Source organism: Sander lucioperca, chromosome 15 (assembly GCF_008315115.2).
Source record: "Sander lucioperca isolate FBNREF2018 chromosome 15, SLUC_FBN_1.2, whole genome shotgun sequence".
Classification (NCBI taxonomy): Eukaryota; Metazoa; Chordata; class Actinopteri; order Perciformes; family Percidae; genus Sander; species Sander lucioperca.
The window spans coordinates 966,127-1,251,677 of NC_050187.1; the positions used below are offsets into that span (position 1 = coordinate 966,127).

A 285,551-nucleotide genomic window follows, 5' to 3' on the forward strand; every position below is an offset into this window, starting at 1 on the left:
GCAACAACCAGGCCCAGCAAATCCTATCAGCAGCCACCACCAGGCCCAGCAGATCCTAGCAGCAGCCACCACCAGGCCCAGTAGATCCTAGCAGCAGCCACCACCAGGCCCAGTAGATCCTAGCAGCAGCAACAACCAGGCCCAGCAGTTTCTAGCAGCAGCAACCACCAGGCCCAGCCTACAGAGGCAGCCATGGTGACACAGAAAAATCTGAGGCATATAACTGAGGCCGAACCCGAGTTTGTAACTATGGGCACAGTTAGAGAAATGCTGGAACAACAAAAAACTCTGTATGAGTATAGTGTGAATTTTGCGAGGATCTGTACCAAACAAAGATGTTTTCTGTAGGATAGGATTTGTAGACTGCAACTTCTCTGCAGCACCACAATACTTAATTACTTAATTCAGAATGGTTTGACACATATTTAGTTTTTAACAAATATTGCCCTCCCCGGCCTGCAACTTAGATATTGCACTAGTCCATATTGCGATTTTGATAAAATTGCGATTAATTGTGCAGCCCTAGTTTATAATAAAGTTTGGCCCGTCTAGTTGTGCGCCAAACCAAAAAGACGGGAAACTGTTTTCAAACTCCAATTACGCGACACCCCAAAGCAGAATTTGGCAGATTTACCAACTTTGAGACTTCAAATTCCCCCAGAAGCAGAGAGTTTTCATATTTAGGCTGTGAAACAGGTTGTTGTAAAAAATGTAGTCATTGTCATGCTTGATTTTTCTAAACTCTTATGATGGCTAAGGAACTTTTTAAGGCCTTTATGTTGACAAAAGTTCGACAGAAAGCCCTTAAACGAGTGACAAAGAAAGCAACAAAATGGTGCAAAAACTGACAAATGTTTAAAAAAAGTGACAAACACGTCTGAGAAAGCCACAAAAAAGTCGAAAAAAGCAACACAAATGACCACAAAAAGTGACATGCAATAATACAGTCGAAGATGTTTGACTGTGCAATATGTATTTAAAAGCATATCAATAAACTGTACATGTCTGGTCCTTGATGTAATTCTCTTTTCCAGTGTGGCCCTTGAGTGAAAATGAGTTTGACAGTCCTGCTGTACAGCCAGTAGGCCGCCTTAAGCTTTCATTTGTCCCTGCATCGATAGCACTACTGAACAACCAGTCCAGTCCTCATCATTATAATACTGTGCTGGCTTTAACCTGTGTAACCTGTGTATGTTTACTCACCATGTGCAATTTCTTATATTCGCAATTTGCATTCTTTATTTAGCCAATTCCCATACTATGCGTAATTTATTTATTTTTATTTATTATGGGGGTTGAATCACTTTTAATGTGACAAAGTATACATTAAAGCGCTCATAGAAGAAGTTGCATTGTTGACACTGTATGACAATCTATATAAGCATATAAAGAGAAATTTTATCTGCTTTTATATATTTAACTGTTGTAACTGCTCTTCAATGTTTAATTTCTTATACTGCACTGTAACTTTTATTCTCGTATTTTATCTGTTTTACATTTTTTTATCTGTTTTCATGTAAAGCACTTTGAATTGCCCTGTTGCTGAAATGTGCTCTACAAATAAAGATGCCTTGCCTTGCCTTGCCTATTATGCTTTTTGACTTTTCCCCTTTCCTTTGTTGTGTCATATATCTTTTTTGTGCATGTTATAGGTTTACAAAGTGAAAAAGCCCAAAGTCCACCCCAAAGGGACTTACCATCTCCAACAGAAAACACTGTTCACAAACTGCTCCAAACAGCTCTATTGTAGTCCAGCCTTTACTTCAGAGACAAACGTGGTCACTTTGGAACACATGTTATAATGCTCACCTAGCTACTATCAGGGCACGCCCTCATACTCTGCTTCTGACTGGCTAGTAGTCCTTACCTAGGTACTGTCAGGGCACGCCCTCATACTCTGCTTCTGACTGGCTAGTAGTCCTTACCTAGGTACTGTCAGGGCACGCCCTCATACTCTGCTTCTGACTGGCTAGTAGTCCTTACCTAGGTACTGTCAGGGCACGCCCTCATACTCTGCTTCTGACTGGCTAGTAGTCCTTACCTAGGTACTGTCAGGGCTAGGGGTGGTACGGTTCATGAAAAAACATTGGAACCGCTCGGTTCGCTTGTCTCGGTTCGGAGCGTGTGTGTGTGTGTGTCGCACGGGTCATCAGTCCACTGTTAATGTGCACTAACCACTTACTGCCGTAGTGCCCACTTTATACACCTATATTAAAACACTTACTGGAAGAGGGGGATGAGCGTGACGAACGCAACACATGGCAGCTGATCGGACGAGTCACGTGGTTCTTGCTGCTCCCGAATTTCAAAACAGACTCTAATGGCGTCTCGTTCTGAATATGATCTCGTATTTTACGAAAATAGTTCACCGAAACGTGTTTCTGAAAACATTTTAAGCGGGAAATAGGCCATACAGTTGCTGAATCTGTCTGTTTTTTTGATCGACAAAAGTCAGTTTAAAAGATTTTCGTCAGATTTTGAGAGGCGCCGAGCTGACCGCTCCTCGGGAGTGTGGCGTGCTGCTGCTGCAGGTCACGTCACATGCAGAAATGTCAAGTGGGAGAGATGAGGAAGGCTGCCCGGAGTTGGAGGATGCGCTAGCGTCGTATGAGTGTGGTGTGTGGGAACATTTTGGATTTCATGTTACCTATGATGACAGCGGAAATAAAACAATAGATAGAACTGCCACTGTGTGCATGTATTGTGTAACATGCATTCAATATGCTAATTTTAGCTATATATCATATGCTGAAGTATATTTCTGGAGTGTTAAAGATTAAAAGAAAAAATAACAAGAACCGTAGAGAACCGAAAACCGTGACCCTAAAACTGTGATACGAACCGAACCGTGGATTTTGTGAACCGTACCACCCCTAGTCAGGGCACGCCCTCATACTCTGCTTCTGACTGGCTAGTAGTCCTTACCTAGCTACTGTCAGGGCACGCCCTCATACTCTGCTTCTGACTGGCTAGTAGTCCTTACCTAGCTACTGTCAGGGCACGCCCTCATACTCTGCTTCTGACTGGCTAGTAGTCCTTACCTAGCTACTGTCAGGGCACGCCCTCATACTCTGCTTCTGACTGGCTAGTAGTCCTTACCTAGCTACTGTCAGGGCACGCCCTCATACTCTGCTTCTGACTGGCTAGTAGTCCTTACCTTGGTACTGAGCATGTGCGACTCCCAACAAAGATGGAACAGAAGTGAGAGGTCTCACTCTGTAGCTAAAACAGAGAGCTCAACACACAGGGTGAAAAGAGGAGCTGCAGCAATGTGCAGTACAACAAAAATATGGTGTTTTTTGAAAATGAAACCATGTAAACCTATTCTGGTACAACCTCTAAATACAATTATGAACCTGAAAATGAGCATAATATGAGCACTTTAAAATGTAAACTTACAGCCTGATGAACAGTAACATGCAACTGCTGCTGACTTGTACATTCTGATGTAGCTACAGGAAGGAAGCTACTGACCACAATGATGAATCAGATACTGTTGACATGATGTCATGATTTGATCAGAGTGCTGTAAAACTAAACTATTATCACGTTCACTTTTGTTCCTTAAACTAGTTTAATCACTTCTACTTTCATACATTGACAGAAGCCCCGCCATCCCCACTGCCACCAATGGAGGCATAAATCTCAGAGACAGATATCTCAACACCTTGACAAAAGTAGAAACCACTGAAGGGAAGTGAGAACATCTGCTTTTTGTCGTTGCCTAGAGGAACTGACCCCTGAAAAATGTTTATCAGTGTTTTAAGCCCCCGACGTCTCCTTCCAGGCAGCGCTGCCTGGAAAGCATTAGGATTAGGCAATGGTTATGGTTAGGGTTACGGTTATGGTTAGGGTTCGGTGCCTTGAAGTCATCGGTACCAGTGCTGCCTTGAAGTTAATTAGGCAATGGTTATGGTTATGGTTAAGGTTAGGGTTAGGTGCCTTGAAGTCAACGTTCGCAGCTCTGCCTGGAAGGAGACGTTGGGGGCTTAAAATACCATTGAGCCTGAAAAACACATAGACCAAGTAACATAAGAGATATCTATGTATCATAAAAACTACAAATGTGCTCATAATAACTTGCAGAGGAGAAGTTAAAAAGCAGCTAAACTTATTTTTTTTAAAGTGTTATCATTTAAGGCACTCAGAAAAGCCTGAGTTACAAACTGGACGCATTAAGTTTGAAAGATACTTCATAGTTCACCTCTTGGGCACTGCTGGAAGCTCTTGAGCTGTGCTATGTGGCAGCCCTATCACTCTGACATCTCTCCACAAATACATGTCTATAGATTCTGTGTGTGTGTGTGTGTGTGTGTGTGTATAGAAGAAAAAAATAAATAATTTACCCATAGCGATAAATAAATTACTTCTTATTGTTATTTACTGAGTCAGGGAGTGTCTAATGAAAATACTACTTACAAAATATGTAGTTAGCGTGAAACAACAATGTTGTTATCCGGTTTTCCTTTTGAATGAGGAATAGATTATCACCGCCGGCTGGTATGGAGAGTTATTTCCTCTCACACAGGTGCAGAAAGTACGTGGTACTTGGCCCTTGGCTGTAGTCTGTGTGGTGTAGGGTTGTTGGAACAAATTCCGAAAGTCAAATATAATTCGAATAGTAAAAAAATCAATACTATTCGAATGCTGAAATTACTATTCGAATGTGATTTTTTTATAAATATGTTGGCTAACGTTAGCTAATCTCTCTTCTTCTCATCTTGGCCTACCCGCATGTGAAAACGAAATGCTTTTGTCATGTCAAGTCTGATGACGTTAGAGGGAGTGAGAAACACAAGGCATTGTGAGCTAACGTTACGTAGCGAGTAACGTTAGTACACGGGGGAGTGACAGGCTGCGGCTGGAAATCAGAAGAAGGATGGGAAATAGTTTTAACATGACTTTAAAATCGACATCCACTGAGCCAAAATGCTTATGTTATCAATAGTTAGCTCGTTCTGGTTTCCTAACTGCGTTGCGAGGTATAGGACCTTAGGAGCTTCATGGAAACAGCTAAAGTTAATGTTAGCTGCCCTACAGCTGTCAGAGTAGCTTTGACTTCATATATTACCTTCTAACAGCTATATTCTAAGTAACGTGACAATCTCCAAGAAACAGGTTGCTTATAAATCACTAAAATAGTAGCGACATCACCATTTGGCTTAGTTATCAATGCCGTTAGCATCGTGGCTAACACTATTGTTAGTTTATGACAAATGGTTTCGGCTGTGCTATCTAACATGATGTCACTACACTTGTTAGATAATGTTTCATTACAGAGTTCTCTGTTGATTTGTGTTTGTCGCTGTGTGCTCGTGGTGGAAAATGAATGTAAACAGAGAGCGGCGTGTCGGAAATGCAATGCGCCGTGACGTAGGTCCCTTCCAGACCAGGCTGGTGTTAGAAGTCCCTCTAGTGGACAGAACGTGTAACAACAACCACATGTTTATAGTGGCATTGACAATGCATAAGCCTGAGTAGCAGTGGCGTAGGCAGAAATAGTATTTTGGACGGGCCAGTACAAAAGTGAGTGGTCCATTTTCAAAAAGACGTAGAAGTAGCAAAAAGAACAAACTGGAAAAAACAGCAACAATTTTACCTTTCCAACATATACTGCATTACAACGTCAATAGCAGTACTGTCTACAACATGCTCAACCAACAAAGCTCAGTCTAAGAAGTTTGTACACAACAATATAGACGAAAACCTGTTGATTTTAACCTATTCAGGCTAGCACCGGATGCAGCATTGGCTCTGCATAGCACTGTTATAAAATTAACCATTTTATTGCAGTGGCAACTAAACATGAACCCAAACAGCAGAGAAGGAAGTTTACATGACATAGAATAGCCTACATCAGACAGAAATCACACATGTAACATATCCTTTGTGCATTCATAACTCATTCATTAACTCGATAATAAAGCCGTAAAGTAGGCTTCAACTCAGGACAGTGCCACTTCTCACAAATACAGATAGGATTGGAGATGAAAAGTTTAACTGACACGTAACTGCGACCAGCTTCGTGGGAAATTAAGAATCAATGCTACCTGTTGTTATCTGCTTCTGACAGGGCGCTGGTGGAACTCTCTGCACTGGTGGTGGATGTCGATGCACTTACATCATTAGGTTTTGCTTTTTTAATAATATATCTGTCCATTTTAGTCTAATTCTGATTACCTAATGCACATGCATGCATGTGCAGTGGGGGGATGGAGGGGGGGTCACTAAAAAGGCATTTTCATCCGAGAGACGCTGTGATTGGTGAATAGGATATGGAGCAGGGGACAGACAGCGACATAACCAATCACACTATGACAGACATTCCACTTAGCACCAACTGCAATGTTTAATTCTAAGTATTTTCAGCACCTATGCATAACAGCATTGTTGCTTCAGGACTATGGTCAGAAAATGAGCTGCAAATGCGCTACGCGCAGTAAAAAAAAAATCAAAGAATGAAAACTTCCAGCCAAGCATTGTTTGAATTATGAAAGATATAATGAAAAGTGGCCAGCAAGTCGCCAAATGTTAGACAGTGTATGGAGTCCACGGCAGTGACAGGATCAAAGAAAACTAAAAACTACGTCACTCACAGATAAGTTATCTTCTTATTTAATGTGGGCAAATCACAAACGTGTTTCAGCTAGAAGCCATCATCAGTGTTCAGGATTTCTTACTAAATAGGAAGGTTATTAGGTTACTTAAATAATAACGCAAGAAGCATGAAACACATTTTACTCTGTGAGGGCCAGCACTCAAACAAACTGACGGGCTGTCAGCTCCACTGGGGAAATGTCTGCACATGCTGCAGGAAAGCTCGTCCTTATTTCCACTGGATTCCATCCAAGAAATCTGTCCATACCACTTTAAAGAGGAGCCATTGTTGTCGCCAGCTAGCCAGCTAGTTAACGTTAGCTGCTGAAGGCAGCCCGGAGAGTCTGCCTGTTGTTACCATAGCAACCACCTCCGAAGGCTTCCTAATTGTTTGATCCTTATTCTATGGTTTAAACAGCTTTGTTTTAATTAGAAGAAAAGACACATTAAACCATAAACACACACAACTAGTTCTATTACTATTTCTTTTTTTACATACATTTGAATATTTTTCATAACAAAACGTATTTTGATCAAACTTGGCTGGACGGGCCAGTGAGTAAAGTGGGCAGGACAGTGCCGCCCTGGCCCATTACTGACTGACTGAAATACATAAAAAAAAATAACAAATGAAATTCGAATGGTATTACAGAGGAAGATTGACAGCTCTAGTGTGGTGTGTTCCAGTGCTATTTTTTAATTAAAGACAAAGACGATGTGGGCCGACGTGAGGCAACGCCACCGTCGGCCTTCGTCGCCACTAGTTCTTGGCCATCGGCTTGGTGTGTCAGGGCCTTTGGATGTTCAGACTGAATATCACCTAGGGCTCATTGTGTCCTAATTTAGGATTCTATAGTGGCCCAAGGGTAGAAGCTCATTCTGAGCCTCTCAGTGCTGGCCTTATGTATCAGGTATCTTCTTTCTGACATCAACAGCGAAAAAAGGCTGTGACCTGGGGATTTGGATCTTTAATGATTCTCTTACGGTACAGATCCATTTGACTGACACGACTGAAGCGTGGTGTCGCGACGTCACACATCCATGGAGAAATGCTCCATGCCCTTGACCGGCAGCTGATTGGACGAACGCGTGACGGGGGTCTGGCTTCTCGAGAATTTCAACAGAGTGTCATGGCGGCTCGTTGAGAATACAATCTAGTATTTTACAAAAGTAGTTCACCGAAACGTGTTTCTGAAAACATTTTAAGAGAGAAATAGGCCGTGCAGTTGCTGAATCTGTCTACATTTCAGATCAACAAAGGTCAGTTTAAAAGAGTTTCGTCTACTTCTGCTGGATAGTCGCATCGCGTTCAACGGATTCATTTGCATAAAGATGGGCATCGGCCAGCTTTGTGACACGCAGCATTTTTTCAAATGCATCACAGCCTTCCCGGAATGCTTTGCGTGCACGTTGAAGTCGCTTGACGTCACCCATAGGAATAGAGTGGAGCGCGGCGCGACAGAAGCGTCGCACGGTCAAATGGATCTGTACCGTTAGCCTTAGTATTGCAGCACCTGATGTAAATATCCTTTAGGCAGGATAGGGCTACGCCTATTGTATGTTCAGCCGAAGGAACCATTCTTTGCAGGACCTTGCGGTCCTGTTCAATGCTATTTCCGTTCTAGGCAGTGATATTCCCGTCAGGACCTTCTTGATGATGCAAGAGTAGAAATTCCTTAGTATTTGATTGGATACACATCATTTCCTTAGGCATCTGTGGTGAAACTCACCACCGAGTAGCCGGTTTTGAATGGCGTACTGAGTGATCCAGAGAGTGCAAGGGGAATAAACACTCTGGATCTTTGAAATATGAATACTTTGAAGGCGGGCTGTAGGCTGCCCACCCAATCAAAAGATACACTATTGGTATTTTCTGTGCTATTTCTTCCGTTGAATAAACATATTTTCTTAACTTTTGATTGGATGGATAAGACGCATGTTTGGGTGGGCTGAGCCCAACCCTGACCCTAGCTACGGCCTGCCTTGAATGCACCTCTTCACTTTGTTTTCTGTGTTGTGATTTTTTTTTTAACGTGGCATGAAAAATTCATGTCACAATAAAAAACAATTTTTTTAGTTATGAAAGACAAAAAGCATAATTATTGTTCTTTTAGAATATGTTTTACTTTTGACACATACTATACATGTATGTCAATTTCATTTAACATACAATAACAATGGGTATTGTATTTCACTTTGTTTTGTTTGATTTTCTTTAATTTTGGCATTTTTAATTGTCCATACATCCCCCAAATTTAGAGGACAATTCAAAATGGCTATTTTCTTTTTGTTCAAAATGGCTATTGTTCTGCTTTACTTTCCCCCACATCATACGAATAATGTAAGCTTAGAAATTCACATTGATAAATAGCCTATACCATCAGCCAAATTCCACTCATTTTTAGAGATGGCTGTATATGATCAATCTAAGCACCATCGTAGGCTACCTTACACACTTATGGCTTGACCTTTGTTGGGGACGTTGTAGTCTGCAATGTTCAAAGAGCTTTCAGGAAGGTTAGTGTCTATACGGCCAATTGATTTCTTGTTTAATGATGCAGCAAATATCCGCTCATACTGACTCTCACTCTCTCTCTCTCTCTTTTCCTACGCTCTGCATTTTTTGAGGCTGTCTTCGTTTCTGTTTTTTATCTAGCCCACCATTCCCCTCTTTGCTCCTCTGCGCACTCCTCCTGCAGAGCATGGAGAGCTGTCTGTTGACGCATCGACACCGGCCAATCACACGCCGTATCTCCAAGTTGCAGGACCCGACTGACCAATAAGAGAAAAGCACGGGGCGGGATGTGTCCAGACCACTCACACCTCCACACAGAAAATCACTGGTGTTCAAGATTGATAAAGAGACAGGCAGGGACCGAGAGTGGATCCGCGAAACGGGGACAGGGGCACAAATATAAGGAGACAGACAGATACAGTGAGATTGCTTAACGAGGTTCCACTACGGGGTAACTGTTGACATGAACGTGTCAGTTTGACCAGCTCTAGACCCGCTCTCTAACAGGTCCACCGCAGCCGCAAGCATGTCGACGGCAGAAGGAGCCGGCCAGCGCGAGGAAGGGGAGTACGGAAGGGCGGCAAAGCGGCTAAAAACGGAGGAGAGGGAGAGGGAGACGGAGGCGGACGCGGAGGAGAGAGAGGAGGGGGAAGAGGAATTAGAGGAGGGGGAGGATTCGGACTCCGGCTCGCTGCCCGGTAACGTAGAGTCAGCGGTGGACAACCGGGCCAGGTGGAGCGCCAGCCAATACGGAGCAGCACGGAAGGTAAGGAGGGCAAAAAATATGTTCTAACGTTACCCTGCAGGACAGCATCACAGACATCCGCGTGCGTGCGTGCGTCCGTGTGTTTGCTGCCGCTGTAAGTCTGTCATTGGGTGAGCATCTCCTGTCACACTACCGAGGTCACTTGTGTCAGTGATGAACACCACTAACAGGATGTAGGCTGGAAATCCAGGCTAGAATTTAGAACGGCAAGTAACATGCAACACTGCATATATATATATATATATATTTTTTTTTTTTTTTTTTTTTTTTTTTCCTCAAGTAGGCCTATAAAAATATACGGTAACACTTCACAATAAGGTACACAAAAAAATAGGTAGTTAATGATTAGTTACTGTTTTTGAAAGAGTAACGAATGATTAGTTACTGTTTTTCAGAAGGGTAGTTACTGTTTTTTGAAAGGGTAACTACCCTTCTGAAAAATAGTAACTAATCATTCGTTACTCTTTGCAAAAACAGTAACTAATCATTAACTACCTACTTTTTTGTGTACCTTATTGTAAAGTGTTACCAAATATACATATATTTAGTCAAGTTTTAGCTCAGTTATTTGGGGTTAAAGTTACTCTCCATGATGTTTTTACACTGCAGTTACTAGGGGTGTCACGATTCTCCAAATCCTCGATAAAATTTTCGATTCTAAGGTCACGGTTCGATTCTTGATTTTTTTTCTTTGATTAAAGTTGTAGCATTGGGGTCAGCCCAATGGTCCCACATTTCTACAATTTTTCTTAAAATTAGGCCCTGTTCCCACAGCCCTATGTTAGGGTTAATGTGGGAACATAAAGCTGCTTACACACCAACCAGACAGCCAACCCTCGGCAGAAAAAGCAGTTGGACTGATCAGTCTCCCCGAGTTCCAGGTCAAAAAAGTGCCTCAGAACACACCAAAGCGACAAGACGTAATACGTCTCCATAACAGCAGGCGGCGCTAATCTGTATTGTCGCCCAAAAATGAAAACCGGCAGCTGATTGGACGAACGCGTCACGTGGGTCTGGTTTCTCCAGAAATTCAAAGCCAGACTGTCATGGCGGCTTGTTCAGAATACGATCTCATATTGTACAAAAATATTTCACTGAAACGTGTTTCTGAAAACATTTTGAGCGAGAAATAGGCCGTGCAGTTGCTGAATCTGTCTTCATTTCAGATCAACAAAGGTCAGTTTAAAAGATTTTTGTCAGATTTTGAGAGACTCTAGTCACGCTCATCCCGCTCCCCGTTTCCGGGTTAGCTCTCCACCAATCAGATGGGTCATTTGAGTCTGACTGCCGGCAGTGCCCGCCCCGCCGATTATACATGTCAAATCAGCCAAAATGAAGGCCGACGGCCCCTCGGACGGATGACGGCACGAAACACACCGAACAGACTCGAGTCACCGACCTCGCCAGACTGACCGATTATCAGCTTGGTGTGTCCGGGCCTTTAGACAATGCATGCACTGAGACAAAAATGCATTTGCCCACCTATATAAATATAGAGGAGACGGTGAATAACCTTATTTCAACAAATGGTGGCGTTTTCCTTTAAGACAGGTGGCCATATGGGCAACGTGTGTATGTGACGTAGTCTGGCGGGGTTTGTTATGGGAGGTGAGGCTCTCCCATGTCTGTGTGGAGGAGTCCTGTAAGCGGCAGGTGCGGCAGACACAGTGAAGTGCATGCTTTTTCATAGGTAGTGAAGCTACAGTAGTCATTGTTTTGTGTTTGCTGCAAAGACGAAATAAAGCACCTGATCAGTGCAACGTTGTCACGACGTCTCCCGGCCATTTTTCACCGCAGAGTTGCCAGACTAAAAGCTGGCTACCAGCCAGGCTAAAGCTAATTGAGTTAGCCTAAAAAAACAAGGTGTCTGTCCTAGGGATGTCACCATCGTACCGATACCACCAAAAGTACACGATACTCGATGTCATGTCAATCTTTTTTTCACTGTCACTGTTTGTTTTTTTCTCTCTCTGTTACTGTTTTGGTGTGGAGTGGAGGGGCTTGAGTTGAGGGGGCAAGGAGAGCGTGATTCACATGTGTGTGTATATATATATATATATATGTATATATATATATATATATGTATATATATATAAGGGCTGTCAATCGATTAAAAAAATGTATCTAATTAATTACATACTCTGTAATTAATTAATCGAAATTAATCGCCTGAAACCTCAAAAAAAGAAAAGAAAAAAAAACGGTACTAAACAACAGTCGGTGACATTAAAGAACGGCTTGTTTATTGCTAAGGCCATATGGTCAAAATTAAATGATTTAATAATAATGTATAACAATAACAATAACTTATTTCACTAGTAAATTGCTGTTGAACGACAAAAACAACCGCCAGATGGGAAAAGGACATTTACAATAACTGCAAATGCACCACGAGGCTGTAGTTTACCAGTTTCATTGAACACACCGTCTGTGTTGTTTTTCCGACGGCTAAAACACAGTCAAACTTTACACCGTTTAGCGTTAGCTGTCAGCATTTTAACCGTTTTTAATCCAGCTACTAGCTAGTGGTAGGCTAACGTTAGCTGCTGTCGAGTATAGTATTAACTAGTTAGCGGTAGGCTAACGTTAGCTGCTGTCGAGTATAGTGTTAACTAGCTAGCGGTAGGCTAATGTTAGCTGCTGTCGAGGATAGTGTTAACTAGCTAGCGGTAGGCTAACGTTAGCTGCTGTCGAGTATAGTGTTAACGAGCGTCACGTGTTTGTGTTGCCGTCTGTTTCAGAGCATCAGAGAGAAGAGCAGACATATCAGTGGCACCAGATTTCGGTAGCCAGGGTTGGCAGGAAGAAGATTTTTACAAGTAAATGTTCCAGTTAATGATCCAGGCAGCACATTCTCGTCTCCCTCCTTCATTTTACAGTCCAATGGTGGCTAGAACGGCTGGAATGGATTCATCTGCGTTATTTTTTCTCAGATTAATTAATCGAAATTAACGCGTTATTTTGACAGCCCTAATATATATATATATATAATATCGTGCAACCCTACTCCAAAACATAATTGGTTGTTATGGTTCCAACAGGCAGACTCTCTGAGCTGACAGCTAGATGTAAAGTGACTGCCACAGCAATGGCAAAACAAAGTTCTTTAATGTTATATAAAGGATTACAGTCCCTTCAAAGTGGTGAGGACAGTTTTCTTGGCTGGAATACAGTGTGAAAAAGGAAGCGCTTTTCTGTAAAAAGACATTTCCCCAGTGGAGCTGACAGCCCATTTGCGAGAGAGCGGAAACCAAGCCTCCGCTACTCACTGATAAGTGATTTCATTTAAGAAGAAATCATGAATGCAGATGACGGCTTTTAGCTGAAACGCGTTGCCCACATTAAATAAGAAGATGACTTATCTGTGAGTGCCGGGTCCCTCTTTGATCCTTGTCACTGCTGTGCAGCCGATACACTATCTAAGAACTGGAGCTGTGCGGGATACTTTCAAATATATCTTTTTTAATTCAGACAATGCTTGGCTGGGTGTTTTCATTTATGATTTTCTTTTACTGCTGAGGTGTTAACATGTAGTAATCATCTTCATGTAGAACATGTGGTCATGCAGTTGGTTGACACCCTTTCTGCTGTTGTTGCGACGATGCTGCTGGTTCTGCCGGGGCAAATATATTTTTGCCTGAATAGGTTATGATGGACAGTAGGGGTGGAACAGTACACAGAAGTCACGGTTCGTTTCATACCTCGGTTCAGACATCATGGTTCGGTACAATGGAGGGAAAAGCAAAACAAAAATGCAGAAGTCAATTTTTTTTATTGTACATGTCTCAGGCTGTCCACTGAGTAGCTGTAACAGCTTGAAGTATATAAAGTAAGATGTAAACAGTAAACAATAAGTATCCTGCATCATCTCCAGAGTCCATCTGTAACTTGTAAACAAAATAAGACAATCAGCTAGTAGTGTGATATGGGAGACAAGCCCTGCTCTCATATGTGAATGCACAGAGCAGGGATGTTAAAAGAGCAGCTTCAGTTACACAGAGCAGTTGACGAGTTTTGATGTTAGCTTCACACGCTAACGGCGAAGCTAACAGCTAACGGCAGAGCTAACAGCTGAAAGCGGAGCTAAGAGCTAACGGCGGAGCTAACAGCTAATAGCAGAGCTAAGAGCTAACGGTGGAGCTAACAGCTAATACCGGAGCAAACAGCGAAGCAAATGGGCCTGGAGGCCATTTGTGGTCGAGGTGAGAATGGATACAGCTACGTCAGTGTTTGGTTGTATATGGAAGGGACTAGTTTGCTTCGTGTGGACTCACTGGACTGACTGACTGGACATGTAGGCGGAGCTCGGAAGCTTCAGAGCTAAGGGCAGGGCTACAGATTAGGTGTCCCTAAAGAACCATGTGTCTAACAGTAGTTCCGCATTACATTAATTAATTTGCACGCAAGTTTTATTTATTTTTATACCGTGTATTCTCCGTGTAAATTCATGTGCCGAACCGAGACGCCCGTACCGTTTCGGTTCAATACGAATACATGTATCGTTCCACCCCTAATAGACAGGTTATTTCTATACTGTTGTGTACAGCCTTTAAAGACTGAGCTTTGTTGGTTGAGCATGTTGTATAGACAGTGTGTTGCTGGTATTGCCTTTGTAATGCAGCATGTTGCAAAGTAAAAGTGTCACTCACTCATTCAGTTTGTCTATGTTTGTCCTTTTTTCTACTTCTAAGTTTAAGTTGCTTTTTTTCTGGGAAAAAAAAACTGTTGAACTGGCCCACCCAAAAAACTATTTCTGGCTACACCACTGGTCTATTAGTGCAGCCCTTTGTGATGTGCTGAGGTGGAGGGGACAGCGAAAACTGATGCTGCGTTGCTGGGGTTGTCTGAGGTCGAGTGGACAGGACAACCTGACGCTGCAGGTGGCTCAGGATTTGCAGGGGTGGAAGAATATATTTCAAAAGTGCATGTGAGGAGAGAAAAGGAGTGTATGTGACCGTTGGGTGCATTATATAAATAAAAAAACTGTGATGCTAAACCACAGCCAATAATAGCACCTAAAACCGCCCACAGATGGTCTGCGGTAAAGCTGCTCTGCGCTGGCCATTCTATTGTTGTCCATAAGATGAATTAATAAATAAAATGCAAAGGCTTACAGCTATTATTTAAAAAGGGGATGGAAAATCACTTTAATTGACCATTACTAGCAGGGCTAACATTGGCTAACTAGATAAAAAAATAAATGTATTGGTGTTTTTTTTGTGCAGACTTAAAATAAAAAAGGGGGATATTTTAAGGAATGCGCTGCTTGCTGGTCTGATGTGCCGTACGGACACCGTACTTCCGGCCGTGGGCTGCCACTGCACACCGGGTCACAGCTGTGTTCCTGTGCCGTCCAAAGTGGCTAGTGAGAGTGAGTGTGTTACTTGCCATTGCCGAAATCTACCCGCATTTGGCGGGTTGGCGGGTGTCAAGCATGTATATATATATTAGGGCTGTCAAAATAACGCGTTCATTTCGATTAATTAATCTGAGAAAAAATAACATGTTAAAAAAAATAACGCAGATTAATCCATTCCATATTGACGTTTGACCCGGAGCCGTTCTAGCCACCATTGGACTGTAAAATGAAGGAGGGAGACGAGAATGTGCTGCCTGGATCATTAACTGGAACATTTACTTGTAAAAATCTTCTTCCTGCCAACCCTGGCTACCGAAATCTGGTGCCACTGATATGTCTGCTCTTCTCTCTGATGCTCTGAAACAGACGATACAGGCAACACACTAGTTAACGCTAGTTAACACTATACTCAACAGCAGATAACGTTAGCCTACCGCTAGCTAGTTAACACTATACTCAACAGCAGATAACGTTAGCCTACCGCTAGCTAGTTAACACTATACTCAACAGCAGCTAACGTTAGCCTACCGCTAGCTAGATAACACTATACTAGACAGCAGCTAATGTTAGCCTACCGCTAGTTAGTTAACACTATACTCAACAGCAGCTAACGTTAGCCTACCGCTAGCTAGTTAACACTATACTAGACAGCAGCTAATGTTAGCCTACCGCTAGCTAGTTAACACTATACTCAACAGCAGCTAATGTTAGCCTACCGCTAGCTAGTTAACACTATACTCAACAGCAGCTAACGTTAGCCTACCGCTAGCTAGTTAACACTATACTCAACAGCAGCTAACGTTAGCCTACCGCTAGCTAGTAGCTGGATTAAAAACGGTTAAAATGCTGAAAGCTAACGCTAAACGGTGTAAAGTTTGACTGTGTTTTACTGTAGAGGATTCAACACCGGTATGTAACAATCTGGAGCTACCGTCGGAGAAACAACACATGCCTGGTGGTGCATTTGAAGTTATTGTAAATGTCCTTTTCCCATCTGGTGGTTGTTTTTGTCGTTCGACAGCAATTTACTAGTAAAATAAGTTATTGTTATTCTTATACATTATTATTAAATCATTTAATTTTGACCATATGGCCTTAGCAATAAACAAGCCGTTCTTTAATGTCACCGACTGTTCTTTAGTACCCTTTTTTTTTCTTTTCTTTTTTTACTTTCTTAAAACGTATTGGTTCAGGCACCGTTAATTATGTATGCGATTAATTTCGATTAATTAATCACAGAGTATGTAATTAATTAGATTACATTTTTTAATTGATTGACAGCCCTAATATATATACACACACATATATTCTAACCCAATGGAATCAGATCAATACTCGGTAACTCCAAATACACAAGTCTGTTGCCACTGACCTTTCAAAAACCCAACCAAAAGATAACAGCTGTATGTGACGTAGCCACTTTTTGATGACATATACGTGCGCTGCACTGCCTTGCAGTGAGCGTAGAGCAAATTTCTTCTCATCTGATGGCATCTTAATTGTTCAGGGCTGCCAACTCTCAGGCATCGACTGTGAGACCTCCGCAATTGACCCTTTTCACATGCACTCACGCCACTTGTCCGTTTTGTGACGTAGAGAAAAACTAATTTATAACTGACAATGTTGCATCGGGAAAGATTACACCGACAGTGCACAGACAGACAAGACAGAGCAGCACAGAGCAACAGCAGCACCCTAGATCACTGCGGTCGAGTGAGCCATCGCTTGCGTAAACTGGGTCAAGCCAGCCGGAACTTGGGTTTTGATGCACGTCTATTTGTGCTGTTACGTGACTGGTACTTGGAGCAGCCAAAAAGGACGAAGAAAGACCTTAATCTGAGCAATAATTTCTCACACTTTGTACCAAATAAAATAAAAAATTCCAGAATAGGTTTGCAGGGAAGTGCAATGGATTTCTGCTCAAAAAGTCCCTGACTATGACCCTATCCAGTTTTAAATAGTTTCACTGCACATTACTGTACATGCAAAGTCAGCTCAAATGATATTGTAACACATTGGAAATGTTCTCATTTTTAAAATAAAATAAATAAATCCTTTCTTTCACAGGTTTGCTAAAATTGTGTTCAGAATGACCCAGACTATGATCATGTCAAATTGTTCTGATCATGGCAGTTATTTTACTGTACAAGTTGTTTTGTTTGTTTTTATTTAAAGGGAAATCACCTCATAACACGTAGTAACACATATGAAATATCCTAATGTTTAAAGGTACACTGTGGAGGAATTTCTCCCATCTAGCGGTGAAATTGTAGTGCTCCTTGCTTTTTCAAATGCGTGTTGCAACTACGGTAGCCGTTATGTACCAAGAAGCTATGACAACATGTCTTCCAATTTTTGCTTTTTTGGCGACGAGGATTCCTTCTCCTGTGGCTCGGCATAAGTATGATCTTCCATTTTGAACTAAAGTGTAGTGCAGGCTTTCAAATGTGCCGGGGCGGTGACAAGCGCCTCTCACTGATCTCCTTCTCCGTTTCAGCTGGTCTCAGTCACGTGACACTGGCTCTGAACGAAAACGCGTTGTGGATTAGCTAGACAGGTAGGCTAGTGCTCTATGTCCTTCTCAGCGATTATAGTTTTTCAAAATGGCGGAACGACATGGAAGTCTCCTTGGACTTGCCCGTCCAATGTAAATCCAGATAAGAAATTCTTCGCTTACGAGGATAAGTCAGATCATTGGCAGAAGTCATTTTACACCAATGAAGACATATTTATGAATGAAGACATTGATTTTAGCTAAAGGTCCCATGGCATGTAAATTTCACTTTATGAGGTTTTTTAACATTAATATGAGTTCTCCCAGCCTGCCTATGGTCCCCCAGTGGCTAGAAATGGTGATAGGTGTAAACCGAGCCCTGGGTATCCTGCTCTGCCTTTGAGAAAATGAAAGCTCAGATGGGCCGATCTGGAATCTTCCCTTTATGACGTCATAAGGGGACAGGTTACCTCCCCTTTCTCTGCTTTGCCCGCCCAGAGAATTTGGCCCACCCATGAGAAAGAGAGAGACATCATGGCTTGCAAACGAGCAAAGTGGCAGTTGGTCAAGGCCACACCCCCACCCTCCACCATGCCCCCCCCCCTCTCTCCTCCTCAATAGCTACAGACACAGAAATGGCACATCCTAAGGAAAGCTCATTGTGGGACTGGCTCTAGTGGCTGTAATTCTGCACCAAGGCTGAATTTCGGGAAAGAGACTTCAGATACAGTATTAGGGGACCACTAAGGTCTATATAAAAGAGACTTCAGATACAGTATTAGGGGACCACTAAGGTCTATATAAAAGAGACTTCAGATACAGTATTAGGGGACCACTAAGGCCTATATAAAAGCATCCAAAGAGCACCATGTCATGGGACCTTAATAAAATACGTAAAACACTACACAGTGTATCTTTAAACTCATAACATCTTTTCCATGAGAGGTTAAAGTTTAAAAAGGATATTTTTCAGTCAGACCTGGCTGAGAGAGCAAAAAGGACAACAAACATTTCAGTGCATGTACTTTTAAAAAAAAGTTACATGCACCAGAGCATGAACAGAGAAAAGGTTTTTGAGCCCTGTGTGTTGCCTTTGACAACAGCAGGTCACATGACTCTTCTGGTAGGCCTGTTTTGAAAATCATCAGCTCATCTGAATTTCTTCTGATTGTCAGCACACTGTCTCTAGCTGCTCAGCTTCTGGGCAAGGGTTAATCTGTGGTCTAAGGCCAGAGTTAAAAATAGGCCAGCAGCATAGTCACCGTAGGGCTGTCACTGAATATGACTTCATGTTTTTGGTGTGACTAGGGGAAGGGCCAGTGAGAAAAAGAAGTCACAATAATGGATATGCATTTTTAAATATGATAAATTCAGTAATGCAATTTAATTTGAATCATTGCTAACACTTTACTTGAAAGTATCTACATAAGAGTGACATGATACTGTCATGGACGTGTCATAAACATTATTAAGGGTTAGGGTTATGGTTCATGTATCATGACTGTGTCATGACAGTGTCATGTCACTCTTATGTAGATACCTTCAAGTAAAGTGTTACCTAATCATTAATCTCTACTTTCTGTCGGAATGTATCTGTCATTTCAAGATTACTCATTCACGTTGAGCCCCATAAAATGTGAAAATAACAGGCGGATGACCGAGAAGTGAAACCCCGATTACATTGTTTGGGAACTTATGTGTGAGTTGATAAACAGTCAAGTGACTTAATACACTTAAATCTGATTGGGTGAAAAATAGGATTTGATTTGTCATGTAGTAGGTGTAGTTTTTGTCACTTCTGTGTTTGGTTGAGTAATGTTATGTGTGTGTGTAATTAAAAACCTAGTCAGGCTACACAGTACACTACGTTCTCTCCCTCTGAACTGCTTAGATATCTTGGTGATTTATTGGTCTTTACATTCAGATGTAGTTCACCTGAACTTTTGCCACTCAAGTATTTGCTCTCCAGCTTCAGTGATCACATCATTTGCAGTAGACAACTGTAGTTGTGTGACTCCCACCACTCCTAAATGCCGTATCTGGGTTAGGGTTAACACTCTATAGAGATAAATCAACACCTCAACTTTGAAAATGTTGTTTTTCTCACACGATGAACGAGTATCAACCAAGATAGCCAAAGTGAAACCAGAACTTTATTTCTGTTACAGAAGAAAGAAAGCTCATTCTAAATAACGACATTTGTAATTAGGCAAATGACTAAAAACCCAGCCCAACCTTGCTCAACAAGATGTCATTATCTCAACATGGATGGGGACTGTTGTACATTTATATTTGTCTCTTTCTCTTCAACTGCCATTCAGCTACTTCTACCACTTACATGCTGAGTTGGTTCAAAAGATTTGTTCTTCATTCTTAACCAACAGAGTAAACAGAGAAGTGAGGAGTTGTTTGCTTCCACTGGAAGGATGTGCTGTAACGTATACGTGTAGCTATCAGTCAACCACACTGTGTTAGTTCTCTGCGTTTCCTTTCTCACTGTCTCACCGTTACAGGATGCAGGAGTACTAGAATGGCACACACACCCACACACACACATATTTGTCTTGCTGTACTTGTGAGGACCCTATTGACAGGATGCATTCCTTAACCTTAAGCCAAATCTTAACCATCACAACTAAATACCTATCACAACCGTTTCTTTGAACCTAACCTGAAACTGAAATTCACCTGTATCTTCAAAACCAAGTCTAAACCTTCAGACAGTCCTTTAAAGTAATGAGGACCGGCCAAATGTCCACACAATGCACAAATGCCCTCACAAAGATAGCAATACAAGCCCACACTCACATGCACGCACGAGTCCTGAGTGAAGGTGGTATCACTTTGCCGTGTAATCAACATGCACGTAGTCTAGTTTCCACACACACTCAGGTATGCATGCACACACACACACACACACACACACACACACACACACACACACACACACACGTGTCATCTGATCATTAGAGGGTGATTAAGAAGATAGATGGGCTACTTAGGTATGTTCGTTCCTTTAACCATTATTTACAGTCGGAAAAATACAGCCGTGACAGTCCTCTTTTACAAGTGTGTAGTTTACAATTTAAAAACAAGATTACAAAAAAAGAAACAACAGAATAAATAGAAATGCGTTAAAACACAAGGCTATCTAATGATCTCTTCAGTGGCTATTAGATCCTACATCAAAGACCCCTCCAGAGCTGAGAGCTCTTACAGAGCTTTGTTAAATCTGGTCGGGTTGGTTCAGATCAAAATTAGTTTCAAGTTGTCAGTACAAGGTTGGCCACTGTTAGCCAGTTAGACCTCTGCCCATGCAAGAGGCTTCTCTCCTGCATCTGATTGAAGAGATTTTTATTGAATTATTACAGCTGTCTACACAGACCATGTTTAAACTATAGTGTGTAGTTTCTGTCGCCCCCATGAGGAATTCTAAGTAATGACAACAACACCGTCGGCGCGTCCACATGACACAAGCCTTCCGTGATCACGCACCCACACACACACACACACACACACACACACACACACACACACACAAAACCCTCCTCCACACAGTTGCTAGTAGGTAGTAGCTAGTAGTAGTAGGTTCTTTAATAAAAGGAATATGAGAAGTCAGTCACAAGCAAAGTTGTTTCATTTATTTGGATATAAAAAGTATTTTAGGTTTTTAATTATTTGTGCTTCAAACTGTATTTATTTAATAAATAGTTTTTATTTATACTTTGAACTGTTTTAAACTGCAGGCTATATGGTTCAATGTTCATTTGTTGTCATTGCACAACACAGGATTGCACAACGAAATGCCGTTGTGGTCTCTTTATGTTACACAAGAAAAACCAAACAAAAGCAGTAATGATTTCCTGTAGTGCATTTTCTGAATATGCATAAAGAGGAATTAAACGACAGCGACAAAAACACTGTTGAATTCTCGGGGCAGATAATATCTTAACATAAAAAATTCTACATCAGAGAAACATTGTCCATCAACTTTGACTAAGTTTGAGCATCACAAAAACAATTTTCCATAAACCATTACAGGATACAGGCTACATGTACACACGTATTTGGGATTTTATCTGTTTATTATCATATGTATTAGAAGAAGAATTAGAATCCAGACCGACCCCTGGACAATTCAATCCTGTCAGCTTTAAACTGACTTACTAACTGCTATTACTGTTGGTGTACAGTGATACTTGTAGCAGGGCTGCACAATATATTGTTGTTTTATCGTCATTGCAATTGGCGCAATACACATATTGCGAAAAGACTGCAACATATCGTGAAGGACACTTGTGAAAGACAAAAAAAGATCAGTAGAAAACTGCACTTTAAATTGAAACTGTCACTTTCTTTTCAGTGGTGGCTTTTATACTCAGTTCAATGTTCAATTTGCTCAATAAAAGAATGTTGAAAGTGATTTCCTTTCATTTGTTTTAAATTCAAAAAGCAATTGTTGTAGTTTAGCAGAACACTGAAAGCGGCAGAAAATGAGAACACGCAAGGAATATCGTTATCGCGATATTCAACAACTTTACCACATATCGCATATTTTTCACATATCGTGCAGCCCTAACTTGTAGCAAATTTTTATAATAATAATACAATCGTGTTATGCATAGGCCTAAAACGTTATGAAGTGTAGGTCTAATGTTTTCTATTTTAAAATACATTCTATTGATGTTACGTGAAGTGAGGAATAGTGGACCCAAATGCAGGGAGAGGCAGGCAGGCAGGAGATGGCTTGAGTTCAGGGATTTATTGGTAAACAAAAAACGGCAGCTCAGAGGCTGGAAAAACCACACAAAGAAACTCAGAGAAAAACACAAAAGCAACAGGAAAAACACAGGCTGACGGCAACTCGGGCAGGAAACAAAAGGAGCAAACTTACAGTTACAATGCTCGCTTCAATATAATATAATGACGAGCCGAAAGCAGCTGCAGTTTTGTAACACTTCATCTGAGACATGCTATATCATGTAACAAAGACAGAAAGACAACAAATTAAAACAAAAATTTAGCGAAGAACAGGGGAGCTACTGGCTGCTGCATCTGCAAAAGACGGCAAGTGTGACAACACCCTAATGTTAGGTTATTCGCACACATGTTCCTAAATCTATTTTACAGTTCCCACACATCTATTTTTAGCCGCAAATGCGAGTAAAACGCTCACGCTGTCGAGCACTGATTTAGGTCAATATGCCCATCTGTTGTTGCTTGATGGACTTGAGTTTGCCATTTTTTGAGCATACAGTACCTTACGGTTATTCTGGACAACATTCAATATTAACACAGATACTGCATACTGCATTCATCAGTAGTATGCAGTATGAAACATCGTTTTATTCTGCAATATGCTAGGCCTTTGAACAAGCTCTTAAAGCATTGGGCAAAAAAAAGAACTCACACCACTATTGGAAATGAAAAATATAACTTATTGAGCTTTGCATCTTTTGTTTGTTTAAGATGTTGAAAATTTAAGAACCTGTAACTTAATTTCTTACATCTTTATTTATGTGAAATAAGCAAATACAACACCCTCACAGTGGGGTCTGTGAAGGTGGACAGGCCGACCGGCAAACCAGCGAACCCGACAGGCTACCGCTGGCTGTCATGTCAGACCGTCAGAGCAAAATTTGCTATTATCCATACATTTTCGTAAAACTGGCCATATTCGAGCTCTACATTGTTGATTTATCGCATAAAAAAGTCTCAGAAGTGAATTTAGTGATGAAATAGCAGACAAACATTGTAAAACGTTTCCAGTTGTTGGCCACAATGGCAAGCCGTTATTGTTGTTGTTGTGGATTGTTGCGGCGCTTTGCATTGTGGGACACAGTAGGCGAGATAGACTGGTCCGTGGCGTACTGGAGATTTTCTCCGAATCAGTGCGACATCCGGGTATTTTTGGCATACTGCAGTTTCGGCTTTTGTTTGCATAGTGCATACTACATGCTACATTTTGGCCAAAATAGTACGCGCTGCTAGTATCATATGCGGTTTCGAAAACTGCCTCTGTTTGTCCCTACAGCAATCAAACCATTATCTGCACGTCCACCACCTGGTGCCGTTCTTTAGAGTCCTGTCAGGACCTGTCTGCAGGTTCCTAAGCAGCATGGTTGGAGCTCCTACTTTCAGTGTTATTTCTTGATCAGGTCAATGGGTGAAAGTGAGTTTAGAAACTTGAACGGCAGTGAATCCTTGTGATTGAACTCCAGAACTGAGTCAGCTGAAAAGTAGACTCTCTTCTCTAGGGTTGGGCATCATTTTGATTTGAACAATTCTGATTCCAATTCCGATTCTTCCTTTCGATTCCGGTTCTTATCGATTCCCGATTCTGAGTTGAAACGGGTCACAATGCTTATTTCACAGATAAGAGGAACATTTTATTTTGATTCAATAGTGAATTACAGCTTTACAGGGCTTTTTTCAATGTAAAATTAAACCACACTTTAGAGTGCTGCAACACAACAAGCGCCCAAACTTGCGAGTGTTAGACTTGGAACCGTCGATCGGATTTGAAACCAAATTTTCCAAACGTTTCCAATAAAAAACGATTCCATTGGAATCGTAATTTTTTTAAACGGTTCCAAGTAGGAACCGGTTCTCGATGCCCAGTCCTACTCTTCTACAGGAAACACCGCCAAATACATGTCATTGATGGCTCCGTTATCCTTCAGTTCAGAGGAGTGTATAAAGTGCCTTTTCGAAGGTTGTCTTTGTCACCACATCCATTCTGGGAAGGTCAGTCAGTCTTGAGATCAAGTACCCTGGAGGAATCTGGAGCTGAACTTCACTCTCCCTGTGTTTAATTTTGCCTCTCCCCAAATCAAGGAGATAGTTGGAGAACTTCTTTTCACCTTCGTCAGTCCTCATGCTAATTTGAATAGATGTACCCCATTGTCACCGATACCCGATCCAGATATTTGAGTCAGATTCAGCATATCAGTATCAGATCAGTGCATCCCTAATATTAATGAGAATCCAGGCGTTCAAGTCTGAACTCTCTTCTAAATCCAAACCTGGAACACTTTCATTCCTGTTGCCAAGGGAATTAAAGTGTTAGCTATTAGAGTTAGTGTGCGAGCGGATGACTAAGAGCATGATTTTATGTCTGAGAGCAGTGAGAAGATGGCAGCTGTCGAGTTTGTGTTCTGCAGGCTGCAGCACAGAGATGTGCTATTTTCAGACTGCACTGCTACCTTTGAACAAAAAGACTCCGATAAAAACACAAGCGCTGAAAACACAGCGACAACATAGTATGTAATTCAGACTCAGACTCAGAGCTGATGATGATATTACATCCATAAAGGTGTAGGGAACCTGATCAATAATTTATAGCAGATTAGTGCATTAGACCGTTAGACACACAACAGAGACATTGCTAATCCACAATTTTAAATATATGCAACAAGCTGATGTTGGAGGTTCCTTAAATAGTAACTTAAACTGTGTTTTACTGCACTGTGGTTAAAAGTCAGTTTGACCTCTGACCACAGCCATGATCACTGTGGCTGGGTGTAGTCAGAAGAGTGCTCTCATGCACCTTTAGTCACACCCAACAGTAGGGCTGAACGATTTTTGAAAATAATCTAATTGCGATTTTTTTCCCAAATATTGGGATTGGGATATCGATTATTTTTTAAACTCTTTGTCTTCTGTATTATTCAACAAAGAGAAACAATAAATCATTTTATAGTATGAACAACACACAATTACACACTAGACAGTTTAAAAAGTAAAAATATAGTATATACACACACACACACACAAGTGTATTTTTTTTTTACAGTGCACAGAGAGGAGCTGCCTCCAGCCCCTCCCCCTCGTGAAGTTGCGTGCTGCCGTGTGTACTTGTTCAGAGAGGCTATCGTTGCGTTAGCTAGTTGCTGGTGTTCTTGCCGTGGGATTAACTGTACTAATAAAACTGTTGAAACACCGCGGCCACGCTGCTGTGAAAGCTCCCTGAACGTCATTTATCAGTCTGGTTGTTACCCCTCTCAGTGGCAGCTCCTCCACTCATATCTTTATAACGGAGCTAACCGCTAACCGGAGCTAACCGCTAATCAGAGCTAGCTAATAGTTGCCAACCGAGCCTTCAGGTCTGCGTGTCTGTATCCATTAACTGCATGTATGGACTCGAACCAGAATAAAACCCTTCATTTTATTAAAATGGCTGTAAAAGTTTTAAACTACAACTCAGAGTTGTTTGAATGACAGAAATCAGCTCAAGGTACGGCGTAGCGTTAGCGTGCTAGTTGATGCTTTCTCTGTGGAGTGCAGACTGATTTGCTCTCGCGAGTCATGTGACCAAATCGCAGCCTTTGCGATTAGGAAATCGCATTTTAACTTATCGCGATATTATCGCAAATGCAATTAATCGTTCAGCCCTACCCAACAATGATGTCACTGTTTACTAACACACTTTGATTTAATTTAATTAAGATTCCCATGCAATGTTCCAGTAACAGCCTCTCCATACAAATTCAGACAGGGCAGTCCAATCCATCACTAAAGCATTGGGCGGGTTTATAGTGAAAGATATGCAGTTATGGAGGATGCAGGGTTTCAGCTTTAACTCTTTAGTGTTAGCTAAAGAAATAGCCTATGCTAGCTGCTAGTGTAGGCTAACATTACCTGCGTTCCATAGCAACTGCTTCGGTATGTGCAGGCAGCCAGCCTGCCCAAGAGGGCCTATTTTATTGTGAAGAATATTATTCAGTAATAAAAATCTATCTAAATTGGAATGTAACTATACCTTTCATTTTGCCATACTTAAACCTATAGTACACAAATATTTTATATTAATGAACGTCCGTTCCATTCAAGCCATTGCCAAATGAGTAAATTAAAGCTAATTAAGCCCACCAGCTCCACGAAACTATCTCTGTATTTGTCAGTATGGCTATGTTAACAAAATGGTGTAGTCCGGAGATATTTGCGTGCAGCAGCTCAAGTGATGCATTCTACGTCACCCCTGAGAAAGGACAACAGCAGCATTCAGCTTTGGAGACGAAGAGGACAACAATTACAATATAATTGTCCTCCTTGATTTGATGGGTTAAATGATGGCCCACACAGATGGCCTGTATCATGTGGATGCACCAACAGGGTTGTTGTCATTACATATAATTCCTCATGGGGGCGACAGAAACTACGCACTATAGCTTTAATGCCCTTTTTATAAAAGCAACAGCTCACTTCAGTGTGTGATATGTTGTGATTATATCACGGCCTGTCGGGAGCTATTGCTCAAAGGTCCTATTCACTATATCAGATCATCTGTATCAGAAAGTGTATCAAAGTACTCAATTTACAGCTATGGTTATAGACAGAACACACTGTGATAAACAAATGGCATGCGAACCTGCACAATGGACGTGCCATGCTGACATGTCTGAAACAGAGAAGCCAGCAGCCTGGCCATCAGACACAGAAAAGTTAGTCTGATGCAATTTTCCTCTCCAAACACTCAGATGAGCCCTCTGCCTCTAAAAATAGACTAAAAGGAATGCCCATGTGAATGAGAAGGACAAAAAGAGGGAAGATGGGGGAAGGGATGGATAATTGAGGGAGAATGAGACAAATAAAAGAGGGAAGAGATTAAAGTTTAGAAGACAGAATATCTGATAAACAATATAAAATAAGAAGCTTTCTCTTTCTAGCCCCTTTCACAGATGCATTGCAACCCTAAAAGTGTGTGCATACTTGCCAACCCTCCCGATCTTTCCGGGAAACTCCTGTTTGTCATTGCCCTCTCCCGGTTTCCTCCCGGGGTCACAATTTTCCTGTATTTCTCCCGCTTTATGACACATTTTCAGATCTTTTTTCCTTTCCGTTATCACAACCTGTTCCTGGCACGTTAATTGGCATTCTTTAAAAGTCACCAGAATGCAGGAAACAAAGCATCTGAAACTCCAATTTTTTGGGGGGGACCCCCAGACCTCTCCCTTTGGTTTAGAAATTCTCCTTATTTTTGAGGTCTCAAGGTTGGCAAGTATTAGTGTGTGGGAGCCACAGAACTTCATGGTGCATTTAGGTGCACCTCATAAACTCATGGTGCATTCAGGTAAAACTCGTAAACTATGAGAAACTATTGTTGTAAAGTACCCCTGTGCCTTTTAGTATATGGAGCCAATTGGCCACTAGGTGGCAGTTTTTTTTTAAATCATAAAATATGCTACAATTACTTTACAAACTACTTTGCTTACTAATGCTCTCAACTTGCGACTATCGGTCAGCACTAATTAGGTGTAGAGTGGACTGTCCAAAGATGTGGCAGTTGCCAACAGGATCCACAATGTCACGCTCCCATCCTGGCATTTAAATCTCCCCCCAACAGGACATTACCCTGGGCCTGGAAATGTCCCATTTTTCTATGGAGATTTTGTATTGTGTAAAGCAGGGGTCACCAACCTTTTAGAAACTGAGAGCTACTTCATGGGTACTGAGTCATACGAAGGACTACCAGTTTGATACGCTCTTCTGAAATAACAAATTTGCTCAGTTTGCCTTTAGTTATATATGATTATTAATGATTAATGATACTCATCTATGTGAAGACACTGATCACGTTAATGATTTCTCATTATCAATAATTATCAACAATGACTTAACAAGGTGGGAAACAGATAATATCAATATTCAATTTTCATTTTTAGAACAGGCCTGAGTGGACCCCAGCCCCAGACCACTCATGTGGTCCTTGGGGGCTACCTGGTGCCCGCGGGCACTGCGTTGGTGACCCCTGGTGTAAAGTATTTTCATCGTAATATGGCGACATGGGGGAGTGTAGGCCGCACATACGTACAGATCATCAGGCCTGTTACGATAACAAATTTTGCTGGACGATAAATTGTCCCAGAAATTATTGCGATAAACGATAATATTGTCGTTCTGAGACCATCTTAATCTAATATAATGATAATGGGATAATAATGCAGGTACACCTTTTCAAAGATTAATAAACTTTTATTTCTAAAGAATATTTAACACTGGAACTGGAAGACATTTGAAATATTCTCAATAAATGAACAAAACAACCAAAAACAATAAATAAAATGGACTCTCAGTCTCTGTTAACAAAAATGCACTGGAATAACAATCAAAAACAATAAATAAAATGAAAATATTTCAATAATTTCCATTTAAAAATTATTGAGCTCATTTTTATTTATCATGCGATTAATTGATTTATTGCATATCGCGACAGGCCTACAGATCATTATCAAATTTGGCAATATTTTTGCCAACTTAAGCGTTGTTATGCGTTGTTGCTTTTTATAATTTTTAGTTGCGATAAGTCCTCTCTGTACCACACAATAATTTAATCCGAATCTCCACCGTAACATGCATTTCTGTTTGAGGCATGGTTGTAATATCTCTTGACCTTTAATGCTCCAGATGAATTCTGGGTCTGTGCTCTTCAGTTTAAAAACCGATGAATGTTCCATAAACTAATAGATGGAGAATGAATTAATACTTAATTACAAACATAGATCATATATAGTGGCACGTTAAATAGAATGTTCAAATTTAAATTAATTCAATAATGATTCAATACAGAGAGTACTGAATACAGTCAGGAGCTTTTTCACTCTCTCCTGTCTTTGTTATCATTTCCTTATTTTGAGTCCTCAATAATACATATTCATAACTGACACTGAAGAAAAGCCTTACTGTGTTGCAACATGGGCTAATTTCCTGCTGGTTATTAATCTCATATTTATTCAAGCTGAAACACTCGCAGATTTGGAACTCCTTCAAACTCCCACTGAAGTTTTCTTACAGACAGAAGTCCATTGTTCTGCTAAGCATTTTCAGCTGACTGGCAAAATAAGTTACATCCCTTTCAAACTGGTCTGGGTTTGGCCCCAGCCTGGTGGTCCACAGAAGCAGTGGCTGTGCACAAATAATATGACTGAAAAAATGGTTTTCTAAAGCTGTCTTTACACTGCTTACACCTAGTGGCCACTCTATAATGTACACCTTTCTAATACAACAGCTTTCTTTAAGAAGAACTGTTCTGAGTTGCCTGGACCAACAGGTTTTTTAGTATCGATCTTGACTAAGGCGTCATGTACGACAACAGAAAAAGGAGAGATAAAAGCACAAAGGTGTAACTATGCCATTTGGGTTTCTATCACAAACTGTGATGTTTGGAGATGCAAAGTTGGAGACAAATTGAACAGTGAGCCACAGGACACAAAATGCTCATTAAAACAATGTATCCAATACAGTGCTGGAATCTGTGGCAATGCAAGGACGTAACTCATTACTGTTACTATGGGCAGATAATGATTTATTTATTCTTTTTCAAGATCATTTTTTGGGCTTTTCCGCCTTTAATTTGACAGGACAGCTAGGTGAGAAAGGGGAGAGAGAGGGGGAAGACATACAGGAAATCATCACAGGTCAGATTCGAACCCTGGACCTCTGCGTCGAGGAATAAATCTCTCAGTACATGTGCGCCTGCTCTACCCACTGAGCAACCCGGCCACAAGGGTGGATAAAGATTTAAGGGCTTCCCAGGATTTCCTAGGATTGTTATGTGGTCAGTGGTCATCAGGGAGGTGTGTTGATGTGTGTGTGTATATATTTTATATTTTATCTTGTATTTTAATGCTGCAAATTGGATTGCTCCAACGAAGTTTTGTTGTGTAAACTATGCAATGACAATAAAGATCTATCTATCTATCTATCTATCTATCTATCTATCTAAGCTTGATGTGAATACAGCCATTGTGTGTAACTGTGGTTGACTGTGTGTGTTGCAGGATAATGGCGAGGACTCCCATCGTATCTCTCCCAGCCCTGTGGTCCATGTCAGGGGTCTGTGTGAGGCCGTGGTGGAAGCAGACCTGATAGATGCCTTGGAGAAGTTTGGAGCCATATGGTGAGACAGCAACTACTCAGTGAGCTGCTTGTTTTAGAGGTTGCATGCACCTATGATCCTAGCATGGAGGAAGCTTTTTTGACCAAGGTCATTAAGTACCAGCCACTCCTAAACACCATCTCAGAACTAGGCTATAGGTGGCGACGATTCATTTTCATCTTTGGCAGCTTAGGACACACACATAGGCTGGTCGTAAGAGGGCTTCATCAGCTTGGGATGCCCAAAAAGAGAGCTAAACGGCTCGAAAAGTTCTGTGCTCTGTCTGCTATCATAAGCAGCTGCCATATATGGCGAAGACGCTGTTACTTATACGCATGAGAAAGGAGGGATATGCTTAATATTATGAAGACCTGCTGTATTCAAATGGCCCATGTTTTTGTATATGTATTTAACTGCATCTATAATATTTCTGTCCCTGTAAAACAAGTGGACTTAAATAAATTGTTAAAATGTGTGTGTTACCCCGGGGTCTGGAACTTACATGTACCCCAGCATGCATTAGATGACAGGAGGTGTACACCTTGAACAGGTCACCAGTCAACCACAGGCCTGACACATCCAGGAGCATACAGGAGGTTGCCAGGCTGAGACCGCAGCATTTAACAATGTTGCTAGACGCTTGTCTCACATAGCCAGACATTACTCCACAGCACAGCGGAGTAGCTAACATTAGATGCTGGCTATATTGACAGTCATACAAGCCCGTGCTCGCGAGGAGCTCTGTACCCGACTGACAACCACCCTATCTCGGCTTAAAATTACAGCAACAACCGCTAAAACACCACCACCTCGCCGTCCTCTCTACCCGACTGATAGACACACTTTCTCGGCTTAAAATTACGGCAAGAACCACTAAAAACACCAGAATCAGAATCAGAAAGGGTTTTATTGCCAAGTACGTTTTTAACACATACAAGGAATTTGTTTAGGTGTTGTTGGTTCACGTCACACATTCTCTAGATGGAATATTAAACAATTTAAGTATAGGTATAAACAATATAAGTATAAGTATATGTACACAGTATGTATTAAATTAAATTAAAAATAAAGATAGAAATAAAAAAAAATTAAAAAAAATAAAGAGCATTACAGTAGAGAGAGAACAGTGGCATGAAGAGCCAGGGGTGGAGAGTCAGGATGGTTTCCGGGCCTTGTTGATAAGGATAGTGGCGGAGGGGAAAAAACTGTTTATGTGGCGTGTGGTTGAGGTTCTGATGGACCTCAGCCTCCTGCTAGAGGGGAGTGGGGAGTTTGTGTCCGGGGTGGGAGGGATCGGCCACAATCTTTCCAGCACGCTTCAGAGTCGTATAGGTCCTGGAGCAGCGGCAGATTGTAGCCAATCACCTTCTCAGCTGACCGAATGACACGCTGCAGCCTGCCCTTGTCCTTGGCAGTGGCAGCAGCGTACCAGATGGTGATGGAGGGTGTGAGGATGGACTCAATGATGGCTGTGTACAAGTGCACCATCATTGTCTTTGGCAGGTTGAATTTCTTCAGCTGCCGCAGGAAGTACATCCTCTGTTGTGCTTTCTTGACGAGGGAGCTGATGTTCAGCTCCCACTTGAGGTCCTGGGAGATGGTAGTTCCCAGGAAGCGGAAAGACTTCACAGTGTTAATTGTGGAGCCACAGAGGGTGATGGGGGCAAGTGGGGCTGGGTTCTTTCTGAAGTCCACAACCATCTCCACTGTCTTTAGAGCGTTCAGCCTCTCACCTGTAGTCGGACTCATCTCCATCAGAGATGAGTCCGACTAAAAACACTACTACTTCGCCGTCCTCGCTACCCGACTGACAGACACACTTTCTCGGCTTAAAACTACTCACCGTTGGTCGGCTACCGCCGCTGAACAGGCTACACGGTTGTTTTGCCAAAGTTAAATTGCATGTTTCATTATGAGGAAGTCAAGCTTGCGGCTTCTGTCATAGGTCTGTCAAGGTGGTTGTAAACATCCGTGGCCCGCTTGACTGGTCCTTCAGTAACGTTAGCAGTTAGCAGGGTTAGCAGGGTTAGCATGGCGGTGTTAGCCAGGACCAGTCAGGATCACTTCACTGGCTGTATCTCAATTGTTTTTGCGAGTAACTAACTTGAGTAGGCTGCTCTATATAATTCAATGTGAGTACACAAATGTTGAAATGACTGAAAATGCCCATCCCTTGTAGCTGTGAAAAATTAGCCTGAAGCTAATGTTTAGCTACCTGTTCAGGAGGAAATTAGCCAACTCGGCGTCCTTTTGGGCTCTAAGCTGTCTCCATCTTTCAAATACATCTACAACATTTACCCGGGGTTTGTAACGTCTCTGGTCATACTGTTTAGAAACACTGAGGTCTTTTAGGTCGGGAAGAATCTATCTCCGTTGATCCCGTTCGTTTGTTTGCTGCTTCCATGGCTGTAGCGCGCTGGGTTTGCGCTTTTACAGGTATGTCAAAATGAGCAGTTGATACCAACACACAGGCCAAAACACAAACAGAACATTTAAAAGAAGAAAATACTGGCTTTAGCATTGTTGTCAGAAAAGATAGTTAGCATGTTTCCTTAATATCTGATGACATATTGTGATCATTTTTGGATTTAATACAGCAAATATATTACATATTGTACCACTGAACGTATATGTTAACGAAATATGCTACTTACGTACACTTTAGAAATAAATATTACTGGGACCACTACCAACCCTGGGAACTTGCTTACTCCGATTTGTCTAGGTTTTACAACAGAGCTTGGTTGTTCTCGCACATATGATACTAGGACCTAAATGTTTAGACGCCCGACTGAAAGATAAAGGCGAGGCCTACCTTAGCTTGCCGTCCTCCGGCCCAGTGTGTCCTCAGCTTCAGCGCCACCTAGCCCGCTCCTCTTCCTTTGTCAGTCGGTGCAGCATCCAACGGCATAGTTGACCGTTCATTTTATATATAAACATTAAAAGACGTGGACATAACAATAACATAATTTAATAAGGGGAAACGTCAGTTAAATCAGGAATTGCTGACTCTCTCCGCCAGTCTTCATTCAGGCTGTTCCACTGTCACATGTCCTCTCAAAGTCTCCTTCATTTCCATTTTTCACTCTCTGACGCAGGTAAGCCACCAACCAGAGATGGGGACTCGAGTTTGAGACTCGGACTCGAGTTGCACTTAAGTCGCACACACAGTGACTTCAGACTTGACTTGAGACCTGTCCTCAAAAGACTTCAGACTTGACTCGGACTCGAGATGTGAGCCTCGTGAACAATCTTTATTTTTTGGAAACGTCTGATGAGCTGAATGTTATTCCCCTCCCTGCGTAACCTATAACCCATCTATACGGTGGCCGAGACGGTTCAACACAAATACAAAAGCTACAACACAAATACAAAAGCTACAACACAAATACAAAAGCTACAACACGAACGCAAAAGCTACAACACGAACGCAAAAGCTACAAAACAAACGCCAAAGCTACAACACAAACACAAAAGCTACAACACGAACACAAAAGCTACAAAACAAACGCCAAAGATACAACACAAACACAAAAGCTACAACACAAACACCAAAGATACAACACAAACATAAAAGCTACAACACAAACATAAAAGCTACAACACAAACACCAAAGATACAACACAAACGCAAAAGCTACAACACAAACACAAAAGCTACAACACAAACACACACCACAGCTCTTCTGTGCTTCTGACCCCCTCCTGCTCCTCTCCTCTGCTCTCATTGATAATCCTAAAGGACCAAAGTCCAGCCGGGTCATCGAGGTCTTCATGAAACTGGGAAAGGAATTGGACCCAGGGGGGCGGGGGAGGGTGCCACCTGCCTCCATGATGCTTCTTAAAACAAAACCAGCCATATGGGGATCACATGGCAACTAAATGGCAGAAAATTAACCTGTAAAATACCTGCTCATTGATGTGCAGAAAATGTACGTCTGCCTTCTGGAAAACCTTTGACAGCTGTGCAAGGTGGGGCAAAACATCAGCCTGTAGATATAATGCAGCAACAAACCTGTAAGTGGCACAGACTGTGTACAGCCCTTTGGCCACTGGACACTTGTTGATGTCTGCCTCCTCTGCTAATACAGCAAGAATAGCTGGCAGGTTCTTCTGTAGGTTGTGAATTGCGAGGTGCTGGGACAGCCTCCGTACATCCTTTACTTCCTAGAGGTAGAATATTGTTTAAATTAATATCAAATAAACACGATAAAACTGTAAACTATAGGTTTATTGTATACAAAAGCAAATGAAAGCACACCTGGATTGTAATAATTTATACTGTTTATTGATCCCCAGTGGGGAAATTACAATTTACACTATGTTTGTTAGAAATCACTACACACAGGCCTGAAACACACACACATGCTCAGGACCTATTCATGCACAAATGGAGAGATGTCAGAGTGAGTGGGCTGCCAGTGCTGGACCAGCACCGTGAGCGGTTGGGGGGGTACAGTGCCTTGCTCAAGAGCACCTGGCAGTGCCCAGGAGGTGAACTGGCATCTCTCCAGCTACCAATCCACACTCTGTACTTTGGTCCGTACTGGGACTTGAACCGGCAACCCTCCAGTTTCCAACCCAACTCCCTACGGACTGAGCTACTGCCACCCAAAGTCACTGATGCCAAGGACACTGGCTGCTGCCTTCAGCGTCGCTGTCCGTTTGGCACTGTTGCAGAAGTACAGATGGATTTCTTGGAGATGGTCTTGGAATGTTTCCATGTACTTGACCTCTTTAGATGAATCCTTGCATACAATTGCAACACGATGAGCAGCGCATGCTACTGAAATAAGCTTGGGGAAGCTGTCAGTGAGTTGGTTTGCAACCCTATTCACCATACCTTTGAGGAAAAATTAAAAAAAGAATGTCAAAGTGTAAAAAATATGAATTAGAAATAATTTCAATACCTGTCATTACTGCTGCGCCATCAGTCCCAAGACCATACAGTCTGGCTTTTTGGATTTCCTTTTTCTGCAAGACTTCCTTTACAGCAGCAACAACGGTATCAGCTTTACCATCATCCATGGATACCATGTCCAGGAAATGATTGAAGACTTGTCCCTCTTTGTCCACATACATGATAAATTGCTGGTTATTGGCATATGATTTCAAGATATTGGCATGCAATTTTATTTATTTACCTTTGACCAGCTCCAAAATTCATACCTGACATGTATGTCAAGCTGTCGGCTTACAGAGACATCCGTCGTCACATCAATTTTCAGGCTGAAGGCTTGAGAAGATTTCATATCTTTCAGGAGAGGCTCCTCAATTACCTGTTGCCAGGATCTCTAGCATCTCGTCTGCTATTCTGTGGGATCTGTAGTTGTTTCTCTGACTTAATTTACCATGTACATCTTTTGTAATGGATCATTTACAGAATTTGTCACTTCAAAATTAAATTAATTGGAATCACCTTCAGTTTGGTAAAATAGTCACACCCCAAAAGCTCAGCCATACTCAATAGTTTTGGGTAGTTGGTGTGATGTGCTATTTCATTTTAACAAGCCAATACAGGCACTTAAATCCTCCAACAACAGCTTTGTGCTCAACAATGATGATATATGTTGCCAATGTGTAATTACATAAGATAAACAAAAATGGTACATACCAGATGCAAGTGCAGCTCAATTAAGGAGAGTGCATGCAGGTTTGCCTGATTAGGTCCTGAGGGGCTGGCCACTCCTAAGGTGTAGAACAATAGGTAAGATAGTTCTGCAGTGACTGATATTTTTATAATATTTGGGGTGCCTATTGTTGTGGGTACACATATATGTATAAATAGTAATGTCAGCAGTAACTGTTCTATCTCCTTGTAATGGTATTTTCAGATACAGAGTGTTAATGTTGTTCTTTCAGTTTAGCTCACCCTACACTCACCTGTGCAGGTGGTAGGGTCCAGTTATGTGAGGCTGAGAGGTTCTGAAGAAGGGGAAGATAGAAAGGACCTGGCAGCTTGCTGGGAGGTTGCCGTTTTGTTTGATGTTATTTTGCATCAGTTTAAATTGTTTTTTGTATTTCTCTGGGTTCAGTTTGTGCCCTTGGTTTGAGTATGTTTTGTTAATGAACACATCAGTTTTTGAGCTTCACAAGCTTCCTGTCCCTGTTCCTTCCTTCCTCAAAACTCCTGACCACTTCTCCGACCATGAGGTTGGTGGTTTGACACTAGGGCTTTGACTTTTGCCCAAAAATCATATTCGAAGTTCGTTTGTTTATGAATATTAATATTCGAATATATTTGAATATTTATTAATAATATTTTGACCATTAAATGCCTTCAGTAAGTTTTTTATATATATATATATATATATATATATATATATATATATATATATATATATATATATATATATTGGTATCAAACTTGGTATATGTTCTGTCCACCAGAGGGCAGTGTATCAGTCAGTAGGCGTGCAATGATGTTGTTAGAAGAAAAACACACTGCCACCACTGTTTTTTTTTTAAATTAAAAGTCAGACCCTGGATTAAACACAAACAATATGCTTTCAACAGGAAGGTCGGATATTTCACCGTAGCCTACGTAAGTGGTCTGATGTTCATACTTTTGCGCTGGTGTGTGCGTCGAGCCGCGTGTGTGTGTGTGGAGTGTGTGTTAGAGTGAGAGAGTGACGGTGATTACCGGTAGCTTCAGAGCGAGTAGCGACTCTATAGAGTATTAAGGGCTGCCTAATATTCGTTCGAATATCAATATTTTTTTTTAATATTCAAATTATATTCGAATATCGAAGTTCGGAGTCAAAGCCCAATTTGACACTGCCGTAAAAAATCTAAATCTAAAATGTAACAAACTTTTTTTTTAAAGATTATTTTTTGGGGCTTTCCCCTTTATTAGTAGGTAGTAGAGACAGTGGATAGACATGAAAGGGTGAGAGAGATGGGGAAGACACGCAGCAAAGGACAGCAGGTCGGATTCAAACTCACACCACTGCAGGACTCAGCCAACATGGGGCAGACGCTCTTACTGGGTGAGCTAGAGGCCGCCCTGTAACAAACTTTTAAATATTAATTTCAATGCTCTTTGAGCAGCTTTCTCTAGATCCGGCAGCTTGTATTAGGACTAAATATGTCTCGTATTTGTCGCGCCTGTCAGTTTTTTACTTTTTTTCCAAAACCGGACCCGGTGAAAACACGGATTGAAGCAGTTTTCACTGAAAAAGACTGTGAGAAAGCAGTTGGCTCTTTGAATATCCGTCCGCGCTTATGGAAAAATCTGGAGGTTAGCTAACGTTAGCTGATTTATCGACACTAATCTAGGTTGACGTTACACAGCCAGTGAGTCCAACTAACCGTCAATCCCCTTGTAATATAACCTTAACGTTAAACCATTAAACACAACAAGGCAATAATGTTTAGGCATCCAATACAGAAACTGCAGAGCCTGGTGCTCTCTAATTAGGGAAAAAAGTTAACTCACCTCAGAAACACCTTTTCTCAGTCTGAAGCGTTCAAAATGTGAAGGGGGGAGGGGCTTGAGGCCACTGGTCTGAGTACACTGTAAAATTACATAGTTTATTGGAGAACTTAATTCTCTGACATGGTCTGGGTTATCTTCCGTTAGGTTAACTGCAATCTAAATTTCCTCCTTGGGTTCAGCCTCCTTCGTTGATACATCTTCAGCAGTCGGCCTTTTTCTGCCCCTTTGCATCTCTCCCTGCGCATGCATACTTCTCACCGACGCAGAAACTGCCCCTTTTTGAAGTGAAACCCTCATAGCCATGAAGTTCATCTTCAACACCTTGGTTCTACCGACACAAAGCCCACTACCTTAACTGGACCTCGTCCGCTATTTAAGCTTGGACACTGACTTTTCTTATGGCCCAAACTGCGACACCAGTAGCATCGTAGCTCTGACTTTGGAGTGGGATTGCGACCTGAGGGTGGACCTAAACTTCCTAACTGCAGAGGGCACCCTGCTCCACTCTCAACAGGCTCTTCCTGTTGGTGTTCTCCTCCAGACTCCTCATGGTATTTTCTCTTCCCAATCAGTCCACCTGGCCTACCACCAAGGGTCACCGCAAAGCCGTCAGCCAACTCTGCTACATGCTGGGGGCCGTCCACCTCAGGGTCATTGAGATAGATCTCAACCTCTCTGGGGATACTGACTTTAAACTGACTGATAGTCAAAAGCACTGCAGAAACTAATCCAACGATCAAACGCCACTACTTGTTTTCGCCACAGATCCAAACACCTTTTGTTCTGCTGCCGTTTCAAATCACAGAACTGCTGCCTGCAAGCTTCCCAGCACAGCTTTTCTCAGATCATCGTTCTTAAGGCCCACACAAGTTTCCAAAGCCGTCACTGCTGTCTGAGCTTCCCCAGTAAGCGCACTTTGAACCCAAAAATGGCTACTTAGCCTTGGGCCAATCACTTTCCATAGCCATGTTCTCAAATATTACAAAAAACATGTTGACAGCCCTTTCATCAAAAGGTGGCATGAAACCGCATGCACAGCTAATATCAAATGTCTACTCACTCTGGCAGCTTTCCTGCCCTCTGACCTGGCCAACTTCTTTAGATGGACTTTCTTTCTCTCTCTCTCTCTCTCTCTCTCTCTCTCTCTCTTGTCGTTGAATTTCCTTTTCTCTCTTGTTCTGCCCACAGTTCCTCTAACTGTAGAGCCTCAATCAAAGAGGCTGCTATTGCTGGCTTGGTGATGTCTTTTCCCAGCGGGACTTCCTCCTCAGCCAGATCAATAAGATGAGCTTTCTTTAGCTTTCTGAACTGCTCCCTAGTTAAGTCACTATACTGCATAACAACATCACCGTCCGCACCAGCCATTGCTCCCAAAATCCTGCACTGCTGACCAAACAAACAGAAAACCCACCAGTGTTTCCCATACATATGTCCTACTTGGGCGCCCCGCCCAGGTAGATAAAATCCAAATTACATTTTTTTCCTAATCAACTATGTATTTTTATAGTGCACACGGACCAGTGGCCTCCAGCCCCTCCTCCTTGTGAAGTAGAGGTTTGCGTGCATGTCACAGCGCCAATGATTCACTTCAGGCTCACGTTAGCAAAGATCCTCTATACTAAACCATCTCTGACGTTAGTAGTAGCATGCTGCTTGTGGTGTTGTGGCGTTCCGGATTCACTGTCCTGATAAACCCTAGAAACGCCGTGGCCACACCACTGTGAAAGCACCCCAAACGTCATTTATCAGGGTGTGGTTGTCTACCCTCTCCGCGGCAGTGTGTTCTGCTTGAGCTGAATGGAGTTAACTGGAGCTAACCTGGAGCTAGTTATTTCTTTCTGAATGATCTGTTATGTTGCAGTGTTTCCCACAGGTTGAGAATTTACTTGTGGTGGTGGGTGGCACAGGATGTGACGGTGCAGCGCGTGATGGCTGGGTTCAGAAATAAACTAGTCAAACAAAGGTTTATGAACTATTCATTGAAAAGCTGTACGCGCATCTAACTAACAAGCCTTTGAGCTCTTTGAGCTGAAATGTAAACTTGTGACACATTGCATATTTATTATCCCTGGGTTGACATTATAGACACCACTGACTATCTGTGTTACAATTTGGCCATGTAAGCAGATTGATCAAACACGGTCCAGCTGTTTAAACTGAGTGAATATTGTTTCTTTTGTATCCAAGCCTGCCAATTTTTTAAAAAAGGTTTCATAAATTAAACTTACATCCCATCAGTGTAATGTTTTCAGCTTGCAGATATGGCTCACAGTTAGTGAGGAGGAGAATCACGAGGGCAGGTGAAAACATTGGAGACATCATTGACTATTACAGGCATTTAAAAGGTAATAAGATTTTATGTTAGTAATCTCCCAAAATATGTTGCTTGTAAAACAGTGTTTGGTTAAGGCACGGTAAACATGCACATGTGTGCACATCATCAGGATGTTACCACCTCCCTCTCATATTGAGTCAGGAGAAACCCTGCCAAGTCTATGTAATACTAGGGGTGCTACCAGCAATAAATACCTATATTATCATCAATAAAATCACTCCAAGTCAAACATCCAAAACTAAAGAGAAATGATAAATTTGAACTTGATACAATTCCAAGTTCCCACAAGCACCTCACTCATCACAATAACCAATCATTTTTTCAATGTTCTGCATATACAAGCTTTTTTTATTTTGAGTAAATAGTTAACACGCCAACAACATGGACATTTAAGTAAGTAAAATTAATTAAATGGCATGAAGTCACATATCATGTGATTTGGTGTAATAAACTACTGCATTGAGCTTCAGTAGCTTTAGTGTAAAGATAGTTACAGATTCTGAATAATTGAAGGAAACATTTTGTGATACTGCAGTTTCCACTCTAAACGTCTCCTTCTCCATTATTTACACTCCCTGCATGTTGCAGTATTCATTAACATCTCATTCACCTGAAAGGGGTTGCAGGTAAAACAGCCACACACACACACACACACACACACACACACACACACAAATAAATCATTATTGCCTCCGCTGTTATTTCACTGGTTGAAGCTGGAGCTACTGCAACGGAGTATATAGCAGGACTTTGTACCGTGAAAAATCACCAATAAAGGTTGTTGCCAAAGAGGGGAGGACATGCAGTATAGCTGTCAGAGGGGGTGATGTGTCCAGAAAATAAAAGGCCATTGGGTGGAAAAGATTTGAATGAATTGTATGTCCTATCTTAAGGTCTGCTTGTTTGTTCTCAGTTATGTGATGATGATGCCATTCAAGCGTCAGGCCCTGGTGGAGTTCTCTGCAGTGGAGAGCGCCGACCGCTGTGTGTCCTGTGGAGCCAAGGAGCCTGTTTACATCGCAGGTTTGATTCCCAGGCTTTTCATGTAAAGACTTCCGGATGCCATGGCTAAGTTACACTTGCTTTTATGTAGCATACTCTTATGTCTTTATATTTTCATCCATCTGTTCATCAGGCCAACAGGCATACTTTAATTACTCGACATCCAAGCGAATCACCAGGCCGACCAACGCTGACAACCCCAACAGTGGCAACAAGGTCCTCCTGCTGTCCATACAGAACCCCCTCTACCCTATAACCACGGTAAAGACACACACACACACACACACACACACACACACACACTAAACACACACTAAACACACATTAAACTCATTATAAATACAGTTATAATGCACGTAGAAAAATTTGCTGTATGTATATTATACTTTTTCATAATGTGATTTTTGGCCATACAGCTGATTACCAGCATGTTCTTACCTCCTACTACGTACCTAGAGCAAGTCAAGTTGCACTACATCGTAATGAGAAGGTAACTCAAACAAACAGTGTGAAGCCAGTTTCAAGTCCCTCCCAGTTGATTTTCAGTGTCTGTCTATAGGGGTGTCACGATTCTCCAAATCCTCGATTCGATTACATTTTCGATTACAAGGTCACGGTTCGATTCTCGATTTTTACAAAAAAAAAAATAATTTTAAAGCACAGGTTGCTATGCCATTATTCGAATAATATTCGAAGATTTGTGTATGTACTACACTACTCAGACTTATGCGTTGTCAATGCCACTATAAACATGTGGTTGTTGTTACACGTTCTGTCCACTAGAGGGACTTCTAACACCAGCCTGGCCTTGAAGGGACCCACGTCACGGCGCATTGCATTTCCGACACGCCGCTCTCTGTTTACATTAATTTCCCACCACTAGCACACAGGGACACAAATCAACAGAGAACTCTGTAATTAAACATTATCTAAGTGTAGTGAAGCGGCTCTGTTGTAAAGGCTAATGGTGCTCAGTTAGCACAATGACATCATGTTAGAAAGCACAGCCGAAACCATTTGTCATAAACTAACACTAGTGTTAGCCACGATGCTAATGGCATTGATAAGTGCTGTCACTGCTATCGAACGTTGTCACTCACTGGAAATCCAAAATACTTCCACACCGGTGACTTCAGCAAAAGAGGAGGGAGTTCAAGATCTGTCGATGGGTCTCCTGCATCTGCAGTTGCCATGCTATCTTTTGACTGGCTGTAGTTAAGTTAGAGGAGGTTGACTCGCAGCACTTCAACACATGGGTTTTTTTTCCGCTTGACAAGCCGGCTGGACGTGACGTGGGGGCGTGGCAGCATCGACAATTCCATTTTTTTTTTTATTCGAAGTTCGAGATTGTGACAAAATCGTGACACCCTTATCTGTCTGCAATGTAGAAAAACATTGAAAAGTAAAAAAACAAAAAAAAACAACTGTCATTTGTTGTAATTGGACTGAAAGGTGCAGTATGATCCTGTATGCTTTCATCCCCTTCCTTCCCAAACTATATTTATTAAGCTTCCCTTAGAAGCAATAAGGTGTGTGTCTAGACTCATTCTTTTGAAGTTTTTCTTAATCTCTCATTCATTTTTATACTGCCTCTCTGTCCAAACGACTGCCAAGGACGTTTTTGCCTGCCAATTAAAGTGTGAAATGTAATAGTTAGGGGTGTCACGATACCAAAAATTCAGTAGTCGGTGCCAATACCAGTAAAATAACACGATTATCGTTGCCAATTTTGATACCACGGTAAAATAAATAGGATTTTCTAAGATTCCATGTACTTGAACTTGAAACATGAACTTCTTTATTAAAATATTTGAAAAATATCAAAATGTCATGACAAGACATACAGAACATGCAATAGAGCATAGAACAACATAATAAAGTGCTATGAATGGTCATAGTGCAACAACTAGTGTCCCCAGACATATTCCAGACTTCCAGGCATCTTTTCAAAAGGTACTGTGCAAAAACAACAACAGCGTTTATAACAGTTGTGTGACCAGAGACGTTACAAACCCCAGGTAAATGTTGTAGATGTATTTGAAAGATGGAGACAGCTTAGAGCCCCAAAAGACGCCGAGTTGGCTAATTTCCTCCTGAACAGGTAGCGAAGCATTAGCTTCAGGCTAATTTATCACGGCTACAAGGGACGGGCATTTTATGTCATTTCAACATTCGTGTACTCACATTGAATTATATAGCTAGAGTACCCAAGTTAGTTACTCACTAACACTCACTCATCCTGTGCCCAGGATCTTCCACTCTACTAACGACACCCTCTGCCACGCCCACCTGCAGTCCTTGCAAGGAAAGCAGCCACACAAACAAAGTAACAGGCAGACATGGCGGAGAGTGTCGTCACATGCATTTTAATTTCATTTTGGACCATCATGGTAGGGGAAACACTGAATTATGTTACTAGAAAGACCAATATCCATCTATGGAAAAGGAGACATTTTCAATATGCAGTATAAATAACTTTTGAAAATTACAGATTTATGCGATTTTGACTAATAGCTGACAAGCACTGTTTTCTGAAAATAGCTCAGAATTTGTTTCTGAATGATCTGGCCATCTAGATTCTGGATTTAGTTTCACAATGCTGTGATTTTCCTAGAGCAGAACCCCTTAGCTCACAATAGATTATTTTAGTATTGTCAAGTTCAAATAATAAAAATAATGCTGTCGACACATTGAAAATAGTTACTATGAGGCCATATAATCACACATGAATGTAATTGGGCTCTTAGGATCAGTATTTAGTCACATCCAATTTCTACAAAGCCAAGACTTGTAGGTAGGCTACCACAGTATGCAGAAACAGGGAAAGGGGAAAAGGTGATGATACAATTAACATATTTTCACTATTTCAATCATCATTCTTTTCACTTCATGCAGAACTCTGAACCTAAATTACCTAGGCTATAGCTAGCTGACATGAGTCCAGACATGGCTGGAAATGACTCTCACCAACGCTCATTCAGATATCTTGATGTGAGAGTTTAATGGACCCTATTAAATATAGTCATACCCATTTAGGCTTTAAACAGCTTCAATGACTTTGAAGGCATATTACGACCACTTCCCAACATGCTAGCTTAATGTGGTTGACACCTACCTGTTCAGCTGGATGTGCAGTTTCAGGTGATACTAGAATCTCCGATGTGGCTCAAAACGGATCTTGCGGGGGCTCGACAAACACAGACTTTGTTTTTTGTTTTTTTACAATTATTTTTTCGGGGTGCCGGTATCAAGTTTATGGGTTCTTCACCCCTAAAAAAAGGGGCTAAAATTGCCCCTGGGTACAGCTGACAAGTAGGCTACATTTTGCTGCCTAGTTTAAAGAAGATGTGCTCAAATTTGAACGGCTCATCATAGCTTTCAAAAGATTTTTTTCAACCATCAACCTGAACAGGTTTTATTTATACCATTTACATTGTGATAACAAGAATTGAGGCAAATTCAACCAATCCAAAATACCGCCATTTTCACCACTCACTACAGTTATCAGTTTTTGACAGTGTGCTTTGAAAAGTTTGTCACTCAGCAATGGGACTCTGGATCAGTGCTTTAGGACAGCTTGTTTTTGGGGAAATCCAAAATGATGTTTCATTTGACACAATGATGTTTTGGAAATTGTCATTCCACAAGAAGGTATTGACCAAAATACAAGGTGACTTGTTATAGCATAATCATCTCTAAGTGGTGGTAAAGTTTTTGTTGAACTTCCTGTAAGCAATGACTGTTGGACTGAGTGTTGGAATGTCTGGGGTACTTTTTGGACCAAGAGTAATAAAACACAAAAGAACTTTGTGTTGACACTCAATGTGTGTCCATTATCTGGTGAAGAGTGATCATTGATCTATCATCTATCTGTAAATTGCAGGAATGTCTGTCTGTCTGTCTGTCTGTCTGTCTGTCTGTCTCTGTCTGTCGTGTTACCGCCTTTGACTCTTTTCCTGCTTCCAACGTTAGCTACATGATTGCTGGATATACCAAACTTACTTTTCTTCACTTTCCTGGAGCACGAGCAGATAGCTGAAAGGAACATCACAACTGTTGTGTGGAATAAGGTTGGCGGAAAAAAGGCGCTACACTTTTCCGTGTCTATTTTTCGCTTAGAGGAAACTCAACAAAAAGCCATTTGCCAACACTAAATATCAAACAAAAGCTAGACACTATATAGTATTAAGTTGCTGTGAGCTGTAGCCTACATTCACTTCTAAACAGAGAATATAAAGTAAGCTCGGAGATTATTCCCTCACAGCGCTTTGCAATGCGAGAAAATCTCAGTGCTGAACCGGGCAGACACAGCACTTTTCATCAGACTCACCCTGGGTCGGGTTAATTAAGTCTACTGCTATCTTACAACACTAATAACATTACTGTCGCCAAAATACCCTGCGAATCAAATCCCCTACTTCACCGTTAACCGTCAAGCCACTAAACCTGTATGGAAATTAACACCTCTGCTGAAATGTTAAATTCGTTAATCATACGACACAAGACAACACTCTCTCTCTCTCTCTCTCTCTCTCTCTCCGCGTGCACACACACACACAAACAGTCCAGTTCTGGTGGTGATTAACGCAGATATGTGCTGATTAGCTCTCATAACGGGCCGGGTGGGTAGCACACTGCCATGAGGCTAATGTCTGGTTACTCCACATTTTCATTGTGATATTTTGTGATTACATTCTGAATCTGCAGCGTTCTCTGTCAGGTAAATCAGTAAGTTAGTAGTAGGGTATACAGTGGAGGTGCATATGAAGTGGTTTGGGGTCCTTCTGTAAGTCATTTTTGGGTACAATTTGGTTTTGATGAATTCTACAAGCAGCAATACCACAGGCCAAGTAATCAGCCCATTCCAAACAGGCACATTTTCAACGGGCACTGCACTAGTAATATCTAAGAGCTGGAGCCAAAATAATGAGTTTTCGAGTCTTGAAAAAGAATTGAATAATAATAATAATAATAATAATATAATAATAATAACTTTTCTATATAGCACCTTTCATGAAACCCAAGAACACGTTACAGAATTACTGTGGCTAAGCTAAAGGAGGTTGTAGGCTGTGGTAAACAGGTGGTGTTTGAGGAGTTTTTTTAAATATGTCCAGGGATGTAGTATTTCAGATATCTGCAGGGAGGGGGTTCCAGAGGGATGGGGCTGCAACACTAAAGGCTCTGTCTCTGAAGGTACAGAGTCTGGTGTGGGGAACGGAGAGCAGGCCAGCGTCTGAGGACCGCAGGTTTCGGGGTGGGGTGTATGGATGGAGGAGGTCGGAGAGGTACTGTGGGGCCAGGTGGGCGAGGGTTGGGGTGATGTGCTGCCAGGTCTTGGTGTGGGTGAGGGCCCTGGCGGCAGAGTTTTGGGTTTTGCTGGAGACCCCAGACAGGACTCCATTGCAGTAGTCCAAACGGGAGGTTATGAAAGCATGAATGAGGGTTTCTACCACGGAGTCAGAGAGTGATGGCCAGAGTCTGGAGATGTTTTTGAGATGAAAAAAGGCTGATTTGGTAAAAAAATGTTTGGGAGTATGGTCTAGATCCCTAAAACAAGACCTGAGGATCAGCATGGAGTTATATTTCTCTCTTACCAGTATCTTTATGGTATTCATAAAATGCATAATTCACTGAGGCCTGTACTTCATGCAGGTTAAGATACACTGCAGCGTTAGAAACTTTTAGATTTTGTTTAATTTTTTTTTTTGCTTTTCATTTTGCTCCAGGATGTTCTGTACACAGTGTGTAACCCCATTGGCAGTGTGCTGAGGATCGTCATATTTAAACGAAATGGAATCCAGGCCATGGTGGAGTATCCTTACTGAAAGCGTGAATGTATGTGTCTTTACATGCCGTTTGTATCTGTGTGTTGGAATGTACCGTATCCTCTCCTTAACCCCACTCTTTCAGGTTTGAGTCAGTTCAGTGTGCTCAGAAGGCCAAAGCTGCTCTCAACGGAGCTGACATCTATGCTGGTTGCTGTACACTCAAGATTGAATATGCAAGGGTAAGAGACAAGACGCATCAGCAGTCACAAGCCTGTTGTCATTCTGTAAGCTTGGTATAAGCACCGGTGGTTTCCATCAGTGAGTCACAGAAATCAGTAAAATCCTAGGTTCTTAGGAATGCCTGTGAACAGTGCATTACAGTAATTATAACAACAGCACTTAGGGTTGGGTACCGAACTCTACTTTTTTTGGGTACTGACCAAATGACATCGGTACTACCATGGACCTATTCACACTAAATCAAACTGTGCGAAATTTCGGTACCTGAGAGCGAGTAAGCATGAGCTTATCTGTCATCTCTGCATGTTGACAGAGAGCGGGGCTCCGTCACACGCGCGCGCACGCACAGACGGTAGTGGTGGGCAGATCAATCCAAATATCAATAATATCGATACCAACGTTGGTATTGATATTGATCAATACCAGTGTAATGAGATCGATACTGTAGTTTTAGTTTCTCTCCAGTATGCACTGCTGCGGTTTCATCAAAGAGGCGACCTGGATGTCTGTGTCTGGGTAAGTGCCGCTCCTGTTACAGCGCGGAGCAGGCACACTTTGCTCCTCCTCCCCCCTCTTGTGATTTGACGTTGTACCGTCACGTGACTCAGCAAACAAGCAAGCAGCCAGGCTCAGCAGCGGCCAGCAGCACACACACACACACACACACGCAGGACAGAGACGGAGCAGAAGAATGGCAGAGAGGAAGAGGAGCGCTGTGTGGCTATATTTTCAGGCTGAAAATGAAACGACGACAAGCTGTATCATTTGTAAAAAGGCTGTAAGATACAGTGGTAACACAACAAATGTATACAAGCATATGAAAATTCTGTCCTGGGTTTTAACGTTCCATAATCCAAAGGACAAATCACAAAACCACTTAAAGATCATGAAAATTCATTCAGATTTAGCAATTTGATGATGCATCCACTTTAATTATTAAAAGGTATCGGTATCGGCAATACTGGCCCTGTATTTACGATCGATACCAAATATTGCAGGATCCCACACCACTAGCAGAAGGAGCAATGTACCGTACGTCGTCTCTGCAGTTTTGAGTCATGGCAATGCCAGTAAAGCGGTTGCAAGTGTGGTTACACTTTTCAAAACTTCACGCAGACAGCGTTCGCTGCAATATGATATTAATGGCGAGTCGAAAGCGGTCGCGGTGCAGTTGACGTTACACTTCCTCTGAGACAAGCTGGCCCAACAGTGGTTTCTGTGCCCTGGGGACTGACTGACAGGCTGAGGTTGTAAGGCAAGGCATCTTTATTTCTACAGCACCTTTCAGCAACAAGGCAATTCAAAGTGCTTTACATAAAACATTAAAGAGCAATTAAAAACGGTCATGATGAAAATAAAACAGGCTAAAATAAAATGATATACAAATACAAGAATAAAAGTTACAGTGCTGTGTAAGAAATGAATAATTATTTGATTTAATATAGAGACGGGTTTGGAGAGGAAGAGGGAAGGTTTTTATTTTATTTTGAGTGTAAAATATTCTAAATAGATAACATCATGTTCTAAGTAAATAGAATTAATAGGTTTGGAATTATTTTTACAACTGAAATAATGTTTTTGTTATTACAGAGCGAAAGTACTGAAAAAAGGTACTGGAACCGAATTTCAGGTACCGGTACCGATAAAAATGTGAACAGTACCCAACCCTACAGCACAGAGTTTCTGCTATATACATTTTGTAAATACAGTTATTGCCACCGTTGCTTCAGAATATTACGAAATGTCATGAAGTCGCAGTTACATGACTCTGCAGAGTTGTCCGCTCCACTGAACTCAAGCGAGCGGCCGTTCGCTATCTCTTCCCTTCAGGGGTAAGCAACCAGAACAGTGACAGGATGTCATCAATCACAAAGTCATGACAACATCTTGAAAAGAGTGCTTAGGAGGTGAAAGAAACTAAAAGAAGGGAGAGAGAAAGAGTCAAGAGAGCCCTGGGAAAAAACTAAACTTTTCTGTCATCTTGACTTTGCGACCTGTTGATTAGATTGGGATAATCCTCTGAGTCAGATGCTCCTTTTCGACCAAGGAACCACGAACTAAACTAATTAATTATATCATGAAACAAGTGTTAATTTTACACATTTCTGTTTGCATTGCAGAAAATGATGCAGATGAAAAACAATATTGTTGTTTTAGACGTCCTCTGTCAGGATTGACAGGTCGGCGTGTGGCCACGCCCTAAAGCATCCCCTGCTTTATGGTCTATTGTTGAATAAATGGGACCATTATTTATGAAAAGAACATCATGGTGTATTGAAGAAGACTTAAAACTAAAGATTTAGATTTTTTGGGCCAGTGGAGTCGTTGTAAAGAGATGATGAGGTGTGGGCCAAGGATGCGTCAAGCAGGAATCCAGGACCTCTCTTCTCGACCATACCCTTCCCATTTGACCAGGTACCGGAGTCCCTTCCCTCGACAGTGGGAGCGGATGAGCATATGGACTGAGTAGGTCAGGTAAATGAAACAAATCAATGGAAGGTGTGGAGTGGCGCGACCAATGGACTCTCCAGGAACGGCTTCACAGGAAAGTTTGATGGACCAGCATGGACCGGGGTAACTTGATTTTCACCGCCACTGGATTAATGATTCTTTTGATCGACTAGGGGCCACTGAATGGGGGCACCAGTTTTTTGGAATTAACCCACAGAGGAAGGTCCCGGGGGGACAGCCACACTTTTTGGCCAACCAGGTAGGGGGGTGTTTGAGAACAGCGAAAGTTAGCAGTGGTGGTGTAGCAGTTGACAGAGCGGATGAGTAGAGAAGCTATGCTCGGGTTTGGATCCATGTTCTGCTGTAGTGGCGTATAAAGGTCTGGACAGGTGGGCCGGAGATCTCCTTCTCCAAGCCTGGGAAGAGGAAAGTCTGGTTCCCATGGGCACGTTGAAAAGGTGACAGGTCTGTAGCAGAACTGGTGAAAGCGTTGTGGGCGTATTCCACCTAAACAAGCTGCTGGTACCAGGAAGAAGGGTCCTGGGATACAAAGCAGCGAAGAGCTGTCTCCATCTCCTGGTCCATGTGCTACGCTAGACCGTTGGACTGGGTATGGAATCCAGAGGACAGACCTTCCAGTCCTTTCTCCTTCTTTTCTGTCTTTGATGTCTTTTTTGCTACAAGCCTCGTTGACATACTGACAGCCGACATGTTTTGGTCAAAAACAGTGTTTTGCAGGGTTTACTAAAAGCTACGAGCAAACTGTCGAAAATTACTAAGAATGCAGCTCATGTATATCTGTGATACATTTAACTGGATCGTGATTAATTCTTTCATCTTTCTGTCAAACAGCCTACACGCCTGAACGTGATTAAAAATGACAACGAGAGCTGGGACTACACCAAACCGTACCTGGTCAGACGAGGTAAGGCATACACCGTCTCCCTCTTTCTCTTTTGTCTCTATTTCATACTTAGACTTAAGTCAGACCATGACCACTGGGCCGTTTGGGATGATCCTACTTTCTCACAATATGGGCGATACTGGGATGTGGAAGGTAGGACTCTGTTTTAGACGGAATTCTCTGTAGTGGCACATTTCCCTCCACTGCAGCCATCCTTGATTCACGTTACACCAATAGATGAAAATGGTCAGTCATTTGTGAAACAGTGTCCAGATCTTCAGTCATTCTGGATTGAGAGTGTAGTCATAACAGTTTGGACCGTAGACCTACATCACACCAAGACTTCTCCGCCTCCCGTCTCTCCATCTCCAATCTAAACACTCTCACACCAGCAAATCACCGGCCTCTCACAAGCCTGCACCTCCGCTTACCATGAGGAAAGAGAGAGAAACATTGAGGGAGAGAGAGAGAACAGAGAAAGAGGGATGGACGTCAGGCTGACCATGCACTGCAGCTTTCTTCCATCTACACTTCTGCAACCCAGCAAAAAAAGAGAAAGAGATGGATCTCACTCCTGCTGACCACCATGCAGCTGCTGCTTCAACATGCCCAGGAGACCTCAGCCCCACCTCTGTCTGCAGGACTCCATCTATCTGCTCCACACTGTTTTTAATCTCTTCTTCTGTCTGGAAAGGTAGTCTCGCATGGCCCGATTGTCTGGTCTACACAGTGTGTTAAGCTCTTCAGAGCGCCCAGATTCTAGATTTTACTCTCAGTGGTTAAGTTTAATTGAATTCAACAGGCTGTATTGGCCCTTTGACAATTACGATTATGAAATACAATGAATGAAATTTACACAAAAATAGAGTAAATAACAGTATTCATAGCTGTTTGATGTTGATAGCTCAACATTTTGGACCAGACATGTTGACAGTCAAAAGTCTGGCTATGCGAGGCTACAGTATAAAAGTCTGGCATAATATTTGCTCTCTGTCACTTTACTTCATCTGAATTAGGGATGTCACGAAATCAAGTTTTCATTAGACCTTTAAAATATCACAATAATGATAACATCACCATACTTTAAATAACAATTTATAATAATAATAAAAAAGAGCCATTATTAAAATACTAATTCCATTAATAATTCCATTTGCCATTCAGAAGGACAGGGGGAGTCTAGGGGCTGTGTGGGTGTGTGGGTGAAAATGTTATTTGATTTGATTTATTTATGAGTCTACAAAGATCACCAATCTAACCACCCTTTTCCAACATGGACATAAAACATGTAATTAATTAATTGAATTAAACAATACAATCTAAAAAGCAAGACTTAATCAGTTATTAATAACTCTATTAATAGTATAATAATGATAGTATTATCACATCAGTTCACCTTACTCCATTCATAAGGTCTTACCTGACCTACAAAAGTCCTTATTGTTTTTGTCATTGATACTTAATGGAAAGCTGTTCTGCTAAACTAGTGTAATGCAAACTGAATGGATGACGTAATAAACCAGTCCCTCCAGAAAAACATGATTTTGCGATCGCATAATTCAATGCATAATCAGCCAAAGTCCGCGCAAACTATGCGGGGCTTGCATAATTTCATAATCCCCACATTTTCGTTGCAAAAAAGTCACACTTTTACTTCACACAAGAGCAGCCATTTTCCCCTGTTGCCATGGGAACGTTATGAAGTGACGTAATTACGCGACGTGAACATCATCAAAAAGCTGCAAAACGATGAAGCCGTGATGAAACCGCAATTTTTGCAAGTTCCTGCAATTTCATCGCATGAAATTGCATAAATATCCCGCATATTCCATTGCATTTTTTAAGAAAACGTGCCGCATAATCAAGGATTTTTGCCCGCAACAATCACAAAAAAACTCCGCATTTTTCTGGAAGGACTGTTAAACAAGTGTATTCTCTAATTGGAATGCAGCAGGATTGTGGCTGCAGGGAATAGTTGTGAGTTGAGATGTTTCTTATGACCATAACTCTGACTCCACATTCTCTTTCAGTCTTAACGTAGCTCTGACATGAGAAGAGTTGAGCAGAACATTTACATTTAGTCAGAGAACTACATACCATGAACTGAATTACACAAGCTAAAACGGTCCTTCATAGAATTCAAACTATTCACACATGATTGAGTAAAACTTTTATCCCTTTCACATTGTTATTCACTTGACTGACATGTTGTTGGCAAAGACACCAACTGCCCCAAGAAATCTCAGAATGTTTAAAAAAAAATGTGATTGAGGGGGAAAAAATTGCCAAAGATTTCAAAAGAATACATTCACAATTGCCCATTCATCTGCATGTATGACAGTACAGAAAATCCGCAAACTTTCCCTTAAGTTACCAGCTAATGCTAGCAGTAGCTAGCTAGCTTGATTGGCATAAGGCTGAACAAAACATTTTTAGGTGACCAAAATGTTCCACTTAACTTTGATGAAGTGAAAACACACAGTGAGAGGGTCAAAGATTAAGACGTGGACAGCACCCCAAAACAAGTTCAGGTCTGTTTTAATGTCCACAGTGCCATGCTAAGCCTCTCTCATAATTGCCAGTTTGACAGTAGCCACGCCCTAAAGCATGTCCTGCTTTATCATCAATTTACTTCAAATGGGACCATCGTTTACAAAATGAACATCATGCTGTATTGAAGAAGACTTGAAAATAGTGATTGAGACTATAAATGTAAATGAATTTGAAAATGTTTACTGAGGTAATAAATCAAGTGAGAAGTAGGGTCATTTTCTCATAGAATTCAACACAAGCCTACTTCATTTAGCAACAAATGGAGTCGCCCCCTGCTGAAAATGAGATAGAATGCAGGTCAATGGCACTTCAGCATTGGCTTTACTGTCACTGCACATACTTCTAGTTAATGCCCTGCTGCTCCCCTGCATTATGATCGAGTGAACTCTGCGTCTGGAGGGATCCATTTTTGAGAAAAATAAAAGATCAATTCAAGCTTGAAAAAGTTTGAAAAATATACCCGTTTACTGTACTGTTTGACTAAATGACACATTATTCTTCATATTTTGGTAAAAACTGTGTGGTGAAAACCAGTATATCGTGACACCCCTAATCAGAACCCCCTGATTACAGTAGCTGTACATTCAGACACGTGCATGGATGTGCTTTTCACATAATGTAGCTCTATATTTTTCATATATAGATTATTTGGAATGTATCAGTGCCTTATTTAAAACCAGGGTCATACAGCACTCCTACTATAATATGCCGGATTACATTTGTTGCTATCTATGCACTGTCCTCTGTACAGCAGCATTCTTTGTACTATGTGGTGTGTAGCTGAGAATTCTTTCAAACTGTGATGAGATTGATGTTGGGCTCGGTTCATTCTTAATTCAATCAATTCATGAAATTAGATTTGACTTTTAATCTAAAATAGTCAAACTATTTAAAACTGTAGTTATACAACAAATGTTGTGGTGTCTTTTCTTCCCATTTTTGTTCCACTAGCAGTAAGGCCAAGGATGGTCCAGAGCAAAATATGTAATAGCTACTGCCAAGATCACATTATATTTGCTCTGAATAGTCATGTCCATGATTTATAATGACCTTTTACCAAGCGCCACCTTCCCGCCAGATTTTGCTAATTGTATTTAATGAGCAGATTGTCATGAAATTTGTGGTCACATTTATGGTTTTAATAGTGTAATCATATTCTAGCTACACCCTCAGAACAAACCTAACTTATTTAGCTTTCAAGGTGCCCTGTGGATTTTTCTTGTGAACAAACAAGAGATATGTTTACGGTCAGTGTTACTCACCAAAATGCATTGTGTGTATCATTGAGGTCTAACAAGCGTGCCAAGTGCATGCTCTTCCTCATTATATATAATATAAAATACATTTTTTAAGTATCCAACATTGTTTGAATTCATGTTTACTAGCATGCAGTCTTCTTCCCTGCCTTTGTTGGCACATCACAGCATATCTTGTTGTGTTACCATCTCCTACTGATCACCAGAATAGCACTGCTAGAGGTCTAAAACTCCACAGGGAACCTTTAAGTCTGGGTTTAGTGTTGGGTGCATAATGAACATTGGACTCTGCAGGGATCACTAATGCAGCCTAAAGGCCCGGACACACCAAGCCCATAATCGGCCGTTGGACAGTCTGGCGAGGTCGGTGACTCAAGTTTGTTCTGTGTGTTCCGTGCCGTCGTCCGTCCGAGGGGCCGTCGGCCCATTTTGGCCGATTTGACATGTTGAATCGGCAGGGCGGGCACTGCTGGCAGTCAGACTCAAATGATCCATCTGATTGGTAGAGTGCTAACCCGGAAACAGGGAGCAGGATGAGCGTGACTAGAGTCTCTCAAAATCTGACGAAAATCTTTTAAACTGACCTTTGTCGATCTGAAATGAAGACAGATTCAGCAACTGCATGGCCTATTTCTCGCTTAAAATGTTTTCAGAAACACGTTTCGGTGAACTATTTTAGTACAATATGAGATCGTATTCTGAACAAACCGTCTTGACAGTCTGGCTTTGAATTTCCGGAGAAACCAGACCCACGTTCGTCCAATCAGCTGCCGGTTTTCGTTTTTGGGCGACAATACAGATTAGCGCCGCCTGCTGTAGACGTATTACGTCTCGTCGCTTTGGTGTGTTCCGAGGCATTTTTTTACCAATTTTCTGCCGACGTTTGGCTGTCAGCTCTGTGTGTCTGGGCCTTTAGACTATCTTGTTTCAAAATGATTCATGAAATGATTGATAGCATTGTGAACTGGGCCCAACTATGTTATAGATGAAATATTCACCAAATAAATGTATATCTACAGTGTTATATGCTTTCAATGGAGGCACATTGCAAGGACACAGACAGGGTGTAAGTCATTACTGAACGATGTCTCTAAGTGGGAATTACTGGCCACATAGAGTTTATTAAGAAAACTGCTTTAGAATTAAAGTGTGGGGGCCTCAGTGTCCTGGAGTGAAAGAGGTAGAAGTCAACGTATCTGAAAGGCTCTACCTCTTTCACAACAAGCCACAAATGTAGCTGTTTGTGTTTGCGATAGTTGGTGGACTGAACAGGAAGAAATGTAGGTGAACTTCATCGACAACACTGAGGCCGCATGTACGTCTGCATTCTGCTTGTATTACTGAGTTGTTAGTCTGGATCAACGGAAGTACAAATCCAGGATAAAGCATGACATCTTTGCCCCTCCCGCTCTCTGTGTGTTGCCTTTCCCACAATCCCTTCGCTACAGAATACAACAACAATCTTCGAGCTAGCAAGCCACACGTTGAAAATGGCAAATTTTGTAGAAAATTTGGATTGTGCAATTAGGCAGGCCTGCTTGGTTCTTTGAGTGAATGATTGTAAAGATTTACAAAGAATATGTTTACAGCATTTGCTATCTAACTGGGACGTTTCGGGACCAAAAGGTGGGATTGCAGTGGATCAATGAATTATTATTTATAGTGTCAAATCATAACAAGAGTTATCTCAAGACACTTTACAGATTAGGTCTAGACCAGACTATAATTTACAGAGATCCAACAATTCAAATAATTCCCCCAAGAGCAAGCATTTAGTGTGCGACAGTGGTGAGGAAAACTCCCTTTTAGGAAGAAACCTGGGACAGACCCAGGCTCTTGGTAGGTGGTGTCTGACGGTGCCGGTTGGTGGTGTGATGAACAGTGGCAATAATAGTCATAATAAAGATAATGGAACTACAGTACCATGGCATTCCTAAAATTTTCCCAACTGCTTGTACCAGGTCCTGGCTCTGTTACAGGTGGCAACACGTTTTATTTTTAAGCAATAGCTCACGACGGTGGTATGTTGTGATTATATGAAAGTTATAGACACATTCCAATTTAAATATATTTGTATTAATAAATGATTATGATCACAATAGACCCTCCTGGGCTGGCCTGCTGCACATATCGGTGCTTTTACCATGGAACGTAGGTAACGGCTTTGGTACCACCTCTGAAAGGGCTGTCTGACGGCAATAAAAATAGGTAGGCTACCAAGGAGGTAGAAGTTAACCATACATATCTCCGTTTTGAAGTGGGTTTTAGCTAGCTCCGTTTGTTAGTTAGTTTTTCCTCAGACAAGGCGTAACACAGATTTGTGCAACGGAATTAGACATCATAGTCGTTTTTTGTGGTATTATATCACACATATGAACCAATCAGACTGTTTTTGCATGTTTAAGATTCCTGAAAGCTTTAGTGCGTAACTTTTTGATATGAATGAACGTCCGTTACATTCAAGCCGTTGCCAAATGAGTTGCTACAAAGCTAATTAAGACTATCAGCTCCACACAACTCTCTCTGGATGTTCACAAGATTGTGGCGTCCGGTGACTTTCCCACGCAGAAACTCAAGTGAAGATAATGACCTCTTCTGAAGAGTCCATCATGTTTTTTTAATCCTCCGTGTCCTCCTTGGCTACTAGCAACTGCGCTGTGCGCGGTCACGGAAGGCTTGTGTCATGTGGACGAGCCGACAGTGTTGTTGTCATTACTTAGAATTCCTCATGGAGTGACAGAAACTACGCACTATAGCTTTAACATCCCCAATACTGAATGTCCAGGGAGGAGCAAACTCTCTATAATGTTGTTCAGAACCAGCTCAAACATCCCTACCTGGAAATGCAGTACTACTCTGCGTGGCTAGTTTGCGTCCCTAGTCAAAGGAAGTAGACATCATGGTCAATTTGGTTTTGCCACAGTTACAATGGATCTGAACATTGACCCAGTTTTACAGAAGTATCAAAATGTCCTTAACCTTTGCATACCCATACTAGAGCACAGTCCACTTCTTTTCCATCCATCACTCAGTTTGTTCCAAACCCTAAATATGACATAATGTGGTTAATACAGAGCTGTTGTGGTTCACCTGGTTATGTCAGTTGCTCTCAACAAAATAAGCCTACCGTAACTGAAGAGTTGAAACCTTTAATGGCAGTGTTTTGTCTTGTCTTGGTGGATGCACACAGTAGCTCTGCTAGCTGCCTTTGTGACACTCTGAACGTACCAGAGAAATATGCATGCATGCCGTGTGTGTGCTGCCAATTGTGCATGAAGGTCAGTGTGGATTGCCATCCTGCTGTCTGGATTATCTCCTGGCATTCTCACTTTTCACTGCTGTAGCATCTCTACTCGAAATGGCTGTGTGTGTGTGTGTGTGTGTGTGTGTGTGTGTGTGTGCTTCAGGACACGATATAGCACGGCATCAGCACATACCTGTTGACCGGGGGGTGGGGGAGGGGTACTTTTTGCTATACTCTTCCTATCAACTGACAAAAAGTCAGTGTCATTTCAATGTGACTCCAATGAAGTGTATAGCTTGTATGTAGTATATATACTGCAGTATGTAATGCTTTCACTGTGTTGTGGATGAGTCACAGTAATGATGGTAATGTTTTTATCATTATGATGATAATGTAATGCAGGTTGATGTTCTTTCGTGATGAGGGAGAAAAAAGAGAAAGCGTGATGCCTCACAGGTACTGTCTCTTTCATATCTCTGTTCACATGCCCCTCTCTGTATCAGTATACCTGCCTCTCTCTGAATAAAGCCATCTTAAAGCTGTTTATTTCTTATTTATTCTATTCCATCATTAACATAAAGTGTATTGACGTTTTCTCAATTTTTACTGGGGTGTAGAATCAGTACTCATGAGTGTGGTTTATGGAAATGAATGTAATTTGAAATCAACTCCCATAGTTTCAACAGAAAAAAAATGACGAGCTGTATGGTTTGTAGGAGGACTGTGCACAGCCCTCACACTCCTTTGGAGGGTTACCTTCTGCCCAGAGAATAGCACATAGGCAGAAATAACACCACGTCCATCTTTTTCTTTAACTGTCATGTACATTAGATTAGTTAATAAATAAACCCATCTCTGTTGGGGAAGTATTTCAGGGCTCAACTTCATTGTGTGTGTATTTCTTTTTTCAACAAGAACAAAATGCATGACTACATGTTACTGTTGCCTTCAAAAGTGGCTGAAAAATGTCATTTTCTCCACCACGGAGAAGACTGGCTGTGATCAGCTTTTATTGTGACAAGTTCTAGATTATGAAAGCATCCATACAAAAGTCTAAAACCACTCCTGTAGCACCATCCTCTGTTCTTCATCCATCATTTACTCTTGTACGATGTTTAAAATGGTTCCGATTTTGTGCACTCTAAGGGTTCTATTTTTGGGATGCTGTATAGCAAGTTATTGTGTCTCAGATCTCAGCTAGTAGCTCTGTGAGTAGAACATTCACAGTGGCCACTGGGGCTCTGCCAGGATTGTACCTTGGCTTCTGTTTCAGAGACAGAATGTGCAGCGGGGGGTGAAATGTCCAGTATGGTCGCCTCAGAGTTGCATCTCTACTTTTTGCAGATGATGTTGGCTTCATTGACCTGTGACTTCCATGTACTGGGGCGGCAGAGCAAAGCCAAATGCAAGTGTCTTTGCTAGTTTAAGACCGACACAATTGTCAGTTTCCCGTCCAGCGCCCGCGTCGTTTAAATAACAAATGCACCTGCGCCCATCTGTGCGCCCATGGGCGTGCTGGTCTTACAGGGAGGTGTGTTCAGGTGCATTCTGGGACTATTGCTATCTTGAGGCAGCGGAAAGTGTTTGCACCATTGACCAACAAAAACCTGGTCTAAAGTCAATAACGCAGCATTTCATTGTTATTTTAACAGCAAATTAGTAAAATGTGCCTAGCCTCGTGCACAGCGCGAAGCAGCACACAAACATACAAAAGATTAAAAATATAAATATTACAATGTGAAATAGTATTATCGAGCAGATCAGTTTCTTCTCCTGAAAATATCTCATTCCTGCTTAGCAAATCCTCCATCATAATAGCAATGCTCCAAGGTCCAAACGCGCCTGGCTTTTAAAGGGAATGGGAGGTGACACTGATTGGTTTATTGCATGTTACGCCCAAAACACACCTATGATTAATGAAGACACTAAGTACAACCCTTCTGACCCATGCGCCTGGCGCACGGACCCTTTTTTCCGCCATTAAACTAGCAAACGTGGATTTGTACACACCCTAAACACACCTGTGCCATGCGCTTCACGCCGTGCGCTTAGATCGTTAAAATAGGGCCCACAACCTTCAAGTCAAACTGGTGGTTGTGATAGCCCTCGGGCCTGTTTGGATTGACTGATAGCACCTGGTACAAATGCTCCCTGTCGCTACGTAAGCTGCCACCTTAGTCCTCCCTCCATCACTTTGTTTGGTTCTTTTGTTCTGGTTCTTTTCATTTCATTGACTCACTTACACCACTGGCCTTAATGGCTTCCACATGACATCTCTTCTGACAATTGAATTTATGGTTCATAAAAAAAAAAAAAAAAAAATAGTTCTCCCTTTGTTTGCCATGGCCCATCAAGCTGATCATTAAAACGTCATGATACTCTGCTGGATGGGGATTTTCTCAGTTCCTGAGCAATGAACAAAGGGTCTTGCTCACAAGTAAGAGTAAGATGGAACACATCACAAGATCAACAAATGGATCGATGTGGCTTCGGCAGTAATTACCAGTCAGCTACGTTCCAACCCTCACCTATGGTCTAGAGCATTGGGTAGTGACCAAATGAATGACATTTTGGATATAAGCATTGGAAATCTGTGTTCTTGGGTGGGTTGCTCAGTTCAGAACTCCGACATCTGGAAGCTCCTTTGCTTTAAAAAAAGCCCGTTGAAATTGTGGTTTGGGAATCTGATTAGGATGCCTCCTGGAAGCCTTTCTATGGGAGAGAAGACCCCAGGGCTCACTTAGAACATGGAGATGTCTATGGATCCCATGGAGGAGCTGGAGTACGTTCCTGGGAGAGAAGGACGAATGGACTACTTTGTTTAGCCTTTTGCTTAGATAAAGTCTGGAAATGGATGGCTGAATGGGTAGAAATGACAAAACAAAATTTTATGAAAGTAAGACCAAAGTAATGTGAAACTGGAATTTCTGAAGGATTTATTTCTATTAATGACGTGAATATTGTAATAGCCGAGTTAATTGCTGAGATCTGGGAACACATTAGCATCATCAAAGATGGGTCAAGAAACACATGCAGTCAGACAATCAGACAGAAGAGAACAAACTGTCTATTGTAATTATCCAGCCCCAGAAATCATTTTAGCTTCTTTCAAGAAATCTAAAAGGCAGTGTCAAACAGCAGATACTGATGGGCCTTGTTCTGGATTAAATACCTTTTCCCATTTTACTGTGGAGTCTTCTGACGTCTACATCATGAAAGAAGCCCATTGTTTTGTAGTAAATGACTGTGTGTGTGTGTGTGTGTGTGTGTGTGTGTGTGTTTCAGACCGTGGAAAGGGAAGGCAGAGACAGGCCATTTTAGGAGAACACCCATCGTCCTACAGCAGCGATAATGGCTACGGTAAGACGAAGACACACACCCACACTTAGAATTTAACTGGTAACTGAATCTGCCGACAGGGCTGCTACTTAATCTACAGTCCCCATACCTCTGAGGTGAAACTTGACACTCTTCTACACAAACACGCACACACATTCACACAGCATAGTTGTGGACTGCCAGTCATGTTTAATGGTCTGCAGCAGTAGGTATACCTTCACCTGCATTTGGAAACGGATCCCTGTCAATTACACTCTTTAATTTAAAGGTGCTCTAAGCGATGTCACACGTTTTTTTAGGCTACAGATTCTTTTGTCACATACAGCAAACTATCCGCGAGCTGCCTGTCCCCTGAACACACTGTAAAAAAAACGCGGTCTCCGTAGACAGCCCAGGCTCCACAAACGCCACCAAAAACAAACTGGCCAACCTGCACCATCAAACATAACAAACAGTGTTCCAGCCAATAACCGACAAGAAGGATTTGGGGGTGGGGGTTGGGGGGGTTAGTGCTCGGAAACACGGAAGGGAGGGGGAGGGGACGGGATGAGGATGAGGATGAACTGTTTAAATAATATTGATAAAGCTGTAGGTAAACAAACCTACTGTGCAAGTTGCAATTAAATCTTTGAAATTGTTCCAGTACTGAGTGAGAAGACTGTAACCGGCAGCGGCCAACAGGTCTGCAATGTAATCCGTTAAGGCAAATGTAAATCCACCAAAAGTGCTGTTTTTGCCACTGACAGGCTCAGATTGTTATTTTAAGTGTCTGACAGCATAATGGGGAGATTGTGAAATTGCTGTTGTCCTGCCATGCTTTCGTTTGTAACTTATTGATGCCAGGTCAACACAGTAACCCTGTTTTGTCTGCAGCTCTCCACTCTTGGAACAGCATTTTTCTTTAGGAAAATGTGCTTTGGTATAGGATTTGTTCTCCTCTTTGGCTTGCAGTAGACATCCTGGTCAAACTGGTCACTGCAGACCCAATTGCACCTGCTTGTATAAAACTATTCAGCACGTGCCCAGAGCAGCCACTGCAAGCCCGCGAGTGTCTGCTTTGCGAGCGCTGGAGGGCATTCACTTTCTCGCAGGTAAACCCTGCTCTCGAGGAGAGAACAGCGTTTTTCTGTTTTTATTAACGATGTAGTGCAAGATTAGCCTGGTCCTACCAGACTCTGGTCCATTTCATTTGTACAGAGAGTCTGGCCTCTCTCCATTGACAAGTGTTAACTTCCTTGAAGGCGGGTACTCTGTTGAAGTTTAAAACTATTGGATCTGCCCAGAGCCACTCTGGATCACGACCAATCGCTAACGTTTGGTCGTGACGTATATGTCACGCGCATGTGCAACAAGAGGGGAGACCGACAACTATCGGCTTATATTTAGCATTAGCATCACTAGCGTTCACCTTAGCCAACTCCTTCACCACTAACGGAGCGAGCTGGAAAATCTAACTTTTCCCGAACCCCGTGGGGGAGGAGGGCCACAACATCATGGCCACCAACAAAACTCAGCAAAGATTGTTCTTGGTCGGGCTTTAACTTCTGGATATTCGGCAGCGTTGCCACAACGGACAGAATGGCTTCGCTCGCATCTTTCTAGCGTACATCCTCAACGTCATCATTCTCACCCACTCCCTCTGTTCGCTGATTGGACCGCCAAATATTTGGCCGGAGAAAACCCAAGAATATACCACATACTGAAGGGAAATGAAAACTGAGTACGTAGGAGGACGGAGCCAGGCTAGCACAAGATAGCACCGTAAATAAAGGAATGTACAAGTGTCTCTCATCAGTTCTATTGTTGGGATATGTACGATGCTTGTGAAATGTTCGTAAAATCCTTGCCGATATATGTACCCACATAGCCTAAAATTCTAAAAACTCTAAAATTAGAGCTAACGTTAGCCTTAGCTAATGTGGCTGTTGTTAGCCAGATTGATCCAGAAACAGAAATAATGTTTCGTGACGTGGTGTAGGATGTAAAGTTAATGTGTGATCGCGTTCTACTAATAAGTTAGACATGCCAAAAATAATAAAAGTGTGTGGTTATTTGGCTCTAAATTTCTGTTATGGATTAATCAGCCTGGCTGGCCAGGCTAAAGGATAGCCATGTTAGCTAAGGCTAGCTCTAACGTTAGAGATAAGGGATTTACGGACATTTGAAAAGCATCGCACATATCTCAACAACAGAACGGAAGAGACACACTTATACATTCCTTTATTTATGGTGCTGTCTTGCGCTACATCGTTAATAAAGACAGAATAACACTCTTTCAGCCGGGCTTGAGATCGTCTTGAAAGTGACCAATAGGAGGGCCAGTGCTTGCTTGGTTTCTGCACCCAAAGTATCAAAAGTCAGTTTCATTCGAGCGAGCAGAAATCAATTTTACCTGACACTGGTGGGCGTGTGGTGTCTGCTCTGTGCGTGTGTGCTGTTCTCACTCAATACTGGACCAATTTCAAAGATTTTGTGTTCACATTAGTTACTTAGTTCATGGGAAAATAGAGTCCATGGTTGAAAAAAAAAACTAAATTACCCTTTAATGTGAAATGTTTGTCATAACGCAGCTATGGGTCTCTTGATTTAACAGTAAATCAGCTGTGTTCAGTGTATCAGCACTGAGATGACCAAAAAAAAAGAAAAGCGGCCTAATACTTTTAAGTCTAGAATTCAAAATCCATGTCCATCCAACTGTGAGAAAATGTATCCGATCCGTCTGTGGGCTGAAGGAAACTGATCAGAGATACATGATACTAGAGACATCGCTCAATCAGTAGCCTCATCTCAATAAGGTTCACATGTATTGTGTTTCTCAAAACGGACGTAGCTGTTTAATTGTGATGAGGAAAACAAAGAGCTGATACAGAAACAGGATTGCATACAGTGAGACGTTCCTTTATGACAGCCCTCTTTTTAATGTAGCTTTTTTTTATCTCTTTCTTAGATCAGGGAAGACAGAAATAAAATAAATAAGATAAATGAATAAGTAAACACCCTGTGTAGGAAACAGACCACCAATCCCCTGATCTGAAATAATCAGTCACATGTGTGTGAGCGCACATGCGTGATATGTGTGTTAAATGTAAAAAAAGTCCTCATTCAGCTGAAGCTAAAGTGAGGCCTAAAAAAGGCCTTTAAAAAAGATTAAAATTTGCTCAACATCATAACACGACACTTATTATAAGGGCATGCCAAAATTGGTTCCATTTTCGGTGGTCTCTAGAGGCCAATGTGGGACTTTTTGAATCCACAGAGGAATTTAACTTAGTAATCCGATTCATTTATGATCCCTCAGGCAGATAGAGAGAGAGAGAAAGTAAAGAATGAATGATCATTGTTGGAGTTAATCATTGCCATGTATCTGCTGTACTGGAGTCAAATGTGCCGTTTAAAAAGATTGTTTTGCAAATAGTGGGAACCCTCCTGAAGACAGCACAGCCACATCTAAAAACTAACATCAGACCCAGGCAGGATTGTTCTATCATTCATTTCAGTCTCTGCCTCCTCAGGTCAACCCTGCCCCCTGCTGCCTCTGCCTGGCAACAGCAGGTACAAGCTCAGCTCAGTGGATGTTCCCGACATGGTGTCCTACCCTGCGCCCCAATCATCCTCCTCATATTCTAGCCATGCCCCCAGCTCTGTTGCCATGGTGAGTGGCCTCCATTCGTCCAAGATGAACTGCACCCGCATCTTCAACCTCTTCTGCCTCTATGGCAACATTGAGAAGGTGGGTGTCTTTGACAGCTTTTGCAGTTTCATGTTTATTGTAGAAACAAAGGAGAGTTATAACTGTGGTTCCACAGCAGTCACTGCTGTTTGGATCAGTAGGGTGCAGGAATTGCTCACAAATGACTCCCACCCTTCTGATAATCATTTCCTTACATTATCATCAAAAGACTCTATACACTTACACTCTGCCATTACACTGAGAGGACTACTCAAGGCTGTCAAATCCACAGTAGAGCTTTATGTAACTTTTTGAGACATCCTCAGCCCACTATGCTGTACTGCACCATAGAACATAAAACCAGATCAACTTTGGAATGTATGTCTACAGGGAACGAGGACTGAGGATTTTATCCACTCACTTACGTCTAGGGCTGGGTTATAAATAAAATAAATAAGCATTGCTCTAATTAAAATCAATCTTTGTTCTGATAATGATCTTTTAATACCTTTTCACCATGGATGTGGTGAATGGACCCCCTTTTTGGGGGATTTCCATCCTTCTTCTTAATGTGAACATTAACCTGGGTGCATTTTAAAAAATATTTAAAGCTATAGTGCGTAGTTTGTGTCGCCCCCATGAGGAATTCTAAGTAATGACAACAACACTGTCGGCGTGTCCACATGATACAAGCCTTCTGTGATCGCGCACGCCCCCCTCCCCCCCTCCTCCACGCAGTTGCTAGTAGCCAAGGAGGACACGGAGGATTAAAAAAACATGATGGACTCTTCAGAAGAGGTCATTATCTTCACTCGAGTTTCTGCGCGGGAAAGTCGCAGGACGCCACAATCTTCTGAACATAGTCACACTGAGAAATCCAGAGAGAGTTGTGTGGAGCTGATAGTCTTAATTAGCTTTGTAGCAACTCATTTGACAATGGCTTGAATGGAACAGATGTTCATTCATATCAAAAGGTTACGCACTAAAGCTTGCTTTTTGCTTGTACAATTTACTTCATTAGTTCTCTGAGAATCTTTTTATATCCAAGCTAAATTGGTATTTTAACTGAAATGACCCTAACCTAATTGATATCGAATCGAATTGAAAATGTAATCGAATCGGGACCTTGTGAATTGGAATGAAATCGATTCTGGAAATGACTGGCGATACCGAGCCCTACTCACATTGGAAGCACACAAGGAAGTACAAAGGCCAAATCTGTTTCACTGTCCATATGGGCACCTAACTGTTGTTTTAAGCCAGACTTGAACAATTGTGTGATCCCGTGTGCTTGTAGGTAAAGTTTATGAAGAGTGTTCCTGGCACAGCGCTGGTTGAGATGGGAGATGAGTATGCTGTGGACAGAGCCATCACACACCTGAACAGCATCAAGGTGTTTGGCAAGAGACTCAATGTCTGGTGAGAAGTAGATCAATACACACACATACATACATTATTAAATTTTTTTTTCTTCTAAAGTTGCATATCTGTCACCATGTATATGATACATCCAAACGTTTCATATCTATCTAAATTAGTGTTAGTAATAGAGATGAAGTTACCGATTATCTGGCAGACTGAAAAGGCCAGTTCACAGAAACCACAAATGAACTAACGCACCACCACAAGTCTAATACAGGCATAGAGGACCTGTGGTTTTATAGGTTTATTAATCTCTTCGTTAGTTTTTCAATTTCAAAACATTTGCCTTTAAAATGTAAAAAACAAATAGTAAATGCAAACAGTCCAAAAGCCAAAGATTTGTAATGGACTATGTTATACAACAGAGACACCATGATACTGTAATAACAAGTATTACTTAACATGTTAACACTTAGGTTCAGTGTATGTAGATCCAAACGAGCCAGTGTACTTGCTAGGCTAAAGGCTAACCACAGCAGACCTGCTCTCCCAACTGTTTTCACAGCAAATAAACTGGAATACACAGATCCATTCTTTCCTTTTCTTTATGATGGATGACAGTACAGTCTCTAATAGTTTAGCCTTGAATTAGCTGCAGCCCTGAGCCTTTGGCCAGGGTTACATGCACATGCATCTCCCTGTGATTGGCCAAAGTCTCCCGTCACGGGCTAGGTTTTCTGACGCCTGAAATCAGACCCAAGAGGAGATGCAGAAGTTTAGTTTTCTCTCAGACCACATAAATTACAATATGCTAAAACATCATTATGGAATTGTTGCCCAACAATGTCAAAAGCAAAGTGCCTGACTCAGCTTTAATGAACAAATCATTTTAACATGAGAAAAAAAAAAAAACTAATATCAGAGAATGCACAGTAAGGCTAATGAACTGTATTCATTACTAATTATATCATGTATAAGGTGGTTGAAACATTGAGAGGGAGTTTGCAGCCTTTTGTTGGAATATTGCTTTAGTAAATGAGGCTCCCCCTGGTCATGGTCCCTGGTCATGGTCTCTGGTCATGGTCCATGGTCATGGTCCCTGGTCATGGTCCATGGTCATGGTCCATGGTCATGGTCCCTGGTCATGGTCCCTGGTCATGGCCTCTGGTCATGGTCCCTGGTCATGGTCCCTGGTCATGGCCTCTGGTCATGGTCCCTGGTCATGGTCCCTGGTCATGGTCATGGTCCATGGTCATGGTCCCTGGTCATGGTCTCTGGTCATGGTCCCTGGTCATGGCCTCTGGTCATGGCCTCTGGTCATGGTCCCTGGTCATGGTCTCTGGTCATGGTCCCTGGTCATGGTCTCTGGTCATGGTCCCTGGTCATGGTCTCTGGTCATGGTCCCTGGTCATGGCCTCTGGTCATGGGCTCTGGTCATGGTCCCTGGTCATGGTCCCTGGTCATGGGCTCTGGTCGGCGCTTATTGAATAATGTTCTGGTGTGACTGCATACAAACCTGATGTTTTTATAGTATTTTAGCTCTATGATGTAAACCTTTGACTTGCATGGATTGGGTCAGGTAACACAGATGTTGTGTTGTGTTGTGTGCAGTGTTTCCAAGCAGCATGCAGTGATCCCCAGTCAGGTCTTTGAGTTAGAGGACGGCAGCAGCAGCTATAAGGACTTTGCCATGACTAGGAACAACCGCTTCAGCAGCGCCGGACAGGCTTCCAAAAACATCATCCAGCCTCCATCAGCAGTGCTACACTACTACAACGTTCCTCCATGCATATCACAGGACCAATTATTGAGGGTATGCTACTTCTGTCTGATAAATGTTTTACTTTAAGATACAGTCAAAGTATTTCCTTCCAAGATGCCTGTCTCTGTCAGTCTTTGGTACTAAACTTGAACAGTGCTCAGGCTTTACGATGTGAGGTTGTCAACTGCACTGAGTGTTTATTTGCCAATCTAGGGCTTGATTTCTGACATCTCTTACAGGCTAATTTAGGATTTTTTTTAACCTGAACCCTACTTTCCCATGCAATTCAGTTAGTATCAAATCATAACAAGAGCTATCTCAAGACACTTTACAGATAGAGTAGGTCTAGACCACACTCTATAATTTACAAAGACCCAACAATTTCCCACGAGCAAGCATTTGGTGCAACAGTGGCAAGGAAAAACTTCCTTTTAGGCAGAAACCTGGAGTGGTGAGGAAAAACGTCCTTTTGGCAGAAACTTCGGGCAGACCCAGGCTCTTTGTGGGCAGCATCTGTCGCTGCCGGTTTGGACACAGACACTGAAACAGATATACTGATATAGAGAAATTTGATTCATAATAATTATAGCAGTTGGAATGAGGAACAGTGACAGTTATAGTAACAATAAAGATAGTGGAACCGTGACTAGAAATAATAGTTGTAGCAGTTCAAGGCATAGCAGGGCGATTAAGGGCGTAGTAGGGCGTAGTAGAGAGTTGCAGGGCATAGTAGGGCATAGCGGGGCGTTGCGGAGCGTAGTAGGGCACAGCAGGGTGTCATGATTTAGGTGCCACCCCAATCCAAGGAAAACTGCGAGGCAAGAAAACATAAGGACTCCGGGGAAGCAGAAAGGAGGAGGAATGTTGTGTCTGTATATACACCCTCCCCAATGCAGAGAAGCTAATACAGGAGAAATAAGATCTCTTTTCTTAGTTCTTGTCAGTACACGCGCTGCTGCATTCTGGATCAGCTGGAGAGTCTTAAGGGACTTGTTTGAGCAGCCTTGGTGTCTAAGTGACTAATGTGAACAACAATCTTTGAAACTGGTCCAGTATTGAGCGAGAACGCTGTAACGGGTAGCTATGAAGCTGGCTGCAGTGTAATCAAATAGGGCAAATGTGCATTGTCAATTTCCGTCCACTAAAAGTTCTGTTTTGCCGCTGACAAGCTCAGATTGTTATTCTAAATGTCTGACAGCATTATGGAAATGATCCCTAAAGAGATATACGTACCTGTTTGTTAAAGAGTAAGATCCTTTAAGTAAGATTTTATTTAACGAGAGAAACCCCAAAAAGCCCCAAAATCGCCATCGCCAAACTCACCAGACTGCATGATGCAGAGAGGTTAAGTGACTGAGGTTAAGTCTTGTCTAACGGAGCTTTACTCATATATGAGCCGTGTGTGTGTTTTGGCAGCTGTGTACGGAGCATGACGTGCCCGGCTTCGTCAAATTCAAGATGTTTGATGCCAAACGTAAGTAGAACTTCAATGTGAGATTTTTTTACTAGGTTCTTGTCAAAGTTTATAAAGTTCATGTTCTTCTTTTGTGACAATCTTGTTTTACTCCTCTCTTATAATCTCATATTGTGTCTCTCTCAGCCTCCTCTAAGACCATCTCTGGCTTGTTGGAGTTTGACAGCAAAACGGACGCTGTGGAGGTTCTTACTGTTCTCAACCATTACCAGATCAGGATACCCAGTAAGTCTGTCACACCTTCATATACTCAATGTCCACTCTGTCAACATCGCCTACAGCTTGGTTTACACCTGTATATCCAATCAACACTCTGTTACTCCCTGTCCATAATGCTGGTTGACACGTCTTATTTCCTAGTATTTTTGGACCTGGGCACAAGCAATTTTTTGTTTACAGATTTAATATTTCATGGTAAAATACATACTGTAAAATAATCCAACTAAATAAATACATACAGTGGCCGGGTTAGCTCAGTTGGTAGAGCAGGCACACATACTGTATATAGAGGTTTACTCCTCGACGCAGCGGCCGCAGGTTTGACTCCGACCTGCGGCCCTTTGCTGCATCTCATTCCCCCCCCCCTCTCCTTTCATGTCTTTATCTGTCCTGTGGAAATAAAGGCCTTAAAATGCCCAAAAAAATCATCTTATAAAATAAATACATGCAAAGGAAGAAGGAAGCCAAAAACATCTCACATTGAATCAAGTGTCATTAACCACAGATTGTATTACCGCTAACCAGTGTCACACTTAGATAGCTATCAATATCAGTCTGTGGGGTTGTGATGATGTAAGTAGTATATAATCACATAACTACAGTAGTTGTAGAGGCAAAGTCTCATACTGTATTTAACCTTTATTCTGACTACTACCACAGTCTGATCTGATCACATTCATACCTGGAAGCTGCCCAGTACTACCACAGTCTGATCTGACCACATTCATACCTGGAAGCTGCCCAGTACTACCACAGTCTGATCTGACCACATTCATACCTGGAAGCTGCCCAGTACTACCACAGTCTGATCTGATCACATTCATACCTGGAAGCTGCCCAGTACTACCACAGTCTGATCTGACCACATTCATACCTGGAAGCTGCCCAGTACAACCACAGTCTGATCTGATCACATTCATACCTGGAAGCTGCCCAGTACTACCACAGTCTGATCTGCTGCCACTGAGCAGCTCCACTGGAGCCATTGAGGTTAAGGGCCTTGCTCAAGGGCTCAGTGGCGGTGATGAGGGAGGGACAAGCGCTGCGCTTTCACTTTCCCCACCCAGATTTTATCTGGGGATTGAACCGACGACCTCCCGGTCACAAGCTCTCTTCTCTGACCTTTAGGCCACCACTGTCCTGTATAGCAAACATTCATTTATTTATTTGATAAAGACAGAGCATGTCAATAAACATCTGCATAAAATACAAGATATAACCATGCCGGAGTAAGCAAGAATGCTAATTTACATCCGTAGTCCCGAGGCAGGTAGTCTGGATCAACAGAAGTACGTTTTTCCAGGATAATTGCCTGACACACGTGGCTCGAGCGCCAGATGTCCCTCCCCTCCGCTCTCTGTGTGTTGCTGTTCTCAAACTCTGTTCCCTTCACGAAACATCAACAACCTTCGAGCTAGCAAGCTACATGCTGGAAATGGAACGTTTGAAGAAAATTTGGATCAAACAGTAAAGGCAGGCCTGCTTGTTCTTTCGGGGGAGGATTGGAAAGATTTACAAAGAATATGTTTTCTACCCGGAAATTGCTGTAATATAAGCAATTGTGATTGTGATTGGGTCTATACTTGACTATGATCATCATTAAATAAAGTAGGATGTGTCTGTATCCTGAAGGTTAAAATAATATCTCACAGTTTCACCTGCTGTCACTGATCACTGATTGATTTTTATGTATTCATTTATTCTTGCTTTAGCTGTATTCATTTCCTTTACTGCACCTTCTACACGCTAATATTATTATTAGTATTCCAAACTAATGCTGTGTGTGTGTGTGTGTGTGTGTGTGTGTGTGTGTGTGTGTGTGTGTGTGTGTGTGTGTGTGTGTGTGGTTTCAGATGGGTCCAACCCATACACCCTGAAACTGTGTTTCTCCACCTCGTCTCATCTATAAAAAGTTTCAGAGCACAAGGAGAGGCTGCTGAGGCAGATGATGGCTGACCTCTGACCTGAGAGAGGGACCATGAGAGACAGACACGCAGACAAATGGACGAGAGCTATATGAAAAAAGAAGAGAGAGAGAGAGAGATGTGGCCTTCAAAGGAGAGAGATGGAAAGAAAAGTGTAGACACTTTCACTATCTCCAAACGCACACCATCATCCTTCCATCCAATCACAACTCAACAAGCTGACAGACTAGTGACTGTCTAAAATACTCAAATAAGGCTTTCCTATTGTCATGTGGGCCGACTGGAGGACACTGCTCATGTGTTTGTCCCAGAAGTCATCACTGCATGGTGAACTTGTCTTTGAGTGTAGACCTAGACTGACAGACTGACAGACAGACAGACAGACAGACAGACAGACAAGGACAGGACAAGGATCCACTCTGTGGAATCTACTGTACAAACTTAAGTCCACTTCAGTGGCAGTGAAACATAATTTGTGCACATGGTGACTTAAATAATATTTGAACGTTTACACAATGGTGGAATACAGTGTGTTGTTTTGAATTGTCGTTGAACATATACAGTAAATGTGGGAGATATTTTAACAAAAGTTGTCATATAGGGTTCTTTAGTGCCCTGGCAGCAGCAAGGCATAAGGACAGAGGTGTCACTCCACTGTTTTGGCCCGGCCACCTTGGCCCAGAGTGAGATATCTCAACTCTCTCTCTCTCAACTCCTGACCAGTTGTTAAGTTTGAGGTGGATATTCACGGTCTCCGGAGGAAGAACGGTTTGGGTGACCCCTCTGACCTCACTTTTCCCCTCCCACCAGCATGAGGTCAGATTTCTTGACATGGTATATGGAAAACTCATGGCAGGATTTCCATGAACTTTTCCACGATTATACATGTTTCCAAAAGGATGAATTTTAATGTTTTTATAATGCTACTGTTATTTCTATTAGCCCTACCTTCATCTGTCCCACCATCACCAAATGTTTTAACCGAAACGTAAGAAATATCAAACTCTAATGGGCAGATTGGCATGGCATTTACTGAGCACAGGATCACTTCTTTACATTTAGGACATCGTCTTCCCCTCTATCGCCACCTCTGACCAAAATATCAACTTTGCATACAAAATATCTGTGACATTGCCATGAAGGTTGCCCAATCCCATTCATGTTCCCAAAGAGATGAACCTTTTCAAATCAATGCTTCTATTCTTTCTCTAGCACCACCCTCAGAACAAATGTTACATTTTTAACCACATGTTGGGTGAGGCTCTAAGAATAGCAAAGTGATTATTGTGCTTTTTGTTCTGTCTTACAGCCTTTATTGGCAGCGAGCAGGGTTTCAGACTATAAGGCTTTTATTTTGACGACAGGCGCTATATGTTACTGGCAGCACCAAAGAGAGCCTTGTGAAGTCAGTAATTGAACAGAGAAGGTAGAGCTAACTAGAAATAATGAGCAGTGAAGGGAGTCCATGCACTATGAACATTGATCACAGCTTGACATAATGATTTCAGAAAAGTAAAGTTTCATCAGCCTCCAGACAAAATGAATCACATTAATCTCAGTATTTCATTATTACATCTTCATTTATTGTATAAAATAATGGAATGCTGTAGAACAAAATAAACTGTCAAATATTGTAATGTATCTAGAATACTTTTCTGACTTTACTCTGACCTGCTGTGACATATTTACAATTCACTTAAAGAATGTCACTTTAATATTTGGAAAAAAATGTAATAGGCTCAAACTTGTGATAGCTCTGTGACACTCAGTATTGTATGTATACAATGTTATCTTTTATGAGATTAATCTGGCTCCCAGGCTAAGCTATTTGTGTTGTACATGCTAGATGTTGGCTTTTCATTAAATATATGACACATGTATGTTGATGGGCCTCCATCTGCTACTTCCTGTCATTTCGTCTTGTCTCTGGTCCTTTTGTTCGCTAAACCCACCAGACTCCATGTAAATAAACAGTCATTTTAGCATCGTAAAATACACTTCATTCAAAGTCGACTGAAACAAAAGAAAACTATGAAAAGACGTTTTGGGTCGTCTTTCCACTTTTCCAACCATCACAACTCTAGTTTTGGTTGAAATAAACACATAGTTTACTGATTTACATGTGAAAATATATTGGCTCTATACACGCTAAAAGTATTGTTTTTTTAAATGGAGTCTGGTGGGTTTAGTGCTAGCGACTTCAGAGCTGTTTCTGGTTAAACAGAAAGCTCTCAAAGAGGTTTTAAAGGTCTATCTCTGAGTTTCTGCTCTTTAGTAATTTGGGCCATCATTCCTGTCAGGAAACATGCTAACAGTTTACTCATCAGCCTACTTGCTGTGATTTGAGTCCATGGTGCAACCTAACATGATACAGCTTTTATCTAAGTCCAGTATAACTTTTTAAAAGAGGGGTAAATGCACCTGAAATATCTATTACACATATGCACTGATTATTGTGTACAACTAGAGCAGTTTGTCAAATTAGAAACAGGAAGGAGCTCTCCAGTTTGGGTAGTAGAAATGGGCTGATATTACCTTCAAATTAAGTATGTATCAATTCTTTCTTTGATGTACCTAAAAATCAGTATCACCTCTGTGCAAAAAAAAAAAATGCTTGTTTAAAAAATAAATATACCTTTTTGCAGTGCACATGGAAAACTACTGGAATTACATGTCAAATTAAATGACATCGCTTTGTCATATTAAACAGCATATTCATTTTTCTTGCTATATCTTAATTTTATAATGTAATGTTCATACAAGATTTTGTTTGTGTATTTTTGATTCTGTATTTTGCACACACTTTGTGAATAAATAGGCTACCATAAATCAGAGTTGATGATTGGACACAGTTGTTTGGTGAAGCACAGTAATGTCTCTGTTCCATCCTGTATGTCATGTAGGACATGCAGATTTTTATTGCGGGATCCACCATTTGTTCATCAAGGCATGCTTTTTGTACATAATATGTAAATAAGAAAAATGTGTGAAAAGGTTTTGACGGATGAATCCCACTTAGTCTGCAGTGAAATGATTGCTCATTTAGATGCTGTTTGTAGGACGATCTCTTACAGCACTTGAATCTTACTGTCTTTTATTAAGGTTTTATTTATTTCTGTTTACATATATTACATCTTTAAAGGGGTTTGATAAATAAGGGCTGTTGTTACTCTGAAGCTGATGTGAGTTTTTCATCACAGGACTTGACGGTATGTGACAGATCCGCCGGTTTCTCACGACTTTAAGGCTGTAAAGGTTTAATGTTGTTAATAGTCTGTAATCACTGACAAATAGAACTATAGTGTTCCATTCATTTAAGTATCAAGAGTATCTGTGGTTGTAACCTATATGTACATGTTCAAATGGAATAAATTCAGTTTAGAGCTGTAAAGTCAACTATGCACAGCTGAACTCAGCTGTCTCCCACTTGTCTTCATTTACAGCCAAACATGGTGTCTTTGTTTTTTTGTGTGAACCACATTTTTCAGCACTCACCAACAGAAAGAATTACTTTTATGTCAAAGTGACACTTTAAAGGAACACGGCGACTTATTGGGACTTTAACTTATTCCCCGTATCCCCCAGAGTTAGATAAGTCCATACATACCCTTCTCATCTCCGTGCGTGTCGTAACTCTGTCTGACGCCCCCACCGCTAGCCTAGCTTAGCACAGATCCTGGAGGTAACCGGCTCCATCTAGCCTACTGCTCCCAATAAGTGACAAAATAACGCCAACATTTTCCTATTTACATGTTGTGATTTGTATAGTCACAGTGTGTACAAATAACAAGGTCACGTGACACACAGCCATCTTCTAACCGTATACATACTGGGAACTATATTCTCAGAAGGCTAAGCACTGCTACTTGGACGGAGTAATTAGCGCAACACCTGAAAAGCAGCGTTGTTACTCTCTGCTCCTCACCACGGACTTCTCAGGTGCTGCGAGCAAATCACTCCGCCCAAGTAGCAGAAGTAGCAGTGCTTCGCCTTTCTGAGAATATAGTTCCCAGTATGTATACGGTTAGAAGATGGCTGTGTGTCATGTGACCTTGTTATTTGTACACGCTGTGACTATACAAATCACAACATGTAAACAGGAACATGTTGGCGTTATTTTGTCACTTATTGGGATCAGTAGGCTAGATGGAGCCGGTTACCTCCAGGATCTGTGCTAAGCTAGGCTAGATGGAGCCAGTTACCTCCAGGATCTGTGCTAAGCTAGGCTAGCGGTGGGGGCGTCAGACAGAGTTACGACACGCACGGAGATGAGAAGGGTATGTATGGACTTATCTAACTCTGGGGGATACGGTGAATAAGAGAAAGTCTCAGTAAGTCAGCGTGTTTCTTTAAGAATCAGCTTTAATGGCCAATTATGTAAACACACTATAGGAACACACACAAGGAATTTGACACCGGTTTGATGTTGCTCTTAATGTACATACACAGTGTGTGCAAATTGTGCTGAAATAATGATAAATATGAGCTTCTGAGATACGGTATGTGGATATGACAGTATATACAGTGTATGTTTCACAGATATTTACATGTATTTAACACTAAAACTATATCATTTACTTGAAAAGTGGATGCTTGGTTTAACAAGTTTATTGCACAGGGATTGTTTCTGACACTATGGACTGGAGATAAGTGTTCATCATAGTGACAGGCTGTGGAACGAAGCTTTCACAAATGGCCTCACTTATCAGATGTTTTCTGGTGAATTTGGTGCTGTTCTATGGAGTCTGGAGTGTGCCACTATTTTAATACTAGACTTTTATGGCCATATAAAATCAATAAAAAAGTTAAAAGAGCTATTGGGTTATTCAATTTGAATTTTAATGATGCATTGGTCATCTCAAAGTACTGCTATTAAAAACATGATTTAATTGAAATTATATTTCTGTGTAAAAAAATGCTGGTATGTTTTCAAAGTTATTTTGTTATTCATTTAAGCACTGCATCAAGACAAAACAAGTTACATATCATTTACAATACAATAATGAGGTGTCCACATTTTGTAGTACAGTAGATACACATGTATCTTTGAATATGAAGTGAGTATTATCAGAGACGATTTATGTACCAGATTTTTACGGTGGCCGACAGGGGCAGACGCCCTGCAACTTAAGAAAACACACGCAAATAGACAAAACGCAAGCAAATTAAGAAAACAACTTCATTAATTTGACAACACATGCGCAGCATTCAGCAAACGCGCTGCAAATACACACAACACAACCAAATACATCAACACGCTGCAAATAAAAAGCACACAAACCCCGAAAACAAATGCAACAAAAAAACGCTGCAGATCCAGATTACACAACGGAAGTTCTCCAGGCCTCTAGAGGAAGCAGCTAAGTGGAACAGCTGGATTTGCAGTGCGTTTATGTATTTGGTTGTGTTGTGTGCATTTGCAGAGGGTTTGCTGAATGCTGCACATGTGATGTCAAATTAATGAAGATGTTTTCTTAATTTGCTTGTGTTTTCTTAAGTTGCAGGGCGTTTGCCCCTGTCAGCCACCGTAGCTTTCATTTCAGACAATGTGATGAAAGAAGTGAGCCTTTCACATTGAGATAATTGAATGTAGGCTAACCCTGAATGGGACATCATTTAAATAAAGATGTTATGGATGTATATATACTTCCATGCCATACTTTCTCTACGCAACACATTCTACGAGTTAAACCACTACAGTAAATATTACAGGATATTATACAGTATATTATACAGTAGATAGGGGAGAGGAATATGGTCCCTGCCTGGGAGACGAAACTCAGGACATAGCTACATATATCCGCGCTACGTCGGCGCGTTCTCTCCCGCTCACCCCATGTGACAGCTTCTCGTTCCCTGATTGCTGGTTTTGAAACACATCCCGTTCCCTGATTGGTTAGTTTTGAACCGTTGCATTGCTGCGGTCATTTCAAAAGAGTGGCAGCATTCAGCGGCAGTCTGTGCACGGATAGTACATACAACCAAACCAGGCACAGTCAGGTAATTATAACTATTTCATAACGATACACGTTGAAATATGATTTAAGTCATTTGTCAGGTTAACTTGGACCATTCGATCTGAGCATAAAGTGGGTCAGCTACCACGAGAAAGTCAAAAGAAGGTAACGTTAGCCTTGACGATTTAGTTTTAGCGCTGATGTTAGCTAGCTGAGCTTAACTTGCTTAACGTTACTTAGCATGAAGAAAACGGCCTGTAACACGTTTATAATCTTCTCATCTCTCAAGGCGGATGAACTGTTGATGTTAAAATTCTGTGTAAAATAAGGCAATGTTATGAGCCACTATTAATCTAGTTTAACGTTATCGTTTTTATAACGTTAATGTCACAGCATTAACGTTAACGTCACAGTCTGAAACGTTAAAGTCACAGTTTGAAATGCCAACTTAGTAACTTCACCTCTAAGTTTAAAAGTGCATGATGCATTGTGGTAAGTTGTAGAATTAACAGTTAAGTTAGATTACGTTACACGACGAGCCAAATTCAGCCTTTCACAGCCTTGTTAGTTTTTAGGCCACATTTGACATTGTCAGTAACGGTAACACATAAGCTGTTTTGTGGCAGTGAGTTAATACAATCAAAGTTCGAAATAGAAAGGTAAGCTGAAGCTACGGGAAAGTAATGATTGCTGTTGAAATAGCACTCCTGACATGACAGTATTTCCCCCCCCCCGCCCAGGCAATAATGGAAGACTACTTGAAGATAGAGAAAATTGGAGAAGGTTGGTCTTACTGTTTTCTTGTCTTAATCTCAATTATTCAAATATACTGCTACAAATGTTATGCTTCCGGAATTATTTCAGGTTTGGGTTTAATTGCATTGTAAAATGATTCTCAGCACCCTTCCATTTTAATTATAGGTACTTTACAGTGGTGTAGTCTAATGTATTGTAGTGGGTATACTGTATGTATGTGTGTGTGTGTGCCAGAATCAGCCTTTGGGGGAGGGGGGGGCATATCATAGTGGGGGCTCTGGGTGTCCTCTCCCAGGGAAGTTTTGAGCATCAACAACTTCATTTTCTGTATTCTGATACTTTTATGCACCAATTTGTGGAGGAAATCCCTTTATTTAGCCTATGCGAAGAAGAAAATAACAGATGACTTGAATTCAAAATATATCAAAAATATAATGGAAAGTATGTTGTTGCGTGTCATTGGGCATTTTTAAGTGGTTATATGGAAATCCTGGAGCTTTCTTAGTGGGTATACCTGCGTATCACTTAGACTACACCACTGGTACTTTAATCAACATGGTCGTGAATATAAAGTTGTAAGTGTGGCTGTGCTTAATACGATTACAAAAACTTTGGTGACTTGTTGTTCTGCAGGTACCTATGGGGTGGTGTATAAGGGCAGGCACAAGAACACAGGGCAGGTCGTGGCTATGAAGAAGATCCGTCTGGAGAGTGAGGAGGAGGGGGTTCCTAGCACCGCTGTCAGAGAGGTCTCTCTGCTTCAAGAGCTGAAGCATCCCAACGTTGTACGGTACGCTCGCTTGGTGTGGAGTTTAGAATGCGTGTTACAGAATTGGGTATTGTCTTAAAGGGTTTGTAAAAGTTAAAAAAGATTTTCCAGCAGCTGAAATTCCAGGCAGATGGCCGCCCACCTCGAGCCGTGCTTTCTTCCGAGGTTTCTGCCTGTTAAAAGGAAGTTATTCCTCACCGCTGTCGCACTAGGTGCAGTTGCTCATGGGAGAATTGTTGGGTCTCTGTAAATTATAGTGTGGTCTAGACCTACTCTATCTGGAAAGTGTCCTGACATTACTTCTGTTATGATTTTACACTAAATAAATTTGAATCAAATTAATGGTATTTGCGGAAACTTGGATCTCAGTGAGATCATTAGATCTCAGTGAAATCGTCCCCAAAACAACAGCTGATGGTATGGCTGTCGCGGTATTGATATATATTCTTGTACCACACACATTTTGTAAAGTCATTCAAACTGCTGCAGTTACTGTCATCAAAATATTTTAATCCCAGCTGTTATTAAATAGGTCCTGAATAAACTTTTCGGATGCATTCATTCCTGTAGTAGGCTATCATTTTATAGCATAAATAGTCTAAATGTCTACTTTTATTCCAGTGTTGTCATTAAAAAGCAGACTTTGCAGGAATATTGGTCTGCTTTCAAGCACAGAGCAGATAAAGCGTTTCCTCATCTCTTGCTCAAGTACTGCTCGCAGCATGAGGATACATGCAGATGAAGGCGCCCACCCTCTCTCCCTCCCTCCATGCTACCAGTGGCCACAGCACCGGCGTTATCTGCCTGACCTTTTTGTGGGCGGCTGAACAAGGAGCTCCGGGCACCGGCGGCAGGAGGGAGGGCAGTAGCCGATTATCTTATACTAATCACAATGCAGCGGGGGGAATGAACAGCTCAGTGAGGGGGGGGAGTGGAAATTCTTGACCCTCAACTCCGCTCACATGCATTTGGCAGGCACACATTAGTTATTGAATCACAGACAGACTACTGAACACTTTTAATGCACAGTAACTCGCTAGCAAGAATGTCTAAAGTGTCAAACCACTTTAGACATCGCAACCGTGACATACAACTTGGACTCACCATGCCACTAGAACAACAGTTGCGTACCATCAACCACTTTTGGATCTCCACGTCTCCAAAATAATGCCACAAATCACAAGAAGCCCTCACCATGCTGCATTATATATTGCCATTTGGTGAAAAGTAGTAGATTTTATCCGCTGTTAGCAAACACCCAAATAGTACTGTTTAAAAACACTAGTATGCTATGTTGCTACAAGTACCAGTGAAAAGATTAAATATATTTAATAGTTGATGTTTTCAACATTTATTCATGACCACTGCCTATAGTAAAAATATCCATCCCAACCCTTTACATCTAGTATGTGAGCAAATTGGGATTATGAGAGTCCCAGCCTACGAGAACATGTACACATACAGTATGGACTTACCCAGTGTTTGTGTGTATGCTAGACTCCTGGATGTCCTGATGCAGGAGTCTCGCCTCTACCTCATCTTTGAGTTCCTGTCCATGGACCTGAAGAAGTACTTGGACTCCATCCCCTCTGGCCAGTACATGGACCCTATGCTGGTTAAGGTAACTGTGTTTGTGATTAATAAACTTTTAGCAGTTCATCTTAGGGACCTTATGTCTGTGTGTGACAATTGTATTATTATATTTTGTACTTGAGTGTTTTGGTTTTGAATTGGATTATACAATTAAATAATTGACACGTAAGGGTGCACTGACCTGATATCTGACAACAGGTTGATAGTGACTCAAATAGCTTGTTTGGATATCAGTAGTCTATATCTAGGCGTTCCAACTCCGTGCTTGTTCCGGTGCCGCTGGAAGTTCAGCCCGGATCACGCTCTTTTCGCCCACATGTCCCTTACCTTTCCTCTTCCTTTCTGTTGGCGTTCTAACCTCTGGTGGATTTGTGAGGACTATGGTTAACTGCTCCTCAGATCTCTGCAGGTTAAATCCAGACAGCTAGCTAGACTATCTGTCCAATCTGAGTTTTCTGTTGCACGACTAAAACTACTTTTGAACGTACACGTTCCACCAAAACAAGTTCCTTCACACAGCTCTCTCTGGCCGCCCAAGACGACTGTGATTGGTTTAAAGAAATGCCAATAAACCAGAGCATGTTTTTCTCCCATCCCAGAATGCTGTGTGGACTAGCCAGACCCTCCTCCGCAGCGCTGTGGAGGAAGGTCTGGCAAAGCGAGACTAGGGTATCGGTGACCATGAAGCCAATCTATTCCAGTCTACTGGCATTGTAATTTCTGTTTAAGTTTTGACCATTTGGTTGCAGCATTAAAGGTGCAGTAAGCAGTGCTGCTTGAAGAGTGTTTATTTAATCTCTGCTGCCTAAATACACCCTCTAATCTCCGACCCCCCCCAGGGTTTCCCGCAGCACTTTGCAGTTCGGGCGGCCCGCCTAAGCTGGGGAACCCTACCGCCTTAACTAGGTCGTCAAAAAAAAAAAAGGCCGTCAAGTGCATCTTGAAGAATAGCGCGGACGCGCTTCACACCGCGAGCGGGCACGCGCACCACGTGGCCAAAATGAGTAGTTCTTGCAAATTTAAAGTAAGTTAGCTGGTGATTTTGTTGTTTGAGTTCTTCACCTGCTAGCTAGGTTGCACGTGCCTGTTGAATCGATATAATGGCGATTTGTTGAGCGCCCTTGCTCACGTTTGTATTTTATGTGCATTATTTACATAGCCTGTAGCGATGCTAGATGTCAGCTCTGCCATAAGCAGTGACTGTGATCACCTTTGCACATTTTGAATGTTGTTTTGGACTTTCTTATTATTATTTAAATTTTATATTTTGTGTTTAATAAATAATTGTTAAATGTAGTACAGAGTCTGTAGTCAACACCCCCCCACCCCCAATTACACTGTAATTGTAATTCCTGTACATTTTCAATATTTATTATTTTAATAATACACCATTAGCAGATTTTGCACACCAGTACCAAAGACAAATTTCTGCCCTTTTGCACACAAACACGTAGATAAGTATTTTCTATTCTATCATCCTAATTATACTTAGTAAACTACTGTATACTAGGGCTGCACGACATTTTGTTTAATCGTCTACATCGCGATGTGCGCATGCAGTAGTCACATCAGAGGACGTTGCGATGTTGACTTTTTTGCTACTTGATAGAAAAGTAAACTGTGTGTGTGTTTCCATGGGTAGTGAAGCTGCAAAGATGAACTAAATCACCTGATTAATGCAACGTTATCACTACGTCTCCCGGCCATTTGTCACCGCATAAAGCTGCTACCAGCCAGGCTAAAGCTAATATAGTTAGCCTTAAGAAACAAGGCGTCTGTCCCAACTAACGTTACGGTTCGGAGCCGTGAAGCTGGAAACGTAACACTAATCTATAACAGCAGTCTGTGTTTGATAGAACGTCATTTACACTGATTTAAGCATTCTTGGATACAGTTTGTTGCTAGTGTGTGACATGCAGGCTCTGCATGCACACAGAACCACCAATCACAATCAATGTTGATCAATTTATCAAACAAACAAGCTGGCCCCGCTAGTCGACCACAACCTGGAATTTAGAGGAAGCAACGTGCATGCATTATTAATCTCATTGACTTCAGCCTGGATTGATAGTATTCTATGAATACAATGGTGTCATGTCCGTCAACCGGCGTATTTAACTACCTAATGTCCCTCTCCAAAATCACTTCAGAAGAGTAGTTACTGCACTCTCTGGCTTTGGTGCTTTGTAAAGCATTTAAGTTCAACAAACAATGGTTAGAGAAGTTCCTTTTTCATTTTCTATGTAGATGCACTCTCCTACAAAATCACCGCCGTAGTCGAGAATGATTTATTATTTCCAAATAGAACTTTTTATGTCATCTTGTCTTTTTTTCATATCACAGATTAGTCTTGTTCTGCCGATTCAGCTTCACTAAACGTGTCCTTTTTCCATGTCCATTCTCCTCCCTCACCCTTCACTACCTTTTAGAGCTACCTGTACCAGATCTTGGAGGGCATTTACTTCTGTCACTGTCGTCGAGTCCTCCACAGGGACCTGAAACCCCAGAACCTTTTGATCGACAACAAGGGAGTCATCAAACTGGCAGACTTTGGCCTGGCTCGGGCCTTTGGTGTTCCTGTCAGGGTCTACACCCATGAGGTGAGAATCCATTCACACACCATGGGGATACATGTGGTCAGAGGTAGAGCATGAGCATCGCCAACACTGAGTCAACGGTGTGCAGCGCATATTTGATTAACTGCCAACGAGCCTCTAAAGTGTGTGTGTGTGTATTCGTGTATTCGTTCCCAGGTTGTAACTCTATGGTACCGGGCTCCAGAAGTCCTCCTGGGTTCACCCCGATATTCCACCCCCGTCGACGTTTGGAGCACCGGGACCATCTTTGCGGAGCTTGCCACTAAGAAGCCTTTGTTCCATGGAGACTCCGAGATAGACCAGCTCTTTAGGATCTTCAGGTAGACACACCAACGCAAACCTAAATGCAGAAAGAAAAAAGAGTCTGCCGCTGTCCGGAGCGACAGAGGGAAAATATTTCAGTCGGAACCGAAATTTGCGTTCTAATCCGGTCCGAATACTACCGTTTGCGTAGGAACCGGTTCCATAGTGGAACCGGGTTTCGGTACCCAACCCTAGTCTCATATCACGATATTGATATAATATTGATATATTGCCCAGCTCTAGCACAGATCAACATTCGCGGTTCGTAATGCATGTGAACCGCAAATCAATTGCTGAGTTCAACTATAATAATAGTGTGAAATAAATGTTTACTGTTACTTAAAGTAGGCTGAGACATCTCTATGGAGGGTTGCTGTGAGAAGATCCAGGCGAGGCATATTAAAATCTGGTGCTAATAGAAACCTGATGTTAGGGGCAACAGAAGCATCGCTGCACGTCACGCTAGTAAACACTAACGTTACACTTGGCAGTAGAGCTGGGCAATATATCAATATTATATTGATATGATATGAGACTAGATATCGTCTTAGATTTTGGAATATTGTAATATGGCATAAGTTTTGTCTTTTCCTGGTTTTAAAGGCTACATTACAGTAAAGTGATGTACTTTTCTGAACTTACCAGACTGGTGTAACTGTTCTATTATTTACCTTGACCCACTTAGTCATTATATCCACATTACTGATGATTATTGATCTAAAATCTCATTGTGTGAATATTTTGTGAAAGCACCAATAGTCAACACTACAATATCGTTGCGGTATCAATATCGTGGTATTTGGTCAAAAATATTGTGATATTTGATTTTCTCCATATCGCCCAGCACTACTTGGCAGCAGGTAATGTTGATGTTAGCTACCGATGTTAGCCTACCGTTAGCTAGCAGCTGGAGTAAACACGGTTAAAATGCTGACAGCTAAACGGTGTAAAAGTGTGGCTGTATTTCACTGGAGAGGATTCTAACACCAGGACGTACAACCATAGATATAGAACAGTCTGCCCTGGTCACTGCTGTTGTCTGAAAAACTACAGACGGGACTGAATGGTGCATTTACTCAAAACTAGTAAAACACATTTGACATTTCTGTAAATATAATCAAAGAGAGGAATAAAAAATGTCAAACCAAATGCTACACCAAACATTCAGCTAAATATTGCACATTTGATTCGCTACCCTCACGATTAGCTAATCGCGTTCTTTCAAATTGCGGTTTCTACGGTTTTTGAAACCGATTAATCGTTCAGCCCTACTCTGAATGTTAACTAAAACGTGAAATAGTAGTTGATACAAAAGATCAGTCGGTAGTGAGTAAAGCCACAGAAAGTGAAATCTTTGCAGTAGTATTTACAGGTAGCCCTGTGTTTTCTGGGTCCCCTGGGGCAGTACCTGGTGTGTAACTGCAGTTCCCTGTTTGAATCCTTCGGTCTGTTTTTTTCCAGGACTCTGGGAACCCCAAACAATGACGTTTGGCCTGAAGTAGAGAGCCTACCTGACTACAAAAACACCTTCCCTAAATGGAAGTCTGGAAACCTGTCGTCAATGGTTAAGAACCTGGATAAGAATGGCCTGGACCTGCTGGCGGTAAGGACTAGGGCCGAACCATTTAACAACTCCAGTCTGAAGTATCTTAAGCTAAGCATAATGACTATTGTTATATTATGTATCATTCCTCTACATGACAAGAACCAGACAGGAATCCAGGGTCCGAAGGTAACAGTCGCCAAATGCGGCTAAATTTTCCGTTTGGCGTGTCAATATCCGAGGGCTGTCCGCCACGTGGCGAGTAAATGTTTGTACCGAAATAGTTCTGTTTTCCAGTCTTCATTTTGGTGAAGGTACAGCTACTCTCTTCTGTTGCTCTGCATGTCGGAACAAACAAACACTGGCGCGCACAGCAGACGCCAGCCACCACGCCACTTCTGTTTACTGACAGCTAGCGTTTACCTCAGGCTAATTAATTAGCTAATAAGTGGCGATTTTTGGCAGCCAGCCTTCCAAAAGAGAGCGCAATGAAATTAAATGTTGACCGACGAAGCAGGAAACGGAGTCTCAGTTCACCGTCCGGGAGGCTCTGACTCCCTTTCCTCACTCCGTGTCCGCTGACAGCTGCAGGCTTGTACCGTTAATGTTCTGTGCGTTGTTGGACACATGCAGCCACTGTCCTGAAACCACCTGCGGGACTGACACAAGTCCACAGCGGCCCGTGGCGTGTATGTCCGAGCTCCCCCCCCAGGTTGTCAGCTGCATGTCTGCCTGGTGTACTCTGACGGCCGATTTAACTCACCGGTCCACATCGATGTAGTTTCATGTGTCACATAGCTCTCCACAAGCAGAAAATAAGGAGCTTAAAACACATCTTGCTGCTTCAAAGTTAGGATTAGCAAATGAATTAGCAGTTAAGAAATAGATTGAATAGCCTATTTACATTTTTATCATGCCAAAGATGTTTTTTAAAAACTATTTTTGTTATTAATATTGGTTTAACTGATGATATTAGGCTAATAATAGGTCAAAACTCCTGTTGTCAGTAAACTGTTAATCATTGACATCCCTAACAGCTGGACTTGTAACCCCAACCTTTGGCCTAGGTTACAAAAAAAATATTACATTGTTTTTAAAGAAAACATTTTCTGAAATGCAATAACAACCTCAAACTATATAACTACATAGCCACTATGTCCAAACTTCACTTGTTTTTTTTTTTTAAACCGCGCCAGGTCATCGACTCTGGCACAGCTGATGATCCAAACATTTCCAATAACTCCAGAGTGCTGTATAATAAGACTAACTCATTTAATCCAAGAAGTCACTTCATATAAATATGTTGGAGGGCTGCTGTGTGTTCCACTGTGGTTCGGGATTTATTTTCATAGATGCATACTTAACTTAATAATAATAATAATATACATAACCTTTCCTGAGTGACACGGTCTCCTTTTCTTCCCTGTCTTATCTCTGCTGTAGAAAATGTTGACCTACAATCCTCCCAAGAGGATCTCTGCACGCGAGGCCATGACTCACCCCTACTTTGATGACTTGGACAAATCCACCCTGCCTGCTGCCAGCCTCAACAAAATCTAAAACAGAACTACATACATACCATTGTGAATTCTCATTTTGTAAATACTTATGTGTGATACTTGTTGTAGACCTTTAGTAACGTTTTTTTTTCAACAATCTTTTCAATAAAATGGCACTTTGTCATTCTCCAAACTTCGTACTTCATGTTTGTCATTTTTCTGTGTGCTGTCTGAAAGTGTCTGAACTTATAAAACGTGTAGCCTAGATCAATTCCTGGACCTAGGCTCAGAAAATACAAGTTATACAAATATCTATAGGTTTGGAAACATTGGTGTTAAAAGATTTTTCCCTAGCCTGGGCCTACTAGACTCAAATGAAAATTGAAGTACATAGGAGGGCAGAGCCAGGCTAGTGCTCTACCTGTTCTAGATAGAAATTAAACCAGTTCAACAGTAGTAACCACTTTTTCTATATTTCTTTGCCGCAAATGTATGCTGTAGTTGATTTTGTGTTTTGACCATTTTTGAACTAAACCATGTCTCATTTACCATGCTTTGTGCTGTGCCATCACCATCCATCTCTATACACACACAATGGGTTTATGGGTACATTTCTAAGAATGATGATCAACTTCATTATTGCTTGGATTTTGTATCACAATAGTGCCTAAATGTATGTAGAAATGAGATTCAAATCAATGTGGAAAACTGCACAGAAAGCCATAAAAATAGATCCTTTATTATGTTCAGATTCTGAGATGTTAACTCTAACAACGAGCGCTTGGTCCACGTGCTGGGTGTTTTGAGTCCACCATGTGTGTGTGAGTGTACATATGAATTATGCCATGTTAGAAGAAAATGCAGACCACACAGGATTTAGATTATGACTGCTTTTGTACAAAATTTATAATCTACTGTATTTGTCTGTATATTTCAAAATCCTCCACTCCCTGCAGGTTGTACATTTTGTGTTGTCCATTTTTTCAGAGTGGACTGCTGGAGGTGAACAATCAGCTTAACTTCCCCTCTAATCGCCTTGGTCACCATCATCTTCATCATCCAGCAGGAAGTCACTGATCTCCTCTCTCATCTGAGACCTGCAGAACACAACGCTTAAGTCCTGAGAATCTGTCATTTGGGTTTCTGCTCCAATTTTCTACGCATACATTTTGTCTAGATGTTATAATGTTGATTAGGTTGTTCCTGTACAACAGTTTGTTTGGCACACAGAGTCTAGGTATTCATACCGGGCTGACATTAGAACATCTGAAAAACGCATTCATAAAATGAGAAAAGCAGTTTCATGATTTCATGAAGGTGTTTCTTGTACATGGAATCAACAATGGAAACATGCTTTAAAGGAACCAAATCTTCTTCTCACCTCCTCTGCCTCCTATGAGCCTCTGACAGGATGTACTGCGGGAGACGCTCCACTGACGACTTGACGCCACGAGGACAATGAAGAACATCAGTGTCAGTAAAACATCAAATGCCCACATGCATGGTCTTATTTCACTTCAAACATGGGACAACATACTATGAGACAAAGCAGTTTTTTTCCGATTTCAAAAACTACATAAAAAAGGTATATTGTGCAGTATTTTACTAAAAACAATGTATAGACTTTAAAGTGCTCATATTATGCTCATTTTCAGGTTCATAATTGTATTTAGAGGTTGTACCAGAATAGGTTTATGTGGTTTAATTTTCAAAAAACACCATATTTTTGTTGTACTGCACATTGCTGCAGCTCCTCTTTTCACCCTGTGTGTTGAGCTCTCTGTTTTAGCTACAGAGTGAGACCTCTCACTTCTGTTCCATCTTTGTTGGGAGTTGCACATGCTCAGTACCTAGGTAAGGACTACTAGCCAGTCAGAAGCAGAGTATGAGGGCGTGCCCTGACAGTAGCTAGGTAAGGACTACTAGCCAGTCAGAAGTAGAGTATGAGGGCGTGTCCTGACAGTACCTAGGTAAGGACTACTAGCCAGTCAGAAACAGAGTATAAGGGCGTGCCCTGACAGTACCTAGGTAAGGACTACTAGCCAGTCAGAAGCAGAGTATGAGGGCGTGCCATGCTAGCAGCTAGGTGAGCATTATAACGTGTGTTCCAAAGTGACCACGTTTGTCTCTGAAGTAAAGGCTGGACTACAATAGAGCTGTTTGGAGCAGTTGGTGAACAGTGTTTTCTGTTGGAGATGGTAAGTCCCTTTGGGGTGGACTTTGGGCTTTTTCACTTTGTAAACCTATAACATGCACAAATAGATATATAACACAATAAAGGAAAGGGAAAAAGCCAAAAAGCATAATATGAGAACTTTAAAAAAAGAATCCCTCTCAATCATCACTTATGAGGTATTGTTTGAATTTGTCCAGGGTAGAGGCACTTCAGCCAAAGGTCTGGGGTTAGTTACTCTTTAAGGTCATGAATGATATATTTAGATTTTGAATTAGGTGGTTAACAACCAAGACAAACTTTAGCTTGTATTTGAAAATCACTGAGTGTTGTTGGGGTTATGTCACTCACCATGTCTTTGATGGTCAGCTTACAGCTGTAACACAACAGAGTCTTCAGATCGCTCGTCTCTGGTACCCTGTGATAGAACAACACAGGTAGACTGCTTTGACACGACGCATTTATTATTTACATCCTGTTTACATAACAGCCAAAAAGAAAAACACAATTAAATGGCGTAAAGAGAGAAGAAACAAACAGAAGGGGATTATGATCCTGCTACATTAGCCGTGCTTTGTGTTAACTGCTAATTGGCAACGGTTAGCATGCCAACAGGCTAAACTAAGATGGGGACCATGGTGAAAATGATACCTGCTAAACCTGACAATGTTAGCATTGTCAGTGATAGCAGAGGGAGACTGGCCATCCAAGACCTCTGCTTTCAACAGCACGTTTGTTGGCGTACAGTCACACTGTTCACTAGGGTTGGATATCGTTTGGGTTTTTTCCGATATCGGTGATAAAATGTGGTTTCCTGTGCCTAAATAGGGCCTGAACAGATACTAAAAAAAAAATAATAATAATAATACAGAAAGAAGAGCACAAAACGGCAGTCTGCGACAATAAAGAACGGCTTGTTTATCGCTAAGGCTTTATGGTCAAATTTATCATCTATTTAAAATGTAATAACTTCTTTCACTAGTCAACTGCTGTTCAACAACAAAAAGGAGAAACACTAGATGGCAGAAGGGTACTTTACAACAACAGCTTGAGTTTCTCGAGTTGCACTTGAATGCACCATGAGCTTACGAGGTGCAATCGAAGGCACCATTAAGTCCCATCGGTGTCGTTTCTCCGACAAGTCCGACAGTGACCACGGTGTCTCAAAGCGCAGCTAGGCTCAATGTGTCTTTAGCTGCAGACTGTTTATATGTCCCGGTGTTGGAATCCTTTTGGATGAAAAACAGCCAGACTTTAGACTGTTTAGTGTTACTAGAGGGCAGCGCAGGCATTTAAGAGTCACCGAAAAGAGTCACCAAAATCTGGTAGAAGTCAAAGTCTGGTAGATACCGGTCATTTAGGAAGCAGTTTAGGTACTGGTAACCATTTTAATGTCATGTATAAAGACAGTCACACACTCAAGGCTCCCAGTCCTATTTAGAATGATGTGTTTGAAATGTCAAGTGCCGGTGTGATCTCTCCCTCGTTAGATTAGATTAGATGAATAAATTACTCAACACTTACTTGGCAGATGAACAGCAGCCTCCACCACTTGCTGCTTTTACACAATTCTCTCCACCAGAGGAGCAGCAATCTCCCGAGGGAGCAGCTGATTCTAGTTCCACTGGAGCTTTAATGAAAACACAGGAAACTGATATTAACGCATAATTAGTAGAAACTCAATTGTGGACTTTTCCTCTGACCTCAGCCTGAGAAGGTTTCTGCCCACATACCAATGTTTTAGCTGTTTATACACAGAACTGAAATACAACACAAGTATCTAATTCATTTCACATTTTATAACAGACTCTAAAGAAGCTTTAGTGTTAAACTGTCTTCGTCATATTTCTGAACTTCTCCATATCCTGTTGGAAAAAAGGACTCCAGATGAGCACACAATACCACAGAGACACAATGGCTAGAAATCTTCAAGGCATGAGTGGAGGGGACATGTATTCATTGACTGACAGTATACTCCTGTACCTGGGTTTTGTCTTTGGAGCTCAGCACTGCTAGCTCCTGGAGATTTAGTCTGGGAGAGCTGCTCTGAGATCAGTGTGGCCTTGAAGGCTGAAGCCTTCTCTGAAAGAAAGAGGGAGACGAAGGCAGAGAGGAAGGAAAGACAAAATCATTATGGTCTTCTTTCTTGTTGGGTAAAGAATGCTTATATCTGCTATTTACATCTATAGGTGTTCAGTGCCCACTGCCTATTTTACAAACAGAACGATTATGTATAATACTGTGAAGTAGGGGAGTTAAGATTCTCCAAATCCACGATTGGGCCTTATTTTCGATTTAAACGCCACAATTCGATTCAATAATAAAAATAAAAAAACATCCAGCAGTGATGGCAATGCCACAATAAGAGCCTCTAGATGGCAGAAGGGGACTTTACAACAACTACGTTTCTCAGAGTTAACAAGGTGCACTTGAATGCACCATATGTTTAATGAGGTGCACCTGAACGAACCATGAAGTCCGGTCGGAGCCTACAGGCTTTACAGTAGGTGTTTGTTTACATAACTCACATAGCCAGACCTTCCTCGACAATGCTGTGGAGGAGGGTCTGGCTAGTCCACACAGCATTCCTGGATGGGAGAAAAACATGGTCTGGTTTATTGGTATTTCTTTAAACCAATCCCAATTGTCCTGGGTGGCGCTAAGCACCGGACGGAGCCACGGTGCCTCTGCTAAATAGTCTCAGAAAGGAACTTGTTTTGGTGGAACATGTACGTTCAAAAGTAGTTTTAGTCGTGCAACAGAAAACTCAGATTGGACAGATAGTCTAGCTAGCTGTCTGGATTTACCAGTTAACCATAGTCCTCACAAATCCACCGGAGGTTAGAACGCCAACACAAAGAAAGCAGAAGGTAACGGACATCCGGACAAAATGAGGGACATCCAGAGGAACCTGAACAATCCGGGAAATGAAACGTCGTTGATATAGACTACCACACCAGTGACTTCAGGGAAGCAGGAGGATTTTCAAGTTCTGTTTTTTTTTTTTTTTTCTTGTCAGCGCCGACTCTGGCAGTGGCGATGGTATCTGGAAAAGTGCAGCTGATGGCTACTGGTAAGCTAACGTGTGTCTGTTGTAGCATGCTACCGGCCGGTAGGCTACAATGGGTCGTGGGTCAGTGTTATGTCGTCGTTTTTCTCTGGACGTCCACGTGTAGATGGGGATGGAGAAAGAAAGAAATACTGTGGGAATCACCGGTCCTTTTGATTTTGAAAAATGCTTTGATATGTTTTCTCTGTATTAGTTTTACTGTCTGTACATTAGTGATCTATGCGTCTTCGGTATCATTACTGACAGACATTTTACTGGATGCATATATTGCATCCTGTTAGGTGACCAATAATAAGATAATATGATACTGTGAGGTTGAGTGAGTTATCTGTAGAGGTCTGATCCAAGTTCTATATTTTCTGTGATGACATGGCTGTATTATCTTTATTTTACATCCTTGTGAATGCTAAGCATTCATTCTCTGTCTTGGAGGATATCCAAATGTAGGCAGGGTATTTACATAGCACTTCAAAAATTTGGAAAGTTAAACAAAAGTTTTTCAAGTTGTTACACATGTGTACTTGTAGTGGTCATAACCAAGTCCACATGGAATCTGCGGTCTCAGAATTACGCAGATTTTAAACGGATTAAAAAAATAAAAAATAGAAATCTCAGACCTCAGACCTCAGGACGGGAAGAAGGGAAGTCAGTCTGAATAACTTGGCACTATAATCTCTGCTAACCCTAAATGGGGCAGCAATGTTTGGTGGCTTTTCAAGGGAAGCTATGGTTCAGTGTCACATCAGTTGTGAACGGTGTCCCGTCTTTCCTAAGCTATGAGCTCAGTGACTGACAATGTTTAGTTTAATGGCAACAAAGTTAAAGGACAATTCCGGCGCAAAACGAACCTAGGGGTTAATAACACGTGTACCGAGTCGACCGTTCTCTGGGATATGTTTTCATGCTAATCAAATGTGAACAGTTTTAGCCAGTCGAACGACGAACGCTGAGCTACGTTACTGGTTACTGGTTGCACGGCGTTCGTCGTTCGACTGGTCGTGACTGTTTTCCCAAGATGGCGCCTGCCTGTATACGTGAACGCTACTGTCTTTCTAAACTATCTTTTTAATAAACGGTCTGTACACTGAAGTTCTCAACGCTTCGGTTTACATGTAGGGACCCCCATTATGCTACCGTGGAAGTGTGGTGATATTTTGAGCCTTGTTAGTGGTATAGAAATAGCAATTTCTTTTGACTTTACCCTCTGCCCCGACGACTAGCGCTACAAGCTAATTAGCGGTTTGCGCTAAAACTGGTCACATTCGATTAGCATGAAAACATATCCCAGAGAACGGTCGACTCGGTACACATGTGTTATTAACCCCTAGGTTCATTTTGCGCCGGATTTGTCCTTTAACTAATTTCTGGTAACGGTCTCTACAACACTTACCAACAGCAGTGTCCAGGGCGCACATGCAGAGCAGACATCTGTCCCAGTGGTCAGCTGCGGAGGAGCTCCTACATGCTGTCTGTAGCTTCTCACTGGTCCTACAGCGCACACACAGCAGCTTGGTAATTACTTTATTTGTGTGTGGCAAATTCTAGATTGATTGTATCTTGCTAATAATTAGAAAAAAAAGCATACTAAAAGAACACATGCTTATGTCCATGATGTTTGTAGTTTCCTGCTGACCTGTAGATGGTGCTGACTGTAGAGGGGAAGTCCGCCTGCAGCTTGGTGACAAAGCTCTCGGTCAGACGCTGGATGCTGGACTTGTCTGTTGTCTGTGGGACAGACACAAGTGCACAGTGAACGCAACCATATGGAATCACAGTAGACTTCATTCATATCATGCAATACCAGAGACATACAGTATTTATTTTTGTACGGTTACAAAAACATGGTGCCCACTGGGTCCAACAAGATACCAACATTTCCATATTTTTAAAGCCACTTTTTAGAGCTGTGTCACAGAGCAGGATCAGAGTTAAGGCCTTTTTATAGTTGTGCGTCGAAAGCACGCCGTAGCCTGACGTGCACCTCTCGAAAAATGTAACTACACGTCGCGGTGACGCACGTCGCTCAGCCGTGGCTTGCTAGTGTTGCATTTCCCGCGGCTCATTTCCTGGTTCTCCTTCTCCATAAACAACATGAAATCAAGGAGAGGGTTAACTTCTCCTGCTCCAGATGTTCCACCGTGGTCAGAAAGAACAGGGGAGACACATTGTTTCTCTCACTGTGACTCTAGAGTCACTACTCGCTCTGAAGATAATCACCGTCACTCTCTCACTTCTCCCTCTAACACACACACATACACACCGGCTCAACGCACACACCAGTGCACAAGTATTTAAACATCAGGCCACATACGTAGGCTGTGGTGAAAGCTCTGCGTGGAGCCTCCGCAGAACTGTAAAACAAGCTTTAGCCAGTTCACTTTAGGATTAACTTTGGGTTTTAGGTCTCACATAGCCTGGATCAGAATAAAGCCTAACATGCAGCGTGTGAGGTCAGAGAGAGAGAGAGACAGAGAGAGAGAGAGAGAGAGAAAGAGAGATCAGATCACTATAATAAATGTATTATCTCAATCTTCACCTCATCGGCAAAGAAGATCTGTTTAATAAACCAGGAGACACAGGGCCTTTTTTGACCTGGCTTTAACATCTGTCCTGAGTGATCTTATAACAAGTGGAAGTCCCCATGTCCACCTGGCAGCAGAATGTGGCAGAGTGACCACTTGTTTTTGGATCTCACTTCCCCCTGTCGGTTACATAAATCACACATTAGCAACGTGTGATGACTAATGAAAAAGCGCTGCCGACAGCCTGCCTGTGTTCCAACATAAAGATGTCTACTGGCGGAGGCCGGGGTCTGTGCAGGAGAGAAAGAAGTTTTTAAAAGCCTCTGTGTGTTCAGCTCTCAGTACGTTCGTAGTTTCTAACTGAATCTCTGCGGTTTGAAGTTTAGTTTCTATAATATATCTGCTTTATTTTACATTTCATGTTCGCTTATAGGAGTTGTGCCAAGTTACTGCTGATGAGGACCAATATTAAGTTGTTGAGGAGGTTCTTATCAGATCAGTCAATACAAAATGTTTTTTTCCTTCGTAGTAATAATCTGACCAACAGTCTCTATTTATGTAATGCATAAAATGTTATGACTGACAATTTGACCTACATCTCCCAGACAGCCAGAGGTTCTTCTCCTGTCACCTACATTTACTTTGGGAGTGTGTGTTAAGGAGCGCGGGGAACAGGGGTTAACAGTAAATGAAGTTACACACCAACCAGACGGCCAAATGTCGGCAGAAAAGGCAGTCGGACTGATCAGTCTCCCCGAGTTGGTCCAAAAAGTTCCTCAGAACACACCAAAGAGACGAGACGTAATACGTCTCCATAACAGCAGGCGGCGCTAATCTGTATTGTCGCCCAAAAAATGAAAACTGGCAGCTGATTGGACGAACGCGTCACATGGATCTGGCTGCTGCTTCCAGATTTTGGATTTTTTGAAAGGCCATTACTGGCGACTCATTCAGTATTACGATCTCATATTGTACTAAAATAGTTCACCGAAACGTGTTTCTGAAAACATTTTAAGAGAGAAATAGGCCGTGCAGTTGCTGAATCTGTCTTCATTTCAGATCAACAAAGGTCAGTTTAAAAGATTTTCGTCAGATTTTGAGAGGCTTAGTCATGCTCATTCAGCTCGCCGTTTCCGGGTGAGTCCCGACTTCTCTGTCTCTGACTGAGCATGTCAGGTCGGCCAAAATAAAGGCTGACAGCTCCTCCGACGGATGACGGCACGGAACACACCGAACAGACTCAAGTCACCGACCTCGCCAGACTATCGGCCCGTTGTGTAACTGCTTTAACACATTTCAAACCAGAAATGAGTCAAGTAATTGGCTGCATTTGATACAGGAAGTTTTACATCCAATCACAGTAATGATGTTAATACATAAATCAGATGACACACAGGCAATTCAGTGATATTCCTGCCATTGTGGTCTTGAAATAAAATCCAGAGTCCTCTTCATCCGAGAACGAGACACGGGCGAGAAAAAATGTGCTCAATTTCGAGACGAGACCTTCAAAAAGTGGTCTTGAGACCAAGACCGGTCTCGAGTACTACAACACTGCTTCCTGTTTACAGCGGCACACACATGCCCAGAGTACTGCATGTGAATGGTCATGGGATATGTGTTGTCAGATGTGTTAACATGGATGGAGATCAGTTCTGCCACTGGAGCTAAAACTTTTGTGTGGATGGAGATGGTTTTTAAAAGGCAGCTTAAAAATGAAGATGTAGTAGCTACGGCGTCGCTCTTATGACGTGACCCTTCAGAGTTCTGCGTCGGGGTTGCTTTGCATCGCGGTGCAGTTCACCGCCATAACACTAGGGGGTGATAAGTCTGAGGATATTTGCGAGGTCTGCCAGCCAGTTTATGTTATGTTAGCAAGCAAACTTTGGCACAACTGTCCACAAAGTACTGCTTGCTGGCGAAGTGCTAATTTCAGAACATGACTGACATATACACACTTTACAAACGGATAACCCCGTCATTGTAACCAAAATATGTCTGAGTTTATTTGCAGAGCTGATGTCAGTGAACTAGCATGTAGCTACTCCCCACAGTGGGCTGCTGGAAACACCGACTATCAACACACAGGACCAGTTGACATCACGTCTGACCGAATCACACGGACGTGCCATCCGTCTGCGGTCTGCGTCGCCTCGACGCAAAGTTACACATTTTTGGAGGTGCACGTCGAGCTACGGCGGAGGGCTTGGAGAGGGGGATCGCGGCGACGCAGAGGGGTCTGCGGGGGTACACTGTCGATTTGACGCAGAAGCATAAAACAGCCTTTATACACTGACAATTGGCAAGTTCTTTCCTTTTCCCAACTGTATTCCATTGTGACATCACTGTGTGGTTGTCTCTGCAGTGTGCAGGCCGGCTGTTACTGTCAGAGCTTACCTTTGTGTCCAGGCTTGGTAGGAAAACAGAGGGCACGCTGAACATGCGGTTGTAGTAGGCTATCTCTTTAGCTGAGTAGTCCCTCATTGGCCTCACTAATATTGTGTCACCATATCTGGAGTCTGAGAAGCCCTGTTAGCACAAACACACACAGATACACCAATATCATGAAGGATCCCACCCATCCGGCACATAAACTGTTCACCCCTCTCAGGCAAAAGGCTGTGCAGCCTCAAAGCCAAAACAACAAGGCTAAAGTGCAGCTTCTTCCCAGAGGTTGGGAGGCTTATCAGTCCCTCCAGAAAAATGTGATTATGCGATCGCATAATTCAATGCATAATCAGCCAAAGTCCGCATATTTATGCGGGGGCCGCATTTTTTTTCAAATACGGCGCACTTTCGCCGCATAAATTGCCGATTTCCGCGCGAAATATGCGGGGCTTGCATGATTTCACAATCCCCGCATTTTCGTTGCAAAAAAGTCACATATATCTTAGCAGAAAGTTGAAAAATGTTGCGTTGACTTCACACAAGAGCAGCTGTTTTCCCCTGTAGCCATGGGAACGTTATGAAGTGACGTAATTACGCGACGTGAACATCATCGAAAAGCTGCAAACCCCGCGATGAAGCCATGATGAAACCGCAGTTTTTGCAAGTTCCCGCAATTTCATCGCATAAAATTGCATAAAAATCCTGCATATTCCATCGCATTTTTTAAGAAAATGTGCCGCATAATCAAGGATTTTTGCCCGCAACAATCACAAAAAAAACTGCACTTTTCTGGAAGGATTTGCTTATGAACTCACAGACTAAGTCTGTCCTCTGAACTTGCACTGATGCACTATTCTTTTAACTGCTGCTCGGTTTTGAACTGTGCTCTATGTATGTATAGGTTTCAGATTAGATTTATTATTATTATGCTAGGACATGGTTATCTATTGTGTACATTGCTGAGTCTGAGTAACAAATTGCGTTCCTTCATGATTTGAACATGCTTGATGACATAAAAACTGTAAATCTGTATACATAATTAACATTACTTTTATTTCATTAAAATGTAATAATATTTCATCATTAAGGTTTAAGTCAGACATCACATCTAATATCTGGAACAAGGAAAGGGAAACAACACTGTAGGCTGAATGGGACGTCACAGTAAATCCCTCCCTGCCTATCATCTGCACACATACTGTACGCACCGTGTCCTGAGCCAGCTGTGCTCCTCTGCCCAGTGATATACTGGTGAGCAGTTTTACAGCCAGTCTGGTGCAGTTGTCTCCCAGCATCAGTTTACTGTAGCCTTCAGTCCGAGCTGTGTGCACCAGCAGATGCTGCCTTTGAGGAGAACACACACAAACATACAGAGTGGACTTTTTTTCAACATCATTTTGTGATTTAATCAACATCATGATTCTCACTGGCAAGGCAAATGATACTGTATTTTCTCTGCACCCCAGTGAATGTTCTCTCTGGGCCTCCCGGTTGTATCCTTATTTATTTTTATTTTTTTTTATTTACCAGGGACGGTGCACAATAATCTACATTTCAGTTTCCACTTTAATGTAAATGTGCCACAGTTAGCTAATGAGCTCATTTTCATCTGTCGTCCCTGGGCAGTTTATTACGAATTAGGGCCGGGTGATAGGGAGAAAATCAAAAATCACGATATTTGATACCTCAATATCAATATTGCGACAATATTGTAGGGTTGCATTTGGTGCTTTCACAAAATGTTTTTACATTTAGATTTTTTTTATATATAATCATCAGTAATGTGGATTTAATGAGTATGTGGGTAAATGCAAATAATAGAACAACTAGAACAGTCTGGTAAGTTCACAAAATAACATAATTTTACTCTAATGCAGCTTGTAAAACCAGGAAAGACAATCATATTACGATATTACAATATCCAAAATCTAAGACGATATCTAGTCTCATGTCACGATATCGATATAATATTGATATATTGCCCAGCCCTATTAGGAATGGCCTATTACAGAACACAATACAATAAAATACAACACATAAATACATTACAAAAGCAGCAGATATATGTAACAACATGTTTTGTGTAAGAGTAAAAAATGACATTACATTATTTATTGTACGTTTATTTGATTCACAGCTGCTATATAGTGTTTTGACCTCTCAACCCAACTGCATTTTACCACAAACTTGCGACTAGTTAACTTTCTAAAGCAGGCGCAATCGCTTGTTTGCTAAGAGTCGGGTCGGTGATTGTGAATGTGTGATTGTGTAAAGGTGTTCACGAGATAGATACCAACCTTTAGTGAACTTGTGAATTTCGCCAGCCGTCTTCTCACCTTTATGGAGACAGACGCTGTGTGCATGGTGGGCTCGATGGTGTTTTAAGCCTCCAATGTCGCCTTACAGGCAGCTAACCCTCACCTTAACACTAACATAACTTCTTTGACATAACCATAGACAGTATATAGAATGGACCAATAGATCCCGTTGCTCTGGACGGAGACCAGTGAAGGCCGTTAGAAGCACTTTTCCGGTGAGCGCTGAGCGTTACTGAGCAGCCTCCAACTGAGAGAGACGACGTAAATGTGACGTGAGCAACCTCTCTGAAAGGTGGAAGTCTTCTGGTAGCTGTGCCAAGAGAAATCTCAATCATTCCCAATCTAGCAGAGACGGAGAGCGTAGGTATATGTAAGGAGATAACATAGACACAGGCTAATTATTGATCACTAAAATGATAGTTAACATTAGTAATTAAACTTAAACAGCTAATGGAAGTCCAAACTGCCTGTGAGCTTCTCCTGTACTATACGGTAATTCCTCTACTATGCGACAGTAAGTCGCGTGGTTATGACACGCCTGTTAGCCTATTTTTATAAAAACGTCTGCTACGGAGCCATAACGTGAGGTACAAGGTAATGGAGCCTTTTATACGTTGTCGTGTTTCTTTAGAAATAAACAATGGACAAATAGAGTCTTTAAACGCTTCAGATGTAAAGTTATTGGCTGTCAAAGTGACGTCAAAATGAATGGCAGTCAATGGGATGCTAACGGGAGGTGAGTGCTTGTTAGCATCAAAATGGCGCCATAGAAGGTACGAGTTGTGAGGAGAAGCTTACCCCCTTGGACATAACCATTGCCGCGCTGCCTGGAAGGCGACGTTGGGGGCTAAAAACACCAAACACCGCATGGTGGGAGGAGCTGTGTGTGTACGTGAGCGGGACACAAGTGACAGAGAGACGGAGGAGAGCAGGGAAAGGAAATGCAGAAGAACGTGTTTTAAATAGCGTTAAAAAAAAAATTAAAAAAAAATGTAATAACGAAACGCAGTGTGCGGCGGCCGGTGTTGATAGTGAGGCGCATCGCCACACATTAGTCTACAGTGAGGAAAATAAGTATTTGAACACCCTGCTATTTTGCAAGTTCTCCCACTTAGAAATCATGGAGGGGTCTGAAATTGTCATCGTAGGTGCATGTCCACTGTGAGAGACATAATCTAAAAAAAAAAATCCAGAAATCACAATATATGATTTTTTAACTATTTATTTGTATGATACAGCTGCAAATAAGTATTTGAACACCTGTCTATCAGCTAGAATTCTGACCCTCAAAGACCTGTTAGTCTGCCTTTAAAATGTCCACCTCCACTCCATTTATTATCCTAAATTAGATGCACCTGTTTGAGGTCTTTAGCTGCATAAAGACACCTGTCCACCCCATACAATCAGTAAGAATCCAACTACTAACATGGCCAAGACCAAAGAGCTGTCCAAAGACACTAGAGACAAAATTGTGGGCTACGGGGAAACTGCCAAGCAGCTTGGTGAAAAAAGGTCCACTGTTGGAGCAATCATTAGAAAATGGAAGAAGCTAAACATGACTGTCAATCTCCCTCGGACTGGGGCTCCATGCAAGATCTCACCTCGTGGGGTCTCAATGATCCTAAGAAAGGTGAGAAATCAGCCCAGAACTACACGGGAGGAGCTGGTCAATGACCTGAAAAGAGCTGGGACCACCGTTTCCAAGGTTACTGTTGGTAATACACTAAGACGTCATGGTTTGAAATCATGCATGGCACGGAAGGTTCCCCTGCTTAAACCAGCACATGTCAAGGCCCGTCTTAAGTTTGCCAATGACCATTTGGATGATCCAGAGGAGTCATGGGAGAAAGTCATGTGGTCAGATGAGACCAAAATAGAACTTTTTGGTCATAATTCCACTAACCGTGTTTGGAGGAAGAAGAATGATGAGTACCATCCCAAGAACACCATCCCTACTGTGAAGCATGGGGGTGGTAGCATCATGCTTTGGGGGTGTTTTTCTGCACATGGGACAGGGCGACTGCACTGTATTAAGGAGAGGATGACCGGGGCCATGTATTGCGAGATTTTGGGGAACAACCTCCTTCCCTCAGTTAGAGCATTGAAGATGGGTCGAGGCTGGGTCTTCCAACATGACAATGACCCGAAGCACACAGCCAGGATAACCAAGGAGTGGCTCTGTAAGAAGCATATCAAGGTTCTGGCGTGGCCTAGCCAGTCTCCAGACCTAAACCCAATAGAGAATCTTTGGAGGGAGCTCAAACTCCGTGTTTCTCAGCGACAGCCCAGAAACCTGACTGATCTAGAGAAGATCTGTGTGGAGGAGTGGGCCAAAATCCCTCCTGCAGTGTGTGCAAACCTGGTGAAAAACTACAGGAAACGTTTGACCTCTGTAATTGCAAACAAAGGCTACTGTACCAAATATTAACATTGATTTTCTCAGGTGTTCAAATACTTATTTGCAGCTGTATCATACAAATAAATAGTTAAAAAATCATACATTGTGATTTCTGGATTTTTTTTTTTAGATTATGTCTCTCACAGTGGACATGCACCTACGATGACAATTTCAGACCCCTCCATGCTTTCTAAGTGGGAGAACTTGCAAAATAGCAGAGTGTTCAAATACTTATTTTCCTCACTGTATGTGTGGAAAACACTGGAAGCACCATCAAGACAGATGGGATTCAGCAGGTAGTGTCGGTCTAACCTTAATGTGTTTAGCAGGTCTTCTCTGGCGGTCTGTGTCTTAGCAGAGCCAATCAGCTGCTGCAGTAACTGTCTGTGGGACTCCTGAACATGAGGTAGTGAGGTTTCCTCCTGTTGCCGTGGTGGCACACTGCTGCTGCTGTCGCTCTGAATGAAACGATCAACGGCTGCTTTGTAGGCACCGGCTGGTCGCTCTGAGAGTGCCGGGGCAGTCACCAACACTGAACTGGGAAGTTCCAGAACCTAAAGATTGGTTGGAGGACACATTCAATATTCCATTTGATCTAGACCCTCCTCCTAGCTCTGGCTAGTCCACATAGCATGCATGAAAAACGTGCTCTGGTTTATCTGCATTTCTTCAAACCAATCATAATGGTCATGGGCAACGCTAAACTCCGCACGGAGCTACTGCAAAATAGTCTCAGGAAGGAACTTGTTTTGGTGGAACGTGTACGTTCTAAAGTAGTTTTAGTCGTGCAACAGAAAACTCAGATTGGACAGATAGTCTAGCTAGCTGTCTGGATTTACCCTGCAGAGATCTGAGGAGCAGTTAACCATAGTCCTCACAAATCTTTGTTGAGTTTAGAACGCCAACACAAAGACAGAGGAAGGTAACGGACATCGGCGAAAAGACATGCATCCAGGGGAATTTCCTGCGGCACCGGAACAATCACGGGAAGTGGAATGTTGAGGATATAGACTACATTTGATCTAATGTAGTCTTTTTGTCAGTTTGACAGCACTCATTTCAGACCATTACAGGTCCAACCTCATAAGATTGTAAAAGTGTCATGAGACTGACAGGTAGGGTTGGGTACCGAAACGCAGTGCTAATAGGGCACCGGTTCCGACGTAAACGGTAGTAACGAGACCAAATGAGAACAAAAATTTCAGTGCCTGACCTTTTTTTTTTTCAGAAGCATCGCTGCACGGGACGCTACTTTACCATTAGCTAGTAGCTGGATTAAACACACATTTTTTTTGTGACAGCTTACGTTAAGCGGTGTAAAGTGTGACTGTATTTCCCTGTAGAGGATTCCAACACCGGGACGTAACAGTCTGACTGCAGCTGCCGTTGCCAGGTGCGTTTACTTGAAACTCGCCAGCCTTGTGGTGCATTCAAAGTTATTGTAAAATACCCTTTTCCCATCTGGTGCTTGTTTTTGTCGTTAACCAGCAATTTACTGGTGAAATAAGTCATTGTTATTACATTATTAATCAATCATTTAATTTTGACCCTGTGGCCTTAGCAATAAACAAGCCGTTCTTTAATGTTGCCAACTGTCGTTTTGTGCTCCTTTTTTACATTTTATATTATATACATTATAAATATATTATATATATATTTAGGTTCAGACACCGGTTCAGTCACCGGCGCTGTTTTAAAAGTATCGTTTTAGCACCGGTATCGGAAAAAACCCAAACGATACCCAACCCTACTGAACAAAAATGCATGTTTGACAGAGTTTTAGACTTTATTCATTTTAGGTGTTGTAACAGACAGTCCTGACCTGTTCCAGAGGCACCATGTGGAAGGGGAAACCTGTAGCCTTGAACACAGCCTGCAGCTCAGCCAGCGTCCTCTGTCTCTCCTCCACAGACTGACCCACAGCACCCCCCTCTGGGAACATACACACACACACACACACACACACACACACACACACACACACACACACACACAGTCAAATGCTTTGGCCAAGAATCATTTCAGAAAAGACAAAAGTCCTCCTGACATGTGTATGATGGGTGGGTGGTGACGAGTGGGGGAGGGGGGGAATATGTTCATGTTTTTAATTGTATGTCGTTTTAAACTTAAATAAAAAAATTGTTAATCACAAAAAAAAAGTCCTAGTGAAAGACATAGTGTACATGAAAATGATTAGACTCGCAACTTCATTTACCATCAACGAAGACAATGCCGGGCGAGAATCTCAACTTCTTGTGAGCATTCTGGCTCAAACCCTGGGAGGAAGAAAAGGTTTGCAGTTCCATTAATATTTAAAAACAAAGACAAGGAAACAAGATTATATTGGACCTATATGGTCATACAGAATCTCTATGGATAAGGAATGTATAGTGGAATTATAAGTAGCATCTCACCATCTGTTACATCATTAAATGTTCGGGGAACTTTGGTAGTTATTAGTTAATTAGTGAAAATCCTCCATTGATCCACATACAGCAGGTCACTGGCTGTTGTGCTCCATGCTGAAATGTTAGTACTGAACGATACTTTTCTGCTGACATCCACTGATGTTTTATAATGTGCTTGTCTCAGACCTCAGTCAGTAGGTTTACATGCACATAATATTCCAGTTTTTGCCCTAATTCTGAAAAAGACAATATTCCGACTAAGCTGTTTACATGGCTAATGAAAGTGAATATGCCGCTAATATTCCCGTTTACATGTAGCTGTGCAAAATACGATTTTTTCAAAGTTTACCAGCAGTGGCGGACTTGTTGGAGCGTGTGAACACAGCATCCCTCTTTCATTCCTTCAACCAGCTTCTTGAAAAGGTCGGCTCACATCCATAAACTTGTTGACATCCAAGTCTTTGCTAATGTTTAAAAGTAGCTGTGTTTCTCCCTCTTATCAGGTCTCCAGCCTTGCAAACAGTTGGCTGGTTGGTTTGTGTACAGTAACCATAGCAAGGCATAGAGCTGACCATAAGCCTGCAGTGAAAACCCGATTGAGACACATATTCCGAATGCGCTGTATACATGTCCAAAGAATGCTTCTAAAACTCTAGTAATACCGGAATATCCCACGTCTTAATCGGAAAATGCTACAGTATGTTCGGAAAAAGGCCTTATTCTGAATATGCTGTTTACATGACCTGTATCAAATTCGGAATATTGTCATATTCGGAATAATAGTGGAATATTGGTGTGCATGTAAACGTACTGATTGTGGCTGCACGTACCATAACGTGCTATTCTGTTGACCATCTGGTAAAACAGACAACCAAAAGCTTACTAATTAACCCTTATTCAACTTATTGTGTCATTTTTTGAGTTGATTCTTAGCAAAACCCCCTTTGGTCTTTCACAAATATGTGCTCATTCATGTGTAATTACTTCCACCAACTAATCAAAGTATTCTCATAAGCGTAGAATCTGACATTCAGAATCATTCAGAATACATACGGGCGAGTCGCTCGAATGACGGCTGCCATGTTGCGCCTCCATCTTTAAAATACATTAGCCAAAGAGGGACATACAGTATCTCACAAAAGTGAGTACACCCCTCACATTTTAGTAAATATTTCATTGTATCTTTTAATGGGACAACACTGAAGAAATTACACTTTGCTACAATATAAAGTATTAAGTGTACAGCTTGTATAACAGTGTAAATGTGCTGTCCCCTCAAAATAACTCAACACACAGCCATTAATGTCTAAACCGCTGGCAACAAAAGTCAGTCCACCCCTATGTTATATTCCCATAGAGACAGGCAGATTTTTATTTTTAAAGGCCAGTTATTTCATGGATCCAGGATACTATGCATCCTGATAAAGTTCCCTTGGCCTTTGGAATTAAAATACCCCCACATCATCACATCCCCTTCACCATACCTAGAGATTGGCATGGTTTTATTCCAGTTAGCCTAATAGCTTGTTTTATTTGCATTGAGAGATGATTTTATGGAAAGTACCCCATGCCAATTTCTAGGTATGGTGAAGGGTATGTGATGATGTGGGGGTATGGTGAAGGGGATGTGATGATGTGGGGTATGGTGAAGGGTATGTGATGATGTGGGGGTATGGTGAAGGGTATGTAATGATGTGGGGGTATGGTGAAGGGTATGTAATGATGTGGGGGTATGGTGAAGGGTATGTAATGATGTGGGGGTATGGTGAAGGGGATGTGATGATGTGGGGGCCAAGGGAACTTTATCAGGATGCATAGTATCCTGGATCCATGAAATAACTGGCCTTTAAAAATAAAAATCTGCCTGCCTCTATGGGAATTTAACATAGGGGTGTACTCACTTTAGTTGCCAGCGGTTTAGACATTAATGGCTGTGTGTTGAGTTATTTTGAGGGGACAGCACATTTACACTGTTATACAAGCTGTACACTTAATACTTTACATTGTAGCAAAGTGTAATTTCTTCAGTGTTGTCCCATTAAAAGATATAATGAAATATTTACTAAAATGTGAGGGGTGTACTCACTTATGTGAGATACTGTGCCTCCGCCTTACGCCCTCTCACACTCACTGGCACCGTGACGAATGCCAGGGGGAGATTACTCGCCAGGGAAGCGAAAAAGAGAATTAAAACGACAACGTGACAGGCAAAGCAACAAGACCAAAGTTAATATTGGAGTGGCTAGAACAGTTGCGTGTAAACGATGGAGAGAGCTAATTTCGGGTTCGGCCACTGTAGGAGGAAGGGCTAGAAAGTCACATTCAGTTGGTTGTCATATACAATTTTCACCGCTAGATGGGAGAAATTCTTACACAATGTAGCTTTAAAAATTAAATGAAGCATCGCGTTAATTCATGCAGGACACGGAAGTCATATGCCCACTAATTGGCTCCCAAATGGTGGAACGGGCTCCCCATCGATATCAGGATGGCCGAAAGCCTACACATCTTCCGCCGAAGGCTAAAAACACATCTCTTCCGACTACACCTCGGATAATAAAAAAAAAAATTCTTGAAGCTGCACTTTCATATGTCTCTTTGTAGCTTTGCCTATTTAAAGCTAATGTACTTGCACTTACTACTTGTTGTCTGGAGTTTGTACCTTCACAGTTGAAAGCACTTAATTGGAAGTCGCTTTAGATAAAAGCGTCTGCTAAATGACATGTAAAGTAATGTAATTGAATTATCATTCCCACCAGTCACAACCATTTGTTTTTTTACATGATTTAAATTTAAACAGGTAAACCTCTTGGACTTGACTGAGCATTGAGCAGGAAGAAGGACCTCCAGATACAGCCAGCAGCACCTACAACCAGAGAAGACCTTTTAGTTCATTTGAATTATTCTGTGAGCATAATAAATGATGAAAATGAATTGCAGTATATTGGGTCATGCTGTGTCAGAAGAAAACACAGTTTTTTATTTAGAGAATCAAGTGGACAAATAAAGCCCACAGATTACCTTCTCTCCAGGGAAAATCACCCTGTTTTTGCCCAGCATGGCTCTGAACTTATGAATGAAGTATTCCTTGAAACAGCCCCTAACACAGACAGAGAAATGATTTGAGCAAAGTCAGTAAAATGCAATTCATTTATTTGCATTGTGAAGTCATTTCTTCTTCTTTTTTTTTCAAATTATTATTTGTGGGCATTTTTAGGCCTTTATTTTGACAGGACAGCTGAAGACATGAAAGAGGAGAGAGAGAGGGGGGAATGACATGCAGCAAAGGGCCGCACGTCAGAGTCGAACCCGGGCCCGCTGCGTCGAGGAGTAAACCTCTATATATGGGCGCCCGCTCTACCAACTGAGCTATCTGGGCGCCTGTGAACTCATTTCTTCTAGCCACAACTCCAGCTCTAACAACAATACGAACAAGACCTTTGAGAATCAGATATGGGACAGGCTGGATACATGGCCTGGTCACAACTAAAAAGTCACATTCTGTCAGGGCTGTACGTTCTAAATAGGGATGCACAATACATTTTTTTATCGTCATCGCAATATCAGCTGGCGCAATATACATCGCAAAAGGCTGCGACATATTGTGAAAGACTCAGATTTTTTTGTGTTAGTTGAAAGAAAATATCAGTAGCAACCAGCACTTTAAAACGTTTTTTTAAATGCTTATTTAAAATGCTTTTTTAGTGGCGCCTTTTATATTCAATTCAATGTTCAATTTGTTCAATGAAAGAATGTTGGAAATGATTTCCTTTCACTTGTTTTAAATTCAACAAGAAATTTGTTAAATAAACAGTGTGCTCAGTTCTGCTGCGTTCAGTATTCTGCTAAAATACTGAAAGCAGCAGAACTGAGCACACTGTTTATTTACCTTAAATATCGTTATTATGATATTCAACAACATTATCGATATTGCATATTTTCCTCATATCGTGCAGCCCTAGTTCTAAAATAGCAGCCTTTGTTTACCTCAACAGGCTTATTTAGAGATAGGTAGATTGATTTCTCCGCTTTTAGAATAACATTTGAGAAGATTGTGTTTCCTGATCTGCTCCTCACACTCACCACTCTGCTGCTGAGTTTCTCCTCTCATACACAAATTACCTTTCTTATTTACTATTCACTTTTTATCATTGTTTGTAACACTTCCTTATAGAGATCTATTAAACAGAACCAGGTATGAGTGAGACTTTATAAAGCTGACTAAAAAAAGAATCATGTGGACGCGCTGACAGTTTTGGTTGTCATTACTTAGAATTCCTCATGGGGGAGACAGAAACTACGCACTATAGCTTTAATGGGTCTTAATCTAAACAGTTGTATGCATCTAGCCCCATTCAATGACTGCCCTGAGTTGATGATAATAATAATAATAATAATAATAATAATAATAATAATAATAATAGTTAATAATAGATAGCAAGCAGTAAAACAGTCTTACCTGCAGAACGTATCTCCTGCTCTGATGACCACAGCTGCAGGTGCCTCTTTGCATTTCACACATTTCTTAGAAACACTAACAAAAGTAGGAACAAAAATGAAAAATTATTTGCATAGATTCATATTTTATGACACGACACAAACATGTCTGCATAAACTGTGGAGGTTGATGGTGTACTAGAATGCCACAATAGCTACACTACAGCAGTAATGCAGAGGGTCTGAAGTTATGTTTTCATCATGGGGGAAACAGCTTTGACCCCACCACCCCACCACCACCATCCTCCTCTGGACATAGTGTTGCTTTCAAGTTTCCATTAAGTCCAGTGCACACAGCAGACTATGTCAGCTTCATTATTTGCCCAGGGGCAAACCAGTACCTCTGAGCTGGAAAGAATACTACCTATCTGGCTGTCCCAGATAGTTTGTGGTGATTCCATTACACATCAAATCTCAACACTCACAAGCCAGCGCATGAAAAAGTAGACAGTCATTGTAATTGTTTTTCTCCAATTGGCCATGAAGTGATCCTTCACAAGCAATAACTCTTTCAGCATAGGTACAGCATGTGGAGTATTGTGTTAAGAACTACTTTATTTAGGAAGATGTGCTGTAACAATGCAGGACCTGCCTTAGTTGATATGTGAGTGCTGCAATGATTACCTAAAAAAGTAGCATTCAATCAAATGACTAAAGCCAATCGACATGCAGTGAACATATGACTTTGGTTCCTGTGGCAGTAATCCAGCTGTAATGACAGCTAACAGTTAGTCTGGTTGACTCCAGATAACTAGCACAGACAACAAGATATGGCCGTTCTTAATCCTACTGAAATACTAGACTTCAGATAGACATTCGCCATCGTTAAGTGCTTTTACGTTAGACACGTTTGCAGTGCTGATAACGTGCAATTCTTTTAAAGGTCTTAAACGTAAACATGATTACTATATGGGATGCACTAACTGGGACTGACTTGAGAAGCAGTGGCAGCAAAAACTCTCCTGTCCTGTTAGTAGTGTCCTGAGGAGTGTGACTCCATGTCTGTCCCGGGACAGTCAGACACTGTCCTGTGACACCCAGACACTGTCCTGTACAGTGTCCAGTGACTCCCAGACTCTGTCCTGTGATTCCATGACTGTCCCAGGACAGTCAGACACTGTCCTGTACACTGTCCTGTGACTCCCAGACACTGTCCTGTGATTCCATGACTGTCCCGGGACAGTCAGACACTGTCCTGTACACTGTCCTGTGAAACCATGACTGTCCTGTACACTGTATTGTGACTCCAAGACACTGTCCTGTGACACCATGACTGTCCCAGGACAGTCAAGACACTGTGCCAGGACAGTCAGACACTGTCCTGTACACTGTCCTGTGACTCCCAGACACTGTCCTGTGACACCATGACTGTCCCAGGACAGTCAAGACACTGTGCCAGGACAGTCAGACACTGTCCTGTACACTGTCCTGTGACTCCCAGACACTGTCCTGTGACACGACTGTCCCAGGACAGTCAGACACTGTCCTGTGACTCCCAGACACTGTCCTGTGACACCATGACTGTCCCAGGACAGTCAGACACTGTCCTGTACACTGTCCTGTGACTCCCAGACACTGTCCTGTGACACGACTGTCCCAGGACAGTCAGACACTGTCCTGTGACTCCCAGACACTGTCCTGTGACACGACTGTCCCAGGACAGTCAGACACTGTCCTGTACACTGTCCTGTGACACCCAGACGCTGTCCTGTCCGACTGTCCCGGGACACTCCTCAGGACACTACTAACAGGACAGGACAGTTTTTACCACTGCTGCTGACTGACTTGCATATGGCGGTTAACTTCAAAGACTCAACGTGCCAGTACATTTACAATATAATAGAACAGCTTGTTCAACCATTGGGCGCTGACAACGTACCTGGGTACCTCGGCCTGCTGCAGCTGCTCCTGGTAGTCTTCATCCACCTGGCACATAGCTGCTGCTAACGTCCCTGAGTCTTACCGACGTCTGTAGCTGAAGCTATCCGAATACAGCGGAACGTCACCGGTATGTCAGCGAGACTTGTGTCTAGTTTTGAACTCGTAGAACAGTCGAATGTGTTGACGAGGAGCAGGGTGCACTAACTCATCTGAAGGATACGGATACTTACAGCGACGCGTTTCTGCTATATGTTACGATATAACGCTGCTCAATATTTACATTCACTTCATTTCAGTAACAACTGTGCGCGTGTGTGGTGTCTGGTCTAAACATGGCACTTTTTGATGACGGAGATAATCTTCTGCTTTATGCTTTACGGTGCGTTACTGCCACCTGCTGTATGGAGGTCGAGTCAAGGCTTCTAATATCAAAATAAGACTAAATAAAAACGATAACATAATAATAATAATAATAATAATAATAATAATAATAATAATAATAAAAAAAATAATAATAATAATAATAATAATAATAAAGACACATTGCTCATATCCTGTCAAACAAATGTTCTGAAATAAATATAGATACTTATACTGATATTGCACTATTCCTTCCCTCTCTTCAATTGTTATTGTATATTTTTTGTAAATTTGTAAATTCTATTGTATTGTTATACTGCATACTTTATGTTGTACTGTTATACTACATAATCTTTGTTTTGTGATTGTAAATTGTTTTTATATGTAACAAACTTGTTCTGCTATCTTGGCCAGGTCTCTCTTGAAAAAGATCTCAATGAGACTAACCTGGTTAAATAAAGGTTAAATAAAAAAATAAAAATACTTCACAGTATTTTTTGTATATTTCTTACTGTCCTTTCTGTTTTTATTCTGTATATGTTAAGTAAGTGTTGTACTTTGAGAGCGAAGATTAACCGGAGCCAAATTTCTATGTTTGTTTATGCAAACCTGGCCAATGAACCTGATTCTGATTTTTCTCCTGAACGGCTGAACACATGAAAGGGGGGAATGACATGCAGCAAAGGGATGCAGGTCGGAGTCAAACCGGGGCCCGCTGCGTCAAGGAGTAAACCTCTACTGTGCCTCCTCTACCAACTGAGCTATCCGGGCACCCTCTAGAGATACTGTTAAGCATGCTGACCAGATCTTGATATTGATTTGCCGGTCCGGTCTGAGAGACTGAGGGGAAATTACATACAATTGAAGGTATTTTAAAACCCTTAAAGATTAGGGGGCTTTTAAGAAAACATTTGGGGCTAAAGCCCCAGAAGCCAACCTGCTACGCCCCTGTGCTCTGCCTCCACCCTTACAGTCTTCTGTAAGAAGAAAAGGCAAATGAGATAAATACCTTTTATCTCATTTTTAGGGTGGTCTCTAGCTCACCCAGTAAGAGCGTTCGCCCCATGTAGGCTGAGTCCTGCAGCGGTGCTGCCCTTTGCTGCGTGTCATCCCCCATCTCTCTCCCCTTTTCATGTCTATCCACTTTTAAATAAAGGAAAAAGCCCAAAAAAATAATCTTTAAAAAAATACCTAGGCAGTCCTTTGGTTGACCTGTCTGCACTTTATGTATTTGTAATTGTACTTGTGTAGCTACTGTGTTTTTTAATATCATCTTGTACGTTGTGATTTTATCTGTTAAACTTACTTTATAAATAGACCTACATTTTTTCCCATGTGTTTTTCCTTGGGGATGCAATTTACTGCTGTACGCCTCAGAACTGGCCTCTACTCTGCAGCGCTGTGGAAATAGGTCTGCATGGTGTACATTTGGATCTTTCATATAAGTCTGTTATGTACTGTATCATAGATGATGTATTATCAGAGATGCTGTATGATTTTACAACAGACTGTTGTAAACAGTGACCAAGTGTGCAAACAGGTGCTCACTGAACTGTTGGAGAAGAACTTTAGACCACAAACAGCTCCTTCCTTACATATTGATCTTGTGATCTACAGCACTTTATGAAGGACTCTATGCACTGGATGCACTTTATTAGCTAATTTTGCACATTAGCACTGGTTTGTTCATTAGTTCACTTTGTTAAGTGGCCGGGTTGGTCAGTGGGTAGAACTGGTGCACATGTAGGCCTACTGAAGGGTTTATGCCTCGACGCAGAGGTCAAGGGTTCGAATCCGAGCTGTGACGATTTCCTGCGTGTCTTTCCTTTCTCACCTAGCTATCCTGTCAAAAATTAAAAGTGAGAAAACCCCAAAAAATAATCTTTATAAAAAAAAAAGTTTTTTTAATTTTTTTTAATTTTTTTTTGTATGATATGTAGCCTACTGTTTGTGTAGTTATAACTTGTATTTTGTAAAACTTTAATAAAGCTTTCTAAAAAAAACTGTCTGTCAATGCGAGACTACAGTTGTACAGACAGAGCTGTAGGACTCCAACCTCCACAACGCACAGCGCGCGGAGGGCTTCTGTTGTGGCCTCTCGTGATGTTCGCGAGCGTTCACTCTCGTTGTTCCAAACGCGCTAATCTGACAACCGAGTGGATCCAGCATTACACCCACTCCACGCATATGCACGCTATTTATAGAGTTTATAGCTTGTTTTTTTTTATTCAGGTCATCCTCGCACTCAGCGCAGCGCAGACACTGTGAACGGGCTCTGCTCCCAATGTTTACTTCTCCAGCATGTCTCTTCCAGACTGGAAAAAGTAACGCTTTGGTTTATTGAAGATATTTTTATGATGAGTAGATTGGAAAGCCACTATGTTTGTACGGCTAATGCACTATAGCTTACAGTAGTTAGGACATCTTCCTCTCTTGTTGTCGACAATTGTAGATCATCTCGTGCTCCATGATGGCGATGTTTCGGAGCTTTGTCTCGGCGAGCACCCAGCTCCGCCAGCAGCAGCAGCCGCAGCAGCAGCCGCCCAGCAGCGGCTCCGGCTCGCAGGCAGCCCCGGCGGAGGGCATCGAGAGCCAGTTCTCTTGTCCCATCTGCCTGGAGGTCTACCATAAACCCGTCAGCATCGCCAGCTGTGCTCACACGTAAAGTAGCTACTTCTTGTTTGGATGCGTGTTATTGTGTGTGGACTTACAGTTCAACGACATGTAATACCGCTTTTTTAATTTTTATTATAGAAGCAGACAGCTGAATGTGTTTTCGGTTTATAGCTGAGTTCACTTGGCTTAATACTAATTGTTTCTGAAGCACTCAGTATTTAAATGACCTGTCAGCAGCCTCACCAGGCAATGATAGCCTACATCTGTCAGTCATATACACCTCGGACTAATGCGCAATCCATCACTAATACTATGGGCTTATGAAAATAGTTCACGAGAAACGGCTAACTAGATTTGAGGCAACGTTAGTTTAGAAACAGTAACGTTTTAATGTATTTATTTATTTAACAGGGACAATGCTCATTAATCACTTTACAACGTTAGCAGGGGCGATTCTAGGATCAGACCTGTAGGGGGGCTCAGCCCCTAATGAGAATGTGACATACAGTGCCCCCCCCCTGCTAAATCAGTAATTTCACTGTATAACAATGAATATATGTATTTACTATTATAACAGAGGATAAATGCAAAATATTGAACATATGAAAAAAACTACTAAAGTCCCTTCATGGACTACCAGAATCAAATGAAATGATAATGAGGTGTAAACAATAAATAAATAAAAAATAAAACTTTCCTTGACTGGGTTCCAGGTGCATATCATCGATGACAGCGACACAGGATATTACACCTGTTTCTTTGAACCTGTAATTGTTTGTCCTCTGTCATTAAAGATTCGGACACACCAACCTGATAATCGGCCGTCGGACAGTCTGGCGAGGTCGGTGACTCGAGTCTGTTCGGTGTGTTCCGTGCCGTCGTCCGTCAGAGGGGCCGTCGGCCTTCATTTTGACCGATTTGACATGTATAATCGGCAGAGCGTAATCTTTTAAACTGACCTTTGTTGATCTGAAATGAAGACAGATTCAGCAACTGCACGGCCTATTTCTCTCTTAAAATGTTTTCAGAAACACGTTTCTATTAGTCCTAAATAGTCCTATTTTAGTCCAATATGAGATCGTATTCTGAACGAGCCGCCTTGACAGTCTGTCTTTGAATTTCCGGAGAAACCAGACCCACATGACGGGTTCATCCAATCAGCTGCCGGTTTTCATTTTTGGGCGACAATACAGATTAGCGCCGCCTGCTGTTATATTACGTATCGTCACTTTGGTGTGTTCGGAGGCACTTTTTTTGGGGAGACTGATCAGTCCAACTGCCTTTTCTGCCGACGTTTGGCTATCGGCTCTGTGCGTCCACACCTTAACAGATGCAAACGTTAGTGTCCCAGTTTCATGGTTTGTTCATCAGAATCATAAAAAGGTGTATTGCCACAATAACTAGCCTTAGACACTTAATGTGGAAGTTGCCTTGGTTAATGGTGCAAACATAAACAAACATATTAAACATTAATATGATATAAACAATACATACAAATACATACATACAAAAAAAACTGTTGCGTAAGAAAAGAAACAAGAGGCTGAATGGGTTGAGTGCAGAATGTGCAAAGAATAGGCTACATGTGCAATGGGCAGATGTATAGTAAGGTAAGTAGAAAGGTTAGTGCAAAGTGTGTGTGTGTGTGTGTGTGTCTGGGGGGGGGGGGTTAAGAGTCAGACATCACTGACACATTTTTACACTCTAATGATATTAATAATAATAACAATAATAATAATAATAATTAACTCTAAATTTATATAGCACTTTTCAAAGCAATGTTACAATTGCCTTATTAGACAAAATACAAATGGTAGATAAACAATGATAAAAACAGTTAAAAACTTTACATTAAGTTAACATGTTATACAACATTGAGCAAACGGAGCTATTTATAAAAAAATATAAAATATATATTTTTTTAACTATATGCACCAAAACTATGGAACTCCCTGCCCAAGGCTGTGAGATGCAAGCTCCGTGATTATTTTGAAATGACAATTGAAAACATATTTATTCAGCACTGCCTTTAATTGTCGCTCTTCATCCATTTTATTGTCCTAGTGTTTACATTTGTAGCATTGTTACTATGCTTTTCCTTGTTTTATTTGGATCTTTCACATATTCTATTGTTCTTGGCAAACCTGTTCTTGATATTTGCTGCCTGTTGTTTTTTGCTCATTGACTACGTGTTTTTGTTAGTTTTGTCCTCACTTAGTTTGAGACTAATTGTACAAATGGTGCTATATAAATAAAGTGTATTATTATTATTATTATTATTATGAAATAGGTTTTAAGTAGGGATGCACTGATCCGACTTCTTCAGTCCCCAGGGCTTTGGGTATTTGCCACTACCAATTACTGATCTGAAACCAGTGTTTAATGCCTCACTGTGTGGAAGTGACTGGGATCATTCTTTTATGTGTAAGGCAATATCAGGCTTGACTTAAACATTGCTTTCCTAACTTTGTAAAACTTAATGTAACAAATAAATTCGATGGATATAAATGTAATGAATTGTTATTTATAATTAAAATAACTAAAAATAATGAAGAATTGAAATGAATAGATGGACACCGTTTTCACTGATACCCAATTGAGTGAGTATTGGCCCAATCTCAGTATTGTGCATGTGACTTAACAGATAAAAGTGAATTCAGGCCACATACCCTGTGAAAGCACACTTATATAAATGTGTTTTTAAGAGGCAGAGGCATGTTTTTAAGAGGACGTCACTGCTGGAATAAAACCTGACATCCGTTGTGTCTCTCACGCACCAGATGTCCCTCCCCTCTCGCTATCTCTGCTATCAGGCTTAGCTTGGTTTAAAGAAACGCAAACAAGCCAAAGCATTTTCTTTCCCCTATCCTAGAATAGATAGGCAGTGTAGCCTGACCGTACTTCATCGCAGAAACAGCGCAATGAAGATAGGTCCGGCAATGGGACACTACTGATGGGATACTGACACTATCAGCTTCTTACTTTGTATCCAGTGACATTAGAGAGGAGTTTTTTTAATCTTTCTCAGTCTGGAGCTGAAAAGAAGAACAAAGAGCAGACCAGACCTCAGGTAGCCTCAGTTCTATTTCTAGTTAAAGGAAACTGCAGCTATATTTACGGGGGATGGATGGATGAAACTTCAGGAAACACTAACACTAATGCTTGGGCCAATACATACAGTATGTTGGGACTTAACCAGTTTAACAGTAAGGGCCTTTTAAACAAAGTACTCTGCCACATGCTCTCTAAAGCCCAGTTCAGACCAAAGATTTGCGACGAGACAAAACTGTTTTAGAAGGTCTCAGGGAAAGGTTGCAGCGGTCTGAACTGACCCGTCTCAGCTCGACTCAAGCCAGAGGCTGGTTTTGTGTTAGAACGTAAGGGACGTCACCTGTTTGTGAAGTCAGCTACAAATTATGGAAATACAATTATCCAGGATCCATTTTATTTCTGTGTTACATCGAGCTCTTAAGCATGGTAATGTGGTCGAGCGAGCTAGAGAGTGACTTAAGAGAGGGAGCGGTGTAGAACAACGCCGCGAATAACATAAATTAAACGTTTTTGCCGATTGATCACTAGAAATGCAACTGTAGCAAGCATCTCACTATCACTAATGTTAGCCACATTCATATTTAGACACAATAAATGAGATATCCAGCTACAAAAAAAGCCTGAAAAGTCTGAAGTTAGAACGGAAGTACAAAGAGTCGTTGGTAGTGCATTACGTTGGTGTGAATTGGCAGGTTTTAGAACGTTGCAGACCTGCACGTTGCAAATAGTTCCAAGTAGTTCCAAGTAGTTGCAAGTTTCAACTTGTCTCGTCGCAAATCTTTGGTATGAACTGGGCTTAGCCAGGGAAATAAGGCCTTCAGGTAGACTGAGCAGCCTAAGGTGTCAGAACTACATAATTCTATAGTACACAGATATACAGATGAATAAGGTGCAGATGAATAGAAATTACATATTGCACAGTAGGAGGTGACATGGAGTAATAAATAAATAAATATGTGTAGAATATTGTCGAGTGATGGCTCATGTTGCAGAATCAGCTAGCAGTGCTACATTAAGCCCAGTTCAGACCAAAGATGGGCGACGAGACAAGTTGAAACTTGCAACTTCTTGCAACGAGTCGGTCTGCAGCGTTCTGAAAGCTGTCAGTTGACCAACGAGACGAGACGGTGTATCATCTCCATAACAACGCCTCTTTGTACTTCCGTTCTAACTTCAGACTTTTAGGCTTTTTTTGTAGCTGGATATCTCATTTGTTTCATCTAAATATGAATGTGGATAACGTTAGTGATAGTGAGATGCTTGCTACAGTTACATTTCTAGTGATGAATCGGCAAAAACACGTTATTTCTCAGATTCACTGCTTTCTTCTAACGCCGCTGGGCTCTCTTTCTCTTCAGTCTCTCTCTATCTCGCTTGACCATATAACGTTACCGTGCTTTCGGGCGATCGTTGAGGCTCCGTCTACAGCTCTACTATTTTGAGCAGCTGCTTGTAACATCAAAATAAAAAATGGATTATGGATAATTTTATTTCTATAGTTTATAGCTGACTTTACCTACCCTGGTTGACACCAGGCCCTTCTCAGTTGTAACTGAGAGTGGGTCTGGGGAAGGTTCATTCACAGCCCATTTCCAAAGCGGCGTCACCAACAGACGCTGCTCAAATGCCTCTGGGCGCAATTGGAAAGACCTTCAACCAATCAGACCAACGATCCGGGTGACGTAGCAGCGACAGCGGCATCAACGGGTTGCTGCGCCTTGGTGGCCGTCATGTTGAATGTAAACAAGAAGCTGCTTGCCGTCGCTGCGCTATCGTCATCGTGTAAAGCCCGCTCAATGGTTGTGATTTGTGCCTCGATTTGGAAAAATTGCAAATGGGCTTGAATGAGCCAGACGGACTTGCAGAGCAAATCTCAAATTTGCCGGAAGTTCGTCAGGGTTTTCCTAGGCTAGACTTTACCAGCTGACTTCTCTATTGGCTGTTGAAACAGGTGACGTCTCTTACGTTCTAAAACCAGCCTCTGCGACTCGACCAGCTGAGTCGCAGCAAAACCATCAGCTGGCTTGAGTCGAGCTGAGACGAGCCGGTTCAGACCACTGTAACTTCTCTCTGTTCTAAAACGTTCTAAAACAGTTTTGTCTCGTCGCAGATCTTTGGTCTGAACTGGGCTTTAGGTGCGGATGAATAGAAATGACATATTACACAGTAGGAGGTGACACAGAGTAATACATAAATAAATAAATATGCATAGTGCAGAATATTGTCAAGTGATGGCTCATGTTGCAGCATCAGCTAGCAGTGCTACATTACAATGTTGTCTTCTTGCACTGAGGGTGCAGCAGTCTGCTGCTGAAGGAGCTGCTCAGGGAACTCCCAGTCTCATGTAGGGGGTGGGAGGTGTTGCCCATGATTGATGCCAGCTTGGCTAACATCGTCCTCTCCCCCATCACCTCTATGGTGTCAAGAGGGCAGACCAGAACAGAGCTAGCCCTCTTCACCAGCCTTTTCCTGTCCCTCTCTGTGCTCCAAGCTCCCCAGTAGGCTACTGCATAAGAGTTTGCAGATGCAACAACAGAGTCATAAAAGGTGTTTAACAGAATCCTGCACACACCAAAGGACCTCAGCCTCCTCAGCAGGTGGAGATGGCTTTGGCCCTTTTTGTACAGGACGTCTGTGTTTTTGGACCAATACAGTTTATTGTTGATGTGAACACTCAGGTATTTGTGTGTCTCCACCCTTTTGATGTCGACACCCTGGATGTTCACTGATGTAGTACGGGGCGGCCTCCTGCGAAAGTCAACAACCATCTCCTTTGTCTTGCTGGCGTTGATGTGAAAGCGGTTTGACTCACACCAGTTGACAAAATCCATGACCTCCCGGTATTCCTGGTCGCTCTTCTGATACCCGCCCGACAATGGCAGTATCGTCAGAGAACTTCTGCATGTGACAGCTGCTTGTGTTGTACCTGAAGTCCGCTGCTGTACCCTGTGGTGCTCACATACTGTGGTCTGTCAGTGAGGTTGATGGTCCATGCAGACAGGTGACGGTCAGCTCCAGCTCCCAATAGCTTCCCCCAGAACAGTGATGGATGAATTGTATTGGAAGCACTGGAAAAATAAAAAAATATGACTCTCACAGTGCTCCCAGTGTTCTCTAGGTGTGACAATGATCTGTGTAAAAGATAGATGATGGCATCATCCATCCCTATGCATATCCATAGAAACCATAAACAACACTGACGCTTGGTGCTGGAGGGAGTGTGTCCATTGGTTGTCGACAATGTTCACATGATTTAACTTCACTGCCAAGACTTAAAACTTACGATAATATCAAACACGTTGATTTTGTCGGAAAGTGAAGAGGAGAAAAAGATTGACTAAGTTTTATGACCACCTTACACCAAACGATTGACATGACGGGAGCATGCCCCAACTCTACCAAGACTCATGATTTCATTCTGATTTTGTTAATTAGTCTGCGACTGTGATTCCACTGTTTATAAAGTCGTTGTTGGTGTTAAGTCAGCTTAAGACAAACCTCCCAACAGAAGTAACATGCTCTCCATGGCGAGTTCCATTTATTATCCATTGGAAATCTTGGCTTTGGTGGTTCTACCTGCAAAACAGATCTTCCAAGAGCTCTGTAGGCTCAGCTGCGATGACATAAGCCACTTTCCGACCAAGTAGTTCCAGGAACGTAGTTCTAGGAACAGTCCACTTCTAAACAGATCTACTAACTACTCTCCCCCAAAACTGTTTTTTCCAATTGCATTCGCGCTGGCGAAGTGGCCATAGAGACTATAGGAGGGGTAAGGGAGTGATGCAAGCACGGCAACGGTCTTTATAGCATTAAAATCAGAAAACAAATTCACCAAAAAAGGTATGAACTAAATACTAAATCTAATGTATATAGCATATTTGTCATAATTTAAACAAGTTTCCCGAAGAGAAACGAGTATCTCTCTCTCCCCCGCCTCTGCCTGCTGCACTGTGGACGTGTGTGTGTGTGTGTGTGTGTGTGTGTGTGTGTGTGTGTGTGTGTGACTGTGTGTGTGTGTCTGCCGGCGAGCCGCAGGACACATTGTGGAGTTTAACTCTGAAAAGACCGTTAACCACAGGTTCCCGTTAATCTTATGATGGACATGTGTTGTGATATTTAAACAAACGAACCGTCAACGGCGAAATAAAAGCCTCTTATTTATGAGAGCGGTCTGAGAGACCTCCAGCTTACAGCGGGGTGTGTGTAGGTGTGTGTGTGTGTGTGTGTGTGTGTGTGTGTGAGATCGGTCTGAGAGACCTCCAGCTTACAGCGGGGTGTGTGTGAGATCGGTCTGAGAGACCTCCAGCTTACAGCGGGGTCTCTGAGCATGACTGGCTGAGCGACGAGCTAGCGGCCGGGGCAGGCGCCTGCTGGCTGTCACCTCACTTCATGGAGCTTCTCAACTCCGAAAACTTTGAAGCAAATTGTCAATTCGGCATCAATTTGAGCAAGACTGCCTATATTTGAAATCTAAATTTTGTCTGTCAGAAGTGAAATTAGTGATAAGTAAGATGGCGAAAATTGTTAAAATTGTCCCATTGTTGTTCTGTCTGTACCGGAAACCCGACCCTCGTTGACCTAGGTTCATATGCTGAAAAGGGAAAAGAGAAAAGAGAAAAGAGCCTGTCCTGAAGTAGGAGCTGAAAGAGTTACAGGAACTGCGGCCAGAGGAACTTAAAAATCCCCAAATTGGTCCAGCCAGAACACGAGAAAAAAAGGGTTCTAGGAATTTCATGTTCTAGGAACTGCAAAAATCCCTCCTGTCGGAAAGCGGCTATAGTTCTTTGGAACTCACCTTTCTCAGCTATGGTTTGATAGACCCTATTTTAAGCCTGCACATTCTTAATAGCCTACATTCGCTCAGTTGCAAAATGTCTGTGATGCTAGTGACAAGGGCTATGGGACAGTGACCTACTTAATCCATCAGAACAGCATCAATCCAGTCCATTGCGCCTTCATCATGAAAAAGGCAAGAGTTACCTCACTCAAAATAATCCAAACAACCTGCCGTTATGGCTAAGGACCTTCAGGTGTCAGAGCTCATGCTTTGGGAGATCCAAGAAGTACAGTAGGTCACAGTGGGCACAATCATGTGCTGTCCAAGCTGCGTCTGAAATACTGGATTCTCAGTGCTAGTGCAACAATCAGAAGAGTTCTGTCCAAGTGCCTTGAGTGTTGCTGACTACATAGTGTTCTTGGACAACAACAGATGGCAGACCTACTGACCTCTATGAACGCTGTAGGTGGAGGCAGAATATGGCAGACCTCTTCTGGGATATTGGATGAGAGAGTATTTGCTAGATCTCCAAATATGCCAGCAGTGGTCAGGAGTGCCAAGAAACTTGCCTGGCGACATTGTTTTGATTGTGGATGAAACTGCACCAAGAAACTAATGTGGCAAGGTAATTCAGTGGATGCCAGATTAGCATGGGCTTCTTGCCAGTTGCGTGTAACGACCAAGACCAGCGAACCAGATGGACCAATCACCAAAGTCAGTCACCTAGAGGCAGTATGTGGCAGCAGTAAATACTACACTGCATAACCCTATATCATAGTTTAGTGCCAAAATACTAATACTAAAGTCATTAGTCAACTGCAAGAATATTTATGATGATTTTTATAACTAATTAATAAAAAAACTCAGCTTACAAAATGTGAAGTGTGTTTTTCAATTTAATGTCTAGATTTCTTTATCTGTGGTCGGACTGGAGAAGCAATATAAAGACCAGTTTAGGCTCTGGTAAGTTTATGATGAAAATGTGTCATTACTTTTGACATTCATTAGACTGATTGATTCATGTGAAATAATAATTGATAGATTAATTGATAATAGAAGGGAGTAACTATGGCAAGCAGGTATGAACAGGGTCCCCCAGCGCAAGTTGTCCAGGCAATCCGTGGAGGCAACGCAAGTCAGACATGCACGCTCGAGGACAGGATGCATGTTGAGAAAAGAGTAGTTACGAAAAGGAATTGTAGCATTTTTCATGATTTTGGAAAAAAAAGCACCACTTATGGCCTCATCTAACCCTGACCCAAGTAAGTTGTTCCTCTATATTTTGAGCTGATAACGTTTTGTCATGAGGATCCAAAGAGTCTACATGCAAAATTCCAAGCAGATCGGACCCATAGTTAGTTATTCTATTATTATAATGAAATAATCCAGGCGATAAGGAGTAGGGTTGTGCATCGAGAACCGATTCCTAGTTGGAATTGTTTCAAAAATTACGATTCCAGTAGAATCCTTTCTTTATTGGAATCGTTTGGAGGACTTGGTTTCAGATCCGATCATCGCTTCCCAATTTAATATTGGGAAGCAGCGCTTGTTGTGTTACAGCCTTGGAGCACAGTAAGCAGCACTCTAGTCTGGCTTTATTTTACATTGAAAAAGCCCGGTAAAACTGCAACCCACCATTGAATCAAAATCAAACTTTCCTCTTATTTGTGAAATAAGCATGTGACCCATTTCAACTTCACCCCTCAAAGAATCAGAATCAAGAATCAGAATCATTAACCCTAATAAGGAGTACCTTATTGTAACCGAAAAACTTTCAAATGCAAATATAAAGTAGTGATGGAGCAGTGCTGAGAGAACTCATCAGTGCTCCCTGGACCAGCAGGACATATCTGGGATGCCCATCCCTCATTTGAGCAAGAACTTAACATTTTCTCCCCTGCTGTCTGCTGTTCCAGGTTCTGTGGGGAGTGTCTACAGCCATGTCTTCAGGTGACCTCGCCCCTCTGCCCTCTCTGTCGTGTGCCCTTTGACCCCAAGAAAGTGGAGCGCTCCTCCAGTGTGGAGAAGCAGCTGGCCTCATACAAAGCACCCTGCAGGGGCTGTAACAAGAAGGTAGATATTGACCATTCATTACCAGGGCCACATGGAATCTGCGGACACAGAATTCCGCAACATTTTCAATTTTCAACTTTCTAATATGGGTGTATGCACAGATATAGAACAACTATATCTATGGGTGTATGTTTATTATTTGGTACATAAGTAAATCATCATATTATGACTGCCTAGTACAATTGATATACACTCATGTGAATATACAATTTACATTTTATTTCTGCAGCATTTACAGTAAAAAAAAGTTATTTATGTATTTATTTGAAAGTAATAACAAGTAACTGCATCAATTAAAATGTACATGCACAGAGTTGTACAAAAGTAAAGACAGGGTGAGGTTGAATGATGAATGCATTTGATCAGTTGTTATTTATGCTTTGGTGTCTGTTACTAGCCAGTTATTTCAAGTGATGATGGTCAATCAGTTAGATCTTCTATGAATATGGCAGCAAGTAACACTAATGAGACTGTTTGTTTGTTTTATTCTGTGTGTGTGTGTGTGTGTGTGTGTGTGTGTGTGTGTGTGTGTGTGTGTGTGTTCTCAGGTGGCTCTGGTAAAGATGAGGTCCCACATTGCTTCCTGTTCTAAAGTACAGGAGCAGATAGCCAACTGTCCTAAGTTTGTCCCTGTGGTCCCCACCTCCCAACCTATACCAAGGTACACACACTTTGGCCAGGTCCATGCTGAGCTGACTCAATCTGAACATGCAGTTTACATGCCAAAACAATGTATGTGCACATTAGCATTTTTTTCAATTATTTTCCTTAACTATTTCTCGCCACTCTCTTAAAATGCCTCTACTTTTGAGAATAACCCAAATCTCTTTTTGTGCAGTTAACAACTACAGCTCCCAGGAGTCCTGCTCATAGCTGCACATTCAAACCCTTATTCTTTGTTAAAAAGTCAAGGTGTGGGCACCCAGATAGCTCAGTTGGTAGAGCGGGCGCCCATATGTAGAGGTTTACTCCTCGATACAGCAAGCCCCGGTTTGACTCCGACCTGCGGCCCTTTGCTGCATGTCATTCCCCCTCTCTCTCCCCTTTCATGTCTTCAGCTGTCCTGTCAAAATAAAGGCCGAAAATGCCCCAAAAAATTATCAAAAAAAAAGACAAGGTGCTCACATGTTAATGTCCAGTGCAGGAGTAGAATGTAATGATTATAGTAATATAACATACTTGATATGTTGCACATGTACACTGTGTACACTAGTTACTACAAGCTTGTCATAATTCATGTCTTTATGTGTAATGCGTGTCCACCCATATGCAGCAATATTCCAAACCGGTCAACATTTGCGTGTCCGTTCTGTGGGGCCAGAAACCTGGACCAGCAGGAGCTGGTGAAGCACTGTATGGACAGCCACCGCAATGACCCTAATAAAGTGGTAAGAGACTACTCTGTCGTATACTAGATTACATTGTCTAGAATAACTCGGGTGATCCTAGATCACCAGAAGTGCTTCCGGCCGATGTTTACTGCATAAACATTCAGTCAAATGGCCTTTTGAATGGGAGTGCTAGGGGCAGTTTTATGCTAGCCTCAAAATAGCTATTTTTAAAACACTAAGAAGGCTCGACACAACATGAAACTTTGCTCCAAGTATGACCAGGGGCTCTACACATGAACTCCAGCATTGAGAACATTGTTTATGTACACAGAGTTTACTAAAAAGAAGGTTTTGAACAACTCACGTTAGCAGTTGTTGTTTACGCTATCCGCCATTTTCCCAGTCAAAAATAGGCGATCTCAGAATGCGAATGAACGGACTCCATAGGAGGAAATGTCATTGTAAGAACAACAGCTACAGTGAGTTGTTCAAAACCTTTCTTTTTAGTAAACAAACAATGTTCTCAATGCTGGAGTTCATGTGTAGAGACCCTGGTCATACTTCGAGCAAAGTTTCATGTTGTGTCGAGCCTTCTTAGTGTTTTAAAAATAGCTATTTTGAAGCTAGCATAAAAGTGCCCCTAGCACTCCCATTCAAAAGGCCATTTGACCGAAAAACGAAAATACGGTAAATCTTAAAAGTGACGCTTCCGTACTAAATATGCTTGTAAACGAAAGTTTGACTCGGGTACATTCACAAAAAGACCCTAGGTTGCATTTTGGCGAGAGTTACGCTTTAAGATCTGAGTTGGTGTCTGGTTATGTAGAGGTAGCGGAGGTGTAGAGCCTCCCCTTTAAAGTGAATGATTATTTCTAGGAAATGATGTGGCTGGGGAGAAAGTAGGTCCACACATAGCTGGGCAGCTAAGCCCAGATCAGGATCTCGTAATTATGAGAAAAGTACATATCAAATGTAGAAAGGGAATTCAGGGGAAAAAGACACAGGCCAGAAGGCCGAGATATCTGACTCCAATTACTCTAATTCCTGCATATTTATTGATAGGACTTATGGATACCAAAACTCAAGGATCAATCTGAGACGATGGATTCAATTTAAGCAAGGTTTACTGACTCCAGCATAAAAGTTTACAAACACAGCTGTGAGTTCACAAAAACAGAGTCTAAGTTTCCCTAGCAACAGACATCAAGTCAGAGCCCGGTCCACCAAGATCTCAGTTTGAATGGGCCCTGAGCTTCCCTCTCCCTATGCTCTTATCCTTAAACTGCTATCTTCATACACCACACACCAGGGTTGGGTCCTCTGTCTGGTGCAACTTCCTCTTCTTGTTCTCGTAACCTTTAAACAATTCACTTTTATGCCATATAAGGCCTAAACTATTTATATGACTTAAGCTTAACCTTCTGTGCATCAAGATGTCACCCGGAGTACTTTTAACCACTTCCTCTATTTGACTGCTCTCCGCTCTTTTGTAACGAGCACACACGTTCTCTTAATAAAATATTCCTACACAATCTACATATTTGTGAATACTTATTTGTGACTTCACATTCAGAAAACGAGTGTCAGAAAATGTTGTATGAGTAAAAAAGTATGACATACAAGTTCAGATTTTGGTTCTTCAAGTTCTAGCATTTTTAACCATAGCCCTATTTATCTGCCCTCCTACGTACTTACGCTTAATTTTCATTTCCCTTCAGTACTCCGTCTGGGTTTGCGGTATATTCTTGGGTTTTCGCCTTCAAAATGTTTGGCGGTCCAATCAGCGAACAGAGGGAGTGGCTGAGAATGATGACGTTGAGGATGTGCGCTAGAAAGATACGAGCGAAGCCATTTGGTCCGTTGTGGCAACGCCGCCGAATATTCAGGTTAAAGCCCGACCAAGAACAATCTTTGCTGAGTTGTGTTGGTGGCCATGATGTTGTGGCCCTCTTCCCCACGGGGTTCTGGAAAAGTTAGATTTTCCAGCTCGCTCCGCTAGTGGTGAAGGAGTTGGCTAAGGCTAACGCTAGCGGTGCTAATGCTAATAGCCTTGACGGTTTCCCCTCTTGTTGCACATGTGCAAGACATACGTCACCACCAAACGTTAGCGATTGGTTATGGCAGATCCAATAGTTTTAAACTTCAACAAAGTACCCACCTTCAAGGAAGTTAACTCTCGTCAATGGAGAGAGGCCAGACTCTCTGTACAAAGGAAATGTACAAGTGTCTGGTAGGACCAGGCTACTATTTATCTTCATAGTAACTAAACTTGGCTGTGTGGTTGTATCTCCAGGTGTGTCCGGTGTGTTCAGCCATGCCGTGGGGAGACCCCAGCTATAAGAGCTCCAACTTCCTCCAGCATCTCCTCCACAGACACAAGTTCTCTTATGACACCTTTGTTGTAAGTCCATAGCTATCATGATGGTTTGTCTTTTTAAATATTATGTGTAACTTCTACTTCAAGGAAGTCATATAATAATTTTAATTTTATATACAATTAAACGGTCAATATTAAGGTTGGTTTGGTCAGCAATCGTACTACTACTAACCTTAACTAAGCCACTACTACTTGGAGTGAAGCTGAATGTTTCAACCATTTATCTATTATCAACCATTATAACTATTTCAACGTTATTGTCAGTACTTTTAGGTAACTAGTCCAACCGTTAGTTAACTATTTCAACTAGGCAGTCATTTTAACTAACTATTTCAAGTTTTTAGTCAGTACTTTTAGCTAACTATTCCAACCGTTAGCTAACTATTTCAACTTGTAGCTATGTTTACTGTTTCTCTATTACTTTTAGCTAATCATTCAAACTGTATAGTTAAACTTTTAGCTAGTTATTTTGACCATTTATTCATTAATTTTACCTAAACTTCTGTGCTGGCTTGTTGACTAGTTTTCACACACTCTACACAACTGCAACACATAGTGTTCAGGTGTTACAGATGACTTCATGTTAATATGGAATTAGTTGAGCTACTCTCCGATCTTTCCACGTACTACCTGGCAACTGCAGAAGCACCCCTGGTTGGGAATCGCTGCCTTAACCCTTGTGTTGTCTTCCCGTTGACCATGCAACTTTTTGTTTTTCTGAGTCAAAATTTTAGCTTTTTTTCAACGTTTTTGGACGTCTTTTTCGACACTTTTGTTGCTTTTCCACCGATGTTTTTGTCACTTTTTCCCAGTGTTTTTTTCTGCACCTTTTTGAAGCTTTTCGTGACGTTTTTGTCACTTTTTTCAACGTTCTTTTATAAAAAAAATAATTCAAATGCTATGAAATTGAATTATTTTGCGTTGTAGGGAGCCATCCACATTATTTCTTTTGAAAATTTGGATGAAAGAAACCCAAATTTCTGATATAGAAACTTTATGAAAATGGGTCAAATTTGACCCGAGGACAACAGGAGGGTTAAATAATGGAAGTTCGATTAGGGTTCATTGTGTGGTTTGCAGTGACTAGTAGCTGTTGCTTTTTGTGTTTTGTCAGGACTACAGCATTGATGAAGAAGCAGCCCTGCAGGCAGCTCTGGCACTGTCGCTGGCTGAAAACTGACAACAATCACACCACAACCATCTTCTCACCGTGAGAACCAACTCAACCATGACTGCTGCCACTCTCGTCCCTCTGCACTGCTGCTGTTCCTCACGTCTCAGAAGATATCATCCAGCCGACAGACACAGCTGACCCCGCCAGGTTCACACAGTCTCTACTGAAAGCCACATCGCAGAGAAGTCCAGCCATGTTTTGGATTTGGTGATAAGCTTACTTTTTTTTTTTCTTTCCTCGGGTAGCGGGACAGTCAGTTTGCTACGCTACAGAACAAAAGCAGTTGGGACGTGTCTTTACTGCTTCATTTGATTTGAAGATAAAAATTCTGTGGGCTTGGAATAGATCCAGTGGGCAGGTTTGTAGTCGAGACCACCTAAACCGAGACCAAGTCATCGCCAAGACCAGAGTGTATCGAGACCAAGACAAGACCGAGACCAAGGCCGGATGAGACCGAGTCAAGACCAAGACGAGATTTGTGTTAGACAGCCAGAGCTTCTTCTCCTGTCTCCCACATTCACTTTCTTGGGAGTGTGTGTAAAGAGGGCAGGGAGAGGGGGGTTTACGGTAACCAATTTCAAATTAGATATAAGTCAAGTTATTGGTTGCATTCGCAAGTTTTAACACATAGGTTTAAATCAGACAATGCACAGGCAACTTAGCGAAATCCCAGCAGTTGTGGTCTTGACCGGTCTTGAAATAAAATCCCGAGTCCTCTTTGTCCGAGATCGGTCTTGAGACCAAGACTGATCTCGAGTACTACAACACTGCCAGTGGGTGTTTAACATAAACTACGTTAAAATACCAATTTACAGCTTGGAAACAGTCCGTCCACTCACATCTTCAGATCATCTGGACCACCACAGCATGAAGGGCTACCTCCATTAAACAAATGTCTTGTATGTGAGTGTGAAACATCCTGAAGCCTGCTGACTCTTAAACCCTCGTCAGTGGCCACTAGTCACTTGTTAGGAGTTCCTTATTGCTGGTACTCACTGTGAATAACTTATTCTACAGATTGGTCTGCATTGTGCAAGTTTGAACAGGCACTTTTTTGATGAGTTAACATACAGTAGCTAGCACACAAGGGCTAATTAGGAAGTATTTTGCAAAGGTACAACAATTAATAAAATACAATGAATAAATAGCTAGTCTAGTCATCTCCCCAAATGGAGGCAACTGCTTCAGAGTTGGTGTGTTGTATTTTGCACTTAACAGACAAAACAAAATAATCGGAGTCAGAAACGCAGGTTTGTTGACCATATACACAACAGAAGAGCTCATCCTGTTGCTTAGCTCTGTAAGTTCAAGACTGAGCTGCTCAAAGTGTGGTTGCACGGCAACACCTGCAACGGTACTGCCCATGGCATCTTCTAATGGTCATGGTCAGTTGTTTAGGGCAGTGGTTCTCAACCTTTGGGACCCCCAAAAGGGTCGCAAGAAAATTTCTGGGGGTCGCAAGATAGTTGAAAAAAAAAAAAAAAAATGAAATAACCTTCTAGACTGGGGAATGTTTTTTACATTTCTGTGTGAGTTTAGTCCCTGGAACACAGAAAAGGGTCTGAAGGTGGGTCAGGGTAGAGAAGAAGAACACCAACTTCATTATATTGAGGGGTCGTGACTCTGAAAGGTTGAGAACCACTGGGTTAGAGGACGGTGCCAGAACATCGTGCATGGAGAGGCTAAAAGTCCATGGATTTTTGAATGCATCATGCTCCTCCCATTATCTGGCCTTCTAGTTTCACTGCGGTAACCTGGGTGTTTGTGCTGCTGCACACTGCCACGCTGGCTCCCTCGAACTTCATGCGGGTGTTATGAATATTCCGCCTAACAACACAGTAGCACAGACTGACAGTTGTCCCATTAATACAATGTTGTGTAGCAACAACAGATTGTATTTCACTAGGGATGTAGCGATGCATCGTGAATCGGTTAAAAATCAATATATATATTTAGTTTTTTTTGGGCATGTTTTTAGGCCTTTATTTTTATAGGACATGCAGCAAAGGGCCGCAGGTCGGAGTCGAAGGCCGCTGTGCTGAGGAGTATATGCATGGGCATAAGTATATGGGCGCGCGCTCTACCAGGTGAGCTACCCAGGCGCTCAAAATCAATATAAATTTGTAAAAATTACAACCGGCTGAGATAAAAAAAAATTAACTGCGATGCAATTTTTAAACGGCCTAGGGCGTGATCTACTTTTGATTTCACTTCTTTGACTCCAGATGTCACTACGTCTTCTTAGTTTATGTATTTGAAGATATTTTGTTTCTATTTATTTAGTTATTTTGATGTGGGATTTGTTTTAGATATCTCATACCGGTAGTAATTTTTTGTTGTTTAGGATAAAATACTATTTCAGTTGCGCTTTTGATAAGAGGACACATCTGTTTTGCTCAGTTTATATAAATAAAGGAATATTTTTCACTCATTTGTCTGCAGCTCATTCAGTAAAAAACGGCGACGAAATCCTAAACTTAAAATCGTGATTTGTATCAAATCGTGAGTTGAGTGCATCGTTACATCCCTACATGTTATTATATGAGACATTTGATCAATGGATTGACGTCTAAACATACTGACAGAAAGATCCTAGCGGTATTTTGAAAGAGATCTTAATAGAGTAAGCTCCGTGTTCAGTTACTAAACCCTGCCATATGAACAGGAATATATTATTCAGGGCTTTGAATTCTTATAAGTTAGAGATTTTATATTTCAATATATTTTATCTTATTTTATTGTTATTTTATATGCACACACAAATGGAACTTGTTAAATAAACCACTTAAGAAACAAAATACACATTTCTAAGATGATGGACTGAAATAACTGTCAGCTGGAGGTATGAGTTTGTCTGGAGGCTGATGGATCTCAGTGATGAACTCAAATGTTAAACTGTGTTGAGGTTTATGATATCGGTAGCTCAGATGGCTGGCAGAGGGACGGCCCCAACTAGCTCACTATTTTTTAATGAGCTCAACCTTTTCAGTCCCATTACTGCCAGCTTTGCACATTCTGCTGCACCACACCACTGTGAAACTAAAGGCCCCCGTCCCACAGCCGTCTTTCTCGCTCCCTCCCTCTCCAAAATAACCTTTATTTTATGTTTGCTACTGCATTAAAAAAAAAAAAAAAAAACAAGTCAATTACAAAAGAGCATCAGCATAATATTTCCATAAATATTTAGGGCAGGCTTGAGCCCAATTTATACTTTCCACATCCATGAGATGTGTCTTCTGCCCACGTCCATGCCCATGACAAACATACACATCTGTATATCTGGGGGGGGCGGGGGGGAATTTATACTGGTCTACATATCCCTCCCTCTGCTCAATTATTTGTATCAAAATAATGTAATCCGCCCCCCTCAAAGTGATCAATGCTACTTCACCAATCGCCAAGACCATATATACTTAAACGTGTTTTTAAGTAAAGGGCTGTAACATGAACAGTCTATGCATAGAACGATCAAATCTGAGCAGCAGTTGCTGGTTGGATTTAACTGCTACAGAGCTCCGCGACGCCGGCTACCAGCGGCAGTTGTTTAGCCGCTAATAGGTGACTGTGAGCCGGCTACAGGCACCGCCAGATGATGGTCCTTTCAGGGCCGTGGTAGTGGAGTTAAGCCAGAAAAGTGAGCGTCACGCGGATTTGGATTAAATCACTCCTGAGAAACGAATGAACGCTGTTTTCGCCGCTCTCCGGCTTGAACGCACTGTGTTTTATGTTGACACAACGCTGTGCTATTTCAGTTTGACTTTATTTTCCTTTAAATATTGAAGTGCGTAAGTGTTTTGGCATGCACGGCAGAGTGGCGCTAAATCCATGTTATTGGAATGGGGATTTAATTCTTGCATGTTTTGTTTTGTCGTGCATGATCAAAAACACCCCCCCCCCCCCTCTGCTTTTTTCACAAATCGCACCCTGTATATAGTAGTAGAGTCCTGTCTGGGGTCCACAGCAAAACCCTAGACCGGCTCTAGTATTTATTCAACCTTTACCAGGTAGGCCGATGAGGTCCAAAACTCTGCCGCCAGGGCCCTCACCCACACCAAGACCTGGCAGTACATCACCCCAACCCTCGCCCACCTTCACTGGCTCCCAATTAAGTCCCGCATCACATATCAAATCCTCCTTCTCACCTACAAATCCCTCCATGCCCTGGCCCCACAGTACCTCTCCGACCTCCTCCATCCATACACCCCCACCCTGAAACCTGCGGTCCTCAGACGCTGGCCTGCTCTCCATTCCCCACACCAGACTCTGTACCTTCAGAGACAGAGCCTTTAGTGTTGCAGCCCCATCCCTCTGGGACCCCCTCCCTGCAGATATCCGAAATGCTACATCCCTGGACATTTTTAAAAAAACTCCTCAAACACCACCTGTTTACCACAGCCTACAACCTCCTTTAGCTTAGCTTAGCTTAGCCACAGTAATTCTGTAAAGTGTCAAAGGGTTTCCTGAAAGGTGTTATATAAATAAAAGTTATTATTATTATATGTAGACATCCAATATAGTCTAGATAGAACCGTATCCACATTTGTTTTCTGGCCCTTCAGCCTGTCCCAGCCTCTTAGCGCTGTCTATAACCAAAACGCATACACACACACACACACACACACACACACACACACACACACACACACACACACACACCCCTAAACCCCTGGTTTCCTTGGCTCATTGTCATCTCAGTGCTTTGCCTGAGGGCTCACTCACAAAATGTAGCCATGAAAGCTTAAAATGGAGTCGATCAACGGCAGCTTGCCAGACTCCAAAGGAAGCAGCATTTGCAGAATAATCAGGTTTTTATACTAACCCATTACTCTTGTGAAAAGATTGAATTCATCATTCAATGCACTTCAGTCTCTTGTTGGCGTCAGGAGCTGAAAATATGTTTGTGACCTTTAATCGGATCCCTGACCAGCTGCTTACACTGTAGAGAAGTGTTTAAGTTAAAAGAGCTGATAGAGACAAACAGCCAGCAGTCTGTCCTGTTTACTATGATGTCAATATAATAATGTATATAATAATATAATATATATTAATAGTAATATAATAATAATAATAATTTCTATATTTGCCAAGCACATTTACACATACAAGGAATGTATCTTCTGCATGTAACCCATCCTAACTAATTAGGAGCAGTGGGCAGCTATAGTTCGGCACCCCAGTTGTAATACCGTGATGAACTGGTTCCAAATGTTTAAATGATATATTGGTATTTCAGTCATAATTCTGACATGGCAACACCAAACAGAGGCTTCCCAAGCCGTCATCTGATACAAATGAGCCATAGCTTGTTTATCACTGTCCATCCCAGCGGTACTGAGGAGAGATCTTAAAGGTTATCTACCGTTTTTTTATGTTTTTGTGTCTAATTGACTGATGGGAACAACAATCTTTGACATTGGTCCGGTATTAAGTAAGATGGCTGCGGTCGGCAGCGGTGAAACAAGCTACAATGTAATTTAAAAGGGCAATTGGCCAGCTTGTATTTACCTTCACAAAAGTGCTTGTTTTGCCACTGACAGACTCAGATTATTATTCTAAGTGTCTGACAACATTATGGAAATGATCCCTTCAGAGATAGACCTTTAAAACCTCTGGAGTCTGGTGGGTTTAGCGAACGCAATTTCGTGGATGTTTTTATGTTTAAAAAAAGGATCTTACTCTTTAACAGAAAGGTCGACCTCCTTAGAAATCCTTTCCATAATGTTGTCAGACACTTAGAATATTAATCTGAGTCTGTCAGCAGCAAAACGAGTAAGTAAGTAAATACAAGCTGGACAATTGCCCTATTAACTTACATTGTAGCTTGTTTCTCCGCTGCCGACTGCAGCGATCTCGCTTAATACCGGACCAATGTCATTCACATTAACTCAGTCATTTAGACACAAAAACATAGGAAAATAGGGTCCAGGTTGAAAAAAACGGTAGTTACCCTTTAAGAGATGACACATTTTAAAGCATCACGAGCAGCTTCAACAGATCAAAGTGCACCAAATTAATTTGTCATGTCCTAACAATAACAGTCATTTTGTCACAAAGTCAGACAGTTTCTATTTTGTATTCATGTGAACATTGCGCTTATCAACATTTCTTTTTACCACATCTGTAGCTAGCTGGGGGGAAAAATCTGAAAAGATGGAAGTGCTGGATACTGCTATCTGCTTCTTGGATTATTGCTACAAGGAATACTTTTATGATCCATCTGCCAAGATAGAGGAATATAAAAAGATATATATTTTGGAAATTGTTTCCATTTCAAAGCATTGGACTATAATCACACATGATCATCAGATATGTGTCTGTAAGCTTTCTGGGATGATGATGTTGATTTACAAACTTCAGTTGCTGATCACACACGCACACGCGCACACGCACACACACACACACACACACACACACACACACACACATAGTGCATTTCACTATCTTTGTGGGGACCTGTCATTGACATAATGCATTCCCTAGCCCCTTATCCTAACCTAAACCATCACAACTAAATGCCTAACCTTAACCCTTACCCTCACCCTAACCATAATCTAATTCTAACCTAACCATAACCTAATTCTAACCCTAATCCTAAAACCAAGTCTTAACTGTCAAACAGACCTTTAAAGTTGTGGGGTCCAGCATTTTGGCCCCACAAAGCTGTCCGGACCCCACAAGTATACTGTATTCCTGGTTTTTGGACCCCATGAATATAGTTAAACAAGAACACACACACACACACACACACACACACACACACACACACACACACACACACACACACACACACACACACACACACACACACACACACACACACAGTGTAACCAATAGATGGCAGTCCTTCTCCAGATATGCAGAGCATTGAGAGCCATACTGAAACACATACAGTACATATGGAAGTCATGCTCTCTATAGAGGCAGCTTGTGAAGAAAATAGAAGAGGGAACTTGGGTCCCATGAGTCATCATTTTCACTTTAAATCATTAAGTTTTTTTTAATAACAATTGGAATTTTATTTGTGTAATCTCAATTCTTGTTTAATGTTTTTGCAATTCAGTTTCTTTGCAGAATGAGTGTTTTGTGAAAAAAAAGATTTTGTGAATTGTTAAAGGTTACAGGAGTTTGAAGTTATTAGACAGAAAATGTAACAGTAGTTTCTTTTGCTTGTGAAAAAACATTCGAATATTTGTTAAATGAGTACTTTATCTAAATGGGCAGCATGTGCCATTTCTTTCTTTCAATAATGTTTTTGTGGTCATAATCATTTGAAATGACTGGGAATGCTCTTTATGCAACGCCAGAGCTGACATTCAGTGAAGGACTAAGGCCATGTGAAAGAAATGAAATTGTGATGAATGCTGACGAAGCTGGTCTTGTGAGGGTTAAAAATACTTTGCATTGACAATATAGATTTATATTCTTTAAAATTATTACAATTACATTTTTCAATTCATTAAAATTGAATCAAACGACATTAGGGTCCATGTTTGTTTGGTGTTCTGGCACCGTGGAGGAAGGTGTGGCAATGCGAGACCGCCGAGCTGTAATCAATGATGGTCAAGGTCTTCTGTTGATCGGTGTGCTCTAGGCATATTGGAGCTGGGCAAGGTTGGCAGGAAGGCTGGATTTAATGTGTTTTAGTTTCTCAAAACATTTTGTGAGTATGGGCAACACATTCTCACTCCCATCACTTAAAATACGGATGCTTGGTCAGGTGCCTGTGGCGTTGTTATTGACGCTAAAAGTCTCCTTTAGCGTCAGATCTAAACGCGCTTGGTCGGGACTATTGGTGTCACTTTTGACGCAGTTAGGTTAAGGAAAAGGTCATGGGTGGGCTTACGTTTCCATGACACACGGGACAAGAACTGGACGGTTGGGTTTAGGTAAATGAGAACGGGACGGTTAGGTTTAGGTAAAGAAGAATGGGACGGTTAGGTTTAGGTAAAGAAGAATGGGACAGTTGGGTTTAGGAAAAGAAGAAAGCGATGGTTGGGTTTAGGAAACGTGACACGATCCCCGGTCTCCTGGGTGAAAGTCCTGTGTTTGACCCATCCACCACCACAACCAACCTCCCTATGCAGATTTTTGGGCTTTCAGTAGTTGCTCTGAAACGTGCGGTATACTAGCCGCACCCGAGGTGGTGCGCGCCAATGTGACGTCAAAATGACGTAGATCTCGCTGGCGCACCACTTTATTTTTTTCAGCGGCGCACGACAAAGTGGAAACAGGAACATGGACGAGTTCGAGGACAACCGGATGCCAGGACTCTCAGAGTGACTGCAAGTCTCTCTTATAAACTTACTGGGTTAAGATGAGTTCTTTTATGGTGAATGAAAGACTTGATCCCACCAAGTAGCTCATCCAATCAAATCGAAGCATTGACGTCAATGCTGCTGCCAGTTCTGCCGTTGTTTACCTTTTTCTTCTTCTTCTAGTCCGTAGAAAGAGCAAAGTCGGTAGGCTTTCCTCATTAGCGCCACCTCTGTTCAGGAGAAGACTGCAACTAGTGTCGTTATCTCCGTGCGTGTATAAATAGTTACGGCGTGCGCTACCATGACGTCACATTTGCGCAGAGGCCTCGGGGAAGACCCAGGAGTAGGTGGAGGGATTATATCTCCAACCTGGCCTGGGAACGCCTCGGGAAAGGGAAGTTTGGGGTCCCCTGCTGGAGCTGCTCCCCCCGCGACCCGATACCGGATAAGCGAACGAAGATGGATGGATGGATGAGCTTGGCTGCGGCTACTGTAAAAAGGCCCTTAGTGCTACGTCATCTTCAAACCCCGTGTAGCTGCTGCTCTGCCTGGTGCGTTCTACACACACGCTTCAGATGCTGACAGCCACTGTCCAAACGTCCATATTTTACGAGTTCGGAGTGAGAACGGGTTGGTATAGGGGTAAGTGCTACTGGTCTATGATCATCTAAACGGGGGATGTTTCTCTGTTTTGGCACTGGTATAATTGTGGCTGGTGGGTACAGTGGCCTGGGGGGACAGATTCAAAATGTCCGATTTTTCGCAGAGTTGTGCGGCAGGGGGGGAGTGTCAATGAAATGGTCCATTGTTTGTGACTCACCGTAACACTACTGAAAACCAGTCGGATGTCATGGGTTAATACCTTTCTAGAAATATAGCAAAAACTATAAGTGAAAGTGGAACTATGACCAAAACCTTAACCCCCAAATAGGCCTACTGCACTAAAACTAAAGAAAATAGATGGGTAACACGTTCGTACTAATTACACAAAAATAAAGATTTATATTATTGTGACACAAAAACCAGGCATCACTTTAAAAAAAAATATTCACAAAAGCAGGCAATTAAAAGAATATTGAAATCAGCACACTCACTCTGTGTGAATGTCACTGTTTGTGTGGAAAGGGACAGAATTTTAACACAAATGTTTTAATTTTTTTATTTTTTTAACCTTTATTTATCCAGGTAAGTCGATTGAGAACAACTTCTCATTTGCAACGACGACCTGTCACAGTCACACAGTTCCACATTCATACCTGGAAGCTGCCCAGTACTACCACAGTCTGATCTGATCACATTCATACCTGGATGCTGCCCAGTACTACCACAGTCTGATCTGATCACATTCATACCTGGATGCTGCCCAGGACAACCACAGTCTGATCTGATCACATTCATACCTGGAAGCTGTCCAGTACTACCACAGTCTGATCTGATCACATTTATACCTGGAAGCTGCCCAGTACCACCACAGTCTGATCTGATCACATTTATACCTGGAAGCTGCCCAGTACAACCACAGTCTGATCTGATCACATTCATACCTGGAAGCTGCCCAGTACAACCACAGTCTGATCTGATCACATTCATACCTGGAAGCTGCCCAGTACAACCACAGTCTGATCTGATCACATTCATACCTGGAAGCTGCCCAGTACTACCACAGTCTGATCTGATCACATTTATACCTGGAAGCTGCCCAGTACCACCACAGTCTGATCTGATCACATTTATACCTGGAAGCTGCCCAGTACAACCACAGTCTGATCTGATCACATTCATACCTGGAAGCTGCCCAGTACAACCACAGTCTGATCTGATCACATTCATACCTGGAAGCTGTCCAGTACTACCACAGTCTGATCTGATCACATTTATACCTGGAAGCTGCCCAGTACCACCACAGTCTGATCTGATCACATTTATACCTGGAAGCTGCCCAGTACAACCACAGTCTGATCTGATCACATTCATACCTGGAAGCTGCCCAGTACAACCACAGTCTGATCTGATCACATTCATACCTGGAAGCTGCCCAGTACAACCACAGTCTGATCTGATCACATTCATACCTGGAAGCTGCCCAGTACAACCACAGTCTGATCTGATCACATTTATACCTGGAAGCTGCCCAGTACCACCACAGTCTGATCTGATCACATTTATACCTGGAAGCTGCCCAGTACAACCACAGTCTGATCTGATCACATTCATACCTGGAAGCTGCCCAGTACAACCACAGTCTGATCTGATCACATTCATACCTGGAAGCTGCCCAGTACAACCACAGTCTGATCTGATCACATTCATACCTGGAAGCTGCCCAGTACAACCACAGTCTGATCTGATCACATTCATACCTGGAAGCTGCCCAGTACAACCACAGTCTGATCTGATCACATTCATACCTGGAAGCTGCCCAGTACAACCACAGTCTGATCTGATCACATTCATACCTGGAAGCTGCCCAGTACAACCACAGTCTGATCTGCTGCCACTGAGCAGCTCCACTGGAGCGGTTGGGGTTAAGGGCCTTGCTCAAGAGCACCTCAGTGGTGTTAATGAGGGAGAGACAAGCGTTGCTCTTTCACTTTCCCCACCCAGATTTTATCCTGTCGGTCTGGGGATTGAACCGACGACCTCCCAGTCACAAGCTCTCTTCTTAACCCTAGGCCACCACTGCCCAAATCCAAAGTCTGCTTTCAGGATGATTTAATATGCATTCTTTCTTTACATAGTTATAACACAAATAAGAAGTGCTTGCAGTGACACTACTGCTGGAAATAATAATAATAATTATAATGCACTTTATTTATAAAGCACTTTTTGCAACACTCAAAGACACTTTTTAAAAGGAAATACACATACTACGAAAATTCACAACCTAAAATTCACACATTAATCAAACATTAAAAGCAGCTGATAATAATGTCCGGACTTTCCAGCTGTTGCACTGCTTGGGGTTTTTATCAAAACATTATTAGGCTGTTTTGTAGCATTTTCTTTTCTTTTCCCGTTAAATAAAATTAAAAAAACACTGAAAATATAGTAGTTGTATTTTTATTACATGGTCTAGAAATGGGCACCAGGAGTGCCTTGGTAGCCAAATGGTTAAAGTGCATGCCACATAACCACAACGTCGCCATTTGGGTTCAGGTTGCGTGTCATACCCCTCTAACCCTGCCCCGTTTCCAGTCTGCTTGTTTAATGTCCAATAAAGGCAAAAATGCTAAAACGTAATCTAAAAAAAAAAAAAAAAAAAATGGGCATCACCATCCTTAAAATGGAAGTCGATACATTAATCATCTACCTGCAGTTCAATGTTGTATGAGGTCAAAAATAAGGTAAATTTCCCAAAACACTAGGGTCATACACTTATACAGTGTGCCTGAGTCTTTGTCAAGTGGTTTGGGCAAACTTGTAGTTGTGGAGTAAATGTAAGTAAGATTTGTGAATAGTCATTTTTATATTAGCTGGCTGTAGTTAAAGGTGCCGTAGATAGGATTGTGAAGATCCAGGACTTAGCCAAAAAAATTGAACATCCACAACTTGTCAGTCCCTCCCCCCTTTCCACTAAAGCCCAAAACGGTCTCCTAAGCCCCTCCCCCCACAAGGGAGAATGAATGCGTGTGCATGAGCAGTGATTGACACGCAGTTAGACACCCCCCCCTGGCCCTGATTGGTGTATCTGAACAGGGAGCGGTGGATTTTTGCAAATCTCACTACAGGCTGTAGGTGGAGCCAGAGGAGCTGGATTTTTTTTTAAATGACCTGCTTCATGTAGTTCTACTGGAACATAGGGTCAGTTTCAGCAAATATGACAGAACGTTAGTTTTATAAGTCTTACCTACTGCACCTTTAATCAGATATTAGACATTATTATTAAAGCTATAGTGCGTAGTTTCTTTCGCCCCCATGAGGAATTCTAAGTAATGACAAAAACACTGTCGGCGCGTCCACATGATACAAGCCTTCCGTGATCGCACATAGCCCCCACCCCTACTCCAAGCAGTTGCTAGTAGCCAAGGAGGACGTGGAGGATTAAAAAAACATGATGGACTCTTCAGAAGAGGTCATTATCTTCACTTGAAAGTCGCTGGATGCCACAATCTTCTGAACATAGATGTACTGAGAAATCCAGAGAGAGTTGTGTGGAGCTGATAGTCTTAATTAGCTTTGTAGCAACTCATTTGACAATGGCTTGAATGGAACAGACGTTCATTAATATAAAGTTACGCACTACAGCTTCAGTACTCGCCTAATTTAATAGTCATTTACTGTTTAATAATTTTCCTTTTGTCATAATGATTTCATAAGGACGTTGGCTTTAGAGCTTAATCAGTTTTCCCCAAGTAAATAAAAATCCAATAATGCAGCTTTATTGGGTTTGCGGTATCTCTGCATGCAGGTAGGTTGGGTTTTATTTCTCAAGGATTTGGGATATCTGTCTGAGATTTCTGTCCCCAGAAATAGAATTTGTGGATTATTCATAGTGAGCACCACACATGGAATTCCATCCGCCTCCATTGTGTTGGAGTGAAGGCAGAAATCTCAAAGACAGATATCTCTAAACTAAAACTATCTGCAATCTGTACAGAGAGATGACGACTGCAGAGACACACACAAACACACACACACACACACACACACACACACACACACACACACACACACACACACACACACACACACACACTCTTCCAGTCGTGGTGGAAAAAGAGGCGGGGGTGTAGTGGCTTGGTTTGGCATAGTTGGAAATGTTAGCACCTCACTGAGCTCCTTTTCCACAGCGAGTGCACAGATATATCCAGCTCCATCTCTCCTCTGTCTATACACCATAATAAATCACCCATTCTTCTCTCACTTCACCTACAGAAAAATGACACTGATGACGGCATTGTTGAGTGTGCCCCATGTGGAATAGATGTTGTGATATATTATGTTTTTACCACATGTATTCTAAGCCAAATGGCTGCCTCGTGAGCATCATCGGTGCATATTTTGTGTATACCTGGACGATTAAAAGGTATACCCTACTAACCCTAACCCATATTTTCTAAATCTGCGGGAGCAAAAATCTGCTCATCAGCACAGCAAAACTGATTACATGTTTTCAGGTCACGTTTTAGGCTGATGAACCTCTGGCATTCATTATTTATACTAGAGGTTACCTTGCAGAGGAAGACTTCCAAGACGGCACTATTGGGAGTACACACTGAAGGTTGTTTACTGAATAATCTTTTGGTTATGGCAAGTAGATGTATGTATGCACATTTGATTTAAAACAATGCCACCTGCATTACATTTTCAATGAATGTAAAATTATTGCAAAATGTGCATACTGAGCGCATCTGCACATCACATTTCAGTAGTTTTCCCCACAATATCTGCCTGTAGCAACTGAAGCATGCTAAACATTCTTATTGTTGGTTAAGGTTAGGAAAGAAAACATAGTCTGAGTTAAATATTGACAAGGTACATGAGGACAGGACATGTTTACACCATCTTTCCCTATAAACTTAACCGTACACTTAAAGGAGAAATCCGGCGCAAAATGATGTGTACCGAGTCGACCGTTCTCTGAGATTTGTTTTCATGCTAATCGAATGTGACCAATTTTAGCGCAATTAGCGGTTTGCGCTAACACTAGACTAGACTAGCGTTATAAGCTAATTAGCTAATTAGCTTATAATGCTAGTCGTTGGGGCACTGGTAAAGTAAAAATAAATCGCTATTTCTACACCACTAACAAGGCTCAAAACAGCGGTAAAAAGTAGCTTCCACGGTAACATAATGAGGGTCCCTATGTAAACCAAAGCATTGAGAACTTTGCAAGTGTACAGACAGTTTATTAAAAAGATAGTTTAGAAAGACTACCGTTCACGTATACATGCGGGCGCCACCTTGGGAAAGCAGTCACGATCAGTCGAATGACGAACGCCGTGCTTGAGCTATGTTACTAGTTACTGGTTGCCCGGCGTTCGTCGTTCGACTGGTCATGACTGCATTCTCAAGATGGCGCCTGCCTGTATACGCGAGCCACAACATTTTATGCCTACGCAATGAATCAGAATCAGGTTTATTGCCAAGTAAGTACTTAACAAGAAAGCAAATGTTCACATTTTGTTCTGATTCTGAATTGTCATTTTAAAAGTCAACATTCGTGTCACTGTGATTCATAAAGCCTTAAACACGACCTTAAATGTTCCCCCTGCTTCCCCTCATCTGACTTCACCACAGCATCTGACCTTCTTCATCCTTCAACCCTAATTAGCGCACACAAGCACAAGTACCCACCCTGTTGCACACATTGGCAGATGTCTTGGTAACAAGTGTAAGTGTCATTCGCAGGGCATCAGAGGCCTGTGGTGAGGGACTTTATGGAAACACTCCCACATCCACTGTGGAACATACCAACATAATCTGATTGCCATCATGTCTATTACTTCCCTTACCTATCACCCACACACGCACGCACAGACACACACACATACACACACACACGCACGCACACACACACACACACACACACACACGCACGCACGCACGCACGCACACTCACACACACACACACACACACACACACTGTATCCATTGGCCTAATATTGTAGCCTTAAAATAGTCCTCATGTCTTGACAGCAGCTAAATCCGGCATCGCTGTCTTGTATTACTGACACACTGAGAGATGAGAGCTGCCCTCATGCCTAATATAACAGCTTTCCATGTATTTATAGGCCTGCAGGGAGTCAGAATAGCATCTGTGTGTATTGAAAATGAACCTGGCTGACTGGTTGGGAAGATTTAGACCGTGTTCCACAGACTGTTACTGTTCATAGCATTCCATTACATCATGACAGAGCCATTCTGGTGGGCAAACAACAGGTGCTCAGATTCGTAGTACAGGTGTAGGGCAGGGCAAGTGTTTGCAGCATTGTGACAGCAAGTCGTGTATCTCTGCTGCTGGTGGAAAAACTTTGATCATTTCATTTTTTTAAACGGCACATTGTCCGTTTACTATTTACATGCTGCCATTAGGACATCTCGCAAGATCACACATCAGTTTCCATTTTAACGCAGACGATTCCCAGGTTTACCTCAGCTGTGACCCTCACCCTCATACTTTCAATGAATTTTTCTCTCTTATGAATTGTCTCGAGGACATTCATAAATGGATAAACAAGCATAAACAGGGCTTTGTATTCACTGTTATTCATGTTTGTATTATTATTTTGACTTATTCTACTTCCGTTGTTGTTTGGACGCCTACTGAACATATGCATACTTTTAGCTACAAAAACCATTCAAATATCAACGTGTTTTAGCCCTTTAAGGACGTAATGGGAAATGTTCAACTTTTTCAACCATTTTTACTTTTTAAATATTTATTTTTACAATGAAACCTAATGGAGAGGAGGCCCTGACACACCAACCTGATAATCGGCCGTCTGACAGTCTGGCGAGGTCGGTGACTCTAGTCTGTTTGGTGTGTTCCGTGCCGTCGTCCGTCAGAGGAGCTGTCGGCCTTCATTTTGGCTGACCTCACTTGCAGGGTCAAAGGGCGGGCAGTCTGACTCAATGACCAATCTGATTGGTGGAGTGCTAACCCGGAAATGGCGAGTGGGATGAGTGATGAACGCCTCTCAAAATCTGACAAAAATCTTTTAAACTGACCTTTGTCGATCTGAAATGAAGACAGATTCAGCAACTGTACGGCCTATTTCTCTCTTAAAATGTTTTCAGAAACACGTTTCGGTGAATTATCTTTGTAAAATAAGAGATCGTATTTCGAACAAGCCGTCATTACTATCGGCTAGAGAAGCCAGACCCATGTGACGCATTTGTCATTTCCGGTTTTAACTTTTGGGCGCCAATACAGATTACTGCCGCCTGCTGTTATGGAGACGTATACAGCTAGGGCTATATGACTACACAGCACTTTATAATGGTTGGATTCCTGTTAAGAGTTGCTAAAGTTACTTTACTTACACTCCAAGAAATAAATCCGTAAAATAACAGAAAAAGTTTCTGGCAGCTCATTAGTCCAGACTCCATACATTCCATACTCAGTCTGCTACTTCAACTGATGAGAAAGAAGCCTGACCTGTGCTTCAGAAATGTAACATGGCCACCTCTTGAGTTTGGTGGGTTTTTTTCAGTTTTTATTTTTAATAGTTCATTTGACTTTGATCACCAGGTCTTACTAAGTCTGAGTCATTAAGGAAATGTAAACATCCCTTCAGCAGTTTGTTAGGGTGACTTTAAGGTGTCGCCCATACATAATACTCCTCTGAACTGACTTATGGTTGTGCGTTAAGGGTATTTTTGTGTCTAAATGATGGGAACAACAATCTTTGAAAGCTACAATGTAAGTTAAAGGGTAATTGTGCACCTTCAATTTCTGTCCACTAAAAGGGCATGATTTACTGTTATTCTCAGTGTCAGACAACATTATGGAAAGGATCCATACAGAGGTCACCCTTTTTGTTAAAGAGTAAGATCCTTTTTGACATGAAGCAGCCCCGCTAGCCAAACCCCCCAGGCTCCAGCAATTTTATCATCATAAAACACAATTCATTCAAAGTGGACAGAAACAATAAAACTATGAAAAGTCGTCTTGCTTCCTCTTTCCACTGTTCCAACAATCACAGCTCTGGCTTGGTTGACATAAACCCTTAATTCACACACTGACTTGTGAAATCATGCTGGCCTTATACACGCTAAAAGTACTGATTATTTAAATAGAGTCTGGTGAGTTTGACGATGGTAATTTGGAGAGGTTTCTTGTAAAAAAAAAAAAAAAAAAGGTCTATCTCTGTAGGGATATCTTCCATAATGTTGTCAGGCACTTACAATAATAATCTGAGCCTGTCAGTGGCAAAAAACTTTTAGTGGATGGTACTAATGTTACAAATTTGCCCTATATGATTACATTGCCGCCCGGTTCGCGGCTGCCGGTCAATCCAATCAATCCAATCCAACTTTATTTATAAAGCACCTTAAAAACAACACTGTTGACCAAAGTGCTGAACACAGTCTATAAATAAACAATAACATACAACACAAAAGAGGCACAACACAAAATAATAAAACAATAAAATAAATGCAATAATACAAAACTCAAAGTCACACCGTTCTCGCTCAATACTGGACCAATTCCAAAGATCTTTGCTCACATTAGTCACTTAGACACCAGTGCACGGAAAAAATAGGGTCCAGGTTGAAAAAAAAATGAAATACACTTTATAAGGTAACTTTAAAAAAGTAACACCCTATTTTCCTATGTTTTTTGTGTCTAAGTGACTGATGGGAACAACAATCTTTGACATTGGTCCAGTATTAAGGGAGATCTCTGCAGTCGGCAGCGGAGAAACAAGCTACAATGTAAGTTAATAGGACAATTGTGCAGCTTGTATTTACCTTCACTAAAGTGCTTGTTGCTTTGTTTTAACAGACTCCGATTAATATTCTGACAACATTACGGAAAGGATCCCTACAGAGATAGACCTTTAAAACATCTTTGAGACCTTTCTGTTTAACTTACATTGTAGCTTGTTTCACCGCTGCCGACTGCAGTGATCTCTCTTAATACTGGACCAATGTCAAAGATTGTTGTTCCCATCAGTCACAAAAAAATGGTAGTTACCCTTTAAGTGGTTAAGACACAGCAATGGCGCTTGTGCACATACGCCATATGCCCTAGTCTACACTGTACCTAATGTGCACCTCCTGATACATGTACTGTTAACTACCCACGGGGACTAAGGCAGATCCCACTTGGGGACTTCAAGAACTGTGACTGGGCTGTTGTGTTTTCTCCAACAAGTTTGCGATGACAGCGGAGATGGTTGAGAATAAGGAGAATAAGCAAATTGAAGAAAGACTCAGTAATCTTCTTTCAGTAACACATCTAACACGGACATCTCCTCTGCTCACCACCATCACCCCTCTCTGTCACAGTGAATGAAACTCAAAGCATTACTGTGAGGTCTATGTTTTAAAGCACGACACAGCCTGATAACGTGTGACACATCATTCCTGTTATTAGTGTGTGGGGGTGATGTGGGGGGTCAGTTCTAACATCATCGTTAGCAAAATGAACATTTAAATACATTTGTGGCTGCTTCATGCTGACTCAATCTGTGCAACATTGTAAACACTTCAAAATACATGTTAGTTTGACACATATACACTTAAGTAACTAAGTGGTTTCTGACAGCAAGTTACAGATGTCAATACACTGTTTTGTCAAACTCTGTGAAATAATTGTTTTGATGAAGAACAGGGCTGTCAGATGGTAGCTTGTTTTCCACTGCTTAGGCATGCAGGTTTTGTGATCCACACACCAAGCTGTGCAAACCTCCGAGCCCGTTTTTGTTTCAAAGACACGGTTGTTCAGTGAGACTCTACAGAAGAGTATTTCGGAGCAGGAAGACGTTCACAGTCAGGACAGCGGGCAGCCAGCCTCTTGGTGCTTGGCTAACAGTGAGATCCTAGAGAAGGTCTTGAAGCAGCTTGCACACTGGTACTTTTTCACTTCCGAGTGGGTTTGGAGGTGAGCTCGCAGGTTGGATCGGTCAGCAAAAGCCCTGCTGCAGTGGAGGCACGAGAACGGTTTCTCTCCTGCACGAGGAACACAGAGATTTATGTCAGTAATGGCGCGGTAGTAGTTTCCTGTTCATAGTAATCCATGAACCCTCTAACCCAGGGGTCTTCAACGTTTTTTAGGCCAAGGACCTAGCCTAGAAATCTAGACACACCCTAGGGTCACTCTCTCTGTTGGCTTGCGAGCTGGAAAAAACTAACTCTAGTCAGGCCAATCACATTGTGTATAGAATCGGTGGGCGGGCTTATGGCTGCTGCTGCTGCTGGCGAACAGCGGTCTTTGGAATCGGCTTTGGCCGCGACTCTGGAAGACTTGGAGTTAAGAAACAAAGAACAGCACTGAAGTCATTCTTAAAAAAGGAAGATGTGTTCAGAGTTTAAAGTTTAATCTATCAACTAGCAATGCTCTGGTTGGTTGTAGCGCTATCCTATTGTGTGCAGAGGGAATTTGAAAGACAACCATTTATCCCGCCCCTCTGATTGAGCCCTGCCAATGGTGAGTTCCCAGACCCAACATCTGGATGTGGGACTGGCTTGTCAGGCTACCAAGAACACCTAACCTGAAAGAGAGACAGAGCAGGGACCCCTACATATTAGGGCTGTCAAAATTGCTCAAAAATGACGTTCGAATATTCCCTCTAAAAAAACACATAATATTCGAACTATTCGAATCTGGTTGCGCATGCGCATTTTGTCAATGACGCGCATTACGTCAATAACAGGACAAATTAATACAAAGAGACATAAGTACTTGTATAGGTAGTCTATTTAAGTTTAAACATATTTGACAACGTATTACCTACACAAAAACAAGTAAATCAAATGATGGCCAAGACCGCAGACCTCACGCTCGCTCACTCGAGCACTTTCTGTCTCTCGCCCTCACGCTCTCTGCACAATGTGAGGCTGTGCGCATAACGGTTTAAAATGAACAACAATAAAGACATTTTGAGTGCTATCAAGAGTTTTGTGCAAGCAATTTAAGGTCGCGACTATTGTCCCAAATATAGCAGGCTTCATTCAGTGACTGAAACAAATATTAACATTAATTGAAGTTTCACAGTAGCCGATATAGAACCGACATTGAACGCTCCGAGCGAGCTGTGCTGTGGTAAACATGGAGCTTTTCCTTGACATGAAACGGTAAATAATCAAACCAGTGGAAGCAGTGCATTTAACCTTTATTCATGCGTATCTATTCAGTCGTAGCATAGGGATACGGTACCTCGGTTCCATTGCTTGACAGAACTCCCTGAAGCCTGCCCCATCCACGACACTGATTGGTCTCATGTCCTTACAAATGAACGAAATTAATTTCTCCGTTATGGCCTCTTGTCGTGTTGCAGACAAAGAGCTTGTGGCAGGCGGTGCAAAATACGTGTCAAGACGTGACTGTTTAGCTGGAGTTCCACACATTATGCCATGCTCATTTGGGTGCACATTTTCGAGATGTGACCTCATGTTGCTAGTGGTCGAATGGTATGCTAACTGTATTTTACATAGCTTGCATACAACTTTATCTCGCGGCTCAACTATTTTACCTCCTACCGACCAAAATCCAAAGTACTTCCAGACATGGCTTTTTAGATTTTGGGGGGTTAAAATTGCTTTCTCTGATGCAGTCGAGTTGGGCTCTGCACTTTGTGCCATCTTCCATGCAAGACAAGTCAACTTTCAGCAGTGAGGCTGTGCCAGACAGTAGGACTCCTGTGACCTGTCCCTGAACCCTCAGGCGTGCTAGCGCGTCCACTCGCAAAGCAGACAGCCAGACAGCCTCTGCTACCACGAGCGGTTTTTTCCACTTTTTTTTTTTTTAATTCCAATATTAATTTTCACCTTCGAAATTCGTTTTTTAAAAACTATTCGAATATATATTCGAATTTAGAATATTCATTGACAGCCCTACTACATATATTATATAAAATTGAGTTGAACATTAAACTGGGCCTACAAACGTGTATGGCAGCCTAAAGCCTTTATACATACCTTTTTCTAATGGTGCCCTACAATACGAAGCTATTAAAATAATAATTATTGACATATTCATATATATTTATACATTATGTTTTAATGTTAATCATACATTTAGCACAGTGAATCCTTGAAGCTTAACTGTATCTGTGGATGGCTACCTTAACTACAGGCTAGTAAGCCTGCCATCAATACTGTGTAAATAAAAATAAATCACACAATAGGCCGATTTATCTTTGCTATTAATATGTTGGACTTATCTTTAAGTAGCCTATATTTTCAGACATGTTTTAAGTTCTGAAAAAAAAAAAAAAAAAAAAAAAAAAATTCATCACTTGGTGGCCCCAATGCAGTAACTCTGGAGACCCCCCTGTTGAAGATCTCTGCTCTAACCAATTACAACTAGAACAGTGCCCTATGCAGAGAGACACAGTGACGTCGGGGATCTATATGAATGGGTCAACGCAGAGCAGCCGACCCTAGTTTACCACCCTCCTCCTGACCGAGTTGGACGCAGATTGGAGGCTGCCCAACTTTGGTGAACTGGTTTTGCTACCAGGAACGGAAATTATTTCAATGATGACGCCGTTTGAACATCATTCAACCAACTGGGCGAAAGCGAAAGAGAGACAAAAGGACAGCGAGAGTGAGAGAGAAAGAGAGCACATACAGACTGAAACTGAATCTCCTCAGAAATGCACATGCTTCTTCAAGCGTCATGCCTGCAGTTTGTAATGCAGGCTTGCTGCTATAACTTTGTAGTCTCCCGATGACATCATCAGGGTTATTTCCTCAGACTTCCCTGAGCTCCTCCAGAAGGACATACCATGACTGGTAAACGGACCTTCGTGTGTAAAATTGGAGGAGTGCCCCTTTAATAAAGAGTTTTTTTTTTTTTTTTTTACAATACGCTGAAGAACCTTTAAGGTGTGGATGTGTGTTTCACTGACCTGTGTGTGTTCGTATATGTCCCTGAAGCAGCCAGGGTCTGGAGAATGCCTTGCCACAGAGTTTACACACACAGGGCAGTGTGTGTGTCCTGATGTGCATCTTGAGTGCTCCCAGGCTGACGTACTCCTTCTCACAGTACTTACAGCTGAAGTGCTTCTTACTGCTCCACTCACACTGGAGCTGCTTGTGTTTGGCCAGGCCCGAGGAACTTAAGTACTCTTTATGACAGTCCAAACACGCAAAGCTCCCCTGGCTGCTGCCGCCGTGAGGGATGGTTGGAAAGAGGGCCAGGAGAGGGAGGGATGAAGGGATGAGGCTCTCTCTCCTCCTGTGGTCTCCTGTGACACACTGGATTCCCAGGCTCCCTTTGGTACAGGATTCAGCTGGTTTGTAGGCATCTGCAGGGCTTCTACTGTAGCCCTCGGAAGAGTGGCCCAAAAAGGAGAAAGGGCGAGTGTTTGGAGAAGATGGCAGATGCAGTCGGTCTGCTCTGAGAGAAAGAGGACAGGAGGAGGAGAGAGACTGGAATAGCCATGGGCTTGTGGTTGGACAATGATGACGAGGGGGGATGTCATTGTGTAGCAGAGAGTCTTCGTGGGGGCTGCAGGGGACCTCTGTGGAACACGAACACACGAACACACACACACACACACACACACACACACACACACACACACACACCTTATTATCAACAATATTAATTAAGCTTTATAATGCCTTGGTGATTTGTACATTTAAAGGAGCAATGTGTAATATATTTACTGTATTAAATCATAAAATTACCATTATATGTCATCAGATAATAATGAAACATGCTAAGTTGAAATACTTTCTTCTCTGACAACAATGCTAAAGCCAGTATGTTCTCCTTTGAAATTTCCATTACGTTACAGAACGTTTTGGCCTGTGTGTTGTCATCCATTAGCCTGGTCCTACCAGACTCTGGTCCATTAGCCTGGTCCTACCAGACTCTGGTCCATTAGCCTGGTCCTACCAGACTCTGGTCCATTAGCCTGGTCCTACCAGACTCTAGTCCATTAGCCTGGTCCTACCAGACTCTGGTCCATTAGCCTGGTCCTACCAGACTCTGGTCCATTTCATTAGTCCAGAGAGTCTGGCCTCTCTCCATTGACAAGTGTTAACTTCCTTGAAGGCGGGTACTTTGATCTGGCCAGAGCCACTCTGGATCTGCCATAACCAATCGCTAACGTTTGGTCATGACGTCGGCTTAGCATCGTTAGCATTCGCCTTAGCTAACTCCTTCACCACTAACGGAGCGAGCTGGAAAATCAAACTGTTCCCGAACCCCGTGGGGGAGGAGGGCCACAACATCATGGCCACCAAGACAACTCAGCAAAGATTGTTCTTGCTCGGGCTTTAACTTCTGGATATTCGGCAGCGTTGACACAATGGACAGAATGGCTTCGCTCGCATCTTTCTCCACCGCCATTACGGAACTACAACTCAAACTAGAGCACAACCTCAACGTCATCATTTTCAGCCTCTGTTCACTGATTGGACTGGTAAAGATTTGACCGGAGAAAACCCAAGAATATACCGCGAGCCCAGACAGAGTACTGAAGGGAAATGAAAATTGAGTGGAAGCACGTAGGAGGGTGGAGCCAGGCTAGTCGTCTACTGCCACGTTTTGACACCCTGGCTGGGTTGCCAGACATGAAACACAAACACAGCATGCTGCAGCCATTTTTTGATTGCAGTTGCATGATCAGAGATGTGGTAAAACACGGGTAAATATTGGAGATGCATTTTAAGATGGAGACAGCTTAGGCCGGCTTCACACTGGCTGCGTGGCGTGTCCATTTTTATTTGGGCTCCCATGTTAACAGGTTAGAGCCTGCACACTGCCTGCGTGACACGCACATCTCAGGCGCGAAAACGCATGTATGCTAGAAATAGAACCGACGCCTATTTTTCACGCAACACGCAAGCGTGTTGGAGGTGTTTCCAGGCAAAGTAGAATAGGAAAAGATGTTTATATGTCATTTTGACACAAATACATATTAATAAATGACATGTTGATGTTTGAAAGTCTCTAGGTTTTGACACAAATGCAGATATAAATGTAATTTAAAAAAATATATATATATAAATTAAAGCTGCAAGCAGCATTGGACGGGCCCTCGCGCCTCTGCGCGCATCGGGGTTACTAGCGGACACGGCACTCAGACACTGCAAATCGTCACCAATGAAAGGGGAACTCACTGCTGAGTTCAATGATACCTCACACAAGACTCTACATCATACAGTTCGTTAGCTGTGAAAGGGGGCGTGGCCAGAGCATCTGGTTCGGGGCAAACCTTTACCAATTAAAAAGGAAGTCTCTGCTGAGTTCATTGATACCTCACATAAGACTCTACCTAAAACGGGTCACCAGTTATGAAAGGGGGCGTGGTTTAAGCATAGGGGGCGGGCCAAACCATCACCAATGAATAAGGAACTCTCTGTTGAGTTCAATGATACCTCACACAGTTCATTAGCTGTGAAAGGGGGCATGGCTTAAGCATATAGGGCGGGGCAAATTGTCACCAATGAAAAGGGAACTCTCTGCTGAGTTCATTGATACCTCACACAAGACTCTACCTTAAATTGGTCACCAGTTATGAAAGGGGGCGTGGCTTAAACATAGGGGGGCGGGCAAAAACCATGACCAATGACAAACGAACTCTCTGCTGAGTTCAATGATACCGCACACAAGACTCTACATCAAACGGGTCATTAGTTATGAAAAGGGGCGTGACTAACGCATAGGGGGCGGGTCAAACCATCACCAATCAAAAAGCAACTCTCTGCTGAGTTCAATGACACCTCACACGAGACTCTACCTTAAACGGTTCAAATGTTATGAAAGGGGACGTGGTCTGAGTAAGTGGGTGTGGTTAAAGTATAGGGGGTGGCTCAGTTTCACATGTAGACCACACATTCTAAGTTTCATGTAAATCAGATGATGTCTGTCATATAAGGCGGATTTCCTGTTGCCAGCGGGGGGCGCTATGACCAAAAGTCAATATTGGCCTGTAGATGTCCTCAGACCTGGACTCTTGTGGGAAATGTTAAGCAGATATGACAATGTACACTGTAGTTACAGCCACTTTCTCGTTCATCGCTAAACACTCAAAATGGCCGCCATGCCACGGCCACACCGTTTGACGAAAAGTTTTTCTTTTAATAACTTTTCATCTTTAAGAGAGAAGACACACCAGCCTGATAATCGGGCGTCGGGCCGTCTGGCGAGGTCGGTGACTCGAGTCTGTTCAGTGTGCCCCGTGCCGTCGGCCGTCCGAGGAGCCGTCGGCATTCATTTGGGCCGACCCGACATGTTCAGTCGGGGACAGGGCAGTCGGGACTCACCCGGAAATGGGGAGCGGATGAGCCTCTCAAAATCTGACGAAAATCTTTTAAACTGACCTTTGTCAATCTGAAATGAAGACAGATTCAGCAACTGCATGGCGCTCAAGTCAGCGTCGCCTCAGTGTGTTTTGAGGCATTTTTTGGACCTCGGGACCCGACTGATCAGTCCGACTGGCTTTTCTGCCGACGGTCGGTCCGTCTGGCTGGTGTGTCAGGGCCTTAAGGTGTTGAGATGGTACAGACCAAATGTGAAGTCCATCGGATGAAATCTCTAGGAGGAGTTCGTTAAAGTATAGCACCTTGACTTTTAGGCCTACTTCCTGTTGCCACTAGGGGGCGCTATGACTATGAGTCAATTTTGTCAGGTAAATGTCCTCAGAGTTAGAGTCTTATGAATCATAAAAAGTTTCGAGCCAATTGGACAATGTACACTCGAGTTACACCCACTTCCTCTTTCGATGACGAAATGCACAAAATGGCCGCCCCGCCACGGCTATGCCCTATGACTAAAAGTTTTTCTTTTCATCTTTAACACCTTAAGATGGCACAGACCAAATTTGAAGTTGATCGGATGAAATCTGTAGGAGGAGTTCGTTAAAGGTCCCATGGCATGAACATTTCACTTTATGAGGTTTTTTAACATTAATATGAGTTCCCCCAGCCTGCCTATGGGCCCCCAGTGGCTAGAAATGGTGATAGGTGTAAACCGAGCCCTGGGTATCCTGCTCTGCCTTTGAGAAAATGAAAGCTCAGATGGGCCGATCTGGAATCTTCCCTTTATGACGTCATAAGGGGACAGGTTACCTCCCCTTTCTCTGCTTTGCCCGCCTAGAGAATTTGGCCCACCCATGAGAAAGAGAGAGACATCATGGCTTACAAACGAGCAAAGTGGCAGTTGGTCAAGGCCACACCCCTCTCTCCTCCTCCCCCTCTCTCCCCCTCAATAGCATTTAAAGCTACAGACACAGAAATGGCACATCCTAAGGAAAGCTCATTGTGGGACTGGCTCTAGTGGCTGTAATTCTGCACCAAGGCTGAATTTAGGGAAAGAGACTTCAGATACAGTATTAGGGGACCACTAAGGTCTATATAAAAGAGACTTCAGATACAGTATTAGGGGACCACTAAGGTCTATATAAAAGAGACTTCAGATACAGTATTAGGGGACCACTAAGGTCTATATAAAAGATACTTCAGATACAGTATTAGGGGACCACTAAGGTCTATATAAAGAGACTTCAGATACAGTATTAGAGGACCACTAAGGTCTATATAAAGAGACTTCAGATACAGTATTAGGGGACCACTAAGGTCTATATAAAGAGACTTCAGATACAGTATTAGGGGACCACTAAGGTCTATATAAAAGATACTTCAGATACAGTATTAGGGGACCACTAAGGTCTATATAAAAGAGACTTCAGATACAGTATTAGGAGACCACTAAGGCCTATATAAAAGAGACTTCAGATACAGTATTAGGAGACCACTAAGGCCTATATAAAAGAGACTTCAGATACAGTATTAGGGGACCACTAAGGCCTATATAAAAGAGACTTCAGATACAGTATTAGGAGACCACTAAGGCCTATATAAAAGCATCCAAAAAGCAGCATGTCATAGGACGTTTAAAGTACGAAATGGCGGACCTTCTGTTGGGTTTAGGGTATGGCTCCAATTACGTGTTTTGCCATGATACATATGTGTACCAAGTTCCGGGAGTCAACGTTAAATGTACTGCAGGGGATAATTTTTTTTAATTTTGTAGGGGGCGCTAGCGAGCCATTTTTGTGCGCCTATTCCCGAAACACTTAAAATACGTAAATTTTGAATACGTAGTTTTTGAGTATGTTAAGCCCCTCAAAAAGGCAATTCGTTTGCCGGGAAAAGAATAATAATAATTCCTTCAGTTTCCTCAATTGGGCCTTCGCCGCTGTCGGTGCTCGGGCCCTAATAATTATTAATTTTCTAATATTGCACCTGTCAATACAGAACGAAATATTCTGTAGCCTATTTTGCCGTCAATACTGCCGACGTTGTCTTTGCTGTAATCAAATCAGTATATATTTATGTTTAACATGAAGAATACTACTGCTTGAGTGCAGTAAATCAGTGGGAAACATCCATGTGTACAGACAAGGCTAGCAGCAGCAGCGCTGTGTCAGACACATTTCTGGTGTGTAAAGACATAGAAAACGCCACGCAGCCGCCAATCGAATTATTCGAGTTACTCGAGGAATCGTTTCAGCCCTAAATCCTAGGTAATACCTTTGTCCGGACGCCCAAAGACTATGAAGGTTCGATACTCCGAATTGCTGTTCGGTGCATATGCACAACAAAAGAGAGCTTTCCTCTCAGCGACTTGTAGTTGCATAGAGGCAACCCTCTCCTTTACGTGAGACCCTCTTCTTCATGGGTCAAGGCCCAGCCACCACATGCTCACTGGTGAGTTCCATTCCGGGTCTGGCTCCCAGAGGGGGCCCTGGTTTCTCTATCCCAGGATGGGATGGGCTCTGTGAATCGCTCTTTGTCTTGGCCGCTGCCCTGGGACTAATTTGCTATGTAAATCGACAGTTTAAGATTAAAAAGATAAATGTGTTTTGAACAACGCAACAGCGATATTGACGTACAATGCGTGCTCAGCCCATATGTACCCCGCTGCATATTAAATCAAGCGCTTCCTAAACTGACAGCATGACTCAGGAAGGACTCAGCCAGCCAGTGCCATTACTCACAGCCATTCACTGTTAAATTGCCTGAAAGACACTAGGCTGCTACAGTATAACAACTACACACGTCAGACTGCTCGGTTATAACTTTGCTAGACATTTCTCTGTTCCCAGATGAGATGAATGAGATAGCGCTGCAGTGTTTCAGTGTTTACACTGTGTGAATTAGCCTGGTGGCCAGCGGACGTTTAGATGGCAGCTTAATCCTGACAGAACAACACGGTGAATTTTAGTCTGCATGCCCATTTTTTCAGTGTTGTATGGTGTTTTCTGAAAACTAAACCATGTAACCCTATTCTGATTTAACCTCTAAAGACAATTATGAACCTGAAAATGAGCATAATATGAGCACTTTAAGATGGATTTTGATCAAATGAGTTTCGAAAAAAGTATCGTTCAGAAACCGGGTATCAAATTCAGGGTATCGAAAAAATGTTGAACGACATGACATGATGATATTGTAGATTTCAATCTGCCCACTCCAGCTCTTTTTCAAACTTTACCACTGACTGTTGCTTATTTAGTCATGAATTGTTAATGTCAAAAAGAAAACTAAAATCTTTTTAGGGTCTTAATTCTAATCCTAATTTTCACAAAAAAAAACAAAAAAAAACAAAAATCAAAAACCCAAACTATTTTAAATACAGATAGGAGTTTAAGACCACACACTTGCTGTGATAGTCTTTAGAAACGTGCAGGAAATTGCCATCTGTGGTCCTTTCAAGCCAAACATTTAACAAGTTTGTTAAATTTAAATCACTGTATATTTTCCTTTAATTTAAATATGATTTCAGTCTTATTACCAGGTCTTCTTTCTATTTCCTATTCTGATTGCAATAATGGAAGTTCATCAATACAGTGGGGTGGGGATGGGGAAGGCTCAAGCTCACTTTAAGGGCTGTTTTGGAACAAATACAAAGGTGGAAGGAGGGATTTGTCAGAAGGAGCCTGGAAGGCTGCTGCATAGCCCCTTGAGGCTGCTTAATGGGGCCCTTCTGGTCTCTCAAGGAGCTGGGGATTTTGCACCTGCTAAACACAAAACTACATTTTGTTTGTGGCCAGACAAAACTGTCATGTGTCCCTTTATTCAGCATTATTTTCCTTCCATAATCTTGTAAAGAGCTGAAGCAGAAAGGTTGTGCTGGGTTTAAAACATTTAGTAGGATACATGACCACTCCAATGTCTTTAAATACTGTAAAACCTGAACTTCTAACCAATCAGTTTGGTCAGAAAGAGGATGCGTTTAATCTTCGGTTGTGAGCCATTGAACGTCTAGAACAACGAAAAAGTGCTACTCTAAAAAAAAACGTTATTTTTTTGGGCATTACAAACGTAGGCAACTTGAAACATTTAAGTAAATGTCCAGCATTCACACTTCCAAGCAGTAAAATACTTGGCTTGGCGTGTTCAATTATTGACGTATTAATTTGTAAAGACTATCTTTATGTAGGCTAGCAGGTGTAGCCTACTGTTGTAGAATATACTGAGTATAAGTGTAACATATGAGTAACCTCAGCTGAGGTTATTACCTGAACATAACTTTATTCATTATTTCTATTTTGTAATAGTCAAGAGTAGGCCTACTTTATTACTTTCCCTCCTCTGACCGTTTTTCAAAAAGAGTGATGTGTTCAGTGAATGAGTCTTACCCTCAGTGTTTGAGCTCAGTCTTCCATAGTTTGCTCTCTTAGCGATGTGATGTTTCTTTACCAAGAAAGACCGCGGCATGTCGTCGCCCTCTTCACGGGAGTTGGTGTGAAGTGACGGTGGTCTACAGCCGGTTAACGGAACCAGCTGTCGGTGGTGTGACTGAGAACCCGTTTGTGATTCACAGCGGCGGGACGGCGGCTGTGTGTCTGTCCGTCTGCGGCCTCGCGCATTCTCTCGTTGGTCAGGTGCGAGCCAAGGGTCGCGCGGGGGAATTTCCATACTCACAAGTGTTGAACCAATTACAATGAAAGGACAAGTGCAGGGGGCGGGCTATGTGTGTCAATCAGCATGCCCCAACAAAACAGGTGTATGAATGGTGATAGCAGCTCACTATAGAGGCACGGAAACACTCCACACTGGTGGGGCTGCCCCCCCTCCCCTTTTCATTATATGAAAACAGCTGATGGTAAATCTTACCATTGTTTAAAAAGTCTCAGCATGAAACACAGCAGCATCAGATAGCGAAAATTATAACATCATTGCATAACAAATAGACAGAAGATTACCAAAGATGATCTTGCATTTCTGCATTTAATTTAAATGCAACCAGGGGCGTAACACAAAATTCTGGGCCCTGTAGAAAGGCATTCTCTATAGGCCCCTGCCCAAATCCACAGCTATTCATTCCAGCATCTTTTTGGGCCCTCTTCACATGAGGGCCCTGGGTACTCTGTCCCCTTTACACCCCCAGTCTGACACCCATATAAAGGGTAAGTGCCATTGACAGGCTCAAATTAATATTCTAAGTGTCTGACAAACAATATAGAAAGGATTTCTAAGGAGGTCGACCTTTCTGTTAAAGAGTAAGATCCTTTTTTTAAACATACACTTCATTCAAAGTTGACAGAAACAAAATAAAACTATGAAAAGCCATTGTGGGTTGTCTTTCCACTTTTCCAACCATCACAACTCTAGTTTTGGTTGAAATAAACACATAGTTTACCGATTAACGTGAAAATATGTTGGCTCTAAATATGCTAAAAGTATTGCTTTTTTAAATGGAGTCTGGTGGGTTTAGCGGTAGCGACCTCAGCGCCGTTTCTGGTTAAACACTTAGAATAATAATCTGAGCCTTTCAGTGGCAAAATAAAGCACTTTTAGTGGACCAAATTTACGATGCACATTTGCCCCATAGGAATTACTTGAATTGTTGGGAGTGTGGTCTAGCCCTACTCTATCTGTAAAGTGTCTCGAGATAACTCTTGTCATGATTTGATGATCCTTTTTTTAAACATTAAAACATCTGTGAAATTGCGTTCGCTAAAACCACCAGACTCCATGTAAATAAACAGTAATTTTAGCATAGTAAAATACACGTCATTCAAAGCCGACAGAAACAAAATAAAACTATAAAAAGCCATTTTGGTTCTTCTTTCCACTTTTCCAACCATCACAACTCTTGTTTTGGTGAAATAAACACATAGTTTACCGATTTACATGTGAAAATATGTTGGCTCTATACACGCTAAAAGTATGGAGTCTGGTGGGTTTAGCACAAGCAACTAGTTTAAACAGAAAGGTCTCAAAGAGGTTTTAAAGGTCTATCTCCTTAGAAATCCTTTCCATAATGTTGTCAGACACTTAGAATATTAATCTGAGTCTGTCAGTGTCAAAATGAACAATTTGTGAAGGTAAATACAAGCTGGACAATTGTCTTATTAACTTACATTGTAGCTTGTTTCTCCACTGCCGACTGCAGCAGTCTTGCTTAATACTGGACCAATGTCAAAGATTGTTGTTCCCATCAGTCACTTAGACACAAAAACATAGGAAAATAGGGTCCAGGTTGAAAACAACTGTTGTTACCCTTTAATATCAGCATAACTTGTTGAACAGTGGCCTGTATTAACAGTTAAGAGGCAAACTCACCATTATCTAATTTAAATACCTTTGAAAAAACGTAAGTCTATCCGTTTAAAAAACATTTCCCGAATGAACCATACAGGCCATTGTTGCACAGGTCATTTTATTGAAATTATTAATGTTATGTCATTATGAATAAGCACACACATTTACATACATTCCACACGTATGGTATTAGAGCCAGTCTGATAAAAATAAACCACTGGTAGTTTTAAATCACATCATCATGACCAAGGTTTTTGTTTCACCCAAACACTGCCAATAGCTGCTTTCGCTTTATCTGTTAGAGTGCTAGGTGTTTGATGATATAGGATATATATATATATATATATATATATATATATATATATATATATATATATGCAGGTACCCCACTGCTGCTCAATGGAAACTTGAAATTAATTCAGAAAAAATTGTAGAATCAAAGTATTTAGTCTTTACCCCAACATTCTGGCAGCTAGAATAGATAGATAGATAGATAGATAGATAGATAGATAGATAGATAGATAGATAGATAGATAGATAGATAGAGTGTGTGTATATGTATATATGTTTCCTATTGAATATGAAACTGTTGGTATGTAGATTGAGTATGCGTATGTCATGGCAGCAGAAGTAACTTGTCAAATACAGTATATTAGATGCCAAAATTTTATTTATAAATAATGTACAGAACTGTTGGTTGAGTTAGGGTTACATTGTGAAGAAATTGTAATAAATGTCATGCATACAAAGGGATGTTATATGTCTTATTCACTGCAACACGCTTGATCATCTGCCTGCCTGATGTATGCTCTTAGATCCCAAATGAAATCCCCTGATGTTGAGAACATGTGGCCAGTCTCAACACGCCTGCCACTTGTTTCCCTCCCAGCCTGGTCTGGGCATGGCGTTCACCTTGTACTTGGCCGGCTGGAGGACTACACCAAACTTACCCTCCAGACTGGGCAGAGAGTGGCCTGCTGGGACAGAGAAGGTGAAGCGCTGGAGGATCCGCGACAGGAAGAGGAAAAGCTCCATCTTGGCCAAGGCCTCACCCAGACACACCCTGAGACCGGCACCAAACGGCAGGTAGCTGGACGACGGGATGATCAGCCCTGTGCCTTCACTGTTCAAGAACCGGCCTGCAGAGGAACAACACGGGAACCCATATCAACACACACAAGCAAAACTACAAGGTAAAGAGTATATTAATAAGAGTCATTTAGTTTAAGTTCTTTGTTTGTTTTGACTGACCAAGCTAAGGGGATGCAATGTCATCCTAAGTATATGTATGTATAGGTGTATGTGTGTGTATCTATAAGCACAAGAAAATGTGTGTGTGTGTGTATGTACGTGTATGTATGTGCATATATGTGTATATATATATTTATATATGTGCATCCTTATTTTTATCTATTTTTTCTTTCTTTCTGTAACCTCTGACACACTGTCCATGTGTTGTGTGTCTGTGTGTGTTGTATTGGTATTTGTTTTGTTTTGCTTTGTCAGTCCCTCCAGAAAAATGTGATTATGTGATCGCATAATTCAATGCATAATCAGCCAAAGTTCGCATATTTATGCGGGGGCCGCATTTTTTCAAATACACCGCACTTTCACTGCATAAATTGCAGATTTCCGCGCAAAATATGCGGGGCTTGCATGATTTCATAATCAAAAAAGTCACATATATCTTAGCAGAAAGTTGAAAAATGTTGCGTTTACTTCACACAAGAGCAGCCATTTTCCCCTGTTGCCATGGGAACGTTATGAAGTGACATAATTACGCGACGTGAACATCATCGAAAAGCTGCAAACCCCGTGATGAAGCCATGATGAAACCGCAGTTTTTGCAAGTTCCCGCAATTTCATCGCATAAAACTGCATAAATATCCTGCATAAATATCCTGCATTTTTTAAGAAAACGTGCTGCATAATTAAAGGATTTTTGCCTGCAACAATCACAAAAAAACTCTTTTTCTGGAAGGACTGAAACTTTGTAATAATATAAAAAAAACAAAAAACAAATAAACTACAAGGTCTACATGAAAATCCGTGTCATGCCAAAAAGCTATAAGGACCACATGCTATCAGTACGATCTTAAAAGTTCAATTCACTTCAATTTCCAAAAGAGTTCTCACCATTCTTTTGGTTTTCTTAGTCTAGCATTTAAGATATAATAAAATGGAGGTGAATTTGTATTTTATTCAACTAGGATTTCTTTTTCTTTTCCGGAAAGACACATTGCTGTTGCTGCTAAATATTATTTTTCAATGTTGTGAGCACCACAGATGAAGTTCCATTTTCTTCTTGGGTGGATTATCAGTCAGTCTCTAGACTCTAGTCTCTCAACATATTCTACATGTCACCCAGAATTTAAATGTTCTCGGGATTCAAATATGTTTTTATTGCATTGGGATCATTGATCCCTGTATAATAAAATTGGCTCAGGTGGTTGATGGCTAGTGACTAGTTCATTTTCCCATTCTACATCCTGTGTCCTTATTAACAACAGAGATGGCTTATTCCCTTCTATTGTCATTAATCGGGTTACTTCACAATAGGCCTTTTCTCCAGCCGACATGAGAAAATGCCTATTGGTTCCATAAATCACACTCAACAATTATATTTCAGTGCATTACTGTCCAGAGTAAAACCTGGTATTTGACAGCAGTTTCCTCTCACCAGGGTCAAAGAGCTCTGGGTATTTCCATTCCTTCTCATCATGGTGCAAAGACCACAGGTTGATGATGACGCGAGTTCCTTTCCTCACTGTGAAATCCCCTATGCTAAAGACAAGCATAGAGACAGAGAGGAACAGACTAAATGTTTTGCAGTTTTGCATGACACACATATGAAGCAACATTCTCCAGAATCAGTCCAGTGTCAGACCAGTTATGTGTAACAAGTCAGTATGACATAACTGGTGCTGTATATTCTCGCATTGCCAGACCTTCCTTCACAGCGCTGTGGAGGAAGGTCTGGCTAGTCCATACAGCATTCTGGGATGGGAGGAAAAAAGTGCTCTGGTTTATTGGCATGTCTTTAAACCAATCACAATCGTCTTGGGCGGTGCTAAGCGCCGGACGGAGCCACGGTGCCTCTGCAAAATAGCCTCGGGAAGGAACTTGTTTTGGTGGAACATGTACATTCAAAAGTTGTTTTAGTCGTGCAACAGAAAACTCAGATTGGACAGATAGTCTAGCTAGCTGTCTGGATTTACCCTGCAGAGATCTGAGGAGCAGTTAACCATAGTCCTCATAATCCACTGGAGTTTAGAATACCAACACAAAGAAAGAGGAAGGTACCGGACAACCGGGCGAAAAGAAAAATCCGGCGGAATTTCCAGCGGCAACAGAGCAATACCGGAAGTGGAACGTCGTGGATATAGACTAGTGCTGTATTGATCAGTTGCATTGTTTCCATCCTGTCAGAGGTGGATAACAATGAATATCCCTGAATGAGATCTCCTTATGTTTGCATCCTTTTATAGGCTACAGTCTGTGGTCGACACACATTCAGACCCTGGGCAGCGCTTTTTCATTTTTCTCTTGATTTATGTGAAAGCAACAACTCACATTATAAACGCACAACCGTCCTATATGCAAACGAAAATGATGTACGTGTTTAATTGCATATAGAGTGGGGAAGTGACATCCGATCATAAGTGGTCACAGAGGACGCATTTGGAGACCCATTCTACAGACCCATACAGATCCCATCACTCAGGACAGATGTTAAAACCCGGTCAGAACAGCCTAACGTGTCATGTGTTGAGTGTACCTGGTGTCACTGAGGGCCACGTGGGGGATGAGCAGTGGGGCCACAGGGCGGATCCGTAACACCTCCCTGATGGTGGCCTCCAGGTAGGGTAGACTGCCTCTGTCACTGAGCTGGGGGGACCGGTCCTCCCCCACCTTACTGTCCAGCTCCTCCTGGATACGCCTCTGCACCTAAACACACACAACACTAATTTTTTTTCCCATTTTACACTCTGTTTGTAAGAGCACAGTACACACAGGCCTGAAATACACACACACATGCTCAGGTCCTTTTACATATACAAATGGAGAGATGTCAGTGTAAGGGGGCTATTGGGGGGGGGGGGTTGCCCAGAACTGCCATCTCTCTAGCTACCAGTCCACACTCTGTACATTGGTCCGTAAGGAGACTTGAACCTGCGACCCTCTGGTTCCCAACCCAAACCCCCTATAGACTGAGCTACTGCCACCCCAAATATTAATAGAATTTTTTATACAAGTTGTGTTAATTGGGGTCTTATTTACTCAAGCATTATATACATTTTGTTCATCAAATTGTCAGAATTAACAGGAAAATGCATGCGATCGTGCTTACTGCCCCCCAGGCCTATTCTGAGCCAGGAAAAACCCTGATTCTTCATTTGAATGTACATGTGTTCTTTTATCAGGGTTTTGAAAAGTTTCACTGATTCATATTCACATGACTCATAGAATTCTCTCAGTCCTTGGATTTGTATGAATTTCACACTTTTTTTTTCTCGAAAAATCTCTTTTCATGTGATTCCCTCATAAAATACATAGATCAGAGCCCTCACGAGCTCTATCACCACCAACGTTTTGTGGTATCACGGTTGAGGATGTAGCATCTGTCACCCATCACCCACAGGGTTCTGACGACATGGCTTTAAGTGTGAATTATCGTGCATCATGATTTTCATCGGTCACTGGGGGGTCTGAAAATCCAAATGTGACTGTGATAGGCTGAAATATCTGTCAGTAAAGCTGACATAGTTGAAATACTTGACATACTTCTCCTCAACTATAACCAAGACTCACATAAGGAGAAGTGAGATAACTAAACTGTGGAAATAGAATGACTAATTTCAATGGAGCCCGATTAGCATCTAGTGGACTCCAGAAGAACTGCAGCTCAAGGCACGTAAGATTGGTTTCTGTACAGTACATGTCTGTAAAGTCACAAAATGTTAATATAAATAATATAAAAATAAAATAAGACAACTTTAACACTTAACAAAGTTAAGTGTCAAGCATGTGGAAGTATACTACAGCTTAATGGCATGGCTGTATGGCTAAATAATGGCTAAATTTGTCATTTTGTAGTGGTGTTCCAATTCTCCACCGTTAATTTCATTCACTATATAGTCCACTATAAAATACCCACAATGCACAGGTAATTTGAGTGTACATGCGATGTATCCTACATTTTACTCCCGTATACCACGATGCAACGCGGTCCTTTTTGCCCGATGGAGAAGAAGAAGCAGAAGCACCCGCGGAAACTGAAAAGGAAAAATGTAGCAGGCTTTTGTTTTTAAAGATTGGAAATGTAACACGCAATATATATACGAAGTACAACCTTTTACTATTCTCCTGAGTGCTCGGTTGGTTTCAGGGATGTATTAGAAGTCATTTTGATTCAGTTTGTTTACCTGATGCTGGGCGCGCCCGCCTCCGTCGCACAAATAACCGGCACATCTACTGACGCAACGATGTTTTCAGTGCCGAAATCTGGTTTGGTCGTTTCCTATATAGATCACTATTTAATAAACACTACATAGGGCAGTGTTTCTCAAATGGGGGTACATGTACCCCTAGGGGTACTTTAGAGGACTACAGAGTCTTTGCAAAATGTTTTTCAGTTACAAGGCTGTAGTTACTTCTACTGTCTTTTTCTCTAAGTTTGTCTTATTTTGTTTTTTCGAATTTATTGTTGTTTGTTTTGACCTATTCTGCCTTTCTTCCTTACTTTTTTCTACTGTCTTTTTTTCTTCAAAAAGTTTTTGTCTCTTTTTTTTCGAAGTTTCTCGCTTTTTGGAATTTTTTGTCCCTTTTGTCGCCCTAGTGTTGCCTTCCTTCTTTCTACTGTGGTTTCTTTTCAACGTTTTATTGCTTTTTTTAAGTTTGTGTCTCTTTTTTCGAAGTTGTTGTTACTATTTTCGACCTATTCTTGCCTTACTTCCGTCTTTTTCCAAGTTTTTTCACTTTTTTTCATTATCATCTAAATGTTTTCCAGGTCCAAGGCTGTTGTTTAGTAAATCTATCGCTAACATCGCTGTATTCTTCCTCTTTATAGAGACTTTTTTTATATCAAAAATTATTCGCGCTGGTTAGGGGGTACATGGCTTAAAAAAACTGTTCAAAGGGGGAATATTATTGAAAAAAGCTTGAGAACCAGTGATATAGGGAATAGAGGATGGATACCTGAGCCCGACAGGACCCGACAGGACCCGACGGGACCCGACGGGCCGGGCCGGGTTCACACAGATATTTAGAAATGATGTTCGGGTTCGGGTCGGGCTCGGTCACATCAGCGCGCCTCTTGTGCACGCCTGTGTTAACGTGCGCTTGTTGCCCCGTGTGCGCTGATGCGCTCATCTGTTGACATTTCCGAATGCCTTCCTACAGTTGCTTCATAAAAGCGGGCTTTCCACACAAACAAACGTACTAATGTGTCATTAGTATGAGAAAAAAAATTATTTTAACTGCTGGGCTCGGACATAAATATCTTAATACCTGTCGGGCTCGGGCCGGGTTCGGTTACTGCTCTGTCGGACGTGGGCCTGGCACGGACAGAAAAATGCGGCCCGATCCGCACTCTAATAGGGAATGGCGAGTAAGTGAATGAGGGAACGGTTTCGAACACAGCTAATGTATGAAGGAGAGATTATTTTTTATTTTTATGCCCACCTCTCCTGCACGCGGCTGCTGCTCCAGCCTTACCTGTGGATAATGGATGAAGTACGCGATGGCCCATTTGAGCACAGTGGTGGTGGTTTCCACGCCAGCTCCAAAGATGTCTCCCACAGTCATGAGGATGTGGTCGTCACTGAGGCCCACCGACTCGGCATTGATCCCTGCGGTGTTGTTGTTCTCAGCGCTGCGTTTGGCTCTCAGCAGAGCGTCCAGCAGGTCTCTCTGCACATGGTCACTGTAGTCTGCCTGGGAGGGAGCACCGTGTCAATGTACACTCACACTCATAGTATACTGTACACTGCATTAGATGGGGTTTGCATTAAATAGATAAAGCAACTTAAAATGACTGTTACAGTGAAGTAGGGCTGCAACTAACGATCAGCTTCATTGTCGATTAATCTGTTGATTATTTTCTTGATTAATCAATAAGTTGTTTGGTCTCTAAAAGGGTGAAAACTGTGGATCAGTGTTTCCCAAAGCCCAAGATGACGTCCTCAAATGTCTTGTTTTGTCCACAACTAAAATGTACTGTCTCACAGGAGAGAAGAAACTAGAAAATATTTAGATTTAAAAAGCTGGAATCAGAGAAGTTTTAACTTTATTTTCATTAAAAAATGACAAACCGATTATCAAAATTGTTAGCGATTAATCTTTTCAGCTCTGAAGTAAAGCATGTCAGTAACAATGTGTAACAATAACAATGTTTGCGAGCAAACAGCAGAGCAATCAGTATGTTGAGACAGATTGGTTGACTGGGTTGCCGATCATAATGGCCAACATTGTCCTTATATCAAATATCACATATTTCTACTTAAAAATGATGGATATGATGAAATTTGATTGTTGAGTAGAGTTGGACAGAGCTCCAGGATTGCTGTTGGATTGGCTTTCATTCCTCTTTCCTTCTGTCCGTCTGTAATCATATATCTGTAAACATCAATTATCAAAGTCTCGCAATGTTTTAGGTTGCAATACTGTATTGCTACACTGATGCCAAGTATGGATCTTTTATTACATAAATTGCACATGAGAAGTTAACTTTTTGGTATTAGATAATCAAAATCAATTGCTTTTTCAGTCCAATAAAAGATGCAGTTAAGTTTTTTTTTTTTTAGAAAACATACGTGAAAGATACTGTTTTCCTTTGGGGACATAATTTAAAGTTGGAAAAAAGGTAATGTATTGCAATATATAGCAGAATATCACAAAAACCACAATAATATGGTATGTTAATAGTATGGTATCGTGGGGCCTCTGGTGATTCCTGCCCCTAGTAGTTACATAGCTGGTTAGAGGTCATAAGCAGCTGTGGATCTCCAGAGAAAAAACGCTAAAACCTTAACCACGAACTGGCAGGGACCCATTTAAACCCAGTCACTGAGTTTTTACTCACAGACTAGAAGATTTTGCTACCAAGACTTAAAACTTGCTTGATTTTGTCAAAACAATGCAGCAACTTCAGGTACGGCAAAGGAAGGACAGTTCATTTCTGACTTCATTAATGTGTTTACTGTGTTAATGGACTGAGGATGGGAGTAGGATTCGGTATTCGGTTTCGGATTCGGCAGTCTTAACCAGTGGATTAGGTATTTGGCTGAACCCCAAAAATCTGGATTCATGCATGGTGCATCCCTAATGATAAATGACATAGTCCTTTCCAGGAACTTCCCACAGAGATTATAGTTACAATCAAACCATCTCTACCTCATTAGTGGGCAGAGGCCAACTGTACCTTGTGTTCATCATATTTCTTCTGAAGAAGTTCGTCTCGGATTGAAACACACTGCTTCAGAAGACGCAGGTCTGCATTAGGAAACATCTGTGGCAAAGAGAGACAGCCGTCATACACATAATGACGTTTGTTGTATAATGAGTGTATTACATTACATGTCATTTACCAGGCACTTTTATCCAAAGCAACTTACAATTGTTACATATGTCAGAGGTGACACGCCTCTGGAGCAACTAGGAGTTAAGTGTCTTGCTCAAGGACACATTGGTTGATGTATCACAGTGGGAATCAAACCTGGGTCTCCCACACCAAAGACATGTGTCATATCCACCATCACCACCCTATGTGTATGTATATTTTCAATAGACACTTTAATACAAATATACAGTACAGTATTTTGTAAGTCTCTCTATTTTGTTCCAGCGTTGAGTTAAGTCGGATGGTTGTATTGAATATTATTCAACGTTGAAGGTGTTGGGAACATTTTCTAACATCCAAAATGAAAAACTGCATTTGAATCAGTATAACGGCTGTAAAGAAACAATGCTGATTTTACACTGTCATTAAGGGACTCTTCTTTTTCTTTTCTTTTTGTTTATAGTGGAATACAAGTGATCAACGTGAAGACACACATGGAAGGGTACAAGACAAAAGTAGCTAAAAAACGAAGGGGGACATAATGTTTGGCTTAGATTATTTCATTGTAATACGGATCGGGTGTGTGTGTGTGTGTGTATGTGTGTGTGTGTGTGTGTGTGTGTGTGTGGGGGGGGGGGTGGGGGGGGGGGGGGGGGGGGGGGCTTGTTTAACTATATTTGTGGGGTCCAAAAACCGGGAGTCCAGTATACTTGTGGAGTCCCGACAGCTTTGTGGGGCCAAAATGCTGGACCCCACAACTTTAAAGGGCTGTTTTAGGATTAGGGTTAGAATTAGGTTATGGTTAGGGTGAGGGTTAAGGGTTAGGCATTTAGTTGGGATGGTTAAGGTTAGGGTAAGGGGCTAGGGAATGCATTATGTCAATGACGGGTCCCCACAAAGATAGTGCCACAAACCTGTGTGTGTGTGTGTGTGTGTGTGTGTGTGTGTGTGTGTGTGTGTGTGTGTGTGTGTGTGTGTGTGTGTGTGTGTGTGTGTGTGTGTGTGTGTGTGTGTCCCAAAGGACAGAGGATAGCGGGGCGGCAGGGCAGATCCAGGGTGGGACATTCAGGGACAGCTGGGTCAGGGAAGAGTTTTATGTGTTCATTTTTTCCCCCCTTTTTCTCCTCCCACCTCATTTTCTACCTCTCCATTTGTAGGTTTCAGCTCTCTTCCCTGCTCCTCAATGATTTGTGCTCTTGCCTGCTGTAGGTTGTCCCCAGACCCATAGGATGTAGCTGGCCAGTGCAGGTCACATCTCTTTTTAGAGCAGCCTCCACCCCTACGCGCAACTGGGTCTTGGATATTGTCCTCCCCCGAACAACGCCCAGATAAGTTGTTTGTTCAAGCTGCAATTACCACCAATATTTAAATGTTATAGTGACGGCACCCTCTAGTGGCCGTAGTAGTTCTGAAGGGAGCAGAGCAGGAAATAAGGTGAGGTGTGAGGTGTAAACCAGGGCTCTTCAGTGTTTTTTAACCCTTTGTGTTGTCTTTGGGTCAAATTTGACCCGTTTTCTAAATGTCTATATCAGAAATATGGGTTTCTTTGTTACTACCTAATTGTAATTACCCAAAAAGAACACGGATGATCCCATACAATGGCATCGCAAGTACGACAAAAGATTGGATCTCTACTTTCATTGAATTTTGGGTGTTTTGTTCAGTTTTTTAGCATTTAAAAAAAATAAATCTAAATGTTTCGAAACAGTATCCTCACTGAACGTTGACATACACCCTTCTGTGATTATCTTACCTTTATTATTAGTCTGAATTATTCATAATTTCTGCTTTTCTATCTCCAGGATTAGATATAATTTCCTATAAATAAGGTTTATTGACCATGGATTCCAAAAATAAGTGTAAAACTAGTAATAAGTTGGTGTTAATGGTTTTCATACATGGTAGTGAAAGGAGGTGTAAAATGGGGGAAAAGGGGCCAAAACATTAAAAAAGCGCGAAAAGGGTCGAAAAAAGAGACAAAAACGTCAGAAAAAGTGAAATTTTTAGTTTTGACCCAGGAGGACGACAAGTGCATGGTCCAATCTTGTTTATTGCCTCATTTCCTCATTACATAAAATCCTACTGTAATGTTGTGTTTGAGTTGTGTACCTGTAACCAGGGGAAGATGTCCACCAGGCTGTCCTTTGCCACAGTGTCCACGATGCCCTGGCTGTAGCGCAGCATGGCCTCAAACTCTGGGTCCCCGCGGTGGTAGGAGGAGTTGAAGCAGAGCGAACAGATGACGTTGGTGACGGCCCGAGTCAGCTCAGGAGACAGATCCAGGGCCAGTCCAGCAGCTGCTGCCTCAGACAGGACGGAGCACAGAGACTGGGCCTCTGCACAGACTGAGCAGGACACAGGCAACACACCATCTTACTGACATGTTACAATGCTTACTCTAAAACTGTTTTTTTTTCTTCACTTTTTACTTTATATTGTGTGTGTGTGTGCGTGTGTGTGTGTGTGCGTGTGTGTGTGTGTGTGTGTGTGTGTGTGTGTGTGTGTGTGTGCGTGTGTGTGTGTGTGTGTGTGTGTGTGTGTGTGTGTGTGCGAGTGTGTGTTAGGGGTGTTGAAATGAATCATTGCATCGATGCATCACAATGCGGACCTGGTTGATTCTGCATCGATTCAGTGACAGACCATAATCGATTATTGCCTACTGATGTTACTTGTTGATTTTCGGTGGCTGTTTTTTTAGTTTCTGCCTTTTGTCTGTTGTCTGCTGTGTTTAGACTCCTCTACATTCAGGAAGTGTCTTTTTTAAGAGCAGATACACTAAAAAGGGGGAGCAAATATATATCTGAATGAAAACCATGTGTAGCAATATATAATAATATTGAGGTGGTGATGCATTGTGATATCGAATCGATTCAAATCGTTGAGAGGATAATCGTAATCGAATTGTGACAAGTGTGCGTGCGTGTGTGTGCGTGTGTGTGTGTGTGCATGTATGCGTGTGTGTGTGTGTGTATATGTGTGTGTGTATGCGTGTGTGTGTGTGCGTGCGTGAGTGTGTGTGTGCGTGCGTGTATGCTTGTGTGTATGTGTGCGCGTGTGTGTGTGCGTGTGTGTGCGTGTGTATATGCGTGCGTGTGTGTGTATGTGTGCGTGTGTGTGTCGTGAGTGTGTGTGTGCGTGCGTGTATATGTGTGTGAGTGTGTGTGTGTGTGTGTATGGGTCAGGGTTATCAACAAAACAAAAACGAAAATAAGCACAAACATTTTTGTTTTTGTACACTGAAATTAAATAAAAACTTTTAAGAAAAACTTAAACTAAACTGAAACTATATTGCCAAAAACTAATACAAATAAAACATAAGTTTCAGTTTTTTAGCTATAATATATATCACTATTTAAAAAAAGGTGACAGCATGAATTTCGGTCAACTCTCGTGCCATTGAACTCAACTTGAGATGGCGCTGTGACGTAACTACTTCACTTCGGACACTAAAGTAGCACAAAGATTCAACATCATGGCTACAACAATGTATTCTGTATCTATATGTAGCTACATCATTCTGAGACATCATAGCTGGCCCTGACAAAAACAAACAAACAAACACTAAAAACACACTCTGAAAACAAAATCAGACTAAACTGAAATTAAATTGAAAAGTCATCTAACTTTAACAAACTAAAATAAAAATAAAAACTATTTTAACCTCGGTGTGTGGACGGAGCACAGAGAGCAGGACACAGGCAACACACCATCTTACTGACATGTTACAATGCTTACTCTAAAACTGTTATCAAAATGTTCACTCACTTTTTACTTTATTGTGTGTGTGTGTGTGTGTGTGTGTGTGTGTGTGTGTGTGTGTGCGCGCGTGTGTGTGCGTTAGGGGTGATGAAATTAATCATTGCATCGATGCATCACAATGCGGACCTGGTTGATTCTGCATTGATTCAGTGACAGACCATAATTGATTATTGCCTACTGATGTTACTGTGTGTGTATCACAGTCATTTCGACATTTCGAACTACTACTACACTGCTGGTTAGTTTAATGTACAGTACAACAATGCATTATGTTTATATATACTGATCATATAGTGTGTATGTAAATATAAGCTGTCAGATAATGTAGTGCAGTAAAAAGTACAGTATTGTCTCCTGAGATGTAGTGGAGCAGAGTTATAAAGTATAAGGAAAAAGAAAAAACTCAAGTAATGCTCAATGAACTCAAACTTGTATGTAAGTACAGTACTTGAGTAAAAGTACTTAGTTACTTTCCACCACTGTGGATGGTAGAAAGATCTGAGAAGGTACTATGGGCATCTTCAACATGCACTTCACCTAATGAAAAAAAATCTTCAATGTGCAAATATTGTAATGACATTGGCATGTAAGCACTGATATATAAAGAAAAGGGACATAAGGAAGCTCTACAGATAATCCTACACTACACCTCCATTTATAGAGGTCATCGTCCCGTTGTCCTCCTACGTCCCTGTCCTGCATCCAACTCAAATATCCAATTCACCTGTAAGTCGATGGACGGAGTTAACAAGATAATCAATTATTAATGTTTAAAAAAAACATGCAAAAAATGCCTCTAACCTTTCAATTGTGAAGTTTTGCTGCTTTCATTTGACTTCTATGATATTAAAGTGAACACCTTTTGGTTTAGGATTGTTACTCGGACCACAGAAGCTATTTGAATATATTGTGATGGGTTGTGATGAGCATTTTTCCTATTTACTGTCATTTAATGGACCAAACTGATCATTGATTTATTAAGAGAGAAAGAAAATTAAGGAAATAAAGCTGCAAGCAGCACTGAACAGGCCCTCGCATTCTACGCACGTTGGGGATGCTGGCGGCTCCCAGTCTACACCGCCACGTATTTCCTTGACCGTTGGACACTGCACGCAAGAGTTAGACTTAATTCCCTCCATAGAGAGGCGAAGTCCCTCCCCTTCCGGTGGACCTCATTGGACCTTAATTCGGAAAAAAATATGAACGGTAGTGAACGGGGAGAGGCAAATTATTTTTTGATCCCGTTTGAATTGAGCCATGGATTACAAATATGATGTTCGTCAATTTAAAAGATCATTTTTCAACAGAAGAAAGTCTCAGTTAGCCGTAGGTTTGTTATATGACCGCTTAGTTTAGTGTAAAACCGCTCAGTGAACTACATCTCTCGTCTCGCGCAATTTACGTCACCTAGCTTGATGCTCGGCCTGCTCGCTAGCTAGCTTAGCATGTCGGGTTCTCCCTTACTTTTACACGTTCATACTGCAGTAGATGTTTCTTCACAGAGAGATAGATAGAAGACAGAAAGCATCTTACACACTGGCCTCAGATTATAGCAGGAGATAATAAAAAGGAAGTCAAATTCACTGCATTTATTTCCATTTGGTCTTGTTTCATTACTCCAACATGAATGTGTCAGTGTGTACAACAGAAACATGTACAAGCAGTAAACTGTACATAGTGGAAGTAATTCAGTATATGTACAACTTTAAAATGCAGATGACAGTCTGTGTTAAAATGTTGGCGGTTGGTGGTGGAATGTAACCCAGTACATGTACTCCAGTACTGTACTTAAGTAAAAATGTGAGGTACTTGTACTTTTCTTTCACACTTTCAACTTTTAAATATTGTACTTTTTACTCCACTACATTCATCTGTTACAGCTTTAGTTACCCTACAAATTAAGATTATTGCACACAAAACACATTTAGTTTATGAAATACGATAATTTGTTATAAATCAAATGACTCAACAGTTAATATTAATTGGACGATTAAACACTTTTAAATTGTTCCCGGTGGAAATGCCGCAGTTATTAGGTCTGAAGAGGTTAGTTATACAGGAGAGAAGCCAGTTTGTGGCAAAACCTTTCACAGTGCTCATTTATCATTTTCTGACTTTCATTTGAATAAAAGACTATTTCTCCAGTCATATTTTTTCATTGAAGTTTTCTTTAAAACAGTGTTAAAATCTCGTCTCATTCTCGTGAACCTAGTCTACATCCACGACGTTCCACTTCCGGGATTGCTCCGTTGCAGTCGGAAATTCCTCCGGATGTCCCTCTTTTTGGCCAGAGGTCCGTTACTTTTTGCATTCTTTGTGTTGGAATTTTAAACTCCGGTCGAGACTATGGTTAACTGCTCCTCAGATCTCTGCAGGGTAATTCGAGACAGTTATCTATCCAATCTGAGTTTTCTGTTGCACGACTAAAACAACTTTTGAAAGTACACGTTCCACCAAAACAAGTTCCTTCCCGAGGCTATTTTGCAGTAGCAACGTGGCTCCGTCCAGCGCTTAGCACCACCCATGAGGATGTGAGTGGTTTAAAGAAATGCCAATAAACCAGAACACATTTTTCTCCAAAGATGTTGTTGCTTGACAGAACTGTTTGGATCGTTTCCAGTTTCTAAAATGGGAGGATTTTTCTGCATCAAGTACTTTTACTTTTAATACTTTAAGTACATTTTCCTGATGATACTTACATACTTTTATGTCATCCATCCATCTTCATCCGCTTATCCGGTAACGGGTCGCGGGGGTACTTTTATGTAGATACTTTTATTTGTAACAAAGTATTTTTTAGTGTGGTATTTGTACTGTACTTTACAGTACTGTACTGTACTGTAACATAGAGAGTAACAGTGACACTGCTTCCACAAAAACTATTAAAAAAGCCATTTTTGGCTATAAGTAATAAAACAATCTGTCTGGAGCCGCAAAACACATTTGAACATTTAAATGACAAAGCCTATGTCTAAATAAGCATATCAACATTCCTTATAGGTCTAAATGATTTCGGAACTGCTGCAGAAAGCAGAGAAGAACAAAAGTTTTTTTTAAGAATTGTGTGTGTGTGTGTGTGTGTGTGTGTGTGTGTCTTAATTCTTAAAAAAAACCTTTTGTTCTTTTCTGCTTTCTGCAGCAGGTCCGAAATTGCTTGCTTTCGCTCATCCCGAGCCGGATACTTTCTTTTTAGCAAATGCAGTGTGCTTGTTCTGGAAATGTCTTTCAATATTACTTTTTTTGGGATTTCGACATCTGTTTTTTGGTAATTGGAGGACTGGCCCTTTAACTGATCACCTGCGTATCTGTTTTAGACAGAACTTCTAGTATTAATAATTAATACTGTGTGTTTGCCAAAGTCTTCCTGTCGACCATCAACTTGTCCTTCCGGGTCAAAATTTTAAAATGAACTTTTTAGGGGGGCTTTTTCTGACGTTTCTGTCCCTTTTTTTATGCTTTTGGCGCTTTTGTCACTTTCTTCAACGTTTTATTTTTAATGTATGGTCATTCAACTTAATGTATATAACATTTTACCTAATTTTTGAGTTAGAAAAAAAAGCAGAAATGATGAATTATTTGGACTAATAGTTAAGATCAGAGGATGTTGAGTGAATCACAGACTGGTTTATGTCAAAGTTTAGTCAGGAGACTGTTCTAAAACCATTTAAACCATTTTTTTTTTCAAATTATTTAAAATTGAATAAAACACCCAAAATTCAATGGAAGTAAACATTCATTTTACCTATGAAGAATGTTGCATGGGTCCCATACAACCTACATGCACGCATCCAAATTATTTTGGGGCAATTTGGTTGTTAAGAAACCCATATTTCTGATATTAAAAACTTTGAAAACGGGTCAAATTTGACCTGAGGACAACACAAGGGTTAAGAAGAAGAAGAATCCCGTTGGAGGAGTGTAGAGAGAACTGTACTCACTGATCTTCTCGATGGAGGCAGAGCCCTCTCCAAACATGCACAGGGCTCCATGGACTATTTTCCTGTGAAATCTCCAGGTAGCACTGTAGTCTCCAAACGCGATGTCTTTCCCATCTCTGGTCAGGACGTCTGTGGTTACCTACATCACACACAGAACGGGGTTGGAAAAAGGAAGAAAAAAAACATAAATGACAACTGCTAAGAAGAAGAAGAAGACAATGATGAAGAGGTCTACTCACAGTTCTGGGTCTTCCTGCAAATAGCTTTCCCTTCTTCAGCAGGATTTCTTTGGCGTGTGCGTGCTGGTTGATGACGATGACACAGTGGGAGCCCATCATCAGAGAGTACGTCTGTCCGTATTTCTTCTGCAGTTCTTTAAAAAGCACATGAGGAGGGTGTGGGCTTCGCAGACTCAGCAGACTGCCGATCAGGGGTAGTGCTGGGAGGTGTGGGGGCTCCTGGGGGCCACGAGCGGACATCTTGAGCTTCAGGCGCAGCGCTAGCAAAGCCAGGCCCGCGGCCAAAAACACACACAGACATAGAAACCAAGCCATAGCCATAGAAGAGGGCCCTGACAAAGGGGTGTGTTTCAGCGGAGGCCAAGCATCACAGAGAGTTAGCTCTGCAGGAAGGCCCTGAGCTGCTGCAGGGACAGCCTTTTATGCAGCTCCTTCAATGCCAAATCCTTGACTCGGAATTCTTCAGGCCGGGCCAACTTCAACAAGATAAGATGACACTTGATTCACTGAATCCTTGCAAAAAAAAACGACGACACACATCCACACATGGACACAGTGACAGTGTAGTCAGCAGTGGTGGAAAGGAACTAAGTGCATTACTGTGTTGAAGTACAACTTTGAGGTAGCCTATTTGTACTTGAACTTTTGTATTTCAAAGGAAACTTCTAAGAACAAATGCTAAACACTGCATCACAACCAAAGGAGTTAATTTATGGAACAGCTGCAGTGAAGAGATGAAATCATGTACAACAATGAGCCATTTTAAGAGACTATTTAAAATGAATATATTGAATGGATATGAAAAGGACTTGAGGTGTTAGTGTAGTATAGCAATTGTATGGCTCCTTGGCTTATATACTAGTCTATTTTGGATGGGTTATTATTCGGTTTGATATAGATAGACGGAAACGAAGAAGATAGATGGAAAAGAAAAACAAATGTGTAAGTGTGTGTGTATATGCATGTATGTATGCATCTGAGTTCATGCGTATGCATGTGTTTATGTGAGTGTATGTAGGTAGGTATACGGTGTATGTGTATGTAAACATGTATAAATAAGTGAAGCATCAAATTGTTTTGTATTTAACTAAAGGATAAAAATAGAAAAAGGGGGTAGGACCAGAAATTTTTTTTTTTATTTTTTTTTTTAACTTCTTCCTACTCCTGTTTGAACATGGGAATTTCTTATTTGAATCATTTACAATCATTTTGGAAGATTGTGCTGAGATGTACATGTCCTTATTTATCTGTTATTTTAATTTTATTATATATATATATATATATATATATTTTTTTTTTTTTTACATGTTGAAAATACAAAACTAAACTAAACTAAATACTTAAGTATTCAATTTTCTTCCACTTAACATTTATGAGTTAAATCAATTTAAATTGAATTTCCCCAACAGGGATAAATAAAAAAGTATACATTATACACTACACTAATTAGGCTATTTCCAATTATCTGACAGCCGTAGTTTGTGCTTACATTGCAGATGAACATTTTACACATAAAACATATGAGCAGTTTATAAAATAGGAGATACTGGAATACATTAAACTACCCAGTAGTAAGGAGTTCATATGAGCAGCACCCAGAGCAGCTGCTTGATATACAACACAATAATATGATATACAGTAATGAAAACCAAGAGAGGGGGCAATTTTGAGTAGCCTACTTTACTTTACTGATAATACCTCTGTATTTGTAGCCTTAAAGTAAAATGTTGCCAGTGCAGTATTTGTATTTGTACTTTATTGACTACAGGAGTCAAACTGTGACGGCTGAGAATGACCTTGTTAGATATGAATGCATGTGAAAATGAAATACGAAGGAAAGTCGATTCATTCGTTTTTAGCTGTGCAAGATTATGAATTTTGAAGTGATACAATTGTTATTGTAATACTAGTGGACGCGTTGCTGTGTATTTTGACCCTGCCCACGCACCATCGCTAGCCAAAACAGAAAATGGCGTCAGCTGAGTCCCAGCCGCGGTTTGGCCAGTCTGTCAAAGGCTTACTATCCGAGAAAGTGGGCTCCTGTAGCGGGGATGTGATCGCAATGACCCGTCAAGTGCTGAAGGGATCCCGGAGTCAGGAGGTAAAACGATACGAGTGATTTAATCACAAGAAACCTGTCGCTGTAGCTTCATCTAAATGGGAACGAGCTAACCTAGCTAGCTAGAAAACAAACGGAAACGTCATTTTGTATTCAAAATAAAAGCATTGCCAGTAACGTCACGTTAACGTTAAGTTTAGGTTTTTAACCTTTAGGTTTTATTTTGGTTAGCTTAAGACTGCTATTGCTTTTTAATGTAGCTAAACGTCTTCGATAAAAGCGTATAACGTGTGTTATTAGACTGCAGTGGTGTAATGTAATTAAGTACATTTACTCAAGTACTGTAGGCTACTTTAGTACAAATTTGAGGTATTTTCTTTTTCTGCCACTTTCTACTTCTACTCCGCTACATTTCAGAGAGAAATATTGTACTTTTTACTCCACTACATTCATCTGTTACAGCTTTAGTTACTTTACAAATTAAGATTTTCCACACAAAACACATGCAGTTTTTAAAATACGATTTTTTTATTACAGATTAAACTACCCTACAATATGACGGCCTACAACTCCAGCTGAAATGATTAGACCATTAAACAGTTGATTGACGGAACTGATTTGAGTACATCGAGTACTTTTACTTTTAATACTTTAAGTACATTTTCCTGATTATACTTACATACTTTTACAAAAGTAACATTTTCAATGCAGGACTTTTACTTGTCACAATGTATTTTTACAGTGTGGTATTTGTACTTTAACTTATGTAAAGGATCTGAATTCGGCCTGCATGATTCGGGGAAAAATATGAATCAGGATTTTTTAGCTTAGAATTGATATCACGATTCTCTGTAATGTTTATTGCACACATGAACCATGACAAAACTAAACAAATTGGCAGTACCAAACATCGATTTCTTTTTGGCACCTATAACACATTGATCATCACCACAAGCCTGTAAACACAGAGGCTTCAATGAATACAGAAAATATAGTACAAACTGGCCATTTAAGTACAGTAGGCTACCAGAAATAGTGCCATATAACATAGGGGTGGGAATCACCAGAGGCCTCACGATACGATATCATCACGATACTTATGTCACGATACGATATTATTGCGATTTTAAACATATTGCAATAGTCTGCGATATATTGCAATTTACCGTTTTTCCAACTTCAAATTTCTCCCAATTTCAAATGATCCCCAAAAGAAAACTTTGTCAACATCTGTTTTATCTAAAAAAATATACATTTCTCTGTTTGTTCATCTCACTTCAATTTTATTGCTGCAAAATGGGATTGTCAATCAGACAAACTGACCAACACATATATAATAAAAGATCCATACTTGGCGTCTGTGTATCGATACTAGGGCTGCAACTAACGATTATTTTCATAGTCGATTAATCCGTTGATTATTTTCTTGATTAATAGATCAGTTGTTTGCACTATAAAATGTCAGAAAATGTGGATCAGTGTTTCCCAAACGCCCAAGATGACGTCCTCAAATGTCTTGTTTTCTCCACAACTCAAAAGATATTCAGTTTACTGTCACAGAGGAGAGAAGAAACTAGAACAATATTCACATTTAACAAGCTGGAATCAAAGAATTTTTACTTTTGTCTTTAAAAAAATTACTCAAACCGACTAATCGATTAATCGTTGCAGCTCTATTGATACAGTATTGCCACGGAAAATATTGCGATACTCTGCTGTATCGATATCCCCCCCCTCCCCCCACCCTTAATATAACACATAGAACTAAATATGGCCCTGATACAGGCTCTATCTGAACTCCTTGAACATGTCTTTACAAAACATGTGAATGTCAATGTCAAATGCTTTCAATAAATTAATTGGAGAAAAAAAGTAATTTAAGTCATTTAAAAATCAAATCACGAACGGGTGAATTGAGATCACGATTTTATAACGATTTATCGCGCGGGCCTAATCTGAATACTTCTTCCACCGCTGTAAAAAAATGTAACTGAACATTAAACTAGAGCTGCAACGATTAATCGATTAGTCGTCAACTTTGAAATTAATCGCGAACTATTTTGATAATCGATTAGTCGGTTTGAGTAATTTTTTAAAGACAAAAGTAAGAATTATTTGATTCCAGCTCTAAAATGTGAATATCTTCTAGTTTCTTCTCTCCTCTGTGACAGTAAACTGAATATCTTTGAGTTGTGGACAACACAAGACATTTGAGGACGTCCTCTTGGGCGTTTGGGAAACACTGATCCACATTTTTCACCATTTTCTGACATTTTAGAGACCAAACAACTAATCGATTAATCGAGAAAATAATCAACAGATTAATCGACTAAGAAAATAATCGTTAGTCGCAGCCCTACATTAAACATTGGTCTAATATTATTATACTTCCACTGACAAACCTAAAAATAGAACTAAATACAGAACTTCTTCATAGACGACAGCCTTGGTTAAACTTTTGTTGCAACTAATCGAGCTAAAACGATTGTGTGAGTGACGTTAATCGATTCATAGTTGAAGAAGGAACTTGATTTTAGGAATTCGCTGCTGTTTCTTTGGCTTCTGTGATATTAAACTAAATATGTTGCCTATTAACACAAGCAATTTGAAGACTTCACTTGGGCTCTGAACAAAGCCTCGCTCATTTGTTTCAATCGGTATCATACATTAGTTTAATACATTGTGAGCATTTCCCTTCCTGTGAACCAATCCTCCTTCCGATGGAGCCTCTTTCTTATCTTTCTACTCACGTCATGAAAGTGAATGGAGCCATTGTTAGAAAATGTAGGCCTATATATTCCTGTGTGTATCATTCAACCTTGAGAACATTGTGAACTGAACCCTGCTTCGTGCCTTGTCCTCCGAGACCTCGTAACTTTCAGAATCAACTCACAGAAGTCCAGCCAGTAGATGGTAGGATAGGAACCACAAAACAATCGTGATCAGATTGTTTCTCAACTATTTTTTTTTCTGACATTTTACAAACGATGAATTCATGCATAGGCATGGGCACGGTATTGCAATTCAGGCTTTAAAATGTATTATTTTGAAATGTGTGGGTAAAAAAAAGTAACACAATGTATTAAACACACTGGCAATGGTAACTTAAAGGTTAGAGGAGCAAGCTTGTAATGTAAGTTAATAGGACAATTGTCCAGCTTGTATTTACCTTCACTAAAGTGCTCATTTTGCCACAGACAGGCTCAGATTAATATTCTAAGTGTCTGACAACATTATGGAAAGGATTTCTAAGGAGTCGACCTTTCTGTTAAAGAGTAAGATCCTTTTTTAAAACATAAAAACATCCGTGAAATTGCGTTCGGTAAACCCACCAGACTCCATGTAAATAAACAGTAATTTTAGCATCGTGAAATACACTTCATTCAAAGTCAACAGAAAGAAAATAAAACTATTAAAAGCCGTTTTGGGTCGTCTTTCCACTTTTCCAACCATCACAACTCTAGTTTTGGTTGAAATAAACACATAGTTTAACGATTTACATGTGAAAATATACTGGCTCTATACACGCTAAAAGTATTGTTTTTTTAAATGGAGTCTGGTGGGTTTAGCGCTAGCGACTTCAGAGCTGTTTCTGGTTAAACGGAAAGGTCTCAAAGAGGTCAGACACTTAGAATATTAATCTGAGCCTGTCAGTTAAAGGTTAGAGGAGCGAGCATGTCGTTGGTTCAATCTGCAGACGGACAGGATGAATCTGGGTGGGGAAAGAGAGCAGCGCTTGTCCCTCCCTCATTACCACCACTGAGGTGCCCTTGAGCAAGGCCCTAACCTAACCCAAAAAGGCTCCTGTTCATTGGAGAACACAATAGACTGTGGTTGTACTGGGCATGCATCGACGAAATCATTGACAGGTTAATTGGTAATACAAAGAATCAGTTGCAGCCCTAAATGCCGTCTTGTTGTTTATGTCTTTTTCCAGCTCCTTGGTCAAGCAGCAAGAAATATGGTCATTCAGGAGGACGCCATCCTGCATTCTGAGGATGTAAGTATTAAAGTATAGAGTTAGAATACACCTCTGATAATAGAACAAAGTACTGGAGACACTCTTCACTGTTGATGAAGACAACCATACCACAAACTAAAGAGTTAAATGAACACCTCACAATGAAAAGATGACATCCCATCATACAAGGCTTTCTAGTTTGTACTTGTGACAGCTAAATGAAGTAGTACAAAGGTATCTGCTCATGTATGAATGCTTCGCTGCAACACAAACAAATATATTTATTTACCTCTATTCACACACAATGAGGCATATTTTCAGTTGTGATTGAACTGTATTTTTGAGGAACTATAGGGCACTTAACATCTACAACAGGTCTACAAAATGAATTTTACAAATTCTTCATAGGGAAACCAAAACCCAAATGACTACATCTATAGACTATTTCCAATTTATATTATATTACACTGATTCACTTACTGTTTTAATGTTTCCCGATGTGTGATATCAGGACGATGAGCTGACAGAACTGACAAGTTGAACGTTGTCCAGTTAGAACGGACCCACCGCGGTGACTTTTTTGGTTGAGCTGTTGGTTTAATAGTCGACTCGGAAGAAAGCGAACGTTTTGACAATAAACTCCATCAACACAACAGTATGTGGAGTTAAACTGGACGGGCCCAATAACCTCTGGATAGTTCTACTTGTTGTTAAATTGCAATGTGAGCGGCATTATGAGCAGCATTATGTCGGCAGGATCATTTAAAAGGCAACCGCGACTACATTGTGCGTCTGCCCTATTTCTGAGACCGTGGCGGCAGAAATTTTGCCATGGCGGGCCGCCACTACAAAATCAACATAGAGGAAACACTGAGTTCAACATCAGAGGGGGGTGTTGAGATTGGAAAAAGCCGGAAAAAATTGCGACAGACGTCAAAAGGTGACAAATGTGGGGAAAAAGAGCCAAAAACGTCGGGGGGGAAAAAAACTCAAAAAAGGTGACAAAAATGTCAAAAAAAAATTGTCAAAGACTGAACAAAGCAACAAAATCTCTGAAAAAAGCAACTACAACTTTGTTGTTATCCCCCTGTAAATTACGCCTATGCTTGTATGTACGATCCACAATCCAACATCACTATCATCTGTCTTCCAGAGTCTGAGAAAAATGTCCATTATCACCACACATTTACAATACCAGTAAGTATCAGTCAGCTGCTCGTGAGTACAAACATGTGAATATTTTGCTCAAATTGGAAATAAATATTTAAAGTGTCTGTCTGTCTCCCTGTCTCCCTGTCTGTCTGTGTGTCTCCCTGTCTGTCTGTCTGTCTCCCTGTCTGTCTGTCTGTCTCCCTGTCTGTCTGTCTGTCTGTCTGTCACCAAGGCAGGAGGCCATCCAGAAGAAGTAAGTCTAAACACTACACTCTGTTTATGCTCCAGTATAAGACAGCTGACACCAGTGTCTCAACAGTAAGCCATAACACACACTGATAACGTGCACTGACTCCTCCTCTCCACCCCCCCAGCGTGGAGCACTCTAAAAACCTGCAGGACCAGCTGAGACACCTGCTAAAGTGAGGGAGCAGCAGAGGACGCACCCCCACCCTCAGGGGTGACCCTGTGTCAACCAACAGGGGCTCAGCAGGAGGGTTCAATGTGGGATAATCTGCCATCTGTTTACTTTGGAACACACCGGTGGCCGGTGCAGCTGGGACAGGAAGGGATGTGCTGCTCTGTGCCTGGGCTTAAGGCCGGCTACACACTGGCTGCGTGGCGTAAGCGTGGCGTTTCTGTTGCGTGTCAGCTGCGTGGCGTTTTCTATGTCTTTACACACCAGAAAGGTGTCTGACGTGGCGCTGCTGCTGCTAGCCTTGTCTGTACACATGGATGTTTCCCATTGATAAAATGAAATACCACGTTAAACATAAATATATACTGATTTGATTACAGCAAAGACAACGTCGGCAGTATTGATGGCAAAATAGGCTACAGAATATTTCGTTCTGTATTGACAGGTACAATATTTGAAAATCGATAATTATTTTTTAAAATTACATTTATATCTGCATTTATGTCGAAACCTAGAGACTTTCAAACATCAACATGTCATTTATTAAATGTATTCATGTCAAAATGACATCTAAACATCTTTTCCTATTCTATTTAGCCTGGAAACGCTTCCAACACGCTTGTCTGTCGCGTGAAAAATAGGCGTCGGTTCTATTTCTAGCATGCACACGTTTTCTGAGACGCGCGTGTCACGCAGGCAGTGTGCAAGCTCTAACCCGTTACCATGGGAGCCGAAATAAAAACGGACACGCCACGCAGCTGACACGCTCACGCCACGCAGCCAGTGTGTAGGAGGCCTTAGAATTGCTCTGAGAAGCAAGGACCTTGGAATTATTATATATATTTTTTTTAATGTTTTTGATTAATTGTATCACACTAATTTATTAAATACCTTGTCTGTATCATCTTGTCTCCTTGTAATGCTGCCCTGTGAATCAAGTCAAACAGCACATAACTGTAAGTGTGTGAGTGGTAAAATGCAGACCTGGAGAACAGGCGAAATCTAGACAGAGCTTTACCAAAGCATAACTTCTGTAATAAATTTGTATGGGAGTCAGTCCAGCACCTTTTTTTTCAGTGAGTGAAGAGATTAGCTCCTGGCCTTGATGGTACAAGGTAGCAGAGCTGGGCAATATATCAATATTATATCCATATTGTGATATGAGACTAGATATTGTCTTAGATTTTGAATATCGTAATAAGTGGTGTCTTTTCCTGGTTTTAAAGGCTGCATTACAGTAAAGTGATGTCATTTTATGAACTTACCAGACTGTTGTAACTGTTCTATTATTTTTATATTTACCCACTTAGTCATTATGTCCACATTACTGATGATTATTTATCTAAAATCTCATTGTGAGGATATTTTGTTAAAGCACCAATTGTCAACCCTACAATATCGCCACAATATCGACATCGAGGTATTAGGACAAGAATATCACGATATCTGATTTTCTCCCTATCGCCCAGCCCTACAAGGTAGTTGATATGAAATTACAGTTTTTGTCACTTGTTTTCTGAAAGCATAGGTCATACACACACACACACACACACACACACACACATACACACAGAAACTGCCTTCAAAACAATGGTATGTCTTCTCAAAATAGTATTTTCTGTTCAAATGACACACACACAATCATGAATACATTTCTAAGAACCAGTTGAACACAAATGTCAAACGCTATTATCAATGGAGAACACTAGGATAAATGCCTTATCAGGGTTGTCTGTTTTTTGTACTCAAATAAAAAACTAAACATGTACTGTAATATAAACAAATGTCCTCGGGTCAAATTTGACCCATTTTTATATCAGAATTGTGGATTATTTGAACCAAATTGCCCCAAAATAACATGAATGCGTTGATGTGCGTTGAATGGAAGCCATGTAACGTTCTTGGCAGGTAAAATTAATGATTACTTTCATTGAATTGTGGGTGTTTTTTTTTTCAATTTGATAGCATTTGAAATAAACTGTGATCCACTCAACATCCTCTGATCTTAACTATCAGTCACAATAATCCACAATTTCAGTTTTTTTAAACAAAAAAAATAGGTATCATGTCATTTAAATAGTGTTTATTGACCATGTATTTAAAGCGTCAAAAAAAGTGACAAAAACGTTTGAAAAAGAGCCAAAAAAAGTTCATTTGCAATTTTGACCCGGAAGGACAACAAGTTCACGGTCTACGGGAAGACAACACAAGGGTTAAATCGCCTCCTCGTGCCTCCACTTGGCTCCCTTCCTCCCGTCTTAGTCCCTCCCACCGAGGAGGCCCGGGAGAGACGCTAGGAAATCACGGGAGGAGAGAGAAAACAAAGAAATGTGTTTAGAGAGATGAGACCTCCTTTCCACTGAAGCATCACATGAATATGTCAGCTGTTTGGGCTGAGTTAGTAACGCCTTCAGCTGCAGGAAGGCTGCTCTCTGTATCCTCGCCTATAGCTCCTCGATGATCCCTCCTCGATGCTCGCTCCTCGGGGCAGAAATAAGAGCTTTGAGATGGCTTTCACCGAGGACGGACAGAAAAACTTCTGGTTCAGCCGAGGACCAAGGAGTCGAGGAGCTATCAGATAAGGGCCATGGGATGTAGCCATACTCTGCCCAGCCTCCCTCATTGTTAAACCAAAGGGGCCCGAATCTCATCAGAGATTATGGCTCATCTTGGTCTTGCTATCCTCTTTGTCTTCCTCCTCTTGTGGCGTTTTTCCATCACATGGTACCTGCTCGACTCGCCTCGACTCTGCTTGCCTTTTTTGGTTTTCCATTACGAAATAAAGTCCCTGGTACCTGCCAACAGGTACTTTATTTAGTCTCACCTCCGTCGAGGTTCCAAGCGAGCTGAGGCGATACCAAAAGGTGTTGTGAAAGCGACAGACGGGTGTGTCCTGAACAACATTTTTAAATAGTTTAGCCAGCAGTGTTTTTTTGCTGCCTCCAGCTTCTTTAGAAACTAAATGTGTCTTCTGGCTGTGGCAACAACAACACACCTTCCACGTTCTGTGTGTGCGTTAGGTCACGGCAGTTTACTGCGGCGCCGCTATGACGACCAGCCAAGCTCGCCTCACACATGAGGCGGTACTAAATCTGCAATGGAAAAAGGAGGACGGGGCACTGCGGTCGAGCCAAGCCGAGTAGAGCTGGTACTAGCAGTGGAAAAACGCCATTACTGTACTTACACTCCTCCTGCTTCTCTTTCCGATGTTGAAGAGCTCACCTGTGGCCCTTTTATTTTATAAGCTCTGATTGCTAGTTAAAGTGCCCATATTATGAAAAAATCACCTTTTCTGGGATTTGGGGTGTTATGTTGTGTCTCTGGTGCTTCCACACACATACAAACTTTGAAAAAAATCCATCCATGGTGTTTAGAGTGAGATACAGTTTCTGAATGTGTCCTGCCTTCAGTCTCTGGGTGAGCTGGTCAAAATCAGCACGGATTGTGACGTCACAAGCCGAAACGAGTAGGCTAACCGCAACCATTAGCTCGTAGCGTTAGCATGCTAACAATTATGAACCTGAAAATGAGCATAATATGGCTGCTTTAAACAATTGTGTTTGTCCATGTGAGGAGTCAGAGTGGATAGTAGGATATTTAAAGGGTAACTACCGTTTTTTTCAACCTGGACCCTATTTTTCTATGTTTTTGTGTCTAAGTGACTGATGGGAACAACAATCTTTGACATTGGTCTAGTGTTAATAGAGATCGCTGCAGTCTGCAGCGGAGAAACAAGCTACAATGTAAGTTAATAGAACAGTGAAAACATCTTCACTTAATTGTTTTGGTGCTTGAAATGAGTGTACAAAAAGTCTTGGGTTCACAAAAGTAGCGTAATGTAAGGATAAAATAGTAAATAAATGTCTAAAATGAATTTTTGTAATATCACTTTTTGAGTAGGAATGCTGACCGGTGCGTCTTTTGTCCTCATAGGGTTAATTTGTATGTATATTCATTTTTTGCCACTTAGGTTTTGAGAAGCCAGACTTAATAAGATGAAATGCTTAATTGGGGGAAGGACACAGGCCTTGTGAGTTCCGAGTTGCAGCAGGTGTTACTCAAATGTACTGCACTTACAAGTGCAGTACAATTTGCATTTAAATGATGCATTAAAAAGCAATCTTCTGGACCGCTGCGTTAACATTTACAATTTCCATTTTGTGACAGCTTTCATTTCAGACAACTGTTAATATGACAGAAACAAAGACATGAAAGCAGTGCGCCTCCCAAAAATGAAACAAGGCCCTGCCCACAGAGCAACAGATATCTAGTTATTGTAATTCAAGATTAAGAAAGACAAAACTATTGTGGTGTGTCACACTCCAGACTCCACAGTCTCACAGCAGCCCAGGGAACACAAAATGAAAAGTTGTGGAAGGTCTTTATTAAAAGAATATTCCTTTGATTGGCTGCGTCGTCAGGGCAGAGCCATGATAAGGAGCAAAGGAACAAACTTATCAGCAGCCTGAAGGCCAACAGCTGCTTGACCCTGACAGCGTCCCTGAAGGCCACGCTGCTGAGTCCTGTTACGTAACGCTGCACGTGTTCCACACCAAGATGTTGAGAGTTTGCTGCTGATGAGCTGGGCATGCTGGCCTTCACTAGTCAGCAGAATCCACGTTTATAAGATAGTTATAGAATTATACAGATTCATATACAGATACTGTGTTTCTGAGAGGGGATACACATGCAAGAGAAACACTATATGCACCAACAGTGGAACATTTCAGTCACTTGACATTTCTGGTGTAACGGAAAGACATTTGAAATAGCTGCATAAAGGGACACTTATTGTATGCTTAAAAGACCATGCCAGCTGTTCCTTCACCATATTTGATAGGTAACTACCGTTTTTTTCAACCTGGACCCTATTTTCCTATGTTTTTGTGTCTAAGTGACTGATGGGAACAACAATCTTTGACATTGGTCCAGTATTAAGTGAGATCGCTGCAGTCGGCAGCGGAGAAACAAGCTACAATGTAAGTTAATAGGACAATTGTCCAGCTTGTATTTACCTTCACAAAAGTGCTCGTTTTGCCACTGACAGAATAATATTCTAAGTGTCTGACAACAGCCCTTTACCCCATGTGAAGGAGTTCAAGTACCTTGGGCTCTTGTTCGTGAGCAGTGTTGGGAGTAACGCGTTACAAAAGTAACGCAATTACAGTAATGTATTCCTTTTTGCTGTAACGCAGTAATATAACGCATTACTAATTAAATTTCGGTAATATTATACTCGTTACAATCTCAGTAACGCGAGTTACAACACATTTTAACGCAACATTTAGTGGTGCATTGGTTTATTTAAGAATTCACCAACACCGCGACACATTTCTTCACAGGAAAAAAAAAAAGCTGTATTATTTTCCTGTCGCTGTATTCGATGGTTGAGATGACTGCAGAGACAAATACATTTGCGAGATGGATATTATTTTCAGGAGTTATTACGCTGCGTTGAAGTGAGCTGTCCTGTTTCTGTTCCCGTGGTCAGAACCAGAGACGGTACGTCAGCATGTATGTCCCAACAGGTGACGGTACGTCAGCATGTATGTCCCAACAGGTGACGGTACGTCAGCGGCTGACAGATATAAACATGTCGGGAATTAATGATGAGGCTTGCTACACGTAAATATCATTGCATTTTATCAGCCGTGGAGAGTAACTCTGCCTGTAGTGGAATGGCTTCGAATGACAACCAAAAACGCTTGTCTTTTACTGTGACCATTTACTGTTCAGTATATTGCAGTTTTACAAACAAGAAAGTGAACAACTTGAGCCTCATCTCAGTAAGCTAGCAAGAGTAGGCTACACACTCTTAATACATCCATGGTACAAATGCGTTACATTACCTTGCGCATGCTACACAACCAAGGGGGTAAGCTCATAGACTGTATATAAGAATGGACCAACAGATCCCGTTGCTCTGGACGGAGACCAGTGAAGGCCATTAGAAGCACTTTTCCGGTGAGCGCTGAGCGTTACTGAGCAGCCTCCAACTGAGAGAGACAACGTAAATGTGACGTGAGCAACGTGTCTGAAAGTTGGAAGTCTTCTGGTAGCTGTGCTAAGAGAAATCTCAATAATTCCCAATCTTGCAGAGAAGGAGAGCGTAGGTATATGTAAGGAAATAACATGGACACAGGCTAATTATTGCTAACTAAAATGCTAGTTAACATTAGTAATTAAACTTAAACAGCTAATGTAAGTCCAAACTGCCTGCGAGCTTCTCCTGTACTATACGGTAATTCCTCTACTATGCGACAGTAAGTCGCGTGGTTATGACACAATCGTTAGCCTATTTTTACAAAAACGTCTGCTACGGAGCCATAACGTGAGGTACAAGGTAATGGAGCCTTTTATACATTGTTGTCGAGCTCTGAAGCGAAGCTTACCCCCTTGGGTAAGCTTCTCCTCGGACCGCGAACCTCCTATGGCGCCATTTTAATGCTACAAAGCGATCACCCCCCGTTAGCATTCCATTGACTGCCATTCATTTTGACGTCACTTTGACAGCGAATAACTTTACATCTGAAGCGTTTAAAGACTCTATTTGTCCATTGTTTATTTCTAAAGAAACACAACAATGTATAAAAGGCTCCATTACCTTGTACTTCACGTTATGGCTCCGTAGCAGACGTTTTTGTAAAAATAGGCTAACGATTGTGTCATGACCACGCGACTTACTGTCGCATAGTAGAGGAATTACCGTATAGTACAGGAGAAGCGCGCAGGCAGTTTCGTCTCACATTAGCTGTTTAAGTGCAATTACTAATGTTAACTAGCATTTTAGTTAGCAATAATTAGCCTGTGCCTATGTTATCTCCTTACATATACCTACGCTCTCCGTCTCTGCTAGATTGGGAATGATTGAGATTTCTCTTGGCACAGCTACCAGAAGACTTCCAACTTTCAGACAGGTTGCTCACGTCACATTTACGTCGTCTCTCTCAGTTGGAGGCTGCTCAGTAACACTCAGCGCTCACCGGAAAAGTGCTTCTAACGGCCTTCACTGGTCTCCGTCCAGAGCAACGGGATCTGTTGGTCCATTCTTATATACAGTCTATGTACACAACAGATAACTTCCGTGTAGCATACTTCAAAATAAAAGCACTTCCTGTGACTATTCGCAGTAAAACTAAATTATTGTTAAATAAGGTTGTGTAGGCTACCTTTTCACAAACCAGCTGTAAATCAAGTACTGCAAATAATGTAAATAGTGAGTTTTAATCACACTATAATTGAACATTTCCTTTAGAGTGTTTTAAACTAAACAACATGAATTTCTTATTCAAGTGCTATAAATAAACATTTTACAACAATGCCGTACTTTTAATTGAGTATTTTCATTTTCTCCTACTTGCCTATTATACGTTTTACTTATCTATTTTTTATAGATTTAGTTACTTTGCATATTTATATTAATTATACAAAATATGAATAATCTATGATGTATTAAAGTGGATGAATAGGAGACTTTATTGATCGGGTGGTGAAATTCACAAGCTAGCTGCCAAATCAAACATCCCCTATTATTTTGGTGAAAGTAACTCAAAAGTAATGCAAAAGTAGTGTAACGCATTACAATTCAGAGACAGTAATATTGTAATATAACTAATTACTCTCAAATGACAGTAACTAGTAATCTATAATGTATTACATTTTGGAAGTAACTTGCCCAACACTGTTCGTGAGTGAGGGGATGATGGAGCGGGAGATTGGTCCGAGAATCGGCACACTCCCTTTATCGCACCGTTATGACAAAAAGAGAGCTGAGCCAGAAGGCAAAGCTCTCGATCTACCGGTCAGTTTTCGTTCCTACCCTCACCTATGGTCATGAAGGCTGACGGATGACTGAGCTTCTCACCCTATCTCCAAGGGTCGCTGGTGTCTCCCTTAGAGATAGGGTGAGAAGCTCAGTCATCCGTGAGGAGCTCGGAGTAGAGCCGCTGCTCCTTTGCGTCGAAAGGAGCCAGTTGAGGTGGTTCAGGCATCTAGTAAGGATGCTCCCTGGGCGCCTCCCTAGGGAGGTGTTCCAGGCACGTCCAGCTGGGAGGAGGTTCAAAATTCTTCAGTCGAGTTTCTGTGCGGAAAAGTCGCCGGAATACACCATTTTATAATCATAGCCATACTGACAAATCCAGAGAGAGTTGTGCTGATAGTCTTAATTAGCTTTGTAGCAACTCATTTGGCAATGGCTTGAATGTAACGGACGTTCATTAATATCAAAAAGTTACGCACTAAAGCTTTAAGGTGCCTTGCATGCCTCTCCCTACACACTTAAAGTTGTTGTTTCAGTGCATCACAGTGCAGCTGATGCATTCCTCACTCATCATGTGTCGTATTTCAGTATGTAATGTGTGTTTGCTCACACTGTATCTGTTATCCTTGTACCCAGCGGATCTCTCTTAATCGCAATGAGACTACCTGCTTAAATGTATGATTGACTGATTAACTACTAAAAAGCATTCACAAACACTTTAAATCTTCCAAACCCTTCACCTAACTTCTGACCTGTATCACTAAGATGTCTCCTCGCCTTCAGCCCATATCCTGAACCCCCTCTCCTGCCTCAGGCACAGATCTGACCCTGTCAGGAGGGTTGAAGTCCTGCACACTGCCAGGCCATTTCCATCTCCCCTTCATTAACCTTGAGTCTAAATGATGTTCTTCCGCTAGGACAGCACGTTGTCTTGTCAGAGCCCCGAGGTCTGTGAGGATACAGGCTCATAGTTAGATCTCAAACAGATACTACAAGCACTTTTTTTAAGAACAAACTCTTCATAGATTTGCTGATGCTGATCCCAGCATCATGGTTCCCAAACAAATTTGTTTGTTCATGGTTTTCTGCAGGTTTCAACAAGTCAAATTTAAGACTTCTTAAGACCATCATGCTTGATATTTAAGATCTTATCACAACATCAACTAAGCCCTAAATTCTGAATTTTTTTTCAAGCCAAGTATCGCTAAACTTGCACTCCACATATAGCTGAAGAATCAAATCTGTTTTATGTTGTGCAATCTGAAAGAGACTCGCACCAATAACACGAAAGCTGATGGCTGCAATTTAAGTAGCATGTTGGTTTCATTTGTAGTCGTAATACAGAAAAATTATATATGGACTAGCAACTGAAAAAACTACAACACCATGGGGAAAAAAATTAGCATTACAGGTAGCGTTGCATGGACGTAGGAAAATTAAGACCTGTTTAAAATGAATTAAAGGTCCCATGACATGCTGCTTTTTGGATGCTTTTATATAGGTCTTAGTGGTCCCCTAATACTGTATCTGAAGTCTCTTTTATATAGGCCTTAGTGGTCCCCTAATACTGTATCTGAAGTCTCTTTTATATAGACCTTAGTGGTCCCCTAATACTGTATCTGAAGTCTCTTTTATATAGACCTTAGTGGTCCCCTAATACTGTATCTGAAGTCTCTTTTATATAGGCCTTAGTGGTCCCCTAATACTGTATCTGAAGTCTCTTTTATATAGGCCTTAGTGGTCCCCTAATACTGTATCTGAAGTCTCTTTTATATAGACCTTAGTGGTCCCCTAATACTGTATCTGAAGTATCTTTTATATAGACCTTAGTGGTCCCTAATACTGTATCTGAAGTCTCTTTTATATAGGCCTTAGTGGTCCCCTAATACTGTATCTGAAGTCTCTTTTATATAGACCTTAGTGGTCCCCTAATACTGTATCTGAAGTCTCTTTTATATAGACCTTAGTGGTCCCCTAATACTGTATCTGAAGTCTCTTTTATATAGACCTTAGTGGTCGCCTAATACTGTATCTGAAGTCTCTTTTATATAGACCTTAGTGGTCCCCTAATACTGTATCTGAAGTCTCTTTTATATAGACCTTAGTGGTCCCCTAATACTGTATCTGAAGTCTCTTTTATATAGGCCTTAGTGGTCCCCTAATACTGTATCTGAAGTCTCTTTTATATAGACCTTAGTGGTCCTCTAATACTGTATCTGAAGTCTCTTTTATATAGACCTTAGTGGTCCTCTAATACTGTATCTGAAGTCTCTTTTATATAGGCCTTAGTGGTCCCCTAATACTGTATCTGAAGTCTCTTTTATATAGACCTTAGTGGTCCCCTAATACTGTATCTGAAGTCTCTTTTATATAGACCTTAGTGGTCCCCTAATACTGTATCTGAAGTCTCTTTTATATAGACCTTAGTGGTCCCCTAATACTGTATCTGAAGTCTCTTTTATATAGACCTTAGTGGTCAATTACAGCCACTAGAGCCAGTCCCACAATGAGCTTTCCTTAGGATGTGCCATTTCTGTGTCTGTAGCTTTAAATGCTATTGAGGAGGAGAGAGGGGGGGACAAGGTGGAGGGTGGGGGTGTGGCCTTGACCAACTGCCACTTTGCTCGTTTGTAAGCCATGATGTCTCTCTCTCTCATGGGTGGGCCAAGTTCTCTGGGCGGGCAAAGCAGAGAAAGGGGAGGTAACCTTTCCCCTTATGACGTCATAAAGGGAAGATTCCAGATCGGCCCATCTGAGCTTTCATTTTCTCAAAGGCAGAGCAGGATACCCAGGGCTCGGTTTACACCTATCACCATTTCTAGCCACTGGGGGCCCATAGGCAGGCTGGGGGAACTCATATTAATGTTAAAAAAACTCAAAGTGACATTTTCATGCCATGGGACCTTTAAGACCTAGAACACAATACTTCAAGGGATTTAAGACTTTTTTCAGACTTTTTAAGACCCCGCGGAAACCCTGTTGTTATTGTGACTGCAATATAAAAGAGGATAAATTAGAGAGTCACAAAAAAAAAAAGTGAGCAGACACGAAAAGCTCTGGTCAGATGTTTGTTTTTAAGGTTGAGAAAGAACAGGATCTGTGATGGCAGATAGCCGTTCTGTGTGATGTGACTGAGCCGATAACAGAACACACAGCGGTGCCAAGTTGTGGAAGTTGGTGACACATGAGATACCAGCAGGCCTGTTAGTTAGTGGCAGCTTTGGGCTGGAAGAAATCCTGTCAGCAATAATTACTTGCAAATCTAAAGGTTAGACAGAATATAGGAATTGTGAATAACTTTGACCCAAAGAAATCCAAATTTGGCTACAATGTACAGTAATGACTTGACTACTGTAACGGTGTCTTTACAGGTCTACCTAAAAAAATCAATCAGACAGCTGCAGCTGATTCAGAACGCTGCTGCTCCAGGTTTAGAGCCAAAATACATTTCTGATCTGCTACTACAGTATGAACCACCCAGACCTCTCAGGTGGTTTGGGACAGGTCTGCTTTCTGACCCCAGAGTCAGAACTAAACAGGGGGAAGCAGCATTCAGTTTTTATGCTCCACATATCTGGAATAAACTTCCAGAAAACTGCAGGTCTGCTGCAACTCTCAGTTCTTTTAAATCAAGGCTGAAGACCTTTCTTTTTGATGTTGCCTTTCTTTAAATAATTGTTAATTTCTTATACTGCACAAATGTGCTACACAAATAAAGCTGCCTTGCCTTACAATATCAGATCAGAAAATTTATTACAAACATCAGTCATCACTTAAACCATCTTAACTGCAGAATCGCTGCTTTCAACATTCTTTACAACAAAGGCAACATTTCAATTAAAACGAGAAACAAAAATACAACTTCAACCCATGCATTAACTACCGCTGGTAAAAAATGAAAAATACATTCATTTGGTTCACTTTGCATTTGTATGTCTGATTATTACAGTCTAAGTTAGGCTTCAAAGCTGACAGCAAACACAGGCATGCTCAACAGTTCTGAAATGACTCGGATATTAAACAGTGAGACATTTAAATCATTGGCGCTGCTTGCTCTGAAACCTCAAATAACACGATAAGCATCCCAAGGTGCAACCTGGGGCTGAAAAAGGTCAAACAACTAATGGTCAACAGGACATTTAAACAAGTCAAAATATGTCTCTTCAGTCCAAACAGGATGAGGCCGCTTTAGCAAATGTAATCAGCGACTTCTTGTGTGAGACTAAAACACAAAAACAGTAGGATCACACATTCACTTTCTGTGAACCAGAGAGATGAGGCCATGTTCCACCTCATCTAAGGATCAATACTTTGTGATCACTACAGCAGATCAGACTTTTTTTTGGAGAAACAGGTCCTCTTAAATCACAGGTCTTTTAAAAAATAACAAAAACATGAAATAACACTCAGCACTAAAATACACTATTGTACCCTCATCACGTTGACTTACACACACATTACAGTAACAGCACGTTTACAGCAGACACAGCAGTCGTGATCAGCAGCAGATTCACCTTTTATGGAGGACCATTACCGCCAATGACAACACAAACACGGTAAAAATCTAACATTATGACAGCGAGTTAATCATCATTTTGAATAATAATTGTGAGGTAATAAGTCAAAACTTCGGGAGTCAAAATTTGGACAAATCTCACTCAACTACACATTTTTATCTCAAATTTGACTTAGTTAACATTTTAACTGTTCACTTAAAAAAAATAAAAAATGTAATTCTAAATTATGAGTCTTCAAAATTGTGACTTTCTAATTTCATATTTACACATTTTGTCAAGTCAATCGGATCAAGTCAAAGATTGGACTTCTCCTTAATTAAGTCTTAGGGTCTCATAATGTCGACTGCAATTTAAAATGTTGCAAGTCGAAAACACTGACTTGTTGTCTTATCATTTGAACCTGCCAGTGTTGCGATTGTCGTCTGGCAGACATGGGCTTCCATACCTTTCACCTGTGACCATGAAAACAACTCAACATTCATGTTCAAAATAACAATAATTCTCATTCACACTCACTGTATCAACTCAAAGCGAGATGAATAAGGCAGTAACTGTGGTGCAGGGTGTAATATCTACATTACTTTTTTAAAACATGTAATGCAGACTTATATAAGAGTAAGGACTTCAGGGTGAGCTTTGGGAATTGTGGTCCTATTTTACAACACAGTAAAAAGAAGAATTACTGGGTAAATAAGTAGGTGACGTTTCTCTAAGCTGGTATCATGAGATGTTAGCATGTGATATCCACCTCACCTCACAGGCATTATAAACATATACTCTTATGGAGTAGAACCGTTTTACCACTGAGTCTAGTTTCAGCAGCTGTGGTTAACACACTGCTGGTGCCTCGCTGTGTCTAGCAGGCTAAAAATCTGGAGATGTTGGAGCTACAGCCAATGAGAGTGCAATCCACGGGCTGAGGGGAAACCAGGGGGAGGAGGAGTCACCTGGAACCTTTTGTTGCATTTGCAACACGGACCAAAGTTGTTGTTTCACGTGGAGAAAACAGGCTATGAATAGTAAAGATATGCACTTACTGCATACCCCCCCCCCCCCCCACCTTTCTTTTCTTTCTTTGTTTTATCGCTGCGGATCAGCCACCAAATACTCGTAGAAATCCAAAAATCCTGTCTCGCATATGGTAGTAGGTCATGTGTGTGTTTTCATGAGCAAACAGTTTGGAGACCAGACTCGTGGAAACAGGATGTATCGGATGTGACAGCAAGCGTCATCTGCAGACCTCTCTGCTCTTCTTCCCTCTTCTACTCCTCCTCCTCCTCCTCCTCCTCTTCTTCCTCCTCATCATCATCTTCATCATGACAGTGAGTGATCTCCTGTGGAGGTTGAGGGAAGAAGTGGGGGGGCTGGATTTCGCTGATGGATCGAGTCAGCTGGTGCCGTTTGCACTCCATTTCCTTGAGGTCGACGTCGTGGCGGTTTCGTGTGGCCAGCGGCGACTCGGTGTCAATGATGTGGACTTGGGCGTGCTCCACTGTTGACTCATGAGGCATCTGGTGGGGGGGGGTTCAATGTAATGCCATCAGTCAAAAAGTACATAAAGCAGTCCCTCCAGGATTTTGCAACGTCGCGATCGCAACAATTCAAATTCAACCAGTCACCGTGAATTTGGTGCGACTCTCAATTTTGACCAATCACCGCAACTTTTCCGTTGTCGGCTCTCTGCAGCGGGCGGGGCTGCTGCTCGGTTCCCCCCGCGACAGACGCACGCGCACACACACACACACACACACACAACACACACAACACACACACACACACACACACACACACACACACACACACACACACACACGGTGGGTGCAGGAAAAACCGGAGATGAGACGACACGATGACCTAAATTGAGGACAGCTATGCTCGTTATTGTAAGTGCAATGATAAGTTAAAGTCCAATAAGTACTTTATTAAACCGTATGAATGTGTGTCCCAGCCCAGGATAGGAAATTAACTAACAATGTAAAGATCAACAAGCCACTGATACATATGTTCAAATTTGATTCGTTCAATAAATTTGTTATTTTTTGTCTTAAATCCACCAGCCATTTTCATATTATACCAACATTTACAGCCTCCTGAGCCTTTTTTGGTAAGGTTACTAGGAAAACTCTATACAACTATACAAAAAAAAGTTTTTGCAACTTTCACCGTCTCTCGCAACTTCATTGCAACAAAAATACAAAAGACACTGCAACTTTTATCGCAATTTTTTTTACAAAAGCTCCCGCAAAATCAGGCATTTTGGGCCGCAACAATCTCAAAAAAAGGAATCCTGGAGGGACTGAAAAAGTGCATGTGACAGACACAAACTGAGAAGTGTGAGTGAACCTCACCTGCACATGTGCAGCTCTGAACAGATAGCTGAAGGGGTAGTAGAGCAGGTTGATGAAGGAGGCGGCATACAGGTCCGCGTAGCGCATCACTTGGGAGGCAAACAGTGTCTGTCGGGACCCGCTGCGAAACAGACTTCCCGTCATGCCGTAGCACATGTCCATGTCATGGGTCACTTTCTGGAAAGGACACAAGGACATGCCTGATAGTTCATTATGGAAGTCTTTTTTGCAGCAGACAAAACATTTCTATGCAGGAAAAATCTTTCATTTCTACTGGGAGTGGAACCGCTGTTAAAGTGCCCATATTATGAAAAAAACACTTTCTCTGGGATTTGGGGTGTTATGTTGTGTCTCTGGTGCTTCCACACACATACAAACTTTGAAAAAAATCCATCCATGCTGTTTAGAGTGAGATACAGTTTCTGAATGTGTCCTGCCTTCAGACTCTGGGTGAGCTGTTCAAAATCGGCACGGCTTGTGACGTCACAAGCCGAAACGAGCAGGCTAACCGCAACCATCAGCTCGTAGCGTTAGCATGCTAACGCTAATGCTAGCATGCTAACACTAGCATGCTAACGCTAGCATGCTACCTCGTTCTCAGTAGCAAAGCACTGCTACAACACACACAAGTTCACCATAATCTACAAAAGAACTACTTCCATGTGCGCCCTCATTTAGAAGTCTCCCAGCTAATCCTGCCTTGTAACTGACCGAAGTTGTAGAAACAGCCTTTCTTTTACTGTCTATGGAGCTAGCTAGCTGACATGATCTACATCTGAGCTACTGGGCATGTGCAGTGCAATCAAAGATAGTACAGAAGAAGAAGAAGAAAAGAGGTCTCACTCTGTAGCTAAAACAGAGACCAGCTGAAAAGAGGATCTGCAGCAGTGAGAGAGAGCGGTGCAGTACAACACAAATATGGTGTTTTTTGAAAATTAAACCATGTAAACCTATTCTGGTACAACCTTAAAATACAATTATGAACCTGAAAATGTGCATAATATGGCTGCTTTAAGAACTGTGCATGGGCATACTATATTGCCATTACAGGGATAAATACATTTGTATTGATCTGTGGTCACTTCCTTCAAGACTGCTAGAGTTAGGCTGAGTATATTTAACTGTCTCTGCTTGCCTGTACTGCCTGCTGTGTTGATTAATAAATCATTTTGTAGCATGATGCAGAAATCTGGCTGTGGACACTCAAAAGAGTGTTGCAGCGTGGTCATATGACGTCTGCAAGATGAGGCCATCTATTCCTGGGGCCAGCCATACAATGGCCGCCTTATATGTTCCGAGTTTGATGTTGGAGTGGTTTAATGTCCGTGGATAACCTTCTTGAAAAGGTCAGAGCAACGTGATTAGCTGCGGGGAGACCACGAGGACCCGTGGCCCCAGCCTCTGACGTGACTCCATAGAGTATCTCCTGGCCAAGTAAATGTTCAAATGTATTGTACAGTCTTCCCAGAAGAAGGACCTGATTGTTTTAACGAAGGATGATGGAAGCCCGAGGACCTAATAGAGGGACTGGCTGTGTCACAAGCTGTTGAACACTTTAGCTGCCAGCACTTCCAACGACTCAAGTACATCGCTGAAGATCAGAATAAAACTAACGTGGCCAAAAACATTTATATATATGTTTAAAGAAAAAAAACAGAAAACAAAATCACATGATCCGTTTGTTTTTTCCAACCTTAAAACGAGAAAACTAAATTCAAGAAAGTCTCATTTGGGTTTTTACACATTCTTCCACAGCGCTGCGGAGGAGGGTCTGACTAGTCCACACAGCATTCTGGGATGGGAGTAAAACGTGCTCTGGTTTATTGGCATTTCTTTAAACCAATCACAATTGTCCTGGGTGGCGCTAATTTGTCCGGACGGAGCCACGGTGCCTTAAATAGTCTCAGGAAGGGACTTGTTTTGGTGGAACGTGTACGTTCAAAAGTAGTTTTAGTCGTGCAACAGAAAACTCAGATTGGACAGATAGTCTAGCTAGCTGTCTGGATTTACCCTGCAGAGATCTGAGGAGCAGTTAACCATAGTCCTCACAAATCCACCGGAGGTTAGAACGCCAACACAAAGGAAGCCCAAGGCAACGGACATCCGGCCTACATGAGTGAAATCCGGGGGAATTTTCGTCGGCAACGGAGCAATCCCAGAGGTGGAACATCGTGGATATAGACTACTAAAGCCGCCTACACATGATAAGTGGTTGGGTGCAGAACAGTGTTGAATTTACATGATTGCATGTTTTTTTTGTTTTTTTTAAAGATAATTTTTTGGGGCATTTTTAGGCCTTTATTTGACAAGACAGATGAAGACATGAAAGGGGAGAGAGAGGGGGGAATGACATGCAGCAAAGGGCCGCAGGTTGGAGTCAAACCCGGGCCCGCTGCGTGGAGGACTAAACCTCCCTATATATGGGCGCCTGTTCTACCAACTGAGTTATCTGGGCGCCATGGTGGGTGATTTTGTTGCTCTGGCCATGGGGTGGGATCAGAAAGAACGCATTAATATAGGTGTGTGCAACTATAATAACGTGTTACACAGGCCTACTTTTATGTTGCCTTCCTGTGTGTCCACTGTTCTACAGTCTGTCCCCAATCAGCACTGAAAATATAATTAATAATAACACATAAAAAAAGAGCACGTGATTTGGGTTTCAAACGATATAACGAAGTGTACACAGACTTTTCCATTCTTCAATCTAAAAAGGACAATGATAGGAATTGACAATAACAAAAAATGGGCCTTTATTGATTGTTTCCTCGTTTTTTTGACACCAGAAAAGGTTAAGGAAAAACAAATAAGCATTTTTTTGATGATTCATGATTATCCAATGATACCCGGACCGCCATTGAAGGTATCTTGGCTATTTTAAAATGGCGGGTGTGCGCAGGATGTCCCGTGTCATGCAAGTGACGATTCTCTCTGACCAATCAGTAGTCAGTCTGGTTTGGATTTTTTCTGATATCGGTGCTAAAACGATACTCGACTTAACCAAAAACAAGAGCCCAAAACGACAGTCGGTGACATGCTAAGGCCATACTGGCACCGGGTTTCTGTACCCAACCCTAGTTTTAATTCTTCCTTTTAGTATCAGCTCAGCTCACTCCGAACCTTGACTGAGGTGGTACCAAAAATAGTACCAGGTACTATCCTCTCACAAATCGTTTCACCTCAGCTCTTCAAGACTAAATATTGTGTTTGTGCTGACTTGTCAGGCTAATGGTTAATTTAAAAAAATACATATACCACAAGCATTTTTATAAGAGCAAATGGTTGGTTATCAATATATAAACAGGCAGAGCATCAGTGCAAGACTGTATGCATCAGGTATTGTTTAACCTAAGCTAGGAAAATACTGTTGTACCGGGAGGAGTAGAGTAGTGTACAGAAGCCTTTTCCATATCCTGGCGTTTAAACACAAAGTGCTTGTCTGCCTGTCTATTCACACAAGGAGCGCAGTGAGACCCAAGCGGCTACGCAGGCGAATTGCCGCTTACCGTCTGAAAAGACCTTTATCCTTCAAAATCTGGTTGACTTATAGTGGACTCCACTTGAGTGATGCTCTATTTAAGTGAAAGACAGGAGGAAGCAATGGGTTTGTTGGAGGAAGTTGTACCTTAATGCGTCTCTGCAGTGAGCTGATGTCAGGCCTCTCATTGCTGCTGCTGTCCAGGTGCCTGAGGACAAAACACAAGTGTGCTGTGATCTGTGAGCCCAGCTCTATTTCAAATGTGGTTTCCACATCATGCCGACAGCAGCGATCTCGCTTAATACTGGACCAATGTCAAAGATTGTTGATCCCATCAATCACTTAGACACAGGTTGAAAAAAAAAAAAAAAAACAGACACAAAAAAACAACTTTTTTGAAAGAATACATTGCAAAACACAAAAAACAGTTGACCTAACAAAAAGGAACTTACTTGTAAAGCTCAGCGAGGAAGCATTCCAGCGACTGAAGTTCCTCAAATATGGCTAAAAAAACCAAACAACTTGCATTAGTATAGTTATAATGGCCTAAATCTTTAATAACCAGAAAATCCCAAAACAATACTCTAATCTTTCTTTTCTTAAATCAGTCGTTTAACTTTCTTTTGTGGGCCTAGCACAGATCTGAGCTTTAGTGAATTATTCCATGGTCACATTGTTATGATACATAGACCACTGGAAAATAAACAAAAAATAGACTAGTCACATTTTCTGTCATGCTTGGTATGAGTATAATGTCCTAATCCCCTAATAAAACTAATATATACAGTACATTGTTTATTAAGTAACAGTGAACAACAGGCGACATCACCCCAATCCTTAAAGTGCTCATATTATACTTTTTGGCTTTTTCCCTTTCCTTTATTGTGTTATATATCTTTTTTATGCACGTTATAGGTTTACAAAGTGAAAAAGCCCAAAGTCCCCCCCAAAGGGACTTACCATCTCCAACAGAAAACACTGTTCACAAACTGCTCCAAACAGCTCTATTGTAGTCCAGCCTTTACTTCAGAGACAAACGTGGTCACTTTGGAACACACGTTATAATGCTCGCCTAGCTGCTAGCATGGCACGTCCTCATACTCTGCTTCTGACTGGCTAGTAGTCCTTACCTAGGTACTGTCAGGGCTCGCCCTCATACTCTGCTTCTGACTGGCTAGTAGTCCTTACCTAGGTACTGTCAGGGCTCGCCCTCATACTCTGCTTCTGACTGGCTAGTAGTCCTTACCCAGGTACTGAGCATGTGCGACTCCCAACAAAGATGGAACAGAAGTGAGATGTCTCACTCTGTAGCTAAAACAGAGAGCTCAACACACAGGGTGAAAAGAGGAGCTGCAGCAATGTGCAGTACAACACAAATATGGCGTTTTTGGAAATTAAACCATGTAAACCTATTGTGATATAATCTCTAAATACAATTATGAACCTGAAAATGAGCATAATATGAGCACTTTAAGTTTCAGTGCTGCTTAATAACACTGTATAATGGAACTGCGAACAAGCTAGATGTGCATGTATGCATGAGTGTGTATATGTCTCACAGCTCTTGTCAGTCCACACATGCAACTCCTGGGCCAGCTCAGGTATCACCAAGAACGTCCTCCAGCCCTGGCGCTTCTTGGATTTGAGGATGTCACCGAAAATGTGGTCTCCAATGTAGATGATGTCCTTTCCTTTAGCACCCAGCAAGTCACACACAATGTCTGAAGAACCTGGGAGTACAAACATGGCATTTTAGGAATGTTTTTTCATACTATGAAAACCATCAATGATGGGTTTTGTATGAAGTTGCAATTATAGCAGAGATTCTACCCCACACTGTGTTACATGCTGCCCACACTTCAGCTTGACAAGTGTTTCTATGAGTCAGCACATCAGGTCTTTTATTCAATGGATGTTGACTTGTAGTTTCATAAGCACAGTCACAAATCTATGACTCTTGTTTTTGACCATATGAAATATATAGATACATTTGGGGCATTCTCATCAGGAGTGCAAATGTAATATAGTCCTGTTGTAAACAAACCTTTACCAGCATCAGAACATTTGACTTTGTTTACTCTGTGAACAACCGTTTAAGCTGGGCCTAAAATCATGTACTGTAATTAATTGGTTAAAGTGACTATATAATAACTTTTAAATGTTTCTGAAACTGTAATTTTTCATCCGATGATCATAAATGACCTGTAACAGCAAACGAGACTTACAGTGAAAAGAACGCTATTTTTACATGATTTACAGCAGGTAGACGGCGCTACAGTCACACATTCTGAAGGGTCACAGATTTCAGCTGAACACCGGAATAGCCTGTGTTAGTGTATCCAGCCAGGTAAAAGGTAGCAGGAAATTTCTTTATATAGGCCTAATTGTATTTTTATTTTATTTTAGAAGTTATCTGCTGTAGTTATAGCTGATGCTATACACAACTAAAAGCTGAAAGGGAGAGTGAAAGACAGAGTCAATCTCGGTCGGGCTTTCAACAGATGGAGACATTATGGGATTGTAAATTATTAAAAACGTCCCGTATTGGCCCTCAGGTATGTTATATGTCTATTTCATTCATAAAATAACTTTACAATGCGCAATGTGGTTGTACATTAGTAACAGACATTAAATCACTTGTCGAGGGACTCGACCAGTGTTAGGAAGGTTCCTTATTTACCTCCTGAGTAAACAATGCCGTGCTGCAGAGGTCCAGTGTATGTGCCGATCTTCAGCCGACCTGTGGTCTAAAAGAAACCAGCACTGAGTCACACACTCGTATACAATATTTATTTATCTTTACAGCTAAAAAACAAAATTGCGGTTTGATATTTTAGTTTTATTTTAGTGGTATAATGTCCGTGCAGGCTCTTATAGTACACACTTACAGTGTCAACCTGCCGCAGCACTGTTCCCTCTCCAAAGAACACAGGCTTGCGGGCGTCCACCAGGATCAGGTCAAAGTAGGACTTCCAGGGCCGGTGAGGTGTGCCCGGCTACAACACACACACACACACACACACACACACACGCTTATTTTTCTCTCCTGGATAACCTATCATGACACCACACAGTATCTGTTCCAGATATTTCTGAGCAAGGTGGTTCAATTCAAATCTATTGAGATTCCTGACAACACAAATGTAATTAAATCAGCAGTGTTACCTTTGGGCCGTGGGCAAAGTCAAACAGGTAGGTCATAATTTTCTGTAAGAAGACAGGAGAGGGGTTTTTTAACATGTTGTCCCAGAACAAACGGAAAAAGGGAAACTATACTCCATCATTAACAACACCTGGCATTATTACTTCATTAGGCAACTGTCAAAATTAATTAGTACATTATGGGACAGTAGGTTCTGGTTTGCTTTAAAGGAACACGCCAACTTATTGGGACTTTGTCTTATTCACCGTGTCCCCCAGAGTTAGATAAGTCCATACATACCCTTCTCATCTCCGTGCGTGTTGTAACTCTGTCTGATGCACCAACCGCTAGCCTAGCTTAGCACAGATCCTGGAGGTAACTGGCTCCATCTAGCCTAGCTTAGCACAGATCCTGGAGGTAACCGGCTCCATCTAGCCTACTGCTCCCAATAAGTGACAAAATAACGCCAACATGTTCCTATTTACAGGTTGTGATTTGTATAGTCACAGCGTGTACACATAACAAGGTCACATGACACACAGCCATCTTCTAACCGTATACATACTGGGAACTATATTCTCAGAAGGTGAAGCACTGCTACTTCTGCTACTTGGGCGGAGTGATTTGCTCGCAGCACCTGAGAAGCCCCGTGGTGAGGAGCAGAGAGTTTGCCTGGAGTTCGCTCAGAGTTGGAGTAATAATCACTCCGCCCAAGTAGCAGAAGTAGCAGTGCTTCGCCTTCTGAGAATATAGTTCCCAGTATGTATACAGGTAGAAGATGGCTGTGTGTCATGTGACCTTGTTATTTGTACACGCTGTGACTATACAAATCACAACATGTAAATAGGAAAATGCTGGCGTTATTTTGTCACTTATTGGGAGCAGTAGGCTAGATGGAGCCGGTTACCTCCAGGATCTGTGCTAAGCTAGGCTAGTGGTGGGGGCGTCAGACAGAGTTACAACACGCACGGAGATGAGAAGGGTATGTATGGACTTATCTAACTCTGGGGGATACGGGGTAGAGCTGAAGATCTTTGCCCGAACCCGACGGGACCCGACGGGTTCGGTCTTCATTTCTATCATGTTACACGGGCTCGGGCCGGGCTCAGGCTTGCGCTCCAAGTTGCGCAGTAAACGAGCGGTCAGGTGAAGCGTTTCGATTAGCGTGAAAATGGATGCTGAGGAGGTGAAACGGAGGCTGGCTTCTGGAGGACTTATTTTATTTCTTTGTTCCAACTTCCATGTGGCCTATAGCCTCCGTTAGTCATGAATAAATGATGTTAAAAAATGTATAAATTACTCATTCTTGACGGAAGACAAAAGAGCTGTGTGCGTGCGGCGCAGTCTCTTTTTTCTTTCTCTCCCTTTTCCGCCGAGTGGTGCGTGTGCCCGCTCGCAGCGTGAAGAGCGTGTCGGCGCTATTTTCCGACATGCACTCTAATCACTGCTGATAGACGGCCTTTTGTACAGTCGGGCTGTAAACGGGTTCGGGCTTTTAAAAATCTGTCAATCAAAATGTACTTGTCGGGCTCGGGCCGAATTCTGTTGGGCTCGGGCCTTGTCGGGCCGAACTTTTAAGGCCCGATTACAGCTATAATACGGGGAATAAGACAAAGTCCCAATAAGTCGGCGTGTTCCTTTAAGCATTCATTAAGATATCTGACTGTAAACTGTCTGCTCACCTCTGTGTATTTATAGTCACTGTTAGTGGCCAGAAACACTTTGGCTACTTCATTCATGCGACTGAGGAGAAGAGGAAGCTTCGGCTTGGTGGAGGAAAAACAGAATCAACCACGCAGAAAAACTGAACAGCAAAAAAGATGAGACTGAGCTCAAATGTACTGTTTTACTACTACGGAGTAATACGGAACTTTTCATTCCAACTATAAAGTCCAAGTTGGTATATAACTTGGTGTGCATTTAGAAGCAGACCTTATTATGCATACTTACATCCTTTACCACATACTTCTCCAGGTTTTCAACAGTTTTTTCTTTTAAGGACCCCTGTGAAAATAAATAACAGTGGAGTGATGACTGCGACTGGACTGAGTGAGTGCAGGAGACGACTTACTGGAACAGGTTGCATGTAGATAAGCAAATGACCCTACCTTTAAATGAACCCAGTCCACGCTGTCTCGGACATCCTGGAACATGCTCTTATAGGACATGAAAAGGTCGCCGTCTTTGAAGCCAGCGTCACAACTACAGAGACAGTTCAAATCAGGTCAGCATTAGATTCTGCGTAACATGGAGTTCTGAGGACGCAGTGTTTTCACCCAGAACCACCTTCTTGTTCAGACAGAGAAGCTTCTAAAAGAGCTTTGAGAGCATCATGGGATACTGAAATTCCACTGAAACTCTGAACATGATAGACATTAAACCGGCTCTTATTCAGAATGTCACTCATGATTCCAGCAAGCTTCGCTTCCCAGAGACAGCCAGTATTCAGTATGTAGCCGTGAGTATGCAGTACCTTGTGTATCTGGAGCAGTTACTGAAGAAATCAACCAGGCAAGCAAAGAGGTAGGTTTCTAAGGAGAAATCAGAAATAAGAAGAAATAACACTAGAATTAGTGAGACTGACTGCAGACCTAAATATAGTCTGGCATAGCGTGTGTGTGTGTGTGTGTGTGTGTGTGTGTGTGTGTGTGTGTATATTTCAGTTGGACTTACAGTATATACTGTTTAAATCCACCAAATAATTCCATGATAATAATGTGTACTTTTTACTAGCTCCACCTTCTCCAAAATACCTTCTTACTTTTCTGTATTCCAAATGATTGTTAATGAAATTACTTTGAGGGTTTTAGATAAATTAAAGCAGCCATATTATGCTCATTTTCAGGTTCATAATTGTATTTTAAGGTTGTACCAGAATAGGTTTACATGGTTTAATTTTCAAAAAACACCATATTTTTGTTGTACTGCAGTGCTCTCTCTCACTGCTGCAGATCCTCTTTTCAGCTGGTCTCTGTTTTAGCTACAGAGTGAGACCTCTTTTCTTCTTCTTCTTCTGTACTATCTTTGATTGCACTGCACATGCCCAGTAGCTCAGATGTAGATCATGTCAGCTAGCTAGCTCCATAGACAGTAAAAGAAAGGCTGTTTCTACAACTTCGGTCAGTTACAAGGCAGGATTAGCTGGGAGACTTCTAAATGAGGGCGCACATGGAAGTAGTTCTTTTGTAGATTATGGTGAACTTGTGTGTGTTGTAGCAGTGCTTTGCTACTGAGAACGAGGTAGCATGCTAGCGTTAGCATGCTAGCATTAGCATGCTAACGCTACGAGCTAATGGTTGCGGTTAGCCTGCTCGTTTCGGCTTGTGACGTCACAAGCCGTGCCGATTTTGAACAGCTCACCCAGAGACTGAAGGCAGGACACATTCAGAAACTGTATCTCACTCTAAACAGCATGGATGGATTTTTTTCAAAGTTTGTATGTGTGTGGAAGCACCAGAGACACAAAAGAACACCCCAAATCCCAGAAAAAGTGATTTTTTCATAATATGGGCACTTTAAGCAATTTAAATCCCTTTGAGCTCTGGCAACATGGCTCATTATTATTTTATTACAAAACTATTGTTTTGTAGACTAAATTATGCACTTAGTGATCATTCAAACAAATGATCACAAACCAGATCAAAAATGATGCCTCAAGCCTAATGGTAAAAAAATGGCAGGCCTAATAATGCTCAGCTGATGCATCTTGAGTACATGAAAGGGGCGCTATGCAGTTTTGGCCATTTCTTTGCTGTTTTCTCGCAGGTTTCTCTATAGAGCTTCTCCTATAGCTTCAGAATAGATATTTGGCAGCTCCTATGTTTACTCGTGTCTGACTCCTCGCTCGGTCAGTCTGCCGTTTCCTCTTTCTCTGTTCCTCCGACAATGCTTTCCTAGCTTTCTGCTTCTTTTTCTTTTCAGCCATGACGATAGTGTGAAAAACTCCATCGCTCCCTTGTTTTTAAAGCTAGCCATTTCCTGAATGGGCGTACGTGTGCAGTGCCGTGAAGCAATTCGTGACATCGCGAGACCTGATATCACGCGACAATTCCTGACGCTGAGGCCGGTGGCTTGTCGGCCGAAAGTTGCAAGGGTGGTTTTTCCGCTCACAGGCGCTAGGGGGAAGCGAGACGACCACCATTCAACCCGAAAACAGTCATATAACCATTCCAATGACTCTGAAGCTGTTCAGTTAAGGTAAATTAAGCTAAAAAACTGCATAGTTCCCCTTTAAATACCTCAAAATCTTACATTGATGACTTTATTGTGTTTTAATACTTAATTCTAAGATTACTAAAGGTTGTGTTGTAGTTATGTTGATGGGTTTTTTCTTTCTTACCAGGCAGGTTGAAGAGTGTGTTGAGGATGTAGAAGCGGTCCGTGTCTCCACGCTGAATAAACTTGTTGGGGTACAGCTCTCTGATGTCAGGTCTGTGTAGAGTGAGCACAGATACAAACAGACAGGAGGGTAACAAGTGAGGAAGAACCAGGAGACATGACCTATTATACATACAACACAGAGATCAGTTTTTGCATGACATTGCGTTTCTATTAATTCCCTCTGCAGTGGGCAGAAATGTCTTGTCACCGCTGTGCTTGTTGCATGCATGTGCTATAAAAACATGATATACCAACAACGCAGGGATCTGCTCATGAAGACACTGCTCAGTGTCAACTTATTCAGTACATTTAAATTAAGTCCATCAAATGCTTACTTCGATTTTTTTTAATGACTACCGATAAGCCATATGCCTCGACATCTTTATATCTGCAATTGAGCAAAACCACACTCATATGTAAGGGTACAGAACTATGGTTAGGCAGTATCCAATGTTTCAAACCTTTAGACTTTCCCAATAGTTAACTCCACAAACAAGGTTATCTTAAGAACTACTGAATGGACTGCCATGGAATCTTGTACAGACATTCATGATAGGGCTGTATATTGGCAAGAATCTGGCGATACCATACGTATCACGATACATGGGTCACGATTCAATATATTGCAATATATTTCGATACTGTGTGTAAGACGATATATTGGGATTTTTTTTTAAATATAATTTTAGAAAAACTAATATTTAAAAAAAGACATGATGTGCATAAAAGTCAAAGTCAAGTTTACTTTAGGTAAACAATTCAGTACACAGAAAATCAAACTGCCAGTTTGGGATTGTGGTTCCCAGGTTCTTAGTGAGCTAATGTTTATATGCTAAAGTAGGACAAAGTACAGCCATAGCTACATTGTTAGCTTCTAGCAAAAAGTCAGGCACTGCTAGGCACTGTTAGGTACTGTTAGGCACTGTTAGGTACTGTTAGGCACTGTTAGGCAAGGACACTAGTGGTGTGTCTCAGCATAGCCATCTAGCGGTAGGGGGTTTAAACACAACATAAACAACTGCCTTACATGAATATTTTTACACGTAAACTTAAAAAAAAAAAAAAATTCAATATTGCGTTTTTGAAAATCTATATAGTATTGCTAAATAAAATATTGCGATACTTTTTTTTAATGCAGTATCTCAACATCTATTGGATGGATTACCATTAGGTCAAAGTTTCAATTGGTCCAATACTTTGTTTTATTACCAAATACATGGAAAGCTAATGACATTATCCCAGCCTCAGCTGAACTTGTGTGTTTATAACTATTCAGGTAAAGTAAGATGGTGAACATGGTGTCAATATTATACCTGCTTAACATCAGCTTGTTAACATTGTCCTTGTGAGCATGTTAACATGCTGTCGTGCGGCTGTAGACGTCTAGTCTCGTTTACGATTCATTTAAAGAATAGCGTTGTGGGTGGAATGGAGGAAGATTTGATGTGGTAGACTATGTTTACAGCTCAGTGCGAGTAGTGGACCTCACCCCCTCAAGAAGTTGAATCCGTGTACACACACCAGGATGTTCCCGTATGCATCCACTTTGAGCAGGTTGCCATACATCGCATCAAACACCAGACCTCTGAGAAGAATGAAGACAGGCGAGTAAAGGCAGACAGTCAGAGACAGAAAGCACAAAGCGCACTTGATTGATTTAAAAAAAATAAAATAAAAAAGGCAGGGCTTTGTGAACCAGCCTGGTGGGGAAGGAGGGGTCGTAGACAAAGTTGAGCAGCTCTTGTGGATATCCGATGGACACCAGGCGCTCCACCGTCAAGTCGAAGCCCAGCGACTCATACTCAGGAGATTTATACACTAGACAGACAGACAGGGAGGGAGAAAGACAGGCTCATGTGCACAACACGCAAATCACTCTGACCCCCCCTACAACAACACTATACAGAGAGTTTATCTGCACCACGCAGCAATGTCTTCCATATAAAACATTTCCTTTCTAAAGCAATCTTTAGTGTTTACAACTTTTGTGTGTAACGTGTTTAGTTGTTCATTGTCAAAATCTGTGTGGCCCGTTCACAAACTTGTCCTTTTTCATGAATATTTACCACCACCATCAATTCCAAGTATTCCTTTTGGCTTGAAATATTACATTCGCATTTGCATGAACTGGGGTAGACGCTCCATATTCATGCTCCATCTTGAAATACGTTAGCCGGTAAGGGACATACAGGACATACTACTCCGCCTTTCGCGTTTTCGCTGTCACATGATAAACTCACAGGTGCTGCTAATGCTGCTAATGGGTATCTTGGCTTTTTGAATCGTGAAGGCTACCGTAGCTGTAATACGTACTTTGAACTGTGTGGTGCGAGAGAGTTGATTGCGATATGTGATCTCAACGCTAGATGAGAGAAATTCCCACACATTGGACCTTTAAAGCTAGACAGAGTGATGCATTAAAATACATGTTGGAGATTGGAAAAATGACTTCTCAGATCATTTGTTAGCTCATAAATACAGCCGACTCAGGTATCAGATGTGTCAAAACCAATAGGTTAGATTTACATAAAAACTCTGTATTCTAAATTAAAAACAATTGAAAGAAAAGTAAACATATCTTTGTAATAATGAGACAGCAGTAGGATAAGTGCAGATTGAAATGTTAACTCCGGTGACTTTTCTCTTTAAGAAAAACCGAATGAATATAATCATCCTCTTAACTGCTCTGTTCCAATCACATAACCACTGAAAACTAGTTCTTTGTTCCTGAGGTATAACATGGTTTGATATACAAATTAGGAATATTGATGAATAATGACGAATGCAAAAACTGGTATCGGCTAACCCTCGTTTCCACCCCAGCCCCCTCCTCCTATCGTTGTGTGTGGAATTACTATTTTGACTGTCTCCAGGCCAGGAATATCTTAAACACAGCTGGACGGGAGCAGCTTGGGTTACAGTGGGTGCTCCAGTGAACCGGACAGAGGACTGTGCCCATAAGAACCCAGTCATTTTACACTAAAAGTTAGTTAGAAACAAATTATCAAATTAAGTTAAGTTTGAATTTTAAATTATAAAGAAGGAAATGTTATATGAAGTAATATTCCAGTTTTTTAAATGTATTGCCCCATTTTTTTGTCGTTTTTTATCATTATATTTTTGTGTGTTTAGTTTGTCTTGTTTTATTTGTATTGACTACTTTTATGTACATCTATTTGTTCTGTTATCTGTTCTTCAGTGAGTATGGATACATGCACACTGATATTCCACTATTATTCCGAACAACACAATATTCTGAATCATGTAAACAGCATATTCTGTTTGGATATTCGGAATAAGGCCTTTTTTTTGGAATGTAGCATTTTCCGATTAAGACATGGGATATTCCGGTATTAGAAGCATTCTTTGGACGTGTATACAGCGCGTTTCGGGAATATGCGTCTCAATCGGAGGTTTTCTTGCCTGTTTACGGCTTATGGTCAGCTCTGTGCGTTGCTATGGTTACTGTACACAAACCAACCAGCCAATTGTTTGCCAGGCTGAAGACAAGAGGGAGAAACACAGATACTTTTAAACATTATCTGAGACTTGGATATCAACAGGTTTTTGGCTATGAGCCGACCTTTTCAAAAAGCTGGTTGAAGAAATGAAAGAGGGACGCTGTGTTCACACGCTCCAACAAGTCCTCCACCGCTGGTAAACTTTGAAAAAAAATCGTATTTTGCACGGCTACATGTAAATGGGAATATTCACTTTAGCCATGGAAACAGCTTAGTTGGAATATCGTCTTTTTCGGAATTAGGGCAAAAAACTGAAATATGTGCATGTAAACAGGGTCAGTGATACACAAGTTGTTGTCTTGTGTTGCATTATGGTCCTAACCGGTGAGCTTAAAATTTTAATTTATTTACAAAAAAGAAAAAAACAGAAAAGAAAGAGTTGCAGACAACATGTAACACTAGATTCCTAACAATTGTGAAGCCTTATGAAAATGTCTACCAGGCTGGATCTGGCCCCAGGGCTGGTAGTTTGAAACCCCTGCTATAAGGAAAGCTTTGTGCTTCCTACAGTGCTATGTACAGGGTTTCTGCAGGTTTTCAAGTCAAATTTAAGACTTTTTAAGACATTTTAAGACCATTATGAATGATATTTAAGACCTTTATCACAACATCAACTAAGCCATAAATCTTTTTTTCAAGCCCAGTATCGCTAAACTTGCACTCCACGTATAGTTGAAGAATAAAATCCGTTTTACAATCCAAAAGAGACTCACGCCAGTAACACGAAAGCTGATTGGCTGCAATATAAGCAGTATGCTGGTCTCATTTGTGGTCGTAATACAGTAAAATGATATTTGTACTAGCGAAAGAAAGAACTACAACACCACAGAATAAAAAAATGAGCATTAGACATTACTTTACATGTCATTTAGCTGACGCTTTTATCCAAAGTGACTTACAATTAAGTGCTTTCAACTGTGAAGGTTCAAACTCCAGACAACAAGTATTAAGTGAAAATACATTAGCTTTAAATAAGCAAAGCTACAAAGAGACATATGAAAGTGCAGGTTCAAGAATTATTTTTTTTTTTTTTATTATCCGAGGTGTAGTCGGAAGAGATGTGTTTTTAGCCTTCGGCGGAAGATGTGTAGGCTTTCGGCCATCCTGATATCGATGGGGAGCTCGTTCCACCATTTGGGAGCCAGGACAGTGAACAGTCGGGATTTCGTTGAGTGATTAGTTCTCCCTCGCTGTGAGGGGGCAGCAAGCAACCTGCATCAGCCAACCTGGCTGATGCAGAACGAAGTGGGCGGGTTGGGGTATATGGTTTGACCATGTCCTGGATGTAAGCGGGTGCTGATCCGTTCGTGGCCCTGTATGTAAGTACTAGGGCTGCACGATATGAGGAAAAGCTGCGATGTGCGATAACATTGTTTAATACTGCGATGACGATATGACTTGCGATAAATATTCAAATGTGAATGTTAGCTATACTGTTCCATTGTCTTAGTGCTTTAATAGGTTCTTTGCGAACCTAAACATTGAATAGCCTATTCCCACTGAATAAAGAAATCAAATAGATAATTTTTGACATGCTTTTATTGAACATATTACACATAAATGAGGCATTATAACTATAAGAAATTAACGTTCGACGAAAATCTTTTAAACTGACCTTTGTTGATCTGAAATGAAGACAGATTCAGCAACTGCACGGCCTATTTCTCTCTTAAAATGTTTTCAGAAACACGTTTCGGTGAACTATTTTAGTACAATATGAGATCGTATTCTGAACGAGACGCCTTGACAGTCTGGCTTTGAATTTCCGGAGAAAAAAGAACCATGTGACGCGTTCGTCCAATCAGCTGCCGGTTTTCATTTTCTGTGAAATAATCAGACTGTTAATGGAAGTAAGTACTAGTGTCTTGAAGCGGATGCGGGCCGCAATTGGTAACCAGTGAAGAGGGCGGAGGAGCGGTGTAGTGTGAGAGAACTTGGGGAGGTTGAAGACAAGCCGAGCTGCTGCGTTCTGAATGAGCTGCAGGGGTCGGATGGCACATGCAGGCAGGCCAATCAGGAAGGAGTTGCAGTAGTCTAGACGTGAGATGACTAGAGCCTGAACCAGAACCTGAGCCGCCTTCTGTGTTAGAAGGGGACGTATCCTTCTGATGTTATGCAGCATGTCTCATGTATTAGACGTAGCATTTCATGGACGTAGTAAAATAAAGACCCGTTTAAAATGATTTGAATGAAGACCTAAAACACAATACTTCAGTGAATTTAAGACTTTTTAAGGCCTAACATTTTGATTTTGAAATGCTAGACTTTTTAAGACCCCGCGGAAACCCTGCATGTAGTGCTGCTGGCAAGTTACAAACACCAAATGGATAGAAACACATTAGATGATAGACCGTTTGGTGTTGATAACTTTAAAACGGCTCAGTTTAGTCAGGTTGGTCGGGAGCGATAAAGCCTGGGGGCTGAGAAGCACAGAGCCTGAGAAGAACTCTCAATGAAACAAAGCCCTGCTTACCAAGGTAGGTACGCTTTGGTTGTGGTTTTAGATTGAGGCTCAGTTCCTCACAACAGTGGTTCCAAATTAGAACCAATGCACCACATTGGTTGCAAATTTGGCAAGTACTGTTCCAGTTTAACCAGTTAAGTTTTTTGTTTTTTATTTATACATTTTACTACAATTTTACATGAAAACAAATGGAAAAAAACATTGCCAGCAGAGAGTATGTGAGGACTTAAAGAATCAAATAGGCCTGTAGAGTTGTGATGTACTGTATGTATTGTCTTTTATTCACTTAAGTGTATCAGTGAGACAATCAGTGCCAGGACATTGAGAGTGAACATGCAGCTGGTGTGGGCTCTAGCACTACACTTTGACCTTTATGTGTTTATCAAGGCTGATACCACAAGGCTTAGACTGCACTCACCCGCCAGAGTGTAATCCATATCAAAACCAAAACACTTGATCTTCTCCATGGCCAAGCTTCGGTTGACAAACACTCTGAAATGGGGGGGGAAAAATGTATGGTCAATAAATGCACGACAGCTGGCAGTTCACATTACACTAAATTAAATAAAAAAACAAATTATTATGCAAATTATATTTTACACCGATTTTCCTAAATAGTCTATGCAAATGATAAGTCGAATTTCATTGAACAAACCACCCAATGAAAACAGTATTTTTTCAAAATAATTCAATCAAACACATCTTAACAGGGCAAGTTACATGTTAAAAGGTCCCATGACATGGTGCTTTTTGGATGCTTTTATATAGATCTTAGTGGTCCCCTAATACTGTATCTGAAGTCTCTTATATATAGGCCTTAGTGGTCCCCTAATACTGTATTGGAAGTCTCTTTTATATAGACCTTAGTGGTCCCCTAATACTGTATCTGAAGTCTCTTATATATAGGCCTTAGTGGTCCCCTAATACTGTATCTGAAGTCTCTTTTATATAGACCTTAGTGGTCCCCTAATACTGTATCTGAAGTCTCTTATATATAGGCCTTAGTGGTCCCCTAATACTGTATCTGAAGTATCTTTTATATAGGCCTTAGTGGTCCCCTAATACTGTATCTGAAGTCTCTTTTATATAGACCTTAGTGGTCCCCTAATACTGTATCTGAAGTCTCTTTCCCAAAATTCAGCTTTGGTGCAGAATTACAGCCACTAGAGCCAGTCCCACAATGAGCTTTCATTAGTATGTGCCATTTCTGTGTCTGTAGCTTTAAATGCTATTGAGGTGGAGGGTGGGGGTGTGGCCTTGACCAACTGCCACTTTGCTCGTTTGAAAGCCATGATGTCTCTCTCTTTCTCATGGGTGGGCCAAATTCTCTGGGCGGGCAAAGCAGAGAAAGGGGAGGTAACCTTTCTCCTTATGACATCATAAAGGGAAGATTCCAGATCAGCCCATCTGAGCTTTCATTTTCTCAAAGGCAGAGCAGGGTACCCAGGGCTCGGTTTACACCTATCACCATTTCTAGCCACTGGGGGACCACAGACAGGCTGGGGGAACGCATATTATGTTAAAAAACCTCACAAAGTGAAATTTTCATGCCATGGGACCTTTAACATAGGACCCCTTCTTTGATATTACCTTCACAATTCCTGCATCCATTGAACTTGTGAGTTTATGGAGAGTTTCTGCTTGAATTTCTTTGCAGGATATCAGACTAGCCCCCCAGAGCTGCTGTTTTGATGCAAACTGCCTCCCACCCTCATAGAGCTTTTGCTTGAGGATGCTCCAAAGGTTCTCACTAGGGTTGAGATCAGGGGAGGATGGGGGCCACACCATGAGTTTCTCTCCTTTTATGCCCATAGCAGCCAATGACACAGAGGTATTCTTTGCAGCATGAGATGGTGCATTGTCATGCATGAAGATGATTTTTCTACGGAAGGCACGGTTCTTTTTGTACCATGGAAGAAAGTGGTCAGTCAGAAACTCTACATACTTTGCCAAGGTCATTTTCACACCTTCAGGGACCCTAAAGGGGCCTACCTGCTCTCTCCCCATGATTCCGGCCCAAAACATGACTCCTCCTTGCTGACGTTGCAGCCTTATTGGGACATGGTGGCCATCCACCAACCATCCACTACTCCGTCCATCTGGACCATCCATGGTTGCACGGCACTCATCAGTAAACAAGACTGTTTGAAAACGAGTCTTCATGTATTTCTGGCCCCACTGCAACCGTTTCTGCTTGTGAGCATTGGTTAGGGGTGGCAGAACAGAAGGTTTATGCACAACTGCAAGCCTCTGGAGGATCCTACACCTTGAGGTTCGCGGGACTCCAGAGGCACCTGCAGCTTCAAATACCTGTTTGCTGCTTTGTAATGGCGTTTTAGCAGCTGCTCTCTTAATCTGATGAATTTGTCTGGCAGAAACCTTCCTCATTATGCCTTTATCTGCACGAACCCGTGTGTGCTCTGAATCAGCCACAAATCTCTTCATGTAACCTGCCCTGTTAAGATGTGTTTGATTGAAATAGCTTTTGATTTCAGTAAATATGACCTCCTAATGCTGCAAATTCAGCAAATGACCATTTTCAGTTCTTTACAACTTATAAAATGCTTTGAAACTCTGTTGTGCATAATAATTTGGAACAGTGCATTTTGAGTTTTTTATTTTTGAAAAAATACTGTTTTCATTGGGTGGTTTGTTCAATGAAATTCGACTTATACCATAACGGTTGGTGACTTGAAAATAAATAAATAAATAAATATATAAAAATATATATAAATAAATAAATATATAAAAATATATATATATATATATATATATATATATATATATATATATATATATAAGTATTGTAAATGTAAATGTATATGTAAATGCCGCACTGCATAGGCTTCATACAGCACACTTCTAACTTAAAGCGAATAGCAGGCGAGTCAGTCTGGTGGAACATTTAAGAGCTACAGGAGAAACTAAAGAGCAGCACTGACTGAGCAACACTTCCTTGAGGTCAGGTTTTGGTGCATGGCAGACTGTGTTTGAGTAAGACTACCATGAGTCACTTCAATAAAACACAACAACAACAACACCAACAGACATGCAATCCTACTGGTTATTTATAGTGATCAGTACATTTGAAATACAAACCTCTTATCCCTGCCAATAGCCTACTGTTACCCTTCAAATGGTGAAGCTCATGTGATTTCTGCTGATTATGTTCACAGTAGAGCTGCAACGATTAATTGATTAATCAATTAGTTGTCAACTTTCAAATTAATCGCCAACTATTTTGATGATCGATTAGTCTGTTTGAGTAATTTTTTTAAGACAAAAGTAAAAATTCTTTGATTCTAGCTTGTTAAATGTGAATATCTTCTAGTTTCTTCTCTCCTCTGTGACAGTAAACTGAATATCTTTGAGTTGTGGACAAAACAAGACATTTGAGGACGTCATCTTGGGCTTTTTGCGAAACACTGATCCACATTTTTCACCGTTTTCTGACATTTTAGAGACCAAACAACTGATCTATTAATCAAGAAAATAATCAACAGATTAATCGACTATGAAAATAATCGTTAGTTGCAGCCCTAGTTGACAGATTGCATTTAAAGCACTACACGTTGAAGTTGTTAACATTTTTAGAGTCCAAGGAATTCAATTAAATTCAATTTTATTATAGTGTCAAATCCCAACAGGAGTTATCTCAGGACACTTTCTAGACAGAGTAGGTCTAGATCACACTCTAATTTACAGAGACCCAACAATCCCTCCCAAGAGCAAGCATTTGGTGTGACAGGAAAGAGGAAAAATGTCGATGCAAGACATTAAACAGAAAATGTCATCAAGGTACCAATTATACATTTTTATTAGCGCAGATTCTCTGTGTCCTCCCACATTCATTGCTGTCTCTGTTATTATTAGACGAGCACCAGAATCGTTCTCATACGTTGCCACCAAATAATATGCTATACACAGTATAAAATCAACAAAATGATCATTTAAATATTAAAATATACACTCTGTTGACACTGTATTAGGTAGGGCTGCACGATATGAGGAAAATATGCGATAACGTTGCTGAATATAGCAATAAAGATAATACTTCCGATAAATTAACAGATACAAAGGTGTACTCAGTTCTGTATTTCTGCTGCTTTCAGTGTTCTGCTTTAGTACAACAATTTGCTTGTTGATTTTAAAACAAATGAAAAGAAATCATTTCCAACATTTGTATTACACAAATTGAACATTGTATTGAATATAAAAAAAAGGCACCACTTAAAAAGGGCAGTTTTCTACTGATATGTTCTGTCAACTAACACATAAAATATCTTAGTGCCTTTTGCGATATGTTGCAGCCTTTTGCGATATGTATATTGCGCCAGTTGATATGCGATGATGATAAAAAAAAACAATATATTGTGCATCCCTAATATAAGGTACATCTAACTAAAACTACTGCAGTCTAATAGAACAGCCCATGCAGTACATCCTCCTTTTAGAAGCTTCTTATGTTCAGATAGAAAGGTGCTGATTCAACTGTCAGTTTGTACAGCTGTTTAACTGTACTGCATTGTACTGAGAGGTGTTTCTGATACCCTGTTTGATATAAATAGAATTGAGAATATTTGACATTGTTTGATAAATGACTTAAAGTGCTCATATTATGCTCATTTTCAGGTTCATAATTGTATTTAGAGGTTATATCACAATAGGTTTACATGGTTTAATTTTCAAAAAACACCATATTTTTGTTGTACTGCACATTGCTGCAGCTCCTCTTTTCACCCTGTGTGTTGAGCTCTCTGTTTTAGCTACAGAGTGAGACCTCTCACTTCTGTTCCATCTTTGTTGGGAGTCGCATATGCGCAGTAGCTAGGTAAGGACTACTAGCCAGTCAGAAGCAGAGTACTAGGGTGTGCCCTGACAGTAGCTAGGTAAGGACTACTAGCCAGTCAGAAGTAGAGTATGAGGGCGTGCCCTGACAGTAGCTAGGTAAGGACTACTAGCCAGTCAGAAGCAGAGTACTAGGGCGTGCCCTGACAGTAGCTAGGTAAGGACTACTAGCCAGTCAGAAGCAGAGTATGAGGGCGAGCCCTGACAATACCTAGGTAAGGACTACTAGCCAGTCAGAAGCAGAGTATGAGGGCGTGCCATGCTAGCAGCTAGGTGAGCATTATAACTTGTGTTCCAAAGTGACCACGTTTGTCTCTGAAGTAAAGGCTGGACTACAATAGAGCTGTTGGAGCAGTTGGTGAACAGTGTTTTCTGTTGGAGATGGTAAGTCCCTTTGGGGTGGACTTTGGGCTTTTTCACTTTGTAAACCTATAACATGCACAAAAAAAGATATATAACACAAAGGGAAAAATGAGCACTTTAAATAATTGATCAATTACTAGATTAGTTATTCAGGGTTTATGCTATAGACAAAGTCTAGTTCTTAAAACACATCCAGCCCTAACCACCTGACCTTAACTATAATTTTATACATTGTTAAAGCAGCCATATTATGCTCATTTTCAGGTTCATAATTGTATTTTAAGGTTGTACCAGAATAGGTTTACATGGTTTAATTTTCAAAAAACACCATATTTGTGTTGTACTGCAGTGCTCTCTCTCACTGCTGCAGATCCTCTTTTCAGCTGGTCTCTATTTTAGCTACAGAGTGAGACCTCTTTTCTTCTTCTGTACTATCTTTGATTGCACTGCACATGTGCAGTAGCTCAGATGTAGATCATGTCAGCTAGCTAGCTCCATAGACAGTAAAAGAAAGGCTGTTTCTACAACTTCGGTCAGTTACAAGGCAGGATTAGCTGGGAGACTTCTAAATGAGGGCGCACATGGAAGTAGTTCTTTTGTAGATTATGGTGAACTTGTGTGTGTTGTAGCAGTGCTTTGCTATTGAGAACGAGGTAGCATGCTAGCGTTAGCATGCTAACGAGCTAATGGTTGCGGTTAGCCTGCTCGTTTCGGCTTACGACGTCACAAGCCGTGCCGATTTTGAACAGCTCACCCAGAGACTGAAGGCAGGACACATTCAGAAACTGTATCTCACTCTAGACAGCATGGATGGATTTTTTTCAAAGTTTGTATGTGTGTGGAAGCACCAGAGACACAACATAACACCCCAAATCCCAGAAAAGGTGATTTTTTCATAATATGGGCACTTTAAGTCTATGAGGCAACCTGCAGACATTTTCCATTCCCTGTTTTCATCTTCATCAGTTTGACTTTTTTATAGAATTGCTGCTCAGCAGTGACTGACAGTAAAACTCTCACCGGGGAGGCTCAGAAGAAACAGCCATGCAGTAATGCAGATTATAATGTAAACATATAATCTGTGAGTCCGCTCAGACTGCACACTGGCCTTGAGTTTTCTATTTAGAATGGATGAGAGATGAAGTAAGGGATGAAGATTAAAAGGAAAGATGCAGGAACAAGGGGAATGCAACAGAAAGAGCTCACAGTAAAAAGAATAATCACAATGACCACCAACTGCTGCATCCACATGGAGATACCCAACTCACAATGAGTGTCAGTATGGATGGAGTTCTATGAGAGTTGAATGCAGAATCAATTCACATCATGGACATCAAAACGGAATTTAGTCAGTAGTCGCAGTTTGTTCCAACAGAAAATACGATGGCATACCTGGTTGCAGGATGGTTTTGGGCCAGATCCCTTGGAAAGCTTTGTAATAGAGAATACATGTAGTATTACCACTGAACTCATGGCTGCGGGTATTAGCACTGATGTAATGCTACATGGCTTTGGTTTGCGGTCTTTGTCAGCCAATCATCTATATTCTATTGGAACTGCCTCCAGTACCTGCTATCTATAATAAAGTCTTGCACGTACAAAACTCAACACATCTGACATTTTAAAGCATTCATTTCTATAGATTTCAGAGACCAGGGCTCCATCATTTCTATCCAATGTTTCTAATATTAATATGTTACAGGTCTATGCATCTTCTTAGTTCTCGTTCAGCTTCCCAGGTTCTTTGAACTTTGAAATTCAGGATTGGTCAGTCTAGGAAAAAGTCAACTTTGACGAATGTCTGTTATTATTTTTGAAACAATTAAAACATGAGGAAGGAACTTCCCTGCTTCTGTTCTCCTGTACTTACTATCTTATTTGCACATACACAACAAGCTAGTCTATGCTATGCTGTTCTGTTTGTAAGTACTCAAACAACAAGGCATTTGGGGTGGAATATAAAAAGGTTTTTATTATATTATTTACAATAAACGTCTTTTTCTTAATGACTACCATTTATTTTCATTAAATATTACTTGTGTCTTTGCTTTTTGGGAGGGTTGTTTGGGGTCGATATCTACACCAGGACTGCTGCAGTCAGTTCTCATTTCCTCTAAAATACCTCATACGTCCCCAATACTTACTAAAAGTAGAAGTATAAGCATAGACTGTAAAAAAAAAAAGTAATGTTTGCAAAAATGAAGTTTCTATAGACGTCGATGGAAAATTAATGTACTTCTCGTTTTATTTATTACCTCAGTAAACATTTTCATAATGAGTTTATTGTCTCAATCGGTAGTTTTAAGTCTTCTTCAATACAGCATTTTGTAAATTATTATGCGTGCTTTAGGGCCAGGCCTGACAACATGCCCCTATTGAATCATAAGCTGTGTTACATCAGCAGTGCCACTTCTCCTCGTTCACTTCCCCTCAGCCCTTGATATTACGTAACAGTATACGTCGCAGTATAACAATATAAAATTGATTTTCTTTTTAAAGTCTGCACTTTTTTTAAAAGGAGCAGAAACTATTGCTTTGGCTGAACTCTAGTGGTTTAACGTCTCCCCGTGCTGTAGTGATGTACCAGTAAACTCAGGGTGATCACTGTTGGGTGTGGTTACAGTTGCAACGGGGTGTGCTTAACATGTTTTTTTACATTTCATTCCATTTTCACAGAGGGGCGACAGACTTGAAACATGCACAAGCAGAAAGAAATACTGCTTTTCAGCCTGATATTAAGTTACTCTTCATGTATGGCTGGAAATAATATGGATATTTAAATTGTTGGGAGACTTAGTTTTTAACATGTCTAGATGTGTATGAGATTTCACAAGACTGAAGTGAAGAAGCTGTGTACAAAAAATTGTTCTGTTGCACTGGTCTTTAGGTGTACATTTTACCTTGTCATTTTTTAAACTTTTTATAGGGAAAATTAAACTGATATTCCAGTCAGTGATCCGCAGTTCAGTTCAGTTCAATTTTATTTATATAGCACGTTTAAAAACAACCATAGTTGACCAAAGTGCTTAACAAAGTTCAAAATCAAAGAGATAATATACACAAACAATACACAGTATACAATACAAAATAACCAACAGCACAACAACAAGGTCAAGATATCAAAGCTCAACTTGATTTGAAAGCCAAAGCATAGTAATGGGTCTTAAGCAAGGACTAGAATGTTTCAATGTTCTGAGCTGTTCTTACATTAATAGGTAGACCATTCCAGAGGTTTGGAGCAGCCACTGCAAAGGCTCGGTCACCTTTATTTTTTAACCTGGATCTGGGCACATCGAGGAGCATCTGATTGGACGACCTCAGTGCTCTGACAGGTGTGTGGACATGTAAAAGCTCTGATAAATAAGAAGGCGACAACCCATTTAAGATCTTAAAAACAATTAATACAATTTTAAATTTGATCCTGAAACAAACAGGAAGCCAGTGGAGCGTTGCCAAAACCGGTGTGATATGGTGGCACTTTTTTGTCCCAGTTAAAAGTCGAGCTGCTGCGTTCTGGACTAACTGTAACCGACGAAGGGATGACTGATCCAATCCAACATACAAAGAGTTACAGTAATCTAAACGGGACGTAATAAATGCATGTATGACTCTTTCAAAGTCTTTGCGTAGCAGGTAAGGCTTAACCTTAGCCAATAGTCTCAGCTGAAAGAAACTGGTTTTAACAACAGAGCTTATCTGTTTATCAAATTTAAAAGCACTGTCAAAAACCACACCCAGATTCTTGGTAAAAGGTTGAATATGGGAACCTAACGTACCAAGAGCATCAACACAGGCACTAAAATGTTCAGCGCGACCAAACACAACAATTTCAGTCTTATTATCATTGAGACAGAGAAAATTCTGATCCAACCAAATTTTGATATCACTCAAGCAGTTCAACAAAGGCTGGACAGTGTCCTTGTCATTGTTTTTTACAGGCAAATAGATTTGTACATCGTCTGCAAAACAGTGGAAAGAAATGTTATGTTTTTTTAAAATGGACCCTAAGGGCAGCATGTACAGAGAAAAGAGCATGGGTCCCAAAATGGAACCTTGGGGGACCCCACAAGAAAGAGGGGCAGCAGACGAAGAGCAATTCCCAAGGTGGACAGCAAAACTCCTATCTGCCAAGTAAGATTCAAACCATTTTAGGGCTATGCCTGTAATGCCAACACTTTGTTTGAGTCGGGATAAGAGGATAGAGTGGTTGACAGTGTCAAAGGCAGCAGTCAAATCTAAGAGCACTAAAACTGCGGAGTTTCCTGAGTCAACCGCTAAGAGAAGGTCGTTATAGACTCTTAGAAGGGCAGTTTCAGTACTGTGGCGGGGCTTAAAACCAGACTGGAACTTTTCATAAATACTAAAATCATCTAAAAATGATTGTAGTTGATTAAAAACAACCTTCTCCAAGATTTTAGATAATAAGGGAAGTTTAGAAATAGGTCTAAAATTAGACAAAACTGAAGGATCCAGATTTTTCTTTTTTAAAAGTGGTTGCACGACAGCATGTTTAAAAGCAGCTGGAACACACCCTGAGCTGAGAGATGTGTTAACCAAGGATAAAATACTGGACCCAACAGTGTTAAAGACATCTTTGAGTAAGCGGGCAGGGATACTGTCCAGCAGGCAGTTTGCAGGACGAAGCTGCTTAACTACGTCCGAGAGAACGTGTAATGTAACTGGCTCAAACTGCTGGAAGACAGCTGGGCATAAAGAAGGAACAGAGGGGTCACTGGTAAAAGCAGGGGATAAAAAACTCAGGCTAACAATTTTATCTATGAAGTGTTTCAGGAAGTTTTCACACAACAATGTGGATGGCACAGCACGGTCAGTTTCACAAGGGTTAACAAGAGAGTTGAACACTTTAAAGAGAACCTGAGGCCTCTGGGTGTTACTAGCAACCAGGTGAGATAAAAAATGAGTTTTAGCAGATTTTACTGCTCCCTGGTATTTATGTGGGGGCGTCCTTTAAAATGTGAAACGACACTTGAAGTTTGTCCTTCTTCCACTTTCTCTCAGCAGTTCTGCAGGTACGTCTGAGAGAGCGGGTATAGTCATTTAGCCAAGGTTCTGCAAGCGCTTTAGTGCGTTTCTCCCTCCGTGGAGCAACAGAGTCGAGTATCTTAGTACAAGTAGAGTCAAAAAGGTTGGTGAGTTCCTCCACATTAAGATTACAATCTTCAATACTGTACAGCACTGAGTCTTTAAAGGCAGCAGAAAACTGTGAGGCAGTTAGAGGGTTAATTGCACGCACACTGCGTGCGGGAGCAACAGTTGAAGTGTCCGAGCAGGGGACAACTATAGTAAATACAACGGGCAGATGATCCGACATACAAGTGTCACATATTTCATCAATGGCAACATCTAAGCCATATGACAGTATGAGATCCAAAGTATGTCCTTTTTCATGTGTCGGGCCAGAGACAGACTGCGTAAGATTAAAAGAGTCAATAAGATTAAGAAAATCCTTAGACATAGGTCTGGATTCGCAGCACACATGTATATTAAAATCACCAACGATTAAAAAGCGATCATATTTTAACGCAATCCCAGCCACAAAGTCAGCAAAGTCCTGAATAAAATCCTTGTTGAACTTTGGAGGTCGATACACCACCGCACATAATACAGTCACTGGAAGATTCACCTCAAACAGCTGCAGCTCAAAGCTAGAGCAGCTGTCAAACGGAATCTCCCGACACTGAAAGGCACACTTAAACATAGCGGCTAGTCCTCCACCTCTACCTGTGGTCCGAGGGGAACTGAGGAAGCCACATCGAGGAGGAAGAAGTTCAGAAAAGGTGTGAACTCGCCCTCATGAAGCCAGGTTTCTGTTAAGAACATAAAATCCAACTCACGAGAAGTGAAGAAGTCATTGAGGAGAAAAGTCTTGTTGGCTAGCGATCTAGCATTGAACAAAGCCAGGCGAAGAGTTTGATCCTCACTGCCTGGAGGCGCCGTACGATCCAGCAGGCGCAAGTTTGAAAAATCCACACCACCTCGGTGGATCCGAGCCCGCATGGGAGAAGATGGTGCCGTCAGCAGGTGGGCCTCGGAAATAACCTGTGAGCCAGGGACAACGGGACAGAGCCAGCGGCCTCTCATCCCCAGCAAGCGCCCGGCAGCAGGAACGTAGCGTCCATCAGGACACGTCGCACAGGTGGACGCCAGGTAAGCCCTGAATCTGACCAGTACACCTCCGCGTTTTCCCCGTCGCCTGTAGCGCTTCTTACGGGGAAGAACAACAGGTGAACGGCGCAGGTACTCAGGTATATCCGACAGCAAAGGAGGAAGCCTCGAGGACCAGTGGTCTCCCAAAACATGTCTTTCAGACAATATATCAGCAGATATTCGAATGTTGAAAAGTGTATGGCGATCATAAACGAGCAAAGCAGAGACATCTTGACAGTATGTACACATAAATAGGGCGATTGCAAACAGCAAACTAAGCAGACGAGGCTTATTTCTACAGCTGAAGTTCATCCATTTGGTCCACCAGAGACTGTTGATTGACAAAGAAAATGCTGCATAGTGTTGGCCGAAGAGGAGTTAGCTTTAGCCTAAAGTTAGCCTTCCTTTCTTCCCCTGTCTTTGTTTGTGGTCTCAACCTGGCCTGCGAGCACTTTGGGTCATCGGTGCCGGGTTGGTAGCCCCAGTCAGTGTTGTAGTATGCGTCTGCACATTCTCTGTAATGACAATACTGCCCCTCCCCACTCCGCTGCAGTGGTTTTTGACCGGGAATAGAAGTTAGTGGTTGGAAGCAATGGCACCAAAAACAACAGCAACAACATGAGCTTTAAACCTCTAAGCCCCTGACACACCAAGCCGACGGCCGACCGTCGGCAGAAAAGGCAGTCGGACTGATCGGTTGGCTCCCCGAGGTCCAAAAAGTGCCTCGGAACACACCGAAGAGACGCCGACTTGAGCGTACGTTCTGCGCGAGCGCGAGACAAAATACAAAAAATGAAAACCGGAAATGATGAACGCGTCACGTGGGTCTGGCTTGTCCAGCTGACCGATAATGGCGGCTTGTTCGAAATACGATCTCGTATTTTACGAAAATAGTTCACTGAAATGTGTTTCTGAAAACATTTGACGCGAGAAATAGGCCGTACAGTTGCTGAATCTGTCTTCATTTCAGATCGACAAAGGTCAGTTTAAAAGATTTGTCAGGCGTTCGTCACTCATCCCGTTCACCATTTCCGGGTTAGCACTCCAATCAGATTGGTCATTGAGTCCGACTGCCCGCCCTCCGACCCAGGGCAGGTCGGCCAAAATGAAGGCCGACGGCTCCTCTGACGGACGATGGCACGGAACACACCAAACAGACTGGAGTCACCGACCTCGCCAGACTGTCAGACGGCCGATTATCAGGTTGGTGTGTCAGGGCCTTTTAACCCACTGAGGAGACTACTGTAAAGAGGACCCATTCCTGGATGGGCGAGGAGAGGATTTTCCAAGTTGTTGTGATTTTTACTAGCTCAACCAGAAGAACCGGAAGATAAAAACCTTCCTCTGACCAGTTTTATGTTGGCAGAGCGCCACCTACTGTACCAGAGGTAGAGTTACAATCGCCATTCGTCCCATTCTTCCCTGCTGATGTATACAGGGAGAACTGACATAATCCGGTTATTTACTTCATTGGTGGCAAGACCATACCCTGGTTACTGCTGTGCATGTAAAAGCACACACTGATGTAGCCAATAGCCTTTGTGTCTGGAACAGGATTGGTCTATGTTTAAGACTTCAGGAGCACTGTTTGCTGCAGTCTGACTAACACGTACCTGTGGTGAGCTTCCCGTCGATACTTTTTCATGGCCACACCGTCCATGTTGGCTGGTAGGTCGGCATAGTTCTGCAGACGGTCACTCCATGAAGTCGTCATTGTGAACTATAAAAACACACAAAGACACAAGCTGCTCATTAAAGCCAGAACACTGGCTGGGCTGTGCAATTAATCAAAATGTAATCGTGATTATGATTTCGGCTCCCAATGATCACAAAAACAGAATAATCGAGAAAAACAATTATTTAGCTCATTACGTTTTGCAAGTAAACTCTTATTTTCTCTTGTGTTCTGAATGAAAAAATTAAGTTTAAACATGAAAAGTATTAAGGCAAATTTCACAGTTGTATGTGTTTTTTTATACTGTTGATTTATTAAACTTTTTCCACTGTTTTTTAAGTTCAATAAATGCAACATCTTTCCAGAAGTCAATGAGTAATCGTGTTAAATTATCGTGATTTCAATATTGACCGAAATAATTGTGATTATATTTTTTTCCATAATCAAGCAGCCCTAGAAAACACACACACACACACACACACACACACACACACACACACACACACACAGCTTGTGAGACTCTATTCTTAATTTAAGTAAGATTAGTGTGTTAAATAGTGACATTGACTATAGATTGTAGCGGGTCTACTCACAGGGAGTGACCCAATGATATAATATCCTGAGGATTAACAGGATATAATATAATACATTTACATTTCCCCTCTGAACTAAAAAGGTAAAAATGTAACACGTTTAACTGTAGCAAAAAAACAGCACATTCCTTCTGGTCATGCAGCAAACTTTATTAATGTTGGAAAAGTATTTTTACTGTTTCTCTAAAGCTTTTGGGAAAAGTTTGGAACCTAACCCTATACTGATATTGAAAGTTAAAGTTATTGATAAGTGATAAGTCCCTTATCTCTTCACAAAAAGAAGCCTATTGAATATGGGATGGTGATTGCGAAGAAATAGATTTCTGTGGCTACATATGACCTGTGGTTGGGAGACATGTTCAACACAACATTTGGAGAGACTGATGTACGAGAACTTAGATCATGTCCTCCTACACAATCTGGACTGTGGTCATAACATCTACATCTTATAACTTATTCCCTGTTATATATTGTTCTAAATGTATATTATTTCATTTTCTTGTTTGTCAAGCAATTCTAATTCTATTATGTCTTTTCGGAGTCATAGTTAATATTTAATAATAAGCTATTGTAGGGCTGGGCGATATGGAGAAAACAAATATCACGATATTTTTGACCAAATACCTCGATATTGTAGTGTTGACTATTGGTGCTTTCACAAAATATTTACACAATGAGATTTTAGATCAATAATCATCAGTAATGTGGATATAATGACTGAGTGGGTAAAGGCAAATAATAGAACAGTTACAACAGTCTGGTAAGTTCAGAAAAGTACATCACTTTACTCTAATGTAGCCTTTAAAACCAGGAAAAGACAACACTTATGCCATATTACGATATCCAAAATCTAAGACGATATCTAGTCTCATATCACGATATGGATAGAATAGATATATTGCCCAGCTCTAAGCTATTGCACTGTTCAATCCCTGCACTGTTCACTTTTGCACTACCACCACTGCACACAGTCTACCATAGCACCTTTAAATTTCTGTGAGATATTTTTATGTATGTGAGATATATGTGTGTGTATATATATATATATATATATATATATATATATATATATATCTCACATACATAAGATTGTCTAAGCTACTGGATGCCTAAAATTTCCCTCAAGATGAATAAAGTATCTATCTATCTATCTATCTACCTACCTACCTACCTACCTATCTAGATACAGGAGATGTGTTTAATAACATATATGAGACCCTGTATTGAGATTATTTAAATGGCAGGCTGCGGTCGCTTTATAGTGCCTTACTGTGTATACATATATTGGTGTGTACTTTTTCTCTTTACTCTTGTAGTCTTGGATATCCACTTGTCTTTTTGACAAGACATTTATTCTGTTATTTCATTTTTATCCATGGTCTGCTGTGATTCTGATGTGCTACGTTCTGTATATATTCTTTTTTTTTTTTTAAGTAGCAAAAAAACTATGAATTGATCTACAGTGGCCATTAAATAAAATACTACATTTTAAGAAGTGTTTGCCTAATAACAAAAGTTAATTGATGCAGTCTTCTTCCACCAAACAGAATGTAAAAGTTAGATTTGATGACACTAACGTTAATTATTGGAATATAACGTTACTATAAACCGATGCTACTAATGGCATACGTACAGTTTAGTGTCCCAAATTATTTTCCAAAAACTGAGTGTCCCAAATGATGAGGGTCTTATGTGAGACAGGTTACCCTAAACCTAACAGCTGTTAAACAGGTGGTTTAGCAGCTTCATAATGAAGGACATTGTAAGGGGAATTTGGGACACTAACCTGCACGTACACCGCTACTAACTGACCCTGACGGTAGAACACAGATGTATGTATCAGTCGGTCGTGTTACATACAGGGCCATATGATCACACACAAGCCAGATTTGTAAACAGAGTGTGGAATAACGTTGGTGCTTCCTCCGAACAAGAGGAGACACGTAGAGGCTAGGCTAAAGTTAGCTCGGTGTCCCGTCAACAAGGCAGTGGAACTTGCCAAAGCTAACATTAGCGAGCCAATAACTGACTGGTCCGTTATGTTCCAGCTGGACGGTCAACTCTTATACCAGCTAACAAATGAAAACTGCTAAATAATAAGAATTGTAGCCACGTTTAAAACAGCACATGAAGAGGTAACTGTGGCGGCTGTCTCCATTTGGGTTCAAACACGGTTTACCGCAGACTGTAAGATTTAAAAACAATGTCGACAACACAACAACACTACTTACCACCTTCTTTTTCTTCTTCTTCTTCCTTCTTCTTCTTCTTCCTCCTCCTCTTCTTCTCAAGGGGGTAAGCGTCTCCTAACAACCCGTAGATTCTATGGCGCCATTTTGATGCTAATAAGCACTCACCCCCCGTTAGCATCCCATTGACTGCCATTCATTTTGACGCCACTTTGACAGCGAATAACTTTACATCTGAAGCGTTTAAAGACTTTATTTGTCCATTGTTTATTTCTAAAGAAACACGACAATGTATAAAAGGCTCCATTACCTTGTACCTCACGTTATGGCTCCGTAGCAGACGTTTTTGTAAAAATAGGCTAACGATTGTGTCATAACCACGCGACTTCCTGTCGCATAGTAGAGGAATTACCGTATAGTACAGGAGAAGCTCTCAGGCAGTTTGGACTTCCATTAGCTGTTTAAGTTTAATTACTAATGTTAACTATCATTTTAGTGATCAATAATTAGCCTGTGTCTATGTTATCTCCTTACATATACCTACGCTCTCCGTCTCTGCTAGATTGGGAATGATTGAGATTTCTCTTGGCACAGCTACCAGAAGACTTCCAACTTTCAGACAGGTTGCTCACGTCACATTTACGTCGTCTCTCTCAGTTGGAGTCTGCGCAGTAACGCTCGGCGCTCACCGGAAAAGTGCTTCTAATATCCTTCACTACGGTGGCCGACAGGGGCAGACGCCCTGCAACTTAAGAAAACACACGCAAATTGACAAAACACAAGCAAATTAAGAAAACAACTTCATTAATTTGACAACACATGCGCAGCATTCAGCAAACGCGCTGTAAATACACACAACACAACTAAATAGATAAACGCACTGCAAATATGAAACGATGCAAAAAGAAAAGCACACAAACCCCGAAAACAAATGCAACAAAAAAACGCTGCATCCAGATTACACAACGGAAGTTCTCCAGACCTCTAGAGGGAGCAGCTAGTGGAACAGCTGGATTTTCGACCGTTATTAACCGATATTAAATTCATATTATTATTATTATTATTATTATTATTATTATTATTATTATTATTATTATTATTATTATTATTAATAACATAATATATTATTAATATACAGACCCCGAGCTTCGGCTTTTCAAAATAAAAGCTCGCGTCTGGTCCGCTATGTGTACCTTGGTGTGTTGGATGTTTGTGAACTAAACAGTACGACAATCATACTAATGAATACAATAACTTTTTCAGCAGATGTCTTACTTACAACACGTTGGAGTTAGCAAAGCAGTTTTGTGTTTATGTGTGAGCGGGATTTATTCAGTTTGATAAATCCCACGGTAAATTGGCTGGTTTACTAACAGGGAGGGACTAGAAATCCTGTCTGGTTTTTGTATTTCAAGAGCGAATTGCTCCACAATATGAATACAGATTGATCACTTATTTTGTTGGTAACCGTTGTTGTATAATCACAATATTACACTTGAGGAGGCCTATACTTCAGTAATTTCGGACCTCGAAATTAAACCCTCTGATGTAATATGGCTTAAACAAACGTCAACGTTAAACGCTGATGCAGTTTTAAATGTTTTATCACCACGAGTTTACAGACGTCTCTGCTGATGAGTATCACCTGGGACCTGAGCCGAGACACACCCACCAAACCAGAGAAAACATATCTCAAACATAGATTTAATATTTACAGTCTATGCAGTTTCTCTCTCTCTCTCTCTCTCTCTCTCTCTCTCTCTCTCTCTCTCTCTCTCTCTCTCTCTCTCTCTCTCTCTGTGTCTCTCTCTCTCTCTCTCTCTCTCTCTCTCTCTCTCTCTCCCTCCCTCTCTCCCCGTGAGGTCGAAAATCCAGCTGTTCCACTAGCTGCTCCCTCTAGAGGTCTGGAGAACTTCCGTTGTGTAATCTGGATGCAGCGTTTTTTTGTTGCATTTGTTTTCTGGGTTTGTGTGCTTTTCTTTTTGCATCATTTCATATTTGCAGTGTGTTTATCTATTTGGTTGTGTTGTGTGTATTTGCAGTGCGTTTATGTATTTGGTTGTGTTGTGTGTATTTGCAGTGCATTTATGTATTGGTTGTGTTGTGATATTTGCAGTGCGTTTGCTGAATGCTGCGCATACGTTGTCAAATTAATGAAGTTGTTTTTCTTTTTGCATCGCTTCTTTTTTCGGGGTTTGCGTGTTTTTCTTTTTGCATCGTTTCATATTTGCAGTGCGTTTATGTATTTGGTTGTGTTGTGTGTATTTGCAGCGCGTTTGCTGATTGCTGCACATGTGTTGTCAAATTAATGAAGTTGTTTTCTTAATTTGCTTGTGTTTTGTCTATTTGCGTGTGTTTTCTTAAGTTGCAGGGCGTCTGCCCCTGTCGGCCACCGTACTTCACTGGTCTCCGTCCAGAGACACAGGATCTGTTGGTCCACTCTTATATACTGTCTATGCTGCTTCTTCTTCTTCTTCTTCTTCTTCTTCTTCTTCTTCTTCTTCTTCTTCTTCTAGTGGAGAATTACAGCCGGGCGGAGCATTATTGCCACCAGCTGTACAGTTACACTCATAGATATAGAACAGTTCTATATCTATGGTTACACTTATGTCTTTGTCATCAGTCTGGTGTGTGTTTGTATAAAAATGGTGAAGACATGCTCCAAAACTGAATTATCAGCACTAAATTTGGAAGACTTGTTAAAGGTCCATGTGTTTAATGTGTTTAATGTGTGGTTCTGCGGAGGCTCCACGCAGAGCTTTCGCCGTAGCCTACGTAGTTGGTCTGATGTTTATACTTGTGCGTTGGTGTGTGCGTCACCCGGCATGTGTGTGTGTGTGTGTGGGGAGTGGGTGATAGAGCGAGGGAGAAAGTGGACGATTAGCTTCGGAGGACGTAGTGACTGGCTGTTTTATGCTTCTGGGTCAACTCCACGCCGTAGTGGCAAACCCCATAGACTGTCGTGCTAAAATATTAATCTTCTTTGTTTGGCCTTTTCTTGCTTAGATTTTGTAAAAAGTATCGAGAAACGTTACTGACATATAGACACTTTACAAACGGATAACCCCGTCATTGTAACCAAAATATGTCTGAGTTTATTTGCAGAGCTGATGTCAGTGAACTAGCATGTTGCTACTCCCCACAGCAGGCTGCTTGAAACCCCCACTATCATCACACAGAACCAGTTCACCAATCACAGTCCTTGCGTTCTGCATCGGCGACGCAGAGGGGTCTGCGGGGGTACGCCGTCGATTCGACGCAGAAGCATAAATCAGCCTCATAGTGAGAGAAACAAAGTGTCTCCCCTGTTCTTTCTGACCACGGTGGGAAATCTGGAGCAGGAGAAGTTAACCCTCTCCTTGATTTCATGTTGTTTATGGAGAAAGAGAACCAGGAAATGAGTCGGGGGAAATGCAACGCTACCAAGCCACGGCCGAGCGACGTACGTCACCGTGACGTGTAGTTAAATTTTTCGAGAGGTGCACTCCGGCATAGGTTTGTGTTTCCACGTAGGTATACGTAGCAACGGCGTAGATTTTACAAAGAAGTATAAATCAAGCTTAAGTCCAATGCCACCACTGATAGGGGCATCTGTAACACTTTGCCTAAATAGTGACCTTTTCTAGTTCTGTGCTGTTGGCACTTCAAATCTGATGCCTGCAGTGCGCCGTAAAAAAGCATCATTTGAGGCGTGTCAAATGAAACGCCTCAATTATTTCAGTTTGGACCTTTATTTATGTATCACTTAATCAGTTGTGCATACAGTACTGTCTAACTTCTATCTGTGGACATTTTGCATGCAGTTTGTATGCACAAAATACACCCTAATGCATTGTTATCAACTGGTATTGCTAACAATGGCTAACCAGGTAGAGGAAACCCCACTCTGAAATCCGACTTGTTGAACGTTGTCAACTGGGGTGTGACATCATTCCCAGCTCCAGCTTCCTAGTTCCGAGGTAAATGGAACGCACTTTTAATTAGCTCTACTGTCTTATTTGTTTCTCTGAATCAGTCTCACACACAGTACTGTCTAACTTCTATCTGTGGACATTTTGCATGCAGTTTGTATGCACAAAATACACCTTAATGCATTGTTATCAACTGGTATTGCTAATAAATGGCTAACCTGGATAGAGCAAACCCACTGTGAAATAACGATTATTCTGACTTGTTTTGCTGGAACACGGTCAACTCGGGTGTGACGTCATTTCCAGCCCCGGCTTCCGACTTCCCATGGTACTGAAACACTATGACGCATTAGCGCCTGTCTCTTTAGGCTCCTCTGAGCCCACTCTGCTCCAATTGTTTAACATTTTTGGGTCCACCGCATCTGCACTCTTGCAGTTTCTGCACTGTAATGGCACTGTAGTGGCATATTCTACCTATATATGTATATATTATACATTGTCATGTTCATAATTCAACCCTGTTATCATACAGCTGCCTGACTGAGAAAGGGGTGTGGTCTACCTGTGGATCTGGCCAAAGAAAGCCATGAGGTTTTCACAGTAGGAGGCTGGTTAGGCAGCTAAGGGAAAAAGGCCGAGGCATTGTGTTTCGGACGTCTTCTCATGCTCCAAGTTATGTTTAGTTCTGTTGACATCTTTTAAGAATACACTGTCTACAACGTGCTACCCAGCCCAGCCTACCTACACATCTGGGGCAAAAGTGAGTTTCCAACCTCTCTGCCCCAGAAAGGGTACTCTGGAGCACAATCTTAGCAGCTGCCCAACAGCCCTGGGGAAGGCAGCTACTGCTGGCGACACAACCAGGTGCTGAAAGCTGTGGCTGAGGCCATCTAAAGTGCAGTGGCCAACGACAAATGCGTCCGCAGTCAGAGGAAAATCTCCTTTGAGGGCTAGAGAGAAGCCACGACCAAATCCTACACCATCAACCAGTCTGCTCACATTGGCATCGAACTGGGAGCTGCAAGTTGACTTGGGCAGGCAGCTCAAGTTCCCAGACTATGTGACACCTTCTTCCTTGAGGCCAGACATGGTGATAACATCTGTTTCTTGTAGGCAGGTCCTCTTATAGAGCTGACAGTCCCCTGGGAGGACCGCATGGAAGAGAGCTCAAGTATCAGGAGCTGGTGCTGTGGCGCCGGAGGAGTGGCTGGAAAGCTTGTGTGAGTCCATAGAGGTGGGATGTAGACGCCTTGCTGCCCGCTCCTTGTGCAAAATCTACACCCTTCTCTGCATCACAGGAGCTGCCAAGAGGGGAACCATCGAGTCCACCACAGAGGCTGCAGAGAGAGCTTCTAGGTTAATTTGGATCAAAAGGTCCGAAAACGTGGGCCAATGTTGCTGGGACACAAGTCTGGTCCTGATCAACCCCGGCAAGGTCGCCTGAGTGAGGGTGTCATATCACACTTTTTAGGGCTTCTAAACTCATTAATTGTATCTAATTAAATACTGTATATAGAATACTCTTTCTTTGTTACCTTTATGCTTACTCTATATTCTCAAAAGCAAGTTCCTGAAGTTCTAAAATCGGCGTCGGCTGCCGTTGGCCGAACAGCCAATTCATCTGATTGGCTGTTCAGCTTGAAAACGAGAGTGAGGAAAGCAAAGGAACGACTTTGAGAGGCACACTTATCTCATCAGATCAATCCAATACACAAAAGAGCTGTCAAAACTGGTCAGAAATGGCATTTGAATGTTCCTTCTAAAAATACATAGGTTTAAACAATTAAAATATCTATTGTTGCACATTATGTCAATAAGATGACAAATGTACAACGAGATATACATAACTACCTGTGTTGGTTTATTTACTTTAATAATAACATGTCTTTTAAAATATCTCTTTAAAATAAACTAACGTTAATAAACTAATATCCTCTACTGTGATATTTAATATAAAGACCGTAATAGACCTCTTTAGCACATCCAACTTCAGTTGGGTACAAAAACAGCAACAAGGAGAGGCTGTCAACACAGTTTTAGTTAGTGCAACGCTTTGTTTTTGGTTCGTGTGATATAGTTTAAAGTATATTGAATGGCGTTTTTCCATTACATGGTACCTGCTTGACCTGCTTGATTCCTGCGTCCAGAAATGCTTAAAGCTCTGGGTGTGGAGGGGTTGTCTTGGTTGACACGCCTCTTCAACATTGCGTGGAAGTCGGGGACGGTGCCTAAGGAGTGGCAGACCGGGGTGGTGGTTCCCCTTTTCAAAAAGGGGGACCAGAGGGTGTGTGCCAATTACAGGGGTATCACACTTCTTAGCCTCCCTGGTAAAGTCTACTCCAAGGTGCTGGAAAGGAGGGTTCGGTCGATAGTCGAACCTCAGATTGAAGAGGAACAATGCGGATTCCGTCCTGGTCGTGGAACAATGGACCAGATCTTTACTCTTGCAAGGATCCTGGAGGGAGCCTGGGAGTATGCCCAACCGGTCTACATGTGCTTTGTGGATCTGGAGAAGGCGTATGACCGGGTCCCCCGGGAGATACTGTGGGAGGTGCTGCGGGAGTATGCAGGAGTATGCAGTCCCTTCTCAGGGACATCCAATCTCTGTACGACCAAAGCGAGAGCTGTGTCCGGGTTCTCGGCAGTAAGTCGGACTCGTTTCAGGTGAGAGTTGGCCTCCGCAAGGGCTGCGCTTTGTCACCAATCCTGTTTGTAGTATTTATGGACAGGATCTCGAGGCGTAGTCGGGGTGGAGAGGGGTTGCAGTTCGGTGAGCTGGGGATCTCATCGCTGCTTTTTGCAGATGATGTGGTCCTGATGACATCATCGACCTGTGACCTTCAACACTCACTGGATCGGTTCGCAGCCGAGTGTGAAGCGGCTGGGATGAGGATCAACACCTCTAAAGCAGGAAACCGATGGAGTGCCTTCTCCAGGTAGGGAATGAGTCCTTACCCCAAGTGAAGGAGTTCAAGTACCTTGGGGTCTTGTTCGCGAGTGAGGGGACAATGGAGCGGGAGATTGGTCGGAGAATCGGCGCAGCGGGTGCGGTATTACATTCAATTTATCGCACCGTTGTGACGAAAAGAGAGCTGAGCCAGAAGGCAAAGCTCTCAATCTACCGGTCAGTTTTCGTTCCTACCCTCACCTATGGTCATGAAGGCTGGGTCATGACCGAAAGAACGAGATCCAGGATACAAGCGGCCGAAATGGGTTTCCTCAGGAGGGTGGCGGGCGTCTCCCTTAGAGATAGGGTGAGAAGCTCAGTCATCCGTGAGGAGCTCGGAGTAGAGCCGCTGCTCCTTCACGTCGAAAGGAGCCAGTTGAGGTGGTTCCGGCATCTGGTAAGGATGCCCCCTGGGCGCCTCCCTAGGGAGGTGTTCCAGGCACGTCCAGCTGGGAGGAGGCCTCGGGGAAGACCCAGGACTAGATGGAGGGATTATATCTCCAACCTGGCCTGGGAACGCCTCGGGATCCCCCAGTCGGAGCTGGTTAATGTGGCTCGGGAAAGGGAAGTTTGGGGTCCCTTGCTGGAGCTGCTGCCCCCGCGACCCGACACCGGATAAGCGGACGAAGATGGATGAATGGATGGATGGTACCTGCTTGACTCGACGCACAGTGCGTCTGTTTTCCATTGCAGATTTTAGTACCGCCTCAGCGTGGCTGGTCATCATAGTGGCGCCGCAGTAAACTGCCGTGACCTGACGCGACACACACACACACACACACACACACACACACACACAGAACGTGGAAGGTGTGTTGTTGTTGCCACAGCCAGAAGACACATTTAGTTTCAAAAGAAGCTGGAGGCAGCAAAAAAACCCCACAGCTGGCTAAACTATTTAAAAATGTTGTTCAGGACACCCCCGTCTGTCGCTTTCACGTCACCTTTTGGTATCGCCTCAGCTCGTTTGGAACCTCGACTGAGGTGGTACTAAAAAAAGTACGTTAGCAGGAACCAGGGACTTTTTTTCGTAATGGAAAACCAAAAAAGACGAGTAGAGTCGAGGCGAGGCGAGTCCATCAGGTAATATGTAATGGAAAAGCGTCATAAATACAGCAATTATCATTATAGTATACGGTTACTATACCATGGTTATGAACCAATCAGACTGCTTGATTTGAGCTACACATCTTATAATAACATACAGTCCAGTATGGAGGAAAAGGGTCTGTCTGTGGACTGCAAGAGAGAGACGTGACTTGGCGCAGGGGGCGTAACTTGAAGTTGTTCCAATCAGAGTCCGAATAACGGGAGACGTGAAAACGAGATGTCGGCAAAGCTGGACCAGTCAGGGTACAAGCATACAGAACCTTGACTCTGGAGGTACAGAGTGGTGAACTGGACCAAACTGTTGACCTGCTGCTGCAGCTGCTGATGGCTGAAAGACAGAACAAATACATTTTTACTCATCGTTTTCAATCATTAGTTTTTTTAGTATCACCATTTTCCTTTAATTTCATAATGATCTTATTTTGAAATTTAATAATGATCTAATAGGATGATTCCTGGAAAAAACTATATAACATGGCACTTATTGTAGCCTGGGAAAATTAGGACAATGTAAGGTAACACTTTACTTGAAGGTACTGTATCTACATAAGAGTGACATGACACAGTCATGACACATGAACCCTAACTCTAACCATAACTTGTCATGACAAAACCGAATGACACTTACTAAAAGAAGCGTTATGTCATAAACGTTTATGACTTGTTTATGATGTTTATGACACGTTCATGACAGTGTCATGTCAATCTTATGTAGATACCTTCAAGTAAAGTGTAATCCAATGTAAACATATAGTAAGTACAAACTTATAAGCCCACATGAGCTCTTCCATTGTTGAGACTGACCATGAGAATGACTGTTGTACTTACCGATGACGACTGCTGACAAAGCTACCAACAGAACACACAGCAGAACCACGTTCACACTGCTGCTCTCCTGTAGAAACACACACACACACACACACACACACACACACACACACACACACACACACACACACACACACACACACTTTACATCAACAACAATCTTAAAGTGAAATGTAAAGTCTAACAACAGTAAAAGAGGATACAACTGTTGTGGAAACAGCGTCAACAGTGATCAGTTGATAACTATCTTCCTGTTTATCTTACAAACGTTGATACAAGGTGTTTTCCCCTTTCCTTTAGTTAGCAACCATTAGCGATTCAAGCTGCCTGTCCCTTTATCATATTCAATACTGTAATTGGTAGGAACCATTGAGCTGTTAAGAAAGTAAAAGCTGTTAACATTAAAAGTGTTTTTCCTCATTCATTTATTTTTCTTTAAATTGTATCATCGATATAACTGAACATAAACTCAAGACTCTCCTGGATAATGTCATAATGTTTATATCATGACCACAAGTTTGCATTATTTACACGTTTTTTTTTTCTTCTGAGAAATACAGTTTTGTCCGTTAGTTTGGTGGGTCGGATGGGTCGTAATGCCGGCTGTTTCCATGGAGAAGAGTCAAGTCAAGTCATATACAGTAGACCGAGACGTTGCGCTAACAACAACAATCACCTCAGTGTGAACAACTGGCAGTTGATTTGAATTGCGGAGATATGTGAAAGCGGCAAACTTGTTTATTTCCAACCCGTTCTCACTCCAAACTCGTAAAATGCGGACGTTTGGGCAGTGGCTGTCAGCGTCAGATATCACGCAAAAAGCGCCCTTCAGCATGTGTGTAGAACGCACCAGGCAGAGCAGCAGCTACACGGGGTTTGGAGATGACGTAGCATTAAGAGCGTCTAGAATGAAAGCCCCGAAAATCTGTATAGGGAGGTTGGTTGGGGTGGTGGTGGATGGGTCAAACACAGGACTTTCACCCAGGAGACCGGGGATCGTGTCACGTTTCCTAAACCCAACCGTCCCGTTCTCATTTTCCTAAACCCAACCATCCTGTTCTTGTCCCGCGTTTCATGCAAACGTAAGCCCACCCATGACCTTTTCCTTAACCTGTGTCAAAAGTGACGCCAATAGTCCCGACCAAGCACATCTGACGCTAAAGGAGACTTTTAGCGTCAATAACAACTCCAAAGACACCTGACCAAGGGTCCGTATTTTACGCGATGGGAGTGAGAATGTGTTGTTATTTCTGTTGTCATTTTCAGCCGTAACTGTAACGTCTAAAGATATAAAAGGTAAACACGGAGGTCAGACCTATGTAACATTTCTGCTGTGCTTACTTTATGTACTGTGTGGCTTTGCTCGATTCTTTGGAAAACCAAAACTAGTCACCAGTCATTTTCTTTAGTCTGTGGTCCAAAAGGTAAATTAGGTCTCCAACCTAACATGAGCAAAAGTGTTGTTATTAATGAAATATGAAAGCATCAATCATGCATTTAGATAATTGAAATAACAATTGGAATCATTTATGTTAAATTGTACATGACGCAGTGATTTTCTACCCAGAAGTTTTAATAAACGACTTTTAAATTGACTGGTTCTATAGAATCAAATCGTAACAGAAGTTATCTCAAAGACATTTTTTTATACAGAGCAGGTCTCGACCATACGCTTTAAAGAGGTCGGAATCAGAGTGGAAGCAAAAATCGAAAAAACGATTCTTATTGATTGGTCCAAAATTGACCCAGCTGTTGAAAGTAACTTGATTTCAGCTGCAGACTGTGTTTACAGTTTTCACCCTTAGCTGTTAGTCTGAATTTATTTCTAAAGGTAACCACAACAATATTTTCACACAGGAAGTCGTTTACTCTTACCTCGGCCACGATGCTGCTGGGGGAGGAGGTGAGGAGGAGTAAGGTTCTGGGGCCTGCAGGACAAGGCAATGAAAGCAGATGTTTTTAGTGCAGCTGTGTCAGCAACACAAGTCATGATGAAGGTATAAAAATAGATATATCCATTGTTTATGGAGTTCTGATCTAGAGTTTAAAGTGGCCATATTATGCTCATTTTCAGGTTCATAATTGTAATTTGAGATTGTATCAGAATAGGTTTACATGGTTTAATTTTCAAAAAACACCATATTTTTGTTGTACTGCACATTGCTGCAGCTCCTCTTTTCACCCTGTGTTCAGGTCACATGCTCAGTAGCTAGGTAAGGACTACATGAGCTAGCTAGCTGTTTCTCCAACTTCAGTAGTACAAGGCAGGATTAGCCGGGAGACTTCTTCTAAACGAGGGCGCACTTCCAACTTTGCGTGGAATACCTGCAGAACAGGGACATTTAAGTAGTTCTATACATATTTATAGAACTATTTATTTATATTTATTTTGTAGATTAGGGTGAATTTGTGTGTTGTAGCAGTGTTTGCCATTGAGAACGAGCGAGCATGCTAGCGCTAGCATGCTAACGGTTAGCCCCCTAACCCCCTCGTCTCGGCTAGTGACGTAGAAAGCCGTGCAGATTTTGAACAGCTCACCCGGAGACTGAAGGCAGGACACATTCAGAAACCGTATCTCACTCTAAACAGCATGGATGTTTTTTTTTCAAAGTTTGTATACGTGTGGAAGCACCAGAGACACAAAATAACACCCCAATCCCCAATCCCTTTTTTTTTTCATCATTTGAAAACACGCCTGTTCGTAACCTGCAAACTGCTCTGTGAATGTCACATCAGTCGCATTCATCTCAGTTTGAAAGTTTCTGAAGAAAACCTGCTGCAGACTGGAGACCGTCTAGCTTCAACATATCAGACTTTTCAGTAATATTCAGGTTTTAATTATGTATTAAACACTGGGGGGGTTAGGCTGAGGTCAGATTTAGGTCCTATTCTTGAGTCAATTCAGAATATGACCCTGTACAGGACGTACTAACATAGGTAAAGACACACGTTTGTCGGTACAGACCCTCATAATCGGGCACGACTCTGAACGTTTGTCTGCGACGTGTCTGTCTGGTCAAAATCAGCCTGAATTTGTGCAGTCTGATCCTGGCATAAAAAGTTTTCCTCACCACTCGAGGTTTCTCCCTAAAAGGAAGTTTTTCCTTGCCACTGTTACACTAAGTAAGTGTGGTCTAGACCTACTCTATCTGTAAAGTGTCTTAAGATAACTATGATTTGATACTATAAATAAAATTGAATTGAACTGAATATTGGGCATTTTTATGTCTTTGTTACCGAGTCAACGGTTAAGATATGACTGTAAACAAAGGGAGAGGAAGTTACTTCTAGAACAGGACTTCTACATTCTCACAAGCGCTCTCTCTCGCAATGTGAACAAAAGTTAAAAATAATTTGTGTATCTGCCCCTGTGATTCAAGTCTGCTCCAAAATGCAATGGGTTGTTGCTTGGCCCATGCTTCACCCTTCCAAGTGTCATGAATGTAGTTTTTCTGTAATCCTGCTCACAGACAAACACACAAGTTTGTGTTGTACCTGCTGTATATGTTGTTGACGGGGTCGTCTGTGGAGCTGAAACAGAAACCAGTGTAACATTAACCTGTGCATCACCAGTAAAGATCACTGTGCAACATCAGTCTTCATCAGAGACAAATGTTACTCTGACCCCAAATATGCTGACGACAGCTTTTTGAATACAGAGAGAACTGGAGGAGAAGCTGATTTAATGCATCTTTGGATATCCTGGAGCTCTCCTCTCCAGTCCTGTCCAGCTGTGACTCTTTATATTCTGATGGAGAATCCAAGTTATCTAAATCCTTCAATACTAACTTCTGACTTTTCTGATACAATTCCCCTTTACTTGTTTGGGTTTTCCCATCTGTTAGTGTACTATATAGTTTTTTGTGTTTGTAATAGATGTATAAAGTACAAAAAAACACATTTCACTCCAAATGCAGCTTTCTCTCCCACAGACAGCATTTTTTCTCAACTGCCTAAAACGCCTCGCTCACATTCCTGTTTGAAATTCCTCCATTAGTGATGTCACTGATTGAGAAAGCCAGCCCAGTTTATCATCTGTGCTGCCCATTGGTGCTGCCTGAGCAAGCACTGCCCACCCAGTGTCTTGTTTGAATTTGGTTGACCAATCATATCAGAGTGGGCCAGCTGACCAATCAAAGCAGACTGGGCTTTTCAGGAAGATGAGCTGCAGCAATGGGCAGTATGAGAATCATATGTTTGTTTTTTTGGGGCATTTTAGGCCTTTATTTGTATAGAACAGCTGAAGACATGAAAGGGGAGAGAAAGGGGGGAATGACATGCAGCAAAGGGCCGCAGGTGTCTAGGAGTAAACCTCCATATATATGGGCGCCCGCTCTACCAGGTGAGCTAACCAGGCGCCCATAATATGTTTTTTACATGCTTTGACCTATTGTACAAACCCAAGAGTACAAATATGATGATAAAAAGGCGTATAATAGGGGCTCTTTAAAATAATAATTTCTCACCTCTCTCAACAATCAAAATGAAGTGATGTTTGTCATCATTGAACCATCCGGGGATGTCCACTCTGCACGCGTAACGTCCAGCATCCGTCTCTGAGATGTTCAGTATGGTCAGAGAAACATCTCCATCCCCCAGTCGTCCCAGTAACTTATACCTACTGGAAACTCTGGTTTCTTCTTTCACTTTATGTCCGTCTGTAGAGATGAGCTGGTTGCCACAGCCTGAGACTGGTATTTGTCCTCGACCCCAACAAACTGACAGTGCTTTGTAGTATGTGATGTCATACTTACAGGACAGAGTGACATCTTCGCCTGTTCGACCAACAAATGTGCTGCTTTCACATTCACTAACTGTGAAGACACAAATAGACACCGTAAATATAAGGTCCCACTTTGTGTTAAAGCTAAAATCTAACTTCTGCTATTCTTATATGTTCTAATCTGCTTTCATTTGTTTTTACTGTTTTTTATTATACACTCTAAGTTACATCTATGTCCTCTGTTTTTGCTGAGCTGAAAGTCATAATGTCCCACACGAGACAATAGAGACTGAACTGATCTGACAGAAACAGAAGTAAAAACCTCATCAGACAGCTGGTATCTGGTGGTGTTGAGCTGCAGCTCTTCAGTTGTTACAAACGTTTGTTTATTGAAACAGAAACCACTCTTATTGACTTTGACAAATAACTTTCCAAAATACATTAGTAATTATAAGTGATATTAAAAATGAGTCTCTTTCAAAAGAAAAAGTACAAAAACGAAGAAAGAAATGGTTTGGAGGTTTGGTTACAAATAAACAAGGAACTATTGGAGAACATAGATGACAGAAATGACAGAAAAGAATGAAGATAATTATATTACTACTACTACTACTACTACTACTACTACTAATAATAATAATAATAAATGCACACGGTCACAAAATGCACATGGAGACAAAATACACCTACAGGCTGAAGTTTAAAGTTGAGTTCAAACCTCGTCAAATGTACAGTTTTTCTCTTCTATTAATCACTTTGATCACTTTTACATGAAGTCACTGATAATGTGATTAATGAGTGAATGTTACCTGTGAGGAGAGCAAGGAGCAGAACGAGCTTCATCGTGAACACGCTTACAAAATGTCTGCTGAAACACTGTGAGTCTGCACAGCTGCACGGTCTGACTGCACACTGAAAAAGATCTTCCTGTGTCACTCACTTCATATAGAAGAAAACACAATTTGGTTTGAGAAATGATCCGAACAAAACCAAATTAAGATGAAAGAAAGAAAGAAAGAAAGAAAGAAAAAGAAAAAGAAATACATTTATTAACCCTTGTGTTTTTTTTGTTTTTTTCAGAAATATGGGTTTCTTTTTAACTACCTCATTTTAAGTGCCCAAAAATAACACAGATGATTCCATACAACGCGCTTTGCAAGTACAACAAAAATCTCTACTTTCATTGAATTTTGTGTTTTGTTCAATTTTTTTAGCATTTGAAAAAAAAAAAATTCTAAACAGTATCTTGACTGAACGTTATATACCCTTCTGTGATTATCCTCCCTTTAATATTAGTCTAAAAAAATCAATTTCTGCTTTTTAACTCAAGAATAAGGTATAATTTCCTATAAATGATTGAGTTATTGACCATGAATTCCAAAAATAAGTGTAAATCTAGTAATGAGTTGGTGTTGGTGGTGTTTATACATGGTAGTGAAAAGAAGCCTTAAACGTCAAAGTGGCAAAAACACTGAAGAAAGCGCCAAAAGAGACAAAAACGTTAGAAAAAGTGATTTTCAGTTTTGACCCAGGAGGACGATGCATGGTCGAATGGAAGACTACACAAGGGTTAAAACATTAAGACATTTCCAACCCAGATAATATATATGTAAATCAGGTACAAGCTAATTTATCAGAGTGTTGTCACTTTGTAGGAGCCCCCCCAGAAGAAACCCTAACTACCTTAGCAACCATCTGGCAACAGTTTAGCGATGGCCTGTGACAATCACTTAGCAAACAGCAAATTACTTCTACGTAGTCAGCTAGCAAACGTTAATATTCTTCAGAAACTTGAAGCTTTTTTTTTATTTTATTAATATTTTACTCATAAGTCCAAACTATTAGAATCTGAACTATTTTGTAGCCCGTTAAAAATCGAAGGGGCTGTGAGCTGAGCTGCCACTAACACGGGCTTGTTTCTCTGTGACTTAAGAACCAGATATCCAATGACTAAAATCCTTCATCCAGTAATAATATATAGTCCAAAACCCCAAAGATTTAAAAAAGTGGATTGCTTAATATAAAGTCAATTTATGACAGCTTCTGGCAGACAACCACAAAGATGATGCCTTTAATAGGCGACCAAATGTAATGGACCATTACTGTAGTAAAGATACTTTTTTTCTAATTTTGGCACTTGCTTTCCTCACCTACCTCGCTTCCTTTCCTCTCCTTTCTTCATCACCGACTGGTTTCGGGATCAAATAATTATTGGTCTCTCCCCGTTCACTTCCGTACATATCTTTTCTGAAATAAGGTCCCATGGGGTCTACCGCGGAGGTGCGAAGGAGGGTCTGGCTAGTCCACACAGCATTCTGGGATGGGAGAAAAACATGCTCTGGTTTATTGGCATTTCTTTAAACCAATCACAATCATCTTGGGCCGTGCTAAGCACCGGACGGAGCAATGGTGCTGCTGCAAAATAGTCTCAGGAAGGAACTTGTTTTGGTGGAACGTGTGTACGTTCAAAAGTTGTTTTAGTCGTGCAACAGAAAACTCAGATTGGACAGATAGTCTAGCTAGCTGTCTGGATTTACCCTGCAGTATTGTTTATTTTGTCAGGCGAGACGAGACTAAATAAGTTTGTCAACGACCTTTTTTTTTCCCTGACTAAGACGAGACTGCGCCAATGTCCAAAAACGCTGACTAAGACTAAATGAACATGCATTATTGTTGACGAAAAAAGACTAAAACGTTTCGCATAAAATAAAAACCAAGATAAAATCTCTCTTCATTTTCGCCTACAATCGTCTCTACTTTTTCATCATGAGATAGAATATTCAGCTGTTACGCCTACAAAATATTCCAAATGAGTTTGTGCTGTTGCACTGCTGTTGCTGGGGAAAAACACCACCAACCTTAAGCGACATGTAAAGGCTAACCACCCACACATTCAGGTAAGTTAACTTAAATTAACGTCTCAGAAGCTAATGCTGATTTTAGGCATCAACGCTGTAAATCAATCAGTTAGTCATATTGAGTTTTCTTTTGACTAAAACTAGACTAAAATGAAGAGACTTTTAGTCCACTAAAGCTTGACTAACAAAAAAAAGATGTGAATGACTAAATATGACTAAAACTAACAAGGACATTTGGCACAAGACTAAGACTAAATTAAAAATAGGTGCCAAAATTAACACTACCCTGCAGAGATCTGAGGAGCAGCTAACCATAGTTCTCAGAAATCCACCAGAGGTTAGAACACCAACACAAAGACAGAGGAAGGTAACGGATATCCGGCCTAAACGAGTGAAATCCGACGGAATTTTCGCCGGCAACGGAGCAATCCCAGAAGTGGAACGTTGAGGATATAGACTAGGAGCCATGTATCTCCATTACTTTTAATAACCATATTTCATACAAAATGTGACAGAAAAATATAATTTCATTCAGCAGGTATTAAAGAGCATAAATACAGAGAGTTGCACCACTGTCTAAGGCTGCATATGTGGAAAGGTGCTCAACTGACAAAATTGGAGAGAAGTTCCCTCAGTGCACTGGAAGGTCTGTGTCACTGACACATTTCTACATGGAGTGTATCCTCTAGCTGCACCATAATCAGTCTGTCCCTTTGAATACACACACACACACACACACACACACACACACACACACACACACACACACACACACACACACCACACACACACTTATGGATTACAAGCAACTCTCCAACACAAACTTGTGTGTGCTTTCAGAAAAACACACAGATGGCAATATGTTCAGAAATTCTTCTTTCCATAGCAATAGTTTGGTGATTTTTGCGGTATTAACCCAGATCTCATATGTGCACAACACAAATCCTGCATGATATAACATGAATTAAATGATGAATCTATCGTTGAGTACATTGAGTACAAGTCAAGGAGACTTCAGAGCTACAGTATGAGTAAGATCACCTAAATATTCTCTACTCAAAGGTTATATAAGGCTACACATGATGGCACTATGGCATCTCATACAACACCAGTGTGACAGCTGACTGAAGACTTATACACGGCCTAATGATTATCAGAAGAACACGGATCATTTACTACAGAACCAAACATGCTGGAGTTCATCATGTCTTTAAATCAATCACTTTTATAAAGAACATTTATACAGGGACAAGACATTCACAAAGTTACAGATGTCACCATGAATTTTCTAGATGGATATTCTGCAATAAACCCTGATTTTATGAGTGAGTTCCAGTAAAGAAGGACTTGCCAATTCATTTGCAACAGTGTTAAGACAAACTGTAATCTGCTTTATCGCACAGACTGGATCATGGCTTTGGGTTTGCACACTGCCTTGACTGAAGGCAGGTCATGATACTACATAGATTGTCAGAGGTTATTGATTATTTCACATACTGGGAGAGGCCCGCAAATTGCTGAAGAAACCAGAGTCCAATATGCAAAGTTGTTGACATGTGAGTTGATCACTTAATGTACAGCATAACTACACAATGTTGGTATGTGGCGTTCCTGTGTGACTGCAGTTTTGACACTGTTCGGCTAAACCTGTGCTTGTTTGGACAAGGCAATCCCGGCAAACGTGGCACGGCGTTGAAATGACCAGTTCAACTGAACTTGTTCTAAACCTCGGCTATTAGGAGTGGACGGAATGGATAAAACCCACATGTGCAATACATGTCTTTTTAGATTATGATAATGATATACGTGATACAATAATGTTTGTGGGAAATCTATCCAGAAACCGATCCAATAACCGGCCACGATTGTGTTTTTGGCTAAATACCTGACAACTTGAAGTACTTTATTACATGGATGCTAAAGTAGTCCTGCTCATTAATGACCTCCTACAACCTGAGAGTTTAAGAGCTAGCTACCACTAGACAGCAGGCTGACTACAGCTCGTCACAGATGTATCAGTATCAGCGTCTAAGTCTACAGTCAGTGATGGAGCAGCAGGCCCTTTAGTTACATGGGGCTCTGTGTCTCAAAGAACCTTTGAACAAAGCTGAAAACAACATGTGTGAAAAAAACACAAGTATCAGTGCCTCTCCTGGCAGGAAATATTTAAAGGCAGACAGCTCATCAACATGAGCAACTGGCCAAACGGGGCGGAGCGTGGTTAAAAAACACACTTTAAGGGACCCATCTTGCACCCGGCCCAGCGCAAAGCCCGACGCAGTGGTCAATTTCCCGTCCGGTGCACACGTTTAAATAGCAAATGCACCTGCGCCCATCTGAGCGCCCATGGTGGTCTTACAGGGAGGTGTGTTCAGGTGCATTCTGGGCGTGCTGGTCTTACAGGGAGGTGTGTTCAGGTGCATTCTGGGCGTGCTGGTCTTACAGGGAGGTGTGTTCAGGTGCATTCTGGGCGTATTGCTATCTTGAGGCAGTGGAAAGTGATCGCGCATTTCATTGTTATTTTAACAGAGCATTAGTAAAATGCTCCTAGGCTCGTGCACAGCGCGCGCACACTATGCTTGTTACACACACAGACGCACAGCAGCACACACACATGCAAAAGATTACAAATAACAATATTATGGTGCTAATCCTCCCAAACGCGCCTGGCTTTTAAAGGGAATGGGAGATGATCACTGATTGGTTTATTGCATGTTACGCCCAAAACACACCTCTGATTAATGAAGACACTAAGTACAACCCTTTTGAACCATGCGCCTGGCGCACGGACCATTTTTTCCGCCGTCAAACTACCAAACGTGGATTTGGACACGCCATAAACACACCTGCGCCAGGCGCTTCACGCCGTGCGCTTAGATCGTTAAAATAGGGCCCCTAAGTTGCATAATGGCTTTACATTCTTTTGGATATTGTTCAAATATTTAGTCAAACTTTTAATTTGTCTCCAGGCCTGCCACACACGCTGGTGTTAGTCAAACGTACACTTGTACAAACGGCCCAAACCCCTGAGCACCAACGGTATGATGTTGCATCAGTGACTGTTGCAGAGTTTTGTTAAAGACATTATTTTGGATTAGCGAAGAGACTGTGGCTCTGTATCCGCAGCTGTGTGTCCATCTGGGTCTTCATCAATGACTGCACCACTAATATGGCTGTGTTCAAAGGTCTCGGGACCACAGCCGTCACATGGCTCCTCCGTTTGCCCCGCGCCCTCTTCGTCCGTCTCATCTCCTCTTTCTAAAAGGCTGTGCTGATCCCACTGTTCGTGGCCGTCGCACACTTCGATCCCAGAATCCCCTGTGAAGCGCCGGTACCTGCCCGGTGTCGAGTCCTTGTTGGGGTTGTGAGCACCGTTAGGGTGGGTCTGCTGCGTGACCTCTGGGGCAGCAGGGAGCGCTGCATCAGCATCACTGGGGACGGAGATTGCCGCGTGGGGGCAAGGAGCTTCCTCAGGTGGCTCTGTGGGTGGAGGTGCTGACTGAAGAGGGGTGTAAGGAGGAGGAGGCGTGACTGGACGGCCAACCACCTCTTCATAGGCTGGCAGCAGGTACGTGGGCAAGAATCCTGGAGAGAAAACAATACAGACGAGTGTGAAAGATGACACAGCATTTCCCTTATATCTCCCCAAATGAAATAAACTCGCTCTCTCTACTTTAGGCCAGTGTTTCTCAAATGGGGGTACGTGTACCCCTAGGGGTACTTTGGAGGACTGCAGGGGGTACGTAAGTTTTTTTGCAAAATGTTTTTCAGTTACAAGGCTGTAGTTACTTCTGTCTTTTTTTCTCCAAGTTTGTCGCAAGTTTTTGTCTCTGTTTTTGAAGTTTGTCACCTTTTCTTGAAGGTGTTGTCGTGTGTTTTGACATATTCTGCCTTTCTTCCTTACTTTTTTCTACTGTCTTTTTTCTTCGACGTTTTTGTCTCTTTTTTCAAAGTTTTTGTCACTTTTTTCAAAGTTTGTCGCTTATTTAACTTTGTTAAATCTTTTTTGCCTTCCTTCTTTCTACTGTGGTTTTTTTCTAAGTTTTTGTTACTATTTCCGACCTATTCTTGCCTTACTTCCTTCTTTCTACCATCTTTTCCAAGTTTTTGTCTCCTTTTTCTATCAGCATCTAAATGTTTTCCAGGTCCAAGGCTGTAGTTTAGTAAATCTATCGCTGACATCGCTGTATTCTTCCTCTTTATAGAGACTTTTTTTATTCTACCAAAAACTATTCGCGCTGGTTTGGGTGTACAAGGCTTAAAAAAAAAAACTGTTCAAAGGGGGAATATTAGTGAAAAAAGCTTGACAACCACTGATATAGGCAACCAGCCCCCAGGCATTACATATTGCGATTGCAATTGAAAATGTGATTATTTTTTAAGCTCTTTATCGGCTGTATTATTCAACAAAGACAGACGATAAATCTTGTATAGTTTGACCAACACACTATTAGATAGATTAAACATAAACTAGTCTTTTTTCTGTGGGCCAGGCCTGTATGTTATGATGAAATTAAGTGATGCATACATTTATATGAATGACATATTTATTTACTTATAAACTACTTCAATCACAGTGACTGATGCGTTGAATGTCCAGCCTTGTAAACATGTGATAATTACCATGACAACATAAAGCACTGACAAATGAGCCTGGTGTAAACATGAACATGAAAGTCTGTAACAAATCACAGTCTGTGAACTTTATTGGACAGTCTTTAAATGTGCACAATGAGTAGGGATGGGTTTCTAGACCCGGTTCCAAATGTCTCAAAACCCGAAAATGAATAAGGTCCGAGCTTATCGATACTGCTATCGAGACTAGTGGATCACGTAACGTTATGTCTAAAAATAGATACGTGCCCGAACCGGAAAAATGATTTAGGAGCACACTAGCCTCCTCACCGCAAATCATTCAAAACATAGTCGGACTGGCTACCGAGAGCACCGCTCTGTGGGCCACTTAATATCACGTTGACAAAAACAGGACGGACAGACAACCCGAAAAACATAATGCCTCCGGCCACGGCGGTCGCTGCCGTGACGGGATAGAAATGTGACCCTATGTACAGTCTTGTGTGTTGTACACGGAGTTTGTGAGTGAAGTTCAGTGGTTCGGGAAGTTCAGAGAGCAGCTCAGTGGACGGTAGTTCAGTTTGACAACTTGTCCGGCAAGCTAAAATCTTTTTATTTCCCACGCAATGTACAAACATGTATGTGTATGTGTGTCTCAGAGGTAGAAACTAACCATGTGTGGAATGTGTAGAGGCAGTGGAATGGCATGCCAGACAGCTACTTACTGAGATAGAGGGGTAGCTGAGAGTTGTTGTGAGCCTCTCTGTATGCAATCAGGTTGATCTCATTCTGCCGCCGCTGCTGCTGGAAGCGCTGCTTGGAGCGCCAGTGATGAAAAACACAGCAGCACGTCAGGATAATGATCACAGTCCACACCAACCAGAACCCTGCAGGGATGTACCAAAACACACTTCATACATATCTTGATGAACGGTACAAAGTTCATCTTTTTTTATGTCTTTTTTTTTTCAATCTTAGCTTGAGTACTGGCAAACCAGTATGAACACATGTTTTGCTAAATTCTTTTCATTGACAAAATAAGCCAAACCTCTCAACTGCATCACTCTTTCATGTTGTGACACATAAAAGAGTACAAATAATTAAGTATAATAATTATTATATTATTATATACATACATAGTTCACACTACATGACTTAACCTTATTAGCTAGGATTATATTATTACCCTGATTTTCCACTCCTCAACAGTTTTTTACGAGCTAGTCTGGTTGCATTCCCAAGCTTTAAAAAGAATATGTTTACGGTATTTACTATCTAACAGGGACGGATAGTATGTTTGCCAACTGGTTGTGGAAAAAGTTTGATTTTCAAAGCATGACCTATCGTCTGCAGTGAGCTAGCGAGGTCAGACAGACATTGGCTTTAGTGAAACGTAGAAACTTTACTGCATCTGTTTAGGGCTGTCAACGAATATTCTAAATTCGAATATATATTCGAATAGTTTTTAAAAAACGAATTTCGAAGGTGAAAATTAATATTCGAATTAAAAAAAAAAAATGTGGAAAAAACCGCTCGTGGTAGCAGAGGCTGTCTGGCTGTCTGCTTTGCGAGTGGACGCGCTAGCACGCCTGAGGGTTCAGGGACAGGTCACAGGAGTCCCACTGTCTGGCACAGCCTCACTGCTGAAAGTTGACTTGTCTTGCATGGAAGATGGCACAAAGTGCAGAGCCCAACTCGACTGCATCAGAGAAAGCAATTTTAACCCCCCAAAATCTAAAAAGCCACGTCTGGAAGTACTTTGGATTTTGGTCGGTAGGAGGTAAAATAGTTGAGCCGCGAGATAAAGTTGTATGCAAGAGATATGCATGAATAAAGGTTAAATGCACTGCTTCCACTGGTTAGATTATTTACCGTTTCATGTCAAGGAAAAGCTCCATGTTTACCACAGCACAGCTCGCTCGGAGCGTTCAATGTCGGTTCTATATCGGCTACTGTGAAACTTCAATTAATGTTAATAATATTTGTTTCAGTCACTGAATGAAGCCTGCTATATTTGGGACAATAGTCGCGACCTTAAATTGCTTGCACAAAACTCTTGATAGCACTCAAAATGTCTTCATTGTTGTTCATTTTAAACCGTTATGCGCACAGCCTCACATTGTGCAGAGAGCGTGAGGGCGAGAGACAGAAAGTGCTTGAGTGAGCGAGCGTGAGGTCTGCGGTCTTGGCCATCATTTGATTTACTTGTTTTTGTGTAGGTAATACGTTGTCAAATATGTTTAAACTTAAATAGACTACCTATACAAGTACTTATGTCTCTTTGTATTAATTTGTCCTGCATACGCAACCAGATGTTCGAATAGTTCGAATATTATGTGGTTTTTTTAGAGGGAATATTCGAACGTCATTTTTGAGCAATTTTGACAGCCCTACATCTGTTGCATTTGCAACACTGACCAAAGGTGTTGTTGTACTTGTACACAGGAAACAGGCTATTTTGTACACAGGTGTGCCAACACTAACATCAACAAGTATGACTACGAGGAAAGTTCTGCAGATTGCTTGAAAAAAAAAAATCCTGTCTCGAATTTGGTATAACTTGGTAGTCACGTCCCGTTGTCACTACTCGTATGTGTTTTCGTGACAAAACGTAGTTTTGAGACCAGACATGCTCATCGGAAGGGCTGTCACGATTCCAATTCTTAATTTGAAAACCGATCAAAATGAGCTTTTGACCATGCAGGTGCAGAATTGCCGGAATTTGTATGAATTCAGCCAAAGCGCAAACTTCATCCTGTCCGCTGTGTGTGTGTGTGTGTGTGTCACCCTTTCCCCGAGTCAAACAGACACACACACAGACAGAGAGTAGAGCAGAGCAGAGGAGAGACAGAGACAGCGTTGTAACCAAAAACAGAAAGTTGTGTAGTGTCAACAACAGTACAGAGATCTGACCACCGTAAAAGTCTTGTAGTGTGAACTTAGCTGTACCGTGCCAACGTGACACTACGGCTACGCTCACACTGCAAGTCCTAATGCTTAATTCGTATTTTTTCAGATCCGATTTTTTGTTTGGCTGTTGACATGACCTTTTAAAATGTGGCCCTTACCAGATTCCAGTGTGAACTGTTTGTGGTTTCAAACTGACCCTCATGCGCAAAAGAACAATAACAATGACATCAGACGCAGCACGCTGCACTAAAGTTAGGGAGGTTATGGAGGAGGTCAGCATTTTCACTTTTATTTCAAAATGTTTGTGTAATGGCAGCCGTAACACTTATGAGCAGGTGCTGAGGCGGAGAAGAATCTAGAGAAAGAGCCAACTTGGCTATTTTGGCCTAACCCTAACCCGTTTGCTATTTTTTCAAAAACGGAGCGGTTACGGTATGATCCTTCTAGTTTTGATTGAATTGAAGTATCTCCCCATACACGAATTAGGTCTAACAGCTCACTCTCCCTCCATTGACTTGCTCCATCACTGGTCTCCATTTTGTAGGCCTAGTCAAGTTTTTAATGTTACCGTCTGTGTCTAGGGCTAACTCCCCTCGGCGCATAATTGTGACAAATGTCGATGTAGATTGACGTAAGTCACATTAAATCTGCCTTGGTTGTTCAAAAAAAAGAAAACCAGACCTGGGTCTGATTCAGGACCACATATGGAAGTGGACTAAATCTCATTTGAAAAAATCTGATCTGGGCAACAATTGAGTGTTCACACTACTTCTGAAGGAGTCTGACCTGGTCACTTGACCCCAAAAAAAGTCAGATTTGGACCACTTTTGCCTGCAGTCTGAACGTAGCCTATGTCACTGCTGAAAAGGTAGTGAGATCTGACACCGTGTTTTCTTCAACTTTGCCCAGTGCCACTGGTTGGCTTTGATGTTATTTGTATCAAAAAACTTAATTAAAACCATACATAAAAACATACATCTGTCACATTGTAAGTGACAGATTAGACACAGGGCTCCACCACTCCTGACCTGTATCAAACATCAGCTCCTCATTCTGCGTCCCCTTCTGTTGCATTTCAGACTTCCTTTACTTTCAGGGTTACATTTGTTGGATGAAGTACAAATATAGCAAATGCACATTGTATAAGCTGTATGGAATAAAATCGCCCCACATCATCACATACCCTTCACCATACCTAGAGATTGGTATGGGGTACTTTCCATAAAATCATCTCTCAATGCAAATCAAACCAGCTATTAGGCAAACTGAAATAAAACCATGCCAAGGGAACTTTATCAGGATGCATAGTATCCTGGATCCATGAAATAACTGGCCTTTAAAAATAAAACTCTGCCTGTCTCTATGGGAATTTAACATAGGGGTGGACTTACTTATGCCCCCTGTATTTTAAGGAAGAACATTTATTTATTTACGATACATTATTCATTCACAAAGAAAATTGGTGTCCTTAAAGGTTGGATTTTTCCTCATTTTTTTAATTAAGGCATTAAGATCAATTTCCAAAAGATGGTTTTTTTATTCCTCTTTTTAGTCAACTTCAGCATGGGTGTATTCACTGATGCTGAGCATTGTAGTTCTGTGAGCCAATAAGAGAAACCATTCAAACACTTCAGAATGAATGAAGAAGAGGTGGGTAACTCACACCACAGTTCATAGTAGTAGCTGCAGCACTGGGTCTCTCCACAGCAGTGACCCGACTCACAGATGTAGCTCTGGTTGTTTAACCCCAGGCACACCACCTTGGCCTGTAAACACACAAACATACCACTCTGTCACAAACACTGGGTTGAGGAAGCTACTGAAACATTATTTTAATTTTTTCTCTCATTGTTTAAACCTATATTGTGTAATTTTTGGAGTTGATTCTTAGCAAAACCCCCTTTGTTCTTTCACAAATATGTGCTCATTCATGTGTAATTACTTCCACCAACTAATCAAAGTATTCTCGTAAGCGTAGAATCTGACATTCAGAATCATTCAGAATACATACGGGCGAGTCGCTCGAATGACGGCTGCCATGTTGCGCCTCCATCTTTAAAATACATTAGCCAAAGAGGGACATACCTCCATCTTTAAAATACATTAGCCAAAGAGGAACATACCTCCACTTTTCGCGCTTTTACACTCACTGGCACCGTGACGAATGCCAGGGGGAGATTACTCGCCAGGGAAGCGAAAAAGAGAATTAAAACGACAACGTGACAGGCAAAGCAACAAGACCAAAGTTAATATTGGAGTGGCTAGAACAGCTGCGTGTAAATGATGGAGAGAGCTAATTTCGGGTTCGGCCACCGTAGGAGGAAGGGCTAGAAAGTAATATTCAGTTGGTTCTCATATACAATTTAACCGCTAGATGGGAGAAATTCTTACACAATGTAGCTTTAATGCTGCTCTGCATGTTGCATGTTTCAGTAAAATGGCTATAATCAGTGTTGCTTGGCTGTGTTTTGTTGCTTGCATGGCTACATGTACTAAATGTGGATACAGTTAATGTTAGAGATGCCCCGATCACGTTTTTGGCCTCCGATACCGATTTATGATCATCAGTGAGCAATATCTGCCGATTGAGCGCTGATGCTGATCATTTTTGTGTCGTTGGGTTTAGTTAAAGCCACTGATATGGCTGTGTAAAGTATCGGCCAGTTTGCCTATTTGTAGTGTGTTGGGATCTCCACCAGATGGCAGTGTAACCAGCTATATAATGGTGTGTCACTCTTTAGTAAACCTATGAATTAGAATCACAAGTCAGTCTTGTTTCTGATACCCTTTTCCTACATGTATAAGCGCATTTATGTGAGTTTTGAAATGGAAATTCTGCTAATGAAAGACTCTCTTTCCCATTGCAAGTAGACACATATGGGTTTGATTTTTTCTTCTGGTGCGTCACATTCGAAGTCAAGAACGCACCGGAAAACAGCAGTTGTTAACTTTTCCTGCTACAGCTTACAGTGCACAAAACTGCAAACCCTGCTGTACCGTTCTTACTATACATCCATGTGCTGTATTCACCTGATATCTTCGCTACTAAAGTTAAACTCTCCTCTGCTCCGACCGCTCGCTCTACAAGAAACAAAGTGGGATTCTTAACAACGCGTCTGTTCCCGGATTTCAAAACACACCATAATGGCAGCTCATTTGGAATACGATCTCTTTATTTTACGAAAATATTTCACTGAAATGTGTTTCTGAAAACATTTTATGCGAGAAATGGGCTATGCAGTTGCGGAATCTGTCCTTATTTCAAACCGACAGCGGTTAGTTTAAATGATTTTTGTGTGGTTTTTGAGTGATGAATGAATGGAAATGACAATGGACACACCGGGACACACTCCCCAGACGGGGGGTGGTCTCTATGGCATTTAGCCGAGAAAAAGTGAGCATCATGCCAGTTACAGTGACAGTGACAGTTAGGAAAAGGCACCAAAACGACTAGTCATCGTTGCTTGCGTTACTATCTGGCGTTTGGGTGCCGCCTTTTCAGCCTTTTCTTCTCACTCTCAGTTGTGAGCTTAAACTCACCACGCGCCACTAGGTGACGACTCCAACTAATGTTTTGTAAGTAGTACCGTGCGCGTGCCTGAGCAACCACGTGCGGCTTCTGGCCAAGTGGGAGGCAGGCCGCTGGAGGACTTCACTTCACATGAACAGGTAGGCCTGTCGCGATAGTCAATAAATCAATTAATCGCACGAAACAAAAATGAGCTCGATAATTATTCCGGCCGCGATAATTTCCATTTGCATCGCGATAATTTCCATTTGCATGCTTGTTTGTTTTTTTTCTCTCTCTCTCTCTCTCTCTCTCTCTCTGAGACTGGAGGACCACTCTTTCCTTAGCGTAACGTGGACAGCACTTTGCCGTTAAGGCGCCGTCAAAAAAGAAGACGTATATGAGCGATATCCGCCGTGTTACTCGGCGTCCTGTTTTCTCCCTTTCATTCCAAACCACGCAGTTGACAACCTGCAGGTGGAGGCGGTGGAGACAGGCAAGGACATAAACGCCACGGGCTGCTGTGGACTTGTCAGTCTTGCAGGTGGTTTCAGGAAAGTTGCTGTATGTGTCCGACAATGCACAGAACATTAACCGGTACAAGCCTGCAGCTGTCAGTGTGTCAGAGGCTCCCGGACGGTGAACTGAGACTCCGTTACCTGCTTGTCAAAAATCGCCACTTACTAGCTAATGAATTAGCCTAAGGTAAACGCTAGCTATCAGTAAACAGAAGTGACTTGGTGTGTGTGTGTGTGTGTGTGTGTGTGTGTGTGTGTCGGCCCGCCCCCGCGAAGCTCCGACCTGCAGAGGAGCAGAAGAAAGTAGCTGCACCTTCGCCAAAATGAAGACTGAAAAACAGAACTATTTTGGTACAAACATTTACTCGCCATGTGGCAGATAGCCACATAGAAATAGATAGATATAATGTATTATTTAAATTTAATATTTAGTGTTTAATAAATAATTGTTAAATGCAGTACAGAGTCTGTAGTCTATCGCACAAACACTCGAGGAATGCTGCATTTGACAGCCAGTATGAATTACCTGGGAGAACATACGTGTCACAAACAGCAATTCCACAACTGTCCAACAGCGTGAAAGACGACATACTAAAGGAGATCAAAGACATATTGTGGATATTTAAAATGTCTTACAGTTCCAGTGTTAAATATTCTTTAGAAATAAAAGTATATTGATCTTTGAAAAGGTGTACCTGCATTATTATGTCATTATCATTATATTAGATGAAAATGGTCTCAGAATGACAATATTATCGTTTATCGCAATAATTTCTGGGACAATTTATCGTCCAGCAAAATTTGTTATCGTGACAGGCCTATGAACAGGCAATCAGGCACAGACACGCAGTTGTTGCTCTCGGCCGAGTGTTTAACTTTATGTGTGTAGTAGTTCATCGGCGGCTAGAAGAGATTAATGCCGAGCACCGGATCACGTGTTTTTAGTAAATATGGACCGATAATGATCGCAGTTCAATCTATCGGGGCATCCCTAACTGAAACATTTTTTTGTCTCATTGCTTAATGCTGCTCTGCATGTTTCAGTAAAATGGCTTTAATCATGGCTACATGTCCTAAAGGTGGATACAGTTAATGTATTAATGTTCTAATGTCTTGCTGCTTCTTGGTGCTCTGCATGGCTTCTGGAGAATGCTGTTGCTGTCTTTCTGGCATCTTGTTGTCTGCCTGTACATTTTAACCAGTACTAATGTCTCGCTGCTTCCCGTTTCCCTTGGGCACGCTCAATCTCAAAACGGTGTGCACCGTGTAGGGCTGCACAATTAATCGCAATTTTATCGAAATCGCGATATGGACTAGAGCAATAGGAATAGGCGCAATATTTGTTAAAGGCAAAATATGTGTCAAACCGTTCTAAATGAAGTAGTCTGGTGCTGCAGAGACGTCCCGGCCTACAAATCCTATTCTACAGACTAAAGAAAAAATCTTGGTGGGGTGACCTCTAGCTCACCCAGTAAGAGCGTGCGCCCCATGTAGGCTGAGTTCTTTGCAGTGGCCCTAGTTTGAATCCGACCTGCGGCCCTTTGCTGCGTGTCATCCCCTCTATCTCCCCTCTTTCCTGTCTATCCACTGTCCAGTGTTTCCCACAGGCCGAGAATTTACTTGTGGTGGTGGGTGGCGCGGGATGTGATGGTGCAGCGCGTGATGGCTGAGTTCAGTAATAAACTAGTCAAAAGTGTAAAAAATGACCAGATAACATTATCAGATAATTTAGAAATCCAATAACTATTTACATATTAAACAAATTAGACTAAAAGATGATACAGCTAAAAATGAAAATATTGTTGGACAATGCTGCTTCTGACACAATTTCAGGGTATTTATTAGGGTTAATTATTTATTATTTATTTAGGGCTGAACGATATGCAATATGCTCTCACGTTGTTGAATATCGCAATAAACAGATTAAAATCTACTCATGTCTGTCTTTCTCTTGCTTCATATTCTGCTAAAATACAACTAATTACCCTTGAAATTAAAACAAATGACAGGAAAGCGTAGCCATGATGTGATTTGTCAATTAAATCAGTTTGTTTTGCCAAATGCCATTGTTTAGGGCTGTTACTGCTGCTTACTTCTGTTTACGCAATTACAGTAATGTATTGCTTTTTGCTATAACGCAGTAATATAACGCATTACTAATTACATTTCGGTAATATTCTACCCGTTACAATCTCAGTAAAGCGAGTTACAATGCATTTTAACGCAACATTTAGTGGTGTTTTGTTTTTTTAAGAATTCACCAACACCGCAAAACATTTCTTCACAGGAAAAAAAAAAGCTGTGAGTGTCATTTCCTGTCGCTGTATTCGATGGCTGAGATGACTGCAGAGACAGATACATTTGCGACGGACATTATTTTCAGGAGTTATTACGCTGCGTTGAAGCGAGCTGTCCCGTCACTGTTCCCCGTGGCAGAACCAGAACCAGAGACGGTACGGTCAACATCTGTGTCCCAACATCTGTGTCCCAACAGTTAATGGTACGGACAACATCTGTGTCCCAACAGGTGACGGTACAGACAATATCTGTGTCCCGACAGGTGACTGTACGGACAACATCTGTGTCCCAACAGGTGACGGTACGTCAGCAGGGACAGCAGTGTGTCCGAGCTGATGACAGATATAAACATGTCGGGAATTAATGTTTAGTCTTGCTACACGTAAATACCATTGCATTTTATCAATGGTGGGAAGTAACTATGCCGTACTTTAATACAACTGTAAGGTACTTTTAATTGAGTATTTTCTTGCCTACTGTACGTTTTACTTCTCTATTTTTATAGCTTTAGTTACGTTGCATATTCATATTAATTATACAAAATATTATGAATAATCTATGATGTATTCAAGTGGATATAGATGAGACTTTATTTACCCCGTGGTGAAATTCACAAGCTACCTGCCAAGTCAAACTTCTGCTGTTATTTTGGTGAAAGTAACTCAAAAGTAATGCAAAAGTAGTGTAAAGCATTACAATTCAGAGACAGTAATATTGTAATATAACTAATTACTCTCAAATGACAGTAACTAGTAATCTATAATGTATTACATTTTGGAAGTAACTTGGCCAACACATACATAGCACAGCTAACTTAACCAGTCGGTATAATTAGATTCCAATGTCACTTTCGTTTTCCAAATTTGTAGGCAGTGCTTACAGACCTACTTCATGTTCCACCACATTCTGTGACCTGATTATGAAAGCCAGCTATATTGCCGGTGCATAAAAATCCACCATGACCAAATGCTGTATTTTGATATCTGTAACCACACATACTGTATTTAGCTAGCGTCACTTGGGTTTATATTACATATTATATCACTTGGCAGTACTTCGTTCACGCATTAGTCTTTTTCCAGAGTCACAACAACAACAGTAGCTATATCACTATAGTAAAAAGTATGTTTCAACAGATTTATTTACTTAAAAGGATGTAAATAATGCTGTGCAAAATGTGCCATGTCACTAGCTACTTTAAATCTACGACTTAATATTTCAGCATACATTTTTAAATCATATTTATAGGCTTAATTTGGGACCGTCATATACAGTAGGGTTATAGTATGACAGTCCTTACTGGTTCAAGAGTTAAGATATCAGCTACTCATCCATATTACTTTGTGTAAAACAAATTTAAAACGTGTATTATTGCCCATCCCTGCTAACGTTACCCAAGTTAGCTAGCTAGCCGAACTTGCTATTTAAACATACTGCTAAGTTACTGCTAACTTTAGTAACGTTAACATTACCCATGTTTCTGACTGCTGGGGCGAAAACGAACACTGACCTACACGGAAGGTAACGTTAGTTTAAAAAAGAATCCCCCAATCTTCTAGTCAGCAACCAAAATAATAAAAAAAATATTTAAAGGTTAAGTTACTTGATCAGTCAAACTCGAACTAATTCGTTTTAGCCAATAGGCTAACGTTAACTAAGTTAATGTAGCTAACGTTAACTTAAAAGAACATCGGCTAAGATAGTTGTTACCTCTGCAACTGCGGCCGCCGTCGCTGAATTTTCTTGGCCAGCGTTGAACTTCAGTGACCCCATTGCCAAAAATATGAAAAACTAATATTTATTAACCACTAAATTGTTATTTAACCGTAGCATTGTTAACAAAAGTCGGTCTCAGTGGCTAACCAAAACAAGTCCAACTTCAACTTCCTCATCAGATCGCTGTTCCTCTTAGCCATTGGTGCATTCATGAACGTTGTCGTTTTCTTGGACAGCGATTGGCTCTTTCCGTCGTCACTCTGAAATGGTGCTGGACGTGTGCATCTTTTATCACAACAGTAAAGCTTTTCAAATGAATTCAGCGGGGCGATTGAATAGGAAACATAATGTCATTATCAATAGGCTAACAGTGTTTGGCAAGTTAACGTACTTCCAAAATGTAATTCATTATAGATTACTAGTTATTGCCAACTGAGAGTAATTACTTACAATATGTCTCTGGATTGTTATGTTATAGGGCTGCGAAAATGGAAAATAGGCTTATCTAATTGCGATTATTTTGACTGATATTGCGATTGCGATAAGATTCACGATATTGGAGGGAATGATCGTTTTTGTATCATTATTCTCATTTTCATTGAAAATTATTAACATTGAAAGAAATTAAAATGATTATAGTGTGATTTTTGCGAGGATCTGTACCAAACAAAGAATTTTTCTTTAGTCTGTAGGATATGATTTGAAGGCCAGGATGTTCAGTTCGTTCATTCAGAATGGTGTGATACATATTTTGCCATTAAAGAATATCGCGATTTGGATATTGCACTAGTCCATATTGCGATTTCGATACAATTGCGATTAATTGTGCAGCCCTTATGTGTTACACTACTTTCACCAAAATAAGTATGGCTTGGCAGGCTTGTGAATTTCACCACGGGATCTTTATCCAATTTAATACATCACAATTTATTTATTCATAATATTTTGTATTATTAATCTGAATCTTCAAAGTAGCCTAACTAAAGTTATAAAATAAATAGTGAAGTAAAACGTAGGCCTACAGCTGACTCTGAATTGTACAGTGGAGTAGAAGTAGGCTATAACGTAGGAGAAAATGGAAATACTCAGTTAATAGTTACTTTCCACTGTTGATAAAATGTAATGCCAATATTAACGTGTAGCAAGCCATTACCTGTTGGGACACCAGTGTTGGGGTCAACGCATTACTGTAATCAGATTACATTTGTCTGTAACAGTAATTTAACGCATTACTGTTGATAACTCAGTTATCACATTACAGTTACTTATCAAATAATTATCACGTTACTTGCGTTACTGGTTCTTCAACTATCTGCATAACGTGAGGAGAGAATAACAAATCCAACGTCCGTTTTCGTGCGTGTTTGCGTAACACCATAACACTCGTTCGAGGAGAGTCTACTGCGAATCATAAAATCTACTCATGCTACATTGGGGGGGTTAAATAACACAACAGGACGTCACACAATTGGTCCATTTCAGTGATACTCCCGCCGATGCACAACCCTGCGGTGACTGCTTTTTTTTTTTTTTTTAAGTGCTCATATTATGCTCATTTTCAGGTTCATAATTGTATTTAGAGGTTATATCACAATAGGTTTACATGGTTTAATTTTCAAAAAACACCATATTTTTGTTGTACTGCACATTGCTGCAGCTCCTCCTTTCTTTGTGTTGAGCTCTCTGTTTTAGCTACAGAGTGAGGCATCTCACTTCTGTTCCATCTTTGTTGGGAGTCGCACATGCTCAGTACCTAGGTAAGGACTACTAGCCAGTCAGAAGCAGAGTATGAGGGCGTGCCCTGACAGTACCTAGGTAAGGACTACTAGCCAGTCAGAAGCAGAGTATGAGGGCGTGCCCTGACAGTACCTAGGTAAGGACTACTAGCCAGTCAGAAGCAGAGTATGAGGGCGTGCCATGCTAGCAGCTAGGTGAGCATTATAACGTGTTCCAAAGTGACCACGTTTGTCTCTGAAGTAAAGGCTGGACTACAATAGAGCTGTTTGGAGCAGTTTGTGAACAGTGTTTTCTGCTGGAGATGGTAAGTCCCTTTGGGGTGGACTTTGGGCTTTTTCACTTTGTAAACCTATAACGTGCACAAAAAAGATATATAACACAATGAAGGAAAAAGTGAAGATTGGCCAATAGGGGGCGCTACCAATATGAAAAGTTTATATCTCAGGGAAATGTGGAGGGTACGATCTATGGGCCACTACTGAGGCCACGCCTACAATCTTGTATCAATTGGGTAAAGCGGGCGTGGCCTATTAAACCCAAAACTGTTATGACTGTGTATTTGTTGTGTTTCCTGTTTTATTTTGGTAGTCTGTTTTTTTCTGTCTTGTCTGGCCTTGTGTTTTTCCCGCCTTTTGTGATTGATTGCTCCACCCTGATGTCTTTCACCTGTTCCTCAGCCCTTGTGTCACCTGTCTCTTGTTTCCTCGTTACCTCTTGTATTTAGTCTCTGTGTTTCCTTTGTCTGTTGTCAGGTCATTATTTCTGTTTGGAGTGTCTGTGTGTCTAGTCTACCCGTTTTGTCTCAGTGTTCCTGGTTCCTTTGATTCCTGTTTTGTCTTTGACTTCATTTTGAGTTACCCCTGCCTGTCTGTCTGCTTGCTTGCCTGCCTGCTTCTCTCTGGATTCAAGGAAGTTTGCCACGTTTTGGAATTGTTTGTTGGACTCTGGAGGACGCCATTACCACATGGTCGACGCCACAAACAAGAGACACTGATTCACTGGGCCTGCTCTGGAGAGCGCACTGCAACCACCACTCACCACTGGATCCCCTGGACACGACACCCCCTTGCCCCTTGCACTATTCACTGTATATATTTATCTATATTAAATCACTTAAACGTATTTCCTGTGTCACGTCTGCTTTTGGGTCCAACCTCCAGTGCCGTACCGTAACAAAAACAAATGCATTGATGCTTTTAGAATGGATGTATAAAATGAATGTAAATGGAAAATTTGCATTTTCACATCTCTCACACTTAATATTTCCTGACGTTTGCTTTGCTGCTGTGTCTTATATCGTCAAAAAGTGAAATGTGAGCACTAGGGCTGCACAATATATCGTATATTTTATTGTCACCGCAATATTGACTGCCGCAATATACACAACGTGAAAGGCTGCAACATATCGCGATAGATCCTCATAGTTTTTTTGTGTTAGTTAAAAGAAAATATCAGTAGAAAACGGCACATTAAACTGTAACATTCTTTTTTTAGTGGGGCTTTTAATATTCAATTCAATGTTCAATTTGTTCAATAAATGTTAGAAATGATTTCATTTGTTTTGAATTCAACAATCAATTTGTATTTTAGAAGAATACTGAAAGTAGCGGAAATGCAGAACTAAGTACATTTTAGTACATTTTAATATCTGTTTATGTATCGCAAGTAATATCGTTATCACATATCGCATATTCTCCTTATATCGTGCAGCCCTAGTGAGCACATACAACACAATTCAATAACGCCTCTTTCCAGAAACAATTGATGCAGTAACGGTCTCTTAAATTTCTCTCATATTTTCTCTTAATTTCCTGTTAAGAAAAAAAAATAAGAGGTTAACTCCAGATGCACCAAATGTTCTTAACCTTCCAAATCAGCTCTTACCCAGGTGTGCTCAAAGATGAATCTCATTTCATAATTGTTTATTTGCATGGGTAACACCTGCAAAACACTTCATAAGGACAGGTGTTGTGCCGTGTGCAAATACTCTGGGACAGGAATTGGAGAGATGCCACCAAATAAAGGCTGTAAAATGAAAACGAACTTCAGCAGTAGTGTAGTCAACATAGACGAAAAGAAAACGTCGGTGAAATCAATGGTTGGTGAATCCGGAAATCAATGGGTACTTACAAAATAAAAGCAAATCGTGGATACAAACAAAAATAAGAGGACATTTGTTCGTATATCGCTTCCTGCATGAGGCCCTTGGGGTAATCCACAGAAAACATTATGAACAGTTTGTGGATTAGGGAGTATTTCTTCTGTAGACTATAGTATCCTGAGTGACAGGGCAAATACAATCTCTATTGATAGATATCACTTCAGGTAAATGAGAATCTTCCAATATCTCTTTTTACATCTCTCTTCAAAAATCTCTTTGTTTGGAAAGGGGACCACAGATGAAAACCTCAGTTTCTTTTCTTTTTTGGGGGGCATTTTAAGCCTTTATTTATATAGGACAGCTGAATACATGAAAGGGGAGAGAGAGGGGGAATGACATGCAGCAAAGGGCTGCAGGGCGGAGTCGGACATGCGGCTGCTGCATCAAGGAGTAAACCTCTATATATTGGGTGCCTGCTCTACCAGGTGAGCTACCCAGGTGCCCCGAAAACCTCAGTTTCAACAAGAATGTATTCAACAGTCTTCAAATAGCCCTGTTTAATATTGGTATCTTTTAGTGGAGACGACATGATGTCAGTTCACCAGAACCTTGATCCCTTTCTTTTCTGGCCTGTATGTGTTGGTCTGTCAGAAGCCACAGAAAGCCCCGGTCTCGAGAGACAGCGAGATCCTCCGAGAAGCCTCAGTGGCAACTGGCTGACGGTCCTCAGATCAGTAGTCAGAGCATCGACGAGTCTATGGCAGTCTGTTGCAGGAGGCAAGTGATCTGTGGCACTTGTTGACACCTGCCAGCAAACTTGCCGAGCTGAGTAGCCACCAAATTCCTGTTCAGAATCAAACCACACTTGCCCGTATGCAGTGGTGTAGTCTATGTGATACGCAGGTAGACGCAGTATACCCACTAGGAAAGCTCCAGGATTTCCATATAACCATTAAAGATGTCCAATGACACACAACAACATACTTTCCAATATATTTTTGATATATTTTGAATTGTCATCTGTGTTTTTCTTCTTCACATAATCGCTAAATAAAGGGATTTCCACTGTAAATTGGTGCATAAAAGTGTATCCGAATACAGGAAATTAAGTCGTTGATGCTCAAAAATTCCCTGGGGGAGGACACCCCAGTCCTTCAATATTGCCTTCATTCAAGCACTTCACCTAAATCTTTGTTATTGAAAAGCAACGTGACAATGAAAATGTGTTTTATCATCTGTCATAGACTCTAACCTGCCAAGGGCAGGGCTGGATTAACCCCAGGGAGCCCTGGGGCCAAAATGACCTGTGGGCCCCTCTAAACCTCAATATCCCTCTCACTCTCGGTACATTGTGTACGTATTAGTCATTTATGATTAGTTTGTGGTAACTTCATTAAGCATCACAGAAAAATACTTTGCACATCTGCAACGTGAGACGGGTGCGTCAGAGGGGGACAAGCAGGCCAAAAGTTGCGAAGTAAAACTCCTGCACGCCGTCTAACTTGCAAAAATAAATCAAGTTTAATAGTAGGCAACGTTTTTCAAAGATGGTCAAGTACTGAAACGTTGCCTACTATTAAACTTGAAATATCTTCGCAAGTTAGACAGTGTGCGGGAGTTTTTCTTTATTAAGCATAACATTGTTTAGGCAAATGCACCATGCAAGCGCATGATGACCTGAAATAATATAGGCTTTAAAACTTTATAACTCTGGACCTTTATACTAAAAGTGTTGCTGGGGTTTTGTAGTCCCTTTAATAGTCCCAAACATCGGAGTAGTCCTGGCTGAAGCAGTAGCTGATATTCATAAATGTCTTTGTAGTGATATGAAATCGGTCATGTTAAGTTCCCTCCACTCTCTTCCTCTTCTACCCCCCCCCCCCTCTCTCTCTTGGATGGCGTTCTCCTCTCCTCAGAGCTGTCCCTTTGAACTTTTCAGCCCAGTTCAAGGGAACAAAAGCAAACAAATCACATTGTCCTTTCGGGAATTTTGGCTTGTTCGCTGCCTTTCATGACCTCTTCTTTAGGCATCTCTCTGCCTCTCCGCATTCAGGGTCCCCCAAGAAAGTCAAAGGTTCCTTACATCCCAGTTTGACAAGTCAGGAGGATACACGCTAATCCCCTTAATCTGGCCTTTCTCTCACGCGCAGTCACAGGGAGAGAGGGACCACAGAGAGTAATCCTGTCGGAGAAACAATAGGATTAAGGGCCCAACCCCGTGAGTGACAATCAGGTATCCACTGACTGATCTGCAAAGCAGGAGCCCCGGCCACTCTGTCTTCAATGTGACTTTATTTTTGTGTGGCGGGCCTAAGAGGAATGGGCGTGAGGTAGGGGAGGGACGGGTGGGTTGTGACGGGAGGGAGGATATTTCTTTGAGGGGCTGCTGGAGGTCTGACAGGCCTGTGGTCCCATGAGCACCAGGGACCCAGGAATGACTGACAGGTGAGGGGTGAGAGCGTGAAGGGTTTGGTATGGGAGGATGGGGAATTTGTATCTCGGGGTGTGAGCTGGGGGGTGGCACAGATACAGTTGATTTCTCTTCATATTTCTCTAGAGTGTGTGTATTCTTGTTGTGACAGAAGGTGCAGGGACACACACCCGTGCGTGGCTACTACATACTGTAGATAGTAGTTTGTTCATATTTCACTATGGAAGTTGTTGCATAGATAAAGATATTTTCCCTGTAAAGGAATGGATGTGACATACATGGCAATCGGACGGGCAGAGCAACCCTTTAACCTTTCACATAGTCATTTGATCGTCTGTGTCAGTGTAGTTTTTAGCAACTCAAACAGGATGAAATAGCGCATTTGTTGGCGACTATTTTCAGCAGTGGATTAATGCTCATTGAGTGCTCTTTCACATCATGAATCCTGAAAATGCATATAAGAATGCAATACATCACATGTGATCACATCAATTTCACAAATTGAACGTGTGCTTTCAAAATACATAGTGATATAAAGTGAAAAATGACATATTCAAACATGTATTTTCGGACATGTCACATGAAAGAGAAATATGATACAAGCACATTTTCAGTTATTTCATGGGTTTCAACATGAATGGTGAATGGTGCTCCCTTATAAGGGTTTTCTCACATCAACAGTATTAGATGAAGATTCAAGTGACTCAATTATCTAAATGGCAACAATGGGTAAAATAACCCATAACCCACAATGTAATCTCAAGGTAAAGAGCTTGTTCATTTCTATCCCTTTAAACAGCTAAGCCTCGACTGTGATTAACATGTGAACTTCACCGTATTTACACCAGATGGCCCCATTGGTACATATATGTCTTCAGCAGGCCTCTCACAGTTAAGAGGACCCTCTGTAGCCAAAGTGAAGCTCCTGAGGGTCACAGAAAAGACGACTGCTTATTGAACCAACACTTTAAACCCAAATATCTGTCCAGAAACCGCACAATCCTCAAAGAGCGAGGTGCTTCTGATATCCGATCCTCTGTCGCTGCAGCCAGGAGCCAGCCCAGGCCTCAGAGCCGAAGGAAACAAGCCTCGCATCCAGTGAAAAGAGAAGCCGTCCGCTCCATTCAGGTCCAGTGAACTTGGCCAAAGAAAACAGCAGTCGATTCTTCACATCTCCTCATGTTACGGTGATGGTCTTGTTAAGTGCTGGGGGTAAATTACAGGTTAGCCATTGTGTGAAAGGGAATGAGTCACAGGATAGTGGATTTCCATGTGTGACAGGTGCCTGCAGTGGTTACTCTGTGTTTGTTTAGGCTAGCTGATACTGTGGAAATTCCCACTGAAGGCTCACCCTCAGAGGTGACCAAAGTAAGGGTTGAGAGGGACTCAGGGGTCCTTGACAGTGACCCTCCTGAATGCATTTTACATAGAAAGAATGTCTTCCACTCATTACTTAAAAATCTGGTGAAAGGAATAGCTCCACATTTTTTGGAAATATGCTTCTTCGCCTTTTTTCAAGAACTAGATAAAAAGAAATATCAATCTCATGTTCTTGTGCTAAGAACAGAGGATCAGTCAGGATTGGGTTAGCCAAGTTCACGCGTCATCTAATTTAATCTGTTCACAAACAGAAATGTAAAAATCACAGTTTGTGGTTTTGAAAGTAGTTATATAATGGAACTATTTTTATTTATTTATTTTTTTTTGGGCATTTTAGGCCTTTATTTTCGACAGGACAGCTGAAGACATGAAAGGGGTATGAAGGTAAATATGGTGCAAAAAGGGAGAGCTTGTAGAATACAATGTGAGAACTTGCAGAACAAAAAATCTGAACTTGTATGTTAAAATTTGCACTTGTAAAAATTTAATTTGCACTTGTAAAAATAAAATTTGCACTTGTAAAAAATATTCACACACGTGATCTGAATTTGAAGTCATACAAAGAAAAAAAACATGAGAGCTTGTAAAAAAAATCTGAACTTGTAAGTTGAAATTTGCACTTGTAGAAAATGTTCACACACCTGTATTCTGAATGTGAAGTTACAGAAAAAATATTCACAAATGTGTAGATTGATATTTACATGAACACAATGACAGCTGCAAACTTATAATGCAACATTTACTCGTATACTTTTTTTTTTTACTCTGGTTCATTTTCCATCACAACCACAACTCAGTGATTACAACCTCTCGAATCTGTCACTGCAACTTCACATATGTGCTCTCTCGCATCACAAAGTGGCCAATCTGCACCTCGACTTTCACAACACTCTTGACGATACATTTGGTGCAAAACTAATTTGTACCTGTGGACTTAGGCTGTGGAGCTCTGAGATAACAGAACGGGAAAATCAGGGTTTCTATCGCCAGATGAGGGACAACTCTGTCCCGCTTATTTATGTAGCATGGAAACTTGGTGGAATAGCATGCTAGTGTTAGCTAACTATCAGCCAGCCCGCTTCTAAATAAATACCTTTTAATTGTCTAAACATTTTTAACAGTCAAACTAAAACACTGGCGGTGAGCTCCACGGCCTGCAGCCGCAGACGGACCGTCATCAGTGGGGATCGACCAGCGTAGCAACACTGCTTTTGCCAGAAAGCTTCGCTGCCGACCTCGACCTGCAGTCGGAGCTCCAGCGGGACACGGAGAGCCCCACATCCGGTAGCAGCGGCCCATCCCCCGGCCATGACCAGAGCTTGCTTTGCTGATGTTGTGCATCCCTGCTAAGAATTGCACCCGCTTGGGCAGAAACAATAATTTCTGCAGAATTCATTGCTGCCGAAAATTGCATCTAGGTAGCAAGGACATGCTACTACAGAGTCTGATAAAACATTGATGTCTCTAAACCTTCTAAAATCCTAATCATTATTGATGAACATGACAAAGAGATTTACTATTGCCTAGTTTTTAAACAGTACTTTGCCTTATAAAATCATTATTTTCCCTAGTGGATGCAATTCTCGGCAGGGATGCGAAACTTGGCACCTGTTACCCACTGATGACGGTCCGTCTGCGGCTGCAGGCCCTGGAGCTCACCGCCAGTGTTTTAGTTTGACTGTTAAAAATGTTTAGACAATTAAAAGGTATTTATTTAGAAGCGGGCTGGCTGCTAGTTAGCTAACGCTAGCATGCTATTCCACCAAGTTTCCATGCTACATAAATAAGCGGGACAGAGTTGTCCCTCATCTGGCGATAGAAACCCTGCTTTTCCCATAGACTGTATATAAGAAGGCTTTTCCTGTTCTGTTAGCTCAGAGCTCCACAGCCTAAGTCCACAGGTACAAATTAGTTTTGCACCAAATGTATCGTCAAGAGTGTTGTGAAAGTCGAGGTGCAGATTGGCCACTTTGTGATGCGAGAGAGCACATATGTGAAGTTGCAGTGACAGATTCCAGAGGTTGTAATCACTGAGTTGTGGTTGTGATGGAAAATGAACCAGAGTAAAAAAAAAAAGTATACGAGTAAATGTTGCATTATAAGTTTGCAGCTGTCATTGTGTTCATGTAAATATCAATCTACACATTTGTGAATATTTTTTCTGTAACTTCACATTCAGAATACAGGTGTGTGAACATTTTCTACAAGTGCAAATTTCAACTTACAAGTTCAGATTTTTTTTACAAGCTCTCATGTTTTTTTTCTTTGTATGACTTCAAATTCAGATCACATGTGTGTGAATATTTTTTACAAGTGCAAATTTTATTTTTACAAGTGCAAATTTTATTTTTACAAGTGCAAATTTTAACATACAAGTTCAGATTTTTTGTTCTGCAAGTTCTCACATTGTATTCTACAAGCTCTCCCTTTTTGCACCATATTTACCTTCATAAAGGGGAGAGAGAGGGAGAATGACATGCAGCAAAGGTCGGAGTCAAACATGCGGCCGCTGCATCGAGGACTAAGCCTCTTTATATGGGGCGTGCTCTACCAGGTGAACAACCCAGGCACCCTGATGGAACTATTTCTTGATGAACAACAGTTAATCTGTCCCGCAGCACTTCTGTGCAGCATCTATATATATATATATATATATATATATATATATATATATATATATATATATATATATATATATATATATATATATATATATTTTTTTTATTATAATTTGCAAGATTATCCCTATACACATACAATATATATTAATTGACCCTGTGTTAACTTTGTTTACAGACAAAAATGAAAAGAGCCTGTCAATCAAAGCTCAGCTTTGAGAAGGTAAGAGATGGAGAAGGGGAAGATGAGGAGACTGAGAGAAAAATAAAGAGCAGGTGATGGAGAGGAGAGAGGAAGAGCGGGTACTGCCTTCTGTGCCCGGGGTAGGATTAAGGTTATGTCCCTGTGCTGACCAGATCCATATCAAACTGCCATTAACACAGAAATATATAGGTTATTTGGTAATTAAAGTGGAATTTAACAACAACACAAACACCTAGCAGAAGTATAGTGTAATAATATAGTATCATTGTTTAAATATATTATTGTACAACCCATTTTGCTCACTTATATGTACTGTTTGAGACACATTTATAATTCAAATTAAAAATGATACGAGCACTAAGATGAAATAAGGAAGGTGTATAACGCAATCCAACCATGACCCCAACAGTGGAACAGGCAGACGATGATGGCTGAGTTTGGGGGAGCATCACAACGACTGGGAAGGTGGATGAAGGCTGCGACAGAAATGGGCCCCCAGTCGTCATAGACTCCATGCCGCTGGATCCCGACCCAGATCTGTCAAGGACCGTGTGGTGGCTGTCCGTGTACCAGTCTCCCCATTTTAAATCAAGTCACACACCCTCTTTAAAAAAAATCCACCATAACATCCCGGACTAAGTCCTCTGGCTCTTGGAACGAGACCTTCAGCAGCTGCATTTATGACTGAGCAGTCCTCTTTAGCATCCGCTCTGGGGCTGTACTATGTAAAAGCGCTTTGAGTGGTCGTTTAGATTAGAAAAGCGCTATATAAAAGGCTGTGGAATGGGCTGGAAAAGGTACCCTAAAACCTCAAACCTCTCGACTGGATTACCGTGTCCAGAGGGATCACCAATACGATAAATGAACTTTGCCTGGAATGTGCGCACACTGATGGATAGTTCAACCAGTGACAGAGCGGAGAGGAGAATCCCGATCATACTAGAGAACTAAGGAGAGGCCGGACTGACCTAGCTGCCCTTTCTGAAACACACAAAGCATGCAACCTGTTCACATAATATTTGGGATTTTACTAAAAGTCCTTTATATTACTAAAGGGGTGGACATTGTCACCAAACATTCACTACTACTAACACCACTAACACTGCTCACGTGTGTAGTAGCATTAGTCAAGCTACTGCAGGGTGTCATGCCAGCTAGCATGACGTGCACAGACAATAAAAAATGGATTGATTTATCATTAGACAAAGTCGCAAACCAGATAGACAGAAACAAAGTGGTGTGACAAGTGAGGAAAACGGCAACCCAAAATCAAAATGAAGACGCCGGAGAAGGGACCAGGGCAGACAGCAGGTGGTCAGAGTGAGAAAAGAAAAATATGAGCCGTACAAGATGAGCATAGGAAATATGAAGAAAAATAAACAGACACATTTTTTATTTGTCCTCCACGGATCCAACCCTTTGTGTTTAATAATCAACCGGAGAGAAAAGAGCAGGTTAAGTGTGTATTTATAAAAATAGCGAATATTGTTAATTATTTTCTCAGGAAATACCTACGTCATCTTGCTAGCATATAGAGAAGTGCCGGCAAAATGGCTAAGCCTACGACATCAACTGACTAAATCTGCAATTTCAAACCCTAAAGCTTCCCAGGCAACAATCTGCCATGTGGCTCAACTTATTTCCTCCCAAGGCTTAACTTAGGCTAACCCTTATTGGGGCAAGTTGAGCCAAGAGACTTTTTTTTTGGAAAGTATTTTTTTTTAATCCTTGTCTTGTCTTCCCGTCAAACATCATGCAACTTTTTGTTTTTTTCTGGGTCAAAATTTAAAATCTTTTTTTCCACACGTTTTCAAAATGTCAAAGTCAGAAATATGTTTTTTTATATATATATATATTTTTTTTTAATAAAAATTACCCCAAAATTAGATGGATTCCATACAATGCTCTTCACATGTACAATTCATGATCACTTCCTTTATTGAATTTTGGATGTTTTATTCAAGTTTTAGCATTTAAAAAAAATTGAAATGGTTTCAAAACTGTATTCTGACTAAACTTTGACTCTTTGAAGTCTCTGATTATCCATCAACATACATTCCTCTAATATTAGTCTAAATATTTCATAATTTCTGCTTTTTTAACTCCAAAATGAGGTATAATTTCCTACAAATGAGGATTATTGTCCAGGAATTCCAAAATAAGTGTAAACATAGTGGTAATAACTTGGTGTTAGTGGTGTTTGGTGGTTGGGTAACAAAAGCATCAAAAATGTTTAAAAAAGCGACAAAAACATAGAAAAAAAGCATCAAAAGTGTTGAAGAAAGGGATATACATGTCAGAAAAAGCATCAACAAGGTGTTCATTTTTAAATTTGACCCCAGAAGACAGCACAAGGGTTAAATTTATTTATTTTTGTTGTCATTTATGCCTTTAGTGACAGGACAGCTTAGAAATGAAAGGGGAGAGAGAGGGGGAATGACATGCAAGAAAGTGCCGCAGGTCGGAATTGAACCCGCAACTTCTGCGTCAAGGACTGAGCTGCTTTATATGGGCGCTCCCTCTACCACTAGGCACCCAGGCACCCAGTTTTTGTCACTTTTTCCGATGTCTTTGTCGATCTTTTCAGCGCCTTTTCACGTTTTTGAAGCTTTTTCCGACATTTTTGTCACTTTTTTCAACGTCCTTTTATCAATTAATTTGCTATTAAATTGAATAAAACAACCACATTCAATGAAAGTAGGGAACTGATCATTTATTTTACTTGTGAAGAGCGTTACTTTTATTTGAAAATCTGGTTGAAAGAAACCCAAATTTCTGATATAGAAAACAGGAGGGTTAAAAATATGTCATATGTTGATATTTTAATTGGAGACATTACTATCATGCCCTCACTTTAAAGACGCCTAGATTAAAAACTCACCGCACTCTCTCCTAACCGAACCATACTGTATACTGTACATATGTTGTTCATATACCTGATGGTCATGTAGACCAAAATGATAGACGAAAATACCTGGAGTCACTTTGATTTATTTGTGTTTGTAAAAGTTGTTTGAATTTTAAGTACAATATTCCAGTGACCACAAAGAGAGCAATCAAAAGAGAGGCAGAGCAGATGCAGCTGCTTTTTAAAACAAAGACTTGTTTGAAGTGTCTGGATGAACAGTGTGGCATGTTTCACAGGGCCGACGCTCGACAGCAGCTTTGTGCTTAATGATGTAGCAGCACCTTCTGGAATGGATGATGTCACCCAAGACACAGGAATCAGGGATGAGAGGGCAAGGCAGGAGCCTTTTTGTTCTCATGGTCTAAGCTCCCAAACCCTGAGTGACACTACAGAGGAAAGACATGTACAAACAAGAAAACCCATCGCTCGCTACCGGGCCCATGTATCCGCCGGACCCAAACATCTACAGAGAGAGCATATTCATTTTAAAAGTTGTGGTTATAAGGAATTCAAACAGTGATTATTTTTCAGCATACAAAAAACTATATCCCACTAGCCATGGGAACTGTCGTCTTCGTCGCTTAGTTCCTTCCATATCTACAACACAACAAATTTCTAACTTTTTCGCTGTAATCTTTGCTGTCCAAACACTTTTACAGTGTTTGCTCCCCTCTGTCCTGCTGTTATTATAGACATGTCTGAGCTGGCTGCAAACCCTTGACTCCTTCATGGACTCGCCTCTTCTGGTGTGATGTTAAGCCCGGGAACATCTAGAACTTAAAGGAAAAAATAATGAGGGAATAATGACTTGTTTTGAAACAAATAAGTTGCATTTGAAATGGTTTTCATCAATATTTGGAGAGACCATTGATAAGCCTTTTATGAAATAAAAAAGGTATTTATTAAAGGCAGCTAAGACGAACAGATTCAATACATAACAATGTTGGAATGCTTTTTTTTATAAACAAGGCAAGCTGTGTTAGTTATTTGCGCTATTAAAAATATTAAAGTGCTCATATTATTCTCATTTTCAAGTTCATAATTGTATTTAGAGGTTGTACCAGAATAGGTTTACATGGTTTATTTCCAAAAAACACCATATTTTTGTTGTACTGCACATTGCTGCAGCTCCTCTTTTCACCCTGTGTGTTGAGCTCTCTGTTTTAGCTACAGAGTGAGACATCTCACTTCTGTTCCATCTTTGTTGGGAGTCACACATGCTCAGTAGCTAGGTGTGGACTACTAGCCAGTCAGAAGCAGAGTATGAGGGCGTGCCCTGACAGTACCTAGGTAAGGACTACTAGCCAGTCAGAAGCAGAGTATGAGGGCGTGGCCTGACAGTAGCTAGGTAAGGACTACTAGCCAGTCAGAAGCAGAGTATGAGGGCGTGCCCTGACAGTACCTAGGTAAGGACTACTAGCCAGTCAGAAGCAGAGTATGAGGGCCCTGACAGTACCTAGGTAAGGACTACTAGCCAGTCAGAAGCAGAGTATGAGGGCGTGCCATGCTAGCAGCTAGGCGAGCATTATAACGTGTGTTCCAAAGTGACCACGTTTGTCTCTGAAGTAAAGGCTGGACTACAATAGAGCTGTTTGGAGCAGTTTGTGAACAGTGTTTTCTGTTGGAGATGGTAAGTCCCTTTGGGGGGGACTTTGGGCTTTTTCACTTTGTAAACCTATAACGTGCACAAATAGATATATAACACAATAAAGGAAAGGGAAAAAGCCAAAAACCATAATATGAGCACTTTAAAGGGATTTTGAATGAGGGTTTCTTGCTTCCTGAACAGTTCTGGTTACACTTCAGCTCTATATTGCTTAAACTAGAAAATATTCACATTAAAGGTCCTGAACACCAACACAGGTGTTTCCAATTAATACTGGCTGATTGGACCTCTTCCCAGGACTGTCTGGGTGTGTATCGACTGAGTGAGTCTGCTGTTAGCTTTGTTGCACCTGTTAGGGGCAAACGACAGCTTTATCATTCTTATTGGTAGAAACTATTTGTGACCTATACATTCCCATCTAAGATCTGGGCCACTTTCAACCTGAGCAGAGGTCTAATCAGCCAGAATAACTGAAAGCACCTGGGTGGGGTGTTCAGTGGCTGGAATCAGAGAATTTTTACCTTTTCTTTTTCATTATAAATAACTCAAACTGATCAATTGATTATCAAAATAGTTGGTGATTAATTTAATAGTTGACAACTAATTGATTAATCTTTGCAGCTCTAAACTAATGTTTATGTTTTCAAAAATCCTCCACCCAGATAATCTGGTGTGTAGCTTGTTGTTGTGGAGACTGCCCCCATCCCCGCCTGCTATGATTAATTCAAGTATCAGGAGTCTCTGGGGGTCACATCTCCTGCATGGGTGTGCAATGTCTGTACGCACCCTGACCACTCCTCTTATGTGGCCCTGGCATATTAGCTAATGGATGACATATGATCTAATATATGCCATTAATCACTGGCAGGGACGGTCACTGCCCAGACTTACAGTGGACACTCCACGACATGTGTGACTGTTAGAGCAACATACAAGGACAACCTCACAGTCTCATGAGAGTTTTACTGTGTGTCTCTAACACTCACACTCCTTCAATGTGAATGCCTTAATTGCGCAGCAACTTAAAGCGAAAATGCTTGTTTATTACAACTTCAATCTAATTTTCATAGTTTTGTCCATCAGTTATGATACCATTTTACTTTCTGAGATCTGGGAACATATGTTCGTCTAGTCTGCCTGACTCATTGACTGAGGTTTGTGCAAGTTAGAACCTATGGCCCCGACCGTGGCTAAGATATTAGTAGCCTAAAGCAGAATTTACACTTTCGTAGTCTGAAAAGGGTCTGGTTCGGTTTGTGTGACATAATTGTTGTCATCCGCCTATGTCCTCAAGGATCCAGGCCAGAAAAAGTGACCGTGCCGACTGTACGCGTAGCAAGCGCTCCTACTGCGCATGGTCCAGTTGTTCCACACTCCGGTCCAATTGGTGGCATATGCACCGGTATGTAACTCTTTTTGCCAAGAAGAAGAAGGAGACGGAGAGAAGAAAAAGAAGAAGATATAAAATCTGTGATTAAAAAATACAGAAGCAAAAGAGTTGTTAATGGAGGCAATTTGTTATTCTTGGGTTAAGAAAACGTCTCCCCTGTTACAAAAATAAATAAAAAAATGTTGGACATATTTTGATGGAGAAAAACATCACTACTGTGATTCATGTCCAGGCAATATCAAAATATCCTGAGGACTGGATTCATTTTCTAACTTTCTCTTACTGTTTTATTTTTGTGTATAAATTAAGTTATTATTATTAAATTTGCAGACGACACAATGGTCACCAGCCTCATTCGGCACAGTGATGAGTCTGCATACGGACCAGAGGTTGAGCTCATCAACATCGACACCATAGGGAAAAAGGCCCAGCAGAGGATTTACTTCCTGCACTGCTGAGCCAGTTCTACTCTGCAATCATCCAGTCTGTTCTGTGCACGTCCATCACTGTTTGTTTTTTTTTATACCTAAAAATGTAATGGGAAATGTGATTAAAACGATTGTCTTATCTCATCTGGACTACTGTTTAGAGGTTTGGTCAGGTGCTGCCATATCAAATATAAAGAAATGCAAATTGCTCAGAATAAGGCTGCACGCTGTTTACCACGGTGCTCATACAGATCTAGCGTTGATGCAATGCATGGCTGCCTATCCTGGTTAGGCAGTGTAAGGAATAGATTAAATGCCTCATTGCTCAACTTTACTAGAAATATTTCAGTGATTAAATTGCCAAGGGTGTTGTATCAGCATTTTTTTTCAGTTCTGATGAACATGATTATAGCACCAGGCATGCTACGGAAAGGCAGATTCACACTACCTAAGGTAAGAACAAACAGAGGGGAAAATACTGTAGTATACAGAGCCATGAGTAACAGGAACACTATGCCTGGTTATGTCATTAAAAAATCAATTCCAAATATTACTTAAAGAACATTTCCTAGCTGAGCATTCTCTGCATTTGCTAATATTTGATGAATGCTGTCAATCTTATTACAGGTTTTATGTATGCTTTCTTTTGGTCTGACCATTGGTGATATCATGTTCTTTCCTCTACATTCTGTGAAAAATGTAAACTCCATGAAGAATAGCTGTGGCTATGGCCCCAGCTAATGGAGATCCCAATAAATCAAATCAAATCAAATACCAGTCCATAGTGTCAATAACCCTGTAACACCAAACATCCACTGTTCCCTTTATAGATTATAACTATACACTTTTTAATGCACCAATTATGTACATATCATCTGTCACTGTCAGTATAAAGTGTAACTGCTGTATATAGGCTACTATATATAAACACACAACACCAGTATCAAATTCCTTCTATGTGCACACATAGTTGGCCAATAAAGCTGATTCTGATTAACAACACCACTGCTATCACAGGATTCAGTCCTGAGCAGTTTGATTATTCATGCCGTTCCACTGACTCCTTCAACTGACCACACACATACATCATGAACTCCAGCTGTGCTGTTCCTGTGTGTGAAATACCAGGTGCACTGTATGTGTGGTTTGATAATCCAGATGTGGGATGATGTAGTTTCGATCTCTGTCCATCAAATGGATCCTCACATTGTATGGAGTGGATTTGGGGGGTCAAACACTCCAGTCCCCTCCGGTGTGATCTCAGGTGCAGGGGTCAAATGTATGTAAACCCAAACAGTGTGTTTCCACAGTGATGAGATGGGTTTGTCAAGAGGCTAATGTGCCTTAATCCCTTCAAAAGCTTTGGGTTGATCCACGCAGCCACTCCAAAGTGTTGGGGAGGAAAGGCTGAGCTGTGTTTTCCTCACTGGGACTTATTCACTGGCTCAACAGACAGTGTGTGCACATGATTTTTATGTGTTGAACATTTGTGCTCGCAGTGCCTCAAGCTAACGGATTAGCCCTTTCCCGGCAGGCACCAGCATGCTTCTCAACAAATGAGTCCAGCTCACTTTCAGTGTTTTGGTTTATCTTCACAGGGTGTTAGTTTTTCTCTGGCCACAGTCATCATCATGCCAGATGAAAATGCTACACAAAATTACATTGATGTTTGTATGACGCAAACGGGGGTTTCTGAATGCTGACAAATTAATTGTGTTGTTTAAAGGGCCAGTGTGTAACATGTTTAGTTGTTCATTATCAAAATCTGCGTTGCCTGTTCACAAACTTGTCCTTTTTCATGAATATTTACCACCACCATCAATTCCAAGTATTCCTTTTGGCTTACCATTTTACATTTGCATTTGCATGAACTGGGGTAGATGCTCCATATTCATGCTCCATCATGAAATACATTAGCCGGTAAGCGACATACAGGACATACTGCTTCGCCTTTTCGTGTTTTCGCTGTCACATGATAAACTCAGCTAATGCTGCTAATGGGTATCGTAGCTTCCCAGCCATGGCAAGTTTGAAGAAGGAAGCATGGAGGACCACACGTATTCAAAATCCAAATTTCAGGAACAGGAGTCTTCTTCTTCTTCACCCAGAAAAAGAAAAAGGATATTGAAAAGACTAAGAGACCGGCTTTTTGAAGCATGAAGGCTACTGTGGCTGTAATACGTACTTTGAACTGCGTGGTGAGAGAGAGTTGATTACGATACATGATCTCAACACTAGATGGGAGAAATTCCTACACATTGGACCTTTAAATTTGGTAAGACCACAGAAGGTTCTAATTCTAATACAGGGTCTGTGGATATGTATTCACCTTGAATATGGATAGCAAACTCAAGAACGTGTTTCACTTTTTCACGAAAATAGATGAATTGAACCGTTAATGAGAGACTGAAGTTACACACTGTGTTTGCATCGGTGATGCTTGGTGCTCAAACGCAGTCAGAGTTGATGGACAATGTTTCCCTAATGTCGAATTTTTAATGTTAACCATGGGATGGGAGAAGTTGGTGAAGGTTTGTGCGAACTGTGGAAAACACACCATGTAAAATAACATCCAAAGACCTGAAGGCTGACCTGGAGCAATCTGGAGTGATTGTTTCAACCAGCACCATACGCTGCACATTAAACCAAAAAGGGCTTCATGGGTTAAGGCAAAGGAGAACCCCACTGCTGAAAGGAAGACATAAAAAGGCACGACTGATATTTGCTAAAACGTAGGCTACCTAGGCAATCCAAAATCCTTCTGGGCAAATCTTAAATTCGCGGCAGACAAAGCTAACTTCAGTTTTGTGTATGTGTTATTTGTGTAGAAGCTGGAGCGGGCCGTTTTCATTATGTCCTGTTTGATTCATGTTTTTCACCAGGTATGTTTTAGTGATATATTATATTGCTTTATATTGTTTTAGTCAATTGTTAATGTCCTTTCTTTTGTAATTCCGTTTGGGAGAGAAGCTGGAGCGGGCTGTTTTCATTAATAAGGATGTCCTGTTTGAGTCATGTTTGTCACCAGAATAAACGGACATCATCAGTCAGAGACCCTGGTGTCACGGTGTGGTGAATATAATAAATGCAGAAATCTACCTTCATTGAGTTTCTCTGTTCCTCAGTCTACCTAAAGAAAAACTGCATCTGGACTGCTCACATGTCCCACCTGGTGGTTGTTGGTGCACAGTGCAGCTACTGCAGCTAATACTGGATAAAATATTTCACCCCCCTTAACAGCCACGGCACCACTGCGGTATCACAGCACAGTGGTAATCACGTGAAACGGAACCAGTAGGATCTGTACAATGCCGTTCAGCTCAGCATTTACCGCCATCATCCCCCAGAAGCTGGGAGGGAAACTTTCCCTGCTGGGCCTCGACTAGGGTTGGGCATCATTTCGATTTGAACAATTCTGATTCCAATTCCGATTCTTCCTTTTGATTCTGGTTCCTCTCGATTCTCAATTCCAATTCTTTGAGGGGTAAGGTTCAAACGGGTCACATGCTTATTTCATAGATAAGAGGAAAAGTTTATTTTTATTCAATTGTGATTTACAGTTCTACCGGGCTCTTTCAACGTAAAATAAACCCACACAACACAACAAGCGCCTGGAAGTACGGCGGACGCTACAGAAACCAGAAACTTGCTTGTGTTAAATTTGGAACCGATGATCGAATTCGAAACCAAATTTTTCCAAACGATTCCAATAAATTAACGATTCCATTGGAATCATAATTTTTGAAACGATCCCATGTAGGAACCGGTTCTCGATGCCCAATCCTAGCCTCGACACCTCCTTTGTAATTGGGTTCTGGACTTCCTGACACCGAAAACAAAGGCAGACAGTACGCATCTGCAGCAGAACATCATGCACCACCGTCACTGCTGTTTACACTGCTCATCTACGACTGTTCTGCCAAGTCCAAATCTAATCACATCATCAAGTTTGCAGATGCCACGACAGAGCTGGGCCTCTCAGCACTAATGATGAACCATCATACAGAGAGGAAGTAGAGCAACGGGTCAATCTATCTCTCAACGTAGAAAACACAAAAGAGATGGTTGGCACTGTATAGAGGGCGTCCTGACCAGCTGCATCACTACGTCGTATGAAAACAGCAAAGCATAAAGAATGCAAGATCGTGCAACGCTTAGTGAGGACAGCCGAGAAGATCATAGGGGTCCCTCTCCCCTCCATCCAGGACATTTTCCAGAAGCAGAGCCTCTTCCCTTCCTGCCCCTGCTGTCCCTCACACAGACTGTTTGCCCCTCTTCCATCAAGCAGATTTTGCAGCATCAGGACCAGCTCTGCAAGCCTCTGAAACAGTTTCTTTCCCCAAGCTGTCAGACTTTTAAACACTGCTGCCACACGGATACATTCCAACATTACATACACACAACTCACCTGAACTACACCTCTTTGCACATTTCATTTCATTTCAAGACTCCCCTGCACTGCACAGGGTCACTAGTTAGCCATTATTTATATTCTCTACAGCATAAGATTATTGTTTTAATAACGAACCAAGATTACTTCTGTTTTAGCATCTTTACACTGGCTCCCAGTGTGTTTTAAAATACATTTAAGATTTTACTGATCACTTTTAAGGCTTTTGAATTTCCTCAGCAATGGAAAACGGCTATTATAACTCCAGTCTTTAAGTCTGGAGCATCTGACCTGGTCTCGAATTATAGACCGATTTCAATTTTACCTGCACTTTCAAAGGTTCTTGAAAAAACAGTTGCCAAACAACTTGTTGATTATCTTGAAAGTAATCATGTTCTACACGCCAAACAATTTGGGTTTAGACCACGGAACTCAACAGAGTTGGCAAACTGTTACCTCACTGAAATTATAAAACAGTCATTAGATGAAGGTAATGTAGTGGGAGCAGTATTTCTGGACCTGAAAAAAGCCTTTGATACTGTGAACCACAAAATTCTTTAAAATAAATTAGAAAAGTGTAACTTGTCACATGATGCAATAACTTGGTTTCGATCATATCTCGAACACAGGCAGCAGTGTGTTAAAATAAATTCCACTCAGTCATCTATCCAAACCTGTCAAATTGGAATTCCACAAGGTTCAATTTTAGGCCCTTTACTTTTTAGTTTATATATAAATGATCTACCAGACAGTTGCAAAAAGGTTAAATGCCAAATGTATGCAGATGATACAATTATATATGTCTCAGCAAAAAACCCTCAGATTGCAGCTGAGATGCTTTCAAAAGAACTGGATGGTGTATCACAGTGGCTCCGAAATAATCATCTGACTCTGAACTATGATAAGACAGTCTCTATGTGCTTTTCAATCAAAAGAAAGGTCAATGAAAATTTTAGAATAAAGATTGATGAGAAGGAGATAGATGAGGTACATGAATTTAAATTTTTAGGGGTTACTCAAGATTCTCATCTTAAGTTTGATAGTCATGTAAAGAGACTGTGCAGAACTGTCAAGACAAATTTAAATTGCTTCCGATTAATAAGACAATATATACCCATTAAGGCAGCACAGCAGTTTATGCATTCTATGATATTTTCTCATTTATCGTATTGCATTACTGTTTGGGGTCAGGCCAATCAAACAACAATTACACCCATTAGGTCATTATATAAACAGGCATTAAAAGTAATGGACCAGAAACCTGTAAGATGGCACCATTGCCTCATTTTAAGGAAGCATAACATATTGAGTTTTGACAGTTTTGTAAATTATTCATTTCTAAAACAAATTTTTAAGTGTGTGAATAACCTTACACCAGAAATATTCTGTCAACTAGTAGTGAAACAAAAGAGCGAAATAAGAACTAGAGGCACAATAAGTGGTAACTGTATAGCCGCAAAATGTAGAACAACATTTGGTCAGACATCTTTTTCAGTAAGAGGCA

At 41.4% G+C, this 285,551-nt stretch overlaps 10 protein-coding genes across 14 annotated transcripts; 4 read left to right on the top strand and 6 right to left on the bottom strand.

The window, feature by feature from the left end:
- Positions 1–9,271: 9,271 nt before the first annotated feature.
- On the top strand, positions 9,272–72,143 carry LOC116053604 (heterogeneous nuclear ribonucleoprotein L-like). The gene is made up of 14 exons (XM_031304689.2): positions 9,272–9,878; positions 30,511–30,629; positions 41,295–41,404; positions 41,517–41,644; positions 47,113–47,198; positions 47,297–47,393; positions 50,698–50,770; positions 61,088–61,162; positions 64,654–64,871; positions 66,109–66,230; positions 67,785–67,986; positions 69,352–69,409; positions 69,536–69,634; positions 71,482–72,143. Exons 1-14 carry the CDS (start codon positions 9,639–9,641, stop codon positions 71,535–71,537), a joined length of 1,683 nt encoding a protein of 560 aa, XP_031160549.1. The 5' UTR covers positions 9,272–9,638; the 3' UTR covers positions 71,538–72,143.
- A 5,246-nt stretch (positions 72,144–77,389) lies between these two features.
- cdk1 (cyclin-dependent kinase 1) lies at positions 77,390–86,766 on the top strand. Its single transcript, XM_031304690.2, has 8 exons — positions 77,390–77,553; positions 78,251–78,293; positions 78,900–79,056; positions 80,533–80,656; positions 83,058–83,228; positions 83,382–83,545; positions 84,990–85,131; positions 86,515–86,766. Exons 2-8 carry the CDS (start codon positions 78,257–78,259, stop codon positions 86,629–86,631), a joined length of 912 nt encoding a protein of 303 aa, XP_031160550.1. The 5' UTR covers positions 77,390–77,553; positions 78,251–78,256; the 3' UTR covers positions 86,632–86,766.
- Positions 86,767–87,279: 513 nt separating this feature from the next.
- ctu2 (cytosolic thiouridylase subunit 2 homolog (S. pombe)) lies at positions 87,280–110,564 on the bottom strand. Its single transcript, XM_031304702.2, has 16 exons — positions 110,224–110,564; positions 108,307–108,381; positions 106,869–106,947; positions 106,654–106,713; positions 103,655–103,715; positions 103,262–103,371; positions 101,752–101,993; positions 97,932–98,067; positions 96,733–96,864; positions 93,447–93,538; positions 93,204–93,301; positions 90,727–90,825; positions 90,268–90,373; positions 89,095–89,161; positions 87,952–88,010; positions 87,280–87,667 (listed from the first exon to the last, which is right to left on the bottom strand). Exons 1-16 carry the CDS (start codon positions 110,277–110,279, stop codon positions 87,598–87,600), a joined length of 1,542 nt encoding a protein of 513 aa, XP_031160562.1. The 5' UTR covers positions 110,280–110,564; the 3' UTR covers positions 87,280–87,597.
- Positions 110,565–112,679: 2,115 nt separating this feature from the next.
- On the top strand, positions 112,680–131,255 carry LOC116053623 (E3 ubiquitin-protein ligase RNF166). 2 transcript variants are annotated; one of them, XM_035992143.1, is made up of 6 exons: positions 112,683–113,246; positions 122,946–123,102; positions 123,651–123,763; positions 124,376–124,490; positions 126,727–126,834; positions 127,925–131,255. In XM_035992143.1, the coding sequence occupies exons 1-6, from the start codon at positions 113,053–113,055 to the stop codon at positions 127,988–127,990; spliced, it is 753 nt and encodes a 250-aa protein (XP_035848036.1). In that variant the 5' UTR covers positions 112,683–113,052; the 3' UTR covers positions 127,991–131,255. The 2 variants fall into 2 exon arrangements, with proteins under 2 accessions (XP_031160568.1, XP_035848036.1); XM_031304708.2 differs by lacking the exon at positions 126,727–126,834 and having other exon boundaries at positions 112,680–113,246.
- A 14,413-nt stretch (positions 131,256–145,668) lies between these two features.
- On the bottom strand, positions 145,669–157,881 carry LOC116053631 (zinc finger protein SNAI2-like). 2 transcript variants are annotated; one of them, XR_004105896.2, is made up of 4 exons: positions 157,512–157,881; positions 149,763–150,377; positions 145,926–146,859; positions 145,669–145,775 (listed from the first exon to the last, which is right to left on the bottom strand). XR_004105896.2 is itself a non-coding variant. In XM_031304721.2 (3 exons), exons 1-3 carry the CDS (start codon positions 157,789–157,791, stop codon positions 146,681–146,683), a joined length of 1,074 nt encoding a protein of 357 aa, XP_031160581.1. In that variant the 5' UTR covers positions 157,792–157,881; the 3' UTR covers positions 145,784–146,680. The 2 variants fall into 2 exon arrangements, 1 of the variants encoding a protein (XP_031160581.1); XM_031304721.2 differs by lacking the exon at positions 145,669–145,775 and having other exon boundaries at positions 145,784–146,859.
- Positions 157,882–160,068: 2,187 nt separating this feature from the next.
- LOC116053620 (steroid 17-alpha-hydroxylase/17,20 lyase) lies at positions 160,069–176,237 on the bottom strand. Its single transcript, XM_031304703.2, has 8 exons — positions 175,917–176,237; positions 175,678–175,816; positions 170,090–170,325; positions 167,843–167,929; positions 166,138–166,356; positions 163,199–163,368; positions 162,101–162,204; positions 160,069–160,559 (listed from the first exon to the last, which is right to left on the bottom strand). Exons 1-8 carry the CDS (start codon positions 176,235–176,237, stop codon positions 160,279–160,281), a joined length of 1,557 nt encoding a protein of 518 aa, XP_031160563.1. The 3' UTR covers positions 160,069–160,278.
- Positions 176,238–177,839: 1,602 nt separating this feature from the next.
- Positions 177,840–183,772, top strand: borcs7 (BLOC-1 related complex subunit 7). The gene is made up of 5 exons (XM_031304704.2): positions 177,840–178,017; positions 181,913–181,975; positions 183,090–183,133; positions 183,321–183,341; positions 183,463–183,772. Exons 1-5 carry the CDS (start codon positions 177,886–177,888, stop codon positions 183,512–183,514), a joined length of 312 nt encoding a protein of 103 aa, XP_031160564.1. The 5' UTR covers positions 177,840–177,885; the 3' UTR covers positions 183,515–183,772.
- An 11,224-nt stretch (positions 183,773–194,996) lies between these two features.
- On the bottom strand, positions 194,997–231,016 carry nt5c2a (5'-nucleotidase, cytosolic IIa). Of its 3 annotated transcripts, XM_031304691.2 has the most exons (19): positions 230,994–231,016; positions 228,108–228,214; positions 221,719–221,757; positions 215,534–215,607; positions 210,831–210,948; positions 210,620–210,715; positions 209,090–209,181; positions 207,224–207,281; positions 206,859–206,952; positions 206,701–206,754; positions 206,433–206,516; positions 204,774–204,815; positions 204,497–204,604; positions 204,289–204,355; positions 203,168–203,338; positions 202,061–202,112; positions 201,756–201,816; positions 198,131–198,307; positions 194,997–197,293 (listed from the first exon to the last, which is right to left on the bottom strand). In XM_031304691.2, the coding sequence occupies exons 2-19, from the start codon at positions 228,206–228,208 to the stop codon at positions 197,045–197,047; spliced, it is 1,737 nt and encodes a 578-aa protein (XP_031160551.1). In that variant the 5' UTR covers positions 228,209–228,214; positions 230,994–231,016; the 3' UTR covers positions 194,997–197,044. The 3 variants fall into 3 exon arrangements, with proteins under 3 accessions (XP_031160551.1, XP_035848032.1, XP_035848033.1); XM_035992139.1 differs by lacking the exon at positions 221,719–221,757 and having other exon boundaries at positions 230,994–231,015; XM_035992140.1 differs by lacking the exons at positions 210,831–210,948; positions 221,719–221,757; positions 228,108–228,214; positions 230,994–231,016.
- Positions 231,017–242,995: 11,979 nt separating this feature from the next.
- On the bottom strand, positions 242,996–245,379 carry LOC118493234 (hepatitis A virus cellular receptor 1 homolog). The gene is made up of 4 exons (XM_035992463.1): positions 245,280–245,379; positions 244,214–244,561; positions 243,216–243,278; positions 242,996–243,006 (listed from the first exon to the last, which is right to left on the bottom strand). Exons 1-4 carry the CDS (start codon positions 245,311–245,313, stop codon positions 242,996–242,998), a joined length of 456 nt encoding a protein of 151 aa, XP_035848356.1. The 5' UTR covers positions 245,314–245,379.
- A 4,768-nt stretch (positions 245,380–250,147) lies between these two features.
- wbp1la (WW domain binding protein 1-like a) lies at positions 250,148–263,057 on the bottom strand. Its single transcript, XM_031304712.2, has 4 exons — positions 262,848–263,057; positions 256,477–256,579; positions 252,629–252,790; positions 250,148–250,913 (listed from the first exon to the last, which is right to left on the bottom strand). Exons 1-4 carry the CDS (start codon positions 262,908–262,910, stop codon positions 250,423–250,425), a joined length of 819 nt encoding a protein of 272 aa, XP_031160572.1. The 5' UTR covers positions 262,911–263,057; the 3' UTR covers positions 250,148–250,422.
- Positions 263,058–285,551: the final 22,494 nt, after the last annotated feature.

What these genes read in the sequence shown, in the direction of transcription:
- LOC116053631 (XM_031304721.2), bottom strand. Translation starts at nt 157,791, where the DNA reads ATGGAAATTCCCCCGCGCGACCCTTGGCTCGCACCTGACCAACGAGAG. An exon ending in ACTGAGCTCAAACACTGAGG is followed by an intron (nt 150,378 to 157,511) that starts GTAAGACTCATT and finishes CGTGTTCCACAG; the next exon opens with AGGTCCCCTGCAGCCCCCAC. An exon ending in ACATATACGAACACACACAG is followed by an intron (nt 146,860 to 149,762) that starts GTCAGTGAAACA and finishes TTCCTCGTGCAG; the next exon opens with GAGAGAAACCGTTCTCGTGC.
- LOC116053623 (XM_035992143.1), top strand. Translation starts at nt 113,053, where the DNA reads ATGATGGCGATGTTTCGGAGCTTTGTCTCGGCGAGCACCCAGCTCCGC. An exon ending in GCAGGGGCTGTAACAAGAAG is followed by an intron (nt 123,103 to 123,650) that starts GTAGATATTGAC and finishes GTGTGTTCTCAG; the next exon opens with GTGGCTCTGGTAAAGATGAG. An exon ending in TCTCTTATGACACCTTTGTT is followed by an intron (nt 126,835 to 127,924) that starts GTAAGTCCATAG and finishes GTGTTTTGTCAG; the next exon opens with GACTACAGCATTGATGAAGA.
- nt5c2a (XM_031304691.2), bottom strand. Translation starts at nt 228,208, where the DNA reads ATGACGACTTCATGGAGTGACCGTCTGCAGAACTATGCCGACCTACCA. An exon ending in AACTGCTCCAGATACACAAG is followed by an intron (nt 206,953 to 207,223) that starts GTACTGCATACT and finishes CTGTCTCTGTAG; the next exon opens with TTGTGACGCTGGCTTCAAAG. An exon ending in AGAAGTATGTGGTAAAGGAT is followed by an intron (nt 206,517 to 206,700) that starts GTAAGTATGCAT and finishes TCCTCCACCAAG; the next exon opens with CCGAAGCTTCCTCTTCTCCT.
- cdk1 (XM_031304690.2), top strand. Translation starts at nt 78,257, where the DNA reads ATGGAAGACTACTTGAAGATAGAGAAAATTGGAGAAG. An exon ending in GATAGAGAAAATTGGAGAAG is followed by an intron (nt 78,294 to 78,899) that starts GTTGGTCTTACT and finishes GTTGTTCTGCAG; the next exon opens with GTACCTATGGGGTGGTGTAT. An exon ending in AAGCATCCCAACGTTGTACG is followed by an intron (nt 79,057 to 80,532) that starts GTACGCTCGCTT and finishes TGTGTATGCTAG; the next exon opens with ACTCCTGGATGTCCTGATGC.
- wbp1la (XM_031304712.2), bottom strand. Translation starts at nt 262,910, where the DNA reads ATGGGGTCACTGAAGTTCAACGCTGGCCAAGAAAATTCAGCGACGGCG. An exon ending in CTACTACTATGAACTGTGGT is followed by an intron (nt 252,791 to 256,476) that starts GTGAGTTACCCA and finishes ACATCCCTGCAG; the next exon opens with GGTTCTGGTTGGTGTGGACT. An exon ending in TCAGCTACCCCTCTATCTCA is followed by an intron (nt 250,914 to 252,628) that starts GTAAGTAGCTGT and finishes TTTTCTCTCCAG; the next exon opens with GATTCTTGCCCACGTACCTG.
- LOC118493234 (XM_035992463.1), bottom strand. Translation starts at nt 245,313, where the DNA reads ATGAAGCTCGTTCTGCTCCTTGCTCTCCTCACAG. An exon ending in GCTCCTTGCTCTCCTCACAG is followed by an intron (nt 244,562 to 245,279) that starts GTAACATTCACT and finishes GTGTCTTCACAG; the next exon opens with TTAGTGAATGTGAAAGCAGC. An exon ending in CATTTTGATTGTTGAGAGAG is followed by an intron (nt 243,279 to 244,213) that starts GTGAGAAATTAT and finishes TTTCTGTTTCAG; the next exon opens with CTCCACAGACGACCCCGTCA.
- LOC116053604 (XM_031304689.2), top strand. Translation starts at nt 9,639, where the DNA reads ATGTCGACGGCAGAAGGAGCCGGCCAGCGCGAGGAAGGGGAGTACGGA. An exon ending in TCTATGGCAACATTGAGAAG is followed by an intron (nt 64,872 to 66,108) that starts GTGGGTGTCTTT and finishes GTGTGCTTGTAG; the next exon opens with GTAAAGTTTATGAAGAGTGT. An exon ending in CACAGGACCAATTATTGAGG is followed by an intron (nt 67,987 to 69,351) that starts GTATGCTACTTC and finishes GTGTTTTGGCAG; the next exon opens with CTGTGTACGGAGCATGACGT.
- borcs7 (XM_031304704.2), top strand. Translation starts at nt 177,886, where the DNA reads ATGGCGTCAGCTGAGTCCCAGCCGCGGTTTGGCCAGTCTGTCAAAGGC. An exon ending in CCATCCTGCATTCTGAGGAT is followed by an intron (nt 181,976 to 183,089) that starts GTAAGTATTAAA and finishes TCTGTCTTCCAG; the next exon opens with AGTCTGAGAAAAATGTCCAT. An exon ending in ACCACACATTTACAATACCA is followed by an intron (nt 183,134 to 183,320) that starts GTAAGTATCAGT and finishes TCTGTCACCAAG; the next exon opens with GCAGGAGGCCATCCAGAAGA.
- ctu2 (XM_031304702.2), bottom strand. Translation starts at nt 110,279, where the DNA reads ATGTGCCAGGTGGATGAAGACTACCAGGAGCAGCTGCAGCAGGCCGAG. An exon ending in TGCTCAGTCAAGTCCAAGAG is followed by an intron (nt 103,716 to 106,653) that starts GTTTACCTGTTT and finishes TCTTCCTCCCAG; the next exon opens with GGTTTGAGCCAGAATGCTCA. An exon ending in AGCTGACCATCAAAGACATG is followed by an intron (nt 88,011 to 89,094) that starts GTGAGTGACATA and finishes CGTGGCGTCAAG; the next exon opens with TCGTCAGTGGAGCGTCTCCC.
- LOC116053620 (XM_031304703.2), bottom strand. Translation starts at nt 176,237, where the DNA reads ATGGCTATGGCTTGGTTTCTATGTCTGTGTGTGTTTTTGGCCGCGGGC. An exon ending in TTGCAGGAAGACCCAGAACT is followed by an intron (nt 175,817 to 175,916) that starts GTGAGTAGACCT and finishes TGTGTGATGTAG; the next exon opens with GTAACCACAGACGTCCTGAC. An exon ending in GTGGCCCTCAGTGACACCAG is followed by an intron (nt 162,205 to 163,198) that starts GTACACTCAACA and finishes GCTTGTCTTTAG; the next exon opens with CATAGGGGATTTCACAGTGA.